Source organism: Homo sapiens, chromosome 5 (assembly GCF_000001405.40).
Source record: "Homo sapiens chromosome 5, GRCh38.p14 Primary Assembly".
NCBI classification, from domain to species: domain Eukaryota; kingdom Metazoa; phylum Chordata; class Mammalia; order Primates; family Hominidae; genus Homo; species Homo sapiens.
The window spans coordinates 100,394,861-100,683,218 of record NC_000005.10 but is presented as its reverse complement, the minus strand read 5'-3'; the positions used below and the strand labels follow the sequence as shown (position 1 = coordinate 100,683,218).

The following is a 288,358-nucleotide window of genomic DNA, read 5'->3' as shown; positions in this document are numbered from 1 at the left end:
AAATGGAAATAAGAGTATAAAACAATGAACAAAGCCGACAGGACTTATGGGACATCATTAACTGAGCAAATTTTCACATTACAGGAGAATGAAAGGAAGAATACATGAAAGAAGGCACATAACACCTATTTAACAAAACAAAAGCTGAAACAGCTCAAGTATTGGCAAATAGATACACATCCACATTGACAAAGCTCACAGATTCTCAATTTGATTCAACCATAAAACATTATCAAATTATAATAAAACAGTCCAAGACAAAGATAAAGAGGTAATTTTAAAAACTTCAAGAGAAAATTGTCAAGTCAAGTATAAGGAAATCTCCATTAGACTATCAGTAGATTTTCCAGCAACAACTTTGCAGACCAGGAGATAATGAGATAATACATTCAAAGTGCTGAAGCGAAAAAACAATTGTCAGCCAAGAATACTATGTTTAGCAAGTCTGTCCATCAGAATTCAAGGAAAAGTGAAGACCTCCCAGAAAAGCAAAAGATGAGGAACTTCATTACCACTAGACAAGCCTTAAAAGAAATGCTTAATGGAGTGCTACAATTGGAAACAAAATGACAATAATTAGTATCACAAAAACACATGAAAATATAAACCTTACCAGTAGAGGCAAATTTATTAATGAAATTCAGAATAGCCCAGTGATGTAATGGTGCTGTGTAAATCTCTTCATCTTTTAGTATGAAGGTTTAAAGCCAAGAATGGTCAAAAACAACAACACAAAATGGATTTGAAAAAAAGTAAATTAGGGCAACAAAAATATAAATTGTGGGGGAAAGGAAAATAGTCTATTTTTATGTGACCAAAATTAAATTGCCATCAGCTTAAAATAGTCTATTATAACTAGAAGTCTCTTTATGTTAGCTCCATGGTAACCAGAAAGAAAAACATCACAACAGATAAACAAATGAGAAAGAGAAAGGAAACAAAGCTTACCATCACAGAAAACCACCAAATTACAGAGATAAAAAGTAGAAGGAAAAAAAAGAATCCCACTAAGGATCTACAAAATAACCAGAAAATAATTAACAAAATGGCATAGATAGGTAAGGAGTTAGCATGGCATGGATAGATAAGAAGTCCTTATCTATCAATGATAGACATAAATATAAATAAATTATATTTATATAAATATAATTGAATATAAATAAATTAAACTATCCAATAAAAATATATTGAATAAATAAATGGATAAAAAATACAAGATAGGATTAGCCATACTTAGATAAAATAGACTTTAGGGAAAAAAACTACAAAACAACAGTCATTATATAATGATAAAAGGATTAATTAAAGAAAGTAATATAACAATTTTAAGTATGTATGCACCCCAAAACACCCTATATATATTCCAAGTGGACCTAATAGACATTTACAGTACAGCTGCAGAATACATATTTTTCTAAACTGCACATGGAACATTCTCCAAGATAGATCACATGTTAGGCCACAAAACGTGTTTTTTAAAGAAAAAGATTAATCAAATATTTTTTTCCAAATACTATGGTTTAAAACCAGAAAACAACAAGAAAAAAAACTTCTGAAACTATACAAATACCTGGAAATAAACCAACATGCTCCTAAACAACCAATGAGACAATGAAGAAATTAAAAGGGAAATTTCAGTGTTCCTTGAAACAAATAAGAAGAGAAATACATTATACCAAAACCTAGAGTACACAGCAAAAGCAGTTCTAAGAGGGAAGCTAATAGAAATAAGTGTTTATATCAAAAAAGAAGAAAGATTTATAATAAGCAGCCTAATAATACACCTCAAAGAACTAGCAAAACAGAAACAAACTAAATATAAAATTGTTAAAAGGAAAGAAATAATAAAATTCAGAGTATAAATAAAATAGAGACTAAAAGAAAACAACACAAAATTTAACTAAATGAAGAGATGTTTTCTTGAAAAACAAACATTTTCAGACTTTACTCGACTAAAAAATAGAATACTCATAAAGATAAGATCAGAGATAAAAAAGGATACATGACAACTGATACCATAAAAAAGGGGTCATAAGAGACTACTATGAACAATTATATGCCAACAAATTTGAACAAAATGAAAGAAATGTATAAACAGTGGAGCACATACAACCTTCTATGATTAAATTATAAAGAAATTGAAAATCTGAACATATCAATAATGAGTGAAGAAATGGAATCAGTAAATAAAAAGCCATCTGTCAAAGAAAAGCCCAGGATCTGACAGCTTCATTGCTGAATTCTGTCAAACAATTAAAGAACTAGTACCAATTTTCCTTAAACTATTTCAGAAATTTGAGGAGAAGGGAAAACTTCCAAATTCAATTTATGAGGCCAACATTTCCCAGACTCCAATACCAGACAAGGACAGAACAACAAACAAACAACACTACAGGCTAATATCCCTGCTGAACGTAGATACAAAAATTCTTAAGATGCTAGTAAAATGAATTAAACAGCACATTAAAAAGGTCATTATGATCAAATGCGATTCAATCCAGGAATGCAAGTTTGTTTCAACACATGTAAATAAATAAATGTAATACACGAGATTAGCAGAAAGAAAGACAAAAAACATACGATCATTTCAATAGATAGAGAAAAAGCATTTGAGAAAATTCAACACCTCATTATGATTTAAAACTCTCAACAAATTAGGTATGGAAGATACCTAATAAAAGCCACATATAACAAACCCACTACTAATATTCAGAATGTATAAATAGTCTAGGCCGGGTATAGTGGCTTAACCTGTAATCCCAGCACTTTGGGAGGCCAAGGCGGGTGGATCACCTGAGGTCAAGAGTTCGAAACCTGCCTGGCCAACATGTTGAAACCCTGTCTCTATTAAAAATACAAAAAAATTTGCCAGGCATTGTGGTGGTTGCCTGTAATCCCAGCTACTCAGGAGGCTGAGGCAGGAGAATCACTTGAATCTGGAAGGTGGAGATTGCAGTGAGCCAATATTGCGCCATTGCACTCCAGCCTGGGCAACAAGAGCAAAACTCTGTCTCAAAAAAAAAAAAAGAAAGTGATAATATTCATCATCATCATCATCATCATCATCTAATGACAACAAAAAACCCCACAAAAATAAGGTTAAAATGGGAAAAATACCTTAATAGACATTTCTTCAAATAAGAAATATGAATGGCTAACAGATATGTGAGAAAATACTCAACATCACTAATCATCAAGGAAATGCAAATCAAAACTGCAATGAGGTAACACTTCACTCTAGTTAGATGGCTATTATCAAAAAGATAAAAGAAAACAACTATTGTTGAGAATATGAAGAAAAAGGAAGACAAACACACTGTTGGTGGAAACATAAATTAGTCGAGTCATTATAAAAAACAATAGGGAGATTCCTCAAACAATTAAAAATAGAATTACAATCAATCCAGTAATCTCACTACTGAATATAGAGCCAAAGGAAATGACACCAATATATTGAAAAGATATCGATAGCCAAGATATGAAATCAAAGTCTTTAAGAATAGATAAATGGATAAAGAAAATATGCTATATGTACAGAATGGAATAATATTCAGTCATGAAAAAGAACAAAATCCTGTCATTTGTGACAACGTGAATGAACCTGGAGACCATGATGTTAAGTGTAATAAGTCAGACACATACAGTTTGATCTCACTCATATGTGAAATCCACCTCCCACCCACCCCACCCCCCAAAAAACTTGCTACCATAGAAGCAGAGTAGAATAATAGTTACCTGATAGATACTAGATACAAGAAACTGGGAAAGGAAGAATGGAATGGGGTTAGTTAATGGGTGCAAAGTTACAATTAGATAGGAGGAAGACATTCTGATGTTCTATTGCCCAGTAAGGTGACTATGATTGATAGTAAAATATTATACATTACAAAATAGCTAGAAGGGAGGGAATAATCTCATCACAAAAGAAATAATGAATGTATGAGATGATATGTACACTAACTGCCCTGATTGGATCAGTATACAACACAGACATGTATCAAAACATCAAATCGTATCCCATAAATATATTAAATTTTAATGTCAATTAAAATATTTTTTAAAATCGGTAGAGCTTACAGTGTACTTCTTTTATTTACTAGTTCTTACCCAGAGTTATATAAAAATATATTGTTTTTACCTTAGCCTTAGTTACATTCCTTTTTAAAGCTTTTTTTGAATATTTAGCTCCATAGTAAGAGTGACAAATTTCAGGTTTATACTACATCCACAACTGGGGCAAAGCCAGAGACTTCTGTCTAAGACCCAAACTGTAATGTGGCTCTGGAGCTCTTGGGTACTACAGATCATCTCAAAGGATAGTAATTAGGATAAAAGCTTCTTGTAGTCTTCCTCCACATGGGAATTTTCAGATACATTCAGAGGTTCAATAGTTTCTCTCTGTGGAGCTAGAAAATAAGAAGAGTTAAGAATCTCTTGAGCTCCTCTCAGAATACAGAGTGGTCTCCTGAAGTGTCTCCGGACCCTCATATTATTTGTAGCCCCAAGCTCCATCTTTAGATGAGACCTAAAGACCACCTAGTATATCAAAAGATGACTTTGGTTTCATCTTAAAGAGTATATAGATAACTGATTTTTTAAAATGTGTTTTGTTTCTTCTGATAAGGCAGGGACCAGATGGAGGGGTTGCAATATTTATTAATTCATCCTTCTGCAGGTAAATCACCTTGATTTTTTTAAGATCAAGAAGTTATGGCATTATTAACTTCATCCTCAATCTAGCAGTGAACGTGGATTTAGATCTGTCCAATCGCAACACGCATGCCTCTAGTTACAGTGATTGGTTCAGGGAACAATACATGAGTTATGAAGAGGCAAAAACATACATTGTTAGAATCTTTTCTCTTATTGTTGAACAAAAGGAATATTTTATAGTCTCTCTCTGTCTCTCTCTCTCTCTCCTCTCTTCTCTCTCTCTCTCTCTCTCCCTCCCTCTCTCTCTCTCTCCCTCCCTCTCTCTCTCTCTCTCTCCCTCCCTCCCTCTCTCTCTCACTCTCCTTATTCTTTATTCTTTCTTTTTTTGGTGCTGTTTGTGTGTGGAACTGGAACCAGGTAAACATGAATCTAGACTGCTGACGACAATATTTCCCCCCAAAGAGGAGCATTCTTAAGAATATAGCTAAGGTAGAGCAAGCCAAGAGATGAAGAAAAATCAGATCTTAGTAACATTGTTTGAGCCTATGGATCCAGCCAGGCATAAAGTCAGTTCTACTTTTGGACTTTTAAGATATTTCAACCAGAATGTTTCCTTTGTAACCAAACAGTTTAAGAATTTATTTTTGAACTTACAACATGACAAGTCTTAATTTATACTGGCTACAAACAGGATTATGATTTTTGGCTGAAAGCTGAAGATAAGTTAGGTTTCCTTATTATCATGGTTTCTAACCTTTAGCCTCAGGAACATTTGTATCTGTTATCATATCTAGAAGTAAATACAAATGTATAGCCTATAAGTGAACTGATGTAACTGCCATAAAAGTGCTCCATTGAACTAATACTGTCTCTAGATGAGCCACTGAGATCCTAGTTGGCCCAGGAGGCAGAACAGCAACAACAATTAGGTATCTATGAAAACTAATGACAAGTAGCCCCAGTAGCTGCAAGATGACAGATAACCTCCCACCACTGCATTCATTAGCTACTGCGATGAGTGCCAAGCCAGAAGGGAGAGAGATGATGACTGAATAATTCTCCATCATTTCTAGTTTGCCAATTACTACACGCACAAAAGCAAAATAAATAATACATTAGATTTTTGGCAAGTGAGTCAGTGCTTTAAAAATCACTCCTTAAATTGTAGAAAGCATATGTACTTTGGCAGGGATAAGCTTTGCTTTACTCTGCCTCGAAACCAGCTGTGTTTGAGTGAAGTCTAGAAACCCCATTTTAAGGAGCACTTGATTGAATATACTTTTCACTCAGTTGAACCATTAACATTAATGAAAAGCTATAAATCTTCTACACATTTCAAATGAAATTACCACAAATGCTTAGCCACTGGACTTGACAGGATATGCTTTGTGGGATCCATGATGGAAACTTAAATTGGGGGAAAAGAGTAAAAAAATGTTAGTCATAATGCCCACAATTATAGATTGGACGTAATGTACTTGGAGGGATGGGGGTATAGTCAAGTGACATTTATTTGGTCAAAAGCTGGCAAGAAAAGCATGATTCTATTCAACATCTTCCAACCCACATTGGAGACTAAATTAAGCTACAGTTACCACAGGAACCTCAGAAGAAAATCTGTGGTTGTGTTGTTGCCAATGTCTGAACAACACAAGGTCTACTAGATTGGACATAAATTTGTCTACCCACATTTATAAAATAAGGCTTTGCCTCGATTCCTTAGCCATGGATTAATTGTGTCCCAATTCAATTTTTACCATTCTTGCCCTATCATCAGCATGAAAACCTCTTGGCTTAATTTCTCTCTCTCTCTCTCTACATATATATAGACATATAGAGAGATACCTATATATGGAGAGAATGTATATGTATATGTATACATTTATATATACACATACATTTATACATTTATGTACATACATATACATTATATACATATACATTTATTCATTTATGTATATACATATATACAGCTTCCTTGATGTTAAACAGTTTTGTCTTACAAAAATATAATAATTTTAAATGTATTTAACTAGATATACAATCCAGGAGCAAAATGGGAGGGGACTTGTCAAAGGTATTCACATAACAGAAAAACACACAATTAGAACAACAAGGGTCACAGTTGGCTGGGGTGCTTGGCAGATCTGATGCTTTTTTACTTTTTTGGGTGTGATAAAAGGTATCTGAACGCATTTTATTTTATCATACTCTCAAGAGCGATGATAATGTTTTTGAAATATTTTTGAGATTTCACAATTTATACTCTTTTTCAAGAGTTAAAATAATCAGATAGCTGATGCATTTAGATATGACTGGGGCCTACATTTGAAATACGGTTATGCCATATGCACATTGTTTGATTTATTTAAGCTCTCTTATCCAATGTAAGCCAGCTATTCAATGAAGAGGTGAATTGAATTCTCAGTTAACTGGGAAATTATTATTTATTACCCCATTACATGCAAGATATTTTGCTAGGCAGTTTAAGGGCATACAGAGATACTGACTAGCTACCATGCCTCTATATTTTCATTCCAGTTAGTAAACAAGTCCTGGAAACTGAAAATATAACAATGATTTCTGCATTGATTGAAGGCACTGCTAGCATTTGAGGGAGGGACATGATGCAAATGATTTTTCAGTGCTGAGAAAATCCTGCACCCCTACAAATTTTTTAATGTCCGAATGGAAATTTAGTTTTAACATCCATTTAGAATTATATGAGTCTGAACCTCTGTTTACATATGTACGCAATTCAGACAGGTTTAGTTTCTATTGAATGTTCTACTTTTATATATGAATTAAGGAATTACTGTACTTTTATTTCCTGAATTTTATCAAAAAAGGTTTACCTTTTCAGAAATAAAAACCCCAAAGGAAAAGCCAGCATGAGAGCTGCTAAAACCATACATTTGTATCATTCTGCATTTGTGTTTGCTTCATTCACAGGATATGCGTGTGTGCGCATGCGCGCGCGCGCACACACACACACACACACACACACACACACACACACACACACACACAGATTTGTATTTGAAAACGCCCAGTAGTATAAAAAACTCAACAACTGTTATTTTAATTTTTGATATTGTGTCCTATAGTGCTTCCTATAAATTAAATTTAGAGGTCTTTAGCCAGGATTTTTGTTTTCCTGATGAAGTAAAAGTAAGAAAAACAGGCCAGGTGGGGTGGCTTACACCTTTAATTCTAGCACTCTGGGAGGCCATGGCAGGCAGATCACTCGAGCTCAGGAATTCGAGACCAGTCTGAGCAACATGGTGAAACCTCATCTCTACCAAAAAGACAAAAAATATTTAGCCTCTTGTGGTGACACAGGCCTATGGTCCCAGCTACTCAGGAGGCTGAGGTGGGAGGCTCGCTTGAGCCTGGAAGGCGGAGGCTGCAGGGAGCCACTGCACTCCACCCTGGGTGACAGAGTGAGACACCATCTCAAAAATCAAAAGAAAACAAAACAAAAAAAGACAAAAATATCCAAAATTAAATGACAATTTTACAATGAAAGTTGGCAAAGTGATCACATATTTTCTTATTTTCTCCAATTCAGAAGTTTGTAATTGTCTTGCTCTGTTTGTTTATTCAATTAAGATTATTTCTCATTTTTCTGTTTCTTATTATACAATAATCTGCCTGTTCTGTGAATCTCTATCTTAACATTTTTTCTTCTTTTTCAAATTTATTTTAGATTCAGGTGGTTCATGTACAGGTTTGTTACAAAGGCATATTATATGATGTCAGGTTTTGGGTATGATTGAACCTGTAACCCAGTTAGGAGCATAGTACTCAATAGGTAGCTTTCCAGCCCTTGTCCCTATCCCTCCCTCCCACCTCTTGTCATCCGCAGTACTGTCTGTTGTGCCCATCTTTATGTCCATGTGTATTCAATTTAATGCTTATTTTTGTATTAATAACTAATAAAATCTCTTCTCATTGATTTTTCTGTAGCTCATTTAAATAATGGCTTCTAATCTTTCCTTCTCTGAAATTCAAACTTAATTATTGCAAATAGGTGAATGAATCTGACTATTTCATTGAGCTTTCTATTGCAGTCATACCTAAATATTTAAACATTAAATACATGTCATTACATTTCTTTCCTTTTATTTATCTTTTGATAAGAGAAAGTAGTATTGATTTTTCAAAAAAAATTGGGTGCTTAAATGTGTTGCTTTTTCTGTGAATTTAATTTCAGGATAGTACAGAAGTGATTGTCAAACAGGTGTTTTGAAAAGAGAGCACTGGGTTTGAAATCACTGAGATCCACAGACTCAGAGTTTTAATGAAAGTTAAATAATATGGTATATGTAAATTGTTAAAAAATAATTGCCTCATAACATGCTCAATAAATATGAAATAGTATATGATAGAGATATGCTCAATATGACTCCAGCAGGAATGGTCTCAAAAACTGCACAAATTAAATTGTATTTTAAATAAAATGTAAAATTTGATTATTTTTGGCAGGAATAGAGACAAAACTTACTTGATGGGTAAAATATTTTAGCAGAGATGTAAAGATATAAAAATAGAAGTCACAGTGTGTTCGATTTTCCTTGATTAACTGCCTGAGAGAGATCCAGTGTTTGAAGCTTTAGTTGGTAAGTGTCTGTATGTAAAAAATGATACATAATTGGGCCAGTAATCCCAAGAAAATACCAACAGAAGAGATAAGGTAGAAAGGAAAATATGAATGTCAGAAAATTGGATAAAAATAAGAAACATTTGTTAAGAGGAGGTTTTAAATTATAGATAAGAAACAAAGCTATAGAAATTCCTTTCTTGAAAGAGGATATAACTAGGTAAGTTTTACCCAGAAAGAATTGGTTACTTTACTATGGGCAAGAGGGATGACTAGGTCTGAAAAACTTGAAAAACAAGGAGCACAGAGGTAAAGAGGAAGATTTTTCTATAAAGAAGTGTACAAGGATGCTTTGATAAATTATGACAATATTTCAATAGGTCAAAATCCTGGATAGGTAAGTCTCCTTTGCCGATTTTTGACCTCAGCTGAAAAAAAAAAAAGGCAGAAAAAGCTAGGTTTTAAGAGGAATGAACTTTGATATACTTTGTCCACATCAATATACATCAGTTCACAAATAAATCATTGGTTGAAACCACAACACTAGAGGATGTTTTTCAACACCATCTTCTTTTTTTTTTTTTTTGGATTTTTAGTAGAGATGGGGCTTCACCATGTTGGCCAGGCTGATCTTGAACTCCTGACCTCAAATGATCCGCCCGCCACAGCCTCCCAAAGTGCTGGAATTACAGGCGTGAGCCCCCATGCCCGGCCCCATTTTTTCCCAATCTTAAGATAAATAAGTAACCAAGAGGCTAATTTAAATGGTTTCCAAAGCACAAATTATTCTAGACATTGAGGTAAATAATGGTGATTCTGGGCACTGGAAGCCCTGAAACTTGTACTAAGAATGAGGCAGGCTTTTAAATAATTTCAATGAGAAGGTTCCCAGGCTCTGCCACTTTATTTATCTATTTTTATCATTTCTTTTTTTTTAACTTTAATTTAATTTTATGTTTTCATTATAGTTTAAGTTCTAGGGTACCTGTGCACAACGTGCAGGTTTGTTACATATGTATACATGTGCCATGTTGGTGTGCTGCACATGTTAACTCATCATTTACATTAGATATTTCTCCTCCCCACTCCCACCACCCCGCAACAGGCTCCCATGTGTGATGTTCCCCCGTGTCCAAGTGTTCTCATTGTTCAGTTCCCACCTATGAGTGAGAACATGTGGTGTTTGGTTTTCTTTCCTTGCAATAGTTTGCTCAGAATGATGGTTTCCAAATTCATCCATGTCCCTGCAAAGAACATGAACTCATCCTTTTTTATGGCTGCATAGTGTTCCATGGTGTACATTTACCACATTTTCTTAATCTAGTCTATCATTGATGGACATTTGGGTTGGTTCCAAGTCTTTGCTATTGTGAATAGTGCCACAATAAACATACGTGTGCATGTGTCTTTATAGCAGCATGATTTATAATCCTTTGGGTATATACCCAGTAATGGGATGGCTGGGTCAAATGGTATTTCTAGTTCTAGATCCTTGAGGAATTGCCACACTGTCTTCCACAATGGTTGAACTAGTTTATAGTACCATCAACAGTGTAAAAGTGTTCCTATTTCTCCACATCCTCTCCAGCACCTGATGTTTCCTAACTTTTTAATGATTGCCATTCTAACTGGTGTGAGATGGTATCTCAATGTGGTTTTGATCTGCATTTCTCTGATGGCCAGTGATAATGAGCATTTTTTCATGTGTGTGTTGGCTGCATAAATGTCTTCTTTTGAGAAGTGTCTGTTCATATCATTTGCCCAGTTTTTGATGAGGTTGTTTGATTTTTTTCTTCTAAATTTGTTTAAGTTCTTTGTAGATTCTGGGTATTAGCCCTTTGTCAGATGAGTAGATTGTAAAATTTTTCTCCCATTCTGTAGGTTACGTGTTCACTCTGATGGTAGTTTCCTTTGCTGTGTAGAAGCTCTTTAGTTTAATTAGATCCCCTCTGTCTATTTTGGTTTTTGTTGCCATTGCTTTTGGTGTTTTAGTCATAAAGTCCTTGCCCATGCCTATGTCCTGAATGGTATTGCCTAGGTTTTCTTCTAGGGTTTTTATGGTTTTAGATCTAACGTTTAAGTCTTTAATCCATCTTGAATTAATTTGTGTATAAGGTGTAAGGAAGGGATCCAGTTTCAGCTTTCTACTTATGGCTAGCCAGTTTTCCCAGCACCATTTATTCAATAGGGAATCCTTTCCCATTGCTTGTTTTTGTCAGGTTTGTCAAAGATCAGATGGTTTTAGATGTGTAATATTATTTCTGAGGGCTCTGCTCTGTTCCATTGGTCTATATCTCTGTTTTGGTACCAGTAGCATGCCATTTTAGTTACTGTAGCCTTGTAGTATAGTTTGAAGTCAGGTAGCGTGATGCCTCCAGCTTTGTTCTTTTTGCTTAGGATTGTCTTGGCAATGTGGGCTCTTTTTTGGTTCCATATGAATTTCAAAGTATTTTTTTTCCAATTCTGTGAAGAAAGTCTTTGGTAGCTTGATGGGGATGGCACTGAATCTATAAATTACCTTGGGCAGTATGGCCATTTTCACAATATTGATTCTTCCTATCCATAAGCATGGAATGTTCTTCCATTTGTTTGTGTCCTCTTTTATTTCGTTGAGCAGTGGCAATACCATCTTCTTGAGAAAACATTTGACTCAAGTGTTTCCTAAAGGATGAAAGCAGGAAAGTACATTTTCTATTCACTTCCAAAGGTACACTTGGCCCAGTACTGTCCTATTAGTGAGAGGGATAATAAGGACCAAAGTCATCATGGTATCAGCTGAGAAAATTAATTCAAATGACTGAAACATGCTTTCTCCTCCTTAGAGATGTTTTATATATATAGAAAATGTACATGTGCATAGATATGTGTATGTGTGTGCAATGTGAAATTTGCATTAATAGTTTGATTTCTATCTATGATTTTCCAGTTGATTTCATCTACAGGAAAAGTGTTTATTACCATTAATAACACTCGAATAACTTAAAATATTCCTATAGGATCTTGCCTTTTCCAACTCAAAGTACCAATAATATTATAATAGTGGAAACAACTTTGTTTATATGTTATTTGACTCGTTTTACTTTTTGCACACACTTTTTGTACTTATTTTACTTTTAGAAACCAAGAAACATTTGTTTGAATCCCAATACTAAATAACAAAGTGTTTGTGTGAACACTTTTCTTTTTCCATTTAGAAAAATTTGTACCAATTCAAATGCTTTATAAGAGTATACAAATTGCAGCAGTGCCTACCATAGTGAAAACATTGGAATAATATAATGGCTGTCAAAAGATTTGGTTAAGGCATGCAAAAACAGACACTTAGAAGGAATAAGTTTTAGTACTCAATAGTAAAGTATAAAAATTATAGTTAACAATGATTTATTGTATATGTCAGAATATCTAGAAGAGATGACTTGTGATGCTCCCAACACATACAAAAAAAAAGTTTGATGAGATGTATATTCCAATTACCCTGATTTCATCATCATACATTGAATACACATATCAAGATATCACATGTGCCCCCAAAATATATACAACTATTATGTATCAGTAAAAAAACTAATGACTGGAGTAAAATAGAAGGCAATACAAATGCTTACACTCATGCTAAAGACTTGTATTTATTGACTTGTATTTATGGTATAAACTACCTATCAATACATTTCCTAAAGTCGGTTACAAATCAGTTTATGAGTTCATGTGCAGGAAGTGTGTGTCTAGAAATTGTGGATGTGTGTATTCATAAAAGAATTTTAAAAACCATGTCAAAAGATTAATATTATTTTTGGTAAGAAGAATAAATAATTATAATAGTTTTATATATTTGCAGTAATTAAAAAATAGTAATATAATAAACACCTTTGTATCTGCCACTCAGTTTTAATTTATCTTAATGTTCTGTCACACTGGCTTCAGATCTGTTTTTTTTTACACTGATAAAATATTTTGGTACATTTAAAGTACCTTATGTTTTTTAAATTTTATTTTATTTTTTCTTTCTTTCTAGGAAGTAGTCTCTATCCTGAATTTGACTTTAATTTTCTGTTCAATTCTTAAAATTATTGGAAAACTTTTACTACATATATATGTTCTTTGACAATATATAATGTCTTTCGGCTTGTTTTTCATCGTTCATTACTTGGTATCATATTGAATTAACCATTTTTCAATATTTTCCCCATTCAACACTCTGTTATTGAGATATGTCAACTTTATGGGATTCTGGTTCATTTATCACCAGAGAAGCAAGAAAGCAAAGTGATTAAGATTAAAGCTTGAAGACAGACTAAATTAAAATCATAGCTTTGATGCTTACTAGCTTTGTGCTACCTTGTATATGGTACTTAACCTCACTGCACCTCGTTTTCCTCACCTATAAAATTATTTAATAGTTCTTATTTGACAGACTTGTGATAAGTATTAAGTGTGCTAATATTTGTAAGTTACCTAGAGCAGCATATGACGTGGTAATTTAAAAGAGTTTGTTAAAGAAATGACCTGTATCATATTCCATTATATGAAATGTATTCATCATATTTTGTTGAATCTTTAGATATCTCTTTTTTTACCATTGCACACTGTCCAGTATTCTGTTGCTAATAACATGTCTTTGAGGATGTCTCTGTGTGCATTTGCTCAGTCATTTCTGTAAGGTATGCTTGTGATGTGGAATTCTTGGGTCAGAAGATGCAGATGCTTGCTTTCTACATGGATTGCCATTGCACTAGCCATAGCTGTTTTCTCGCTTACAGTAAAATAATGTCTTCTATTACTGGAGAAAATTTAAATTTTAATAAAATCAAATGAATTGTGCTTTTCCCTTAAAATTTAATTTCCTTTATAATTTCATCATTTCATTAATAAATTATTCCATATCCTGGAGTTACAAAGATATCAAATAGGAGCCTATTTTTTCAGTTATGGATGACTTATCTACACTATTTATTAAATAGATTTTGAGAATGAAATTATTTTATTTTCTTGCTTAAGCTATCTTTTATTTGACATGTATTATTATCATTATAAATATATATTTAAATCAGAAAAAAAATAAATATTTCCATTCAAACAAAAAACATTGAACCTTTAGATTTCTCAATGATCCCATTGTCTTAACAGTAAGGAGACAGAAGAGAGGAGATCTAATACGAGTTGAGCCAGGTTCTAGGCTCCTGGTTAGACTTCATATGCAGAAGAAACTCTTATCACTGATCCCCATGGTGCTAAATATTTGAAGTACGCATCACTCCCCATTTCCTGTGTGAATCATGTTCTATTTCCATAGTATTTGGAATACTATACTTTTCTGTTTTCACTGATTTTCAATGAACCAATCAACTACCTGTTTCAGCAATGTAAGGTAAGTGACTTTCTACTGTAAATCACGTTATTTAATCCCTTTGATATTCCTATGAAGTACTTATAATTTCCAAATTTTTACAAGAAACCAAGGATCAGAAAGGTTACAATCATGCATAAGCTAAATAGCGGCAATATCAACATTTGAGCCCAGGTAGTAGTGAATCCAAACCAATATTTCTTTATTAACTGTATCATCATTTATTTTTCTTGGAGATAAGACTTAATATTTAAATCAGAATATCTTTGGGTTCACTCACAACACTTTCTTTTAGTTAACATAGTAATCTAAAACCCTAACTGTAAAGGAATTTATATCTTCTTTTCCTTTCTTTTTTTCCCTTTTTTTCCTTCTTTTCAGAGACCAAGTTTTACTCTGTGACCCAGGTTGGAGTGCAGTGATCACAGCTCACTCTAGCCTTGACCTCCCAGGCTCAAGTGATCCTCCAACCTCAGTTTCTCCAGCAGCTGGGACTAGAGGCACACACCACCACACCAACTAATTTTTATTTTCAGTTTTTGTAGAGACAAGTATCTTACTATGTTGCCCAGTCTGGTCTCAAAACTCCTGGGCTTAAGTGATCCTCCTGCCTTGGCCTCCCAAAGTGCTGGGATTACAGGTGTGAACCCCCATGCCTGGCCCTGATATTTTCCACTCTCCTTTTAAGTGAACTTTGAAGTCAAAATTCTATGGCTCTAAATTATATGGCTCACCTGAAATGTAAATACTTACCAGCACAGAAAGAAGTAATGAGGTTTTGATGGAAGTATTCCTATCTCAGAGTTAACTGTGGATATTTGTTGTACAAAAATTCATTGTTTTCTAAAAGTGAGATACATTGAAAGGAAAACATTAGGAGCCTATTAAAAATAAAGCTTAAATCACCATTTGTTTTAATTTTCTTCAAAAATTTGACTTTTGTTCACATCTCTATAAACATGTGGAGTATGTTTTTTGACAATGCAGTTACTTCCGGCATTGATAAAACCAAATAACACAAACACTCAAGGCTGTTTCCGAAAACTGAAATACAGATTTCATAACAGCCAACCACATCCTGAGTCATGCTTAAATGAGTGACACAATACAAATGTATCCTTTCTAACGTGGAAATTCTTTCAATCATCAGGCCAGCTATTGTTTGTAGCTCCTCACTTTCTTGCACAATCCTCCCTCCATTATTGTTTTGCTGTATGTCTAATTGTGGGGCTCTCCATGTTGCTATTATGAGTTTTCTAGCTGTGGATACAGATGTCACATCAATTGCAACTCTGTTTCATAGGTTATTTGGATATATTGTCTGCCATCTACAATTGGACAACTGATTGCCATGCATGAATTGCTCTAACTTCCTTCTTTTATCCAATTTCAAAACAAAGACAAACGTATCCTGCTAAGCTGCAATGAGGACAGATCTTGAGACATGAGGAGGCACTTCACACTGAATCCCCATTCTTGGGAATTTGGTATTGCTATTTCCTGAATGTAAGAACACTTTGGTGTCATAAATAAAGTCTAAGATATAAAAGACATTAACTTTTCCTCTGGGACAACAGCAGTACTTAGAAGTGCTTTCATAAGAAAAATATCTTGCAAATAAATTCTAGTCCTTTATTGCTCACAGTATCTTTGCAAAGTTCTTCCTATTAATCGAATTCTATTTTCAAAGGAAGGCCTGTTTTTGTACTATTCATTTATTTTTTATCTTGTCACTCAGAATTTTGCTAATTGGCTATAAAAATCAACTTTCTCTTTTCAGGTTAGCAAATCAACATTTTTTTTTAATCTATAGGAATCAACATAAGATGGGCTTGCAGGTCAAATTGCTGGGTTCAAATATTGACTCTGTTTTTACTAAATGGGTAACTGTCATTAAGTCTATTTCTCTGTGTCCAAGTCTTCATTTGTCAAATGAATTACAATTGGACAGATTTTACAGCTTAGGTAAAGGTTAAATTAGCTAATACATGAAAAAGATTTAGCAAAACAGCTAGGTTATACAGTCAGGTATAACATTGAAAAATATTAGCTCTAATAATTTTGGCCATGTTAGCTCTTAATAAAATGCATATATACAGGCAATATTGCTAAGTTTTGATTCAATCTTTCTCTTTGTAAGGCACCCTTATTTATTCCTAATTTATTCCTTTTGTCTTTACATTGTATTATTTATGTTGTTCAAAATCAAATATAATTCCTCTATCCTTATCCCATGTTTGTTGGATTATTTTGTTTATAAAGTGTATTTATTTGTCTAACCTTTCAATCAAGTGACAAGAATCTTGTCATTTACTGCCCAGGATAAAGAGGATAGATGGAATAAATAAGGTTGGCCCAGAGGAGTGATACAGATTTGCATGTGTGTCTCTGCCCAAATCTCATTTTGAATTGTTATCTCCAGTCTTGGAGGTGGGGCCTGGATGGAGGTGAATGGATCATGGGGGCAGATTTCTCGTGCACAGTTTAGCACCATCTTCTCGGTTCTGTCCTCAGGATAGTGAGTAAGTTCTCATGAAATCTGGGTGTTTAAAAGCAGCTGCATCCTGGCTGGGCATGGTGGTTCATGCCTGTAATCCCAGCAGTTTGGAAGGCTGAGGCAGGAAGATCACAAGGTCAAGAGATCGAGACCATGCTGGCCAACATGGTGAAAACCCGTCTCTACCTAAAAAAATACAAAAATTAGCTGGGTGTGGTGGCACACGCCTGTAGTCCCAGCTACTCAGGAGGCTGAGGCAGGAGAATTGCTTGAACCAGGGAGGCAGAGGTTGCAGTGATCCTAGATCGTGCCACTGCACTTAAGCCTGGCAACAGAGCAAGAGTGTGTCAAAATAAATAAATAAATAAATAAATAAATAAAAATTTAAAAAGCAGCTGCATCCTGACCACTCCAGCTCTAGCTCAAAGAGGCCCAGGTACAGCTTCAGCTGCTGCTTCAGAGGGTGCAAGCCTTAAGCCTTGGAGGCTTCCACTTGGTTTTAAGCCTGCAGGTGCACAGAGTGCAAGAGTTGAGGCTTGGGAGCCTCCACCTAGATTTCAGAGAATGTATGGAAAAGCCCAAGTGTCCAAACAGAGACCTACCCAGGGTCAGAGCCCTTACGGAGAACCTATACTAGTGTAATGCAGAGAGAAGATACGCGTTGGAGACCCTACACAAAATCCTCACTGGGGCACTGCCTAATGGAGCTGTGTGAAGAGGGCTACTGTCTCCCTGACCCAGAATAGTAGCTACAGTAGTAGCTTACACCCTCAGCATAGAAAATCTGCAGGCACTCAACAACCTGTAATAGCAGCCTCTGGGGCTGAACCCTGCAAAAGCCACAGGGCTAGAGCTGCTAGAGGCTTTAGGAGCCTACCCCTTGCATCATTGTTCCCTGGATGTGAAACATAGAGTCAAAGGAGGTTATTTTGGAGCTCTTAAAATGACTGCCCTGCTGGGTTTCAAACATGCGTGGAGCCTATAATACCTTTCTTTTGGCTAACTTATCCCTTTTGGAAGGGGAATGTTTACCCAATGCTTGTATTCCCATTGTATCCTGGAAATAACTAACTTATTTTTTATTTTACAGGCTCATAGGTGGAAGGGACTTGCCTTGCCTCAGAGGAGACTTTCGACTTTTGAGTTAACACTGGAATGAGTTAACACTTTGGGGGATTGTTGGAAAGGCATGATTGGATTTTGAAATATGAGAAGGACATGAGATTTTGAAGGGGTCAGGGGGCTAATGACAGTGTCTCCACCCAATTCTTATATTGAAATGTAATCCCTAGTGTTGGAGGTGGGGCCTGGTGGGAGGTGATTGGATCATGGTGGTAGATTTCCCATAAACTGTTTAGCACCATCTGCTTGGTACTGTCCTTACAATACTGAGTGAGTTCACATGAGATCTGGTTGTTTAAAGTGTGTAGCACCTCCCCCTCGGTTCTCTTGTTCCTGCTTTCGCCTTGTGATGTGCCTGCTACCTCTCTGACTTCTGCCATGACTGGAAGCTTCTTAAGACTTCCCTAGAAGCAGATGCTTCCATGCTTCCTGTACAGCCTGTAGAATTATGAACCAATTAAACTTCTTTTCTTATACATCACCCAGTCTCAGACATTTCTTTATAGACATGCAAGAATAGACTAACACAAGGAGGAAACAAAAGGTGATGAATTGCACCAAGTACAGGATCATAAGAATAAATGGGGCCTGTGATGAGCATGATTGTCCCCTATGTCCCCCTTTAAAAAGTCAATATTGAAATATGCTTAAAAGTGCTAGGGTAAGCATTTTGAATTTGATTCCAACTACTAAATTTTCAAGCCCATGTCTAATGTATTAGGCCTAGGAATGGCTTCAAAAGTTTAAGATTTATCAACTTTAAGGGAAGCATAGAACTAATAATTCCTGCACGTATATTCTACTCTAAAAATATAGGAGTAGAACTGACATTTTCTGGGGTGCTGTTGTGTTCCTATGGCCAAAAACATCATATTCCACAAAGGCAGGTAAAACACAGATTATATAATTTTCTTCCAAGCAAACTGAGGTGACACTGAGCCCTCATTCTGTAGGATTGCCAGGAAATTCATGCTCACCTATGTGTCTGTGGTGAGGTTTTTATCCTTCCCTGGAACATGTATACATATAGGAGGTCTAGTTGTGGGGGAAAAAAAGGAAAAGTAAAGAAAGCTGGAAATTATCCTTTAGTTTGCTTGTATGGTCCCAGGCAGGCAGGTGGTTTACTGCTTTAAAGTGGAGGGTAGGAGACCCTGTGAGAGATTTCAATCTCCCTGGGTAAGCAGGGTAGACAGACCTTCTCAAGGCCATTTTATTTTCCCAGGGTATGGGTAAGAGTTCATGCCAGTCTCAGAAATTCAGTCAGGCTTCTTTGCCTGTTTGGGAAGACATCCTGTTACTTTTGCTTGCTTCTATTTGCTCCTTTAAAATAATCTTTCTAATGAACTCAATCTTATAAAAACTGAAGGCAAGAGGAAAACATCTTGAGACAACCTCTTAGCCTAAAAAAATTCCTCTGAGGTAAAAAAAGCACAAAGTCCTAGCTAAAAGAACAGAAAAAGAGGGGGGAAATATCCAGATTGCAAAATGTAAATAGCAATTTATTTTAATTTTTCAACTGTAATAAAAACAAAATAGTAATTAATATCTCAGTAAATTATCTTGATGTAGCTTCATGTTTCATATGTATTAACTCATCTGGCTTATATAACAAACCAATTTTAAGAGGAGAAAACTTGGCCTCAGATTGGCCAAAGCCCAATAATATGACTTAAAGAACTAAGAACTAAACAAGGTGAGATATGATAGGGTTTGGCTGTGTCCCCACCCAAATCTCATCTTGAATTCTAGTTTCCATAATCCCAATGTGTTGTGGGAGGGATCCAGTGGGAGGTAATTGAATCATGGGGGTGCTTACCCCTATGCTGCTGTTCTCATGATAGTGAATGAGTTCTCACAAGAGCTGATGGTTTTATAAGGAGCTTTTCCCCCTTTTGCTTGGCACTTCACCATGCTGCCACCAAGTGAAGAAGGACGTGTTTGCTTCTCTTTCCACCATGATTGTAAGTTTCCTGAGGCTTCCCCAGCCATGCTGAACTGTGAGTCAACGAAAACTCTTTCCTTTATAAACTTACCCAGTCTTGGGTATGTCTTTACTAGCAGCATGAGAGTGAATTAATACAAGGTCAAAATCTGAATGTATCTTCCTGCATAGGTCTCGTTCCTTTTAATAGACCAGTCTGGTGGGAAATATGTTTCTTTCTGGAAAATAGTGCTATCCCAAACTGGAGAACCAGTTTTGGGGGCCGTGGCATAAATCATACCACAGATCTGTCTGTTGATCTTTTTGCAATGTGCTGCAAGTAACTAGACCGTAGAGCTTGCTCTGGATAACACCTTGCATCTACAAAATGACTGTTCACCATGGACCTCAAATTTCTGGGCTTGGTGCATCTGATTGGTATAACCAATCTCCTGCCTTAACTGACAGGAAGCCTGAGTAAGCATTTGTCTGGCCTTTTCAGCTTCAATAACACAAGGCAGCTTTGCTAACTAACTAAATTTATGAAGTGAAGGGATCATCAAGTATTGGACGAAGTTCAGATGCAGGTTGGCCAAAATAAAAAATAAGTGGCCTCTATATTGAATAAAATGCAGCTTAGACACTAGCACCTTAATAAAAACAAGAGTTTCATTTGGTGAAAAGATTTCAAATGGAAATGGATTGGTTCCCTTCAGAGTGGCAGCTAACAGAGTGGCTTTTGGAAAAAATCATTCCTAAATGCATTGGGCTGCTTCTTGCTTGTGGAACAGAAATTACTGACTATTGGTTAAAATGCCATGTGAATTAATTTTCAGCCTCATTTATTCTCTGGCTAAGCATAAAAGCAATTTCAAAAGGAGAAAAATGGCCGCAATATGCATTGCCACAAATCTTTTGAGATATGAAAAATATCTGCAACTAGTATAATTAATTCAAACAACTATCACTGTTGTAGTTAGCAGTTCTGCATGTGTTCTTTGCAGATTCACAGAAAAAGAAAAAAAATTGTTTAATCTTAGATTACAGTTATTCCTTTTAGTATCTAATTTACTTATAATTGCTCCACCTTAAGATAATATATTTTAGCTTAGAAACCACCCTCTATAAACCTTCTCACTAGGGATTGGTTGGATGATTTAATTAATTCTTTTTTCTAATTAATCGTCTCCTCTCACCATAAGAAGAATAGTTATTTGTTGACTATTGGTTACTGTTGCTGTTTTCTATCACTACCATAGATTAAATGGCAGTTTCTTTAATTACTTAAAATAATTTCACCAAACAAGATGAGTCTTATGAAGATGAAACAATGTCTAAAAACTGTGATGAAACAGATATTGCAGCTACAGAAAACGAGTGAAAAAGCGACATGGCAATGACAACCTTTGCATATTTCATGCATGCCTCTACTAATGAGCTAAATTAGTATACATTCATTTCCGGATGACTGTATGGAAGTAAATTAAAGATAAAAACTGAATCTAAAATAAAGGTGATGTTTATCATTTGCATCAAACCAGAATCTTCTAGGTAGGATAGTGCTACTGTATTATTGGAATTTTTGATATTATTTAAGATAGACTCAGATGACTAATTGTTTTATCTTTGTTTTTTTTTTTGAGACAGAGCCTCGCTCTCACTTTACATAAACTGTTTTTTACAATATACTCTGCAGTGGAGAGATAGGAAAGATTGGAAAACAAGATTGAAAACATTTTAACCCTCAGATTATAATGAAATAAAAAATAAATTGGATTCTTTAAGTAATTTGTATCTGTACTTTTAAATTTATGCCCTTACTGTTCTTTTTTATAAGGACTAAAAACTGTTTTCCAAGTCATTTTTTATTATTAGAGCTCTTAAACTATCTGAGAGGCATTTGTAATATCCCCCTAAATTGATGTATGGCCTTGAGAAAGTAATTCAACCATTTTAATTATTGGACATTATAAAAGTATATCCTGGTGTGTGCTGAATGACACATGACTGATCACAACATGACATTTCTTTTAGGGAAGTTTTCATATTTATTTTCTGAAGAGATGCATTACATAGCACACCCTGGGTCTCTGTGGTCAGAGGCCCTGATTAAAGAACAAAATGTCAAAACCAGTAAAAGACCGCTAGCAAGACTAATAAAGAAGAAAAGAGAGAAGAATCAAATAGACGCAATAAAAACTGATAAAGGGGATATCACCACCGATCCCACAGCAATACAAACTACCATTAGAGAATACTATAAACACCTCTACGCAAATAAATTAGAAAATCTAGAAGAAATGGATAAATTCCTGGACACATACGCCCCCCCAAGACTAAACCACGAAGAAGTTGAATCCCTGAATAGACCAATAACAGGCTCTGAAATTGAGGCAATAATTAATAGCCTACCAACCAAAAAAAGTCCAGGACCAGACGGACTCACAGTCGAATTCTACCAGAGGTATAAGGAGGAGCTGGTACCATTCCTTCTGAAACTATTCCAATCAATAGAAAAAGAGGGAATCCTCCCTAACTCATTTTATGAGGCCAGCATCATCCTGATACCAAAGCCTGGCAGAGACACAACCAAAAAAGAGAATTTTAGACCAATATCCCTGATGAACATCAATGCAAAAATCCTCAATAAAATACTGGCAAACCGAATCCAGCAGCACATCAAAAAGCTTATCCACCATGATCAAGTGGGCTTCCTCCCTGGGATGCAAGGCTGGTTCAACAAATGCAAATCAATAAACGTAATCCAGCATATAAACAGAACCAAAGACAAACACCACATGATTATCTCAATAGATGCAGAAAAGGCCTTTGACAATATTCAACAGCCCTTCATGCTAAAAACTCTCAATAAATTAGGTACTGATGGGACGTATCTCAGAATAATAAGAGCTATTTATGACAAACCCATAGCCAATATCATACTGAATGGGCAAAACCTGGAAGCATTCCCTTTGAAAACTGGCACAAGATAGGGATGCCCTCTCTCACCACTCCTATTCAACAAAGTGTTGGAAGTTCTGGCCAGGGCAATCAGGCAGGAGAAAGAAATAAAGGGTATCCAGTTAGGAAAAGAGGAAGTCAAATTGTCTCTGTTTTCAGATGACATGATTGTATATTTGGAAAACCCCATCATCTCAGCCCAAAATCTCCTTAAGCTGATAAGCAACTTCAGCAAAGTCTCAGGATGCAAAATCAATGTGAAAAAATCACAGGCATTCTTATACACCAATAACAGATAGAGAGTTAAATTTGATATTTTAAGTACTATAGTTCTGCTTTCAGATGCCATGACTTGCTAGATGTTCATTAAATCATTAATATTTTTATTTTACAGCTTATATATACTGGAAGACTTTTTAACATGCATTCTACAAGTTCATTCTACAAAAAAATGTTAGCAAGTTCTTTGTGGTAGATTTTAGAGATATTGTGAACAAAACAGACACAGCTCTTAAACACATGTTGTTTCAGTCCTGTGGGTGAAGCAGATACTCACAAAATAATAAAAAAGGAAGTTTGATAGGTGAATCAATTGTAATCCTAAAAACTCCTGTCACCAGCACCATGTCAACATACACAGTAGGCTGGTTCGACTTCTTGTCTTACTCTAGATGTTTCTAAAAGCCCAAAAACTTATTTATTGTGTTTCCATTGCTAAGTTATCTACAGAAAATTAAAAATGAAAGTGGGATGTTTCTCACTTGCAGAAAAAGGAATCCATAAAAGGAGAGTTGGTACTTGAGATAGCAAATCTAAGTATGGAAACCCATAGCTTGCCTTCTCTCTGTATCTAAGATTGTGAAAGTAGAATACGAAGGGCCATGCTTTTAAAATGACAGTTACGCGTGTAAGAAACAAATGCCCTGGAGTTGGCATCTCAAGGGAAAAGGAAAAAAGTAGTTGGACCTGTGACTTCTTTGTAGGATGGTGCAAGTTTTGTACTGCACAATACTGAAGGAACCATTCATAGCAAGCTTGTAATAAAGTGCATGACTTGTATGAATATACATGGTGGCCCTGAGTAGATTTCTATGTAAACTCCTACTCTAAACTTATGATATAGGATCTAACCCTGTCTCTCAGCCTTTCAACTGTGCAGTGGCAGCAAGTAGATCAAGATTTACTGACCTATTCATGCAGGGTACCAAGAGTAGTCAAAAAGCTAAGTCAGAAGAGAGGTTCTTCCCCCCTAGTTTCCAGTACCATAGGTTAGTAACCTTTATCAAACAGAATTAGAGACAATAACATTAAATCAACAAATTCATCAGGTAACCAGAGAGCTAGAACTACCAAGTCTTTAAGAGGCTGAGAAACATTTGTGTTGGGATCTGAAATGAATATCTGAAAGGCAGTTAAATGTGTGTAGACAGATTAATACAATGGGTATAAACATTTCCAAAGATTTCATTTAATCACTCTCATTATTTCATGCCACTTCTTGGCTATGATATTTTCAGGAATACTTTTGCTTCTATCTTCAAGTATGAATAGAATTTTTAAAAAATGAGCATGTCTCAAAAAATTTGAGAGAGCCACTGGTTCAGTTGTAACAAAGCCCTTGGAAGCTTTCCATTATATTTAAATTTACATCAGCTAAGCATTGTTCAGGCATATAACATGTGCTAAATAGGTGTCTGTATATGTCTACAAAAGGTAATATTTTTAGAGAAACCTAAAACTAATATTAAATGACATGATATGAATATCAAGCTGGTATGAATAAAAGTAGAGCAGGACTTGTTTCCTCAGGTCTCGCTGACCGAAACTTTCAGCAGATAATAATTAGTATAATCAATGGCAATTTTTGCACTTTAATACAGTACAATTCAATGGTACTAAAGGTTGCCTTTCAAGAAAACTATTAAAGTTAAAAGGTAATAATGCTGAGAAACATGTTAACTGATAGAAATTGTAACCTCCACAATATTAGCAACAATGATCTTAACCCTTGGCTTATAGATCCGATTCAAACGTTGACCAAGAGAGCCAGGAGATTCTAATTCACTCCAATGTCTTTACTCAACATTCCTCCATTCGTTTCCTCATTCATTTCACAAATATTAATTGAGGACCTTCTATATTCTAGGCCCGGTGCTGGGTAAATTAGAGAAAATGAGGAACAAAACCACACCTGGAATCTGAAACTAAAATTAACTTTTTCCAGCAATGTCCTATTGTGTCCGGAATTGGTGGGTTCTTGGTCTCACTGACTTCAAGAATGAAGCCGCGGACCCTCGCGGTGAGTGTTACAGCTTTTAAGGTGGCACGTCTGGAGTTTGTTCCTTCTGATGTTTGGATGTGTTCAGAGTTTCTTCCTTCTGGTGGGTTCACGGTCTCGCTGGCTCAGGAGTAAAGCTGCAGACCTTTGCAGTGAGTGTTACAGCTCTTAAGGCGGCGCGTCTGGAGTTGTTCGCTCCTCCCAGTGGGCTTGTGGTCTCGCTGGCTTCAGGAGTGAAGCTGCAGATCTTCGCGGTGAGTGTTACAGCTCATAAAAACAGTATGGACCCGAAGAGTGAGCAGTAGCAAGATTTATTGCAAAGAGCGAAGGAACAGAGCTTCCACAGTGTGGAAGAAGACCGCAGCAGGTTGCCACTGCTGGCTCAGGCAGACTGCTTTTATTCTCTTATCTGGCCCCACCCACATCCTGCTGATTGGTAGAGCCTAGTGGCCTGTTTTGACAGGGCACTGATTGGTGCATTCACAAACCCTGAGCTAGACACAGGGTGCTGACTGGTGTGTTTACAAACCTTGAGCTAGATACAGAGTGCCGATTGGTGTACTTACAATCCTTGGGCTACACATAAAGATTCTCCACCTCCCCACCAGACTCAGGAGCCCAGCTGGCTTCACCCAGTGGATCCTGCAGGGGGGCTGCAGGTGGAGCTGCCTGCCAGTCCCGTGCGGTGGGCCTGCACTCCTCAGCACTTGGGTGGTTGATGGGACTGGGCGCCCTGGAGCAGGGGGCGGCGCTCATCCGGGAGGCTCGGGCTGCATAGGAGCCCACGGAGGGGGTGGGAGGCTCAGGCATGGCGGGCTGCAGGTCCCGAGCCCTGCCCCTCGGGAAGGCAGCTAAGGCCCCGTGAGAAATCAAGGGCAGCACCGGTGGGCTGGCACTGCTGGGGGACCCAGTACACCCTCCGCAGCCGCTGGCCCGGGTGCTAAGCCCCTCATTGCCCGGGCCGGCAGAGCCAGCCGGCTGCTCTGAGTGTGGGGCCCGCCAAGCCCACGCCCACCCGGAACTCCAGCTGGCCCGCAAGCGCCGCGGGCAGCCCCGGATCCCGCTCCTGCCTCTCCCTCCACACCTCCCTGCAAGCTGAGGGAGCCGGCTCCGGCCTTGGCCAGCCCAGAAAGGGGCTCCCACAGTGCAGCGGTGGGCTGAAGGGCTCCTCCACGGCCGCCAAAGTGGGAGCCCAGTCAGAGGAGGCACTGAGAGCTAGCGAGGGCTGTGAGGACTGCCAGCATGCTGTCACCTCTCACTGTCTATAAAGTTAAATAGAGAATAATCAGTAATAATTTCAATTTTTTTGACAGCTCAAAATACTCTTATTTGAGCCTAAGAAGAGAACTAAGAGGAGAAAGGAATGTGCAGCTGTGAGGGTCTTAAAAGCAAATGAATCTAAGGTCTGTTTCCTAGTGCTACCTTTAGGTACAGAATCATCCCTTCTCCTTATTTTAGGATGGAATCATCCCTTCTCCTTATTTTACCTGGTATAGTGTTAAAGTATAGATAAGACATATTTGTTAGAAATAAGTATTTTTGTATTGAGCCTAATATCCAGATGTGAATTTCATTATGATTAATCACTATATTTGTTATAGGCAGCAAAATGTCACCAAATTTCATAGCATTGTAACAAAAATTAGCGTAGTTGCAGTTTGCTGTTGCAATAGTAATATAAATATTAAACATGACTTAAAATTATATATATATATACACACACACAAAGAGAAGGGAAGTAAATATTCATAAAATTGTATTGAACAATATTTACTTATTTTAAATACACTACGCATAAAACCACATGTTTATCACTGTGGTATTATATGGCGTTTATATTCTTAACAATTTTTTCCAGGTTTAAGATTTGTAGGAAACCACATAACTGTCTTTGTGGTCTTGTATCTGAATGGTAGAAAGGGCTAAGAAAGAAGTATTTCCTACTCCACTAGAGGATATAGCACTCGGAAAATCCATGGATGAACATTGCTAAAAAGGAATGTGTGAAGAGCTAAACTGAGGAAGGAGCAGAAATTCATGAGTAATTCAGCTCTGCCTTTAACCAACCAGCCTTCCTGCCTTATTCCTGGAAATTTGGCCACTGGTAACTTTTAGGGCCACAGTTGAGCCACTGGTGCATTCCATTCTCAAGGTCCAGTCCATACTCCTAAAATCCACTCAAGAAGTGCGGGGACAGGTGAGAAGTCAGGCCAAAACATATGGACTATGATGCATGTTGAGAAGCTTTCACTAGCACAAGCAAACAATTTTTAAATGCTTACGAGTGAAGTAGAAATATTTTTCATAACAATGACCTTGTCTGCTTTCTCTTTTGGGGTCTCTTACCCTTGGAACTCTACACAGCTGTCAGAAAGAGATAAATGAATTCTTAGAGTTTGGGTAAGTGAATTAGTAATGATTTTCCTTGGTCATATTTTTCTAGACCTCTCTTCAGGAGCATGCAAACTCCCCAAAAGACCTAGTTTTGTATGTCACGAAAGCTGATATGGATTAAATAAAAGGAATCCTAGTGCCTCAGATATGTTCTATACTTCTTCACAAAGTCTGTCATTCCACACAGATTTAGGGAAAGCACTAAATTCCAGATAACCTGCACACTTCTTTTGGAGATATAAAGGGAGAGGTTTTAGAAGATATCTATAAAGACATGATTTGAGGACTCTATTCCTAGCTTAACACTTGTTACAGTATTGTCCTCTGTCTTTCTTTCTGGTGTTTGTGTGATAACAGCCCTGCTTCTTATCAAAAAGACTATAGGCTGAGTCTTGGTGATAAAGCAAGTGGTAAATGGCACACTTAGAAAATGTTTTTACTCCCATGAAATGTATAGTGAGATAAGATCATAATTCTTTAGGTCTTCATTAATTAGAAAATGGTATACAGGAAGAGAAATGGAAAAAAACTTATATTGTTCATCCTCTTGTTTGCAGTTCCTAACTCTACCCTAGTAGATAATACATGGTCTCCAATACTGGGAACCATTAGAATACAGTTACCCTTAGTAGACTTTGTCACTCTAATGACTCATGATCACAAGAATAAATCCTTTCAATAAAGATGTCCAATAGAATGAAAATGTAGCCACCTTGACAGCGGGGTCTTATTATGATGCATAATTATACTGAAAAAAACAGCTGAGGACTTTGGAGTACATGTTCTCTGCCATAATGAAATGTGGCTCTCAGGGCATGGAACAGTGTTTGACTCTTTGTTCATAATGTGAAAATATCATCCAAATCTACCTAAAACCCTTCAAGTGATTGGCCTTGTTAGCTTAATGAAACTTGACGCATCAGAACAATTGTCGTCATATGCAAGAGAGAACTTGTTTAAACTCTCTGGCAGTCCCACTGGGTTTTGCATTAATTAGTAAACATCCATATAATTACATATCTTATAACTGATCCTGACAAAACATTCACACAGGTGCACAGAATATTGTCTTATGGAACTTCAAAAATCGTTAGATCCATCTTCATAAAAAGAACTCTTGCAGTCAAATAACCTGTTTCCAGGAAAGGAATGGCCATGGCATATAGACCAACCTCGACTTGCGTATGAAACTACACTAATGGGCATCAAGTTTATTTGAATTCGAGATATAAACTGAACGTCTGCCAGAGAAGAATTGATTTGATATTTTTATATAATCTGTATTTTAGTAAACTAAAGTCTATGTATGTAATCTGATATATATGTAATAAATAAATATGCATAATAAATAGCAGGCCAGAGTAAAAAGATTTGTTCTTTATTTATTTTGCTAGTTATGAGGAACACTGAGTTTGATAGTGAAGAGTGAACATTCCACTGTGTGTGTGTGTGTGCATCTGGCAAGCTTGAGCAGCGTGTGAATCAAATAACAATATTTTGACAAAGCAGAGTGAGACTATTGGACTTACTGATTGTCCTGTAAAGAAAAGTAGTTTAGAGTACTAAAGAGCTTGAATGCAAGTCAAGGGGGAATTCCGGTAGAAGCCATGGCATAAATGAACTATATAAATTTAAGCAAGTCATTTTAGTATTCTGGTCCCCATTCTTACATGTCGAAATTTAAAAAGCTGGATTAGATGTTTTCTACAGTCTGCAAAAGCTTATACTTCTTTATCATTCTGTGAATAAATTAAATTAAATGCATTAAACAAGAATGCTGTAGTCACCATAGTTACAAAACTAGTCGGAGATTTTAACTGGTATGATCACACAAGAAAAGGTATGAATGTTAGAAGAAAATCAAAATAAATACTATCACACAAAATATTTGGATACATAAAAAATCAAAAACGATCTGTAAAAATCTATATATAGTAACATAAAGTAAACAAGCAAATAAGAGTTTTCTATATATTAGCTATAACAGATTTAAAATGTTATACAAATAATAAATATCCTTTTTCATTACAGAATATGTAAAATAAAATAATGAATATAGCGAAAACTATGCAAACCTGTCTGAAAAAAGTTATGAAATATTACAGAAAGTTACAAGAAAATCAAAATAAATGTGAAGTCATATACTGTTTCTGACTGAGAAAAACCTAAGACTGCAAATATATTAATTATATTGAGAATAAGCTATGCATTTAATGGAATCCAGTGTAAACCTCACAAAAATCCAAGAACATTTGGAAAAGAATAAAAAGGCAAGAACAGCTGTTCTAGAAACCAAAATATACTCTAGAGCTTTAATAATGAAGTGGCAGCCTTCAACTCTGGAATGGATAGAAGGTTAAGAAACGGACAGAAAACATAACAGAGTCCAAAAATAAATCTTCGGTTAGTAACAAGAATTCTGAAAAAGTTGATTCTGACCATTTCTGCCAGTTTTCTCATTGCTTTTATAGAAGGGACAATTTCTGGAGTTTCCTACCCCACATTTTCATGGACCTAACTCCTCTCGTGCAATTTAAAATCAGTTTTATAATTGTGAATGGTATCTATGGAGGTCAATAGAGTGCTGATTTGAAAGTTCTAAATACCATATATGTTCTAAAATGTACTCACCACATTTAGTTACAACTTAGATTTTTGTTAACTAAATATTTTCCAGATATCTTGTAGTTTTCTACATTTCAACATTAATTTCTCTTACTCAGTGTCCTTATAAAATATTCACAAGAATATTTATTCTATCTACTTTAAGCTTTTCTTCAAAGTCTTAACATGATACTGGATATGAAACTCATTGGAAAATGTATGAGTATTTTAAAATGTAAGAACTAAAAATCTTTTTTCCTGTACATATGTATTAACTATCAAATGCACTTTTATGAAGTGAAGGACAATGATGCCCAAATCTCAAGCAAAAATAGTCTTCCCCCCTTCACATATATTTTGATGGTAGCAATTTAGAATGAGAGATGCTTTAGACAACTTTATTAGGAAACTGTCTGTGGAAGACTGGCTTGGCATCTGGAAAAAAATGAAAAATAGTTGAGGAAGGATGATCTATAATAAACTCTCAAATTTTTATAAGCACTCAAATATTTACTAAATACAATAAAAAGGAATTACCCAAAGGATGTCAACATCTTTCAAATTCTGATATCTGTTTCAGAAGACAGATGGAAGGAGAGAGAGAGAGAGAGAGGGCCTTTGAAAATACCTAAATATACTTTCTAAATATAATATGGCAATTATGACTTTATGAATGACCAACTTAGTAATGTTTCTTTCGCAAATTTTTAATATTCCTTTATGAGAAATATCTGCAAAAATTTTTGCTACTTTTATATCATAAAAATAATCTATGAAATTGTGAACAGCAGTCTTAAAACTAAGGTCACCAAGTATACTATAAAATTGATTATAATAGCTCTAAAGGTATCATCAGAAGCTTAGTGACAAATGTTTAAAGTCTAGAATCACCCATTTACTCACACATATAATATGTCTATATGCAATACCATGCAGGTTAATATATTTGTAAAATAATGGTAAAAAAATACAGATAATCTGTTGACGTTGGCCACCTTAATAATCAATAAGAATTACTAAATATAACAGCAATGCAGATCAAAAATCTGAAAAGAAAGGAATTGACCATATATGCAAAGAATAAACCATATGATTTTAAATTTTTTTTTTTTTGAGATGGAGTCTTGCTCTGTCACCAGGCTGGAGTGCAGGAGCATGATCTTGGCTCACTGCAACCTCCGCCTCCCAGCTTCAAGCAATTCTCCTGCCTCAGCCTCCCAAGTAGCTGGGATTGCAGGAGCCCACCCCACGCCTGGCTAACTGTTTTTGCATCTTTAGTTGAGACAGGGTTTCACCATGTTGCCCAGGCTGGTTTCAAACTCCTGACCTCAAACGATCTGCCTGCCTTGGCCTGCCAAAGTGGTGGGATTACAGGCATGAGCCACTGTGCCTGGCCATTAAACAACAACAAAAAAATACATCTCATGTCAAAGAGGAGGGGGTCTCGTGGGAGGTAATTGGATCATGGGGGTGGACTTCCCCCTTGCTAGTCTCATGATAGTGAGTGAGATTTCACGAGATCTGATGGTTTAAAAGTTTGTGGCCCTCCACGCTTCACACTGTCTCTCCTGATCTGCCACAGAAGGTGTGCCTTGCTTCCCCTTTGACTTCTGCCATGATTGTAAGTTTCCCCAGCCATGCGGAACTGTGAATCAATTAAACCTCTTCTTTTTATAAATTACCAAGTCTCAGGTATTTCTTTATAGCAGTGTGAGAATGGACTAATACAAGGACTCTCTTAAATATGCATAATATTTAAATTTTGGTTTTATTTCAACACTTAAAAGAGGGAGTAAACAATAAGGCAGGCAATCTGATATTATATGAATTTTCTTACTATGAAATGTAAAAGATCTGTGTTCTAGCCTTAACTTTTAATAATAATTGTGGAAAATTACTTAACATCCCTGTAAAATTATTGGGTTGAACAGCATATTATGATAATAAATAATAAAATATACTAGTTGTACAACTATAATAGTTGTAGAGTTTTCAAAGTGTTTTGTGTAACATTGCCTTATCACCTAAGGTCTCTTCCAGCTGTAGGCTCTATGAAATAAAGCTTTAAGCATGACGATTCTAATTAACTAAGGTATTTAATGTGAAAAATTTGAGGAACCTGGGAAGGAAAAAAAGGAATATCTTCTTTTAGAATTCATCTTTCAAGGCAGTAGAACTTTCCTTCAATCATACCAAACATACCTTGCTTTTCAAGTAAGTGATGCTACTTCTAAGGAGACACAATCAGAATTTTAAAAGACAATTAATTAGACACATTTTATGTATTTATTTGACTAAAACTCAAGGTTCAACTATTTTTTAGAGAGTGTATTTCCTTTGGGTTACATGATGTCAATTTCCAAGAAGATAACTGTAATAAGAGATTCAGTTGGATATACAGAACTTCAGCATAGAATCCTTTGATCCAGGCTGTAGGCAAACATCAGGGGTTTCCTTTCCTCTTTCTCCCCAATGGCTAAACACAGTGGTGTGCTGGAGCTAATGTATCCGGCAAAGGAGAGCTGATCATGCCCAGCACTTCCCAACTCCAGACTCAGTAGCATCACATTATTGCCCAAAATCAGACATGGTGAGAGTACATACATTATGGAAATTAGTAAACGCTACTAATATAAGCTGTTTGTTTATTTGTTTTTGAGACGGAGTCTTGCTCTGTCACCAGGCTGGAGTGCAATGGCTCAATCTTGGCTCACTGAAACCTCCACCTCCTGGGTTCAAGTGATTCTCCTGCCTCAGCCTCCCAAATAGCTGGGACTACAGACACGTGCCACCACGCCCAGCTAATTTTTGTATTTTTAGTAGAGACGGGGTTTCACCATGTTGGCCAGGATGGTCTCCATCTCCTGTCCTTGTGATCTGCCCGCCTCGGCCTCCCAAAGTGTTGGGATTACAGTCGTGAGCCACCGTGCCCAGCCAATATAGGCTCTTTTTTAGGATGGAGAGAGGGATTCTGGGTGGCAACAAGTTTGCCAGTCATTACAACTTTACCACCATACCACTAGTCAAACCCTTGTAAATTCTGGTTGCAAGTAAAAGTCAAATGAAACCAACATTAAACACGTGGACAAAGAAAAACACCAAGCTTTTTCTGCCTTGAAACTAAAAACTAATCAAGAATCTTGAAGTGATGTGATTCTCAAACTGCAAAGCTCTAAAAAGGAAGCATTCCTTGCTTTACCTCTGAAACTAAGTGACAGAGGAAAGAATGTTAATATAATGAATTCTGAGAAGAGGCAGACAGACAAATTATACACTGAAGCCCATTAAATGTTCTTGCCCTTGAGGAATCTTAATCAATGAGAGATGCTGAGCAGAGTAAAGAAAACTGACAATTCCTTCTTTTTCTGCCATTGCCCTCCCACTAGGTGATGAACTCAGGCTAACTAAGCAGTTTTTGTGCCTCTTTGAGTTTGTCCTAAGCATTTAAATTAGCAGCTTAATTGTCTCTGTATGTGGATGGTGGGGTAAGATGAAGAGAGACTAAAAGAGACAATTGATTGCCTTTATTAATTTTAAGTTGATAACTTAATAATTAACTTATTTGAGTTTTGAAGGATTTTTCAATTTGCCATTGATTTTATTATTGAAGCAACTACAATTCCAATATTCTTTATTTTATGAACATAGGACTAGATTTGCTAAAACAGCCTCTAATTTGCCAACATATTGAGAACTTGAGAACTTTTTTTAATAAATGGAGGACTGTAGGAACATTTTATGTCAATGATGCTGATACGTGCTGAGAAAGTTGATCATTATTTTAATGTACTCATATGTGTTAGAGAAAAGTAAAAATAGAAAAAAATAATTGAATGACCAGATAATAAATACTTTTTTTATTTATTCCATTTTCAAATTTTCATCTTTCCCACAAAATGCCTCAGGGTAACAGTACTAAAATTAACATAAAATTAATCCCCAAAATTAGAGTTGTGATTATATTAGCATAAAATGAGTTTTAAAATACTTTTCCTTCAGTTGTCATCTATATCAGGTAGCCAAATGAAAAATATAGTCATTATGTGCCCCTTTAAGAAAGGTGGGGAATATGAGACTTGACAGTGTCACAGCAAGGAAGACATTTCAGAGCTAAATGTCCTTTATTGAAAACAACTTATATCCAGCTGTCTAATGTTTACATTTGAGGAATCTGAGAAGGCTGTGAAATGGAATTGGGTAAAAATGTCAGCAACCTCAAAGAATCCAAGAGAAGGAAGAAATGAGTCAATTAATAATCTCGTCCATTAATAATCTTTATACTATCCATATTTGTTGAATCAAAATGAAAAAAGTTTTTAAAGTTAATTAATAAGACCTTCAATGAGCAAAAGAAACGCATCAAACTACTGCACCCTGAAAAACATTATCACTGAAAGTGTCATCACACTAAATGTTGATACAGAATTTAAATTTAATAGGTACTTTCTTCTGTTAAAACTTTCAGAAATGTAATTTGTTAGATTTCTTCAAGCCATCTAACTCTAAGCATAATTCTAAAAAGATGTATGTCATCGTCAGATCTTTGCTTGCAGCAACTTTTAGCTTCTGCCTTGGGATCTTAGATATTGATTCTTATAGGATTTATTATAGTTATCCTTAATGGGCTTTAAAAAGAGGAGTCCTATAAGCGTTTGGGACTTTTCGAAGAGCTGACTAAAGAGAAAGAGTGTTTGTGTATTCAGATGAAATGCAAGGGAGTAAGCAAGAGACGCTGTGTTCGCTGAAAGAACAGCCAGTTCTGAGAATTCTGTGAGGTGTGCACAGAGATACTATGTAGCGGGAGTTCAGGTGACTTTGAGAAAAATAATTTCATTGTGAAATCCAGAGGCATTTAAGGAGAAACAGAGGGTACAGGCAGAAAATACTGTGCTTCCTTAGACAATAACTGAATCCAAAGAAATAGCCACGGTCTTGGAGGAAGTTATAACCTACCTAAAAAGGACACATGAAAGGAACTTCCATTTCTAAGAGGAGCTGGGCACAGGGCCAAGAGCAGGGAGTGCCTGACTGACACTGTGTAATTCTTTAACTAGGGCCAACCTGACCTGAGAAACTGGAGTTTTATATCTCCATGTCTCCCCTATATTTACTGAGCTTGTAACCCAAGATTCTGATGCACTTCAGTAATTTGTTCACGGTGTTGGCTGACGGTGTGTGAAATCCAGCAGCAAGAACCATAGGGTAGAGGGATAGTGAATAAACCAAAAGCTTAGAAAGTGATTAGCCCCGGGGGTGGAGGCAGATTTATTTTGAAGCTACTGAGACTTCAGTTTCAGTCTCTCTCTTGGACCAGCCCTTTTGTGTGGGCTGGCCTCAGTGGCTGCAGGCGTTATGAGAATGCAGCTAAGCTACAGACACATTTAATTTGGGATTAGTAAGATGTACATATCTGTGCTTTACAGTTATTTCCATTTATAGGTAAGTTTTTGCTTGTCTCAGTGTCAAAATGGCTTCCAGAATGTACCCACCACTACTGTGCCAATTCCCTTGTGTCCTGAAATGAAGAGGCAGGACTCAACATAAAACTCATAACTCTCACTACAAGGAATATTTGAATACTAATAGATGAATGAGTGTCACCATTACAAACAACATTTAAATTTAGTCACTGCCAAAGAAACTCATAGTATCTGAAATATTACAGTTCATATATAAAAGAAAGTTGATAGAGATTTGTCCAAATTTTCAAATAATTTTCCAAATTTAGGGGAAAAACACATTTACAGTAGTGCAGCTGTAATTTTGAACAGTTTTCTTAAAGGCAAGACTAAATTATCCTTCTATTTTCTCTAAGGAAAATAATATTATAAATTGTGGGCAAATAAACAGGTAATCAAAAAGTGTGTGTGAGAAAACATTTTAAATGGTCCATTTTCAAGGCCTAATAAAGCTAAGTACTGGCAACCAGCCTGTGGACGTGACAAACCGCACGGCTCATGCACCTAGAAGGTCACGATAAGTGAACAGAATGTAGAGGAGGGGTCAACCCATAAAAAGGAAGAAAGTTTCATTATTGGGAAATCAAAACTTAAGTGGGGAAACGGACGGGGGTATAACCTTATAAGGGGGATAATGAAACGCAGGTGACATCCGGGAAGACTGTAACCCCATATTACTCGGCCAATGAGGAACTGGGGGAGGTTCTTGCATGTTAGGAGGTAAATTACCTGCTGTAACTGCCCCAGCTGTGCCTGCCTATCAGACACCCAATCTTGCAAGACTGCTGTTAAAAATCTCGCTTCTGCTGTTCTCTGTGTCTCCGAGTCCATTCTTTGGGTTTGGACAGGCGAATGTGTTTCTCACAGTGTGCAACTAAAATATACATGGTGTTCCTCGAATTTTGGGCTGTTTGGGTTATAGTATATAGAGAGATGCAATCCCCAGATTCGTCTTTCAGAACAGAGGCCTTCATTCTTCTAGTGGCTGGAAGTGGTGGCTGCTTTTTGCTCATAGCTGCAGCACCTTCCAGGAATTGCCCAGCCTGATAGCAGCTGCCTTGATTGAGATTACACCCCATTCTGAGTGCAGCCCACCTCCAAACCAGGTCACTAGTGAGGTACAAAGACCTGACGTTCTTGCCTGCCAGGAGCACAGAGTCGATAGACCATTTCAGTTCTAGAGTTCCCAGGGGAGTGGACCGAGCCTTTGTTGCTTCTGCACTACAGGTCAACCTGGGTCAATTGGTCTTTCTGTCTCTCTCATCCTGCTTCCTTTCCTCTCTCAAAGGTGCTGTTCCTAACTCTAGTCCTCCAACATTTTTCTGAACAATCCAATTCAATGTAATTTTATTTAAGACAATGGTATATTTTGTTTTAGTTAGCAATTTTTAAAGTTTTTTTCTCATTCTAAGGAAATATTATTTTATCCAATTTTTTATTTATAATTTTGTGTCTTTGTTTTTTTTTTTTTTATTATACTCTAAGTTTTAGGGTACATGTGCACATTGTGCAGGTTAGTTACATATGTATACATGTGCCATGCTGGTGCGCTGCACCCACTAATGTGTCATCTAGCATTAGGTATATCTCCCAATGCTATCCCTTCCCCCTGTCTTTGTTCTTAAAGAGAGCTCTCAAAACTGTATAAGCCTCAGGGCCCCGTTAGCCTAGATTTGGTCCTTCTCTCTTTGAAGGAGAAAACCCCTCTGGTTTGTCCTCCAACCGGTGACAGGAGAAGCTATTCCAATAATAGCAGAAACTGGTCACAGAGCTTTCTGCATGAGTGGGGCCTGTGGCCATAATGTGCTTCACCGTCAACCACTGTAGTGATCCTTCTTCTGATTGCATCACAGCTGAGTCTTACATATTACCTTGTTCCACACCCCATAAATTTAACATTGTTCAAAAATATTTTCTAATATCCGTAATCAAATATATCCAGTTATCCCTCAAATATCTTACAGCTTTTTTTTGACCTTCTGTTAAGGACTCGAACCAACAAGATTGTGCATTTTAACTCATTGTAATGTTGTTTTACTTTTCATTAATCTACAAGAGTCCTTTCATCTTTTATTTTCTTTCATAACATTGATATTTTTGAAAAGTTTAAGCCAATTGCATTGTAGGATATTCCTCATTCTAGATTTGTATGATAATTAAGGACAATTATATTGTAGGATAGTTAAGTATCTCTATTTGCCTGATTGTTTTCTCATATTTAATTGTAAACCCTTTGGTAAGAATACCATATGGGTGATGATGGGATTTGTCCATTGCATCACATTATTGCAAACATAAAGTCAGTTTGCTTTTCTGTCTCATTGTTCATGAAGTGAAATTGTATCACCTTGTTATCTGCCTGTTATCCTAGGTTTCCCCTTTGTGATTGATGAGTAATCTGTGCGGGGTAGGGGGTAATACCTTGAAACTATGTAAGTATCTTTGCACTGATTTTTATAATTAGAATTTCTCAGTGAATACTTAACTACTCATTGTATTCTACACGATAAGTACTAACTAACAACTCATTAAGTAAGCTAGACAGGAAAGAATGATTCTTTATAAACCCAAATTATGATTAGCTGGGCATGGTGGCGGGTGCCTGTAGTCCCAGCTACTCAGGAGGCTGAGTCAGGAGAATGGCGTGAACCTGGGAGGCAGAGCTTGCAGTGAGCCATGAGCCGAGACCGCGCCACTGCACTCCAGCCTGGGCGAATGAGCAAGACTCTGTCTCCAAAAAAAAAAAAAAACAAAAAACCCCAAATTATGAAGTGGGACCATGGACCATGTATGTTTTCCTGTAATAAAATGATCAGAGCTCAGGTGGCTCCTGTATTGACAGTGTTGAGATTTACTGACTTGGCATGGAGGTTCCTGTGCCAAAGTCTGCCATGCATGGCTGACGAGTTGTGCCATGTGATCAGTGTAACAGTGTGGCCAGATCCAGTGTTTTAACCTAACTAGTCATTAGTTCCAGGTTTCTACATTGCTCTTGGACTGAATCTGCTCCTTTCTGCTTAATTGTGTGCATCCACATTTTCCAGGAAATACTTCTGCAACACTTATTGAATTCCTGGTGACAGTGTCACAGTATGTTTCCAAAGTGCACCAGCTGCCCAGGGTTGTCAGGACAGCTGGGATCACATTTACCTGAATGTTTCACACATCCTTCTTGTCTGGTTCGACATTCCTTACAGTGTAGAAAAGCTTGTTGGTCTAATATGCTAATTAAGTTCCAGTTTAAAGCAATCATTTAACATGAGAAAACATGGCTTTTTCTTATTCAAAAGTTATAAAGGGTCCACTGACAGCAATTTTAAAACAAGTTTGCTATCAATATAGTGAATTCATAGCTTGCAAACTATTTCCTTCCACCCTGCAGCCCTATTAGCATCCAGCATTGAAGCAATGGAGAAAAGTCTAAGGTTACTTCTTATTCAACAATTGAAGATTTACTCCGTAATTTTGTATAGTAAATATTGTAAAATATATTTTCCCCCTTTCCTTAGCACTTGGTCTTCCAACCTGAGTTCTTCATATATTTAAGGGAAAAAAATGGCTGAGAACAGTTAATGTTTTTAGAACACCTTTAAGGATTTCTTAAAGTGAAGTGATAAACATATTCCCACTCACATCCTCTGACTCATTCTCATTCACATGTGCAATTGTGTTTCCTAGTAAGGCCATGTAACACATAAAATGCAAAAGACAAACTGAGCAGTCATACCAAATTGGCCATTCAGCTTGGAGACCCAGTGGGGGATAATGGCGTAATCAATCTGCATTGTCCTTTTGTCATAACACAATAGTTAAATTGAGCAGCGACCACACAATGGCTCAACATTGCCTGTGTGAGGGAATGATTTGCTGTCTTTCTTAGATATTCTCTCCTGGATTGTGAAGAAATAAAGCAAGCCGAAAAGTTTCCCATAAGAAATCAAGGAAAAGGCACAGTCAGATGCACCAAAGCTCTGTTCTTTTTGTGCCTCATAAATCCTAGAGGAATGTTAGAAATATATGAATATCTTCTTTTTATTTGTTTATTTGATCCTTAACCATGTTATTATTTCTCCAGAGAAACAGAACCAGCAGAATATCTCTCTATGTATATATATAGAGAGATAGATAGATATTTATATACATAGATATTTGCTCTCTCTGTGTGTGTGTGTATATATATATATACATACATATACATATGTATGTATGTATGTATGTATGTATATGTATGTATATATATATATACATATGTATGTATATATATATACACATATGTATGTATATATATATATACATATGTATGTATATATATGTATGTATATATAGAGAGATTTATTGTAAAGAATTGGCTTATGCTATTATGGAGTCTGACAAGTCCCAAGATCTGCAGGGTGGCTGTGCAAGCTGGGGACCAAGGTGAGCTGACGGTGTAGTTCCAGTCACCAGCATGACAAATCCTATGTCCCACTTTGCAAGTTATTAGGCAGGAAGAATTATCTTTCCGTGTCGGGGTGAGCGGTCAGCCTTTTTGTTCTAGTCAGGACTTCCCCTGATCAGTTGAGGACCACATACATTACTGAGGACGATCTGCTTTACTCAGTCTACCTATTCAAATGTTAATCTCATCCAAAAACACTCTCACAGACACATCCAAAATAATGTTTGGCTGGGCACACTAGTCTAGTCAAGATGACACATAGCAATAATCATTCCAACCATCTATTCTCCCTGAGGATAGCATAGCTTGCAAATGCTTATTTTCCAAAGTACTCACCTTCTTTTCACTTAGCATACTACATTTTACTCTCATTGTCAAATTATATATGAAGTGTGAATTGACCCCTTTGGGTGGTGGCAACTAAATTCAACCATCTAACCATCTCCTGTAAAAATACTTCTGACAGCAAAAGTTGTTGCAGGACTTTTCCTTAGTCCAGCTAAAGACAGGGTTCTTGTCCGTCCCATGGCCACAAAAATTTAGGCTAGCAGACAGCTTAAAGGGTGAGTAAGGCAGGGTTTTATTGGGTGAAAAGGGAAAAAAAAAGGGGAAATAGGGACTCTCACAAGGCCAGAGACCCTCTGCTAGAGTGCTTCCCATCCAGCATTCCAATCTCAGGTTCCACAGAGGAAGAGGAGGAGCCCATCTCCTCCCCACTGCAAAGGGTGTGAACTTCTGTGACTCCACGCCAGTGGGCAGGCCACTTGGAGTTTCTCCAGGGACCCCCTCTCACCTGGCTGTCTCACTCCCCCCTCTAAAGAAGTACATCTAACTGCTGTTAGATTAGGATAAGGACTAAGACCAATCTTAGCTGCTTCCTGCTGATAGTGGGTGCTGTTCTGGGGAAACGGCAGTCAGAGCTCCCTCATAGGTCAATTTAAGGATTTCCAGCAGAAGGAGCCATTGTCAGAGGCTCGGTTCCATGACTGTTTGGAGTTTTATGGCCTGAAGGCAAGAACGGACAAACATGAATCAAAATGAAACAAGGGGAGGGGTAAGGAAAGCTCAAAAATTCTAAAATATTTTACCAGTTTGCACAGGGAGAGGCAGGCCAAAATTCCACTGGCAAAAAACTTTACCCTTTTGCTGGCATGTCAGGTTTCTGGGTTCCCTTCCCCTGAGCCCAATCCTAAACCAGCCAGTTTAAGGTTTGGGAAATTAACTCTTTCTAGTTTGGAAGATGCATCCAAGGGGTGTGTCTTGTAGTATGGCGGCACAATTATCTATTAGTGAAGAGAGAACTGAGGAGAAGAAAGGGAAAAAGAAGGTGTCTTTTAAAGGAGTCCCAGGGATTCAGTATGCATTCGAAAGGGGTAGACTGAAGATGAATGGCTACCCATCTAGAAAGAGGGGAGCATGCATTCCTGGCTTCTTTCTCTTCCTAGCAGATACCCAGGGTATGTGAGGAAGAGAGGGAAGAGTGTCCTCTTTCCATCTTCCATCCTTGCATCCCCAAGTTCCAACGACCTTGGGAGGTCCTGACATGAGCGCCAAAGCAGCTTGCACCCATAAAACCGGGGAGCCTAGAGAATAGGAATTATCTGCTCTCAGCTATGTCTCTTTCCATTTACTGTCAGTAGACTTGGAGTTCCCTGGAGCTCATTTATGCCATGGATAATATCGTGGCCTTTATCCATGAAACAGGACGCTTGGGGTTGTGTTAATCAGCAGGAATCAGCCACATTCACCTATGCTGTGCCTTTTAACGTCTGTTGTCATTTGCCTCTGGATCCCTTAGATTCAGTTTTCTTTCCTAGGGCTTTGACCCAAAGCTTGGAATTGAGTCTGGGACAAAAATGTATCTGACGGGCCTGCATGAACTCCTTATCATAAGCTAAATGCTAAGGTGAAACTGTGGAACTGAGGCTTCCTTCAACAAGGGAGAGGAAAGGATGTCTTGTGACACACCCAGGTAACTGGTAGCTACAGTTATGCTTGCTAGGATTTGGGTGCATGGTGATTGGCTTTGGTTAGCTCCTTTGGTCTTACTTTCCTAAAAGGAAATCTCTGAGTGATGGGCCTCCTATTTATTCCAAATCCCTGGGAGAATTTGCAGGATAATTACTCAGATCTAGAATATTAATATTGATCCAGATTTCTACATTACCAATCCTTTTTGTTCTTTCTGAGCTGCAGCTGGAGATTGCTGATTGGTTCACAGGAACAGGCAGGGTTAGTCTAAAATGTAGGCAAAAACTTCAAAACAACTAGTAAGTTTAGAATTTAGTGACAAATGCATGACAAGTTTTGGAACATAATTTCTCTCTCTCCAGTCTTCATTTTGTTAAGAAACAAATTATCATAGCACTGAGTGGTTTGCAAAATAGACTTTAGTCTTATACCTGGCCTGGTTATTTGCATAAAGTGCAGCAAGAATAATTATTTCTACGTAAGCCTTTTGGATTGGCTTTGATGGAAGTGTGTTCCACAAGGAATCTCAGAGTAGACCTTTTAAAGCTGAGCCCAACTGTGGGTTTGTATCCAAAAACTCCTGTGAGTTGGGTGATCCTTTCCTCTTAAGGTCCAAAGATAAACTTGGAGCTCCTGGACCTGTTAGGAAGTGACATTCTTTACTGATCACAGGACAGGAACCCTGTACAGGGACTGTGTAGGCAAGAGTATGAAGCCAGTTTCCCCACTGGGCTTTTATTGACTCTGCAAGTCAAAATTGACTCCTTAAAGGGAAGCATACCCTTTCAGTAAAAGCCTTTGTAAAATAACCATTTTCTCCAATTGTGATCTGTTGCAAAAGCAAAATGGATTCTTATTGCACTGATGCAAACAACTATATTGCCATAAGAATACTCACAGGTAGTTTCCAAATTCTAGAGGAACCAAGCAGAGAAAAACAAACATGCTCCAAATTTTGTTCATAGGAGTATAACTTACTCAAGTATTAAAGGCTGTAAATAGTTAAAAAATAAGTTTCCTTGACACTGAAAAACAAAACAAGGATCAGCAATATTCCAAGCAAAAGTCAAAAATATTTGCTTCAGAGCTTCAGCTTTCTGAGTTCAGTCCATTTAGTTAAATCTTATTTTGCTTCATATTCATAAGTATTGCAGCTCTTTATGAGTCCTGTCCATTTTCCTTTTTTCCAATGTTACAATATCTAAAGTTATCAGAAGCCTGTATTTGAGAGCACCTGTTAAAGTTCTATAGCTCATTATAAGCCACCTTTGAAAAGGATTAAAACTAGGCAATTGTCTGTTTTAACAAAATGTCCAGGGCAGTTATGGTTAGAAACAGGATTGACAAAGAAGTTTCCTTATCTCTGTGGTTTACAATAAATTAACGTAAAAACCTTAATTATAATTGATAGCATATATTCAGACATTGGAATTTTAAAAATCCCATACAATTCTGGAACATATATAAGCACTATTTACTAAGATATAACCTAAAGAAGATTGAACATCATTTTTGGCAATCCCATGTACCTAAACATGACAAATAATCATGTTTTCCTCTCTTTTCTGGACACTTCAGGGGCCCTCTGAAGCATTAGAAAAGCCAGGTGCCTGGTTTCTTCAGGTGCTCTCAAATACAGGCTTCTGATAACTTTAGATACTCAATGTACTCAATCCGCTAGAGCAATTTCCACCCAGTGTTCGAATCTCAGGTTCCACACAGGAAGAGGAGGAGCCCAGCTCTTCCATGCTGCAAAGGGCACTAACATCTGTGGCTCCACCCCAGTGGGCAGGATGTTTGGAGTTTCTCCAGGGTCCCCCTCCCACCTGACTGTCTCAAAGCTACGAGCCATACATTTATATCAGATTCATTTTATTTTTCCACATAGAATTCTAATTTTTAGAGCTATATAAAATCATGACTCAAGTTATTTAACCTGTATTTTGCACTTAATTGTAGGGGAAAAAGAGTAATATCTTTTCTTCATCCATTACAAGTTTATGGTCAAGACATGGGACCCTTCAGAAATGAAGACCCATAGAAACGGGAAAAACTGTGTATTTTTATGGACGATCATGAAGAAGAGTGATTGGAGAACAAAAGGGTATGGTCTAATGGCAATAAGCTGGAGAACTAAGTTTGGCCTGTTTGTTCAGATTCTACTGTCTCTGTGTCTTCACTCCTTTCTTCTGAGTACAGAGAGACCCATCTGAAATGAAGGTTCTATGACTTTAAAGGAATGTCAGATAATTCTTTTATGGCCTGCTTCAGAGGAGAATTGTGAAGGAATGTCAGAGTGTCCTTCCTGCTTCTGTTGTTTTCTAAAATTCCTTTAGGTTAAAATACTCAGTATTCCATGGTGCCACATTTTGAGGTACTGTGTCATGAACCTCATCACATCCATTCATATTCCTGAGCAAGGACTTGTTACAATTTAAATCTTAAATGTTTCCTATGCTTGAGGAAATATATATTTCTGAGAAAGGCTTTGGAAATAGCCAAGCTCTTCATTAACTTTATAAATAAGCATCTGAAGTATGAAGACATGAAATCTCTTGCCTGTGGAAATAATAGTGGGAGACCTGGAAGTAAAAATCAAGTGACTTTTTCTATTACACTTTCTTCTATACTGAAGCATGTAAGGACATGTCAGACCGAAATGCAACAAAATCTCACAGTCCTCTGGGTAGCCTCAAACCAACTTTCCTTCCATATTTAATGCTTATGATTATTCTTATCTAAATAATTAAGGAAATGTATCAGTCAACTAAGCCAAACTTGCTATAAACAGTTGCTGAATATATGTAACGACAAATATATTACAGTGACCAGTGCAAGTCAAATTTTTTCTATGATGTATAATAGTAGAAGCTTCTACTAAAGAATATTTCAAAATTATACTGCTATTATCTCCAGGAAAGAAATGCAAAACAACCTGTAAAAGGGATATATTATAGCTCCAAATAATAACAGTGCCTGCTTGGGTAGTATCTCCTTCCCTGCAGGCATAGTTACACAGGAGTCAGACCTAATGAAAAAGAAAAGATAATAATAATAAAAAATTCAGACTTCAGGGTACCATCAGAGGTCCACTTTATTTTCATTGTAAATTTGTCTTAAACTTAATAGACAAGGAAAAAGAAAGCAGAGGATACAACAAGGAAAGGTATTTTAAACTTTAGGATCTAGTTTACTATTTTCCTTAAATATATTTGCTTCAAAAAAACAGCTGTGAAGATGAAAGATAAACAGTCATCAAAGTTAGTTAACTGCGAAGCTACATGAAGGGTTCCCCTCATTTGAATTCCCCTTACTTTCCTCTAAAGACCCAAAGTGCACTCAGTGTAAGTGGCAGCTTTTCTGCCTGTCATATCTGAGAAGAGAGTCACTTTTTCATGCCTGGAAAACTCTGGCTGCAGGGAAGATGAAAGTTGGTGTCAGAGGAGGAGGGAAAGGGCTGATGGGCAAAGGGTAAAGACCAGAGCTTGCATTGTCTGGGTCAGCAGTAGACCTCACCAGAGGATCAGCATCAAGTAGCCAAGTACGGAGAATATGCAGACTGAAAAAGAGAAGAAAAAAAGTGAGATACTTAACATTTCAAAACAGTAAATTGAAATAGCCTTGCTGTTATTGTACAGTGTTCTTAGGGTGTTTGAATATTGTTTGTTCTGTAATATCTTCAATTTCTGCTACAAATACACAAGTGATGAAAACAACATGATTATAAGACTGGAAAACTACCTTTTTTTCTTTTAATTCTCTACCCATGTTGTAAAAATTGGTCTATAGAATAATGTTGAGAGCAATGGCACTTACTCATATGTTTCAAGAATGACCTTATTCCGGCTCACCTTGGCTTGAGAAAGAAGCCTCAGTTTAATTCCACTTTAGAGTGGTTTGGAATTGACCCAACACTTTTATTCCTCATACAGTGGTCTTGCAGAGAGATATAAGAAAGGGATTTTTAAAAATACAACCCAAAGGATTATTCCAAGTCCTAAGAGAAATGGATCTTGGCTTCTTTGAGCCTATAAAATTAAAAATAACATACCAAAAATTATCTTAAGTCTATAAAACTACTGGAACCAATTCTTATCTCAGTATACTAGGTCCCTGAATCTCTATAACTGGATGAAATAAATTTAATATTGAGAAGTGTAAAGAAAATTCTTAATTTATTATCTATATTAAATGTGAATGTTTAAAGTATGAAAATTGCTCTGACTTTTAAGAAGTCAGGTGGTGAAACAAAAGCACATGTATTCACCCAGAGAGAGAGGAAGCAAATAGTTCAATCAGAGGGCAACAAGAGTACATATGATTTCTCCTTTATAATATATTCAGAAACATTGTTTATTCAATTAATTATTTTTTTAGAGAGAGGGTCTCACTGAATGATCATGGCTCATTGCAGCCTCGAACATCTAGGCTCAAGTGATCCTCTCACCTCAGCCTCCTGAGTAGCTGGCACTGCAGAAAAATATTGCTTTTTAAACAGAAGAAGAGTCTAAAGGCAGAATCGAATACTGAGGATCATTTACTGCTCGGTTAATAGTGAACAGGGAAAGGATTACTGTTGTTGAGAATACTATTTACATAGAGGCTGAAGATCCAATCCAGTCAAATAAAAAGAGACTAGTATATATAAAAAGATGGCCAGGTGCAGTGGCTCACGCCTGTAATCCCAGCACTTTAGGAGGCCGAGGTGGGCGGACCACAAGGTCAGGAGTTTGAGACCAGCCTGGCCAACATGGCGAAACCTCATCTCTACTAAAAATACAAAAATTAGCTGGGCGTAGTGGCAGGCGCCTGTAATCCCAGCTACTCGGGAGGCTGAGGCAGGAGAATCGCTTGAACCCAGGAGGTGGAGGTTGCAGTGAGCCGAGATAGAGTCATTGCACTCCAGCCTGGGCCACAAGAGCAAGACTCCATCTCAAAAAAATAAGAAAAAAAAAAAAAAAGATGACCTTTAAAAACATAATGGACTTTTATCTCTAACCAATTAAGGTAAACTTATTTGCCTGGCTTTCAAGGTTGTGGCCTAAATTTGTACAAGTCTTCCCATATACCTACCCTGGTCTTCAGTTAAATCAATTGCCATTGCTTCACACATTCAATCTTATGCTACTAAGTCTTCGTTTTTCCTTTCAATCTAAGCACTACAATCTGTGCTGTCAAAATTCTATTCATTTTTCAAGCTCCGTTTAAAAAATGTCACCTCTATTTTATGAAGATATTCTTATTTTTTGATTCCTTTAATTTGCTAAAAGCTAAAATGTTTATCCTCCTCCTTTTCACTTCTGTTCCATTAAGATGAGGATAGGAGTGGTAAAGTGAATGAAGAAGATTCTTAGGAAAAGATCTGAAGTTAGGTGATTTTTCTTTAAGATTTATGAACATTCAAGTTTTCATGTGATTTTCTTTTCAAGTTACTTTATTATTGTACAATTTGTTGAGTATTTATTTTGAGCCAAACACTGTGTTAGAACCTGGAATTGAAAAACTAGATTAAAACTAAGTACCTACCCTTAGAAATTCCATAACTAATGGGCAAGGATTTGAATATTGCTAGACAACAAAACAGAGAAAAGGGCCAAAGAGAAGCAAGCCATTAGCACATCACATAAAATTTTCATAAGTTTCTTCATGTCTAATTTACTCAAGATTCAGATTGTTGAGTTCAGTAAAGATTATTTTGTCATATTATTCATCACTGAAGATACACATTAGTCAGCTAGAAATAAAAACAAACACACACCAGAAACAAACAAAAAAAATATAAATCTTATTTATTGCCCTGGGCATGTTTGAGTTTTCTTCTCAGTTTCATGTTTGGCAGATTTTCACATTTCATAGCTCAGTTAGCCCCTGTGAGTCAGATGAAACGTTTCAAAAAACTATTCTTGACTACTTATTTGCATATGTATATATGTTATAAGCTTGAAATTTTAAGATTAAGTTTTTGACCACAATGTTAAAGTCTCATGATAGAGTATGAATATTTTTAGCAACTTTCTCTATAATTCAATCTCTAAAAGTATTTTCTTATGCTGAGCCCAAAAAAATGTTTAAACGTGTAAAAAAGTAGACAAATATAAACTTAGAAAGAACAAAAGATAATAGAGCCTCATAAATTATTTTGAAAGTTACATACAAGGAAATATTTGCTCCTTTTCTCATGAAGATAACATATAAAAACTTAAGTTGGAATTATTATGGGAATTATGAAGCCTCATCATTGTGGCCTTGAAATAATGACTTCATTTTCTGAATAAAGACTGACCAACTGTGTGACCTCGAATTAGCAATTAATCTCTCTGTGCTATCAATTATTCATCGTTAATATTGAGCTGAATATTCCTTCCTATCAAACATTTTTAATGGTGTATTATGCCCTTTAAAAGGAAAGTATTTTGGAAAATTCAACAAATATTGACATATTTTTCAACTATCAGTAATTAGGTGAAAACAAAGATAAACTAAAACTATAATTGTTGCAAAGGAAAATATGCATCTGTGAAAAAATCATTTTCCCCTTCGATAACTTACTCCAGAAATCTCAGAATATAAACAATTAAAATATAAAATGGATTTTCTTATGGTAAGAATACTGATAAAATGTTTATCAGCCGTTTTGCGTGTCCATGCTCTACAAGTGGCCTTAGCACAGTGGCTGACACAGAGAGAACTCTGGACTCTCATATACCTGAATTTCAGAAGCCTTGTATTATGGTCTTCTCTAAGAGTTTGAGAATATAATAGACACTCATGAAGATTCTTTCCTAAAAGAGGAAAGCATTTAATTAATTGATTCATTGGTTGGTTATAAATGCCCTGCAGTCAAATGACCAGGAAACAGGAGGCAGAGACTTTGGAACTGTTCTCCAAGCCAATTCTGTTCAAAGACAATCTGTATTGATAACTCTGCAGGCATAATCCTTTGAGAATCCGGGTGGCAGGCCCTGTGAAAAGCATAGTTGCTCAGCATCCCAAGTCATGAAAAAAATTTGTTTAACTCTATGAATTTCTTCAGAGTTCCTGGGTCAGAAAAAGTTACTGCAGTAGATTTGCTTATTGTACTAACCAGAAACAGTCTTAGCAGGAAAACAAGACCTGGAAGGAAGGTTTTAAAAAAAGGTTGCTAGAGGACATAGATAGATAAATAGTAGAGAGATGTTACTAATCTCCATACTCTAATTTAAAAATATAACAAGGTAGGGATAGTATTTACATAATATGGCTTTTTAATTGAATGATAACATATGACAATGGTGGTAAATCTTATGATAGGAATTACATGATAGCTATAAATATCACCTAAAAGGATTGTACTGAAATGGCAATTTTAATCAGTACAATCTAGCTAGTCAATTTAAAGACTTACCAAAATACTCACATTTTAAAAACCATTAGAAAGTCCAATTTTATAAAACTGTCTTATTGCTTGATTCTTGGAATTCATGTAAAGATGAGACAATTAATGGATAGCTAATTCAAATAAACATATATGCCTCTCTTATCTCTTCATTAATATGCAGTTTGGTCAAAAAATGTAGGTTTTTTCAATTCTATCTACCAAACATAAAGTTATACATTGAATGCAAGGGTTTTCCTAATATAATATGAAAAATAAATTTAAACATATAAATAATATATAATAATAAGCTGACTTAGTGCTCATATTTCTGGCAACCTCAAATTTTCAAAATACATCTGTATAGCTACAGACCAGTAAGCAAGATTCTGATGGGCAAACAGGTTGAAGAACATGGCAAGATTCATAGAAGAAAAAAGACTAACCTCATTTTCTGGACTACAGTCTAATGAATAGGACTGTCTTATTTTATAAATAATCTGGTGTATGTGCTGTTTAACAAGTCTTCCTCAGATACAATAGCAGCATGTTGGAAACTAAAGGTAGAATGACAAAATTTGAAGAGGAGAGGTCATTCAGAGAGTTAATAGAAACCTATTGTGAAAAGTAATATCTGATATCAACACATAGTAGAGTTATAAATTATGAGAAAATACAGTTATTTAAGAAAACTGCAGAAAAACACAAATTATTACAATGGATCCCCTGTCCTCATGTCTTTAACAGGAAACTCCCCAGTGTGGTGTTTCATATATTCTAGAAAAGACAGAGTTTAAATGAACTTCTCTTTTGTGTCGCCAACTCAATTTGGTCCTGTTTTGTCCATTCCCATTGTCAATAACTTCATTCAGTCCACTTTCATCTCTCTCCTTATTATAATGACTTTCAAATGCTTTTTCTGTAGCTTTTTCCTAATTTTGCCTCGTCTAAACTAGTTTCTGACTTACAACCTAGGTTACTTTTATATAAATAAGTTTGATGATCTCACCAACCTATTTAAAATTCATTCAAGAGTACTCAGTAAACCCAATATAATGTTATTTCTCTGAGAGTATTCTTTACTATACACTTCACAAACTTCTACCACTACTGTCCATCCTAACTCTTTTTCAGTTCTGCAAAAATATGTCATCTTATAGGCCTCCCATGCTTCACATATGCTGGACTCCGCTCCAGCAACACTCCCTGTCTTTGTGTAGCTAACTCTTAGTTTTACATTTATTCCAGATATAAAGACAGTGACCTCCATTCCTGGGCGTTTGTTTCTGTTATGTGCTTCCATAGCAGCTATCAAGGCAGTCATCCCATTGTATTTATTTGTTTAATTAACTATCATTTTCTTCACTAAAATATGAGTTTTTCAAAACTAGGGACTAAGAAAGCAGTGTCTGAATCCTTTTCAGTACTCCACTGTGTTACATTTTCAGCATGTTAAGTGGCATAAAAATATACAATTGCAATCATTGAATGGATACAGAAATTAATAAATGTAGTATATAAAAATCTAAGTAGTCATTAAATATAATTTTAATCAATGAATATTTAATATATTTTTCAGCACCCAATGAATATTTATATAAATGGTATGTATTATTTCAAAAAGGAAAGCTCAACAAATTCTGGTAAGAAAATATTACATGAGCTACATTTCATGACAAAAATACCATAAAACTATGAACAAAAATTAACCAGAAATAATCTAACATTTAGAAAGTTTTACATATGATTTTTTTAAATCTCCTGAGCTAAAGAGGTAATGATAACATAGAAAAAGATGTGTGTAGTTGATGTTAGAGGTCTGGAAGCTGAAAGGCTGAATTTGTACTCATCTTTTCATTATTAGATTTTTTCTTTTCTGAGGGACAGAACCTAAATAGTTTGTTGAGGTCATTAAAGCTTTGATTTTAAAAGGGAGACAATGGACCAACCTGCTCTTCATATCTATAAGACCCAGGGCAAGAGCACAGATGGAAGTTGCTGGCCTCCCACCATTACCTTCCCACTCTCCAGCGTCAACATCACTCACAGTCCCCACCTCCGTAAGCAGGTTCAGTGCTGCTGTGGCAGGGGATATCTGGACTCAAACATCCAGAATGTGGTTAAAAAAGGATGCAGGAATGACAATTCACCCGATCCAAAGATTTCTTATCTTAAAGATGAGTGTGCAGCTTAGGACGGAAGTAGTCTCCCTAAAATTATTTTCAAAATCAGGGTACTATAAAAAAGAAAAATATAAATTACATATTAAGTATAAATTTTGGCCGGAGTGTTAAAGAAGGGCTCTTTAAGGAAGTAATTATTATTCTAAGACCAAATGGATGTAGACATTAGACATAAGGTGGTTTAAAGAGAATTCTAGAAAGAGTGAGTATATGAGCATGACTCTAAGATAGCTCTGAATCCTCCAAGAGCTTGTAATGCTTAAGTAACTCAAAGAGTGGCTTTCAGTAGCTAATAAGAGAAATAGGCAGACACCAGATCAGGCAGGGCCATATAGACCAAATTAAGACATTTTTATTTTCCTCTAAATTCAAGAAACAACGCTTGAAAGGTTTTAAGCAGGGAATTGCAATAATTTTAAAATTACTACTCTGACTGTTCTGTGAAAAACAGACCAGAGGGAGGCAAGTGTGGAGTTACGGAGACATTTCAGAAGCATTGCAACAGTTTGGATGACAGAATGATAGCTCGTGTAATTACATTGGAGATGAAAAAACGTGGATTGGTTCCAGATATATATTGCTAGTAGAATCAAGAAAATGTTATGATTGATTGGTGTAAACGATGAGGATAAGGGATTTTTCAAAAATAAATTCCCCCAGCATTGTTCTTTTTGTTTAGGATTGTCTTGGCTACACCGGCTCATTTTTGGTTTCATATGAAATTTAAAGTAGTTTTTTCTAATTCTGTGAAGAAAGTCAGTGGTAGCTTGATGGGGATAGCATTGGATCTATAAATTACTTTGGGCAATATGCTCATTTTTACGATATTGGTTCTTCCTATCCGTGAGCATGGAATGTTTTTCCATTTGTTTGTGTCCTCTTTTATTTCCGTGAGCAGTGGTTTGTAGTTCTCCTTGAAGAGGTTCTTTACATTCTTTTTAAGTTGTATTCCTAGGTATTTTATTTTCTTTGTACCAGTTGCGAATGGGAGTTCACTCATGATTTGTCTCTCTGTCTATTATTGGTGTACAGGAATGCTTTTATTTTTGCACATTGATTTTGTATCCTGAGACTTTGCTGAAGTTGCTCATCAGCTTAGAGAGATTATGGGCTAAGACGATGGGGTTTTCTAAATATACAATCATGTCATCCGCAAACAGAGATAATTTGACTTCCTCTCTTCCTATTTGAATATGCTTTATTTCTTTCTATTGCCTGAATACCCTGGCCAGAACTTCCAATACTATGTTGAATAGGAGTGGTGAGAGAGGGCATCCTTGTCTTGTGGAGTTTTCAAAGCGAATGGTTCCAGCTTTTGCCTGCTCAGTATGATACTGACTTCAAACTGTACTACAAGGATACAGTAACCAAAACACCATGGTACTGGTACCAAAACAGATATATAGACCAAGAGAACAGAACAGAAGCCTCAGAGATAATTCCACACATCTGCAAGCATCTAATCTTTGACAACCTGACAAAAACAAACAATGGGGAAAGGATTCCCTATTTAATAAATGGTGGTTTGAAAACTGGCTAGCCATATGCAGAAAATTGAAACTGGACCCCTTCCTTACACCTTATACAAAAATTAACGCAAGATGGATTAAAGACTTAAACGTAAGACATAAAACCATAAAAACTAGAGAAAAGCCTAGGCAATAGCATTCAGGACATAGGCATGGGCAAAGACTTCATGACTAAAATACCAAAAGCAATGGCAACAAAAGCCAAAATTGACAAATGGGATCTAATTAAACTAAAGAGGTCCTGTACAGCAAAAGAAACTATCATCAGAGTGAACAGGCAACCTAAAGAATGGGAGAAAATTTTTGCAATCTATCCATCTGACAAAGGGCTAATATCCAGAATCTACAAAGAACTTAAACAAATTGACAAGAAAAAAAAAACCATCATAAAGTGGGCAAAGTACATGAACAGACGCTTCTCAAAAGAAGACATTCATGCGGCCTACAAACATGAAAAAAAGATCATCATCACTGGTCATTAGAGAAATGCAGATCAAATCCACAATGAGATACCACCTCATGCCAGTTAGAATGGCAATCAGTAAAGTCAGGAAACAGGCTGGGTGTGGTGGCTCATGCCTGTAATCCCAGCACTTTGGGAGACTGAGAAGTGTGGATCACCCGAGGTTGGGAGTTCGAGACCAGCCTCACCAACATGGAAAAACCCTGTCTCTACTAAAAATAGAAAATTAGCCAGGTGTGGCGGCACATGCCTGTATTCCCAGCTACTCAGGAGGCTGAGGCAGGAGAATCACTTGAACATGGGAGAAAGAGGTTGTGGTGAGCTGAGATCATGACATTGCACTCCAGCCTGGGCAACAATGGTGAAACTACGTCTCCAAAAAAAAAAAAAAAAAAAAAAGTCAGGAAACAACAGATGCTGGAGAGGATATGGAGAAATAGGAACGCTTTTACACTGTTGGTGGGAGTGTAAATTAGTTCAACCATTGTGGAAGACAGTGTGGCGATTCCTCAAGGATCTAGAATCAGAAATACCATTTGACCCAGCAATCCCATTACTGGATACATACCCAAAGGATTATAAATCATTCTACTATAAAGACCCATGCACACGTAAGTTTATTACAGAACTGTTCACAATAGTAAAGAGTTGGAACCAACCCAAATGCCCATCAATGATAGACTGGATAAAGAAAATATGGCACATATATACCATGGAATATTATGCAGTCATAGAAAAGGATGAGTTCACGTCCTTTGCAGGGACATGGATGAAGCTGGAAACCATCATTCTCAGCAAACTAACACAGGAACAGAAAACCAAACACCGCACGTTCTCACTCACAAGTGGGAGTTGAACAATGAGAGCACATGGACACAGGGAGGGGAACATCACACATCAGGGCCTACTCGGGGGTGGGGAGCTAGGGAAAGGATAGCATTAGAAGAAATACTTAATGCAGATGATGGGTTATTGGGTGCAGCAAACCACCATGGCATGTGTATACCTATGTAACAAACCTGCACATTCTGTACATGTATCCCAGAACTTAAAATATAATAAAAAATAAAATAAAATAAAAAATAAATTCCTGATTCCGAAGGGATGTTGGTATCCTCAAATAATATGATGAAATATGAAGAAGCACACTTTGGATGGAGACTCATCATGTGTTTATATTTATGGATATTACATTTCATGTACTTGTGATCTTTTCATGTGGATAACACTCAGAGGAGAGGTCAGGTTGAAGATACACACTCAAGAATGACCAGAATATATATTGAATATGAATCCATGAGTCCAGAGGAGAACAACTAGGGGGAAATTAGAAGGTAGTAATAAAGTAACAAATAACAGACTTTAAGACTGAATCCTGAATTATTCTAACATTCAAAAGACAAAAGAGAAGGAGCTAGCAAGGGAGATTGGGGAATAATGGAGTAAGATAATTAGGAGTGATAACAATAGAGTGTGGAGTTTCAGATATCAAAAGGAAAAAGAGAGGAATGAGTCGGAAACTTGAATGTTTCTGAGAGAACAAAAATGTCAATACGTAAAATTGTCCATTAAATATGCCATCCTAGAGATTCTCTGAGCAAGAAAAATCTTAGTATTGAGGTAAGAGAAGAAAGTCCTAAAGTGAAGGTTAGATTAGTGGATGAAGGCAGTACTGTTTTAATACTTGTTGTTGAATGTTGTGGTGATGTCCATTATTGGCTAACTATTCAAGTGCTTCCCTACCAGACTCACACTGGGCTGATCTCATAGACATCATGCTTGCCCATGCAACTTGCTTTGGCCAATAACCTGTGAGTGGAAATGTGGCAAGCTATCCAAGCAGAACCATTAGTAGTTATCAGATGGTTCCACCATGCTTCTCTTGCCCTGCCACGAACCCGGTATGACTTAAACTTGGGCTGCATCATCAGCCTGGGTACCAACGGGAGAGAAAGCCAACCCAAGAGAGATGTATGACATGAGACTTCAGGATAAACTAGCAAAAAATAGTTAAAGAGGGTTACTATTGCCTTTGCTGTCTTGATTTGTACCTGATGATGTGTAATCATTGTGCAGCAATTTCCTACAGGGAAAAAAGTAAATATAATATGTAAGAGGAGATATAAGTACGTTCCTTAAAATATGTAGAGCGATATTTTTAATGTAGAACAGGCTAAAAGAGTTAATATTATAATAAACATTATAATAATAAAGCAGAATTATATCATACAAGCTGTATAATCAGGATTATATAAGCTACATACAGATATATTTGTGTGTATTTATATTATATAAGCTGTACATATATGTTATCGATAAGCTGTATATATATAGATATATATTTATACACATACACACACACATAAATACGCAACAGACAACAATCCAACATAAATTGTTATTCTTAAGGGAGTCTGTAAAAAATCAAACAATGACTAGATTCACCTACATTTTTCTAGCCTACTTTGCTTATGGCTGGTTGTTCTATTACTCCAGGAAGTGACAATGAGGCTTTAAAAGGTTCAGAACATAACATTTTGCTTATTATATAATTTATTATATATATAAATTCAAGTACATGTTACTTAGAAAATTATTTCCTACAAAATTATTTTGAGATAAGCATAGTTTTTCTAATTTTTCTATTTCTCCATCTTCTGTGGCTTATTACTAAAAAAATAGTTATGATTGGAGCCTAATTATGTTTTACTGCCATGGAGATTTATACTCTTTGGTCACTTGTTACGTGTTTGAACATATCAAATACTTTCCACTGGAAGCAATTTTTAGAATACTACATTTTATTTAAAAGTAATAGTACCTTCCTAAAAAAAATCCTGTGTAACATCTCTTTAAGAAGCAAGGTACAGTATTTCCAAAGATGTGACTCTATAAAGCTGACACATCTTAGTGCTCCAGTTTTCTTTCCCATCAGTGACTTTGCTGTCACACTCACTCAGTTGTTACCAAGTTTTTTTGATAATGCAGGCAGTATGCAAGCTTAACCACTTATTTGAAAACCAAGCTATGTGCTTTCCACTTTATACATCATCACCAGCAATAAAAATCCTGAGATCAGGATGTTACTGGCAGCATTTTGACACTGCATTAGGTAGAGTAAAATCCAACTTGCTTTCTGGAAGTTCACGGCTCAGCATTGATGATAATGGTGCAATTGTTTTTCTTCTGTGAAATAAGCAGACCTTATTTCTAAGGCTTACTAGGCTGAATAAATGTGCAGTGAAAGAATGCTATTTCAAGTCTGAAAGGAAACTTTTCTGGTCATAGTTTTACTTTACAACTAATGTACTCCATTCATGATGATAGAAATTGCAATGTTGTTAGTGATCATGAATGTATGGTTATATATAAAAGAGATGAGTCTATATGTAGGCTATATGTAGAATTCAAATTTTCAGGATTTTTTCATTATATTGGATAAGTAGGACAGAGCTTTCTGTGCCCATCACCTACTGTGTTTTTACTCTTCTCACCCGTGGTTGAAAACTTTTTCATTGCCGCTGTTGTTTAGAATAATCATATACTAAAATTTGTTCATATTAGCAAGAAAATATTTTGAGAGGTTGCTCCGAAAGATAATCATGGATTATATTTCCCACAATGCTACCAAGATAGCATCAGGACACAGGATCTGGAATGAAAGAGAGGAGGGGAAAGATAGAAAACAGTAGGAGAATATGGAGAAGGAAACTAGGCAGAACAAAAGTGGTACTTGGAGCCTGGCCTTGAACCTGTTCAGAACCCAAGAGGAAATACATATTTGTCTAAATCCCAGGAACTAATATGAGTTGATGATCAACAAGTAATAAGATGGTTTCCTTGTCCATCAGTATGTTTTTGGAAATAAATATAATTTGTATTTAGACACAATGGAGGAATTGCATAAGCAAGACAGCCAAATGCCTAGAGTGATGAAATATGTGTGTGTGTGTGTGTGTGTGTGTGTATGAATGTGTATATATAATATGCATATATACAATTATATACACACATATGAATATATATTTTATATATATATATATTCATTCTCCAGTTTCAGGCATTCATAATCTGGGGCAGTCTCCTTGACACAGATACACAGCTTTTCAGAAATAGGGTGAAATGTCAGTATACACTCATGCCTCAAATAGCAGTATAGAAATTGAATCAAAATATCAGTCACAATTAGAAATGTGGGTAACTAGAAATTTCTGAGTACCTCTAAATATCTTTTTGAGGAACAACTATGTCCTTGAGGGAGAAAAGAATATACAAAATTTCCTTTGGCAAGATATGAAAGTTTACCATCCTCAGAGGATTTTTTTGAGAAATAAATTATCTATATAAATGTGTGGCAATATCTATAAAAATAATTTTAAAAATTTAAACATCCAGACTTCCCAAATTAAGACAAAAATCTCAAATACACTTCTCCTAGCATGAATAACAATCACAATTATATATAATGTATTTATAAATTTATAATTTATATACCATGTATAATGTATATATGATATACAACTTATAATATATAATATGTATATAATATACAGTATATATGCACAAAATGATATATGTGCCGTGTGCGTGTGTTTAGTCCAGCCACAATGCCTGCTATAAAGAAAGTGTTTGAAAAAACTGTTACTATTTCTTTATAAAACAAGACATCCAGAGTGTTGAGCACAAATATGCTATTATTGTATGAATGATACATGATAATCTTTACCTATGCATAAATTAATAGATTAGGATTAATATGATTACGTTGGGGAAATAATGCTTTCCTTGAAATAGTATATAAAGTACTTAGACAGCAGCCACTTACGGTTATACAGGTTGTGCACTGTGCAAAAATACCCAACTAAGGAGAGTAAGAAAGGGCAGAATTCCAGCATTTGTGCCATTCGGGAGATGAGATTTCTCAAGAGGAATGATTTTACAAATATTTATCAAGTTGCCTTAAAGGCTAATGTGGTAATACCTATAAAATAACTTTTATATTTTGATCATCTGGACTTCTCAAGTTTAAGAAAAAATTCTCGAATACTCTTCTCCTAGCACGAATAACAATCATGAGAATCTTAGATTTATGTGCAGACAAAATTGTTAATTGTAAAACTTTAGGTGACTGTTTTTTCTTTTTTCCAGAATACTAATACTCATCTTGAAATATATTTTATTATCCATCTATATGAAGTGAGAGAAAAAATAAATAGGCATCTGGGTTTAATTTGTTACATGAGGACACTTGGGAACATTTTTGGAGTACTGTTTTAATGGGTTAGTCGGCTAATGTTTTTCTTACTTCCTTTGTTTCTCTGTTTCTTGATAATCATTAATTATGTTCAGAAAATAATGCCAACATCATTATAAATATAAAACTCAATGTCTGATTAATATACATCTAGTTTAGAAAAGTCCTCTGGATTATGATCATCCTGCACTTCCTATGAAGAATTAATTTCTCACCCTTGCTGCTAATACCTCCATCAAAAATAGTTCTGGGTCTGTTGTGACTCCTAGTGGCTTAAAGTAGCAGCTTTCTCTGCTTACTTCATACCGATGTGTCATATTTCTCTCCACTTTCCCTTCACTGTATTTTATTTTTTGGTTCTAGCAAGTTACACATGTGTACATCTTTATCTCCTTCTTTCCGTTGTTACTTCCTCCCTGTACTCAGCTTCTTTCTGAAGAAAATGGAAAATCCTTCTCTTCTTTTTTCCACAAAAGTCATTTATATGTCCTTATCTTTCTATATTAAACCAGCTTTTCCCCCAAAAAATCCTCGAAATGTCATTAAAAAATTGTGTTGTTTAGTAGCTTGGCTTAATTCTGAATGTAAAAACATGATTTTATCTTTAAGATAATAGCCACCCTAACAGGTGTGAGGCGATATCCCATTGCGGTTAGGATTTGCATTTTCATAATGAATACTGACGTTTAGCATTTTTCATATACCTGTTGGTCATTGTATGTCTCCTTTGGAAAATTTTCTACTCAGGTTATTTGCTCATTTTTAATTGGCTTGTTCGTTTTCTTATTATTGGGTTGAGTTCCTTATATATTTTGAATATTAATATTTTATCAGATATATGGTTTGCAAATATTTTATCCCATTCTGTAAGCTGTATCTTCACTCTGTGACTGTTTCATTTGCTGTGCAGAAGCTATTAGTTTGTTGCAATTCTAGTTGTCTATTTTTGCTTTTGTTGCCTGTACTTTTGACAATCCCTTTTGAACTTTGAATCTTTGAATAATTCCAAGGAACAAGCAAAATTCTGATTCCTTTGCAGAGGTTCTGTGGAGGTGAAAATATGCAGGTGTGGTTGCAAGTACCCAGTGCTGGTGGTAGCAGTGGCAGAATCATGAGCAGATCCTTACTGTGGAAGGATTTTGGTTGTTCTCATCTTGCTTCGTAAGCTTCCCAGTATTCTCCTTGAACATCCAAAGCTCCGTAAATTCCTTCCAATAAATAACGTTGTAACAAATTCTTTTGTTCCTAAAGTTAGTCTTACTGCCATTATTACCATTGAAATCTTGACTGCACAGTCATTTCTCATAACATTCTAAAGTGGATGGACCATGCAAAAGGGCTCCATCTTTTTTTTTTTTCGAGACAGAGTCTCGCTCTGTCGCCCAGGCTGGAGTGCAGTGGCATGATCTCAGCTCACTGCAAGCTCCGCCTCCCGGGGACACGAAGGGCTCCATCTTAATGACCGCAACTGAAGTTCCAGGCTTGTCGATGAAACTGTGAGACTTGATCTCAGAATCGAATAATATTTATTCTCCCAATCCAGGAAGCAGAAGTGTTATTCTAAAATAATATCAATGCCTATAGTATAATATACTTTTGGTAAGACCATAAATAAATAGATGGCAATGGGTAATATTCAGTTCAGCCTGCTTCAAACCACTTTTCGTGAACACCTATTTATGTTTGGCATTGGGCTTAAAATGATTAATCAAGTGTTATACTATTCTTCACAAAGTTTAGAGTCCAGAATAGAGACATAGATCATAATACTCATAATACAATGTAAAAAGAGAGAGACTGCATAGCTATTGCTGAGGGTGCAAAGTTCAGGGATAAAGTGAAAAAAAAAACAAACTGTCCTAATTAGAGACAGTGAAGGATGTTGAAAGAGGTGATAATAGACTTAACACAGAGAGGAGCGCCTGAAGACTGAAGTAGTAAATTGTGGAGCAGAAAAAAAAAAAAAAAAAGAACGAACGAATAAGTATTTTTATAGCGTTTGTTTGTTATGATAAAACCAGCATGTTCAGTGTCTATCAGATGCTACATAAAGCAGACCAAGATGCTTGCAGTCACTGGGGAGGATTGTGTATGCAGGATGCAGGTATAAAGGAGACACAAAAAAGTCCACAGCACCACACTGAATAGTCTCTCAAGTGTCTCAGCTTTAGCATCATTTTCCTACTTGTCATGAGCATAATTTCCCAGTGCTATACTCTTCGTTAGGCAGACACTGCAATTAGCTATTAGCTGTCACACAGAGAAGCAGAGGAGCCCAGCTCAGGTGTAACAGCCAGGCTTCCTTTCACCAAGGCTGGAGGGAACCTCTTCTATCGGTTTGTTTATTTGTTTGTTTACAGGAGACAGTGCTGACTGCCAAATACATTTTAAGGACAAAAGTTGAAGCAGAAGGAAGGCAAACGTTAAATCTACAAAAGTGATTATCAGATTTCTTAAAGCTGTGATCACACTCATAATCTCTATTAAGATTTTACTTCCCCCTTTTCATGTTCAAAAATATTTGCTTTTCAAATAGTTTCTCCATATTTAAAAATTCTAGGCAACATTTGTGAAGTCTTTTTGAAGCCACAGGAAAACATATATACATATACATATACGTGTGTGTGTGTATACATGCTTATATATATCACATACATGTATATGTGTTTATATGTTTTCCTGTGGCTTTAAAATGTTGCCTAGAATTTAAATTATGTGTATATATATGTGTGTATGTATGTATATAATACATACATACAAACATACATAATTTACATATCCACCATTACTATATATAGTAATATGCACACACATATACATAATCTATATATAGTATACATATACTGTGTGTGTATACTATATACATACACATACATTTATGTGTAATTTATATGTACATACACTTACATACATTTATACGTAAATTTTCAGTGGAATGGTTTGAACTTTACCTGGGGTGAATTGACCTCATTTTAGTAGGCAGCACAACTTAATGCCCAAGAATAGAGACAATCTTTAAAGGTCATTATAAACGAACTATTTGAAATTTTCTAGAAACATCTAATTACATAAAGGTAATAGTAATAAACTTACTAAAGCCATTATATGGTCTTATCTACCGTATATACATATTAAATTACATGGCTAAAGATTCCTAAAGTAATACTTTGTTAGGTTGGTTTGAATTATGGCATATGCTCTAGATGAGCAAATTGGTATTTATTTTAAATTAGTATAGATTTTACTTTTTCCTGACAATTGTTGATAACCTCACAGACAGCATGAATTAATAATATTTTATTGTAACTTCTAAAGTTACTTATTTTCTTACCTATTCCTAAAACATTTCCTAGAATATATTCTAGCTATTTATAAGCCTTGAACTATCTGATTGTTACTGTTGTCACAGTGAAATTAGACTATCTGTGGAAGAGACAAGCAACATATTTTTTAGTTGCATCTGTCAACTAAATTAGCAGGGCACATCCGATATCTAATATAATATTTCAATAATTATTATCAGTTATACTAGATGTGAAGAAGAAAGAACCACTTAATTTTTAAAGTGAAGATTGAACTTCAACACTGTCAAAAAAAATCTTGTTTTGACTTGTAGAGTGGTCATATTTGCTATGTAAGACAGAGATGGAGAGAAAATAAGAAACAGCAGAATGACATCTTGAGAAGTCCTTTTTTGACCAAGACCACAGGGCAAAAACGTTTAGAGTATAACTGTAAAATTGTTTTAACATTGATTCTTAGCAGGAAAAAAAATTAAAATGTAATTGCGCTCACATGTTTTCTTTTTTTGTGTTGAATTTGTTTTGTTCTTATGAAAATGAATCTGATTCAAGAGAGGCCTGCAGCTGAAATCCCTACCTGGGGACTCTCAGTCACACTGATGAGCACAGGTTGTAGCTCCAGCCTCCAAATAAATCAGGTACAAGCAAATCACTCCACTACTGTCAATGCTCTGGATATTTCCTTATTTGCTGTACTTTCCGAGCACTTGAAATCATCCCTTAACTTTAGTCTCAAAGGCCTGAAATATAAAGATGTCTGTATTAGATTCCAATTGCTGCCTTAGCAAACTGCTACAAACTCAGTGACATAAACCTATACAAATTTAAAATCTTGCAATTCTGAAGGTCAGAAGTTAAAAATGAATTTTACCGGAATAAAATCAAGGTGTTAGCAGAGCTTCATTTCTTCTAGAGACTCTAACAGAGAATCCTTGCCTTTCTAAAGGCTGCCGCATTTTTTGGCTTATGGTCCTTTTCTCCATCTTCAGAGTCAGCAGCATAGTATCTCCAAATCTCTCTCTCTCGCTTTTTCTCTCTCTCACACACACACAATAATATGTCTACAAACCTCCTATAACTCTGCCTCTCCAGCCTTTGTGATTATGTTGGCCCTATGTAGATAATCTAGGAGGGATAATAGATAGTAATTAATAGCAACTAATGAATGGTAAGAAGTTATTTAAATGTCCCTTTGGTGATATTAAATACATTCCATTATGTTTATTGATAATATGTATTTTCTCTTCTATGAATTGCCTTTTTACATTATTTGCTCATTTTCCTAATAACAATGTCTATTTTTATGTTTTCCATTTGTATGATCATTTTGAATACTAAGGAAAGTAATCCTTGCAGTGTCACGTACGTTGCAATATTTTTCCAGTTTGGAAGTTGTCTTTTGATATTATCTCTGAAAGGTTTCCTGCTAAATGGTTTATAGTACATTCATTCATTCATTGATTCATTCAGAATTTGCTCACTCAATGAAGGAGAAGGAAGGAAGGAAAGGTCTAAAGAGCACATGTGAAAAGAAGGTGAAGGTAAGTAAAGAGTTAGTTAAATATAAAACCATGTAAAATCTCACTTCGTTCTACAACAATCTAGAAGTGTAGACAAAAGCTTTTCAGTTTTGCAGCTTAATAAATGGAGGCTCAGAGTTTAAGTAATGTCACCGGGATTTAAAACAATATCTGAATGGCTTAAAAAGCTCTTTTATTAAACTATGGTACCAAATGTGGTGATATTACTGCAAATCTCTTCAGTGTTATGCAGTGACCCTTTTATCCTACATAATCCAATTGAGTTGACCTGTCATGTTTTATGAATAGTAAAAGAATTAACCTTAAAGTATATATATTATGAATTAAGCAACTTCATATTTCAAATAAAATACACACACCCACACACAGATTTTCTGCCCTTTGTTTTAACATGGATATTAAGTGACTACAAACACAAAATGTTTGAGTTTGTAAACATAAGGTATCTGAAAATGACTAAAAAATCGATGATTAAATTAAATGTACGTAATACTGCAGAGTTATTGATTAAATGTTCCTTTGTCATTGCAGGATAAAATACTCTGAACATAATTTTAGCAAGAATTGCATCATAAAGAAATCCATCTAAGGGAAGTCATTTTGCATTACGCATCTATTTAAAAATATGTATAAACAAATATGCTTACTAATATGGTAAAGAAATTATAATGTGATACAACTTTTCTTTTTAGACAAAAGATGAATAAAAACAAGTAAATATACTAATTCATATTTTAACGTAGGTCTTGTCTTACATCCAGATTATATCTTAATCCAACTGGGAAACTGATAAGTCAACCAGAATTCTATTTATAGGAGGGCCTGGAAGCCACTCATCTTGTTTGTTCTGTCCCGCAATTTCCCTATGGTGTTAAGCTCAAGTAGCTTCATCTTGAAATGCATCTTAACTGCTTCTCATTATTTGAATCACCTTCTTAACTCCTAGCAAGGGTTTCCAAGCTTCCCAAATTAACTATTACACTCAAACCCCTGTCTTAGAATCAGTTTCTGGGGAAACCCAATCTAAGACACTTGGTACAAGAAATTCCCTAAAATTCTGATCTTTAGGATAGAGTTATAAAATAGCACAAATTGGTAAGATGGCAACAAGAATCCCATAGCTGATTGTAAGTTGGTTGAGGAAGGATATCACTGGCATGCTATAGTGTCATTATTGCTGTGGTGAATTGAGATGTGATATAGTTAAAAGAGAAAACACTGGTTTATGTAATATCTCCAGTATTCAGGCAAAATGAAGATAACAGTGATCTCAATGATTGCAGAATTAGATGGGTATTAAAGAATTACAGTGGCAAGTTCAACCTAGCCAATAGTCAAGTAAGGGCATGGTGTGAAAGCCAAAAGGCCTATAAAGAGATTCATAATCTACAGTGGGAAGGTAGATTAGGCAGAAAATCAAGCCCAAATTATTACAGTAATAGCATTACAAAGTAGTCTTAATCCAGGACTCAGCAAGCCTCCTAGACTAAATTCTGGGTCCTAGCATGGGATTAGTGAGACATTGAGACTTGGGAAGGATATCTTCTGTTCTATTCAACCCTCGGAACATGCAGAGCTGTCCCACACAATTTATAGAAGATTGTAGCATCTCTTTACATAGATAGCATGAAGAAAAGAACTCTGCAACCTCATGACAAGTGTGTTTTGCAATGATTTCCTCAAGGCATCCCTAAAGTGAACTAAGTTAATTTACATAAGTAACAGTACCCAAGCACTAGTACACTGAGCCAACAGGAATACAAAGTGTTTTTGAGGACAGTTCTATTCAGGATCTGAGCTGAAACTAATGTTGGAGTCTCAATGATTGCAGAAAAATGGAGTATCAATGATTGGAGTTTCAATAATTGCAGAGCATTGGAGCCTAAATAAGCATCATAGTTCTCCTATCCACATGACGGCAGACAGAGACTAAATAGTAAATGGAAAAATGGCATGAGTACAACTCATTGTAGATTTGATCTCCATGAATGCACCCTGTGGTCATTTTGTCAGATTCTGAGCACATAATTCAGGTATATACACTTAGCAGCTGCTGAACCCTTATTTTGTTTCCTGACTGTTGGATAAGGGCTGTAATTATAAGAAATGCCAAGAGAAAGACTATGAAGCCATCCTCTCACCTACTGAGATATTTTCACTTTCGGGTCTTGTGTCATTTTACTGGATTCCATAGATTTCTTGGATTGGGTTTTGCCCTTCTCCTGAATCTCGATGATCTTTGTTCGTATCTGGATTCTGAATTCTATCTCTGTCCTTCCAGCCATGTCACCCTTGTTAAGAATCATTCCTGGGGAACTATCCTGGTTATTTGGTGGTAGAAAGACTCTATAGTTTTTGAATTTCCAGAGTTTTTGCACTGATTCTTTCTCACCTTTGTGGGCTGATGTTCCTTTAATCTTTGAAACTGCTGTCGTTTGGATGAGTTTTTTGCTTTTATTTTCTTTGGTGCCCTTGTGGAATTGACTGTGGTATAATGTGGGTTCAGTCAACTGGCTTCATGTCTAGAAGATTTCAGGAGACCAAGGGTCAGTTCAGCACACTTGGGTTGCATGCTCTAACCCTGGGGGCTTGTACAGGTCCAGTTGCCTTGCTCTTTGACCCCTCGAGGTTAAGCACCTACCGCACTGGAGGGGCCAAGGTATTTTCAGTCCACTGGCCACAACACTCCCGAAAAGTATCCTTAATGCCTTAAAAAGACATATGTGTGTTCAAAAAGTGAGAGATAAAATCTAAAAATTCAGAAACCTATTATTGGTGAAGATTTTAGCTATCCGGTTGTTCGAGGAATGTCAGGACATCACCTCTGAAGTGTAAAGCGTGATATTGTACTGTGTACCTCCCGTCACTGAGAAAGAACACATCAGTTGACTCAAGAGATCCCAACTAACCACGTTCCTTTCACTTTAAGCTGGCAGACGCTGTTAAAATCTCTAAACATTGAGAAAAGAGAAAATAATTTTAAATTCTCAAATTAAAAATATTAAACTTAAATTTTAATTTAAATCTGTCAAAAGAGAATCTAGAAGGAAATTCTCAAAGATTCTTCAATCTTGCTGAATTTATTTCTCATAAATAATATAACCAGAGATCCTTCAATTCACAGGATAATTAAAAAGCTCCTTTATTCAGGAAAATAAATATGGAGAGATCATAAATTCGGGGCACTCACATAAGAGAGCAAACGTCCACAGAGTTTATTTAGCTGTAAAAGTCACAATGGTGGTCCTTAAATAATTTATGTGGCTGAGTGGTCACATAGGGAGCTGCAAATATGCCATTTACTATCCTTACTAAGGAAATGCATAGTTTCTCCATGAGAATCATTTGATTTCCTGTGAGAATTCTCTTTTTTTAATAACTTTGTGCTTTCTGCTTATGATAGTTTGATAAAATTCCTGTTTCTATAAGTTCTTATAAAACCAAATGCACACATTTACATGTGTAAATTCGTGACATCTCATTATTCAAAAGTTATTACTATTCCTTCTCCATGTATTTACAGAGTCTGATTAGCAAAAGCAAAAGACATGACAGAAAGAGTTTCTTTGTTATAGTTATCTGCCAAATGAAAGCAAATACTTGGCAATTCTAAATATATGTGGCAAAGAGAACAGGAGATAGGGATAATTCAAAGCATTTCCCTTAGGAATTTAGATATGGTGCTGCATGTAATAACATTTCAATTCTAAAGGTATGTGGAAAGGCTTCGCGGGTAGAAAAGTAATCCAAACCTATCAGTCTATGACATGCTTCAGAATGCAGAAGAATGACCTTTAAGTGTGTGTGTGGGTGGGTGTCTGTTTGTGGGTGTGTGTGTGTGTGTGTTTGTGTGTGTGCAGGCATACTTATGTATTGTGTGAGGAAGAATTCCTCTAGCAGTCTCTCCAGAACTGTTGTTTCTCCTGTGTAGATAGTAAGAAATTTTTTGAGCAATGTTTTAAAATGTCTGGACTCAATGGGTATAAGCAGACAGAAGAAAAGACACACTAATAATCTGAAAAGTCCACTTCTAAAAATATAAAGGTTTTATTTTTCAGAAAATTGAGGAGAATCGTTAAGCAACGTGCTAAATATTTAATGCCCAAGAATATGAATTAATTTGCTTAGCTGGTGGAATGTCTTTTGGTACACAAACAAGTTTTCAGTTCAGTGTTTCTCATTCTTGGGAAATTTATTCGTTTTTTTCTTCATGATATATTGATGCAATTCTGTGCCAGAAACTACACTAGAAATTGAGGATAGATAATGAAAGATGCAAAAAGCTCACCTATATAAAGTAAACATTTCTGTTCTGGTGGTGAGAGAGGAGACATACAATTAAATTAAATAAGTAAACACATAGGCCAAATTTAGACTGTAATTATGTACAGCAAATGAAATAAACAAGAGTGTTAGTAGGGAATAACTTGCCTGGGTGATTGTTAAAAATGCACAGGGGAGAACTCTGTGGAGAAGGGACGTTTAAGTTGACCCTAAAAGATAACCGGATCTGACTAGCTACGTGAAGAACCAGTGAGGAGTTCCTTTAGACTAAGTAATTTGCCCATGGCCAACTACTTCATTAGAATAAAGCCTAAACTCAAACTCAGGTTTTCTCACTACCAGATTACTGTGCTTGGCACAAATTTTTATACGTGTAATCACACCCTATTCAAAAGATTCCAATTTCTGTTCTTCCCCTTGTATCCATCACCTTTCAGTGTTGGAATGTTCCAGGACTTGATCTTTGACACTTCCCTTTTCCCCACCTATGCTACACAGTATGACCTTTGCAATCATGTTTCAGCTCATGCTTTAAATAATCACCTATAAACTGATGACTAAACATATCTTAAATGTATCTCTCTAGTCTGAATCTCTCTCAGATCTTCAGATTTATTTTCCTAATTGCTTACTTGATAATAGCAGTGTCTAACAGATACATCAGAATTAACATATCTTGAAGTGAAATACTGGTAGTCCTCCTCCAAACCGACTCCATTTTAAATGCAATTCCATCCTGCCATTTGCTAAATCAAAACAATTTGTAGTTATTCTGGATTCCTCTTTTTCTTTTATAAACTGTCTCCAATTCATGAGCAAATCTCGTTAGCTATACTTTCCAAATATGTCCAAAATATCTTACTTCATAACAAGGTAATTTCTTCAGATATATTTTCTAGTTTCCACTATATGTATTCTGTGATTTTAGTATATTGTTGATTTTCTACTTCTAATATTGTGTTCTTTTAATTTCCATCAATTGCATTTTTCATTCACATTTGCCTATACATTTCTAGTAATCATGTGTTTCTCCCTCATCTTTGTAATTGTCTATTTCTTCTTGTTAATCCTTTTGAAGGATCGTCTAATTCCTTATTATTAGTTCATTTACTAATATCTTATGCAAAGCCTCATAGATCCTCTAAAACAGTGATCCCCAACCTTTTTGGCACCCTGGACTGGTTTAGTGGAAGACATTTTTTCCATAAGGGAGAGGCAGGTATGGGGTGGTTTTGAGATGATTCAAGCATATTACATCTATTGTGCACTATATTTCTATTTTTATTATTAAATACATTGTAAATACAGCTCACCATAATGTAGAATCAGTGAGAGCTCTGAGCTTGTTTTCTTGCAACTGGACTGTCCCATCTGGGGTGATGGGAGACAGTGACAGATCATCAGGCATTAGATTCTCATAAAGAGCATGCAACCTGGATCCTTCACATGCCCAGTTCACAATAGGGCTCATGCTCCTGGAAGACTTTAATGCCTCTGCTGATATGATAGCAGACGGAAGCCAGGCAGTAATGCAAGCGATGGGAAGCTGCTGTAAATACAGATGATGAAGCTTCACTCTCCTGCCTGCCACTCATCTGCTGTGCAGCCCAACTTGGTTCCTAATGCCATGGACCAGTACTGGTCTGTGACCTGGGGGCTGGGGACCCCTGATGTAAACTACTCTTTGTTCAACCCTTAGTAGTACAAATATGATACTTTATTTTTACTGTTACTCATGTTGCCTTGAAAACTCCTGTGTTCTGTTATCTTTGAATGTGAGCTAGTTACTTTATTTTAATTTTTGGAAGTCCTGTGGGTGTAAATTGGGAAAACTTTCCTACAGAAACCCACCAGCTGCTTGTGGTAGCTGGTAAGTACCAGTTACATGGAGATTCTCTTTGGTCTTTTGCTTGTTTGTTTGTTTTCCCAGGTGAACATTCTCACTAAAGAGTCCCAGCCATAGTTCCTTCATCTTGATTTTGTCCCAACTATTCAGATAGTTTTTATAGTACTCATATTGATTTTGCCTTTACAGCCACCTGCATCTCTAGCACCAGTTCATGTTTTGTTGTTTGCTTACCTGTTTGAGGAGGTGTTATCCTTGGAGACCACTGCTACTTCATATGAGACCAGCATTGCCTCAAAAAGTGTGTCATGTTTATGATCTAGTTGTTTAAAGTTATAAGGTCTTTTATACCACCAATCTAGTGTAATACTGGACAAGGGGGAAAATGGCGTTTCTTATATTTTAGTTTTATTTTCCAAAATCTGTATTAAAAGTATGCTATAATTATTAATTTTTTTTCCCTTAAGTAATTATCTCAGGTTTTACCTTATTTTTTCTAGGCTATGCTTTCAGGTACATATAAGTATATGATTGATATTATATAATTAAGTAAACTCCTTATATTCTATTCAATTATTTTGCCTTAAATTACATTTTTTAGATAATGCTACTCTTCTTTTGAATCTTTGTCTAATGAATCTTTTTTCATCCTTTTATTTTCAGCCACTTTGTATTGTTTTACAATGGGTGAATTTTTAATAGAGTTATATTTTTACAATTTCAATTTCAGAGTTTCTTATAAAAGACAAGTTTATTATCTTCCTTATTGTGAATATTAATATTAATGTGTATTTCATCCTTTTGCAATTTTGTTTGTATTCCATGCTGCCTTTGATACATTGTTTTCTTTTTACCTTTTGTTGAATTCATAAGCTCCTCCTTTTCCCCATTACTCATAATTAAGTTATACATTCTATTTTTAACCTTATTGATCAGCCTTAAATACAAAACAGACTTATTTACTTTCAAAGTTTTCTGAAAAATTTCAAAGCCAGTACAGAAATATATTTTGCCTTCTCTCCCAACTGTTTATTCTTCCTTCTTCTTCTAAACTTATTTGTATTAAACAACATGGTTTATCAATTAATTTTTTAATCATTTCTTCCTGCTTTCCACTCTGTTCTTCTGGATTCATTTTATTTCTTATTGAAATGTATCCTTTAATAATTTTTCCCTTAAACTACTCACATCTATGAAACTCTTAATCATGTTTTGCCTATACATGTATTTATTTTATTTCTACTTTTGAATAAAAGATGAGCTTAATAGAAAATTCTAGGTTGCACAATTAGAAACAGCAAAGGGGATGATATCACTAACGCCAGAGAAACATTTCTCTGGACACAAATTAGAAAATCTAGAAGAAATTGATAAATTCTTGAACACCTTACCTAGACTTAAACAGGAAAAGTTGAATTTCTGAACAAACCAATAACAAACTCCGAAATTGAATCAGTAATAAATAGCTTACCAACCAAAAAATCTCAGGACCAGATGGATTCACACCCAAATTCTACAAAATTTACAAAGAAAAGCTGATACCATTCCCACTAAAACTATTCCAAAAATTTGAGGAGGAGGGACTCTTCTCCAACTCATTCTATGAGACCAGCATCATCCTAATACCAAAGCCTGACAGATAGACAGACAAACACACACACACACACACACACACACACACACACACACAAAAGAAAACTTCAGGTCAATATTTTTGATGAATATAGTTGCAGAAATCCTCAACAAAAATACTAGCAAACAGAATTGACCAGCACATCAAAAAGCTAATCCAGCAGAATCAGTAGGCTTTATCTCTAAAAGCAAGGTTGGTTCAACACACACAAATCAATAAACGTGATTCATCATATAAGTAGAACTGAAAACAAAAACCACATGATTATTTTGATAGATGCAAGAAAGACTTTCAATAAAATTCAACATATTTTTATGTTTAAAACATTTCAATAAACTAGGTATTGAAGGAGCATACCTGGAAATAATAAGAGTCATCTATGAAAAACTCACAGCAAACATCATACTTCATGTGCAAAAGCTATAAGCATTCCCTTTGAAAACCAGCCCAAGACATGGATGCCATCTCTCACTATTCCTATTCACCATAGTATTGCAAGTCCTGGCCAGAGGAATCAGGCAAGAGAAAGAAAAAAAGTCATTCTAAATAGGAAGAGAAGAAGCCAACGTATGTCTGTTTGCAGACAACATCATCCTATACCTAGAAAACCGTAAAGTCTCAGCCCCACAGCTCTTAGAGCTGATAAACAACATCAGCAAAGTTTCAGGATACAAAATCATTGTACAAAAATCACTAGCGTTCCTGTATACCAATTACAGCCAAACCGACAGCCGAGTCAGGAATACAATCTCATTTAAAATTGCCACAAAAAGAATAAAATACCTAAGAATAGAGATAACCAGGGAGGTGAAAACCGATACAATGAGAATTACAAAACACTGCTCAACAAATCAGAGGACACAAACAAATGGAAAAACATTCCATGCTCATGAATAGGAAGAATTAATACTGTTAAATTGCCATGCTGCCCAAATTTACAGATTCAATGCTATTCCTATTAAACTACCAATGACATTCTTCACAAAACTAGAAAAAAAATATTTAAAATTATATGAAACCAAAAAGGAGACTGAATAGCCAAGGCAATCCTAAACAAAAAGAACGAAGCTGGAGGCATCACATCACCAGACTTCAAACTGTACTAAAGAGCTACGGTAAACAAAATAGCATGGTACTCGTACAAAAACATGCACAATGGAACAGAATAGAGAGGCTAAAAATAAGGCTGTATACCTATGACCATCTGATCTTCAACAAAGCTGAAAAACAAGCAATGGGGAAGGAACATCTTATTCAATAGATGGTCCTGGGATAACTACCTAGCCATATGCAGAAGATTGAAACTGGACCTCTTTCTTATACTACATAAAAAAATCAACCAAGATTAATGGAAGACTTAAATGTTAAACCCAAAACTATGAAAACTCTTTAAGATAAACTAGGAAATTTCATTCTTGACATAGGATCTGACAAAGATTTCATGATAAAGATATCAAAAGCAATTGTAGCACAAGCTGAACTTGACAAATGGAACCTAATTAAACTTAAGAGCTTCTGCACAGGAAAAGAAACTATTAACAGAGTAAACAGACAACCTACAGAGTGGGAGAAAATATTTACAAACTCTTCATCTGACAGAGGCTTAATAACCAGAATCTGTAAGGAGCTTAAACAAGTTAACAAGCAAAAATCATGCAAGGCCGTTAAAAAGTGGGCAAAGTACGTGAACAGACACTTTTCAAAAGAAGACATACATGAAGCCAACAAGCATATGAAAAGAAGATAAACATCACTAGTCATTAGAAAACTGCGAATAGAAACCACAATGAGATATCATCACCACCAGTCAGAATAGCTATTATCAAAAAGTCAAAGAATAACAGATACTGGTTGTTGATAAAAAGGAATGCTTATACGTTATTTTTGTGACTGTAAATTAGTTCAACCGTTATAGAAAGCAGTGTGGCAATTCCTTAAAGAGCTAAAAACAGAACTACAATTCGACCCAGCAATCCCAGTAATCGGTATAAATCCAAAGGAATATAAATTGTTCTGCCATAAAGACACATACACAAGTTTGTTCATTGCAGCAGTCCTCACAATAGTAGAGACATGGAACCAACCTAACTGCCCATCAGTGGTAGGATAAAGAAAATGTGTTACATATACACCATGGAATACTACGCAGCCATAAAGGAATGAGATTATGTTCTTGGCAGGAACATGGATGGAGCTGGAGGTCATTATCCTTAGCAAACTAACATAAGGACAGAAAACCAAATACTCCATCTTCTCACTTATAAGCAGGAACTAAATGATGAGAACACATGGGCATAAAAAGGGGAACAACAGACATGGGGGCCTATTTGAGGGTGAGTGTGGGAGGAGGGAGAGGGTCAGAAAAAGAAAACTATTGGGTACTAAGTTTAATACCGGGGTGATGAAATAATCTTTACACTACACTGCCATGATATGAGTTTATCTATGTACAAAACCTGCACATATATCACTGACCCTAAAATCAAGGTTAAAAAGAAAAGAAAATTCTAGGTTGCAATCAATTCCTTCTTTTTTTGTTTTGTTTTGTTTTTCTGAAACATAGTCTCACTCTGTTGCCCAGGCTGGGGTGCAGTGGCGTGATCTTGGCTCACTGCAGTCTCTGACTCCTGGGTTCAAGCAATTCTTGTGCCTCAGTCACATGAATAGCTGGAAATACAGGCATGTGCCACCACACCAGGCTAATTTTTGCATTTTTTAGTAGAGATGGGGTTTCTCCATGTTGGTTAAGCTGGTCTCGAACCCCTGACCTCCATGATCTGCCCTCCTCAGCCTCCCAAAGTGCTGGGATTACAGGTGTGAGCCACCATGCCCAGCCAATTCCATCTTAAGAAATGGAAAACAGAATGTTATTGTCTTCTGACATTTTTTATTATTGATAAGTTCTGCTATAATTAGGTATTCTTTTGTCAGTAACCACTATTTTTTCTTTATTAGAATAAACCTGCTTAATATCAAAGACAAATAAATTCCAAACTATCAAAGAAAAAATAGTGGCTTTTGTTTGATGAGAGGAGTAAGCCCTGTCATAAAGGATACAGACTCTTTCATGAAGCTTTTCTGGGCATTTTTCAGATAAAGCTTTGGCTAAGTTTCCAGTCTTCTTCAATTAGAATAATTTTTTCCTGAAAAATTAATATGGTCTGCTGTCACTAGCTTCATTTTCAGTATCAACTTGTCCCTTCTGAAAATGAGTTTTCTGTTTCTAAATTGCTGATTTTTTTAGCATTGTCCCCATAAATTTTTTAGAAAGCATCTATGATTGATTTCACTATTCTTTCACTCAAACTTCACCATAAATTTGATGTTTCTTCTTGCTTCAATTTTAACAGAATTCATATTGCTCTAATAAGAACTCTTTCAAATTGATGTCTTATTCTTTGTATCGCCTCAACAAGATCCTGCTTAGACATGTTATAATAATTTAGTAAAAGTTTATTTTGATGCAAACATTTTTTGAAGTTTATCCATAGTTTTTTCATAATATATATTTTCCATGAACTTTTTGAGGATTTCTCTTGCTATATTTTTAATTCAAATATTGTAATTGGTTAATTTTTATATTAACTTTTCATTGATCAATAATTACATGTTTTTATTCCATAACTTCTTTGATTTTGAGACTCCTAGATGTCCACTAACAGACTTTAAGCAAAAGCAACATGTGTCATTTCCAGCAATGGCCCATAAATTTTCCATCCATGCTTTCCCTTGCTCTTCCCCTTTTCTCTGGCTTTTAAAATGGTAACAGCAACCTCTGAGCCCATCTACTAAAGATAAAAAAACCATCCATAGGTCTAGGTCCCTGACCAAATATATATGTCAAAGCCAACACCAAACTAAAATTCTCATCCTCTACCTTTATGTGAGAAAGAAATAACCTTTTTTTCCTTTAACTTAGTAAATCTTAGCTTGAAAACTCATCTTGCACTGGAGTATTTCTCTTTTCCTCAAGATCATCCCTTCCTGTTTAGAATTCTGTGAAATAATTCTCAGCCCAGACCCAAGGATCCACAGCTCAGAAATAGGTTATCCAGAAGTGTTCCTAACACTAGATGACAGTATCCCAGTCTCCAAACCAGCTTATTACTTGGCCAGAATTCAAGTTGTACTGTGGTTTTTATTCTCTCCACCACTTACAAGTAGTTTACTTTTCCAGCAAGTGAGCAAAACTTTACCAACTATATTCATGTAGCTAGCCTAGCTTTATGACCCAAGCAGGAGCAATACGAGGTCCCTGTTCATATGCATAGGTTGAAATTCCACATTCAACTCTTGCTTCTGAGCCCAGCAACTCATGGGGCACATGGCTTTATTTCCTGGTGTAACTTCCCAAATAATTATTGTTCATGTATTTTTTAACACTGTGATACTGTTTATTTCATGAACTGTTTCTATGTATTTGTAGAAGTGAGAGCAGATATTCTTGTGTATTTAACCTAACATCATGACTTCTAATAATTTTACAGTAAGCTCTGTGCACACATATATGCAAAAGAATATTTATTTTAGCACTCTTGAAGGGGTGGCCTGCCCCTCCACACCTGTGGGTATTTCTAGTCGGGTGGGATGAGAGACTGAGAAAAGAAATAAGACACAGAGACAAAGTATAGAGAAACAACAGTGGGCCCAGGGGACCGGCGCTCAGCATACCAAGGACCTGCACCGGCACCAGACTCTGAGTTCCCTCAGTTTTTATTGATTGTTATTTTCATTATTTTAGCAAAAAGGAATGTAGTAGGAGAGCAGGGTAATAATAAGGAGAAGGTCAACAAAAAACATGTGAGCAAAAGAATCTATATCATAATTAAGTTCAAAGGAAAGTACTATGCCTGGACGTGCACATAGGCCAGATTTATGTTTCCACCCAAACATCTCAGCGGAGTAAAGAATAACAAAGCAGCATTACTGCAAACATGTCTCGCCTCCCACCATAGGGTGGTTTTTCTCCTATCTCAGAATTGAACAAATGTACAATCGGGTTTTATACTGAGACATTCAGTTCCCAGGGGCAGACAGGAGACAGTGGCCTTCCTCTATCTCAACTGCAAGAGGCTTTCCTTTTTTACTAATCCACCTCAGCAGAGACCCTTTATGGGTGTCAGGCTAGGGGATGGTCAGGTCTTTCTCATCCTACGAGGCCACATTTCAGACTATCACATGGGGAGAAACCTTGGACAATAAACTGCTTTCAAGGGCAGAGGTCCCTGCGGCTTTCCGCAGTGCATTGTGCCCCTGGTTTACTGAGACTAGAGAATGGCAATGACTTTTACCAAGTATACTGCTTGTAAACATTTTGTTAACAGGGCACATCCTGCACAGCCCCAGATCCCTTAAACCTTGATTTTATACAACACATGTTTTTGTGAGCTCCAAGTTGGTTCAAAGTGGCTGGGGCAAAGCCACAAATTAACAACATCTCAGCAAGGCAATTGTTTAAAGTACAGGTCTTTTTCAAAATGGAGTCTCTTATGTCTTTGCCTTCTACATAGACACAGTCAGTCTGATCTCTCTTTCTTTTCCCTACACTCCTTATAAAAATTACAAATCAGAAATGAAATAAATCATTGGCAATAACAGTTTGCTTAAATAAATTACACTATTCCATAGAAGAGAATACTGTGGAGTTAGTAAAAATAATTATGTTAAAGATACTGACAAAACATATGTTAATTTTAAAACTTAAAAAATAGCTGTTTCTGCTACATGTCATATATATTTATGTATTTGTAAGCTTTTGTATGTATATATGCATACATACACAAGTGATATGCAGTTGTTTTACATTTTTGTGCTCTTAAATTGCAGTTTCCAAAATTTATATAATAAAAACTTTTAATCTCAGAAAACAGGATAAAATGTGAATTTTCTTTCTTTTTTCTTTTTTTTTTTTTTTAGACAGAATCTCACTCTGTCACCAGGCTGGAGTGCAGTGGCGCAATCTTGGCTCACTACAACCTCCGCCTCCCTGGTTTAAGTGATTCTCCTGCTTCAGCCTCCCAAGTAGCTGGGACTACAGGCATGCACCACCACGCCAAGCTAATTTTTGGATTTTTAGTAGAGATGGGGTTTCACCATGTTGGCCAGGCTGGTCTTGAATTCCTGACCTCGTGATCCTCCCTCCTTGGCCTCCCCAAATCCCAGCACTTTGGGATGGGGTGAGCCACTGCGCCTGGCCAAAATATGAATTTTCAGTGGTAAAGCCAGACTTTCACAGTGAAAATAGAGTTGGTAATAACTAGCAATATACTTAAAAACACATGATTAAGATATTGTTTAGCTTATGATCTGTTCATTCTACCGTTTCCGGCAAAAACAAACAAACAAACTAAACCAATACATATGCTTACTTACAACACTCCAGGACTCAAATCTAGGATACTGATCCTGCTGCTTCATCTGGCATATATGTGACAAACAGATGGATCTCCCATTATGCCCCAAGAGCCAAAAAATGTGGGCTCTTACAAGCAAAGCAGTAAATTACTTGCCAACTTCTTCACAGTTTCATTAATGACCTGATAGATATTAATAAGTAAATCAATGCAATATATAAATTATACTAAGTTGGTGGTAGTATGAAAAATTCAATGACTATAAAAGAAAGTAACAAATTGTTCAATGAACCACAGAAGGAAATTTGCCAATATAAACATGCATTCCTTGGAAAACTCTAAGGGAAATAATAAATGAGAGTGGTGGAAAGAAGTATCAGGAAATAATTAATTTGGAATCATTAGAAGATTATTTTTGGTCTCGTGTATGTTTAGAAGAAAATTAATATAAAGAATTGTGTTTTGATCTATGTCTCAAAGAGACATTTTGAAACATGATCTAAAGGGTAATTTTATACAACTAAAGAAAATACTAGATTAGATTTATTTTAAAGCACTATATATAATCTAAGCTCCTTAAGGTCTGAGCAAACAATTCTCATTTTTATTTTCTAATGTGTCAGGCTAGTGCTCTCCATGTAGTATGTAATCACTAAGTCATTGACACATTAAATAAAATTTATTGAAGTTTCCAGAAGTAAAAAATAGTAAAAACAATGATATGAATGTGAAAAATAATAAGCTTTAATTCAGAAAACCTAACTTTATTGGATATAAATATTTTGTTCTCTAATTAGTATTTGTCTTATAGAAACTACCCTTTAAAATTGTTCAGATTTTACAAGATTTATCTTTGTTTCGATTTTTCCTATGCCATGTACTTATTCATTCCCATTTTTAGTTTAAGAACTGGGACTAGCACACCAGTCAGAATGGCAATTATTAAAAGGTCAAGAAACAATAGATGCTGGTGAGTCTGTGGAGAAATATGAATGCTCTTACAATGTTGTTGGGAAAGTAAATTAGTTCAACCATTGTGGAAGACAGTGTGGCAATTCCTCAAGGATTTATAACCAGAAATACCATTTGACTCAGCAATCCCATTACTGATTATATACCCAAAGGAACATAAACCATTCTATTATAAAGACACATGCACATGTATGTTTATTGCAGCACTATTTACAATAGCAAAGACATTGAGCCAACCCAAATGACCACCAATGATAGACTGGATAAAGAAAATGTGGTATATATACACCATGGAATACTGTGCAGCTATAAAAAGGAATGAGATTAGGTCCTTTGCAGGCACATGGATGAAGCTGGAAGCCATCATTCTCAACAAACTAACACGGGGACAGAAAACCAAACACCACATGTTCCTACTTATAAGTAGGAATTGAATAATGAGAACACATGTACACAGGGAGGGGAACATCACACACCAGGGCCTATTGAGGAGTGAGGGCTGAGGGGAGAGAACCTAGATGACAGGTCAATAGGTGCAGCAAACTACCATGGCACACATATACCTGTGTAACAAACCTGCACATTCAGCCCATGAATCCTGGAACTAAAAGTAAAACAAACAAACGAAAAGAACTGGGAGTAGAAGTGAATTTTCTTCTCAAAGTGAAGAATTTTCAAAACTAAAAGTTCATAAATAAGGTGCATTAGCACATTGGCATAGAATTTAACTTATGAACCCAATAAGTGGCCTACTCTATAAGGCTGATGTATCCCTATGCTTTGGAGGCAAAAATAGCTTTAAGCTTTTCAGATGGAGAGAAAAAAGGAAAAAAAAAGCAAGCATCCCAGTAGAGGGCAGCTATGTTTATGAACCCTGATGCTCGGCCAATAGATATTTTTGCATAAAATGGGGCCTGCTATCGATGGAAACATAAACCTAAATCATGTTTGTCAGCCAACTTTGATGGTGAGACACAGCTGTAATGTAGAATCTGACTCTAACAACAGCCTTGGCAGCTTTTTATGTTGCTTCAGCTAGTATACATAAGTATTCACTCTGCAAGGGACAATACTAAGAACCAAAGGCATGCAGCTAGGGCACAAAGATGAAATAAAGAAATGAAGAGATAACAAAATGTGGATCCTCACCATGGAACACAACTTATTAAAAGTCCCTTCATGATATGTGTCACATCAAATATCATGCTTTATTATTCCTAATTCTTGTAATTAATAAAGAATTTTTGATAATGGCATTCTTTTTTAAAGGCAATACATTGGTATCAAACTACAAAATAAGTTACTTAAGTACAAGGTGATTTCTTTATATGTCATATTTGTTTATGTTTTCATAAGATAAACATTTTGCATACAGCCTACATATTATATGCTTTGTATCTTATTTATAATGTTCTCCCATGACTATCTATTTCATACTATTATAACCTGAGCTGCCTCTAAAATCTTAATAAACTACACTTTTGTAGTTATCTAACCCTTTAATAGTTGAAACTGTGTCCACAACCACTTTTTATAATCCATAGAAAAAACAAATAATCATGGGCCCTATAATTCACTTTTTAAAACCACATTCCATCAAAACACAATACATGTTAGAAGATTAACTAGAATTTATTTTTATTATTTATTTATTTTTAATTTCCACTTCTATTTTAGATAGGGTAGTACATCTGCAGGTTTGTTACATGGGTAAATTACATGATGTGGAGGTTTGGGGTATGGATCCTGTTACCCACATAGTGAGCACAGTAACCAATAGGTAGTGTGTCAACCCATGCTCCCTCCCTCCCCACCCATTAGTCCCCATTATTACTGTCTTTATGTTAATGTCCACTGAATGCTTAGCTCCCACTTATTTAGAATCTATAAAAATCTTACACAAATCAACGAGCAAAAAACAAACTACCACATTAAAATATAGGCATACACTTCTTAAAAGTGTATGAAATAATCAAAGAACAGGCACTTTTTTTTTTTTTGAGACGGAGTTTCGCTCTTGTTGCCCAGGCTGGAGTGCAATGGCGCGATCTTGGCTCACCACAACCCTCCACTTGAATTCTAGACACCCATCACTCATGCTTTCTAGAGGACTTTGATTTCTTCTCTGAGTCTAATTTCTCCACTTGCATTTATGGAAAAAAATAAGTATTTTCTATATTTTCCCTCTATCATGTCAAAAGCAATCTTCAACTTACCTTTATCTGGCTTATGTCCCCAATCATTAATTGATACTAATCTAGTAAGGCCACTGATAACCTTCATATTTCTAAACTCAATATATAGTTTTGTTTCATGTTATTGAAATTTTCTGCCATCTCTGATACAGTTGACCACTCTATCTTTCCTAAAAAATGTTCCTTTCTCAGCCATGATATCACTACTCTTATGCTTTTCCTATTTCAGTAGTAATTTAAACAAATTCTTCTGTGTATCTTCCTCCACTATACCCTTTGAAAACTGAAGTTTCTCAGAGCTCAGTCTGGGTCCTCTATTCTTCCAAATCTGCGTACATTCCCTAGGTAACCGGTGACCTCATTCATTCTCATAACTTTTTCCCCCTAAATCACAGGCTGCTCACACAGACACATACATACAGTTTTTCTTCCTGCAATTTGTAACCTGCTTAGTCAAAAACATATAATAAAGAATTATTCACAATCTCTGGATAATGAGGTTCCTCAAAAAAGATCTTATAATTTCTCTTTTCTACAACTAAATCTATACAATCTCCCTAGGTTATTTCATTTTTTACCCATGATCAATATTGTCATCATCTTGATAATGCACGTTAAAAAAAACTCTAGTCAAGAGCCATGGATTTAAATACTATTGCATTTTGACAATATTCAAATGCATATTTCAGTACCTCTGAGTTCTTGACCCATCCACAACTGTCTACTTCATATCCTCGCTTGGCCATCTCATCAGAATCTCTTTTTTTGGCAGCAGGGGTAGGGGGACAGGGTCTCGCTCTGTTGCCCAGGCTGGAATGCAGTGTTGCAATTTTGGCTCACTGCAATCTCCACCTCCCTGCAACCTTTGCCTCCCAGTATCCAGCGATCCTTCTGCCTCAGCTTTCTAAGTAGCTGGGACCACAGACACGCGTGACAACGACCGGCTAATTTTACTTTCTTCTAAGAGACTGGGTTTTGCCATGTTGCCCTGGCTGGTCTTGAACTCCTGGACTCAAGCATCCTGGACTCAAGCAATCCGCCCACTTTGACCTACCAAAATGCTGGGATTACAGGTGTGAATCACCGCACCCAGCCAAAATCTTACATTTAACATGATTAAAGTGAAAATCTGGAAATTCAGAAAATATTTATCTCAAACCTAATCAAACAATCATCCCTGTTCAGTTGGGGATACTACAACTGACCTAACTACTGAAGTAAAACTACTGGCAGTCATTTTGACTCCTCCCTTTTCTTTGTCTTTCCCACACAATCTATTAATAGGCCCAGTTGGTTGGTTGTATGTCAAAATTGTATCAGGTATCATTCACTTAAATCCATTTCATGTGTCACCATCCTAGTCCCATACATCACCTACATATTTCAAAAACCTCCTACCTCGTTTTTCCAATTTTCTCCACTTACTTCAGTCTATTATATATATATATCAGTCAAAGCCAAAGGAATCCTTTTCAACCCAAATTAGGTTATACAATTACCCTACCCTAGATCTTTCCACAGCTTCCTCTTCCCATTTCAGTTATAATGAAACCCAAACTTTTTGCCACGCCTTTATAACCCTGCATAATCTGGCCCACGTTGCCTTTCTGGTTTTGCACCAGACTTCCTTCAATAGCTCACTAAACCCCAGGCACCCTCGTGTTCTCTAAGTTTCTGTATTAGTTCAAATTACTTCCCATCTAGGGAATATTGAGATTGCAATTCCTTGGAATGCTTTCTCACTGATTTTTTTACATGTCTGTCTCTTCTTATTCCCGCAGGTCTCATTTTAAATGTGCCCTCTTTGAGAAGCATTTTTTGAATTTTATGTTAAGTAGCTTAACCTGACCCATCAAAACTTTTCAAGCATAACAACCCAGTATTTTTTTCAAAGTACTTATCATAATCTAAGGATTCTACCCACATTTGTACACTGCTTTATTTTCTGTCTTCCTTACTAGAATAGAAGCTCCATGTGTTTGGAGGTTTTGTCAGTCTTTCCCCTCTGTGTGAATGACTAGCACATAGAAGGTGCTTAACAAAAGGTTGTGGAATTAGCAATTAAGTATTAAGACTCACTTAGCTTATCTATGATCCAAAGAGAAACATGAAGTGATACACGTTTTAGAAAAAGGCTCTTATAGCTCTCCCTGAATAACTTGAGATAGCACCTCTCCTTCAATACCCCGAGTTACTCTTATTTCTAGCTCTTAACTTCTCATGCTACCTTTCAATATTCTAATACTCAGGATTATTTATATTTATTTAAACTATGTCTTATCCTAAAAAGAAATTTCAAAATATCTGAGGTACCTTTACAAAATAAATACCAAGAAAATTTCACATTGAGAAAAATCAAAGTTAGGAGATTGCCTCAAAGAGGAAATAATATATCAATAACTATCACTCAGTGAGAATTTACTTCATATAGGTATTACACTAATAACTACTCATGCTATCTTTTATTATCCTTCCATTCAGCTTATAATATGGGCGATTTATCCAAGTGTTTCAAAATAGGGATACTTAGGTTTATAAAAATTAAGTAATACTGAAAGCTATACAGCTAATGAAGTATGGATATCCCTGAAGTCTGTGTGCTGAACCTATTATGCTGTATTTGTCACTATGTTATGCTGTTTTTCAACAAGGGGAGAACATCCAATGAAGCCATATATGGCAAATGCTACATATCCACTTATTCAACATCCATTCCTGCATCTTTTTTAGCTTGTCTTTCTGTAAAGTAGAGGCTGAAAAGCTAAAAACAGCAATCCCTAGACTGCTTTGTAATATCAAACAGAAGTTTGATGGAGCAAAATGAGGCAGCCTCTGGCAGGGAGACTTGATCCTCTGGCATGTTTAATCACAGAGATCTATTTTTCAGGGGCAGCTATAGCAGTTCTGTTATCCAGTTTCTAATGTCACAAGTGTTAAGCGACGAGTGTGGCAGAAGTGATGTGTCCCTTTAGAAAATGTTGTCCCTGGCCAATCTAGGGCTGTTATGAGATTGCTCATAACAGTTGCTACTTAAATTAGCTAGAATGCATTGTTGTTGCACTAAGTACCTCAATTGATTTAGTAATTGTTACTAGAAATATGTTTGGTACAAGTAACAGAAACTATATTGCAGTTTAATGGAGAAAGTGGAGAGATGAAAATTCCGGTTTTGGAAACCACACACAAGAAAGCTGAACGCACTTTATATACAATGGAATATATTTGGATTCAATTGTCACTTGATATACTTTGTAAGGCAAACTATACACTGACTGAAGCTATACTATTTAAAAGAGTAGGGACTGATTAGAATATTGGCTAGTGCCGGCTCTCATTGCCACCATTAGGAAAATTCTACAAGAGCAAGATGGACCCAAGTGAGAAGTAAATAGCCTGCAAGCACAGATGGAGGGAAATGCCACTTAGATAAGGAAGCACTCTCTGCCCACAGCCTGACATTTATATTGCCAGAGAATCCTATAATTTGAAGACTTAGAAAAAGAAAGAATAAAAGCAATTTTAATACTTTACATAGAAGCCATTGCAAGGATAGCAAAGCAACAAACTTAGCAAGAGAAACTCATAGGCAGCCAGGCAAATGGAGTTCATCTAAAGGCAAAAATGAGAGTAAGGGTTTAGCCTCTTCCCAGGTATATTATTTTTCAATTATCCCAAGTCAATGAACATAAAGGCCCAGTCAATAACAGGAATATTCAATGTCAAAAATTTTGACTAGATAAGATCTTTAGCTATAGTTACTCCTACAGGATACTGACTAGATACAAGTAATCTACGAATGCTCTAACAGAACTGTATAGTGACCACACACCCTGTCTGGACTGCAAACTTTCATGACTATCATTGCTCCACTAAAAAATTTACCAAAGAATTACTACACTCTTCCAACACACAACCACAGGCAGTAGTTTCTGAGAGCTGTACAGGAGCTCTTCAGGCTTTTGAAGTATCAGATCTGTACAACATCTCAGAGGGCAGAGCCAGGGAACACAGAAACTGAATGAAGGAGTAAAATACTGCCTGACCAAGAGCTTACACTGCTCTTGGTTCAGGGAGTCCTTGTCATTCCTGATCAGTAAGATTTGAGAGATGCGAGATCAGTAACCTCTCTGTATTTGCTTAATCCCATCTTTTCCTGGATTAAATTTCTCAAAATAGCTGATCTATTTCTTCTCAAATATTGTACATGTTTTGGGGACAGATGCTTTGTCTTTTAGGTAATACAATGCCAGACAAGCAGGAATTGCTAGTTGTTCTATTGTTGAGATTACATATCACCAAGATCACACACTTTGGACTCTGAGTTGGATGGCATAACTAGAAGAGAGTTTGAGATATCTCTAGTGGAAAAGAGGTAATTATGTTACACCATTTAAAAGAAGAATGTTTAAAGAACGTTAAGTGTTAGGTAGCCAATGTATGAACTACAGAATATTTTGTTAGATTCCTATCAAATATCCATATTCATCTTTCTCTTTAAGGGACCTCCTCGTTTATTTTTTGTGAGGGTTGACAATGAACACAAATACACACACATACACACACAACCATATTTTCCAGTACTTTGCTGCTCGCTTTCTGAAATAGGAAACAATTCTGGTCAATGAGAAAAGATTAAACTGTGCTGAGGATTTCTGGGAAAATTTTGCTTTAGTGCATTAAATAATCTCTGACAATAACTCACCATAAATTGCCTCCCTTTCTTTATATAAATATTCCATCGTATATCATGAGCTGAAGTTTTATTTCTCTTTTCTTGAATCTGAGAAGGCTTTAGTGACTGATTTGGCTATTGGAATATAGCAGAAGTTACATTCAGGAACTCGTGAGACTAGGTCTCATAAAACCTTTCAGTGGCAAAAGGTTTATTGATAACACACTGCAGTAATTTAGTAAACAGAAAATGGTCCTAATGAATTCTATATCAGGATAAGGAGGTTTCCGGGCAGAGTGTTGAAAGTGCCAGTTGGTTTCTGTTAGATGCATAACATTAGGTACTCACGGAGAGAATGACATTTTTAGAAAGATAATATTCAGTGTTTTATAGAAAAATTGAGAGGAAAAAAGATTTAAGACTTACTGTGTTCAAAAATAAAATTATTTATCATCCCTAGTTTCTCCAAGTAGCAAAATTTTTCTCCAAATAAGAAATAGCCTCAGAGTAAAACTCAGTCCCAAGGTGTTTTCAGTAACACATGACATCAGGGTAGAGTTAACTTCAATAGAGCAATTACAGGACCCTTTATTGACACCTCAGAAACATTTATGGCAGGGCTGCAATCAGAAAAAGGCATCTGTGAATATGAAGGAGTATTATAAAGACTCTTTCAACTAGATAACAGGACTCCTAGGAATCTTAAGGCTGGGAACCCACGGTATCAAGACTCTAATCCTACAGTGAAGAGGAATCTATCTGACGAAAAATAAACTGTGGGGCTGACATTTGTCTAATGGTGTGAACCTCAATAAGACTGAATTAAAAGTCATAGAGGCAGTTCAGAATTTTTTTCAAAAGAGTCATTGGGGACTCAAACTTTTTCTAGGAGGAAGTAGGCTGAGAAAGATATTTAGCGGCAAACACAGGCGATTGCTAATGGAAAAGAAAGAAGTGTAGGGCACAAAGTCTGGTGCCTAGAAGGCAGAGCCAAGTGACATAGAGGCACATTATCTGGGGCAGGACTGGGCCCCAGTCAAGGAACTGGTGGCATGTGCTCAGTTAAACTTCAGAACTGCCATCGATGAGTGAGTGCTGTCTTTTACCAGAGCACAGTCTTTTTTAAAATTGTCTTTTTTTTTTTTTTGTCAGTTTCATAACCTTGTATCACCATTGTTATATTGAGCATTCAGTTGAGAAGATAACTTATTGTGTTACCGAGCAGGTAACTTGTCTCTTTGGTTCAAAATTCTTCTGTTAAAAAGAAACTAGTCTTGAGGAATTGCACCTGAGAAGTTGGACCCTCATTTCCCCTTGAACTTTATTTGAATGATGAATCCTAGACTTCAAACCGTAGTTGATTTTGCATGTGGGAGGAACATGAATACTGGTAGGCAGAGAGTACAGTGGTAGATAGTTTCCAAAAATAGTCACCATTGAGTCCTTTCTCTCTTTGCTCACATATGCTGTTTTTCGCACAATGAGGTGGGATCTAATTTCCTTCCTGCGAGTTTGAGCTCACCTTAGTGATTTGCTTGACCAATAGAATGTGGCAGAAGCAATATTCTCAAACATGTAAAACCAGATTATAAGAAGACTTGCCACTTTCACTTTAAATGCTTACTGTTGGGAAGCTTTCTCTTAGAACCCAGCTGCCACGCTATGAGAAGCCAAAGCTGTGCGTAGGCATTTCAGCTGAGCTCCCAGCCAACAGCTAATATCAACTCTCAGCCACAAGAGTGAGTCATCTTGGACTTCCAACCCAGCTGAATATTTAGATGATTCCAGTCCCAGACACAATCTGACTGTAATCAGATGAGAGATCCCAAGTGAGGAAAGCCAGTTAAGCTTTGTCAATACACAGAATAAAATATGATGATAAATGTTTTTAGCTACTAAGTTTTGAAGAGTTTTATGTGAAATAATAGGCGCCTGAAACAGCTGTTCAAAGGGCCAACCATATTTCTTTCGTTCTTTTCTTTCCTCCTTCCTTTTGCAAACAAAGGCAGGATGGCTAGAGTTGGAACAGTCATCTTAAGATCATAAAGAAAATACCAACGCGTTTTTAGAGACCTTGAGCCTGGATCCCCTGAGCTATAAAGATGTTAACAATAGCAACCACAAACTCCCTGAAATCAAGATATTAGAAAAACGCATCTCCTATTTGGTTTTTTGGTTACATGTAGCCACATAACCAAACTGATACTCCAGAGATAAAGTGAATACAAAAAATGATATTATACAGTCTTGTACTTTGGTAAACAGAGGCTTCTGGTTCAGCTCACAAGTTTTGTGGATAAAAAGAAAGAACTAGCCATATAATTACAAACACCTCAAAGCATGTAAAGTAAAAATAAAACTAGCTGCTCAATGGAAACCCAAACATTTTGATACTGAAGTAGAATATTTCTCAAAATTCCTTATAAAAGATATATGCTGTGATATAGTGTAAAACTTACTCATTAATGACACATTGAATATAACCTTATCTTTCACAGCTATGTATTTGATAATATCTCTGTTCAGCAGTGGCATAATGACAGATAGTTAAAAGAAATTCTACAAGAGGAAAACGATATAGTCAACTTGTACAGCTGTTGGCAGCCTGAATTAACTCATGGACAAAATTCAGAATAGAGAAATTGGTGACTAGTGATTTCTGCCACCAGTCTTTATAAAAAACTTGTGCTAGTGAGCTTTAGGTAAATGAATATAATAAAATCTTACAGTGAAAACATTACCTATTATTAAAGATGAACTCAAATGCTTAGATGGAGATAGAGTTAAAATTCTCTGGTGGAAATTGGAGAGCCTAATTAGTGTATGTGCCTGGATGGAAGGCCCCAATTCAATCTGGAAATTGGCTCAGATAGTACCCAGTAGAACAGTAAGGACTTTTCTCATAGGACATTTCTGTTTATTTCACCAAAAAAAAAAAAAAAAAAAAAAAAGACATGGCAAACTGAGATGTTAATTGTCTAGCCCATAGAACATAGGTCCAATAATTTTAACTTGAAAAAATTAATTAGGTATTGCTAATTTCCCTATTTGATTGTATGCATATATGAGCAAGGTGTTGCTTAGGGTATGGAAGGTGATGGAGATGCTAAGAGAAGATAGCATGACTTCTGGCTTGGACACTTGAATGAATGTTGGTGCCCTTCATTGAGATTGGTAACACAAAGTAAGGGTAGTTTGTGTAAGAATGATAATGACCATCAGTTTGATGTATCTCTGGGCCATCCATGTGGGGTGGAAGAGATATATAGATAGATATATAGATATATATAGATATATAGATATATAGATATATAGATATATAGATATATATAGATATATAGATATATATAGATATATAGATATATAGATATATATAGATATATAGATATATAGATATATATAGATATATAGATATATATAGATATATATAGATATATAGATATAGATATATAGATATATAGATATACAGATATATATAGATATATAGATATACAGATATATATAGATATATAGATATACAGATATATATAGATATATAGATATATATAGATATATAGATATATATAGATATATAGATATATAGATATATGTAGATATATAGATATATAGATATAGGTAGATATATAGATATATAGATATAGGTAGATATATAGATATATAGATATAGGTAGATATATAGATATATAGATATAGATAGATATATAGATCGATGTATGTGTGTGTATGTGTATATACATACATATGATTTGTATATAGAAGCTTGAAAATATGGGTTTTAAATATCAGATGAAAATCTAAGGAAATCCACATTTCTGATTAACCTGTTGTCCAAAACAGCATTAATGTTCCCCTCAGCTTGACTGAACTTTAGACAGGCTTCTATCTAACTTGTGGCCACTTATCTACTTTTTTGCTTTTTTTGAGTATACACCTTAGACAACATAATTATAAAATTACTATTTGCCCATTTCAGATGTAAATATTTTTTAAATCCTCTTGCCAAATTTAGAACCCCGGCATATTTTCCTCAAGGACCAAAAAGCCATCTTTTTGAAGTCTAAATAAATGTCAAGGAAGATAGCACCGACAGTTTCTATGATAGAGTTTATGACAGTTTATGACAGATGGTAGTTTTGCAACTTGGCTCCTACCTTCCTGAAGCCAAGTTGCAAAACCATTCTCTATCACAAAGATGTGAGAAGTTTAGTTTTCCATCGGGTAAAGCCAATTAGCAAACAAATACAGGTGCCCTAGGATTCTCCCCTGGTATCCTCCAGTATGTTTTGGCCAGGCACCCAGTGCTTAAAAAGCCATTCCTGCCTTTTGTTCCAGAGAAGATGAGTTTAGATTTAGTTCTGGGATCTCACCATTGCAACGGCCTTGAATAAAGTCTTCCTTGCCTGTTCAACTTTGGTGCGATGTTTTATTTGAAACTGCATTAATATCATAACTGAAGTAATGGGTGGTTATGACCAGGGAAAGATGTTAGTGTGAAGATGAGAAGATCTAGGAGAAACATAAGAGGCAAGGAGATGCATAAGTACAAAGAGATACAAACAAAGGGAGAAAGAGAAAAGAAACATACAAATAAAAAAGGAAGATATCAGAGAAGCCACGGAAAGATGCTGATTGTTTTTATAGGTTGTTTCACAGACTGTATTTTGGGAAAGGCTGTCTTAGATGGCATTAAAATTTACCCTTCAGTTAATATAAACTATTAAATAATTTTAAACACACAGGATTATTTTGCTTCTCTGAAATGAATTTTACTGGATTATATTGTAGTGTAAGTACATCTAGTGTAAGACATGCTAGTATATGTTAAAAGGCATTATAAGAAAGATGTGCACGATAGTTTTCTGAGGTTACTATAAATATATTGAGGAAAGTGTTCACTAATTTATACCATGGGATCTCCTTACATTACTCCTTGAGAACCTTGGAAAACAAATTTCCCTCTGGTTTCTGCACTGGCAATAACTGAACAGCTTTTGCCTCTCTCTTGAATGAAATTTATGGCACATTTTTAGCAACTTATATGATAGATTTGAGGCCATGAAATTATGCTGTGACCTTATTTTCCTACTTTTGTTTCTTTGTGCCCTAATATCCTCACCTCCTCAAATTGATTCTTTTTTATTTAACATGCGTTTATAAACAAACTTTTCATTTTTTTGGAAACAAATGGAGATTTTTCTATTAGCAAAAATAAATTTTCTGAACTTATTTAGCAGGCCATTTTACTACATTTTAGCTGTTTTCTTTGGGGCAAATTCTGCAATTTTTCTGAGCTTTAGTATCCTTATTTGCAAAAATAGGGATAATAGTCTCTCCCTCAAAGTTATTGTGAGGATTGAATGAATTAACAAATCTAAAACATTTATCATACTAGTATTCAATTAATCTTAACTATTAATTGTATGTGGAAAACAGTGGACTGTGGAAAAAGAAACAATGAAGATAAATAAGATTCAAAAAATAATGGAGCCAGAAATTAATATAAGGTACGGTCATCTCTGAACTCTGCTTTAGATCACAGTGTGATTATCTACACACTGACAGAAGTTTCCCATTTGGAGTTACAACAGAATCACTCATGGAGCTTTCTAACTGTTATAGATGTTTAGGCCACTTCTCATGGCAATATAATGTGGATTCTCAAGGGTTGGGCCAGTACACATATATTAAAAATATATATTTTCATAGGCTAGGGACCATCACATTTCCTATACAAGTTATCTTGCTCTTCAGCACTCCTATGAAAAGTCCCTTTTGTCCTGCTAACAGTTTTTTGGCTTTCAGGTCCTTAGATATAATTTTATACCAAAGACAGCAGAAAAGAGTTAAAGGAAAATAAACTGTACACAGCTATTCATTGTAGGTGCCCTTGTTAGGAATAATGTTCAGTGCCTTAACAGGCAACTAAATCAGAAGCAATAAGCAGCAGCCTCCTGTGGATGCAAGAAATAAAACTGATGAACCTACCCTTATCCAGAAAAGATGATTTTACCTGTAGAAAGTTAACATAATAAAAGTATGTGATATTTTAAAATAATTCACGTCTTGAAAATGGGATATTAAAGTTCATTAGAAAATACAAGTCAAATAACTGGGATGTTTACTTTTGGAGCTAACCTAGATTTGGTCTAAGAATAAAATAATTATCAGCAGAAATGACGCAGACTTTGTCTTTTCTGAAAGATTATACCTATTGATTTTACCTTAGGATTTAGGATTTGTTAAATCCATAGCTCTAGGTATATTGTACTGCAGATCTGACAAGCCAAGGACAGCTAATCAAAAGTCACATTTGTTGCTTGGAAACAGGTAAATCTGCAGACTTCCTGGACTCCCTGACTACACTGGGACTAGTCTACCTAAACATTAGCTTATTTATCCAACAGAAACTATTGGTCCATGAGAAGTTTCCTAGTACTGGGAAAATAGTGTTAAAAAAATTAGTCAGAGGGTCCAGTTAGAAGGTGGAAAGATACATTTCTTTATGAGGTTGCTGTAAGGGCACAAGCTATCCTATTACAAAACAACAAAAAACAAACAAAACCAAAAACAAACAACTGGAGTAGGGAGTCTCACTGTCTCCCAGGCTGGAGTGCAATGGCACGATCTCAGCTCACTGCAACCTGTCTCCTGGGTTCAAATGATTCTCCTGCCTCAGCCTCCCAAGTAGCTGGGATTGCAGGCACCCGCCACTATGCCTGGCTAATTTTTGTATTTTTAGTAGAGATGGGGTTTCACCATGTTAGTCAGGCTAGTCTTGAACTTTATATTTTAGGGAGGGAGCTTGAACCCTGCATGGATGAATAACAATATATTCGTTAAGAAAAATACATGAAACAAGGGAATAAGAACCAAAGTCTGGAGCTTAAACATGCTCATACTTCCGGCTTTGGAGACAAAGAATCAGAAAAAGTCAGCCCTCAGCGAAAGCTGCATGCTATGTCAAGAACTTTCTTCTGGTAAGGGAGTGAGAAGAATCCGAGGATGAAATGAACTTCCACTCCATTTTAGGCAAATAATAATACGTACAGGCCCAGGTTGACCTAAAAAGAACCCTGGCAGATTAAGAGAAGTAACTATCAGAGTTGTTTTGCTTACTTTGCTTCAAAAAGCCTATTTAAGAAAAAACACCTGAGTAATTTCAACATATTCCTGGTATATCACCAGGCATGGGTACTGGCATGGGTACTGAAGGAACCTGTATAATAAGAATGAAGAGAAGTGCAAATAAAACCACATATACTAGAATCTGATGCAAAAATAGAGCCAGAACACCTGGCTATAGGTCCTATACTGTGGATCTACAATGAGATCTTTTGACGGGAGATGCAGCAGCCATAGTTTCTTACCAGCCAGACATAGAAGTTTTAGAGACAGTTCCTCCCTAAATTTCCTCTCATCTACTTTTACCTCCTGCCATATAACAGGTGACTGACATAGACAGGCAAAATATGTTAAAGACGATGAATTTAAAATATTCAATTTCTAATGTTAAGAAATGGTGAGAATTAATGGAAATAACATCCATCTTAGCAAATCAAGCATAAATTGGTGTTGAGAATACTTTTTGCTTGATTCTTCAAAGGCACAGAATATAAAACTGTTTATTTAAAAAATCCTTGAAAATGATGGGATGGCCAGAGGGGTATTTAGGGAAATAATTAGTCTAACTGCCCATTTTTATGGAATGGATCATTTCACTGTCTTCATCCCTTCATTTATTTCCTTATAAGCTATTTTTCACCTCCCAACTTAAGAGAAAACAATCTTTTCTTTATTGCTTCACTTAATGGAAGTGGTTAGAGAATTAAAAAAAATAGAAAAGTAAATAAGGTAAAAATGATAAAACTATAATGAGTAAATTAAAATGAATATAATTCAAACTAAAGTACCAAAGAAAAACATTAAAAAAAGACATAGAGGATAGGTGATTAAGGGCAATGGGCTGTATCCTTGGTAAAATAATGAAACTCAAACACCAGCTAGAATCTGATGAGGTGCAGGCAGCCCAAGGGTTTGTTTTCATAGCAGTGGGTATCCACCTAATAATTAAGAGAAGGTGGGCAGAAAGAAGTTACTTGATTTTCTAGCTCCACACAGTGGGTTGGACAGAAGCTTCAAGCATAAAAAAACACCTGTAAGTTACTCCAAAACCTATTCTTTCTTCCCACTTATTCTCCTCCTGCGCTATAGACTCAACTGTACCAGCTCTACTGATCTCTAATTCCTAGGTTTGGCTAATACCAATAATACCACTAAAAGGAGGTACCAAATGGGAAAGGAGAATAACAACATGTTTTTATTACATCTAAGGTATCACCAGTTAATTTTAAATGTACATATAGAGTTTTAGGGTTTTAGGTAAAAATCCTAACAATTTCATCAGCATGCTTGTTACGTATCTAATGAAGCTAAAATTCAGCATATCAGCTTTGTAGGTGATTTTGTAGATGTATTATTGAGCACTTTAATAAAAGTGTGGCTTATTATAATAATTATAACTAGATTTGCAGTATATGAATGACTATATGAAAATAATAATGGAAATAATAAAGGAATTTTTAATAAACATGACAAAATTTCCATGTCCAGTTGAAGGATATCCTTTTCGAAGTAGTCATCTAGAGAAATTGTATATTTCTAATTAAGTTGGTGCCAGTGCTGAAAACATTTTGGTAACATCCTCTTTAAAAGCAACTTGGAGACCATTTATGAAAATGATCCTTACTTTAAGTTGCCTTAATTATCAGAATTTTTTTTTTTTTTTTGAGACAGTCTCACTCTATCACCCAGGCTGGAGTGCAGTGGCACAATCTTGGCTTACTGCAACCTCTGTCTCCCAGGTTCAAGCGATTCTCCTGCCTCAGCCTCCCAAGTAGCTGGGACTACAGGCGCACATCACCACTCCCAGCTAATTTTTATATTTTTAGTAAAGACAGGGTTTCACCATGTTGGCCAGGATGGTCTCAATCTCTTGATCTCGTGATCTGCCCACCTCGGCCTCCCAAAGTGCTGGGATTACAGGAGTTAGCAACTGCGCCCAGCCACTTATCAGAATTCTTATTCTTTGATTCTTACTTCTAATGAGTGTTAATGAAAAAGCTAGCTTATAAATGACAGCAGTTATTAAATAAATTATTATTTCCAAGATACTACAGTATATGATTTTTTCCATGTCATAAAATATAAGGTATGGGGCCAAATTTAATCCAAATATGTGTTCTGTGCTAATAACATTTTTTTTTTTTTTGAGACGGAGTCTCGCTCTGTCGCCCAGGCTGGAGTGCAGTGGCGCCATCTCGGCTCACTGCAAGCTCCGCCTCCCGGGTTCACGCCATTCTCCTGCCTCAGCCTCCCGAGTAGCTGGGACTACAGGCGCCCGCTACCACGCCCGGCTAATTTTTTGTATTTTTAGTAGAGACGGGGTTTCACCGTGTTAGCCAGGATGGTCTCGATCTCCTGACCTCGTGATCCGCCCGCCTCGGCCTCCCAAAGTGCTGGGATTACAGGCGTGAGCCACCGCGCCCGGCCGCTAATAACATTTTAAATTAGGGATATTTCATACACAATATCTGTAGGTTTGGCTTCTCTTGGAAAGTAAAAACTAAGAGCTAACAACACAGGCAAGGACTTTCTCATGGTAACTATTAGTGGGATCTGAAGAGAGGCCGATTCCTTTAGAAGAACAAATACCTTCCACTTTAGTCTCTGCTCACACAATATATATATATATATATATATATATATACACTGACATCATGGTGACTTGATTCACTATGGAAAGCCAGTTGGCATATAGGTAAAAATAAGTTTGCATTGTGGATAGCCAAATACTCCAATTTACTTCCTTGCGAAAGAATTATCTATCCTTGCCTTGTAGAACTTGGGTGCAGCCTTATGGTTTGTTTTGGCCAATAAAATGTAGGTGAAATTGAAATTTATCACCTTGAGGCAAAAGCTAATGAACTAGCATGCAGTGCATTATATCTGGATGCTTAGATATGAGACAACATTTGGGGCAGAGGTTTTCACATCATCTTTGGTCCTGGAGAAAAGACTACAAAGAGCAGAATCATAGTTCATAACAAACATGTAGCAGAAGTGAAAAATAAATCCTTGTTGCAACCCACTGTGATTTGGAACCATATGTTAACTCTCTCTGACCTAGCCAATCCTGACTTACATGCACATTTAAATTACGTCCCTGGTCTCAGTAAGCAACTGAGTTCATGACCCATGCTTTTCCTATAAGTTCTCCTCTAACTTCTAGAATGTGAAAAATTGAATCTCAGTGAGGTTAAATAATTTGTTCAGAGATCGTGAAGTCAGTCTCTGAATATAGATCTGACTCCAAAGTCTATGTGTTTAATTCCTCAATCCCCTGTTCCATAACACAATGAAGTATTTGAACTATGCCATTATTGCCATTTCTACATCTTACTATACAGTAAAGATATTAAATGGCTGTAAAATTCACAGATTTCTGAAATATCTAATCAAAGCAGATATGTTACATAGTAGTTGCTAAAATAGAATAACATTTTGATAGATTTTCCGACAAATTACAAATACATATATTAATTTTTAATTCTATAGTCTTATGTTTATTTTATAAACACATAATTTGGACCACTTTAAGAGAATTTAAAATCATATTTATTGTTTTGCAAACAATAACTTAGACATTTCTTAATATTTTAAAAACCCCAACACAAAGTAATAAATTTGGCTTCTTTTCCCCACAAAAATGGGAAATACCTTTCAGTAAAGGAAATTTTAAATTATTTTTACACACCAGTTGGTTGTTGGAATTTATAGCTCTTTAACATATGACATCAGCAAAAATAATTAGCATTAACTGATTAATACATAAAACAATTTACAATCATATGGTAAGCAGGAAACAAAAACCGATCAGAAAACACCGTTTTATAGTAATTTTCAAACAGATAAATTATTACAGTATACTTTATCCCCAACATCTCTGAGCCCATTAACAGAGTACTTCTATACATATAAAGATATAATAAAAGGATACGGTATTTATTGCAACAGCAAATTAAAGGTTGTTAAAATATATGTAACTTAAATACCCCCCCAACATTGATATAGTGGCTTCTTATTCCTTAAACATAGAAATTCCACTCTTCATTGTAGAAAGATAAAGTTCTTTCATCAAAAGGCACATTCTTATCTGCAAGAAAAAGAAAAAAATACCATAAATATCCTTTCTAGAACAATTTTAAAAACATTTAAAACTATTCAGAAAGATTTGGAGGGGAAGGAAGAATATAATAAAAGTACTTAGTCTTAAAAATTATTAAAAAGAACACCAATAACACATGCTTATTTTGTCTAAATTATTTCAGAAATTATCTATTAAACAGAAATTCTAACTATTTAAAGGAATTTTATATTTAACTACTGTGAGTAAAGACTAGGTTATATTCATAATAAAGTTTATCCTCATATAATATTCATAAATGACTTTAGTTGACTTGAGTATACAATACAGTTGACTGTTGAATGACATGGGTTTGAACTGCATAGTACCACTTATGTGCAGATTTTTTTCAATAAATATATTCTAAAGTTTTTTTGAGATCTGAGACAATTTGAAAAATATTACAATGAACTACATAGTTTAGAAATATCAAAAAAGGCCGGGCGTGATGGCTCACAACTGTAATCCCAGCACTTTGGGAGGCCAAGGCAGGCAGATCACTTGAGGTAAGGAGTTTAACACCAGCCTGGCCAACATGGTGAAAGCCCATCTCTACTAAAAATACAAAAATTAGCCAGGTGTGATGGCGCACTCCTGTAATCCCAGCTACTCAGGAGGCTGAGGCAGGAGAATCACTTGAACTCGGGAGGCGGAGGCTGCAGTTAGCAGAGATTGTGCCACCGTATTCCAGCCTGGGCAACAGAGCAGGACTCTGTCTCAAATAAAGAAAATGAAATATTAAAAATTTAAGAAAAAAGTATGCCATGAATGGATAAAATAAATGTAGATGCTGATTTATTTTATCATTTATGATCCTAACATATATACAAATCTACTATGTTAAAATTTATCAAAACTTATGCACATAAGCACAGACTATACATGGTGCTATTTGCAGTCGAGAGATATGTAAGTAAATATAAAGATGTAGTATTAAATCATAACTGTAGAAAATTAACTATAGTACATAGTGTACTACTGTAGTAATTTCACAGTCCCCTCTAGTTATTATTATGGTGAGCTCAAGCGTTGTTGGTATTTATTTAAAATACCACGTGACACTAATCATCTCCACATGGGCAATTCGTATCTCCAGTAAATTGTGTATTGCAGTAAAAGTGATCTCTCATGATTCTCGCATAGTTTCTACTGCATTTAGTGCAATATCATAAACCTTGAATAACATGATGACACCCATACAAAATGCCACTATTGATGATGGAATTGCTTTTGCTGGAAGCAGAAAAAAGTCATGACATTACAAAAAAAAAAAGAAGTTGGATTGCTTGATATGTATTGTAGATGGAGATCTGCAGCAGGGGTTGCCTGCCATTTCCAGAATAATGAATCCAGCCTAAGGACCACTGTAACAAAGGAAAAAAAAATGTGAAACTGTCACTGCAGCTTCATTAGCAAGCACAGCATCTTTGCATTTTTTTTGAAATAACTTTTTTATCTCATATTGAAAATTAAGCTTTTGTGTGGTTGCATGATTGCTGTAAGAAATGCAAACCTACAGACTCTAACATGATTTGAGAAAAAGCAAAATCATTGTATTATAATCTAAAGCAACAGGAAGGTGGAAGATCTAAAGCTGGAAAATTTAATGCCAACAAAAGATGGTTTAATAATTTCAGAAAGAGGTTTGGCTTAAAAAAATTGTCAAGCTAAAAGGAGAAGCAGCTTCTGTTGACCAAGAGGCAACAGACCAGAGTCCCCAGAAACCACTGAGAAAATCATTGAGGAGAAAAGACATCTGCCTAAACAGTTTTTAATACAGATTAAAGTGCCCTGTTCTGGAAAAAAAAGCCACAAATGACACTTATTAATACGGAAGAGAAGTGAGCAGTATGATTTAAGACTGAAAGGATAGGCTAACAGTACTGTTTCATGCAAATGCAGTAGAGTTTCTCATTAGGATTGCCCTTACATACAAAGCTGCTAACCACCAAACCTTGAAGGGAAAAGACAAACACCAGCTGCCAGTCTTTTAGTTGTACAAGAAGAAGGCCTGGACACTGAAAACTCTTTTTCTGGACTGGTTCCACTGATGCTTTGTCCCTGAAGTCCAGAAGTACATTGCTAGTAGGGGACTGACTTTTAAAGTTCTTTTGATTTTGGACAATGGCCTGGGCCACAAAGAACCCCAGGAATTCAACACTGAAGGCATTGAAGTGGTCTACTGGCCTCCAAATACAATGTTTCTAATTCAGCTTTGAGATAAGGGGGCCATAAGGATGCTTAGGCTTATTACACCCAGTACGCTATGGAAAGGTTTATTCAACACTATGGAAGAGATCCCAATAGAGAGAACGTCATGAAAGTCTAGAAGGAATATACCATTGAAGATGCTGCTATTTTATTGAAAAAGACTTGAGAGCCATCAAGTGCAAAACAGTAAGTTCTGCTGGAGGAAACTGTTTCAAGATGTTGCACATGACTTCACAGGATTTACAATAGAGCCAATCAAGGAAATCATGAAAGAAACTGTGGATATTGCAAAAAAAAAAAATCGGTAATAAAAGATGTCAAGATGAGGATCTTGGAGTAATTCAAGAGCTAACTGACATTACAATGGAACAATGAACAGAAAATGACTTGATGGAGATGAGTGCTTCTGAACCAGTGCCACATGATAAGGAAGAAGATGTAGAAGAAGCTGTACCAGAAAACAAATTGGCAGTAGTCAATGTGGCAGAAGAATTCCAATTATTCAAGACTGCTTTCAACTTCTTTTATGACATGGACCTTTCTATGATATGGACACTAAAACTAAAGCAAGCTGTGGAAGAAGAATTGGTACCAATAGAAACAGTTTTAGAGAAATCAAAAGGCAAAAATCTCAGATGTGTTTCTGTAAAGTTACACCAAGTGTGCCTGCCTCCCCTTCCACCTGCTTCAACTCTTCTGCCTCTACCACCCCTGAGACAGCAAGATCGGCCCCTCCTTCCTCCTTCTCTTCAGCCTACTCAACGTGAAGACAAGGATGAAGACCTTTATGAGATCTACTTTCACTTAATGAACAGTAAATATATTTTCTCTTCCTTATGATTTTCTTAGTAACATTTTCTTTTCTTTAGCATGCTTTGTTGTAAGAATAGAGTATATAATACATATAACATACAAAATACATGTTAATTGACTGTTCATGATATTAGTAAGTCTTCCAGTTAACAGCAGGTTATTAGTAGTTAAGTTTTTGGGGAGTCCAAAAATTACACGTGGATTTTTGACTGTGTAGTTGGTGCCCCTAGCCCCCATGTTATTCAAGAGCCAACAACAGTTATTCATTTCTATGGTTCCTATAAATACAGTTATTTGTTCCTATTTCTAACCTTCAGAAATGAGGATTACTAAAGCTACAAGCTACTAGGTATAATCTATAAAACAATCAATGCTTTGGAAATTTATAATACGGTAACAAAAATTATCCATACTAAAGACAAGATTTCCAATAAACACTACAATGGGGCAAGTTTGCCCATTTACTCTCTTATTGCCTAACTAGTTTATTATAATATAAAACTATATTTTGACATACAAATTTTTATAGATTTTAATTCTAATTATACAACTTTACTACTACTTAATTTAAATCCTGCCTTCCAAAAATATTTCTGCTAGTAAGAGCCATCGTAATGAAAAGCATTTGATCAAACCAAATTAAAAAAAAAAACAAAATGTGCATATTTTACAAACTTAATAAATCTTCCTTTATAATCATCAATAACATTTAGAACTTCATTGGAAAAACATCTGAAAATGAATAATGCTCTTTTTCATCTTATCTGAATCTTTAGTCAGCAGTCTGTAATAGTTCTCTAAATGATTAGTATAAGATAATGAGGTTCTAATATATTTTTACTTTGAAAGTAAATTTAATCCTTTAAAAAATATACTGAAGGTTATTAAAAAAAAACATGTAACACTTAGAATTCTTTTGTACAGCCCTTGTCCTTTTAACGCTTGAAACCCATGATAATACTGATAATGAATTTGTAGACTATGAAAAAAAGTCAATCTGTAAAATCAAAATTGCAGTTTCATAAACTAGGAGAACACAAAATTACTAGAACCTAATCCAAATTCTATCACTAAATAGCCTTTTGAACTTGACTATATATGAGACCCTGAGGAATATCTAAAAGATTTTTTTCAAATAGAAAATTACCTACCACATAAAGAGTCTCTTAAGATATGGTTTCAGAAAGGCGTTTTGAGACTCGTAATTAACCTCAAAACATATGCAAATTAGCATAACTATTATGATCTAGCAATCATATTACATTGTGCCCAACATTTCCTTGAACCTGTTTATATTTATAAGACTGTATGACCAGCTCTCTCATTTAGAGTATTTCATTCCTTGAGTGGGAATTTCCTCAGAATTCTATTCTGGATGTTTTCATGCTGTTCAGGGGCTACTGTAGGAACCACCACTCCCCACTCCCTCCCTGGCATGACTCAACCACGACCAAATGTAATATTGAAGAAGGCATTCTTATTTATATGCCCAATTGGAATTATTTTTAACTTATCAAGAATTAAGCCAATTCTCTTCCAGCCTTAAGCATGGTCTTCCAGCCTTAAGCGAGGTCTTGAATTCCAGACCTCAAGTGATCCGCCCACCTTGGCCTCCCAAAGTGTTGGGATCACAGGCATGAGCCACCATGCTGGGCCTTCATAGGCTCTTATTTGATTAACTTATATCTTTAAAAAAATAACTTTAACTCAATTGCCACCTACTCAGTGAAATCCATGTTGCTATCCCTCAGTTGCTCTTTCTCAGGAATTCCACAGCAGTCTGAAAAAAGTGGAGAATCAATATGGTATGAGAAAAGTAGCTAAGGATTCCTACTCTCTGGAGAGGTGATATAGAAGTTGTAGAAGGTAGACTGGTTGACTCAAAAAAAATGCCGCAGGCCTTGTGCAGTGGCTCACGCCTGTAATCCCTGCACTTTGGGAGGCCCGGGTGAGTGAATCACCTGCAGTCAGGAGTTCGAGACCAGCCTGGCCAACATGGTGAAACCCCGCCTCTACTAAAAATACAGAAAATTAGCCTGGCATGGTGGCAGGCACCTGTAATCCCAGCTACTTGGGAGGCTGAAGCAGAAGAATCGCTTGAACCCGGGAGGCAGAGGTTGCAGTGAGCTGAGATCACGCCATTGTAGTCCAGCCTGGGCAACGAGAGCCAAAATCTATCTCAAAACAAACAAACAAACAACAAAAACAAACAAACAAACAAACTCTGCAACAGAACCAGGAGTACACGGTATAATCTTAGTGGGTCTGTTAACAGGACGCTCTTTTGGCAAGAATGGCAGGGATAGAGGCTGTGCTCCAAAACCAAGCAGGACAAGCTATCCCTCAGCTGTGGCCAGCAAAGATAGAAGACTGCAAGTGTGATGGTTAATACTGAGTGTCAACTTGATTGGACTGAAGGATACAAAGTATTGATCCTGGGTATGTCTGTAAGGGTGCTACCAAAGGAGATTAACATTTGAGTCAGTGGACTCAGAGCGGCAGATCCACTCTTAATCTGGGGTGGCACAATCTAATCAGCGCCAGCATGGCTAGAATATACGCGGCAGAAAAATGTGAGAGACTGGCCTAGCCTCCCAGCCTACATCTTTCTCCTGTGCTGGATGCTTCCTGTCGTCGAATATCGGACTCCAAGTTCTTCAGTTTTGGAACTCGGACCTGCTTTCCTTGCTCCTCAGCCTGCACATGGCTTATTGTGGGACCTTGTGATCGTGTGAGTTAATACTTAGTAAATTCCCATACATATATATTCCATTAGTTTTGTCCCTCTAGAGAACCCTAATACAGCAAGTATGACCTTTCCTATGAACGGTACTATATTTCAGAGTTTATAAGACACACATTTTTCACATTTTAACATCTCTGAACTTCAGATGCATCTTTCAATTGATGGCATCTTACAGTAGCTGTCAGACAGGGGCAATTCTTACATAGTTGCCATTGGCTGTATTTGTGGATCAAAGCTCTTTGCATTGTTGTCACTTTGAGTGAATTATATGCATTTTTGGTGTTATAAGGATGAATTTAATGAGGTTTAAAATACCTTCAAAAAGTTTATTTCATGAATCACCACTGAAGCGAATTTTTTTGTGTGTAGAAATACATAAAAGAGAATAGTAAACTATAATTAATATCAGTGAAGCAAATATTTAGCACTAAATGATGACATGAATCCCATACATGCTTGCCAAAAACAAATATCTCTTAAGATGGAAAGATACCCTGGATAAATGAAAACTCTGCTAGTTTCTGTTTTGAGAAACTATTATACACCAAGCAATACAACTGCAAACATAAATTGCCAAATTCTTCAGAAAGAAAGCACAGTGAAAAAGTACTAAGAGGCTAGTGTGCACAATTCTTGTATAATTTAAAAATATCATGGCCAGGCACAGTGGCTCACGCCTGTAATCCCAGCACTTTGGGTGACTGAGGTGGGTAGATTACCTGAGGTCAGGAATTCAGGACCAGCCTGATCAACATTGTGAAACCCCATCTCTACTAAAAAATACAAAAATTAGCTGGGTGTGGCGGCGGGCATCTGTAATCCCAGCTACATGAGAGGCTGAGACAGGAGAATTGCTTGAACCTGGAAGCGGGAGGCTGCAGCGAGACGAGATCGTGCCATCGCACTCCAGCCTGGGTGACAAGACCGAAACTCCATCTTAATTAAAAAAAAAAAATCGCTACATAATTTCACAATTTAACTGACAGCTATTTCTTTTCTTTCTTAATGATCTGCTTAAAATTAATGGTGTCTTAGATTAACTGAATAATGAAGTGTGTCTCCACAGAACTTGGATCAATTTGAAGTGAAGAGAGAGGAGAAAAAAGGGGTAGAATCTTTATCAGGATGATATTTACATCCTGAATTGACAAAATTTAAGCTGAAAACAACTGAACTAACTGGAATTTTCAGTTTTCCACCATTATAATATAAAATAAAGAAAAACTAAGAATGTTATATTCTTGCTCAATCACATTATATGGCAGTGACATGGATTACCAGTACACATAAATCTATTTCAAATATATAGTTTCACATGAAAACAAACATAAGTAACCACAACATTTAATGCCTTGATGGCTTTCAACATATTTGAAATAGGTATGCAATACATGGGCTACGCATGCTGCTAAGCTTCATAAATACAAATATTGAAATAGGTATGCAGCACATTGGGCTATGCATGCTGCTAAGCTTAATAGGTACAAATATTGAAATAGGTATGCAACACATTGGGCTATGCATGCTGCTAAGCTTAACAGGTACAAATATTGAAATAGGTATGCAACACATTGGGCTATGCATGCTGCTAAGCTTAATAGGTAAAAATATTTTTAAAATTACATTCATTCTTTTAATCACCAAACATGTGTTGAGTTTTTATTAACTGTGAGGAATATCGCTTGGTACTGAATGGGATGATGGTGATCAAAAAAATAGAGAAAAAATATTAAAAAAAGAAAAACAATATCCTTCTTTATTAGTGCAAAACTACAAATAAAGCTTGGAAATATTTCAGAAGGACAAAAAACCTTGGCCTAGAAGGGAAGCCTGAATTCTAGTGTCATCCTGATCAATTATTTGCTGGATGTTCTTAAGTTTTTTGGATTTTTGTTGTTGTTTTGGATAAAATAAATAGCTTTCAATTAAGACTAAGGATTGTCTTTTTAGGGTAGTCTACAAGATTAAAACAGGCAATTACAGAGACCAAAAACTGAGAAAGATTTTAGAAGTGCAGTCCAACTATATTATTTGGCAGGCAAATTGGTAATGAGGAGGAATCAAGATTCAAGAGATTGGTCTAAGGGCATTCAGTCAATAACAGAAGCTCAAGAAGCACTTCAGTCTATATGATTATGTCCTGTTGCTCCTTATTTTATTATAATACTTCTCAGTTCTGGAGGGTTTAGTCATTGAAATCTGAAGATTAGATCCTATGTAAAATGCTCAGTTTTCTATCATTTACAGAATTTCCACGGTACTAAAAATAAAAATGCTACTCTGGTTATAGCAATGGATTCCTATTTCTTCTACAAACAAACAGACTATAAAATAATAAACAACCAAGACATTCTATTAGTATGCGCTATGCTGTATCCTACACACTTATTGTCCTGGATACCTCTTCTTTCTCTATGAAACTGCTATTCATAAATAATAATGCCTTAGAATCCATGCCTTCATTCAGTGACTCCAATCCCAAATATTTCTTTTTCATCAATAGCCAAATTTAATCTTCAGAAAAATTTTGGAAAAAATTATATAAAAGTTCCTTTTTGCTACCTGTTTAATGACAAACACAGCAAAGTTCCCTTTAAGAGAAAAAATTAAGTAGGAACTATCCTACTACCAACATACCAGTGAACAAACTAAATAGAAATTTCTAAAGTAAATATTAGTACTTTAATACAATCTTATATTCTATTTACTTTGACTAAGGTTAGTGTTTATTCTGATACTATGTTATACCCAACAATTAAGACAGTGTTTTAGAAATTAGAACTACAGTATTTTCAAATTGATAACTGTTTGAATAAGATATTCTTAACGAGGATTTCTCACTAAATACTTATATTGAATCTGCAATCTGATTCTGATATACTGATGTTAATAACCAGGAAATATTTTATGGCCAAGTATCGCATTGAGCACAAAATGTAATCAACACATATAACACAATAGTATATTTAATGAAGCATAACAGCAGTAGCCAAAAAGCAAATTTAGGGCTTTTTAAGTTACATATTTGGCAGAAATTACTAAAGTAGCCTGAAATGACAGCAATATTAGCTTTTAGAATCTGTTACCAAGATTGTCAAAATGTCCTCTAGTTTATATCATTATAAAATTATTATTTAAATGATTTTAAAATAATTTTAAAACTTAATTATTTTTATTATGGATACATAATAGTTTTACATATTTATAAGGTACTTGTGATATCTTGATACAAGCATACAATGTGTAATAATCAAATCAGGGTAATTTAAAAATAATTTTACTAAATCAAACAAAATAGCAAGAAGGTATTGTTTCCATTTGTTGATTCATGCTGTAAAGCATTCTTTTAAACTTGTGTTTCTTGAGACTGCTTATGAGAATTTGTCTCCATTTTGCTTCGAGAAAAGCGAGAGTAATTTTTAGTCAGCATATGCGGCCTCTGACTCCTCATCAGTTTTTCTTTCTGGAAAAGCTGAAAATTCTACCAACAGTCCAAGAACTGAGATTTGTTTTTCAGTTTTATAATTCCTTTGTGCAAAATGATTTAGCAACTAAACAAAAAAATTGCCTCTAACTAACAAAATTAGGATAACAATAGCAAATTCAAGAAAAGTTATATTAAGCAGCACAAACTATTTTTTTTCCCAGAAACCTACAATTTTTCCCCATTTGACTGTATTGAACTTCAATGGTTAACATACAAGACACAGTTGGTGGAACGGTGGTTAGCTACTCAATATCCATTCCACCTCAACTGGTAAGTCTGAACTAATCATGGTACTTCCATTTTCCTCCCCATGTCTTAGTTTATGAATGATCTCATAATCTAATCCTGGACAATGATGTGAAAAAAATAAAAATAAGAAACAACTGTGTTGGAGGACTTTAGGGAAACCTTTCTCATTCTTAAGAAAGAGACATAAAAGAGTGTGGCCCTAACTTCCAGTTAAAGTTACCATCTGGTTGCAATTATAGGAACTGCTAGTATGATCCTCTTATCAACCTAAGAATAAAAACAACACAGGACAATGAGCGGAACCAAGGGAATCACAGAGGAGAGGAGCAAGACCCTTGAGGTACTGTGCCTGGTGAGGCCCCTATCTGTGACATTCTGTTACATGAAAAAAAACACTTCCTTTAGGAAATTTATATTAAACCATATATTGGTATTTTCATATGGCTCAATTTAATATAAAGAAACAGAAAAAATAATTACTCTACATCTTAATGACCAATAACAATCATTGTTAATAGTTTGATGTATTTAAGGCCACATTAAAAAACACCACTCTCAGAAAGAGCTGACTACAAAAAGCTAGTTTCATAAAATTGTAAGCAAGGAAATTCATTTGCCTCTCTGGAAATGACTTGCTTCCTGTTATTCTGTGGATAGAATTTGGAAAATGAAGAGGGACTAATTTTAAAAACAGTTAAACAAGAAGACAGCACCAGTAAGGGATGATCTCACAAGAATTATTATAAGTTATACTGTAGACTGTTCATATCCTTTGCCCACTTTTTGATGGGGTTGTTTGGTTTTTTCTTGTAAATTTGTTTGAGTTCTTTGTAGATTCTAGATATTAGCCTTTTGTCAGATGAGTAGATTGCAAAAATTTTCTCCCATTCTGTAGGTTCCCTGTTCACTCTGATGGTAGTTTCTTTTGCTGTGCAGAAGCTCTTTAATTTAATTAGATACCATTTGTCAATTTTGGCTTTTGTTGCCATTGCTTTTGGTGTTTTCGACATGAAGTCCTTGCCCATGCCTATGTCCTGAATGGTATTGCCTAGGTTTTCTTCTAGGGTTTTTATGGTTTTAGGGACATGGATGAAGCTGGAAACCATCATTCTCAGCAAACTATAGCAAGGACAAAAAACCAAACACCGCATGTTCTCACTCATAGGTGGGAATTGAACAATGAGAACACTTGGACACAGGAAGAGGAACATCACACACTGGGGCCTGTTATGCGGTGGGGGGAGAGACGAGGGATAGCATTAGGAGATATACCTAATGTAAATGATGAGTTAATGGGTGCAGCACACCAACACGGCATATGTATACATATGTAACAAACCTGCACATTGTGCACATGTACCCTAGAACTCAAAGTATAATAAAATATATATATATATAAAAGTTATACTGTAGACTAATTATATTCTGTACTGCAATTGAAAAGGCAGACAAATCATTCTACTTATATGCTTTATTTTGGGAGTCTGTATTTGAAAAATTAACAGTAATACAAGTGGTAGTATAGAAGACAGAAGGAACAGAATTTAGAATTATCCTCTTTAGGTATAAATCAAATAAATATTAAACAAAAGGAATGAGATTAATTGCAGGATATTGCAGACAAAGTCATTTGAACTAAGCCTCAGTTTTCTTATCTTTCAAATGAGAACAATAGGAACTACTCTGCAAGAAATGTTTTTAGTGATTTCATAGTGAATTTGGATCCTAACATAGTCTCTAATACGTCCTGCAGTAAGGGTGTGTTTTATTAACAAGCAGCTGTCACAATCACTCCTACTGTAGTTCTGTTACTTCACTCTGTCCAGGCCAGAAATAAAAATTCCCTTTTATGAAAAACTGCACCATTTACTTAGATATTCTTTTCTGCTCTGGCTTTTAGTTATTTGAATATTATCCCCGCCCCCTCCTCCCTGGTAGAATATAGGTTCTTTGCTAATTTTTATTCAATAAGAGTCAAATTTGGGTGAAGAATTATAACAAGAGAGAAGTAAATAGGAATAGAAGTAAAGCCAAAAGCTTTATTGCTAAACAAGTTAAGATAGCTGAAATAGGACTTAGTAACTTCAAATAAAATATTTACTCCAAGAATGAAAGCTGGACCAAGTCATCAGTTTAAAAATAACATTTTAAGTTTGAGGCCCGGTGCAGTGGCTCACATCTGTAATCCCAGCACTTTGGAAGGTCGAGGCGGGTGGATCACCTGAGCCCAGGAGTTTGAGACCAGCCTGGCCAACAAGGTAAAACCCTGTCTCTACTAAAAATACAAAAATCAGCCAGGCTTGGTGGGCACATCTGTAATCCCAGCTACTGGGAAGGCTGAGGCATGAGAATCACTTGAACCTGGGAGAAAGAGGTTGCAGTGAGCCGAGATAGTGCCACTGCACTCCAGCTTGGGTGACAGAGCAAGATTCCATCTCAAAAAAATAAAAAAAATAAAAATAAATTATAAGTTTGGAAATCTGCGGAACTGTATGCTTCTTTGTCCTTTAGAATCCAATTCAGTGGTACATTGTGCTCACATATACAGTTCATTAATCAAATAAAAATAATGATTGGTTTATACATGACTGTCTTAACCATGTAGTTAGGATGTTTTCAGAGAGTTTAAAACAGGTTCAAGTGCTGTTTTATTAGGAAATGTCACATTCTATTAAGAAAAAAAAACCCTCAGGTTTGTCAAAGATCAGATAGTTGTAGATATGCGGTGTTATTTCTGAGGGCTCTGTTCTGTTCCATTGATCTATATCTCTGTTTTGGTACCAGTACCATGCTGTTTTGGTTACTGTAGCCTTGTAGTATAGTTTGAAGTCAGGTAGTGTGATGCCTCCAGCTTTGTTCTTTTGGCTTAGGATTGACTTGGCGATGTGGGCTCTTTTTTGGTTCCATATGAACTTTAAAGTAGTTTTTTCCAGTTCTGTGAAGAAAGTCATTGATAGCTTGATGGGGATGGCATTGAATCTGTAAATTACCTTGGGCAGTATGGCCATTTTCACGATATTGATTCTTCCTACCCTTGAGCATGGAATGTTCTTCCATTTGTTTGTATCCTCTTTTATTTCCTTGAGCAGTGGTTTGTAGTTCTCCTTGAAGAGGTCCTTCACATCCCTTGTAAGTTGTATTCCTAGGTATTTTATTCTCTAAAACTGGCTAGCCATATGTAGAAAGCTGAAACTGGATCCCTTCCTTACACCTTATACAAAAATCAATTCAAGATGGATTAAAGACTTAAACGTTAGACCTAAAACCATAAAAACCCTAGAAGAAAACCTGGGCATTACCATTCAGGACATAGGCATGGGCAAGGACTTCATGTCTAAAACACCAAAAGCAATGGCAACAAAAGACAAAATTGACAAATGGGATCTAATTAAACTAAAGAGCTTCTGCACAGCAAAAGAAACTACCATCAGAGTGAACAGGCAACCTACAAAATGGGAGAAAATTTTCGCAACCTACTCAACTGACAAAGGGCTAATATCCAGAATCTACAATGAACTCAAACAAATTTACAAGAAAAAAACAAATAACCCCATCAAAAAGTGGGCAAAGGACATGAACAGACACTTCTCAAAAGAAGACATTTATGCAGCCAAAAAACACATGAAAAAATGCTTATCATCACTGGCCATCAGAGAAATGCAAATCAAAACCACAATGAGATACCAGCTCACACCAGTTAGAATGGCAATCATTCAAAAGTCAGGAAACAACAGGTGCTGGAGAGGATGTGGAGAAATAGGAACACTTTTACACTGTTGGTGGGACTGTAAACTAGTTCAACCATTGTGGAAGTCAGGGTGGCGATTCCTCAGGGATCTAGAACTGGAAATGCCATTTGACCCAGCCATCCCATTACTGGGTATATACCCAAAGGACTATAAATCATGCTGCTATAGAGACACGTGCACATGTATGTTTATTGTGGCATTATTCACAATAGCAAAGACTTGGAATCAACCCAAATGTCCAACAATGATAGACTGGATTAAGAAAATGTGGCACATTTACACCATGGAATACTATGCAGCCATAAAAAATGATGAGTTCATGTCCTTTGTAGGGACATGAATGAAATTGGAAATCATCATTCTCAGTAAACTATCGCAAGAACAAAAAACCGAACACCGCATATTCTCACTCATAGGTGGGAACTGAACAATGAGATCACATGGACACAGGAAGGGGAATATCACACTCTGGGGACTGTTGTGGGGTGGGGGGAGGCGGGAGGGATAGCATGGGGAGATATACCTAATGCTAGATGACGAGTTAGTGGGTGCAGCGCACCAGCATGGCACATGTATACATATGTAACTAACCTGCACAATGTGCACATGTACCCTAAAACTTAAAGTATAATTAAAAAAAAAAAAGACGTAAAAAAAAAAAAGATATTACATAAAAAAAAGAAAAAAAAACCTTTACTTGAATCAACTTTACTACATTTAATTACACAGATTAATATAACTTCCTTAAGCAGGAATACTACTGAACTGATTTATTTATTAAATCATATAGATAATATTTTAAAGTACTTCTGTAAAACTTTCAACAGTTCTTAAAAAAATTAATCAGGAATATCTGAGTCAGCAAGGGAATCATCTTTTCAGTTCAATGGTAAAACCCAAACTGCAACAGTTATATGTTTCCTGATATTCTTTGATGGCAGACTTGAATTTGCCTTGGTTTACAAAATATGTGGCTAATATAATCAGTACAGTAACATATAACACATGTAACTATAGCCATCAGAGACTTTGCTGTAAAAATGGTTGTAAAACCTACTGTATCCATTGCAGGGTATTTGTAGCAACCTTGGCAATGGAAAGTAGATTTACTGATCACAATAACAACAGTAAAAGATGCCACATTTCTCAACCTTTCTATTACTTTATAATAAAGTAACAGTAAAGTAATAGGGTGTGTGTGTGTATATATATATATATATATACACACACACACTTAGGTATATACTTTATATATTGAAGTACATATATATTTATATACTGGAATATAGAAATATAAATTTAAATAAATATTTCTATATATTTATATATTTATTGGAATATATATTTATACATTTAAGTATTTAAATAATCACAAGGAAAAGCAGTTATGTGAAAATTACGCACATAATTCACCACTTAATTGATTTCTAAAGTCCAGTGTATTATGGACAAATTTCTTGATAAAGCAATTTACAATTACATGAGAAGTAACAGAAAATCTGAATAGCTCTATGTATATTAAATAACTCTTCCCATCCAATAAAAAAGTCCCTTCACTTAACAGTTTCACTCATTTGTTCTATCAAATACTTAAGGAAGAAATAATGGCAGTGTTACACAGATTTTTTAAATACATAGATGCAAAGGGATCACTTCCCAACACATTTTATGAGAAACGCAAACCCTAATATCAAAACATGATAAAGATAATATAAAAGACACACACACACACATATATATATACACACACATATATATGTATATGTACATATAAACTCTATAAACTACAGACAAAAATACTTTAAGAAAACATTAGTGAATTGAACCCAACGATATATAGAAGGGTACCATGACAAAGAAGGATTTGTCTCAGGACTATTATGTTGGTTTAACATTCAAGAATCAATTAATGAAATTCACCATGTTTATTTACAGAAAGGAAAAAAACAATCACTTTCAGTACATGCAGAAAAAGTATATGATAAAATTCAACACTATTCATGATAAAAACTCTTAGCAATCTAGAAATAGTAAGAAATTTACTTATGCTAACAAGCAATATCAAAAAAACTGACAGCTAACCTACTTAATATTGGGGCAAGCCTTATCTGATATTTACTTCCTACAATGCTACAGCAATAAAAATAATTTGATATATTATATGCATATAATCCGGGATATCCAACTATTTTAAAATCCACCTATTAGCAATCTTAATTCCCTCTGCAATCTTTGGCCATCTTTGTCATGTAACTGAACAGATTTAAAGGATCTAAGAGATTAAGATGTAGGCATTATATAGCTGTTCTGGGAAATCCTTGGTCAAGTTCCTATTTCAATGACTAAAGAGATCTTATATCTCCACATAAGTATAGACTTTTTCTTCCAATTTACTTGGGGGAAAATGGTATTAAACATGAGTATCATTTTTTACTGAAGTGAGCCACAATAAGATCAGTGTGCAGCTTTCACACAAGAAAAGTTTAAAATGTTTAATGAATTGATAGTGTAATGCATGTTTAATCTCTAATATCAACATTAAAAAATCAGATCGAGTTCTGCCCATTGAATTAAAAAGTCAGATAGGGTCCTTCTTCAAATAAAGTAATGGTATTTGGAATGTATATCTCATTACCGAAAAAAATGTCTAAGCCACAGAAGGTAATAGGAATAAACACACCTCTTCTCACACCTCTTTAAAAATGCTGTTATGTGGTAGAAATGTGGCCACCTTCCCCAAATTACAGTCACCCGACCTCTGTGTTTTAGACTCTGAAAAAAATAGCACAGATGTCTAGAATTAGTGTGAGTGTAATTTAAATGATGTTTGATATTGTTTCAAGAAGAGAATAAAAGGAGAATAGAAAAACTGTATGACTATTCTTTGCTTCTTTATGCCCTGAAATATCCATCCTTATTGCTCATTTTAAAAGAGAAAAGTAAATCTGGCTTAGAGAAGAGCATTATTCCCGATTTAGTCAAAACCCAAAAATTGTGAATCCCAACTCCATATCTAAGACTCCTTCATTCTGCACTGTGGAGATATATATATATATATCTCCATATATATGTATGTGTATATATGATTGTTAAATGCCTGAGGCTGAGCATTTTGTCCATTTTTGTGCACTATTGTATACATCCCCAGAGCTTAGTAGAGTGCCTGGGGCACATGGTAGTTAATCAGTGCTTTTAATGAAAGAATGAATCTATCCAATTTGCTCTGCCCAGTAGGATATCATCTTATAGGCACCTTCAATTTCTCATCATTAAAACTGATTTCACATTATCTGACCCATAATTCTGCTCCCAGAAATTTACCCTGAAAATCCACCTCCAACAATACAAAAACACATTTGCACAGAGTTATTCCTTGCAGTACTATTTATAATTACAAAACAACTAAAAACTACCTAAATGTCAAACCATAGGTGATTGAATAAACCATGGTTATTATGCTATAGCCACTATTGAATAATATGCAGCTGTAAATATATATATATAATAATAGCCTCTATAGAGTAATATGTAACTCTATGTCATATATGTTCATATACATATGACATAGTAAATGGCATGACTTATAGCTACATATTACTCTATTGTGATTATAATACATACATATATGGCATGACTTATAGAAAATATCAAATACAACAAAAAAGTATAATACAGCATATATAGCATATTACATCTTATGTAAGAAATGAGGTAAACATAAGAAATACATGTTTCTGTCAACTTTTACCAAAAAAACTATAGGGAAGATAAACCAGAAAATAATGAAGTTGTTTGTCTTCAAAGGATGAGGTGGGAAGAATGGAGTAGAGAGTGGAAAGTATACAAGACAGACTAGAACTTTTGTGTGTGTCTGTATATTTTTGTGTGTGTTTAAGTTTCATGTATAGTATTAACTTTTGGAAGCATGTTAGTGTTTTCCTTATAAAATAAAATAAAAATAGGAAAGGAAGAAGAAACCTAAAACAGAAAGCAAACTAAAATAAATTAAATTATATTTCAAATGACTACTATGAGCACACTGAAGAGGAGTGTGGGAAAGAACTAAGCCAAATTATTTATGAACACAGTATCTGACTATATATCCTTAGTACTGGACATGATGGGACAGTGAGGAGAAAACTGCAAACTTTCATTTTTTTTTAGAAAGTTTTTTTTAAGCAAAGCAATTCTTTAATAGGCAAAGAAACTCAGAAACTAATTCAGTTTTATTATAAGACTGAACCAATTAGTAAAAGTATTGAAGCCAGAGATCTCATGACAGTAGAAAAACACAACTATGGAAAGGAAGCAGGCAAAAAAGAACCCAGGAGAGATAAACTGGAATGGGAAGTGTGAAGTGATAATATCTAAAGTACACATATATGTGTGTATAGCAAGCACATGGACACAGGTGTATTTATGTATTATATACATAAATACATACATTTAATGGAACTGTGTGCTGAAAGGCCCAGAAACAAAGTCAACCCAGTTGCAAAGAGTTTACCTAGTGCCCATTCAAAGAAACCAGGGCTCTATGGAGAAATGCCTGATTTCAAGGCTGAATCCAAAAGAGTCTAGAACATCTGATGAGGCTGGAAAGTAAGGAGGCACTTAAAAAACATGGGACCGAGTTACAAGGACAGAAACCATTTTGAAGACGCTCCCACTGACCACATCTGGGACAACATGTGCACTAAAATAAGTACAGCAATGAATTATGAACCTTTGAAAAAGAGAAAATCATCATTACATATTGATGATAGATAGACAAGGAAGAAGGGAAGGTTTTTACTTATAGGAGAATGTCAATGCTGACTGGTAAACAGAAAACAAATAATGAAGTTTGAAAATAATTATGTTCTAACTTTCATAACGAAGATTAGATCAGGCAAGAATTGTGATGAACAGATGTTAAACATAGGGAGAAATTTAGATGAGAAATATGATATTTTCATGATTGTAAAATGTTTCCTTATTAGTTATGGAGGGGAAAAGTCATTAACACAGTGGAGAAATTAAGGAAAACCTTAAACAGGTGCATAAAAATTATCACTGCTAATGAAGTACAAGTGGACATCTGTGTTTCCAGATATGATACTTTTAGGAGAGAGCATTAACTAAGTAGTATTTCAACTAAGAATGAAGAACCTGAATCTAATTATGAGGAAACATCAGAACATCAGATAAATACAAAATGAGAGGGATGAATTCTTCTGTATACATATTATGAGAGAAAAAAAGATCAAGAGAATAAGATAAAATGCTAATAACTAGTAAATCTGGAAAACAAGTATAGAATATTTTGTACTGTTTTTATTCTTGTAAACTTTCTGTAAGTTTAAAATTATTTCCAGACAAAAATAATTTTTAAAAAAGTAACGCATGAATATATGCTCCTCGAAGAAAAAAATCAGATAGATATAGAAGGAAAACTGAAGATGAAAAATAAACTGTTAACCTCTCTAACTCATCTTTTCCCCACTGGCAGTCAAACTTCACAAAGTCAGATTTTTTTGTTTTGTTTTGTTTTGTTCTGCTCTCTAATGTATCTCAAACACATAGACCAGTGCTTGGCAAATAGATAGCTGCTACATCATTCATTTGTTAGATAAATTAATGAATAGGTAAATAGTAATGTGCTGTTCCTGTCACTTTATTTAGATATATATTAAAGAAGTTTTGCCTTATTTATTAAGTAAATTGGGTCAGATTACTAAATAACTCAAGATGATTTCATTCTTATCCCTGAAACATGCTTTACCATTATTATAACCAATTCTTGTTCTTTCACTTTCGAAACAGGACCTACATCTTGGTTAAGATGGTAATTAAGGAAGGTAATTAATACCTTCCAAAGCTGCTTAAATAATTCACTCCTCTCTGCCTTTCCTGCTGTAACTGTAATGCAAGTCATCCCATGCATTTGCACCATCTAACTACTTTTCTTCTTTGTCACCTTACTCTTTATCGTGGTCTCCTTCAACCCATGCAGTCAGGGTAATCTTCAAAACGTAACTTTGTAATCAAAGTTTCCCTTGTCTTAAAATTTTCAAAATGACTTTTTATGGTCTATAGAATTGATGATTAGCATAGATTACAACTGTTTCATGAACTTTTTATTTCTCCATCTTTACTGAGGTATAATTGGTAAATAAAAATTGGATATGCTTAAGGTGTTTACCTTAATGTTATGATGTTATGATGTGCATGATGTGCATATACTACGTGAAACAATCACTGCAATCATGCTAATCAACATATCCATCACCTCTTGAGATTAACATATTTTTGTGTGTATCAAGAACACTTAACATCTACCCTCCTAGCAAACTTAAAAGTATACACTACTGTATTGTATTGTTAACTATATTCACATTGCTGTACAAGTTATTCATCTTGCATAGCTTATTCATCTTGCATAAATGAACTTACTCATTTTGCATAACTAAAATTTTGGATCCCTTGACTAACATCTTCCTGTTTTCCCTTCTCTGCAGCCCCTGTTAACCCCTACTCTATTCACTACTATAAGCTTGACTATTTAGATTCCATATATAAGTGAGATAATGCAATATCTGTCTTTCTATGTTTGGATTGTTTCAAATAACATAAATTCCTCCATGTTCATCCATGTTGTTGCAAATGTCCAGATTTTCTTTTTTTTAAGGCTGAATAATATTCAATAGTATATCATACATGTAATTATATATATTATATGTACATATATATATATATATATATATATATATATCATACTTTTCAAATTCATTTATCTGTTGATATGGTTTGGCTGTGCCCCCACCTAAATCTCATCTTGAATTGTAGCTCCCTTAATCCTCAGGTATCATGGAAGGAACCTGGTGGGAGGTAATTGAAACACAGGGGCAAGTTTTTCCCATGCTGTTCTTATGATATTGAATAAGTCTCATGAAATCTGATGGTTTTATAAAGGGTGGTTCCCCTACACATGCTCTCTTGCCTGCCATCATGTAAGATGTGCCTTTGCTCCTCCTTTGCCTACTGCCATGATTGTGAGGCCTCCCTAGCCATGCAGAATTGTGAGTCCATTAAACCTCTTTTTCTTTATAAATTACCCAGTCTCCGATATTTCTTCCAAGCAGTATGAAAACGGACTAATACATCTGTCAATGCACATTTAGGTTATTTCCACAGCTTGATTAATATGAATAATGCTGCAGTGAACATGGGAGTGCAGATCTCTCTATGTAATAATGGTTTCCTTTGGATATATATCCAGCAGCAAAACTGCTAAATCATAAGGTAATTATATTTTTAATTTATTGAGGAATTTCTGTACTGCTTTCCATAACAGCTGTGCCAACTTACATTCCCACCAACAGAGTACAGGGGTCATGTGCCCATTTTAAAATCAGATTATGTGAGATTTTTGGCTATTAACTTACATGCACTCCTTATAAATTTTGGATATTAACTCATATATATATGTATATACATATATGGTTTATAAATATTTTGTCCCATTATTAAAGTTCCTTTTCACTCTGATGATTATCTACTTGGCTGTGCAGAAGCATTTTAGTTTGATGCAACCTCATTTGTCTATGTGGATAGCACTGTCAAATGCTTTTTCTGTGTCTACTGAAATGATCTTGTGGCTTTTTTTCTTTCAACCTATTAATGTGTTCTATTGCATTGATTTGCATGTGTTGAAAGATATTTGCATTCCAGGGACAAATCCCACTTAATCATGGTGTATCATCATTTTAATATGCTGCTGAATTTGGGTAACTAGCATTTTATTGAGGACTTTTGTATCATGTTCATCAGGAGTATTGGCCTGCGGTTTGCTTTCCTTCGTCTGGCTTTGGTATCAGGATAACACTAGCCTCATAAAATGAGTTTTAAAGTGCTTCTTCTTCTATTTGTCAGAATAATTTGAGAAGGACGAGTATTAATTCTTCTTTAAATGTCTGGTATAATTTACCCATGAAGCCATATGGTCTTGGACATTTCTTTGTTGGAAGGTTTTGACTACTGATTCAATTTCCTTATTTGTTACTTGTCTGTTTGGACTTCGAATTTCTTTTTGATTCAAGTTTCATAGATTGTATGTTTCTAGGAATTTATCTATTTTTCTAGGTTATCAAATTTGTTGGCATATAATTGTTCATAGTAGTCTCATGTCTTCTTTAATTTCTGAGGTACCCATTGTAATTTCTTCTCTTTTATTTCTGATTTTATTTATTTGAGCCTTTTCTTTTTTGCTTAGTCTAGCTAATGGTTTATTGATTTTATCTTTTCTATACGCAAAATCTTAATTTTATTGATTTTTCTCATTGTCTTTTTCAACTCTATTTAATGTATTTCTATTATAATCTTAATTATTTCCCTCGTTCTGCTAATTTTAGGCTTAGGCTTAAAGTGTTTTTCTTTTGCCACTTTCTGAAAGGGTAAAGCTAGGTTGTTTATTTGAAGTCTTTCTTCTTTCATAGCATAAGCATTTATTGCTATAAACTTCTCTCCTAGCAATGCTTTTGCTGCATCCCATAAGTTTTGTTATGCCATTTTTTTTTTGTCTCAAAATAGCTCTTAAAATTCCCTTTGATTTCCTATTTGACCCAATAATTGCTCAAGAGTGTGTTGTTCAGTGTATTAGTCCATTCTTTCATTGCTATAAAGACATACCTGAGACTGGGTAATTTATAAAGAAAAGAGGTTTAATTGGCTCGTGGTTCTGCAGACTATACAAGCATGGTGCTGACATCTGCTTGGCTTCTGAGCATATATCAGGGAGCTTTTACTCATGGTGCAAGGTGAAATGGGATCAGGTACTTCAAACGGCAAATATAGGAGCAAGGAGGAGCAGGTGCTACACACTTAAAACAACCACATTTTGCAAGAACTCACTATCACAAGGACAGCACCAAGCCATGAGGGATCAGTCCCCATGACCCAAACATCTCTGACCAGGCTTCAATTTCAGCATGGAGGGTTACAATTGACATGAGATTTGGCCTGGAGGTTTATTCAAACTATATCGTTTAGTTTCCACATATTTATAATTTTTCCTGTTTTCCTGCTGTTATTGATTTCTATTTCTATTCCATGGAGGTTGGAAAAGACACTTGGAATAATTTCAATCTTCTTAAAGTTGTTAAGACTTGTTTTGTGACCTAAGATGATTTATCTCAGAGTGCATCCCATGGGCACTTGAGAAGAATGTGAATTCTTCTGCTGTTGGGTGCAAAGTTCTGTATATGTCTGTCAGGTCCACTGGTCTACAGTGTTGTTTAAGTCAGAGGTTTCTTTATTGATTTTCTGTCTAGATAGTCTATTCATTATTGTAAGTGGGATATTAAAGTCCCATAAATTATTTTATGGCTGTCAATTTCCTACTTCAGATCTGTCAATATTTGCTTTATAATTTAGGTGCTCTGATAGAGTCATACTAATTGTCATATCTTCCTGGTGAATTGACTCCTTTACTATGTAATGATCTTTTTTTTTTTTGTCTCAAGAGATAGTTTTTGACTTAAAATCTAATTTGTCTGATATAAATTTAGCAACCCCTGCTTTGTTTTGGTTACCATTTGCATGGAATATCAGTTTCTGTCCCTTTTCTTTCATCTTATATGCGTCTTTAATTGAAAGTGAGTGCCTGAAGAACAGATGCAATTGTTTTGTTCATGTTTGCCTATTCAGGCTGTAATACTATTAAAATGTATAATTCATGAACATATTTGTATTAAATGAACAAATTATCAGCATTACTAAAAGTTCCTTTGTGTGTGTGCATATATATAAACAGCTTAGATAGATAGATGGATAGACATATATAGATATAAATATAGATATACAGGACTTAGTAGTCCAATTTTTGTTGAGTCATCTTCTTTTCTGTAATCCTAAGATTTCTGTTTTCTTTGCATTTGTACCTGACTCTGGACTCTAATTCTCCTTCACCCAAGTAATCCCTCTGGATTCCAAGATGTCTTTCCTTATTAGGTTGAATCTTTGTTGGCTTTTTTCCCCATTCTATTTACATTGGCATTTATTCTATACTCATGTCATTTTATTTATCTAAACCTCTTAGGAAAGGTCTTAACACTTACTGAGAATAGATCTCAGTATATATATTACAGCTACATGATCAGACCATAAACAATTAGTCCCCCAATTCTGCAAGGCAGCACTATTTACAAACACTAGAACCCAAACTAAAAAGAAAATATCTTCAGAATACAAAAAGGAAATTAAATTTAATAAGTATTTCTCTCTCACACACACACACACAAACACACACGCACACAAACACACATGCACACACACACCCAAGTTAATACATATTGCAAGAATGAAGAAGTTAATGGGTCCTAGGCTTAATAACTGGGTGATGAAATAATCTGTACGACAAAACCACATGACACAAGTTTACCTATGTAACGACCCTGCACTTGTACCCCTGAACTTAAAATAAAAGATAAAAACAGAAGAATAAATTAAAAAAAATATTTTGAGATGGTATTCTATTGTTTGTATCTATTTGAGCAAAACAACGTGAATGTGAGCTATGGGGTAGATAGCAAAAAGAACTTCAGTAAACAGAACTGAAGAAACTGTGTTGGAATATAAGCTGTTAAATGAAAGTCTACTTTACTTCTTCAGTTTACTTGGCAAGGACTTGCTTCCTGATTCATGGAATTAAACTACTGGAATACTTACCTTCGAGGATGATTGGCATCAAACAACGTGTTGTCATCATCCTCATCATCCTGTTCTAAAGGTGTCAATTCCATATTTTCTATGTTAGTGTCCAAAACTCCATATCTCCTAGTCTTTCGGTTTCTTCTTCTCATCCTATCAAATAGAACAAATTAATGAATAAAAATTATTTAATATGGCATAGTTTATATTTATTTATAAAATAAATTATTATTCTGTTTCTGACATAGCAAACAATATCAGAATGGTTACATTTCAGATATGCAACAAATTTACCACCTAGGATTAAACTTCATGAAACAAAACCTACTCCTACATGTTTATGTGCCATCGCCTGTTTCTTCTGTCTGACATACTCTCTTCTCTCTGTGTCAACTGATGGTGTTGACAAATAACTTTTAAGCCTTAAATTCAGGTACCGTACTTTAAACCTTAATTTTTAAAGGCTTAGGTCAGGTACTTCTTTACTGAAACCTCCTGCTCCAGCCTTTTCCCCATGTCCTCCCCGCTTTCTTACCACTGTTTAGATGCCCCTCTAAGAAACTGTATGTATATGCATATTCACAGACTAAACTGATAGCCCACAACTCTAGCTGCACACTAGAATTACCTGGGAGTATTTTTTAAAGTCCCATGTTTAGGACATAACTGAATCAAAATGTACAGCAAAAAAGAACTAAATATGAATATTTTGTTGAGGTTCTAAATGTGATTCCAATGTGATATAAACCATTATCTGAGATCAGTGGTTCTTGCAGTGTGGTTCTCTGGATCAGCAGAATCACAGTCACCTAGGAAGTTACGAGAAATGCAAATCTTCATGGCTAGCCCAGACCTAGTGAATAACAAACTTTGAAGATGGGGCCCAGAAACCTGTCTTTTAACAAACATTTCTTATGCTTTTGATGCATATTCAAGTTTGAGAACCACTGGCTTAGAGAAATTCAAAAGATTCAAGGGTGCTTAACATTCATTATTAGCCATATGAATGAAATCTCAAGATTTAGAGTCCTACTTCCAGTTTGTGTCTCAAATAACTTGTTCTTTTCCTTCAAATCATTTACCTTAATTTGCATTCCTATGTGCTGATGTATATGTTTATGTGGGGTTTATTCATCTGTCTCTCCCACTAAGTTCTCTGAGGGCAGCAACCAAGACTGCTTTATTCACCACTACATAACCACTTCCTAGCACAGTGATGTATCAATTAAGATGTTCTTCAATTAATTGTTGAGGGTCTGAGTGACTTCTACTTTGGCGACCAAAACTGTGACCCTGCAAGGAATGCCTAAGTCATCTCCAATGCAACAACTTCAACTCCACAGACAGCAAAATGTGTTTCACAAGAGTGTCCACTGGAGTTTGAAAATAAATAGAAAATATTTCAGCAAGTTATCACAAATAAAATCAGTTTACATAAATTCTGATTTACTCTGTTTGACATATGTGGGATAAGAAATACTTGGGCTATAACATCAACTGTAAAGAGCAACATGAGACTCCTCAAACATGACAGTGAAGCTCCTGGAAAACAAACATACCTTCAACAAATAATTGAGTCTTATTAAGCATCAGGTATGATATTAGCACCTGGGTGTAAAGTGCCTGGTCTCAGTGTTAAAATTTACAAAATGTTACTAAGTGTGAGTACAAACAAAGAAAATTTCCACCAGTCATTACCTATAGAGCTATCTATATACACGTCTAAAGTGATGGAACAGGAAACAGAGAGTTAAGCATAGCATTTAAAGTTACAAATGTAACCAATGAAAGGGTCAGTAAATATTAGTACTAGCAAAAATGAAGCAGTATGAAATACAAAGTACTCTTTCTTTCACAGTGAGAAATTAAGTATGTTTAGGTTGTTACATTAACATGTATATGTGTGTGTATGTGTGCAAACACACCCACACACACCATGTAGACCAGAGGTCTAAACTTTCTCTATAAAAAACCCAGGCAAACAGGGTCTGGAGTGGACCTCCAGCAAACTCCAATAGACCTGCAGCTGAGGGTCCTGACTGTTAGAAAGAAAGCTAACAAACAGAAAGGACATCCACACCAAAACCCCATCTGTACGTCACCATCATCAAAGACCAAAGGTAGATAAAACCACAAAGATGGGGAAAAAACAGAGCAGAAAAACTGGAAACTCTAAAAATCAGAGTGCCTCTCCTCCTCCAAAGGAACGCAGCTCCTCACCAGCAACGGAACAAAGCTGGAAGGAGAATGACTTTGACGAGTTGAGAGAAGAAGGCTTCAGACGATCAAACTACTCCGAGCTAAAGGAGGAAGTTCGAACCCATGGCAAAGAAGTTAAAAACCTTGAAAAAAAATTAGACAAATGGCTAACTAGAATAACCAATGCAAAGAAGTCCTTAAAGGACCTGATGAAGCTGAAAACCATGGCAAGAGAACTACATGACGAATGCACAAGCCTCAGTAGCCAATGCGAACAACTGGAAGAAAGGGTATCAGTGATGGAAGATCAAATGAATGACATGAAGTGACAAGAGAATTTTAGAGAAAAAAGAATAAAAAGAAACGAACAAAGCCTCCAAGAAATATGGGACTATGTGAAAAGACCAACTCTACGTCTGATTGGTGTACCTGAAAGTGATGGGGAGGATGGAACCAAGTTGGAAAATACTCTGCAGGATATTATCCAGGAGAACTTCCCTGGATAGGGAAGTTCTAGCAAGGCAGGCCAACATTCAAATTCAGGAAATACAGAGAACGCCACAAAGATACTCCTCGAGAAGAGCAACTCCAAGACACATAACTGCCAGATTCACCAAAGTTGAAATGAAGGAAAAAATGTTAAGCACAGCCAGAGAAAACGGTCGGGTTACCCACAAAGGGAAGCCCATCAGACTAACAGCTGATCTCTTGGCAGAAACTCTACAAGCCAGAAGATAGTGGGGGCCAATATTCAACATTCTTAAAGAAAAGAATTTTCAACCACGAATTTCATATCCAGCCAAACTAAGCTTCATAAATGAAGGAGAAATAAAATACTTTACAGACAAGCAAATGCTGAGAGATTTTGTCACCATCAGGCCTGCCCTAAATGAGCTCCTGAAGGAAGCACTAAACATGGAAAGGAACAATTGGTACCAGCCCCTGCAAAAACATGCTAAACTGTAAAGACCCTCGAGGCTAGGAAGAAAGTGCATCAACTAAGGAGCAGAATAACCAGCTAACATCATAATGACAGGATCAAATTCACACATCACAATATTAACCTTAAATGTAAATGGGCTAAATGCTCCAATTAAAAGACACAGACTGGCAAATTGGATAAAGAGTCAAGACCCATCAGTGTGCTGTATTCAGGAAACCCATCTCACATGCAGAGAAACACATAGGCTCAAAATAAAGGGATGGAGGAAGATCTACCAAGCAAATGGAAAACAAAAAAGGCAGGGGTTGCAATCCTAGTCTCTGATAAAACAGACTTTAAACCAACAAAGATCAAAAGAGACAAAGAAGGCCATTACATAATGGTAAAGGGATCAATTCAACAAGAAGAGCTAACTATCCTAAATATATATGCACCCAATACAGGACCACCCAGATTCATAAAGCAAGTCCTTAGAGAACTACAAAGAGACCTAGACTCCCACACAATAATAATGGGAGACTTTAATACCCCACTGTCAACATTAGACAGATCAACCAGACAGAAAGTTAAAAAGGATATCCAGGAACTGAACTCAGCTCTGCACCAGGCGGACCTAATAGACATCTACAGAACTCTCCACCCCAAATCAACAGAATATACATTCTTTTCAGCAGCACACCACACCTATTCCAAAACTGACCACATAGTTGGAAGTAAAGCACTCCTCAGCAAATGTAAAAGAACAGAAATTATAACAAACTGTATCTCAGACCACAGTGCAATCAAACTAGAACTCAGGAATAAGAAACTCACTCAAAACCACTCAACTACATGGAAACTGAACAACCTGCTCCTGAATGACTACTGGGTACATAACGAAATGAAGGCAGAAATAAAGATGTTCTTTGAAACCAGCAAGAACAAAGGCACAACATACCAGAATCTCTGGGACACATTCAAAGCAGTGTGTAGAGGGAAATTTATAGCACTAAATGCCCACAAGAGAAAGCAGGAAAGATCTAAAATTGACACGCTAACATCACAATTAAAAGAACTAGAGAAGCAAGAGTAAACACATTCAAAAGCTAGCAGAAGGCAAGAAATAACTAAGATCAGAGCAGAACTGAAGGAAATAGAGACATAAAAAACCCTTCAAAAAATCAATGAATCCAGTAGCTGGTTTTTTGAAAAGATCAACAAAATTGATAGACTGCTAGCAAGACTAATAAAGAAAAAAAGAGAGAAGAATCAAACAGATGCAATAAAAAATGATAAAGGGGATATGACCACCGATCCCATGGCAATACAAACTACCATCAGATAATACTATAAACACCTCTACACAAATAAACTAGAAAATCTAGAAGAAATTGATAAATTCCTCGACACATACACCCTCCCAAGACTAAACCAGGAAGAAGTTGAATCTCTGAATAGACCAATAACAGGCTCTGAAATTGAGGCAATAATTAATAGCCTATCAACCAAAAAAGAGTCCAGGACCAGATGGATTCACAGCCGAATTCTACCAGAGGTACAAGGAGGAGCTGATACCATTCCTTCTGAAACTATTCCAATCAATAGAAAAAGAGGGAATCCTCCCTAACTCATTTTATGAGGCCAGCATCGTCCTGATACCAAAGCCTGGCAGAGACACAACAAAAAAAGAGAATTTTAGACCAATATCCCTGATGAACATCAATGCAAAAATCCTCAATAAAATACTGGCAAACCGAATCCAGCAGCACATCAAAAAGCTTATCCACCAAGATCAAGTGGGCTTCATCCCTGCGATGCAAGGCTGGTTCAACATACGCAAATCAATAAACTTAATCCAACATGTACCAATGACAGAAACCACATGATTATCTCAATAGATGCAGAAAAGGCCTTTGACAAAATTCAACAACGCTTCATGCTGAAAACTCTCAATAAATTAGGTACTGATGGGACGTTTCTCAAAATAATAAGAGTTATCTATGACAAACCCACAGCTGATATCATACTGAATGGGCAAAAACTGGAAGCATTCCCTTTGAAAACTGGCACAAGACAGGGATGCCCTCTCTCACCACTCCTATTCAACATAGTGTTGGAAGTTCTGGTCAGGGCAATCAGGCAGGAGAAAGAAATAAAGGGTATTCAATTAGGCAAAGAGGAAGTCAAATTGCCCCTGTTTGCAGATGACATGATTGTATATCTAGAAAACCCCATCGTCTCAGCCCAAAGTCTCCTTAAGCTGATAGGCAACTTCAGCAAAGTCTCAGGAAACAAAATCAGTGTGCAAAAATCACAAGCATTGTTCTACATCAATAACAGACAAACGGACAGCCAAATCATGAGTGAACTTCCATTCACAATTGCTTCAAAGAGAATAAAATACCTAGGAATCTAACTTACAAGGGACGTGAAGGACCTCTTCAAGGAGAACTACAAACCACTGCTCAATGAAATAAAAGAGGATACAAAGAAATGGAAGAACATTCCATGCTCATGGGTAGGAAGAATCAATATCGTGAAAATGGCCATACTGCCTAAGGTAATTTATAGATTCAATGCCATCCCCATCAAGCTACCAATGACTTTCTTCATAGAACTGGAAAAAACTACTTTAAAGTTCATATGGAACCAAAAAAGAGCCCACATCGCCAAGTCAATCCTAAGCCAAAAGAAGAAAGCTGGAGGCATCATGCTACCTGACTTCAAACTATACTACAAGGCTACAGTAACCAAAACAGCATGGTACTGATACCAAAACAGAGATATAGACCAATGGAACAGAACAGAGCCCTCAGAAATAATGCCACATATCTACAACCATCTGATCTTTGACAAACCTGACAAAAACAAGAAATGGGGAAAGGATCCCTATTTAATAAATGGTGCTGGGAAAACTGGCTAGCCATATGTAGAGAGCTGAAACTGGATCCCTTCCTTACACCTTATACAAAAATTAATTCAAGATGGATTAAGGACTTAAATGTTAGACCTAAAACCATAAAAACCCTAGAAGAAAACCTAGGCAATACCATTCAGGACATAGGCACCGACAAGGACTTCATGTCGAAAACACCAAAAGCAATGGCAACAAAAGCCAAAATTGACAAATGGGATCCAATTAAACTAAAGAGCTTCTGCACAGCAAAAGAAACTACCATCAGAGTGAACAGGCAACCTATAGAATGGGAGAAAATTTTTGCAATCTACTCATCTGACAAAGGGCTAATATCTAGAATCCACAATGAACTCAAAAGAAAAAAACTCAAAGAAAACTCAAAGAAAAAAACAACCCCATCAAAAACTGGGCAAATGATATGAACAGACACTTCTCAAAAGAAGACATTTATGCAGCCAACACACACACATGAAAAAATGCTCACCATCACTGGCCATCAGAGAAATGCAAATCAAAACCACAATGAGATACCATCTCACACCAGTTAGAATGGCGATCATTCAAAAGTCAGGAAACAACAGGTGCTAGAGAGGATGTGGAGAAATAGGAACACTTTTACACTGTTGGTGGGACTGTAAACTAGTTCAACCGTTGTGGAAGTCAGTGTGGCGATTCCTCAGGGATCTAGAACTAGAAATACCATTTGACCCAGCCATCCCGTTACTGGGTATATACCCAAAGGACTATAAAACATGCTGCTATAAAGACACACACACACGTATGTTTATTGCGACACTATTCACAATAGCAAAGACTTGGAACCAACCCAAATGTCCAACAATGATAGACTGGATTAAGAAAATGTGGCACATATACACCATGGAATACTATGCACCCATAAAAAATGATGAGTTCATGTCCTTTGTAGGGACATGGATGAAGCTGGAAACCATCATTCTCAGCAAACTGTCGCAAGGACAAAAAACCAAACACCGCATGTTCTCACTCATAGCTGGGAATTGAACAATGAGAACACATGGACACAGGAAGGGGAACATCACACACCGGGGCCTGTTGTGGGGTGGGGGTAGGGGGGAGGGATAGCATTAGGAGATATACCTAATGTTAAATGACGAGTTAATGGGTACAGCACACCAACATGGCACATGTATACATATGTAACAAACCTGCATGTTGTGCACATGTACCCTAAAACTTAAAGTATAATTAAAAAAAAAGAAGCTACGCAACCCATCCAAAATTTAAAAAAAAATTAGATAGTATTTTATGCTCTGTAGGACACACTCTGCGACATATTCATTTAAATTTTCATTTTGTTTACCACCCTTAAAAATATATAGATGGATGATTGATAGATAGATAGATAGACAGATAGATAAACCATTCTTAGCTTTAGGCCTTACAAAAACATCAGAAGAAGGAATTTGGCCTGTGGGCCATACTTTGCTAACCTCTGATTTAGACTTATGAAAGTAATTAGCAAACAAAGAAAAGAAATAATAAATGTATTGTCTTTAGAAAGTAGAAATAGAAAAATAGTCCAGGCGTGGTTACTCACACCTGTAATCCCAACACTTTGGGAGGCTGAGGCGGGCAGATCATCAGGAGTTTGTGACAAGCCTGGCCAGCATGGTGAAATCCTGTCTCTAGTAAAAATACAAAAATTAGCTAGGCATGGTGGTGTGCGCCTGTAATCCCAGCTACTCGGGAAGCTAAAGCAGGAGAATGGCTTGAACCTGGGAGGCAGAGGCTGCAGTGAGCTGAGATGAAGCCACTGCACTCCAGCCTGGGCGACAGAGTGAAGACTCTGTCTCAAAAAAAAAAAAAAAAAAAAAAAGATAGAAAAATAGAGGGAAGTTAGTTTACTATTGGTGCTTTTGAAACATATCATTTAATGATATCTGCATGCAATTGTTTGATTTTAAAAAGTGATTACATAAGAGTGAGTGAAACTAGTTGGAAATATAAGTTAAGGATATTGAAAGTTATAATTTCTCTTTCCTTTTGTCAGTCTTTTGCTCAGTTTTTGAAACCATATGGATTCCAAACATTCTGACATTTTTAGTCAATGAAGTTAATGTCATGTGAAATTATTTTTGGAAATAAACTAGATTCTCCCGGGTCATATATATCAAATAGTCAATATGTTAACCTGTCATTGTTAGTCACAAGACATGTTGGCTAGTCTCAAAACAAACAAACAAAAATGATATGAATGTAGAGCTTAAGGACTTTAACATTCAGCTCATCTGATGTTCTTCTCTACATTCAAAGTCTTTAACGATTCCTAATCTTACAATGAGTGGTCAAACTAATTTGCCTAATAATACTATTTTCCCTATCTGTATATAGCCTAAACATTTGGCTGCATTGGTTTGAACATTTTATTCTTTATTCTATCCTTTAATTTACATGTGTATGTAAATACTATCTTCTAAAAATGAATCCAAACTCTTTAGAAACAGGAACCTATTTCATATATAAAAACAGAATGTTGTTAGGCATCAAATAAATGGGTGATGCAGTTCAAATCTAAATGAATTTACTGTTTTAGTATATGTACTGACTCATCCAAGAATGAGTAAAAAATGCTATATATTATTAAATAAAATTTAAACTAGAAGTGTAATTTCTCTAAAAATGTCTTTGCTCAGTCCAAAGTTATAGGCAGTGATAATTATGTGGTCATACAGCTACATGTCCACATAAAAACATCAACTATAATAAAACACACATGCTGTATTACTATATGGGGTGATTCATCTCAAGGAAGAAAAAAAGCAATTTCAAAGCTTTCAAATAACTTGGGTGATTCAACAAACACTACTGAAAATACTAACAAACATTAAGCATCAAATAAAATACACAATAAAACACACCAAAATTTTAAGTAAAAAGGCTACTTTGTCTTTTAATATGCATTGTGTATTATTTTTAAACAAAAGAAAAAGCAGAGCTTTAATATCTGTGCAATTTTAATAGCCAGAGTTCTTTTCTTACAAATGAATGTCATTAGGCTCATGACACTCAAACTCATCTATATGTGTGTTGACAATTACATATATATTATACACACACATGTAGATATAGACAAAGATATGCACTTTTCTACTAGACATAGTAAATGCATTTGGAAATATAGAAACAAATTTTGCCAGCTTCTAATGAAAATAAAAATAGAGACCTTATCTACAAATTTGTACAGAGGAAAGTATGGAAGCCTAAGCCGGCAAAAGAAAAAAGCTATATGGTTATTCATATAGAATTATATTCACTCATCACCTGGTATGCACAGATAAATGATCCTGGTCAGATGCTTTCTAGGTATTCAAGTTAATATTCAAATAGCTGCCTTAATATAGATGCAGATTCCTTAATGTTCCAATACACTCAGGTTAGTAAGAACTATTTCTCTTCCAATAACATGTATATAAGTTAGAGTATCAAAATAAAACTAAACCACTAAAGTAAGCTTGATAAAATTTTATGTAGAAATATATGATACCACATAAAATAAACACAACAGAATAAAATTCCATTTAATTTCACTGCTCTATGAAAGGGAGAACACCAATCAATGTAACTTGCTGTAGCCTGATATATGCACCTGATTTAAGTTTGCTGTAATTTGCTGTATCTACCTGATTTGATTTTTTCTCTTCTTCTTTTTTTTTTAACTAAGCATCTGTAGGGTAATATTATTCCTTAATTTCTTTTATAGCACATTCAAAGCTAGACTGAGGAATATATTATTTACTATACACACACATATACACACTCCCCCATGTGGTTAGACATAACAATGAAACAGTGAATAATAATCTATAACTAAAATAAAATTTTTTTCTTGACTATTCTTAGAAAAAAGTAAACTAGTGACCAAGAATAAATGTGAAAATTTCTTTACTGCTGAAACATAAATGAATAAAAATTAGTGAACCACAATTGTAGTTGTCTATACTTTTCATCAGGAAGTCCAACCCAATTGAATATATGACACATAGTAAAAATTCTTTTGACCAATCTGACATCATTCTCATCTTTATTCCCCATTTCCACAACCCAATCCATCAGTTGTCACTTCCACTTCTTCAAGAATCAGATACTAATAAGGGATATGTCTGCATGTTACAGGTTGAACTGCGTCTTCCAAAAATTCATATGTTGAAGTCCTAATCCCCGGTACTGCAAAATGTGGCCTTATTTAGAAATAAGGTCTTTATAGAGGTAATCAAGTTAAAATGAGATCATTAAGGTAGGCCCTCATCCAATGTGACTGATGTCCTTATAAACAGGGAAATTTTGGAGACAGACACGCACACAGGCAGAACGCCATGTGAACATGAAAACATCATTAAAAAGATCAAGAGAGGCCCAGAACAGATCCTTCCCTCACAGACCTCAGAAGGAACCAGCCCTGCCAGTATCTTGATTTTGGATTTCTAGCCTCCAGAACTGTGAGACAATAAATTTCTGTTGTTTAAGCCAGCCCACTTGTACTTTTTTGCAACAGCTCTAACAAATTAATATAGAATACAAGAGAATTGTTAGGGAAGGGCCTGTGAAGGATAAAGAGAGAGAGGAAAGGGAAATTAAGGAGATCTTACAAAGGGTAATAGAGATCTGACACCTGTGAAAGAGTGGAAAGGAAGGATGACCAGCTAGAAAGAGCTGTAGCTTGCAGTGCAGTTCTGGAAGAGTCTTCACCAGGCCAGTGGCATGCCTGTAAGCAAAGGCTGCCCATTAGCGGAGTTCCCTGTTAGTCAGGATGGCCAGGCTCTGCTCCACTCAGTCATCGGCTAGGGACAAGTTTAGGGGTTATTGTCCTGGCATGAATGCTGTGATGGACCCAAATCTGTGACAGCAGGAAGATGTCAAGCCACTTTGCTTCCCGTAGCATGTTCTCTTGAATGGAGGTCTGATTAGTGTATCTCCATGGCTGCCACAATCACAAGGTATTATTGATTGTACTTCCTAAAAATAATTTAAATTCATTTATATTGCTTACCATACCACTGCTATCCTATCATCTCTTCCTCTGCTGACTAAAATAGCTTCCTAATTCACTATCTCTGCCTACTCCGGCTATCCATTAACCTTCCCTTCATTCTCTAAAACCTTCAATGGTTTCCTATTACTCAACATTAAGTAATCAGTCTATAATATATGGCCTACAAAGATGAGCACAGGATGGCTCATCTTTCATTTTTAGCCTCATCTTGTTCTTTGCTCCACATTCCACTCCAGGTTCTGAACTCCAGCCGCACAGCCTTCTCTCAGTTCCTCATGATGGCCATGCTTTCTCTGCCATTGGCCTCACAGTCTTCTCTCACCTACCACAATACTGCTGTGTGAATGCCTGCTCATCTTTCAGCTGTCAGCTTAAATATAACTTCCTCAGGAAACCCTTTTCTGTTCTACCTAACTAGGTCACAAACCTCTACTATTGGCTTCCACTGAAACTATATACATGTCCTTTAAAGTGCTTATGAAAAGTTCACTTGTATACTTATTTAAGTAACTATTTGTCATCCCTACCAGACATTTGATTCCATGAGAGCAGGAGCTGTATCTGTTCTTACTCACCACAGTAGCCACAGCACACAACTTCTGTCATAAAGTTGATGCCTGATAAATATTGCTAAACAAATTAATTGAGTAAAATATATAGATTGGCAATATATCTTCCATTTTCTCTGTATAAGAAAGATATCTAAATTTTTATATATAAATTATCACCCTTGGAATAAAACAAGCCTGAAAGAACATCATTTCCAGATACATACCACAACAAAATCTAAGGGAGCTAGCCAAATTTAAAATCGTAATATGGACCTCTGGAGGCAACAGCTTTCTGACTCAGGACAAAAAAATAAAGTACTGGAATATTTAAATATATTAAACATGTACTCACATCAGGAGCTCTAAGATTTCATTTAGGATGTTTTAGGCATGATCCAGGCAACTGTCATACTCTAACCCAACTAGAATCCCTAATATTTAGTTTGTATCCTATGCTGAGTTTTATTTTTGTCCTTTTGGTATGCAAATTTACCATATTCTAAAAACACAGTTTTCCTCATATACACTATGAATAACTGAAGTTTATCCTTTCAAAAGCCAAACTGGCTTTTTGTACTACTTTTAACTTCTCAGCATTCTATATAGAACTGTATTCAATGCTAAAGATATTCCTGCCATCCTATACAGAAGAAAATGAGATATTTTAAAAGTCTCTTTTTAACCTCTCAGGATCATTATAATTAGTGACTTTGATATAAACTCTCAGGAGCTATTAAAATGTATATGACTCCATGTTGAAGTTCGCAGATTATTGTAGTTTTGAATTCCTTTAGCATTTTTTCATATTTTTAAAAAAACCCTCTCTATTAGCTTGACAGTTATCCAGCTCTGCCCCTACCACAATCTCGACCACGTGCATCCTTAACTAGAAAGTTCCTTCAACGAGGTATACTGCTACTGCTGAATTCTAATGAAGTGTTTACTGCTAACACCCAAAGGTCAAAAAAAAAAAAAAAATCAAAAGCGTGTTCATGTATGTTCAGGACACTGCAACCTTGTTTTCCTTGATAGATACCTTTTCTCTCCCAACTCCTTGTAATTCAGTACATACAATCACTTCCTGTGATTATGTTTGTCTCCTGTTGAAGGCATGTTGGCAGACACCCCCAGGTAAAGTAAATCCTAAATCAACGTTATATAGTTTGGCTTTGAAGTATTCCATATGAAAGTATGTAACACATAGTTTCCTTGTCATATCTCCTCTTTGTCTTGACATGGATTTCTTTGTCTTCCCTTTTAGGACCTAAGGCTCAGGATGTGAGACTTGGTAATTCTTCTGACCTCCATTTCTAAAAGTTCAGCATGGATTTATTTCCCAATCAACCTTAAAGTTCTATCTACAGTTCAGTACCCCCAAGATTCATCCTTTGTAGCCTCTCACTGGTTCTATGACCAACCCTTTCAGAATTATCCTATAATCTCCTTTTATTCCCCTTACACTGACTCTATCTACAGCCCTGTCAGTTCTACCATCTTGCTGATTATAGCTTTAGCAGTTAGGTACCACAGAGGTATATACATAGATACATATACGTATATATAAATACAGAGAGAGATTTAAGTTATACATAATACAAATATACATATATTTATAATACATAACAATATTTGTATACATATTTAAAGCTTCTATTTCATAAGTGAGAAAATTAAAGTATAAAAATGAAAATAGTGATAGTATTAATAGTTTATGAGACAGAGGTATTAAAAACATTATAGTAAAACTCCTCAGATAAATTGTAATTTGAATTCTAGATGTAAAAGCATGCGATTATGAAGAGCTGATGTTCTGCGCATGCACATATGCCAGGCATTAAGCTAAACAACTCATAAATATTATCTGATTCTCATAACAATCCTATAGCTTAAGTACCTTCATTTCATCCACAGAAAGGCACAAAGTAGAGAAAATTAAATGTGGGACAGTGAATGGTAGAGCTAAGATTCATACACGAGTAAGCTGACTACTGAGTCTGAGTTTTAAAATATTGAGACAAATTGTATTCCTAATGAATCTAAGTAATTTTAATGAAGGTCAAAAAATTAGGTGAAAACAGCCTGCTAATCTTCAAAACAACTATCTCACATTATACCAAACTAGATAATTGTTTTAGTTGAGCCATATTTTCTAGTTCATCCTTATGTAGTAATAATAATAATAATAACTTGGCAGCTACTTGCATTAACAAGTACAATTATGTTGTTTTGATTAGTTGTTGTTCTGATGAATCTCTCTCTTAATTTTGATCACTGTAATAGAATCTGCTTTGTTTAGAGGCAACTTTCTTCTTCTGGCTTAACAGAACCATGATTTTGTTTAGAGAGCAATTGAGCCCAGCCCTAAGGAGTACATAATGGCCATAATAATTGATTCAAACCAATCATGAAAATATAATTTTCCTTTTGCCAGCCATTGTCTAGGAGTAAGCAGATGAAGCAGTTCGGACAAATGAGATAGAAGGGGATGTCTCTGTTAGTGGGGTTTCCAGGAAAGATTTTTCTCCCTGATTATAAAACAAAACAAAAGCATACAGAAGTCTTCCGTTCATAGTCCCTTCCCTCCTTCCTGCTTAAGATACTATTGAGTGAGAGCAGAATATTTAGAGCAGAGGCAGCCATCCTATAGAAAGGCAAGAGTGGAAAAATATGGAATTCTTAATAATCTCCCAAAGCCAGTGAACCAAACCTAGGCCTATTCATATACATGATAAGTAAATGACAAAAAAAAAATATTTCCTTGTGTTTAACTCACTTTTAATTGGATATTTTATTATTTATAGCTAAAAACCTCCTAAATGATAAGGACACTTAACATATTAGTTTCTCTGAGCCACACTGCTACTGTATATCATCTGGATGTATATACTCATAGTGATACCCTTTAAGAATCTTTCAGGCGGGTTCTATCAGCAATCCGTCCACTTTGAATAAACCAATCAAATGTTTCATCAGCAATTTTCAATCTAAAATAACATTGCCACCAAAAAGCTCACTAACTTTTCATAGCTTCATTTTATACTTGTTTTCTCAGCTTAGCACAGTTTTCCCATCTCCTTGCAGATCATCATATAATTTCCATCACATTCTCTCAGAGATTTGGCAGCCCAAATTGAAAAACATGACTGTTTTCAAACTGGGCTCTTCAGTGTCCTAGGTTTCTGTGGAGGTGTGGCCAATCAGTGCATTGTTGCTTTTAGTTAGTTTATATATTAGGATCCCACCATTAAAAATATGGAAATCTACATTGTTAAAACAATGTACAAGACATATCATGCAATCTGTCATGTCCACTGTCCCTAGTCCTCAGAAAAACTACTCCACTCATACTTTTTTTTATGAATGGACAGAAATGGTTAATCATGTTTTCTACCATGAAAAATCACTTATTCCCACTGAAAACTAACACAAGCCTGGGATGAGCAACTTTCTAAACTAGGACTGTCAATCCCTAGGCTAGATTGTGATGGATGATGTGGCCTAGCCTACAAAGATAAGATAAACCATCAGAATATCAACTTTGGGAAGTCAATATGGAAGAAAATATGCACATATATATGCACACAGGAACATGAGGCAGTTTTAATGGGTGATAAAGACTAAAGGAGTCAAAATAACATTATATAGAATAAAGAGAATGACAAGTCATAGTAGATCACAAGAAAACAAAAACTCAAGAGAAGCCAGAAGCTATAGGATAGAAAAAAATATACACAGTAAGCAGTCGACAGTGAGAAGAAAATAAGAACAGGTAATTAATGAGTAGATGCATTTCGTTGACTGTTTATGGCAGCATCACTTTTTGAAGAATTGGGATAGTTTTGCAATGGGTATCAATGTGTATCTGGTATAGTGCATATAACTTATAAGATAGCACAGGGAGATAGTGCAGCTCAAGCTAATGGCAAAAGTATTTACTGTGTATTATTTCCAGGCTCAATAGAAATTTGTTTTACTATTTGGTAAGATGCAAATTCATACCAATGAAAGAGTAAAAATATAATCAATCAATTACTTCAAGAACTCACTGAATAATGTAGAAGAGATGGCAAAAGTAGAGTTCCAAATCTGAGTTCTTCAGGAGCTTGGGCACTCTTCCAGCAATATGACCTTTGGTCTATCACTTCATACGGTAGATATTATTAGTGTTCATCAAATCTTGACCTCCCTCCCCCTGCCTCCCCACACATAGTACCTACTCACTTCCCATAGTAGGCTCATGACTAGGACTGGTCAATAAAACATGAACAGATGTAACTGTGCCTTTTCTAGGTTAAGGCATTTGAAAGCTCCTGTGCATTCTCTGGTGTCTCTCACCAAGCTCTGACAACTGTGAAGGACATATGTTGGCATGGCAAGACCAAACATTAAAGCCAGCTAAATTGCTGTTACCACATGGAGGACAACTGTGTTGGAGGATAGCCCAAATCTGCAGCTGAATTTTCTTAAAGGAAAAATAGAATTTTATTGTATTAAGTCATTTAGATTGAAGTTGTTTGTTCAACTGTAGCTTGTACTATCCTGATTAAAATACGTAGCTTCTCATATCAGTTTCCTAATTTGAAAAATTATCTACTCACCTCAGAGTTGAGGCTGAAATAACACTTATCAAATAATTTTATAAGGTTTTTTGTATACATCTATATAAATTTAAGGTGTCTACAGTATACATAATGACAGGAAAAATAATAGTTCCTTTAAACAATTATAAGTGATAACACAAGGTTATAATTATGTCATGTGTTTTATTAACATGTAACATATATTAATAATGTGAATTTATGTTCTATAGATTTCAGTAATAAAAGAAAGTTAAAACTAAAACTATCATATTAACTAGAGGAATAAAGGCATGCATGGAAAATTACACATATACTCATATGTATGTAAATTAATTAGCATAGAAACATAGAGACAGTTTTATCTTTTGGATGTTTTGCTTTACTATTGAGATAACTGGTGAATACATAAAATTACAGTATAACTAAAGTCAAACCATAGTATATATTACCCCTTTTACATTACAAAAACATAATACAGTTTGGCTACACAGAAAGAATTGACATTACATGCCAACCAAAATCTCACAACAGTCAATATCTTCATGTTCTATGAATTTTCAACTCTATACCACTTTCTTCTTCCAGAAAAAAAAAGGATTATTAAAGAATATAGCAATAAAAATCTATCCAAAAACGCCAAGGAAAACCTGATTTCTTAAGAAAGTAACTTCAATTACTATAAGATTCTCAATTTATGATTTAAGTATTTCTCTAGATATGTTTTATATCATACTGAACAATGCAAATTACCAACATATCTTTCAACCCAATTTCAACATTTTACCATATTTCTCATATTTTAGAAAAGATCAAACCTAAGTAATTTTTTAAATGTAGTCTTCACCAAAGATAAAATTAGAATCAAATGCAATAATATAGAAGAGAAATACTACAATGGGCACTGGAGATCATGACAAAAGAACTCAGGAACTTTGAAGTGTAGGAGTAGAGGTGATACTCAAGATATTTAGCTATTTAACAACTGGCAGGGCATAAGGACCATCTAGTCAGAATAGACGCTTGCTGTAGCAATGGGTCCAGAAACACTGGTAGAGTGTATTGGTAGATACCACCTGAGCATTGCTACCAGTTGATAGTAATGTTCAAATGCTATTGATTTTGTTTTCAGAAAAACTTTGCAATAACTAACCAGAAGCATCTCAATCTAGTTTCTCCATTTTGTCCCACATTCAACCTCTATCAATTACAGAGGAATGCATTTTCTGGTTGTACTCTAATACCCTGAGGACTGCAGTCATGTTAGATATACACTGGTGAATAATCTGCACATTATCTTGGGTAAATACATGCAAATATACACCTGTTAAAAAAACTGACTTCTCTGCACAAGCATATATCATGAGGCTCCAGTATGGAATTGAAATGAGTTAAAATGACTACATTATTGCAGGATTGATGTTAACACCACTCTCACACAGCTACCTCACATTTTTAATCTTCATTTACATGTTTTGATTTCACATACATTATTTCTTTTTTATTCTTTTCCTTTATCTTTCTTTCTCCTCTTTTCCCCCTCTCTCTCCTCTCCTTCTCTCTCTGTCTCTCGATCTCTCTCTCTCTCTCTCTCTCTCTCCAGGATCTCATCTGTTTGAGGATGCAGGAGTACAAATGCAGGGGTACAAATGCAGGGGTATGACCTTGGCCTCAACTGTTTCCGGGATGCAGGGGTACAAATGCAGGGGTACGACCTTGACTTCCTGGACTCCAGTGATTCACTTCAGTTTCTTGAGTAGCTGGGGCCACAGGTCACCACAACTAGCTAATTTTTTCTTTTTTTCATTTTAGTAGGGATGAAGTCTCACTATATTGCCCAGGCTGGTCTCAACCCCTGGATTCAAGCAGTTTGCCTGCCTCAGAATCCCAAAATGCTGGGATTACAGGCATAAGCCACCATGCCCAGCCTGATACATTATTTCTTATTTCCTTTTGATATTAATTCAGAAAACGTGAAAATCTACTATTTTCTAAATAAGGTATAAAAAGCAAACAGTGTAGAAAAGAAGACAGAAACAGAACCACCTATTATAGTCCCCTGGAAATAATGTCATAACACAGGTATTCTCAAAATGGTCTGGAATCACAGAGATTTCCCAGTAGAGTACATGTTCCATTTCATCTTCAAAGACAACCAGGAGTTAAACAAGAGAATAAAGAAAGAATGCAAAGAATTCCATCCTTGAAAAATGTACTTGCATAAAAATATAGTTCACTAGAGACTGGAAGACAAGATAAAATAAAAAATGATGGCCGGTAGTCCCAGCCACTCGGGGAGGCTGAGGCAGGAGAATCGTCTGAATCCATGAGGTGGAGGTTGCAGTGAGCTAAGACTGTGCCACTCCCCTCCAGCCTGGGTGACAGAGGGAGACTCCATGTCAAAAACACCAAAAAATCTGATTAAGGAGCTAATTAAATACTAAAGAGTATGAACATTGATCCCATGAAATGCCATAGAATTGTGCTACCCAATAGAACTTTCTGCAGTGATGGACATATTCTGCATTGTTCTGTCCAATACAGTTGCCACTAACAACATGTGATTATTTAGCCCTCAAAATGTGGCTAGTTGGCGGGTGAAGTGGCTCACACCTGTAATCCCAGCACTTTAGGAGGCCAAGGCAGGCAGATCACTTGAGCTCAAGAGTTCGAGACCAGCTTAGGCAACATGGCAAAACCAAATTTCTATAAAAAATACAATAAATAGCTGGGTGTGGTGGCGTGCGCCTGTAGTCCCACCTACTTGGGAGGCTGAGGTGGGAGGATGGCTTGAGCCCGGGAGGCAGAGGTTGCAGTGAGCTGAGCCAGACCTTGTCTCTAAATAAATAAAAGAAATGCAGCTAGTATATCTAATGGACTGGAATTTTACATTTTATTTTTCATTAACTTTGTTTGAGACAAGGTCTTGCTCTGTCATGAAAGGTGGAGTGCAGTAGTGTGATCATCACACACTGCAGTCTTAATATCCTAGGTTTGAGTGATCCTCCCACTTCAGCCTCCCAAACAGCTGGAACTTACAGGCCTGCACTGCTATACCCAGTATGTGTATATACATATATATTACACACACACATATATATACACACACACATATACCCCCTACACATGTGTGTGAATATTATACACACACACACACACACATATATATATATAAATATAATAAGCAGGATCTCACTATATTGCCCAAGCTGGTCTCAAACTCCTGGACTCAAGAGATCCTCCCACCTTGGCCTCCCAAAGTGCTGGGATTACAAACGTAAGCCACTGTGCCCAGGTAACATAAGTTTTTAAATAGCCACCTGTACCTACTGGCTACCATATTGGACAGTGTAGCAATAAAGGATTATAAGCACACACATAGTATGATAGATTTACATCTCAGAGGGAACACCATCTGTTCAGTGTTGAAGGTAAATTGAAAGAGAGACAGGTGAAGTGGAGAAAAGTTAGAAACAATAGCACAATAATCTAGTGATGTGAACCTAAACTAATGTAAGGTCAATTGAGCTCATAAAGCAGCAATATAGTCAAGAAATATTTAGCAATTGAAATTGGATGACTGTATGTGAATGGTAAGCAAAAGAGAGACATGGGATGACTTAGGTTTCTAGTTTGAGAAACTGTGTAGATGATGGTGTTATTCTCCTTATAAAGAGAGTACAGCAAGATTTGTCCAGGGATAAAAATACTGTTTCAAGCTTAAACTTGAAAACAAGTCTGAATCATCTATCCCGTAAGAAGTTGGCTGGCTATACATGTCTGTAACTCAGAAAGTAATTAACAGCTTAGAGGTGGCCATTAAGGAAATGAATTTTGGATGGATCACCCAGGGAACATGGACAGTGAAAGCAGGGCCCAGAAAACACTGTCAGTTGGGAGGTGAAAGTCATTCTCTTCCACAAAAATTCAATGCATCTCGTTGTATTCTAGGAATCAGATTGGGCCTTTAGGGACCAAAGATGAGTAAGACAGAGGCCCTGCTCTCCAGACATTAGCTTGTAGAAGAGTCCTAATTAGGAAGAAGAGTTCATGGAATAAGAAATTCATGAAGAAGCTAGGCAAGAAATACTCAAGGAGGTAAGAAGAAAATCAGAAGAGATGTCTCAGAAGTCAAAGTAAGAACCAGTGCACTGAGTGCTACAGAAAAGGGGAAAATATCCATGAAACTGAGACAATGTGCTTATTAACCATCTTCTGCATGAGTAATTCTAGAGTGGTAGAATTAGAAGCCAGACTACAAAAAGCATAAGAGAGAATGAAAGGCATGGAAATGGGAACATTTCAATGGAAAATCTCTCTCCTGTCCTATGACAAGAGCTTTATTTAGATTCCCTCCTTAATGTCTTCTTAGGTATCTTCCTTTCCCATATCTTCAATATTTCCTTCTGTACTTGCTCTTTCCCCACTAATGGCATTTAAACAAGACTGGATAGTTCATTCTTAAATGGACCCCTTTCTACAGCTCTCATCCAATACTTCTCCCTGCCTGCACAGTTAAGAGTGAAATGAAATATATCCAAGCAGAAAAGGTCAACTGAAAATAGATTCAGTTACAGGGCAAGTTTGTAAAAGATTTATGCTGATTAGAGATAAATATTTAGTCTTCTACAAAAATATAATAGTTTTTGTTATGTTATGAAGTGGCTTTTCAGATGGCTTTGTCTAACAGGAATGATATTTAAGAGCAGCCTTCTCCAAATAGCTTCAGCTCTTGCTGCCACATTCCCAAAAGTTTAGTTTATTACCACAAAAAGCAGTGGTACTCCTTCACTAGATAAGCTCCTTGAACACAAATATGATGTCTTTATTATCTTTGAAGCCCTAATATTCAGAAGTTTGAGAGATATAACAGTCATTCAAATTTATCAGAAACAGATTTGTGTGGGCTTAAAGGTGGCCCATATGATAACTTGTCAAACTACTTTACATAGTCCACATTCAGCATTGTCCTACAAATCTCCTGAGCCAGGGTGTCATACAAGCAAATGGCTATTGATGTGGTGAAGCAAAGATCTCCTCAGCTCTTGAGATCACTAGGCAGTGTCTAAGGTGGATAGTATCAGGGCAGGTAGTCTCATACATTTACCCCGTATAGATATCAATGTCTATATGTGGCATTACATGAGCAAGCATTGCTCTGGCCTCAACGCCCCCAACAAACTAGTACATCTCCACTTTTACCTCCCAGAACTGCACACATAACAAATATCACTTAAAAACAGAGCATTCTATTATCACTTCACTTATGATATGATAATCATATCAGGGATTATGATCCCTGACATATCAGTTATGTCATCATCTTGGTATTTTGGCACTTGACCACATAGCAAACTAACTTGACACTTTAAAATATTTTAGGTGTATGAGTAAACATTTTGTGAAGGGAAGTTTCACCTTTGCAAAAAAATATTCATTACTTGCGAACTAGTACTTGTTAAATACATTTCCAAGTTTCTGGGTCTCTTTATATAGAAAACATTTGATATACACTGACTAGCTAAATAAATAATGGCAAACCAGGACAATTTACACATGTTAGGAAAACTCCACTTTCCAAGGAGATATGAACAATTATAATGGAAGTTCCATGAATGCAGGGACTTTCCTTGTGCACTACTAACCCTCATCACAGAGCTTAGTAATGGCACCCAATAGGTGGTAAATAATATTTACTGAATTAGTGACAGTCACTAAATACATAAATGGTTAAATAGTCAAAAGTACTCCTGGTTTTGCTTAAATTAAGTGATTTCTATGGATGTTTTATAATTTTGTAAATAGGGCTGGTACCACAAGACTTCTAGGAGAAAAAGAAAACAACTCATATTCTTAAGTAACCAGACAAAAGAGAAATGGTGATTAAAGTCACATGCATAAATCATTAGTGACTTGCTCCACTAAGGTGGAAATATGTGTGACCATATTAACAGACGTTTCTTTAAAATATTACCATTCCCTGACTATGTGTAGTAAATCAGGAAAATCTTTGGATGAGGGAAGGAATGCAGGGAGTTGAGGTAGGAAACAAAATTATTTCACCTTGGCACAAATATGATGATCAATAAATGTTAACTCACTTTTCAAAAAGGTAAAATTTGGAGGTTTAACATCCAACAAAATCATGTGTTTTAAACAGAAAGGCACTGGGCATATACTATCCACTTTATTTTTCTCCATAAATAAGCTAGCCATCTTTATGTGCAATATCGCTTTAAATTGGTTACTTTAAATGATCACAGGAAGCAGCATGATGGTTGAACATGTTAGGTAAGTTCCAGCAGAGCTGGGTTTGGGCAGGTCCTGTATGTGCACGCTTGGGCAAGTTATTTAAACTTGCTCAGCCTAAATTTCCTCAGTAAGAATGATATTACCTACTTTGAAGGTTTTTGCAAGAATTTCAAAATGCACATAAAGTATGCGGTATTATATCTGACACATAAATTATCAATTAACTATCAGCTATTAGGATGATAAGTAAAAGCTCAAAAATAATCTTTCAGTTACAAAGTATGGTTCTTTGAAAAAACCTAACGTTGTGTCTTAGCGTATAGGGTTGGGTAAGCATTCAAATTAAATTAATATTCTTTATTTCCTATATAATATGTATTAATAGGATCTGCATTTTAATGCCTTTTCATAGCATCCTTTATGTACTTATCTATGTGATTATTTGGTTAATGCCCCTCTGCTCCTCTAGTATATAAGTGTTATAGAAGCAGAAATGTTTGTTTTGCTCAAAACTGTATCCCCAGTGCCCAGTACTGGTCAGTTGAATAAATATTGACTGCTTAAATAAAGGCTATCATAATAAATTTCATGCTCATCTCCACTATATGAGCATGAGCACCATATTTTCTTGAAATTGGAAGAGACTTGCTAAAGAGCATAGAGATTTTTTTTAAAAAAAGTAGAGGGTTAAACTTTTAAGCATCGATTTCCTTCCAATATACCAAATTGAATAAAAAACGAAAAACCAACGACATGGCATGAAAAAGGAAATAATTCCCTGCTTTTAAGGCAAGAATCATTATTCAGCTATGACAAAAATTGCTTTATATAATTACCATACGTGCTAAAACCAACAACCATCTACAGTGATTTCCCCCCACCCCCGCTCCCTGGCCTTATACATTTTACTGTGGAGAGAATGTCCTACTGAGAGGAAGGAAATAAAAGTATTAATTGAGATCTTCGCAGTTCTTTGTTCCGTCAGTAAACAGCAATTATCCTTAAATTTCCAAATCCTTACCACCTACCTGTTCAGCAATATAATACATGAAGAGTGCTCATCCATTAGGCAACTGCTTATTCAGTGCCCATCATATATTGCACATGATGTTTAGCACTGAGGATATAGGGGAGAATAAGACAGAAAAGTCTCTTTTCATAGAGATTAAGTGTTCATTTTAGGCAATCTACTTTGTCCCTACCGTGTTCCTTGCATATATATATATACACTTACATATATATATATATGTTTTGTATTTCTACAGTGAGAACCTGACTGTTCTTTGGAATGTTTCCAGACTCAAAAAGGAAGTTATTATTACCTACATATTCATTATAAATGAATTAGATAAAAACAAAACTATTTGAAAGTCTCATGTAGTTCAATGTAATAAAATTTTACAAGTAAAATATTTTCTGCATCACCTCAAATCAGTTAAGAAAATAATGATTTTGGCCCATTCTTCTCCCTTGGCACAAATAACTAATTTCAGTGCACTGTCACACATAGTTTGAAAATGGGAGCCAAAATGAGCATTCACCAAGATAATGAAGAAAACCATAATCTGGAAGCAAAAAGTATGAGTTCGGAACACTGCCCAGACATTGTTAGCATCATTCAAGCTTTGGATGCCAGGCAGCCAACTAAATGTAGGACTTGGACTGCATGAATATGTTAGATGCTGGTTAAAGAATGCACTTTTTATTAGCCATAGTTCAGAATTTGGCTGTTAACACACATCATGTTACCAAGTCATCCAATAGGATCATATTGGAAGGACTGTATCTGTCCAAGTTTTACAACATTAATGACAGAAAATCAATGGTAATAAATATGTGTATTTAAAATAATTAAAAAGGTGGAAGCAAAAGGAAAAAAACAAGGAAGGAATATTCCCCCCAAATTATCATTATACTTATCATTTTTATGTATAAGAGATACAACATTCAAGGGGCCATGCATTTTTATAGGAACTATGTACAGACAGCAGTAAATAACAGTTATATAGTGAGGAAAATAATTTGTTTCAATATTCTTTTAATCTTTCTTTATATTAAGAAGAAAGTCTCAGTTTGGTGGTAATATGCTTTTAACACTTAGAGTGTGAGTGCAGATTTGCTAGCCTTTGTGAACCAACAATATCTAGCTCAAATAATATTTCTTACAGCTGTGGTTCTCAAATATTGCTTACGCCTGCTGTTTTGGATTTCTTTACATTCTTAAAATTGTTCAGGAACCCAAAATAACTTATATTTATGTGAATTACACATATCAACTTTACCATATTAATTAAACTTGAGAAAACCTATACTTATCAACTGATTTAAAATAATAGTAAACACATTACAAGTTAACATAACTTTTATGAAAAACAACTATATTTTCAAAAAAGAAAAAAACGTAAAAAGAATGACATTTAGATTCTTATTTCCAATTCCCTTTAATATCTGGCTTAAGGTGATAGGAGTAGATAAAAAATAGAAACAAAAAATAGGAAATGGATAGATTTTTATATTTACTTCTGCATTAAATCCTTTGCAATGTGTTGTTTGGTTGAAGCATACAAAGTAATTCCATCTTCGCACAGATATAAACTTGGAATGGAAAGAAACATTTTAATAGCCTTTTTATATATGAGTGGTTATTCCTTTATGATACTACTACACCAAAACTTGACAAGCAGTTTCTTAAAGATTAGTTGCAATGTGGAATCTGAAACAATATCAATGAACTACTTGTACCCTATAAGCCTGTAACAGAATGTATTATTTTGAAAATAGTTTTAATACTGTAGATGCCCTGAAGAGGTCTAAGTGAAACTCCCACCTGTGTGGTTCCCTGGCCCACATGTCAAGAACCACTGGCTTACACTATTTTTTAACTAGCCAAGTGATGTTGGTTTTCCATTCATGATAATAACGACTTGTTTAAAAGGAAACTTTTGCTTTAAATAATCAGTTTAAAGAAATATGTTAAATTACAATACAGAGGGTATTTATGGGAAAAACGTGAATTTTGAAAACAATAAACAAACATAAGCTGCAAACCTACCCTCTACACTTATTTTATAATGAAATAAACTGCTAGACAGCTTTCCCTCACCTTATCTCTTTGCTGGCTTCTCCTAATGGTGAGGTCTTGGCTCTGTATGTCAACTCTTCAGGAAGGTGATTCTCTGCCACTTAGGTGGCAGATTAAAGGGCAATACTAGGAAACACTGATAGTAAGGAAGAACTTTTCTTCTCCTGAATTTTATAAAAATAAAATATCCATAAGGCACCTCTATATTACTATTAATCCACTCAAATATATATTGATTTCCTATTAAGTGGCAGCATTGTACAAATAATTTGTAAGACTCACAAACCTACTAAATAGATATCCTGTCTTTAAAGAGTTTGCATTCTGATTGGCAAAATTTTGACCAGTTAGGTATACAAAAATTTAGACTAGAAAGGTAGAAGTATTACAAGACAGAGTAGTCAAAATTCTAGGGAATAAAGATTATCCTCACTTCAGAGAAAGGGTGCCCTTTGAGGCTGACGTGGGTTGTAGGTCAGATGAAGAGATTTGGAGGTAGGGCACTCATTTATAAACAAAAGGCAGCAATTAGTTATAGGTTTAAATTGCTCCAAAGGTAACAGGCCTTTAAGAAAGTCAATATCATATTCTTAAGCAGGAGTCCCTGATGCTGGGGAAGGGGGAAAGGGTCACAGAAGTCAGCCTTGCTGGAGATCACCGGCCTGCGTATCTCAGGCCCACGGGGGTGCCCCACCGAGGCTTTGCCTCACCTGACCGTCCTGACCACGAAGTACACCAGCACCGCGCCGCTCACCACCATCAACACGGTCAGGGCCCGCTGGGTCATGGGCTTGTCGCCAGGGTTGGGGCTCACAGCAAGGCCGCCACCCACCGAGCCTTCCCCGGCCTTCCCTCCGTGATCGTCCGTCTCAAGCCCGGCCACAGGGTTGCTGCCATTGCCTCCCTCGGAGCCCCGCGGCCCCGCAGCTTCAGCCAGACCACGGCCCGGCTGCTGGGCAGGGGTAGGGCCCGGTGGCAGCGGCGGTAATGTCCGTGGTCTAGGGTCAGGAGGCCCAAGACCTGGCGCGGCCTCGGCTGCCTGCAGCAGGACTGCCAGGGGCCCGCTTAGTTCAGGCAGCAACAGCAGGAGGAGGACGGAAGCCAAGAGGTGGCTGAGACAGCAGCAGCACTGCGAGGCCTTCATCGTTCCCGGACCGCTCTCTCACCACCCGGGAGCCGCCAGGCCCGCCACGCTGGCTCCAAGAGGGACCATAGGCGCGGTGGAGAATGAAGCAGAGGTGACCAAACGCCAGGGAGAGGCCCGGTCGTGGCAGGTGGCAGAAGCTACAGCAGTGGCAGCTGCCCGGAGAACCGGAAGTTCGTACATCTCAGCGGCCACTGCTGCTAAGGACGCCTTCGGTTGCTAACTTGTAGGGGCGGATGCACTTGGTGACGTCAGAGGCCTAGCGCCCAGTGCGCACGCGCACTTGTGTAAAAAGCGAGGACGTGACCGTTTTGGAAGCATTGTTCTTTTCACTGTTAGTGAGGAGCGGTCAAGGATGCGTATTAAGAAAGTAAGTAGACAAAAAGAGATTGTGTAAAATGTACAGCAACTCTCTCATGCAGGAACCCTGAGAGATTGGAAACTCATAATCTGAATTCATTGGTGTCAAACTGCAATAACACATTTAATCTGTAAGCCAGAAGGGCTTAGTTTTCCTTAGCTTCATTACAAGCTTTAAGCAGGCTTTTTTTCCTGCCTATGGGTCCCTGACCTCCCTTTCTAAAGAGCATTTGCTTGTAATGAGTTCATGTCCTTTGTAGGCACATGGATGAAGCTGGAAACCATCATTCTGAGCAAACTATTAGAAGGACAGAAAACCAAACACTGCATGTTCTCACTCATAGGTGGGAATTGAACAATGAGAACACTTGGACACGGGATGGGGAACATCACACACCGGGGCCTGTCGTGGGGTAGGGGGGAGGGATAGCATTAGGGGATATACCTAATGTAAATGACGAGTTAATGGGTGCAGCACAGCAACATGGCACATGTATACATATGTAACAAACCTGCACGTTGTGCACATATACCCTAGAACTTAAAGTATATTAAAAAAAATTACTTTAGAAAACTTTACCATTGTAAGTTATTTCTCTTCCCTTTTCAGATGTAAATATTTTTTAAAGCTTCTGGCCAGTTATATAATTGAAAACTATCTCAAGGGTATGGAAAGCCATCATGCCTTTGAAATATAATCAGCAAGGAAGGTAGTGGGCCATCTCTTATTTTGTGTGAGAGGAAAGGAACCTAACTGTTGTAGGCTTCTCGCTTCAAGTTGTAAAACCACCTCCTGTCATGGAGGAGAAAATTTACTTTTCCTTTGGGTAAAGTCAATCAGCAAACTCAGGTGGCCGGTGATCTTCCCAAAATAGCTCTTAATAACTCTCCACTCCTTTTTTTCTTTTAGAGGAGTTGAGATTAGAAGAGTTTTATCCCCTTTCCCAACAGCAGTAGTCTTCAATAATGTCTTCCTTGCCTGTTTGACTTCAGTAATATGGAACTTCAATTTGTGCAGATAACTAGAAGTGGCCGCATGATGTACCTCTCACCAATGAGATGCCTGTCAAGGGTATACGTGGGTCTTTTGAGTAAGTTATTGTTTTCATTGCTAAAAGAGAGACAGATACAGGTAGATATATACAGAGAGAGAGCCAGAAACACACACACATGCATACACACACCTACCTCTCTCATTATTCCTTTCCCCCTTTCACTTGCCTGCCCTCTCTGCACAGAAAGTTCTGGCCCTAACCTTGAAAAGAATATGACCCAGCTAGTCCTCTGATCCTAGTAGACTGTGGGATATCTGGCGTAAACTATGACTAAACCTATAGCCTGGCACCAAATGCAGCCAAGGTTAGCTTAAGTTAGTCAACCCCAGCTTGACCAAAGAAGTGAAAAATAAATGCTTATTTGCTGTATGCCACTGATATTTCTATGGTTATTGATTATGCCACATTATTCTAGCAATAGTTGATTAAGAAGCTAGAATCAAATCATGGTATTAATTAGGAGAATATAATAATGTGGCAGTAACCTGATACAAATTTCTCATTCTGAGATTTTTTCCCCTTATTTATGTATTTTTTTTTTATATCCTGTGCTTGGTACAACTTGTTTGCAAGCCAATTGATAACAAGTAAATGAACAAGTATATTAAAATTAAGAGAAAAATTCATAAACAACTAATTTTACTTAGTTTGAAAGATTGTATTTCACATAGATATTTGTGCTCAAAATTGTAACTTTCTATTGCACAAACAAAACACAGTATCTTCTCCTAGGAAAATTTTTGTTCATTCCCATGACAGATTTCAAGATGTCATTATATAATGATGTTTTACAAACAATATGGTATTCTAAAAAGAGCACAGTAACTTCCAGGTATGTTGCCTGCTTAAGATCACTTTTGTTGAGAATTGAGTATCTCTGAAAAATCTGATTTTGTTTTTGTTGTTGTTGTTTAGTTAGTTGGTTGCTATATCAGGAGAGATCTGTACTTAAAAAGTTTATCCTGGCAGTAATATAGCCATTTTAAGTGAAGGTAGAAAGTGCTGGGCACCAAGCAGGTTAGTATATAGTCCTAGGGCTATAGAGGCCTGTAGGATTGGATTAATGGGAAAAAAGTTAGGGAAATGGACAGGATATGACAATATCTGGATGCAGGTAGTAAGGGAAAGGAAAGAGATTCTTAAATTTCAGTGTACATGAAAATCACTCTGAGAGCTTGTTAAAAATGCATATATAGTCCATGTCTCCACTTCCAAAAATTCTGTCCAGAATTTCTAAAATAGTGATCTAGAATCTCCAATTTTAACAAATTCCCTTTCTTATTCTGTTTTGGGTAATTGAGAGCTGCATTTTGAGAAACATTAGAACATAGCTTTCCTAATCATTTGGAAACAATAGTTTGATTCTAAGATTTCAGAATCATTTAGCTCTTTGCATGTCCCAGTTATTGCCAAGGACTGCTGCAGATGGGAATTTGGGGTAACAAATGATACCAAGGTTTTATGCCTGCACATCTGGGAGAATGATAATGCCATTAATCAAGATGAAGAACATGACAAAATCAGATTTTGGAAGGAAGGAAAGATAATGCACATTTTCTTTTTTGTCATTCCTTTTTTTTTTTTTGACAAGTTGAATGTTGGACTTTTTTGGGAGGAGGCATTAAATACTAACTCTATTCTATTTTTTGGGAGAGGCATTAAATACTAACTCTATTCCATTTATAATGTGGAATGAAGTTCTGAGTAAGGAAGATGGGAAATCAAAAGGGCATTTTATTACTGATAAATGCCATTTGGAAGCTGACACTAGGGTGTACCACAAATGGGCTTCTTTACACTGAAACTCAACATTAAGATGCCTAATCCTTGCAGTTCTGCCAGCCAGAAGCAACTGCCTTACCCTGCTCCCTGAAAGCAGCTAAGAGACAAACTATCCTGTCCACTCTACCTAAAACAGCAGTTTACAAAATTTGTAGTATAGATCTTGTATGTTTCATTTATAACACACACTTAAGATTCCAAAATTAGTGTGATTATTTTTACCACTTGAACCTAAGTTCTATGAAGCAAGGGTCAATCTCATTTATTCACTACTCAATACTCAGAATTTAGCACAGTGCTAAAAAAGAGTATATCAAAAAAGACAAAGGTGGGCATTACATGATGGTGAAGAGTTTAACAGGAAGAGCTAACTATGCTAAATATATAAGCACCCAATACAGGAGGAGCTAGATTCACAAAGCAAGTTCTTAGAGACCTACATAGAGACTTAGAATCCCACACAATAGTAGTGGGAGAATTTAACACCCCATTGACAATATTAGACAGATCATCAAGACGTAAAATTAACAAAGATATTAAGGACCTGAACTCAGCTCTGAATCAAGTGGACCTGATAGATATCTACAGAGTTCTCCATCCCAAAACAACAGAGCATAACATTCTTCTCATTGCCACATGACACTTACTCTAAAATTGATCAAATAATCAGAAGTAAAACACTCCTCAGCAAATGCAAAGGAACTTAAATCATAACAGTCTATCAGACCACAGTGCATTCAAGTTAGAACTCAAGATTAAGAAATTCGCTCAAAACCACACAACTACATGGAAATTAAACAAACTGCTCCTGAATGACTCTTGGGGAAATAGTGAAATTAAAGCTACAATCAAGAAGTTATTTGAAACTAAAGAGAACAAAGAGACAACATACCAGAATCTCTGGGACTCAGCTAAAGCAGTGTTAAGAGGGAACTTCATAGCACTAAATGAACACATCAGAAAGCTAGAAAGATCTCAAGTTAACAACCTAACATCTCAACTAAAAGTACTAGGAGCCAGGAGCAAACAAATCCTAAAGCTAGCAGAAGACAAGAAATGACCAAGATTAGAGCTGAACTGAAGGAGATAGAGACACAAAATGCTCTTAAACAAATCAATGAATCCAGGAACTAGTTTTCTGAAGAAAGTAATAAAATAGACTGCTGACTAGACTAATAAAGAAGAAAAGAGAGAAGTATCAAAAAAACACAACCAGAAATGATAAGGGGGTATTACTACTGACCCCACAGAAATACAACCATCAGAGAATACTATAAACACGTCTATGCACATAAACTAGAAAATCTCATAGAAATGGATAAATTTCTAGACACATACACCCTCCCAAGACTGAACCAGGAAGAACTTGAATCTCAGAATAGACCAATACTGCACAGCAAAAAGCTTATCCACCACGATCCAGTTGGCTTCACCTCTGGAATGCAAGGTTGGTTCAACATATGCAAATCAATAAATGTAATTAATCACATAAATAGAACTAAAAGCAAAAACCACATGATTATCTCAATAGATGTAGAAAGGCCTTTAATAAAATTCAACATCCCGTTATGTTAAAAATGCTCAATAAACTAGATATTGAAGGAAGATGCCTTGAAATAATAATAGCCATTTATAACAAACCCACAGCCAATATCATACCGAATGGATAAAAGCTGGAAGCATTCCCCTCGAAAGCCAGCACAAGACAAGGATGCCTTCTGTCACCACTCCTATTTAACAGAGTATTGGAAGTTCTGGCCAGGGCAATTAGGCAGGAGAAAGAAATAAAGGGTATTCAAATAGGAAGAGAGGAAGTCAAATTACCTTTGTTTGAAGATCACATGATTCTGTATCTAGAAAGCTCTATAGTCTCAGCGCCAAAGCTTCTTACACTGATAAGCAACTTCAGAAAAGTCTCAGGATACAAAATCAATGCAAAAATTGTTAGCATTTCTATACACTAACAGCCAAATCAGGAATGAACTCCATTCACAATTGCCACAAAAAGAATAAAATACCTAAGAATACAGCTAACAAGGGAAGGGAAGGACTTCTTCAAGGAGAAACAAAACCACTGCTCAAATCAGGGAGGACACAAACAAATGGAAAAATATCCCATGCTTATGGATAAGAAGAATCAATATTGCAAAAATGGCCATACTGCCAAAAGTAATGTATAGATTCAATACTAATTCTATTAAACTACCACTGACATTCTTCACAGAATGTAAAAAAAAAAAAAACTATTTTAAAATTCATATGGAATGAAAAGGAACCTGAATAGCCAAAACAATCCTAAGCAAAAAGAACAAAGCTGGATGCATCACACTGCCCAACTTCAAACTATACTACAAGGCTACAGTAACCAAATCAGAGTAGTACTGGTATAAAAACAGATGCATAGAGCAATGGAACAGAATAGAGAACTCAGAAATAAGGTCACATACCTATAACCATTTGATCTTTGGCAAACCTGACAAAAACAAGCAATGGGGAAAAAATGTCCTATTTAATAAATGGTGCTGGGAGAAGTGGCTAGCCATATGCAGACAATTGAAACTGGACCCCTTCCTTACACCATGTACAAAAATTAACTCAAGATTGATTAAAGACTTAAATGTAAAACAATACTATGCAAACCTGAGAAGAAAATCTAGGCAGTACCAGTAAGGACAAAGGCACGGGCAAACATTTCATGATGAAAATGCCAAAAGCAATTGCAACCAAAGCAAAAATTGAGAAATGAGATCTAATTAAGCTAAAGAGCTTCTGCACAGCAAAAGAAACTATCATCAGAGTGAACAGACAGCCTATAGAATGGGAGAAAATTTTTGCAATCTGTCCATCTGACAAAGGTCTAATACACAGAGTCTGCAAGGAACTTAAGTTTACAAGAAAAAATAACCCCATTAAAAAGTGGACAAAGGACATAAACAGACTCTCATAAGACATACCTGTGGCCAACAGTCATATAAAAAAAGCTCAACATCACTGATCATCAGAGAAATGCAAATCAAAACCACAATGAGATACCAACTCATGCCAGTAAAAATGGCTGTTACTAAAAAGTCAAAAAAACATGCCAATGAGGTTGCAGAGTATTGGAAGTTCTGGACAGGGCAATCAGGCAAGAGAAAGAAAGGGTATTCTTTTATTTCTGTGTAAAAGGAACAGTGTAAAAGCAATACTTTTACACTGTTTGTGGGAGTGTAAATTAGTTCAACCATTGTGGAAGACAGTATTATGATTCCTCAGAGACCTACAGGCAGAAATATCATTTGACTCAGCATTCCCATTACTGGGTATATACTCAAAAGAATATAAATCATTCTTATTGTAAGGATACATGCATGTGTGTGTTCATTGCAGGACTATTCACAATAGCAAAGAAATGGAATCATCCTAAATGCCCACCAATGATAGACTGGATAAAGAAAATACGGTACATATATACCATGGAATAGTATGCAGCCATAACAAGAAAACATATCATGTCCTTTGCAGGGACACGGATGGAGCTGGACGACATCATCCTTAGCAAACTAGTGCAGGAACAGAAAAGGAAACACCACATGTTCTCACTTATAAGTGGGAGCTGAATGATGAGAACACGCGGACACATGGGGGGAATAACACATACTGGGGCCTGTGGGAGGGGCGGTGTTGTGGGGAGGAAGAGCATCAGGAAGAATAGCTAATGGATGCTGGGCTTAATATCTAGGTGATGGGATGATTTGTGCAGCAAACCACCATGGCATACGTTTACCTCTAACAAATCTGCACTCCTGCACATGTACCCCTGAACTTAAAAGTTCAAGAAAAAAAAGATAAAGAAATTAAAGGAACATTCAAACAACAACAAAAACAACAGCAAAAAGAGTAGTAGTGAATAACCCCTTCTGTTTTATCAAGACAGAAATCTTTCCAAAGACACAGTTAAGCCCAGACCTCAGGAGATTTTTGGAAATTGACCAAAATAAACTTACCTTTTGATGAGCATAAATTAATATTTCTTGTATTCTGCTAATGAAATAATAATACAATCATATATTTGATATTCCCAATGAATGTATAAGCACATTTAAATCATTTTCTGAATATTATTTTATATTGAATTACTTTTATTCTGTGACCCTAGATATTCAAATATATTTCCTTCAGAAATCCCACTATTATAAACAAACTGTGAATTTCACATTTTTGATCTTTTCAAAAATATTTTTTAATTTTTAATTTTCATAGATTAAGGGGTACAAGTACAGTTGTGTTCTATAGATGTATTGTGTAGAGGTGAAGTTTGGGCTTTTAGTTTACCCATCACCCGAGTAGTGTACTAGTGTACATTATACCCAATAGGTAGTATTTCAATCATCACCACCCTTCCTCTTCCACCTTTTGTTGTCTTCAATGTCTATTATTCCACACTGTATGTCCATGTATACCCATTGTTTAGCTTCCACTTGTAAGTGAGAACATGCAATTATTCCCTTTCTGTATCTGAGTGATTGCCCTAAGGATAATGACCTCTAGTACCATCTTTGATGCAAAATACATTATTTTGTTCTTTTTTTAATGACTGAGTGGTATTCTATGGCATACAGACACACACACACCACACATATCACATTTTCAGGCGTCAAGTTAGAGCTTTCCTGATGTGGCCAGAAAGTGGGGCAGACTGCCTTATGACTATGAGAGTATAGGTGTGAAGCAGCTACCATACTCTTAGAGGTTACTGGGATATTCATGTAGTGCTCAACACAGATTTGATCAATTGAAAGTATGAATAAATGAATGAATTAATGAATCACATCAAGCACACAACATATTTTAAAAATGTTTATCAGAAAGCTTAGAATAATACATTCTTAGAATGGAGATTACTTTTTCCCTAGTGACAAGTAAAATAATTTTTAACATAGTGTCTTGTAATCAACATCATTCTTGAATACTTGCCTTTTTTTTTTCTCCCATCCCATATGTTTGTCTTGGCTTCAGATTAATCAGGAAGCCTTTAAATTACAGAGTTTCTTTTCATCTTTCTTCTTCTGTGAGAGAATAAGTAGTTTTCACGTAACAGGATATTTAGTGTATGTTTCTAGGATTGGTGTATTTATTTGTATCCTCTAGTGATTCATGTTTAACAGAGATGTTTTTAAACAAAACATAGGAACAATGTGGATATTAACACTGGAATTCCCAGTTTCTACTTCCCTTAACATATTTTCTGTAATTGAGTGATATTTTCTTACATATATCTAATAAGACATAATAAAAAACTGTATTCACAGTTACTTACATATTCTGTAAATTTTTCAAAGCTCTTTTTTAAAAATTTTAATTGAAAATTATACATATTTATAGGGTACAATGTGATGTGTTGATACATGTATACATTGTGTAATGATCAAATCAGAGTAATTAGCATATTAATCACCTCAAACATTTATTTTTGTGTGTGTGGTGGGAACATTCAAATTTCTGTCTTCTAGCTATGCAGAGATATTCCAAATTACAATTAGAATAAGTTCTGGTGTTCTGTTGCACAGTGGGGTGACTATAGTTAATAATATGGTATTGTAAATCAAATCTCTTTCTTGAGGTTGCAGTGCACTAGGCTAGGATGTTGGCGAAGAGTAGCATATGTATCTTCAATTTCAACCTAAGTAAAAAAAAAAATATAAATAAGAAGAAGCATACCAAGAGGCAATGGCAAATTGAATAAGCGGGTCAGTGATGCTGGGTAAATATCTAAACTACACTATGAGCTTGGGGAATGTTTTGTGTGCTGATGAGAAGAATGCATATTCTGCAATTCTTGGATGGAGTGTTCTCTAAATATCTGTTAGATCCATTTGTTCTAGAGTGCAATTTAAGTTCATTATTTCTTTGTTGACTTTCTGCCTTGATGATTTGTTTAGTGCTTTCAGTGGAGTGCTGAAGTATTCCACTAATACTGTGTTTCTATCTATCTCTTTTTTTAGATCTACTGGTAATTGCTTTATGAATCTGGGAGCTCCAGACCTAGGTGCATATATATTTTGAATTGTTATTTCTTCTTGTTGAATTCATCCTTTCATCATTATATAATGATGTTTGTTGTCTTTTTTAAGTAAATATTTAATTTTTTTTATTTCAATAGGTTTTTGGGGAACAGGTGGTGTTTGATTACATGAATAAGTCATTTAGTGGTGATTTCTGAGATTTTGGTACATCCATCAACCAAGCAGTGTACACTGTACACAATTTGTAGTCTTTTATCCCCCCCCCACCCCACCCTTTCCCCTACATCTCCAAAGTAAGTCCAATGTATCCTTTTTATGTCTTTGCATCCTCATAGCTTAGCTCCCACATATGAGTGGGAACATATGATGTTTGGTTTTCCATTCCTGAGTTACTTCACTTAAAAGAATAGTCTCCAATTCCATCCAGGTTGCTGCAGATGCCATTATTTCATTCCTCTTTATGGCTGAGTAGTATTCCATGGGGGGTGTGTGTGTGTTTGTGTGTGTGTGTGTGTGTATATATACATATATATATACACATATATATACATATATACACATATATATACATATATACACATATGTATACATATATACACATATATATACATATATACACATATATATACATATATACACACATATATACATATATATACACACATATATACATATATATATATATATCTCACATTTTCTTTATCCACTCATTGATTGATGGGCATTTGGACTGCTTCCATATTTTTGCAGTTGCAAATTGTGCTGCTATATAAATGCATGTGCAAGTTTTTTTTTTTCCGTATTATGATTTCTTTTCCTCTGGGTAGATACCTAATAGCGAGATTACTGGATCAAACGGTAGATCTACTTTTAGTTCTTTAAGGAATCTGCACAGTTTTCCATACTGGTTGTACTAGTTTACATTCCCACCAACAGCGTAAAAGTGTTTTCTTTTCACTGAATCCATGCTAACACCTCTTATTTTTTGATTTTTTGAATGATGACCATTCTTGCAGGAGTGAGCTGGTATCACATTGTGGATTTGATTTGCATTTCTCTGATAATTAATGAGGTTAAGCATTTTTCCATATTCTTGTGGGTCATTTGTATATCTTCTTTTGAGAATTGTCTATTTATGTCCTTAGCCCACTTTTTTGATGGGATTTTTTTTTTCTTTCTTGCCAGTTTGTTTGAGTTCTTTGTAGTTTCTGGATATTAGTCCTTTGTCAGATGTACGGATTGTGAAGATTTTCTCCCACTGTGTGAGTTGCCTACTAATTCTGCTGATTATTTCTTTTGCTGTGCAGTAGCTTTTTAGTTTAATTAAGTCTCATCTATTTATCTTACTTTTTGTTGCATTTGCCTTTGGTTTCTTGGTCATGAAGTCTTCATTCTTTTTGCTTAGTATTTCTTTGGCTATGTGGGCTCTTTTTTGGTGCTGTATGAATTTAAGGATATTTTCTTTGTAGTTCTGTGAAGAAATGATGGTGGTATTTTGATGAGAATTGCATTGAATTTGTAGATTGCTTTTGGCAGTATAATCATTTTTACAATATTGATTCTACCCATCCGTGAGCATGGGATGTATTACCATTTGTTTGTGTCATCTATGATTTTTTTCAGCAGTGTTTTGTAGTTTTCCTTGTAGATGTCTTCCCTGCACTTGGTTAGGTATATTCCTAAGTATTTTTTTTTTTTTTGCAAGTATTGTGAAAGTGGATGAGTTGTTGATTGTATTCTCAGCTTGGTCACTGTTGGTGTGTAGCAGAGATACTGATTTGTAGTTCATTAATTTTGTACCCTGCAACTTTGCTGAATTCATTTACCAATTCTAGGAGCTTTTTGGATGAGTCTTTAGGGTTTTCTAGGTTACAATGATAACATCAAGCAACAGCAACAGTTTGACTTTCTGTTTATCGATTTGGATGCCCTTTATTTCTTTACCTTGTTTGAATGCTCTGGCTAGGACTTCCAATAATATGTTGAATAGGAATGGTGAAAGTGGGCATCCTTGTCTTGTTCCAGTTTTTGGGGGAATGCTTTCAACTTTTTGCCATTCAGTATAATGTTGGCTGTGGGTTTGTCATAGATGGCTTTTATTACCTTAAGGTTTGTCCCTTCTATGTCAATTTTGCTGAGGGTTTTAATCATAAATGGATGCTGGATTTGGTCAAACGCTTTTTCCACATCTATTGAGATTATCATGTGATTTTTGTTTCTAATTTTGTTTATGTGATGTATCACATTTATTGACTTCCATATGTTAAACCATCCCTGTATCCCTGGTATGAAACCCACTTCATCTTGGTAGATTATCTTTTTGATATGCTGTTGGATTCAGTTCTCTAGTATTTTGTTAAGGATTTTTGCATCTACGCTCATCAAGGATATTGGTCTGTAGTTTCCTTTTTTTGTTACGTTCTTCCCTGGTTTTAGTATTCGGGTAATACTGGCTTCATAGAATGATTTAGGGAGGAGTCCATCTTTCTGTATTTTTTGGAATAGTGTGAATAGGATTGGTACCAATTCTTCTTTGAATGCCTGATAGAATGCAGCTGTAAATCCTGGGCTGTTTTTTGGGTTGGCAGTTTTTAAATTACCATTTCAGTCTCGCCACTTCTTGTTATAGGTCTGTTCAGAGATTCTATGTCTTCCTGGTTTAATCTGGGAAGGTTGTATATTTCCAGGAATTTATCTATCTCCTCTGGGTTTTCTAGTTTATGCACACAAAGGTGTTCATAGTAGCCTTGAATAATCTTTTGTATTTCCATGGTGTCAATTGTAATATCTTCCATTCCATTTCTTATTTTATTTGTTTATTTATTTATTTATATTTTGAGAAAGAGTCTCGCTCTGTCACCCAGGCTGGAGTGCAGTGGTGTGATCTCGGCTCACTGCAACCTCTGCCTCCAGGCTTCAAGCAATTTTCCTGCCTCAGCCTACCGAGTAACTGGGATTACAGGCATGCACCAGTATGCCCAGCTAATTTTTGCATTTTTGGTAGAGACAGGGTTTCACCATGTTGGCCAGGCTGATCTTAAACTCCTGACTTCAAGTGATCCACTCACCTCAGCCTCCCAAAGTGCTGGGATTATAGGCATGAACCACTGCACCCAGCCCCATTTCATTTCCAACTGAGCTTATTTGGATTTTCTCTCTTCTTTTCTTGGTTAATTTCACTAATTGTTTGTCAATTTTATTTATCTTTTCAAAGAACCAGCTTTTTGTTTCATTTATCTTTTGTATTGTTTTTGCTTGTGTGTTTGTTCCAATTTCATTTAGTTCTGCTCTGATCTTTATTACTTCTTTTCTGCTGGTTTTGGGTTTGGATTGTTCTTGTTTCTCCAGTTCTGTGACGGTGACCTTAGATTGTCTATTGCTTTTTCAGACTTTCCGATGTAGGCATTTAATGCTGTGAACTTTCCTTTTAGCACTGCTTTTGCTGTATCCCAGAGGTTTTGGTAGTTTGTGTGTCACTATTATCGTTCAGTTCAAAGAATTTTTAGATTTCCATCTTGATTTTATTATTTACCCAATGATCATTCAGAGGCAGGTTATTTAATTTTCATGTATTTGCATGGTTTTGAGGGTTCCTTTTGGAGTTGATTTCTAATTTTATTCCACTGTGGTCTGGGAGAGTACTTGATACAATTTCGATTTTTTAAAAAATTTACTGAGACTTGTAGCCTTCCATATGGTCTGTCTTGGAGAATGTTTCATGTGGTGATGAATAGAATGTATATTCTACAGTTGTTGGGTAGAATGTTCTGTAAATATCTGTTAAGTCCATTTGTTGTAGGTTATAGTTTAGGTCCATTGTTTCTTCATTGACTTCCTGTCTTGATGACCTGTCTAGTGCTGTCAGTGGAGTATTAAAGTCCCACATTATTTTTGTATTGCATTCTGTCTCATTACTTAGGTCTAGTAGTAATTGTTTTGTAAATTTGGGAACTCCAGTGTTAGGTGCATATATATTTGTAATTTTGATATTTTCCTGTTGGACTAGTCCTTTTATCATTAGACAATGTTTATTGTTGTCTTTTTTAACTGCTGTTGCTTTAAAGTTGGTTTTGTCTGATATAAGAATAGCTACTTTTGCCCACTTTTGGTGTCCATTTGCATGCAATATCGTTTTTCACCCCTTTACCTTCAGTTGATGTTAGTCCTTGTGTGTTAGGTGAGTCTCCTGAAGACAGCAGAAACTTGCTTGGGGAATTCTTATCCATTCTCCCATTCTGTATCTATTAAGTGGAGCATTTAGGCCATTTATAATCAATGTTAGTTTTGAGATATGAAGTACTATCTATTCATCATGCTATTTTTTGCCCAAATACATTTTTTTCATTGTGTTATTGTTAGCAGGTCCTGTGAGATTTATGCTTTAAGGACGTTCTATTTTGGTGTATTTCAGATATTTGTTTAAAGATTTAGAGTTCCTTTTAGCAGTTCTTGTAGTGCTGGCTTGGTAGTGTCAAATTCTCTTAGCATTTGTTTGTCTGGAAAAGACTGTATCTTTCCTTCATTTAATCAAGCTTAGTTTCTCTGGATTCGTAATTCTTGCCTGATAGTTGTTTTGTATAAGGAGGCTAAAAATAGTACCCCAATCTCTTCTAGCTTGTTGGGTTTCTCCTAAGAAATCTGCTGTTAATCTGATAGGTATTCCTTTATAGGTTACCTGATGCTATTGCCTCACAGCTCTTAATATTGTTTCCTTTGTCTTGACTTTAGATAACCTAATGACTGTGTGCCTAGGCAATGATCTCTTTGCAATGAATTTACCAGGTGTTCTTTGAGCTTCTTGTATTTGGATGTCTAGATCTCTAGCAAGGCTGGGGAAGTTGTCCTTGATAATTCCCTCAAATATGTTTTCCAAACTTTCAGGTTTCTCTTCTTCCTCAGGAACACTAGTTATTCTTAGGTTTGGACTTTTAACATAGTTCCAGACTTCTTGGAGGCTTCGTTCATTTTTTATTCTTTTTTCTTTGTCTTTGATGGATTGGGTTAATTCAAAAGCTTTGTCTTTGAGCTCTGAAGTTCTTTCTTCCACTTGTTTGATTCTATTACTGAGACTTTCCAGTGTATTTTCCAATTCTCTGTGTCCTTGATTTCCAGAAGTTGTGGTTGTTTTTTATTAATGCTATCAATCTCACTGAAGAACTTTCCTTTCATATCATGTATCATCTTTTTGATTTATTTAAGTTGGACTTCACTTTTCCCTGATGCCTCCTTGATTAGCTTAATAATCAACCTTTTGAATTCTATTTCTGACAATTCAGAGATTTTTGCCTTGGTTTGGATCTGTTGCCGGTTAGCTGGTATGATCTTTTGAGGGCGTTAAAGAACCTTGTTTTGTCATACTACCAGAATTGCTTCTCTGGTTCCTTCTCATCTGGGTAGACTATGTCAGAGGGAAGATCTGGGATTCAAGGGCTGCTGTTTAGATTATTTTGCCCCATGGGCTGCACCCTTTATGTAGTGTTCTCTCCCCTCTCCTAGGAATGGGGCTTCCTGAGAGCTGAACTGTCATAATTATTTTTGCTCTTCTGGGCCTAGTCACCCAATGGAGCTACTGGGCTCCAAGTTGGTACTGGGGAGTGTCTGCAGAGTCCTGTGATGTGATCCATCTTCAGGTCTTGCAGCCATGAATACCAGCACATGCCCCAGTGGATGTAGCAGGGGAATGAAATGGACTCTGTGAGGGTCCTTGGTTGTATTTTTGTTTGGTGTGCTGGTTTTGTGTTGATTGGGCTCCTGCCAGGAGGTGGCGCTTTCAGGAGTGCATCAGCTGCAGTCCTATAGGGAGGATGCAAACTTGCCCTAGGTACACTTGGTTAAGTATTCAGGTTTGCCAGGTGGTGGGCAGTGCAGTAGAGCTCCCAGGAGATTATGACCATTGTCTTTGGCTACCAGGGCTAGTACAGAAAGACCACCAGGTGGGGGTAGGGATAGGCATGTCTGAGCTCAGAGGCTCTGACATGCTGCTCTGTTTGTCCAAGCGGGAGGTGCAAGCTAGTCCTGCCTTCTACCCTTTGTTGTCTCTTTTTGCTATTGCTTTAAAATCAATTTTATCTAAGAATAGCTACTCCTCCTCAGTTGTGGTTTCTATCTGCATGAAATATCTTTCCCCCCTCCATTTACTTTGACTCTATAAGGATCCTTACATGTGAGGTGGGTCTCCTGAAGACAGCAGATATTTGGTTTGTGATTTTTTAAAAAAAATTCATTCTGACAATGTATCTTTTAAGTAGATTATAGAGACCATTTATATTCAACATTAATGTTGAGATGTGAGATACTGTTTCAGTCATCGTATTGATGGTTACCTAGTGACTTTGTTTTTTGCATTGTGTTATTGTTTTATAAGTCCTGTGAATTTTATGCTTTCAGGAGTTTCTATTCTGGTGGGTATCAATCTTTTGTTTCAACAATTAGAACTCCTTTTAGCATTTTTTTGTAGGGCTATCCTTGAGTGACACATTCCCTTAGCATTTGCTTGTCAAAGAAAGACTTTATGTCTTCTTCATTTATGGAATTTAGTTTTGCTGGATATAAAATTCTTGGCTGACAGTTACTCTGTTTAAGAAGACTAAAGGTAGTACCCCAATCTCTTCTAACTTGTACGGTTTCTACTAAGAAGTCTGCTATTAGTCTGAGAGCTTTTCCTTTATAGGTTACCTGATGCTTTTGTCTCACTACTCTTAGAATTCTTTCCTTCACATTGACTTTAGATAGCCTGGTGACTATATGCCTTGGTGTTGTCTTTTTGCAATGAGTCTCCCAGGAGTTAAATTTTTTATATTTGGAAGTCAAAAGCTATAGCAACGCCAGAGAAATTTTCCTAAGTTATTCCCTCTAGAAGTTCTCCAAACATTTTGCTTTTATTTTCTCCCTCAGAAACACCTATAATGATTAAGTTTGGCCATTTTACAAAAATGCATATTTCTCAGAGACTTTGTTCATTTATTCTAATTCTTTTTTATTCTTTTTTTTGTTCTTATTAGGTTAATTCAAGAGCCTTCTCTTTGACCTGTGAAATTCAATACTTGGTCTGTCTATGTTAAAACTTTCAGTTGCATTTTCTAGTTCCCTAAATGTTTCTTTCATTTTCAGAAGTTATGAAACATTTTTCTTTAAAATATCTACCTCTTTAAAATTTTTTCATTTATATTCTTAGTTTTTTAAAAAATGATTCTTTATGTTGGTTTTCACCTTTCTCTTGTATCTCCTTAAGTAAATTAGTAATCAACCCTTTGAATTCTTTATCTGGTATTTCAGTGATTTCATCTTGGGTTGAATCTACTGCTGGAGAATTAGTGTGATCTTTGGGGAGTGTTACATAACTGTTTTTTTCATATTTCCAGAATTATTTTAATTATTTTTCTGGTTCTGTTTCATTTGTGTAGACTAGTGTAATTATTTTTGAATTTATTTTTGACTGCTTTTTTTGATCCTTATTTTTTTTCCCCTTGAGGATGAGACTTTATTGTTTATTTTCACCTAGCTTTGGCTCTGAGTGCCTTCAGTGGCAAAGACTGTATGAATTCCTTGGTTGTAGAGAAACAATGTGCAATGACTTTCTCAGATGCTAGTTTTAATAATGATGTACTAGGTGTTGGAGTAGGTTCACTGTCTCCTGTGAGGCTGGAATAGCAGCGATTTTATGAAGCTTAACTCATTCCCTAGTGGTGTACACCTAAAAATAATTTCTTTCCCCTAGGATCTTATTCACTGATTTGAAGAGTTCATGCATCGAGCCAGTAGGCTGTGCACATGGGTAAAAACTGGCTGCGGCTAAACAGGTAGGTAAATGCAATACTCCAATGATGGGCAGAGGTCCCAGCCTTAAAAGAGGTGGCTGGGGAAGTTCTCAGTGAAATACTCTGAGATATTTTCAGGGGAAAGGGAGGGAGTCACCATAGCTCTCCTTCTAGGCCAGCAGCCAAGTGTTTCACCTCCAAGACACACTCCTGTTGCAGTGTTCCAGCTATTCAGATCAGACAGGCACCTCTTTTCATCTGCAGGAATGCTGATGTTTCATGGAGACAGGGATTGTCACTCTACCTCTTGTCCAAGCATAAACCTGGGGGCACTCCTTCTGTGAGAATGCAGTCTGAAAGGCTGTCTACAGATGCACCCATGATAGGTTACCTTAGGAGAACCCCCAGCTGTGTCTGCAGTGGTGAGTGAGGGGAAGAAGTCTCCTTCTCCAGTTCTCCTCATGAGCCTCAGGGCTGTCTGACTGTTGGGATAGAGCTGCAGACTTCCCCACTGAGCCCAGCATTGCACTTGTGCCTCTGCTGAAAGAAACTTCTCACAAGTGGAAAGTTCAGGGACTTGAGGTTACATTGGGTGCTCCCTTAATGTGGTACACTCCCTCTTCCCCAGTAAGTAGAAGTCCCTGAGCAGACTGCTGTGAGTCCTGCTGCTGCCCTGGGTCTAGTTGCCCAGTGGGGCTGCCACACTCCAGGCTGGTTCAGGGAATCCAGTGATGTGACCTGTTCTCAAGTCTTCCAGCTGTTGGTACCAACGTCAGCTCTGATGGGAGTGGGAGGGGAGTGACATAGACTCTTAGATTTCTATGGTTATAAATAGCTTTCATGTGTTGGCTTTTTGAAATGTCAGCTGCAGTAGTATTGTACTGGGCACATGGACTGGCTCAAGAGCTCCTGGTTACCCAAGCTGATGCAAGCAATGTCAATGGCTGAGGTTGAGCAAAAATTTTCTTCTTCCTAAGTGCTGTGTTATTGTGCCTGCAGATGTTGTAACGGGCTGTGCCAGCTGGCCTCCAGCCAGAAGGTGGCACTTACAAAAGAACGCCAGGTGCAGTGGTAGTGGTTGAATCTATGCTTGCCTTTTGTTACTCAGGAGAGGCACTCTAGTGCCTCAGGCACTGGGAGGGGCCATGGAGCTCCCATAGGTCCCTACTCCTTGTTGTACTACGAGGGCCTCTTGTGTTGCAGTACCAGGACAGGTGGTAGGGCAAAGCCAGGTGGGGGCTGGGTCAGGCAATTCCATCCTTTCGCTCCCTACATGCAGGTGCAAGCAGTAGCCCGGTGAGGAAGAGAGGGAAGTTCCCTGGCTGCTGGAGTAATGTTCCAGGGAAGAGCACAGCTGCCTCTGCTACACAAAAGAATTTGCATGGGGTTTGGGGGGTTAGCAGGTGCCAATAAGCCCCACTCAGCCCCCACATACTTGGCAAGGAAGGTCCATGGTGTTCTGCTAGGAGCAGCTAGCTGGGTCCCAGGCATTCTGCACTCAACACAAAACTGCCCCCAGGACACAAACCTTTTTGCTGGAGACAGAAACTGTGGCTTTCAGGCAATGTTTCTCCCAGTCCACCCATGAAGCAGGGTTTTTCAGCTCCTGCACCCATGGGAATAGCACATTTCCTGCTGACCTCTCAATTCTGGCCAATGGGGTTCATCCCCAATCCAGATTATATCACAGATCTAAGTTGGGAGCGTCTCTGAACCTATGACCACCACCTGAGTTAGCTGGCAGACTTTCACAACTTCCCCTGTGCAGTAGGATCAGGAATGGCTTCCCTCCATGGCCACTGGAGTCTCGGGGTGCACACAAAGCATCCTTCTCATGTAGTCCAGACTGTTCATGAAATCAGCTCCAGCAGTGGATAGGGTTAAGACCTTGCCCCGTAACCTGGATTTCCTGTCCCTCCTGTTGGAGCATATGTCACAGTGGCAGTCTCTCCCTAATATTATGCTCTGGAGACTCAGTTTGCCATCTTAGTTAGTGGTGTAGGCTGCTGCCTGCCACTGCTTTCAAAGGGTCTGTGGTTTTAAATGAAACTTTTCTGTTAAGTTCTTGTGTTGCTTCATGGGAAAAAGTTTTCAGTGTGAATCTCTACATGCTATTTTGTCTTTCCAAGTGAGTGATGCATTCTAACTATGCCTACAATCTGCCATCTTCTACAGAGAGTTTCAAAAAGTTACTTTCATTTTTCATTCATTGCTCTTAGATGACAACTACAATTTTGGAGTATTTTTAAATGTCTTCAAATATCTCAAGTAGTAACACAAACCAAAAATGATCCTAATTTAATTAATTTTTAAATCATTTATAAGACTTTCAGAAGTAGTTTCAAATTGTCCCTGTTTGCAGATGACATGATTATATATCTAGAAAACCCCCTTGTCTCAGCCCAAAATCTCCTTAAGCTGATAAGCAACTTCAGCAAAGTCTCAGGATACAAAATCAATGTACAAAAATCACAAGCATTCTTATACACCAATAACAGACAAACAGACAGCCAAATCATGAGTGAACTCCCATTCACAATTGCTTCAAAGAGAATAAAATACCTAGGAATCTAACTTACAAGGGATGTGAAGGACCTCTTCGAGGAGAACTACAAACCACTGCTCAATGAAATAAAAGAGGATACAAACAAATAGAAGAACATTCCATGCTCATGGGTAGGAAGAATCAATATTGTGGAAATGGCCATACTGCCCAAGGTAATTTATAGATTCAATGCCATCCCCATCAAGCTACCAATGACTTTCTTCACAGAATTGGAAAAAACTACTTTAAAGTTCATATGGCACCAAAAAAGAGCCCGCATCGCCAAGTCAATCCTAAACCAAAAGAACAAAGCTGGAGGCATCACGCTACCTGACTTCAAACTATACTACAAGGCTACAGTAACCAAAACAGCATGGTACTGGTACCAAAACAGAGATATAGATCAATGGAATAGAACAGAGCCCTCAGAAATAACGCCACATATCTACAACTATCTGATCTTTGACAAACCTGAGAAAAACAAGCAATGGGGAAAGGATTCCCTATTTAATAAATGGTGCTGGGAAAACTGGCTAGCCATATGTAGAAAGCTGAAACTGGATCCCTTCCTTATACCTTATACAAAAATTAATTGAAGATGGATTAAAGACTTAAACGTTAGACCTAAAACCATAAAAACCCTAGAAGAAAACCTAGGCATTACCATTCAGGACATAGGCATGGGCAAGGACTTCATGTCTAAAACACCAAAAACAATGGCAACAAAAGACAAAATTGACAAATGGGATCTAATGAAACTAAAGAGCTTCTGCACAGCAAAAGAAACTAACATCAGAGTTAACAGGCAACCTACAAAATGGGAGAAAATTTTTGCAACCTACTCAACTGACAAAGGGCTAATATCCAGAATCTACAATGAACTCAAAGAAATTTACAAGAAAAAAACAAACAACCCCATCAAAAAGTGGGTGAAGGACATGAACAGACACTTCTCAAAGAAGACATTTATGCAGCCAAAAAACACATGCAAAAATGCTCACCATCACTGGCTATCAGAGAAATGCAAATCAAAACCACAATGAGATACCATCTCACACCAGTTAGAATGGCAATCAACCATCTCACACCAGTTAGAATGGCAATCATTCAAAAGTCAGGAAACAACAGGTGCTGGAGAGGATGTGGAGAAATAGGAACACTTTTACACTGTTGGTGGGACTGTAAACTACTTCAACCATTGTGGAAGTCAGTGTGGCAATTCCTCAGAGATCTAGAACTAGAAATACCATTTGACCCAGCCATCCCATTACTGGGTATATACCCAAAGGACTATAAATCATGCTGCTATAAAGACACATGCACATGAACGTTTATTGTGGCACTATTCACAATAGCAAAGACTTGGAACCAACCCAAATGTCCAACAATGATAGACTGGATTAAGAAAATGTGGCACATATACACCATGGAATACTATGCAGCCATAAAAAATGATGAGTTCATGTCCTTTGTAGGGACATGGATGAAATTGGAAATCATCATTCTCAGTAAACTATCACAAGAACAAAAACCCAAACACCACATGTTCTCACTCATAGGTGGGAATTGAACAATGAGAACACATGAACACAGGAAGGGGAACATCACACTCTGGGGACTGTTGTGGGGTGGGGGGAGGGGGGAGGGATAGCTTTAGGAGATATACCTAATGCTAAATGACGAGTTAATGGGTGCAGCACACCAGCATGGCACATGTATACATATGTAACTAACTTGCACATTGTGCACATGTACCCTAAAACTTAAAGTATAATAATAATAAAATAAAAAAGTAGTTTGATGAGATAATAATAACTGTGTATCAAGTCCACAAATTCTACAAGTCGCTGTTATAATTCCTTTATTCCCTAATTTTTCAGTGAAAATTCAAAATTATCATGGAAACTTAAAATATCCTACATATACTTTTCAAATATCTGTAAATGCCAGAGTGACCTTTGCCATAAAAATGGAATTACACATTAAACATAATAACTGCAAGGAGAAAATTTGAAGTTTATGATTGACATAATAAGTCTTCAAATTGTTAACATTAAGAGTTTCTGATGTCATTTCTTCGTGAGCAGATCTTCCTAGATTTGAATAATCTAAGTATGTTTACAAGTAGTTTTTTCTACTTTATTTGACTTGTCAAATACGTCGAAATATGATTGGCTAGCATGCCAGCAGTGAATGGATAAGATGCCACACCTAGAAGTCTGTGGCAGAGTCTTCTTACTACAATGAATATATTGTTTGACAAACTGAGATGTATGTTATATTTTTAATTTTTTTGTTTGCCTTCATCTGTTCACTCGGTATTCATACTTTATTTTGTGGATATCAGAGTCACAGAGATACATTAGTTTCACTTATTTAATTTTGAGATTCTATTCTTATTAATATTAATATAAATGAAATGATGTTATAAAATAGTATTGAAATTAGTAACATTGTAAAATTGTTTCATCTTAAAATATTGTTCAGTAAAACATTTGGGGCAATATTTTCAGTGATATATTCATACTTTAGAATAATGCAATACATTATGTTAAGTAAAGGAAGTAAAATACTGGCAGCAAATTCTAAAGAACTTCCTGAACTATAACTTAGACAAAACAACAACACAAACTTTTTTTAATATATTTTTTAAAAGATCGATATATATTATATATAAGATAGATAGTTCTCTAGGTTTTAAATGTATATACAAATAAATGCCTATTATATATGTATATGCATTGAGTGATTTTGGTCAAGTTATTTTGTCTCTCCTAGATCTCTATTTTCTCATTTAGTTGAAAAGAATTTTAGTTAAAATATGCATATGCATACATATATATGCATACTATATATGTATATGCATTTACAACCTTGAGAATTATCCCTCTTAAAATTCTTTTTAACTAAATGAGAAAATAGAGATCTAGAGAGATAAAATAATTTGACCAAAATCACTCAGTCACCTAGTTAATAAATTTTTCTTCAGGTTGTTGCTTTAATTTTTTTTTTTAATCTCCAAATCCTGTGTTCTTTCTACTAGAAAATTGAGTTGATCCCTAAACTGATTAATATCATAATGTGCTTTTATACACAAAAGACTAAATAAGTATTAATCACTCTGCTAGTTTTAACCACCCTAGGAAACCCTATACAATATCACCTTATTTATCAAACCACATAGGTGTAAATATGACACTTATGAATTGAAAATAGTTGAAATGAACAAGGAAAGGAGCCTGTGTGTGTGTGTGTGTGCGCGTGTGTGTGTGTCAGTTATGCATTGTTCCAAAACAGCTACAGTACTCCAAATCATAGTAGCTTAAAACAACAATTTACAATGTATTAAGCCTCACAAATCTTCAGTTTAATTGAGTGTTTCCTCTTCTGTTTTTACCTGTGCTCCCTCATGCTGCTAAGTCCAGCTAAGGGGTTGGATGGAGGTTCAGCTGTAACACCTAGATGTCTGGGCCTCTCTCCATGTGTTTTTTTATTCTCAAGGAGACTAGATCAGTCTGGCCTTCCTCATATGTGATGTCTACATTTCTAATAAAGTGCATGGTTTCTTGACTATAGCTCAGAAGTTTCCCATTGTCATTTCTGCCATGTTCCATTGGTGAAAGCAGGACCCAAGGCCAGACTCAAAGGGGTAGACAAATACAATTCACCTCTCAATGGGAAGAGCAGAAATGGCACATGGTACTAGGGCTTTCAAACCAGGCCATAATTGTAATAATCATATTCACTTTAAAGCATGAGTGAAAATATAGTAATAAAACTGTGTATTTCAAACTGGGTTTTATGAAATAAAATTTTTAATATATATTATGCAGTTTCCTCTTTTTCTCTCATTGTGAGATGCCTTTTACGTTGGGTTCTTTGTTACTCTCTTTCTTATTTCTTTGGAAATATACCTTTCAAGTATATATTACTTGCTTGGGAATTTATAAGTCTATTTTACAGTGTCAGTTAATGCCACTGAATCAAACTTTAAATGTCTAAAACTAGACTTGATTTTACAGAATTCCTAATTCTCTATCAATGCTACAACTCCTTTTCAGGTTCCCCCTCAATCAATAATTCAGAATGGTGTGTTTAAGTGTTAAGAAATGAACACTTTTTTTCCCCAAAAGAAATCTTACATGAAATCTCAGTAAATAAAATTGTAAACATGGTGATTAGTGAGTGTAAACTTATTTGTAAGATAACATTTATTTATTATATTTCAGACAACAAGAAATTGAAACAGTTTAGATAAAAATACTTGCGAACAAATTACAGTTGCTATGTAATGTCCTTTTGGTTTGTTTTGGTTTCATAGGAAAGGTAAAATCCTGATTCAAATGGGGAAACAGCTACAAATGCTAACTTGAAATATCACGATATTCTTTAACCTGAAATAAATGCTTATAACAAATGTAATAAGCATTTACTTATGCTTATGACATAGTAATAAGGAAAGTATATGCTTCAAAGTAGAATTCCTATCAAGAATAAAACTGCTGCCACTCTTCATAATTATTCTGAAATATAAGCAGTACCTCAGTCTGAATAATAAAAAAAATAGGACACTGTTTTCATGACAGGGCTTGTTGATAACTCTTACTGACCTAGATGTAGATGATCCTGAGTCTTGGCTGGAAGTCATTCCACTAATTTGCCTGGATACATTAATCAATAGAAGTAACCAAGAAAATATTTTCTTATCTGTTTTGTACTCAGGCAAAGGGTATGCTATGACAGATTTCTTTAATTGTACAGCTATTTCAATTTTAACAATGTAGACACTCACAAGTCTATATGTACACACAGGAAATACCCTTTCTTAGCCTGTAGCAGTGGCAGCAGATTCTTACCAACCCAGGATAAAATCTTCCAGACGTACCACATATAAAAATTGGGTAAGTCAAGACTTTGGTTAATCCCCACTACCGGTTGGAGCCTAATCAAACTAATAGGTTTGGTTTAAAAATCCGCATACCTGGCTCCTTAATAATTGTCTCACCTCATTTTTCACCATTTCAAATTCACTACACTTCTTTTACAATCTGTCTTATAGAGCAGGTTAGGTTTCATTCTATCCCCTATTCTGATGTTTCTCTTACTTATAATGTTCTCGTATTCCCCTCTCAACAAAAAGTAAATATTTTTGCATATGTATATGTATGTGTTGTTTGTTTGTTTGTATTTACTGCGTAATTATTTACTGTGAAGTTCAGAAAAGTTTCATCTTATATGGGAGGTTACATTTTAAGGTCAAAATTGCCCTTGAAAATTCCCACATTGCCCATCATTGCTTCTGATCACATTTTATTTTATTTGCGCATATTGTGAAGTCATGGTTTTTGAAAAATGCCAAGCTATAAATGTAGAATAATTTTCATTCCAATAATGTATCAATGTTGAATGAGACATGATGCAAACAGAGCAAGTAAGGGAACAGCAATTTTCTACTCCTCACATTGTACACACCTAGAATTCATGCTCATTAAGGAGACGACTAAGTGAATCAACGACATCACTAAGGTTATTTCTCTATCCTCGCATATGCATGTAGATTAATTCAGTAATTTAATAAATGTACAATTTGATGTCACTGTAATCTCCTTTCTCTATATGTCATGTATCCTAAATAGTAAAATGATCATAGGGCTATAGCATGCTCTGTATCCAGTTTCTATAGAACATCAAGTGCAATACGAAACACAAAGTTCTCAGCAATAATTGAAGGACTGTTAAAGCATGAATTAATCTAACACATCAACAATCAAATTAAGAATCTTGTATCTTTAATTTTAATAAGACAAGTTGACCTTTTGAAATAAACTCAAGGTCATAAAATATTACCTATAAACATAAATATTGGTTAAATGTGTAAACCAAATCTCAGAGTTGACAATGAATGAATTACGAATGCTCTTTTTATTAAGAAGTTTGGGAAGAAAACTAATAAACACCACATATTAAAAAATACGTATATATTTGCTATATATTTGTGATCAATTGATTTGCAACACAGAAGCAAAGGCAATTTTTTGGAGAAAGGAGAGTCTTCAATAAATAGTGCTGGAACAATTGTACATCCATAAGAAAAATAAATAACCTCAATCCATATTTTATAATTTACACAAAAATTACCTCAGCATGAATTATAGAAGTAAAACTCCTTTGAGTCTTACAGAAAACATCAAAGACTATCTTTGTGACTTTGGATTAGTCAAATATGTCTTAGATACCACAGTAAAAGCACGACTTATTAAAGTGAAAATTAATATTGCAATGGCATATTACTACACATTTATTAAGAGTGCTACAATAAAATAAATACACAAATAAATATTTATAAAAGCTGAAAAGGATATATTTTGCAGGTGAGAATACATATTGGTACAGCCTATTTGGAAGTCAGATTTTCACTGTCTTATGAAGTTCAATATATAGTTACCACATGACCAGATACCCCACTCCTGGATATTTACCCAGGTACATGAAGTAAGTTTACACAGAAATCTAAAGGTTTAACCATAAAGGTTTTAAGTGGCTTTTCTTCATAACCACAAAACTGTAAACAACCCACTTGTATATAATGAAATAATTACAGCAATTAAAAGAAACAAACTGTTGATATGTGAAGTAATTTAGATGAATCTTACCTGTATTATGCTAAATGAAAGAAGCCAGACTCAAAAGGCCATATACTGTATTATTTCACTCATAAGAATGTTTGAGAAAGGCAAAACTATAGGAGCAAAAAACTAAATGCTTACAGGTGTGTTTTTTTTCTGAGTCCTCTCTCCTCGGCATGTTCTGGACCACCTTCTCCCTGTGTCCTCACTTGGCCTTTCCTCTGTGCCTCACTTCCTGGGTGTCTCTCTTTGTGCTCAAATTTTCTCTTCTTATAAGCACACAAATCAGATTGGATTGGGGCACACCCTAACTCCATCAGTTTAATTTAATCACATTTATGAAGGACTTGTCTCCAAGTATAGTTTCATTCTGAGGTACGGGGAGTAAAGGCTTAATCATATGAATTTGGGAGAAACACAATTCAGCCCATAATTATGTGTTTGCCAAAAGTCACAGAATTTTGTAGACCAAGAACGTTAGAATGATTTCATTTGCATTACACCTTAATAAACAAAAATTAAAAGGTCATAATCAACCCCACTGGCGTTAAGTTCACCTACAAAAATGTAGTTATATCCCAAAGGAACTACAGGACCTTTTCAACGCATACTAAAAGAAACCAGTAAGAGACATTAAGGCTTGACTCTGGGGAATGCTGAAAAAGGTGACAGTATAAATTTAATGTAAATTTACATAAAAGAAAAGTAAAATTGAGATGAGAGCATTGCTAAGATAAGCAAGATCTAAATACCATAGTAGAACCCTGAGAAATGATGAAAACTTGCTGCTAGTATTACTCCTGTAAGTATCAATATAATTATTGTTAATGTTATAATTTCATTATAATTATTATTAATGTTATAATTTAACTATTACACTCCTTGGTATGTTTTTTCTTGGTGTTTGTCTTTGGAGTTGATTGAGTTGCTCAGATCTGTACCTTTATATATGTTATGAACCTAAGAATATATTCAGCCAATATTTTAATGTCTCTTCAAATTTTTTTTCTAACACAACTTTATTTTCTTCAGGTACCCCAATTACACATATAATTGAGCTTTTAATATTATCCTGTAGGTCAATAAGTCTGGTTCTAATTTTTTTCAGCATTATTTTGTCTTCCTTGCTTCAGTTTGTATAGTCTCAACTTGTTTACTTCTGGTTCACTGTTCTTTTCCTCTGGAGTTTCTAATTTACTGTAAAGATTCTTCAGTATTTGTTTCAGATATTATGGTTTTTCAGTTTCAGATTTTTCCAGTTTTTTGTTATAATCTCCATTTCTCTATTGAGAGTCCATAATTGTTTTGCCTTATGATCAGGATTTGCCTAAAAATCTTGAACTAATTTTTTTCCCTCTTTTTTTAAAATTATACTTTAAGTTCTGGGGTACATGTGCAGATTGTGCAGGTTTCTTACATAGGTATACACGTACCATGGTGGTTTGCTGCACCCATCAACCTGTCATCTACATTAGGTGTTTCTACTAGTGGTATCCCTCCCCTAGACCCTCAATCCCCAACAGGCTCTGGTGTGTGATGTTCCACTCCCTGTGTCCATGTGTTCTCATTGTTCAACTCCCACTTAGGAGTGAGAACATGCAGTGTTTGGTTTTCTGTTCTGTGTTAGTTTGCTGAGATGGTTTCCAGCTTTATCCATGTCCCTGCAAAGGACATGAGCTTATCCTTTTTTGTGGCTGCATAGTATTCCATGGTATATGTGCCATGTTTTCTTTATCCAGTCTGTCATTGATGGGCATTTGGGTTGCTTCCAAGTCTTTGCTATTGGGAACAGTGCCACAATAAACATACGTGTGCATGTGTCTTTATAGCAGCATGATTTATAATCCTTTGGGAATATACCCAGTAATGGGATTGATGGGTCAAATGGTATTTCTAGGTGTAATCCTTGAGGAATCACCACACTGTCTTCCACAATGGTTGAACTAATTTACACTCCCACCAACAGTGTAAAAGTGTTTCTATTTCTCCACATCCACTCCAGCATCTGTTGTTTCCTGACTTTTTAATGATTGTCATTCTAACTGGTGTGAGATGGTATCTCATTGTGGTTTTAATTTGCATTTCTCTAATGACCAGTGATGATGAGCTTTTTTTCATGTTTGTTGGCCGCATAAATGTCTTCTTTTGAGAAGTGTTTGTTCATATCCTTTGCCCATTTTTTATGGTGGTGTTTGTTTTTTTCTTGTAAAGCTGTTTAAGTTCTTTGTAGATTCTGGATTCTAGGCCTTTTTCAGATGGATAGATTGCAAAAATTTTCTCCCATTCTGTAGGTTGCCTGTTCACTCTGATGATAGTTTCTTTTGCTGTGCAGAAGCTCTTTAGTTTAATTAGATCCCATTGTCAATTTTGGCTTTAGTTGCAATTGCTTTTGGTGTTTTAGTCATGAAGTCTTTGGCCATGCCTATGTCCTGAATGGTATTGCCTAGGTTTTCTTCTAGGGTTTTTATGGTTTTAGGTTTTATAATTAAGTCTTTAATCCATCTTGAGTTATTTTTTGTATAAGGTGTAATGGCTGTTATAAGGTCATCTGCTAATTCTGACAACTCTGTCATTTTCAGTAATGACTGATGGTTTTCCTGGTTATGGATCTCATTAACTTCATTTTGCATGTCTATTTATTTTTCACTTTATATTGGGCATTACATATATTATCTTGGTTATTTGAATTTTGTTGTTTTCCTTAGTAAAGAAAGGCCTTTACTTGAAGGCTCCAGTAGACCTACCACTAAAATGTTGCCTCTCTGCTACCTATTGTCCTAAATAATAGCTGGCTAATTAGAATTAGAATATCTGTTCTGTGCAATTTGAAACAGTTTTTCAGCTCATGGATTCCTAGTAGTTGTACTTCCTCTGGCAGTAATTCTCTATATAGCCTTTGGGAGTGCCAGCTTACGCATGTTCCACTTGGTATTCAGCCAAAGACTGAAGATGATTCATGCAGATTTCTTAAACTCCTTCTTTACACACATATGTTCTCTCCTGTACACTGCTTTGAAAATTTCAGCCATCTCAGTAGCCTCAAATTCCTGTATTTTTCTTCTCAGCTAGTGACACCACTCTTGGGCTTTCTTTGGCTAGTCAGGAACATGCATTCACACAGAAAACCAGTCTAACTCTGTGGCTAACCTATTTTGTTTCCTTTCTCTCAGTGACTGTAGTCCTATGACACCTATTATACAATGTCTGGAAACAGTTTCTATATTTTCCAGTTTTGCAGGTATTTGTAGTGGCAGACCAGGTCCAGTAGCAGTTACTTTGTGATGGTAGAAAGTGAGTCATAAAACTGTACTCTACATAGATATTGGTAACAGAGCAGGGCAAAAGCCCCAACATATAATATGCATATATCATAGTATCCACAAAAGGAGGATAAAATTGGAACTATTATCTAAAAATATTCCCCAAATTATGCAAATTCATTTTGCAAACAAGTTAACATTTCTAAGAAATGTGTAGTTATAGGCATCATGAATATGTAAAAAATGAAGTTGCATATTAATGTGTCATTTAAGGCATAATCAGAATAAAAGCATTTAAGAAATTTAGACAGCAAAAAGTCAGGAGTATACAGGTTCAGGTTCTAAAGTTTGTGTGTGCAAGCCTTATAGATACCACAGACTTAGTCAGGCAGAGAAGCACATTAAGAAGTTTAGCAGAGAGAGAGATTATGCATAAACAATCTCAGTGCAGATTTTACAGGGCCAATGAATGATCAATATAAGACACTTCATATACTCTTGAACTCTGTGTGCTATTCTATTTCACTTATGGCAGTAGATACATAACTTTTTGTCTAGAAATTGTAATCAAGCCCAGAAGAAAGTCTGAATCCTGTGCAGGATTATGGCAATTGGGAAGCCGTTTCTCTCCCTAATTATTGTAGTCAGAGGAGAGTGTACATTATCATAATATCAGAAAGTTTCACTTATCTCACTGAAGAGCAAAGTAGCATTTTTTTCTCAGGAAAAGCCTGAAAGGCTGACCATCAAGAGGTTTTACAAGTTGAATTTAATAAGGTCTTGTGCCTTATTGCCAACTTGCAGTCACTAACAAGATTTGAATTGACATTTAAACAAAAGATACGGATGTCTAATAAACACACAAAAAGATAAATTAGTCATATGAGAAATGCAAAGTTAAACCACAGTGAGATGTCATTTTACACCCACTAGAATTGCTGTAATAAAAAGACATACAAGGCTGGGTGCGGTGGCTCACGCCTGTAATCCGAGCACTTTGGGAGGCCGAGGCGGGTGGATCACCTGAGGTCAGGAGTTCGAGACCAGCCTGACCAATATGGAGAAACCCTGTCTCTACTAAAAATACAAAATTAGCCGGCATGGTGGCACATGTCTATAATCCCAGGTACTCAGGAGGCTGAGGCAGGAGAATAGCTTGAACCTGGGAGGCAGAGGTTGCAGTGAGTGGAGATCGTGCCATTGCACTCCAGCCTGGGCAACAAGAGCGAAACTCTGTCAAAAAAAAAACAAAAAACAAAAAACAAAACAAAACAAAAACCATACAATAACAAGTGGTGAAAATGTAGAAAACCGGAACCTTTATACCATGCTGAAAGTAATGTAAAATGGTGCAGCTACTTTGGAAAACTTTAGCAGCATCTTAAAAAGTGAAATGTGTATTAATCATACAATCCAGTGACTCCATCCCTAGATATCTACCCAAAATAAAAATATATGTCCATAAAAGGACTTGCATGTGAATGTTCACACAGCGTTATTTATAATAGAAAAAAATTGGAAAAGAAATTAAATGTTCATCAACTGGTGAATGTCTAAACAAAATGTAGTATATCTATATAATGGAAAGCTATTCAGAAACCAAAAGGAACAAACAACTGGTATGTCCTGAATGGTATTGCCTAGGTTTTCTTCTAGGGGTTTTATGGTTTTAGTTTTTACATTTAAGTCTTCAATCCGTCTTGAGTTAATTTTTGTATAAGGTTTAAGGAAGGGGTCCAGTTTCAGTTTTCTGCATATGGCTAGCCAGTTTTCCCAACACCATTTATTAAACAGGGAATCCTTTCCCCATTGCTCGTTTTTGTCAGGTTTATCAAAGATCAGATGGTTGTAGATGTGTGGTATTATTTCTGAGGCCTCTGTTCTGTTTCATTGGTCTATATATATATGTTTTGGTACCAGTACCAAGCTGTTTTGGTTAATGTATCCTTGTAGTATAGTTTGAATTCAGGTAGCGTGATGCCCCCAGATTTGTTCTTTTTGCTTAGGATTGTTTTGACTATACTGGCTCTTTTTTTGGTTCCGTATAAAATTTAAAGTAGTTTTTTTTTCCGTAATTATGTGAAGAAAATTAATGGTATCTTGATGGCAATAACATTGAATCCATAAATTACTTTGGGCAGTATGGCCATTTTCACAATATTGATTCTTCCTGTCCATGAGCATGGAATGTTTTTCCATTTGTTTGTGTCCTCTCTTATTTCCTTGAGAAGTGGTTTGTAGTTCTCCTTGAAGAGGTTCTTCACATCTCTTGTAAGTTGCATTCTTAGGTATTTTATTCTCTTCATAGCAATTGTGAATGGGAGTTCACTCATGATTTGGCTCTCTGTCCATTATTGGTGTATAGAAATGCTTGTGATTTCTGCACATTGATTTTGTATCCTGAGACTTTGCTGAAGTTGCTTATCAGCTTAAAGAGATTTTGGGCTGAGACGATGGGGTTTTCTAAATATACCGTCATGTCATCTGCAGACAGACAATTTGACTTCCTGTCTTCCTATTTGAATACCCTTTATTTCTTTCTCTTGCCTGATTGCCCTGACCAGAACTTCCAATACTATGTTGAACAGGAGTAGTGAGAGAGGGCATCCTGGTCTTGTGCCGGTTTTCCAACGGAATGCTTCCAGTTTTTGCCAATTCAGTATGATATTGGCTGTGGGTTTGTCATAAATACCTCTTATTATCTTTCTAGTATGCATTTTCTGTGTAACGAGACAAGCAGTGTAAAGAAAAAAAAGAGAAAGGTGACTAAATAATTCTCCTTGTGCTGCCCAAGCTTGCTCCATTCTTATGTGAGGGTGTGATATCCTTATTTCAAAACTATTTTAAGATTTGCTGGAACCGAATGTATATTTTTTGAAATAAATATTCAAAAAATATTAAGATTTACTCAGACTTACACTTAAAGATGTCTATTAAACCTGCGAATCCTATAAGCAGACATATAATCTTTAAAGAAATGTGAAATTCATAAAAGTATTAGGCAGGTGTTCTTTGCAGTAGTCTTCAGCATACATTATTTACAACCAACTGTCTAAGTGTGTTAGTGTTCTCTGCTAACTCTCACATGAAAGTCATTATGTGACTGATAACCAGGAGGATATAATGTCCCGTGGGATAATTTCCTGGAGTATTTCTTGTAGTATTATCTGATATTCTCATAGTCTGTCCAATCAGTCATTCTCAATATGCCATTGTCTGTTTCAGTTTCAGGGTCATACAGCTGTGAGAATTGCGGTCATGTACATGAAGCTTTATACCTAAGTGTCAGGCACATCATTAGACAGAAAAGAAAGTTATATCACAAGAAAAAGATTAAGCCCTGGTCACATCCTGCATCTTCTTCAGTAAGCACTCTGGTTGGATGACTTGATGAAAGCCAACAATCTTTTGATTTCTCTCTTCACCTATATCAGCAGACCCAAATACAGTTAATAAATGGTTAAAGGTTCATAACCATCACACCCATTCCAACAACATCCATCCAAATGGAAGATGCCTTGATTGCAACAGTATCTGGGGAATAATGCTACGGGTGACTGATAAACCCTGTTTTTGATGATGTTGATGTGGAATCTTTATTTTATTTTATTAGCATATATAAAAACCCAGTTGACAAAATTTATGAAAACTTCACACCTCCCTGGCCTAAGATTTTTCCCTTGGTCTTATTAAATTTGAAAGCCACCTGCTTTAGGCTTCATAAACTTTCACCTTTTAAAATAACCACAGGCCATTCTATGTCCTTAGCTTTCTCTGCTACTGACCCTCAGTTAATAAATGGAGATGTACCCTAATATTCTAAGGGCATTATTAAACGAATGGATAAAGATTATACTTTAGTAAAACAGTCTTTCCACAGTGTGCTTCTGTGAGATGAATATGTAAGATACCATAATCTACAAACTGGTGATGTTTGTCTACTGGAAAAGATACCTATATAAGGACTCTCTGAAGCATCATTTTAAGTATCCATATCAAGTCCTTCTCACCAGTCTGTGTGTTGCCAAATTCAAAAGTATTGACTCTTGGATCCACATTTCTCATTTAAAAAAAAACTCTTATTCCTGTTTGGACCAACACCCTGACAGGCAACTTAAAGCTAAAGTTCACCCAAAATTAAAGCATATGATACCTAGACTACTATTCCAAGATGTCCAGATCAGGCCAGTATGCCCTTTTCCTTTTATCATTGGTCTCTTCTTATGTGCCTTTGTTTTCCTACAAAAACAATGCTTTACTTCATGTTTCTCAATCTGCTGCCAAAGGGGGGAAACTTAACTGGCCTTGGATTTGTCAGCAAACCCCTGATCTGTCCATGATACAAGTGAACCCTTAGTCTACTCCGTAACAGATTTCACTAATATTCCCCATGTAACTGTTCAAAGGGTACATCCAGTCAGTTTCAGTAGGTCATGTCCCATATTCGGGTTTCTTGTTTTACTCGAACAATACAAATTTATTTTAAAGTTAGGTTAGCAAAAATATTTTAAAGTTAGATTAAGATTATGTTTTTAATAATGGTAAAAGAATTTAAAAAACTTGGCAAGTTACAAAAACATTTAGACTTTAGTCTAATAATTGATGGCCTTCAATCACATAATAGTTCAATAATAGAACCTTAGATAAATACTACCAAAACCTTGCTATGAGTAACTTAATGGACAAATTACTTTATATGGAATTAATTATTCTTTGTGCTCCATTTGGATAAATTTTCATCTGTAGAGTATTCAACAGTCAACTATATGCATGGACAATATCATCTCTCAATAAATAAAAAATAAAAGGCAAATGAGGTTTAGTATATTTCTAGATTCAATTTAATTAATGAAATCTAAACATTGGATGATATCTCTTAGCATTGATATGGTACTATTGAGAGATATATAGTAGAGAGATACTATACTCTACCAAGTATCCAATTTATACTTTACCATAAATCCAACAGAATGAGCCTCATTCATTAAATTCCATTTTCCTTAGATTGGGAATAGTCACCTGTAAACAACGATCAAAAATTTATCGTTAAAAATCAGAGCCATAGTTGACTCCATAGCTAAAGACATTGCTACTCAACAAACATCTCTAGATTCTCTTACTAAAGTAATATTAAATAACACAATTACTGTAAATTGCATATAAGCTAAATAACAATTACTGTAGATTGCATATAAGGTAAACAAGGTGATATTTGTGCAATTGCTAACATTACATATAGATAAATTCTTCTGGGGAAGTAGAATCACAGTTTTATAAGTTAAGAGAACAAGCCACTTGGCTTCAACAAATTTCATGTAATATAATTGAAATTCTCTATTTGTTTAGCTGGTTTCTGAAAATCTGAAGTTTTTAATCTGTTCATGGTTTAGAACTATTATTCAGACTAGATTTGTTATATTTTTGCTGGTTATTCTTTACATTGCGATATGTAAGTTTGTTTCTTGTTGCCTGTCTTATTTGTAAAGCTAGCATCCCAACAGGAAATGTTAACTCAATTCTGCTAGACGATTGTTAATGCCTGTGGTACTAATAAGATGGAAATTGCTGCTGAACTCCAAGAGAAGCTTCCCTGAGAGGGCTTTACTTTCTGTCTTCTTTGTTGCTCAAATGTGGTCTGGGTCCTTGACATTCACTTTCATGTTTTCTGTCTTACATGAGACCCGAGACAACCAGGACAGACCCATTTAAGCATGAAGCAACAATTTAACCTAACTTCAGAGATGATTGATCAGCAATATTTTTATAAAAGGATCTTGAACAAAATGTGGGAATTGATTATACAAATTGGAATCATTTCTGTCACACCCAGTGAAAATAGAAATGAGAGGCAGTTAGAAAAACACTCAGGTCACAAAGGACTGCTCCAAAAACTGTCTCCAGAGCAAAATGGCCCTCTGTAAGTTTTGTTGTTGTTGTTGTTGTTGTTTTGTTTTTTTTGTTCTTTTGTTTGTTTGTTTGAGACAGAGTGTCGCTCTGTCGCCCAGGCTGGAGTGCAGTGGCTTGATCTCTGCTCACCACAAGCTCCGCCTCCTGGGTTCAGGCCATTCTCCTGCCTCAGCCTCGTGAGTAGCTGGGACTACAGGCACCCGCCTCCACGCCCCGCCAATTTTTGGTATTTTTAGTAGAGACGGGGTTTCACCGTGTTAGCCAGGATGGTATCGATCTCCTGACCTCGTGATCCGCCCTCCTCGGCCTCCCAAAGTGCTGGGATTATAGGCGTAAGCTCTAAGTTCAAGACTAGGTTTATCTAGTAATTGCCACTGCTCACCAATCAAAGCTCCTCATCAGCTCCTGCGTAGCTCCGTAAGTGCCAAAGAACATCCTTTCAAAACAACTTAGGTAACTTTTCTCTTTCCCAATAAAATCTCAATCTTCTTCTTTGTTTTTTTGGACATAGAAGAAGCCAACTCAGTTGATGTGTATGCCCTGAAATACAATTCTAATATTTGTATATTCCCAAATTAAATCTTTAGCTTGGAGCTTCATCTCTATATTTTTATTTTTAAATTTTTGGATATGGAGTCTCGCTCTGTCACCCAGGCTGGAGTGCAGTGGCACGATCTCGGCTCACTGCAACCTCCGCCTCCCAGGTTCAAGCGATTCTCATGCCTCAGCCTCCCGAGTAGCTGGGATTACAGGCATGCACAACCACACCTGGCTAATTTTTGTACTTTTAGTGGAGACAGGGTTTCACCATATTGACCAGGGTGGTCTCAAACTCCTGACCTCAGGTGATCCACTTGCCTCAGCCTCCTAAAGTGCTGGAATTACAGGTGTGAGCCACTACACCCGGCATATATATATTGGTCAACCGATCTCTTCTTTTAATGTCTTTATCAATGTGAACTGAACCTAAAAGTGTGAGCATGTATGTTCATTGATTTCTTTCTTCTAGTTTATTTTGCATTAGGTAAAATGTGTTATATAAATTCCTTTCCTAAGGAATAATTTGTATATATTACTTTATTTTCCTTAATTTCCCTCTAAACTTCTAGACATTTTAGAGTAAATATTACTGTAAGGCATTGTGTAAATATGAAATATTTAGAAACAAGTTATATGGTGCTTGGTCCTTCAAATTATCTTCAAAATTTCAAGATTTGTACACAAACATGAATACTAAGGCTGAAGTGCCTAGGCTTTGTTCTGTTGTTATACGAAAGAGTACTTATAGTATCAGGTTCTAAGTTACCTAAAACGAAACTAAAATAGAAATTATTATTGCAGTTAGCCATATGGCTGCTTTATTCTAAACTGATTATTTTTAAAGAGCCAGCCTTCAATATTCCTCCCTAGAGGAAGAATAAAAATAGTTTTACTACACATCAAAACTACATTGCTTAGCCAGTTGTTGTGTTAGCTGTACCAAATTCCTGAACAGCATATTACTGTAATGCCAGTCAATTGAATGGCTATGAATGGAAAGTCTTCATGTGACCTGGGATTAATCTGGTAGATATGGTATTCGTAGATATAGTTACAAAATACAACATTAATTTTAGAAGAACAGGGACAAAAAGACTCACCTTTTTTATGTGACTGCGATGGTTAATACTCAGTGTCAACTTGATTGGATTGAAGGATGCAAAGTATTGTGCCTGGGTGTTTCTGTGAGGGTATTGCCAAAGGAGATTAACATTTGAGTCAGTGGGCTGGGAAAGGCAGACCCACCCTTAATCTGGTGGGCACAATCCAATCAGCTGATAGCAGATATAAAGCAGGCAGAAAAATGTGAATAGATGAGACTGGGCTAGCATCCCAGCCTACAACTTTCTCCTGTGCTGGATGCTTCCTACCCTCAAACATCGGACTCCATGTTCTTTAGTCTTGAGATTGGACTAGCTCTCCATGCTCCTCAAGCTTGTAGACAGCAGACAGCCTATTGTGGGACCTTGTGATCATGTAAGTTAATACTTAATAAACTCCCCGTTTTATACATATATATAATATTATATTATATACAGTTTAAGACCATTTTGAATACCTGATGAAAATAATGGACTGCCCATTAAGATTCATGTGTATAAAATATATGTGCAATTTGAAGATGCTCCTATGCCTTCCCTTACTCAAAGTTTAAGGAACTTCATTAAGAAAAATGAACAGACTACTTAATTTTCAGGAAATACTTTCCAATTAATGTATTCTATATTATATATATATATATCCAATACTTTCCAATATTATATATATTATAATATATTTATATTATAATATATATTATATATTATATAATTATATTATATATTTATATTATAATATATAATATATATTATAATATATAATATAATATAATATAATATATATTATTAATTATAATTAATTATATATATATTATATTAATTATATAATTAATTATATAATTATAATATATATATTTAATTCTCTTTCTCTAGGGAACCCTGACTAATACAGTGACCAATGACTCTTCTTTATCGTTACCACTGTTGTGCACAGATTCTAAAAATAGAAAGATTCCATTTTCTTATATTGAGAATGATTCTTTAAGAAAACGCCTTCTAGTCTAAAAGTCCCCTCAGAAAGTCTCCTGCTTCCTGAAGACAACTGTGGTTTAATTTTAGATGATGACTTGTTACATTTTTTTAATCTTTCAGATAATTTTTTTAATGTTCTGTAAAGAGTTGAGTGTGTAGGGATAGTAGTAGTAAGCTGATAAAATGCTGTTTTTAAAGAACATTAGGCTAACCATGGAATTTATATTTAAGTTTTTCTTACAAGTTATGTGCATCATGTGTTTTTTGCAGTATAAGACAGATGTGAGTTCCCACTTGGCCTCATGGGTTCCAATTTTTCTCTGCACTTGCCTAGCTGACTTTTTGAGACTCGAGGCCAGAGCAAGATGCACATGCAATAGCCTTGCATAGACTCCCACACCAATTGTGTGAGGTGAAAGTCTCTATAATACATTTTTTATTCTACATCACTCATTGTGATTCTACTTCTTGGGTCAAATCCTGACAGATAAAGTAGTAATGTAGAGACTTGAACAAATTTATCAAAGAGATTAATACCAAACATCCTAAAAGGGATCTAGTAAGAAGAACCTAGAAGCATTGCTCTATGTTCTTCAGCTGGTTTCACATCTCTGGATGCATATTTCTATCCTTATTTTAGTTTAGAGAGTATTTTTTACAATAACACTGAGTTTCTCCAGAGGTGGAATATAGTTCCTAGTAGCTATTTCTTCAAATGTTCACTCTCAAGCCTACCAGACTTTTCAATCTCAAGTGTCTTCGTTTTATTTTTACCAGCCTACTTGCTGACTACTTGGAGAGTTTGTTCTTCAGTCTATGTTAACAGCCCTTAAAAAAGAGTGTCATACACTTTGCTCTTTGTGTATTGAGTGAAGTCTTTACAGCAGCAATTCACCCCAGACTTGTAAAGGAAGTGATGCGCACATTTTCTTCTCCTACTTTAAGAGCTAGTGTAGATCTGACACTTCTGGTAGACGCTGAATAGATCAATGAACATACCTTCTAGCTCAGAACTAAATTATTCACAGTTTGAGAGGGAGCAGTAGATGTGAGCTTTTTAACTAGGAGTTGCCAGATACTCATTTACTTCTATTCCAGCAAGCTTGGTTTTTGGCAGACTGGGCACTTCATTTTTCCTCCCTTACAGATATGTCTGAGTCACAGATCCACTGTGTAGGGCCTTTATCCCCTCCTACAGTGACATCAATTATGCTACAAGTATTCTCTAAACACTTATCATGTACCTGTCACAGAACTAAACCCACACCTAGGCTGGGATGAGACAGATGGTGTGGAAGCCTCTCCCATTTGTGTAAGCATATAGCATATTCTTGGGCACACAGCCTACCCCAAAAGGGCAATTGTAGTAGCTTTCATTGAGGCTAAAAAATAAATAAATATTCGTGCTTTAAAAATTTTACCTAGCCTGTGTTTGCCAGTTTTATGTAATATAAACCAAGTGCTCATTCCTTTTTCTAAGACTTAATGTTTCCATTACAACATACAGAATATGTGGCTGGGAAGAAATGTTGTACAGCAGATCATTAGGGTTTGCTTATTAGATATGCTATGCCCAAGACTTTGACTTTCCATTTACCCAGAAAATGTCTGTTCAAGTAATTATTTGATAGAAAGCACTGCAGATTGGGGAATTCTACTTAGGCCATAAAGAGAAAAAATCAGTTTCTTTTTTTTTTTAACCCTCTTTCCATTCATTAATCCATCCTACAACAAGACAATAAGATGATAGTCAGCAACCTATTTGTATGAAACAGCAGCGAAGAAGCAGTACTTATTAACTTTTTACAAATGCAAGTTTAAAACTAAAAGAAAAAACCTATTTAAATCACTGTAATTTGACTAAAACAAAAAGCTCAAACAAGCATACACACACAAGTACAATAGTGTGCCCTAAAATACGTCCCAAGGCAAAAACTTATAATTATTTTTATAAGTGGAATACAGAGTAGACTGTATTTTGAGTGGTATATTTAATTTTGTTATATTTTCTGAACAAGTGACTGTAATGTAGTACATCTATCAAAGGCAGGAATGCCTAAAGTATATTTTTAAATCTCAAATTGGGGCATGAGAGAACCTTCTTTGCTTTGCCATTCGAGTTCAAATTCTTTGGATTCATTTTTTTAATGTTGGCTCCTTTTCTCTTAGTACTTCATTAAGGATACATTAGTATCTGTTAAACTTTAAAAATAAGTACTTATAATAAAAACTACAAAAGTTTCATGTGGATTAAAGAACTATTTCTGAAACCACATTAAAACTGTGGACCATGTGAAAAAAATCTATAAAACAAACAAAATCATTTATATTCTGCCTCAGTCACTGTTATTATTTATTTATTCATTTATATTTATATGCTCAGTGCTTTTGGAAATGATTTAGGGAAGCTTATAGAAATACATAGTGTACCAAAATACATATCAAAAGAAGTAAAGAACCTTTACTTGTGGCAAAGATAAACAAAGGTAGAAACAATAGAATAAATTCAAAGGTGACAAAAAATGTATGCCCTGGAATACAATAGCTTGCATCAAGGCTGGAATCTGGAACTGCACTAACAGTAAAGCAAGAAAGAGGAGAGAAACGCAAACAGTTTCTTCAGCCATGCCTTCCAAAATATGAAGATAGGCCATTTTCTTAAGAGGCACATGTATTGCTCATCCAGACACCAAACATAAATATCTTCACTAGACCAAAGAGAACCTGTGTTCTCTTTGTTAAGTGTTGGTTTTAATGTGTTTGCTCACGCCTGTAATCCCAGCACTTTAGGAGGCTGAGGTGGCGGATCACTTGAGGTCAGGAGTTTGAGACCAGCCTGGCCAACATGGTGAAACACCCCATCTCTACTAAAAATAGAAAAATTAGCTGGGCCTGGTGGCATGCGCCTGTAATGCCAGCTACTCAGGAGGCTGAGGCAGGAAAATTGCTTGAACCCTGGAGGTGGAGGTTGCAGTGAGCCGAGATCACACCATCGCACTCCAGCCTGGGTGACAGATCAAGACTCAGTCTCAGAAAAAAATAAATAAATAACATACTTACCTCACACACAATTATATATGTTACTCTTGTGAGTAACAAATTCCAGATGCACAGCCTTATAGACTTTTTAATTAATCCAAATCAGTTAGTTTTGAAAATATTAGGTGAGGTGATTCTCCAGCCATTTCTTAGTTACAGACCATTTTGAATACCTGGTGAAAATAATGGACTGCCCATTAAGATTCATGTGTATAAAATATATGTGCAATTTGAAGATGCTCTTATGCCTTCCCTTACTCAAAGCTTAAGAATCTTCAAGCAAGAAAAATGAACAGACTACTTAATTTTCAGGAAATACTTTCCAAGTACTATTTATTTACACAAAGATTTTGAGAAATTAAGCAATATTGAACTTGAGGTCACTCCCCCTAATGAGCCTCTATTGCATGTATTCTCTGATGGTGCTTAAACCAGAGCCAGATAGGATTTAATAGACTAAGCAGGGGAGAGACATAACAGTTCTTTATGTGGGGGAAGGAGAGAAAGAGAAAAACAGAGCGGGGAATAAGACAGAGGACAAAAATGATACATACAGAAGGGATTAATGTAATAGTTCTCTTTTTCTCTGCATTGAGGTAGGACACAGAATTACTTAGGCCCTACGGTTTCAACAGGACCATAGAGAAAGCATATCATCCAATGAATGAATCCATTAACAGTGGAAGTTGTACAGATCTGTAGCAAAAATGATGGTAACAAGACTATTAGCCGAGAAAATAGGTGCAACCCATTTAAGCGTGTATGTGTGTATTTATATATATAAATATATATAAATATATTCATATATATAAATATATTTTTATATAAATATATTTATATAAATATATTTATATAAATATATTTATATTTTTATATACATATTTATATAAATATATAAAAATATATTTATATAAATATTTATATAAATATATAAAAATATATTTATATAAATATATTTATATAAATACATATTTATTTTATATAAATATTTGTATATAAATATATATAAATATTTATATATTTATATATAAATATGTATATATAAATATATATAAATTTATATAAATATAAATTTGTATATATATAAATTTATATAAATATAAATTTGTATATATATAAATTTATATAATTATATATAAATATATATATAAATATATGTTTATAAATATATATATGAATATATGTAGCTACATATATTTACATATATGAATATATGTAGCTACATATATTTACATAAGTATATGTAGATACATATATTTACATAAGTATATGTAGATATATATTTACATAAGTATATGTAGATATATATTTACATAAGTATATGTAGATATATATTTACATAAATATATAGATATATTTACATAAATATATATATATAGATATATTTACATAAATATATATATAGATATATTTACATAAATATATATATAGATATATTTACATAAATATATATAAATATATATTTACATAAATATATATAAATATATATTTACATAAATATATATAAATATATATTTACATAAATATATAGATATATTTACATAAATATATAAATATATATTTACATAAATATATATAAATATATATTTACATAAATATAAATATATATAAATATATATTTATATATATTTATATTTATATATGTTAATTGCTGGATGCACACACGCAAATTATTGGAATACAACTACCAAAAACTAAAAGATATCTTTGGTTTTGGAAGAGCTGATCTGAAGTCATTCCTCCCTGAAAAGAATTATATAATCAATTCAGTTGGCTACAAATATAAGAAAATATATTCCTGTCAACTGGATAGAAGGGAGTGTGAAGCTTTCTATTTTCACTGTAAAGGACATGTTTTCAGTTCACACAAAAGTGGCAACAAGTCAAGATTTTTCCCACCAAATATGAGTTTTTAAAAAGCATTAAAATGTAAGTACTGCATACAAGTCAGTAATGACGCATCTATGTTGATTGCAAATAGTTTTCAGGTATTGTATAAGTGTGAGATCAATTTAAGTAATATTCTCATAACTTATTAGATCCTTCCAGTCAAGAATAATCTGTAAAAATAGTTATTTTTTACAAGGACCAGTACATTTCTTTTTTAAAAAAAATCTTTTTTTTAAATTTAATTACTTTAAGTTGGGTTTTGGTTCATTTTAACCAAACAGTACAGATGTATGTAGCCCATAATTGAGTCCAAGTCATTGTGGTAAAGGGCAAGGTAAGGTCAACAGAAGTCCCATATTATTTAATATTATTCTTACCAGGTGTTTCCAGAAAGTGATGAATAATATAAGTAGTTATATACTGAAATCACAGAGCTAAGCTGGAGTACTTTTCAAATAGAGAAGCTGAAATAAAAAGTCTAGATTACCAAATGTCAAAAATAGAGTTTGCTAAGCATTTAAAACTGAATATTTACTAGATTATTAGGATCATAATTTATTGAAAGTAGAATCTTTAAAAATGGGTAAATTAGTTAATTCTTTTAGCCATCTCCTTTTACTCCACTCTGTCTGGCTAACTTATTATCTTACAGGTCTATGCTTTAATGTCTGTTTTTCAGAAAGCCTTTCCTTAAGCCTATACTTAATCGGAAGAATAACTACAATAGAAATTGGAGGGGTATTTTGCAATTTTTGCTTACATGGCAGAGTCTGCTTTCAAACTTCCTTTGCTAATGCTTCTTCTTTATTACTCTTAGATTAATTAACACTGTAGCCCTTAAATCAACTTGTATTTCCTTTTCTCATTAACTGAGTCACCCGCGATTATTGACATTTTCATTTTGTGTTTTAAATACTTTGAAATGGTCTCTTAGTTTATGTGTAGGCTATATTTAAATATAATATATTTATCCAATAAATTTATGCTATCAAAGAGGTGGACTCAAAATCTGGGGTATTCAGCTGAATACCTTAAGAAACAGGAAGATCATAATATGAACTCTGGAGAATACATTCCAGGACCGTAAACTGTTACTAAGAGGCAAGGATTACGATGGTAGGTTGACATCTCCTTATCAATATTCTGGGTTGTCAAGATGATATGAGGGGAATAATCCAGGAAGGTGCACATGTATAGTAATTTCAAAATTCCAAGCACCGTTTGAAATACTTTAGATACATTTACTCATTTTATCTCAACAACCAAGTACTATTATTTCCAACTTATACATATAGATTAATGCAAGAAGCTAGAATAAGTTGAAGAAAGGACAATAAATATGCTTAATTGCAGGATGTAAACCCCCACAGTTTTCAAAGAGATACTTACTAACCTTAGTACCTAGTATATATCCTAGACATCATGAAACAAATAAAATCACTTCCATCTATAAATGAGACTGCATTATTTGTCTTACTGTGTCTGGCTCATTTCACTTAGCATAATGTCATCCTAATTCATTTATGTTGTCACATATTTTCCCTTTTTAAAAAGGTAGAGTGAAATTTAATGTTGTATATCTACTGCATTTTCTTTATTCATTCATCCATTCATGGGCCCTTGTTTCCATATATTGGCTGTTATGAACAATAATGCAAATAAACATGATAGTGCAGATATTTTTTTGAGATAGCCATCTTATTTCCTTTGAACATATACCCAAAAATTGGATTGCTGGATTACATAGTAATTCCATTTTTAATATTTTGAAGAATTTCCATACCATTTTCCATAATGGTTGTACCATCTTAAATTCCCACCAACAATGTATATGTATGTGTTCCCTTGTCTCCGTATCCTCTATAACATTTGTTATCTTTTGCCTTTTTGATTAATAGCCAATCTAACAAGTGTGAGATAATATATCACTGTAGTTTCAGTGTGCATTTCCCTGATGATTGGTGATATTGAGCACTTTTTCACATAACTGTTTGCCATTTGTATGTCTTATTTTAAGAAATATCTATTTAGGTTTTTGCCTGTTTTAAAATTGAGAATTGAGTTATTTCTTTATTGTTATTTTTTGCTACTGAGTCGTATAAGTTCCTCACATATTTTCAATATTAACCCCTCGATATATGTTGAACAGATAATTTCTGCAATATCATAGGTCGCCTTTTCATTTTGTTGATTGTTTCCTTTGATGTGCATTACTTTAATGTCCTTATTGTTTATTTTTGCTTTCATTGCCTGTGTTTTGGGTTATCATACTTAAAAAAAATTCTTCAGACCAATGTCATGGGACGTTTTCTCTATGCTTTCTTCTAGGACTTTTTCAGTCTCAGGTCTTATGTTTTTGTCTTTAACCCATTTTTAGTTGATTTTTGTGTGTAGGTTTAGATAAAAGTCCAATTTCATGGTTTTTAGAATGGATATCTAGTTTTTCCAGCACCATTAATAGAAGAGACTATATTTTCCTCATTGTGCATTCTTGCTGCCTTACTTCAGGATTAGATGACTATATGTGTGTGGATTTTGTTATCTTTCATTGATCTGTGTGTTTGTTTTTATGCCTATACAATTCTATTTTGATTATTGTTTTGTAATATATTTCAAAATCTGGAAGAGTGGTGCCTTTAGCTTTGTTCTTCTTGTTCAAGATTGTTTTAGCTATTTGGAGTCTTTCATGGTTTTATGTGAGTTTTTGAATTTTTTTTGTATTTCTGTGAACAATGCTATTGGAATTTTAATAGGGAATGCAGATAATCCATAGTTTGCTATGGGTAGTGATATGGTTTGGCTGTTTACCCACCCAAATATCATCTTGAATTCTCACATGTTGTGGAAGGGACCTGGTGGGAGGTGACTGAATCATGGGGGCAGGTCTTTTTTGTGCTGTTCTCACGATACTGAATAAGTCTCATGAGATTTGATGGCTTTATAAGGTGGAGCTTCCCTGCACAAGCTCTCTCTTTGCCTGCCCTCACCCATGTAAGATGTGACTTGCTTCTTCTTGCTTTCCACCATGATTGTGAGGCCTTTCCAGCCACGTGGTACTGTGAGTCCAATCAAACCTCTTTCTTTTGTAAATTGCCTCATTTTACAGTCTCATGTATGTCTTTAATAGCAGTGTGAAAACGCACTAATACAGTAAATTGGTACCAGTGGAGTGGAGTACTGCTGAAAAGATATCCAAAAATGGGGAAGCAACTTTGGAACTGGGTAACAGGCAGGGGTTAGAACAGTTTGGAAGGCTCAGAAGAAGACAGGAAAATGTGGGAAAGATGGGAACTTCCTAGAGAGTTGTTGAATGGCTTTGATCAATATGCTGATAATGATATGGACAATGAAATACAGGCTGAGGTGGTCTCAGATGGAGATGAGGAATTTGTTGGGAACTGGAGCAAAGCTGACTCTTGTTATGTTTTAGCAAAAAGACTGGTGGCATTTCACCCTGTCCTAGAGACTTGTGGAACTTTGAATTTGACAGAGATGATCTAGGGTATCTGGTGGAAAAAAATTCTAAGCAGCAAAGCATTCAAGAGGTTACTTGGGTGCTGTTAAAGGCATTCATTTTTATAAGGGAAGCAGAGCATAAAAGTTCAGAAAATTTCCAGCCTGACAATGTGATAGAAAAAATCCTGCTTTCTGAGGAGAATCCAAGCCAGCTGCAGAAATTCTATAAGTAATGGGAAGTCAAGTGTTAATCCCCAAGACAATGGGGAAAATGTTTCCAGCCATGTCAGGGGTCTTCATGGTAGCCCCTCCCATCACAGGCCCAGAGGCCCAGGAGGGAAAAATGGTTCCAGGGGCTGGGCTCTGGGTCCCTGTGCTGTATACAACCCAGAGACTTGGCTCTCTGCCTCCCAGCTACTCCACCTGTGGCTGAAAGGGGCCAATGTAGAGCTCAGGCTGTGGCTTTAGGAGATTCAAGCCTCAAGCCTTGGCAGCTTCCACGTGGTGTTGAGCCTGCCAGTGACCAGAAGTCAAGAACTGGGGTTTGGGAACCTCCACCTAGATTTCAGAGTATGTATGGAAATGCCTTGATGTCCTGGCAGAAGTTTGCTGTAGGGGCAGAGCTCTCATGGAGAACCTCTCCTAGGGCAGTGCAGAAGAGAAATATGGGGTCAGAGCCCCCACACAGAGTACCTACTGGAGCACTGCCTAGTGGAGTTGTGCGAAGAGGGCCACCATCCTCCTCCAGACCCCAGAATGGTAGATTCACTGGCAGCCTGCACTGTGTGCCTGGAAAAGCTGCAGAACTCAATGCTAGCCCATGCAAGCAGCTGGGTAGGAGGCTGTACCCTGCAAAGCCACAGGAGCAGAGCTGCCCAAGACCATGGGAACCCACCTCTTGCATCAGTGTGATCTGGACGTGAGACATGGAGTCAAGAGAGATCATTTTGGAACTTTAAGATTTGACCGCTCCACTGGATTTTAGACTTGTATGGGACCTGTAGCCCCTTTGTTTTGGCCAGTTTCTCCCATTGGAACAGTTGTACTTACCCAATACCTGTACCCCCACTGTATCTAGGAAGTAACTAACCTGCTTTTGATTTTACAGGCTCATAGGTGGAAGAGACTTGCCTTGTCTCGGATGAGACTTTGGACTGTGAACTTTTGAGTTAATGCTGAAATGAGTGAAGACTTTGGGGGACTGTTGGGAAGGCATAATTGGTTTTGAAAAGTGAGGTCATGAGATTCTGGAGAGGCCAGAGGTGGAATGATACAGTTTGGCTGTGTCCACACTGAGATCTCATCTTGAATTCCCACATGTTGTGGGAGGGTCCCGGTGGGAGATAACTGAATCATGAGGGCTGGTCTTTTCCATGCTGTTCTCAAGATAGTGAATAAGTCTCATGATATCTGATGGCTTTATAAGGCAGAGCTTCCCTGCACGAGCTCTCTCGTTGCCTGCTGCTATCCATGTAAGATGTGACTTGCTCCTCCTTGTCTTCTGTCATGACTGTAAGGTCATTCCAGCCACATTGAACTTTGAGTCCAATTAAACCTCTTTCTTTTGTAAATTGCTCAGTCTCGGGTATGTCTTTAACAGCAGCATGAAAGCAGGGTAATACAAGTAGTATTGACATTTCAGCTATATGAATTCTTACAATCCATTAAAATTTGAAATCTTTGCATTTATTTGTGTCCTCCTCAATTTTTAAATCAATGTTTATATTGATTTTTATTGTATATAAAGTTTTTATTTTATGGATGTTTCATCTCATTGGTTAAATTTATTCTTAAGTATTTTATTCCTTTTGATGCTGCTGGAAAGGGATTGCTTTCTTAATTTCTTTTACACATAGTTTGTTGTTAGTATATGAAAATGTAACTGATTTTTATATATTGATTTCGTATTCTTCAAGTTACTAAATTTGCTTATTAGTTCTAACAGTTTTTTGGTGGAGTTGAGAAATTTCTGCACATAAGACTATGTCATCTTTAAAAAGAGACCATTTTATTTCTTCCTTTCAGATTTGGATGAAATTTACCTATGTATTGTTACCTAACTGCACTGGCTAGAACTTTGAGTCACTCATTGAATAGAAGTGATAAGAATCAGCATCCTTGTGATATTCTTGATTTTAGAGGAAAGATTTTCAGCTTTTGACAATTGAGTATGATGTTAACTGTGGGCTTATGATAATTGGCCTTTATTGTGTTGAGGTGCATTTCCTTTATACCTAATTTATTGATAATTTTTATCATGAAAGATGTTGAATTTTTTAGCTACTTTTTCTGCATGTTTATATAATTTTTTGTTCTATTAATGTAGTGTATTACATTTATTTATTTGCATATATTAGACTATATTTTTATCCCAGGGATAACTCCCACTTGATTAGGGATAAGCTAAAATAATCTTTTATATCACTTATTTAGAAAACAATCATTTCATAAATAAAAAGATTGTGTTCCAATGCAGATGAAAAACACCCATATTACTTGTATGTTACCACATAACTAGTTAATACAAAATTTAGTGGCTTAAGACAAGAATGCCACATGGTCTTTGACAGTATTTCATAAGGAGGTTAATCAAATGGTTCTGGCTTTGGGTCTTTCATGAGGTTGCAGTCAAGCTTTTGGCTGGGCTTCATTTCTACAGCTTGGCTGAAGCAGCAGGAACTGTTTTAAGCTTACTCATGTGGCTACTTGTAGAAGATTTTAGTTCCTTTCCATGTATATCAAACCACAGGGCTTTCCCAAGATCAAGTGATCTAAGAGAGGCTTTTCCAAGAGTGAATGATTTAAGAGAAAGAGGAATCAAGCAGCAAGTTATAATCTCTTATAACCTAAGCTCAGAAGTGGCATACTTCCTTTCTGCCATATTTAATTGGTTGCACACATCAGCCCTAGTACAATTCACAATAAGGGTTGTAGGACATCCATTTAAATATGGATAACACAGAGCTTTTGACTTGACATTCAAAAACTTGAGTTAAAATCACTGGGTAGAAAAAAAAAAACTTACTTTTTTTACCTGCCCTTTCCAAAAGTACCATCTTTAGAAAAGATGATTCTATACATAAATTGTCTTTCCACTTTTGAGTTTTGGATATTTCCCTGATACTTTCTCATCGTTGGCAAACATAAACTAACAGTGTATTTGAGCAGTGAAGAGATAAACTGAATGTCCTCCTAAAATTCTGAATTCCCTTGCTTTTGTGTATCCTTCAGCTAATTCAGTGGATTTACTAGAAAAGCCTATTGTTAAGCAGAAGCTGAGGTAGTTTTCTTAGTACGAGGAGCTGAGCAGAATGGCAGAGTAGTTGTACCTACACCTTTAATGTGCCACAGTCTGCATTCTTTTCAGAGTTTATATTTATCCTATTGGAATTCATGAAATAGCTTAACTCTTCAAGGACTTAAGAATTCCTCTTTGATGTTTTCCTGAGAAGTTTACAATATGCTTCAAGACAGAGTATTACATTTAGTTAGTCCCAAGGCTAACTTATACACTAAGCTGACAATTCCCATACTATGCTTTAGTCAGTTTAAATTAGGCTAGTAGGAGTGATATAATCTGGAATGACAGTTATGTTTTTGGCTTGCTATTGTAAGGAGTGTTTTACATATTGCAGACCTCACTCTAAGTTTGCCTCTTTAAAAACATTTTAAAAAAAAGACACTTATTTTAAAATATATTTTTTGGTACAATGATTGTATAACATTTAGGATGGGCTCAAAATCAGTGAGCATTAGAACAATAGAGAAATACTTTTGTGCTGAGCTTTGTTGCTCAGAGTAACTACTTACATGGAAGAAATGTGGTACAAATATTAGCTGGTGTCTTCATTCATTTTAAGATAGGCCCTTTTTTCCCTTATTGACTTTTCTCTGCTCATTACAGATCATTTCATCTCCCTCTGATTTGTTTCTCTTACTGACTTGGCACATCTTGTAGGTGCTTCACTTCTTACTAATGGCAATTGCTAGCTATTGACCAAATATGACATGACTACTGAATCGAAACTTTTTACATCATTATAGCTCAATATTGGTAAGTGCAGTTTTATGTGCTCTAAATTAGCTCTGCAAATGCCATTTTAAATGTAGCAACCAGTAAGGACAAAATCATAATAGAAATGTCCAATAACACAATCACAGTTTACATGTCTCTTAATATTGTTGGGTAAAGTAATTTTACTGATTTAGAATTAAATGAAGAAGATAGTTCACAAATATTCCTGTACTTAATCGGTTTTTATGTTCCTTCATTGGTATTTTTATTTTACTTGGTAATAAAATTGCAAAAATAAATTTAATCCTATGTAGTAAATATTTGGCCAGTGAGTAAACAAGCCAAATAATACATTGATTTTATTTATATGTTTTTTTTTTATTTTTAGATGGTGCATTTTGCAAGCATGACTGTAAGGACAGTAATTGCTCTTTAGGCTGCTCTGTCAGTTGGCAGTGGCAGAAAACAGATAATATTGTGTGTTACATTCGCTGTTTTTTAATCTGCTTCTATGACCTAGAGCACTTATGGACTTAATTTTTTCTATAGGTTGCTTTTGTAATACAATAGTCCAAAAATATATGCACCTGTAGCCATAAATGAAATAGATTTGTGAAATGTGAATTATTTGGAAACATGGATAGTCAGATAGAAGATGGAGAGTCATAAGAAATGATATGAGAAAATAAACTTAAAGTTGAAAAATTCGGAATAATATCTTAACGGTTTTTTTCATGCTTGCCAAGGCCCCAAAAATGATGTACACATTTTATACAGGATACCCTAGTGGAAACCAGAGGAAACATAAGGTACAGAGCTCTATATTGAGAAATTATTCAAATTCTTATTTGGATATAGATCTATTTATTTTTTGGCTTGAGCATATAACTGCATAGTCATTTCTATGAATGAGGTAGGTCTGCCCTTTTTATTGACTTCCTTTGCCATTCTCCTCAGTGGTTGTATTATGTATTTACTACTCCCCTTGAATCCTTAGCCTGCCTCTTGACTGAAACCCTTGCTTTGACCTTTACATATGCTCAGTCATCTATACCAGAATGTGGACAGAAAGGTGATATATTTTAGCTGCTTCTTTCTCCTCTTCCAACACAGACTCTTAACAGTAATCTATACCCATTGTTTCAGTCTTTTGCCTTTCAGTGTGTATTTTCTTTCCTTTTAATAGACTTTATCTTTTAGAGCAGTTTTAGATTCACAGCAAAAACAACAACAACAAAAATAACGAGAAGGCAAATAAATTTCCCATATATGCTGTGCATACCATTACCAACATCCCCACCAGAGTAGTACATTTGTTAAAATTTATTAATCTACATTGACATATCATTATCACCCAAAGTCCGTAGTTCCCATTGAGGTTCACTTTTAGTATTGTACATTCTCTGGGTTTGGACAAATTTATATGACATGTATCCACCATTACAGTATCATACATAGTAGTTTTACTGCCCTAAAAATCCTCCATACTCTGCCTGTTCATCCCTCCCTTCCCCTAAATCCTGGCAACCATGGATCATTTTACTGTCTCCATAGTCTTGCCCTGTTTAGAATTTGACATAGTGGGAATCATATAGTATGTAGACTTCTCAGACTGGCTTCTTTCACTCAGTAATATGCATTTAAGTTTTCTCCATGGCTTGATAACTCATTTCTTTTTAGTGTTAAATGGTATTCCATTATTTCGATGTACCACAGTTTATTTATACACCTACTGAAGAACTTTTTTCTTTGCTTTCAAGTTTGCTTTCAAGTTTTGAGAATTATGAAGAAAACCTACTATAAACATGTTTTTGTTATAAAAACATTCAGAGTTTTGTGTAGACATAAGTTTTTAACTCCTTTGGATAAATACCAAGGAGCACAATGGCTGGATCCCATGATAAGAGTATATTTAGCTTTTAAATGATGAGTTAATGGGTGCGGCACACCAGCATGGCACATGTATACATATGTAACTAACCTGCACATTGTGCACATGTACCCTAAAACTTAAAGTATAATAATAATAAAATAAAAAAAGAAAAAAAGTATATTTAGCTTTATAAAAATCTGCCAAACTATCTTTCAAAGTAGCTGTAGCATTTTGCATTACTGTGAGCAATGAATGAAAGTTTCTGTTGTTCCACATCCTGACCAGCATTCAGTGTTATCAGTATTCTGGATTTTTGCATTCTAGTAGATTTGTAGTGGTATCTCATTGCTGTCTTGAACTCACTGAACTATGTTTTTCTTTCTGGTATTCGATTAAAACTGCTTGGAACTGACCTCTGGATTGTCAAATAGACTTAATTTTTAATCTGCCTTGATTTCTTTGTGATATCTGTCTTCCTAGAATTCTCTCCTTTATTGGCTTAACTGGCAATAATATTATGATTTTCCTTCTTATCACTTACTGTTATTTATCTGGCTGATTGAGCATTAGTTTTTTATCTGCTCTGTTACCCACAGATGACCATCTTTTTCCTTGTTATGATCTTTCTACAGTTCTTTCCATGATATAAATGTACAAAATTATTTCCCCACTATTAAATTTTCTTCTGAATGTAAGGGTAATTTTAATTCACCCATGAAACTCATTCATGTATTCTCCAATAGAAACCTCAAGTATATTATGCCCCCAAAATAGAAGTAGTATTAATAATAATGGCAATGATAGAAATGGTAAAATAGTTTACAGACATTATTTGTTTTAATCTGCATAAATACCCCTTGACAGGAAATTACTCCATGTCTTTTACTGTGGACAAAACTGAGAATCAAATTGTGATTAGACAATTTTTACTATGTGAAAATGATGTGTGTACTCCCCTTGAATCCTTAGTCTGCCTCTTGACTGAAACCCTTGCTTTGACCTTCACATATGCTCAGTTGTCTATACTCAGAATGTGGACACCCAAAGTCCATGTGTACTATGACCAAAAGTGAGAATCAGAATTGATTAAGTAATGTGCACAATGTCAACAAGCCAATAAGGGTAAATAGAGTTATTTGAATGCAAGTCTATCTGATTGCTAAACTCTACTGCTTCCTAAAGTAATTTTATATACCATAAAACCAGCATTTTTAGTTTGTTTAAAGCTCAGTTTAATAACTTTAGCATCCACCTGCCATTATACTTTAAATCTAAGATACATCTTTACCACTCCATCTCCAACACCATTCAGTTTGTTTCTGAGTTGTGATAAATGGGTGCCAAAAACTGTTAAAATAAATTTCCTGCTTCTATTTTTTTCTTCCACTATCCTTGTTCACAGACTTTCTGATCCATCCCTTATCTAAGTCTTCTTCCACACATTACTTGAAATATCAGACTGAAACTCAAGCTTTTTATTTCATTGCCTTGAATACAGTTTTTTAGTTATTCTAATTGCATACAAGTCCAAACTCCCAATCTTCTTGTTCACATATCTGATATAATGTCTAGTTATATCCCTTGCCACTCAGCCCCATGCTCTTTTGACTTTAGATTTACCCTGTCATTGGTGTGTGAACATACTAGTCAATTTTATACCTTCACTTATTCCTTTGCTCGTGATCTTCTTTCTGTCCTTATTTTCTTTCCTGACTGAAAATACACTCTATCTCTTTTCATCACTGATACATTTATATTCAGATAGGTTGCATATGGGTCTATCTCCAAATACACTGACAGGTTGTCTGGGCAAAAGTCAGGTCTTCATTTTCACAACCCCACTCTCTTTTCTGTAGAGGCCTTATTGTCTACAACTTTTTGCACACAAAGGCTCAGGTTGAAATCTTTGATTCATAGCCACAGTGAGAAAACAAGAGAAATGTTCAAAATCCATATATAAAGTTTTGAGATCCTAGAAAATGATATAAGTAAGAATAATCATAATAATTAGCTTTTTAATAAATTACAATGTGACAATGACACATGCAAAACTCCCACCACAGCATTACCTAGTAACATTTCAGAGCATTTAAAATACAGAATAGAGCATAAGAGATTCCAGAGATAGAAAAACTAATTTTATACAGTAGTTGGGAGATCAGAAAAGCATTACATTTCTCAACATTTATAGCTATAAATATAACTAGAAAAAAACAAATGTGACACAAAATATTCAAATCACCAAAGGAAATAGATGAAAGAAATACTCTTATTTTAGCAAAATTCATAAAAGCAAGAAAGGAAACCATAAGAAAGCTTAATAAACACGTAATGTATACTTGATTAGGATACATAAAACAAGTTTAAGAATAAGTGTAAATTAATGTTTAAAAACTTTATTAAAGAAAAATGAAAAGAAGCAAATCTGGGTATATATAGCTTATAACAACAAAAAAATGAAAGATAAGCAAATAAGTAAATAAATACACAAAACTAAAATAGACAAAGGCAAAAATATTTCATAGATGACAATTTTATGTTCGATGACACAAGACTCAAGAAAAAGTGCTTTAATGAAACAAATGTATATCTTTCATTTCAAAGCAACATAAATATAAATATTTATGCTCATAAATACAGTTTATTATATAGTAGCAAAATATATAAAGTAAGTATATCAGAAAAAAAGATTATCAGGCACTCCCACCAAAAATGATTCATTTTAGGAGATAATAATTAGTCTCAGAATTTGATAAACTACGGAGACGAAGAAAATGATACAAGATATTTGAATACTCCTATAATTTTATACCATGGTGTGAATATATATTCTTTTAAAATTTACAAATATCACTTATGAAATTACTTCTTTTGCCACCAAGAAAATCTCAGTAAGATTTTCAAATGGTAACTATAAAGGCAATATTCCATAACTTCAATGCAATAAAATATATTTTGACAATTCATAGAAGACATTTTGAAAATTAATTCTCTGGATTTTTGAGGAACCTCCAAAGTGTTCTCCATAGTGGCTGTACTAATTTGTATACCTACGTACAGTGTAAGGATTTCCTTTTCTCCACATCCTCACCAGTATTTGCTACTGCCTGTCTTTTGAATATAGGCCACTTTAACTGGGGTGAGATGATAACTCAAAAAAATAAAGAACATAGCAATTGTAATAAGGATATAATGACAGATGAAAATAAGACTACAGTTGTAAGGGAGAAAAATTATTTTAAATTAAATAAAATATATATTATTTATATTAATTATATTATGTTTACAAGATATGTAATAGCATATGCTACCAGAGATGATTTTAAAAATGTATGAAATCTAAATAAACCAATTTACTTTAAATAAATGGAAAAATTAGTCAATGATCTGCTTTGTTTTTTATGTCATTTCATCTAAATATTTAAAACCATATATTAAAATTGCTTTCAAATTAATTTTACAAATCTAACTAAACTCTGACATCAAAATTGAGTAATATGGCACAAAAATAGAGAATAATAGACTCCATTCATAAAGTTGCAGTGGATTTTCATTTTACAGGAGGACTACTTTCTAAAATCAGTCTCTAAGGTGAAAAATCTGTTTAATATTTGGAAATGCCCTTGAAAACCCCTTTAAATACTCATAACAACATAATATATTGTCTACAGTAACAGCAATAAAAATTATTTAAGCAGCATGCTGCTAAGATTGTTCTAATTACAGGCCAACTTATAGGAATCATGAGAAGAAGAAATGTCAACATTTATCCATCACCATAGCTGGAGATCTATCTTCCTAGTAATGATAGCAATTCATAGAGTAGGGAGGTAAAGTGGTTATGAAACTGCGCAACTTATTTCCTATCCTAATTTGACCAGAGTGAGGAGGAGAAACAAAGACTCTTCAATATTCCAAACTTGTCTTGGTTGCATGTCCTTAAATTAACTACTTGGAGTTCTGCATGATAAACCATCACTCCTGCCACAAGAAGAAAAAGCATACCTGCACCAGAAACGGACACCTGCACCAGAAACAGACACCTCCATTTTCTGCAGTGTCCTTTTAGCACCCTCTACTGTCAAGGGAGAAAGGTTTACAAGTTCTAGGATTATGACCAGGGCAATGGCGGGAATCTTTGGAAGTAAGAGGAACAGTTTCCAACTACCTTTGTTGACTTTTTCATTTTGTCTCTATAGGTCTTTCAAATGTTGCTTCATCTGAATATATGTAGGCTTTATTATTAAGAACATGTGTATTCAAAAATGTTACATCTTCTTGATCTATTTTTGCTTTAACAAGTATAATGTTCATATACAGATGTGGATACAGATATATAGATAGGTGTTTTCCACTTTGAGCTCTATATTGTCTGGCCTTAAAATTGTTACTCTGATTTCCTTTACTTCATATTAGTCTGACACTTTCCACTTTTTTTTGCTTTGAACTTTATATATCTTATTTTATGCATATCTCTCCTAAACAAAATAGTGTTGAGTCTTACTTGTGTTTTTCTTGATAACCAATTGATAATTTTTATATTTTAATTAGTGGGTTAAATCATATTTGAATTCTGCAATGACCACTGTAGTTTGACTTAATCTAACTCATTTTGTTTTATATTTTCAATTTAAATATTGTCTTTTATTTTTGTAATTTTTCTGTAATACATTGGATAGGTATATGAGAAGAAATGGAATAACTAATTTGTTCCATTAATGTCTACAGAGCAAGCATAAAAAAATTAGAAATGAAAAGACAACAGAAGAGAGGAAGGAGGGAGAGGAAGAAGGAGGTTTCTGGAACAACTCAGAACCAAAACTCTTATTAACAATAATGGTCCAGGGGAATAAAGGAGGCTGTAACAAAGGAGAATGGAAGGAGGCAAAAGTTATTTCTATGTTCAGTATCTCTGCTTTGTTCTTTTTTTTTTTTTTTTTAAGACAGAGTCTCGCTCTGTCGCCCAGGCTGGAGTGCAGTGGTGCGATCTCTGCTCACTGCAAGCTCCGCTTCCCGGGTTCACGCCATTCTCCTGCCTCAGCCTCCCGAGTAGCTGGGACTACAGGGACCCACCACCACGCCCGGCTAATTTTTTGTATTTTTAGTAGAGACAGGGTTTCACCGTGTTAGCCAGGATGGTCTGGATCTCCTGACCTCATGATCCGCCCGCCTTGGCCTCCCAAAGTGCTGGGATTACAGGCGTGAGCCACCGCGTCTGGCCCTCTGCTTTGTTCTTTATAACTTCTTGTTTCCCCTTCATGCTATCAATACTCTCTTCATTTTTGAACATATTTATTATGATTATGTTACATTATTGAACTAGCTTCTCTATTCTGGTTTATTTAGACTGCAGCGCATTGTCTTTCTGTTAGAACTGTGTCCCTCAGATGTCTGATAATTTTTTTCTTGTAAATTGTGGGAAATGGAGAAAAATCCAGGCATGCATTAACTTTGACAATTCCTGTTTATTTTAGAGATGTGGAATGCCCTAGGCAATGTCCTATAACTTCTCTGCCTTAAAACACCTTCATTCAATATCCCCTCAAAGGTGGCCCTAGTCCTTAGAGCCACCTTTTGAGGGGATATCAAATGAAGCCCTTTAAATCTGTTAGAGCTTTAAAGATACTCTCTTCCAAGAGCTCACTCTATAAATGCAGTGCTTCCCAAATTTGGCTGTACATTACAATAACCTGGGCTACTTTACAAAATATTTGATGTTCACTTCTCAAAGAGTCTCACATACTTGGTTAGAGTTGTGTTCCTGGCATCAGAATTTTTTAAAGCTACCCAGGTGACTCTACTGTGTAGTCAAGGTTGAAAGTGCTACTTCAACAGAAGACTTAGTTTACAGATAATAACTATTCTTATTTCTCCATTTCAATGTTTTTGCATTTGCAATACTCTAATTGTAGTGGTGCTTAAACGATAGCCTACTTCAATGAAAACACAGATTCCGAGGCCTACCTCCGAAAATTCTGATTCAGTAGTATAGGCTGGCATTTGATAATTTTCATTTTTAACAAGTCCGGAGGTAATGCTGTTGCTATGGGTCCTACTCTCTAAGAGAATGACTGTCCTACTGTTGATATTTATGCATATACAATACTTAATTTCTAAAAAGTACATTAACAGGTTGCTGGCAATTATTTTCTCAATATTTAGACAATTATTTAAGACAATATAGCATGAGCATTCATTAAAACAATTTTAACTTAAATTAATTAAAAGTTTTTTTTAAAGAAAATGGATTGAAATTTTTGAATGCTCATATAATTAAGTAGAAAAATTATAGAATGTTAAATAACTCATACTGGAAGTTACTATTCTGACTGGAAAGCTGGAAAATAACAAATTTATTAAAGTTGATAATGATCTTGAAGTTTTTCTACAAATATGATCTTAATTTTATTAGTACTTAAAGTATAAACATGAACAAATCATTTCCCAATATACCCTAGTGTAATATAATTTTAAAAATATTTTCATAATCATAAAGCTCAAGCTATTCTTTTTTGACTTAGTCTGAATTAAATAAACTGAGTAAAACTATCATTTTTGATAAATTGTTATTAAACCATCTTGTAGATGTAATATAATAGCTTTTTGTCCTATTAGAGTAGATCACATTATAAATTGAATCATACTAAATTATAAATTGATTTATATAATTGAAAAGTTCAGTTTCTATGATACAGATTTGTGTGATGCACTATAACATTGAATTTTTTAAAAATAGAGATAGGGTCTCCCTAAGTTTGCCAGGTTGGTCTTGAATTCCTGGCCTCAAGCAGTCCTCCCACCTGGGCCTTCCAAAGTGCTAGGATTACAGGTGTGAGCCAGCACGCCCAGCCGTATAATATTGCATAGTTTTCATAGTTAAAATTCAAGAATATGTCAATAATATTTAAAATTTTCAGATGTGACTATTATCACATAGCCTAATAACTCATTTTTTATGTTCCCTACATTAGTGTGACAGAAGCTTCAAAGCTTCCATTTTCCAAATATTGATTCTGCATGAAAGTTACTCTTGACATGGAATCCTAGCTTGTAGGTACATGACATTGCACTGCTGAGAATCATGACTTTCACAAGAGCCTTTTCAAAAAGGATCATGAAAACTTCCATCCTAGTGCAACCATTTTATTAAATCTAAACTTGGGCTAGAAACTTGAAATGTTTTATGTTTTTCCTAGTCGCTGCCTTCAACCATCTTGATCAAATCTCTTTCTCCACACTTAAGGGCATCTTTGGGTTCATAGTAGGACAGGAGTGATAGTTTCCTCAAATAATCCTGTAGGAGTGTTTGGCTTCATATATTCTCAGCTCTCTTCAGAAAACATGATACTTAAGTCTCCTCATCCTCAGTTCTGGTTCCTAGTTATCAATTCCAAGGCCACAAAAAGACCTACTCACCAGTCTGTACATTTGTTGCAGAAAAGTGATCATGTTAACCTCAGAGCACGAAATTCTAATGAAATTAATTTTTTTGTTTCTTTTTACTGAAAATCTGTCTTTTAGATTCAATTAAATAAAATGTTTTTCTTACATACATCTGTATAAAGTTTAAAGGCAGTTTCTCTTAAATATACAAACTGATTTATTTGCACAATTTAAAATATTATTTAGAAATACATTTGATTGGAGATGTTATAGAGCTATCTAATTTGTTTGATATTCCCCTACCTTCACCACCATCACCACCCACACCTAAAAAGAGAATAAAATAAATGTTAAAGAAAAGAAATAAGGAAATTTATCTTAAACTCTCTCACCAAACCTATGTTTTCCAGTAGAGCCATCTCAATGACAGAAACTTAAATAGTACATTTGACTTTAAACATCACATAGTGAATTTTTAGAAGGGGTGTAGGTGACCCGATACATGATGTAGGACACAAATAGTATATGCTCATATTTATAACTTGCAGAGTTAAATTGATAAAAGTTGAGCAAGAGACGTTAGTACACTAAAGATTAATTGAGGAAGATATTCTAGAGAAAGAATGTTTTAGGTTGAGTTCTGAGGAAATAAGAGGTCCGGGGGAAAAGTTAAAGATTATGTACTCTGGAGAGTAGGCAAAAGGAACAGTTACATCAGGACTGACACAATGAATATTGAGGTGGAGGAAGGGACTAAAAATACCACCTCTGATTCACTCAAATTAACCACTAACAATTTAAATTCCAACTGTCCCCTCCCAGCTTTCAATAATGTTACTTCTAAAATCCAATTCTTTTCTTTTCCTGAACGTGGTAGGGCGTAGAGAATGGGAGTTCCTGGAGTGTGACAGACTCACTGATTGAAAGGGTAGGTGGCTTGGGTCTCACTGGTTGTTCCTCAGCTTTTGAGCCCTCAGGAAGACTATTGTCCCAATGTCTGCTCTAGATTTCCTCTCTCCCTATTAATGTAAAACAAGCATTTTAAAATTATTCAGTAAACTAAATTTAATAAAAGCTATACGCCTAGTCTATTGAACAGAAGGTCAACCACAGATTAGAGAAAATCATCTCCTCAAACTAGTAAACCACAGAAGAAAGGGCATTCCTTTTCTGAGGGTAAATATTATTTATTTTAATATCTACTTTATGTACAAGAAACAATAATAGGAATTTTAGCACCTTCTTACGAAAAATTATCAAACTCAAAAGACAATATAGTAATTCTAAAGGACTAGAAGGAAAGGAGAACTGTCAGCCGAAAATTCTATACCCCAAAAATATTCCTTAAAAAATAAAGGAAGTATATTTTTAGACAAATATTGATCTTTTTTAAGCAGACTTGAACTGTAAGGAATGCTAAAAGAAGTTCTTCAAGCTTTGAAGAAATGATACTATGTGAAGATAAAAAGGAAAAGTACTTATATATTTGTAGGCAAATATTAAAAATTGAACAAATATATGTAAAGAACTACACTGTCATTAGGTTAAAGAATGGAAATCTAGTATATAATAATGAAAGAAAAAAATAATTTATTATCTATTTTTTTAAAAAAACTAGAAGAGTGGCATTGGAATGTGCCTAACACAAAGAAATGACAAATGCTTAAGGTGACAGATACCTTAATTACCCTGATTTGATCATTACACATTGGATACCTATACAAAAACATCATGTGTACCCCAGAAGCATATTAAAGTATTATTTGACCATAATTATTAAATTTTTTTTGAAATGGCATCTCACTCTTTTGCCCAGCCTGGAGTGCAGTGGTGCGATCTCGGCTCACTGCAACCTCCACTTGCTGAGGTCAAGCAATTCTCCCACCTCAGCGTCCCGAGTAGCTGGGATTATAGGTGCGCACCACCACACCCAGCTAATTTTTGTATTTTTAGTAGAGACGGGGTTCCACCATTTTGGCCAGGCTGGTCATGAACTCCCAACCTCCGGTGATCCACCCACCTCGGCCTCCCAAAGTGCTGGGATTATAGGCGTGAGCCACTGCGCCCGCCTACAATGTTTTTAAAGGTAAAATATTCTAATTCCTTCAAGGAAGTTTTCATTTCTAGAGGTTCTGTTTGGTTTTTTAAAATAATGTCTATCTCTTCTTTCAAATCCCAAATTAGTTTTTGGATTTATTTATGTTAGTTTTCAAATTTATAATGGATTTCATTGAGCTTCTTTAGAATCAATATTTTGAATTCTTTAGTATTTCAAAGTTTTCTTTTTGGTTAGGATTCATTGCTGGAGAGTTAGTGTGATCCTTTGGAGGTGTTATATTACTCTTTAAAAAAAATTACTTCCAGAATTGTTTTTCTGATTGCTTCTCATCTGGATAAGCTATCTCTCCTCAGTTTTGAATTCGCTTTAATTTGGATGGGATTTTCCCTCCCTAATAATGTGACTATAATGTGTGTTGTGTAGCATACTAGTATAAAAATAGACACAGAAAATTGGATAAAATGGAGAACAAAGAAATGGAGCCACATACTTTCAACCAACTGATATTTGATAAAGTTAACAAAAATATACCCTGGGCAAAGAACACCCTATTCAATAAATGGTGCTTGGAAAATTGGAGAGTAAAATGCAGAAGAATGAAACTGGAGCCCTGTTTCTCACTGTATACAAAAGTTAATTCAAGATAGATGAAAGATTTAAATGTGAGACCTGAAAATGTAAACACGCTGAAAGAAAACCTAAGAAAAATTATTTAGACATTACTCTAGGCACAAAAAAATTATGTCTAAGTTATCGAAAGGAAACACAACAAAAACAAAAATAGACAAACAGGACTTAATTAAACTAAAAAGCTTCTGCACTGAAAAAAAAAACAGAGTAAAGACACAGCCTATGGAATGAGAGAATATATTTACAAATTATTAATCCAACAATAAACTATTATCCAGAATCTACAAGAACTCAAACAACTCAACAAGAAAAAATACAAATTACCCCATTAGAAAGTGGGCAAAGTATAATGAACAGACCCTCCTCAAAAGAAGACATAAAAGTGGTCAATAAACATATGAAAAAATGTGCAACATCACTAATCACCGGAGAAATACAAATTAAAACCACAATGATATACCATCTATACCAGTCAGAATCGCTATTATTAAAAAGTTAAAAAAACACACGTTAGTGAGGATGTGAAGAAATGGGAATGTTTATACACTGTCAGTGGGAATGTAAATTAGTACAACCTATAGGCCAAAGAGTATGGAGGTTTCTGAAAGAAATAAATATAGAACTACCCTTAAGTCCAGTAACTGGATATCTACTGGGTATCTACCCAAAGGAAAAGAAATAATTATATCAGGAAAACAAAGTATATTCACAATAACAAAGTAATGGAATCAACCTAAATGTCCATGAATGAATGAATGATTAGATAAAGAAAATGTTATATATATGTATACACATATATATGCATATATATATATATACGCATATATATACACATACATATATATACACACACCCATACATATACACAAATATATATATGTGTATATATATTATATGCCATGAATACTACTGAGTCATAAAAAGAATAAAATCATGTCTTTTGCCATCAACATGGATGATGCTAGAGTCATTATACTTAGTGAAATCATTCAGAAACAGGAAGGGAAAAAATTGCATGTTTTCATTTACAAGGGGAAGTTAAACAATGGGTGCATACAGACATACAGAGTGGAATAGTAGACTTTGAAGACAGCAAAAGGTAGGAGTGTAGGAGTGTGGTGAAAATTAAAATACTAACTATTGGGTACGATATATACTATTTGGGTGATGGGTATACTAAAAGCCCAAACTTAGCCTCTACACAATATATCCATAGAACACAAGTGCACTTGTAACCCCTAAACCTATAAAAATAAAAAATTAAAATTAAAAAGTATTTTTAAAAAGTCAGAAAATGTGAAATTCACAGATTTATTTATAATAGTGGAATTTCTGAAGGAAAATGTATTTGAATATTTGGAGTCAGAGAAAAAGGAAAGCAAGACAACATAAAATAATATGAAGAAAATGATAGGAAAAATGAGGCTATCACGTAGGGCTAGGGGAGGGATAGCATTGGGAGGAATACCTAATGTAGATGATGGGTTGATGGGTGCGGCAAACCACCATGGCACATGTATACCTATGTAACAAACCTGCATATTCTGCACATGTACCTCAGAGCTTAAAGTATAATAATAATAAAAAAAGGAAATGTCATATGCATGATTATATTATTAATTTATTTCATTAGCAGAGTACAAGAAATGTAAACTTATGGTAATTGAAAAAGTAAGTTTATTAATTTATTTTGGTTAATTTTCTAAAATCTCTTGAAGTCAGGGCTTAACTGTGGCTTTGGAAAAATTTCTGTCCTCATTAATAAAGTAGTCTCCTGGTACATCTCAAAAGAGGCCCAAATGTTTAATACATAGAGGATGTAGGAAAAATGAATCTAATTGAGGCTTAATCATTGTGCTATTAGATTTATATCATAGAAACTTTCTGAACTGATCTAAATTATTTTTTTTCCTTTTTTTTTGAAACGAAGTCTCCATCTGTCACCCAGGCTGGAGCACAATGGCGCAGTCTCGGCCCAATGCAATGCAACCTCCGCCTGCTGGGTTCAAGTGATTTTCATACCTCAGTCTCCAGAGTAGCTGGAAATACAGGCGTCTGCCACCAAGGCCAGCTAGGTTTTTTTTTTTTTTTTTTTTTTGTAGAGATAGGGTTTCACTGTGTTGGCCAGGGTGGTCTCTAATTCATGTCCTCAGGTGATCTGCCTGCCTCCGCCTCCCAAAGTTCTGGGATTACAGGCGTGAACCACCACACCTGGCTGAACTGATGTAAAAATTTAAAAATACACTATATCATTCACAAAATGTAGAACCTCTCTAGAATTATATATTTTATTGAAAAAAGCATGTGACAGTGAATGTTAAGGTATTCATGAAAAAACAGTATTTTTTAAACTAGTATATAAAGTGTATGTACTGAATAAAAAACTTCTGGAAATTGCTCCTGATGACTCACATATGAATAATGTGCTAATTTCAAAAGTACTACTATGTTAATTTACATAGCACACATTTTAAAATGCTACCCAGGAGGCTGAGGCAGGAGAAGTGCTTGAGCCCCAGATGCAGAGGTTGCAGTGAGCCGAGATCGCACCACTGCACTCCAGCCTGGCCGACAGAGTGAGACTCCGTCTCCGAAATAATAATAATAATAATAATAATAATAATAATAATAGTAAAGTATACAATAAATTGTTGTTGATCATGTTACCCTGTTGTGCTATCAAATACTAGATCTTATTCATTCTAATTAACTATATTTCTGCACCAACTAACCATCTCCACTTTCCCCTTTCCGTGCTTTCCTTCCTATCCTCTGGTAACTATCATTCTGCTCTCTGTCTGGATGAATTCAATTGCTTTAATTTTTAGGTGCCTCATATGGTTGACAACATGCAAAATTTGTCTTTCTGTGCTTGGATTATTGCACTTAATATAATGTCCTGCAGTTCCATCCATGTTGCAAATGACTCAATCTTATTCTTTTTATGGCTGAATAATATTCCTCGTGTATATGAAACACTTTTTCTTTATCCATTCATCTGTTCTTGGACACTTAGGTTGATTCCAAATCTTGGCTGTTGTGAATAGTGCTACAGTAAACATGCAGGTATCTCTTTGATATACTGATGCCCTTTTAAAAATATATATATACCTAGTGGTGGGATTGTTTAATTGTGATGAAATATACATAACATAAAATTTATCATCTTAACCATTTTAAGTGTATGTTTTTGTGGCATTAAGTACACTCATTTTGTACAACCCACCATCCATTCATCTTCAGAACTCTTTTCATCTTGCAAAACTGAAACTCTAGTTAACTCTATTAAAAAATAACTTCCTATTCCCCACTTCCTCAACCCCTGCAATCACCACTCTACTTTCTGTCCTCATGATTTTCACTACTCTAGTTACCCCACATAAATGAAATCATACAGTATTTGGCTTTTTGTGACTGACTTACTTCACTTAGCATAATGGCTTCAAGGTTCATCTATGTTATAGCTTGTGTCAAAATCCCCTTCCTTTTTATAGTTGACTGATAAGGAAGAATTTACTTCTGTCATTTTGCTATTGGTTTTCTATGTACCTTATAGCTTTTTTGTTCGTCATTTTCTGCATTTTTATTTCCTTTTGTGTTTATTTTTGTAATACAAATCCTTACATTATTTTCTTATTTCCTTTTGTGAATATTTTATATCCATATTCACTATAGTTATCTTATAGATTATATATAATATCCTTAAGTTATATACTAACTTAGATTTACCAGCTTAATTTTAATGACACACAGAAACACTGATCCTTTAAATTCTTTGTTCCCATTCCTTTCACTTGTTGATGTCACAAAATTATATCTTTACATAATGTGTTTAAAAACATAAATTAATATTTTTTAAATGCATTAGCCTCTTACGTAGAAAACAAAATGTAGAATTACAAACAAAAGTTAAAATAACACCAGCTTTTAAACTAATAATTATTTTTTAAAAATAGATTAGTGACTTTCTGTTGAGTAGAGAACAAAAAGTGAAGTTACAGACTGTTGTTATGATAGTACTAGATTTTTAAAGTGTTTACGTATTTATCATGTATTTTCTTTACTCAGATCTTTATTTTGCATATGACTTCAAGTTACTGTCTGGGTTCACTTACTAGAATGAAACTAGACAGTACTATCTATTTACTGTCTATACATTTAAAAATATGTATCTATACCATATTTTTAAATCCAATCATCCGTTGTTGGACACATAGGTTGATTCCATGACTTTACTATTGTGAAGAGTGCTTAATGACTTATTTCCCTTTTGTTCCTCTGAAGATTCTTTTTTTTTTTGTCTTTTGAAAGTTTGATTATAACATATATTTATGTGTATATCTTTGAGTGCATCTTATTTGGAGTTTATTAAGCTTTTTGGATGTTTATGTTCATATCTTGTGTTAAATTTGGGAAATTTTCAACCATTATTTCTTCAAATATTCTCTCTTCCCACATTTCCTGTCTTTTGTACATTTTCTGTACCTGCAATACATATGTTGGTCAAGTTGATGGTGTCCTACAGGTTTTTTGGCTTTGCTCACTTTTCCTCTATTTTTTCTTCCTGTTCCTTAGACTTGATAATTACCATTGTTCTGTCTCCAAATTTGCTGCTTCTTTGTTCTGCCTGATTAAACAGTTTTAAGATACCTTTAATATTTTTTTCATTTGCATTATTATATGTTTCAGCTCCAGAATTCTTGTGTGTATCTTTATTGGTTTTCTATCTTTTTATTGACATCTCATTTTGCCCATACACTGTTTTCTTGACTCCTTCCATTTCTTTATTTAGGTCTTTGAATATCTTTAAGGTTTTTTAAAATCATTGTCTAGTAGATCTGCTATGAGGTCTTTCTTCAGAGATAGTTTTTGTTTTGTTTGTTTTGTTTTTTGTTTGAGTGGGCCATAATTTTTGTTTCTGTGTATGCTTTGTGACTTTTTTGTTTGAAATTGAAGATTTGAATTTACAATGTGTTTACCTCTTGAAATTAGATTACCCCCTTCAGGGTTTGCTCTTTATTATTATTTGTTACTGCTTTATGCTGGCTCTCTGTTGAGGTGTGTAAACTTAAAAGGGATATTTTGCCTATCCTTGCTCCTACAAACTACATGCAAGCTACTCCAGGAACAGGTATACAGCTGCCTGCCATGTGGCTGGAGGTGGAGGTAGTCACTATTGTGCTAAAAGCTGCGACTGACTGAAATTAAACCAAGCTTGCTGTCCAAGCCTCCCCCAGAAGTTGCAAGCCTCCAGTAAACTCCAGAGTTCCAAAATAGTACATCAGACAGATTCTACTAGTTCAATTGTTATCTAGGTGGGAAGACAGATTCCCTGTGTTTCCTGCTTGCCATTTTCCCAGAATTCTCCTTAAATAAAATATTTTTTTCTTTATATAACAACCTAGGAAAGACAGAACAAAAGTTCTAAGTTGTTAAGAATATCTAAAAGCAGTTATTTTTAAATAACATGTTACATTCATTATCAAAATAAAAGAAAACTTTGGGCTTAAAACATATTTAAATGTGACAGCTTCACTAAGCATTAAAATGGGTATTATCACAGGTACCCCCGAAATAGGTACATCTATTGTGTATCAATAAAAAATAATAACATAAATAAAATGGGTAACAGATACATTGAACTTTATTTTGTACTTGAAAATATAACATTTTTTATTAATTAGAATTGTATTTTGAGAAAAAAAGAGATAAATCACATAATGTTTTATATTTGGACAGAAATGACTTTAAAAAGTTTTTTTAAACAATATATCATACTTCCAGATGAATCTCTGCTGCTAATTTACCTCATGTTGTTTCCATCATGAAAATATTCTTCATCCATAAGCTTCAAAATATTCAGGTTAAATGGCTAATTTGTTGTTTTCTCAGAAGCCATGTAACAGTTTTTTGAATATATTCTTAAAGGTAGATACTGTTGTAAGTGCTAGAGATTAAGAAAAAAGATACATAAAACAATTTTTTTCTCAAAGAATATAGAGTCTCTGTGAGCACTGACAAATATAAAAACAAAGTCTACATAATGTATTAGATACAACGGACATTTATTTAAGATTTAAAAATTATAACATAATTTTGATGTAGAACACTAAACATTGTAATAAAATTTTGCACAAGATACAAACATAGAAATGTGGATGGTAAACACGTGTGGAAGACATGAGAAATGATTAAGTCATTGAGACCATTTAATATAATTGGAGGAAATATCTAGTCCATGTTTTTGAAGATGATAGGTACTCATACAGAGAATGATAAGGACATTTTAATACATAAATATGCATGGACAAATGAGACAAAATAGTGCATTCAACCAACTACTAGTAATTTTATATTGCTAGAATGTGATGTTCAAAGATTAGAAAACAACAAGAGATGAAGAAAGGAGACAATTTAAACAGCCAGTGCAGTGATCCAGGCAAAATGCAAAGAGAACCAGAACTAACTTAGTGGCAGAGACCTGAGAAGAAAAAGAAAAATAGCTTCAAGGAATAGTCAGGAAACAGGAACTTTGGGACTTGTTGATTATTCAAAAGAAGGGGATATTTTAATCACTTTATAGTTTCCAATGCCTTTTTGATCTTTAAATAAATATGAGAGCTGATATTATTAGAACAAAAAATATCTTTAGGTATTTATATATGGATCATTATATTTATATGCTTTTCCATTTAAATGTCCTATTCATTAAATTTTTCACTTATCATCTAGATATTTTATTGATGAATACACAGAGAGTAGTTAAAATTATTAATACAAAGTGAAATATTTTTAAAAATAATAACAATAAAAGATTAAATTTAATGAGTCCAGATTTATTTAAATCCCAAAGTCAGTTAACTGGCATAGAACAATATTTTTATGATATGCAAAACTTTCTAAATTCTCTTCTCTATTTTGAGAACATCCTTCAAAAATGCTCCACAAACCTCTTTGCTTTTGGTTAGTCAATATAAGAAATAAAGTAGAAACTCTTTTCCAGCAGAGTGCAGAAAGACATTTTAGCTCCTTTTCTCATTAAAAAAACCCAGCAACTTTTCTTTCTTTGATGTATGCAACTTTCAAAAATATCTCCATCTGTATTCCCTTCTACAATATAACTAATTGAATTTTTGTTTTCTTATAAACCGTAAATGCAGCTGTAATGTCCTGGTTACTAAAAGTGACTGAAGTAATGTAATTCTTCTTAGAATTCATTTGATTACAGACTTGTTCACTGTAATCAAGCAACAGCAGATACTTTTCTTGACAAAAAGAGGAAATAATTTATAAAAACCAATTTCAAAATTTTTTTTTGTTCAGGAATAGTCTTTGCTAGGCATACTCCTAACAGTGATTTTGCTGCTAAAAAAGAAAGAAAAAAAGGAAGTTACACTTTAGTCATACAGGGAGTGTTTATGAGGATATATCAACTTTCTTTAGCTTCCTTGTAATATACAATCAATATTCAGTAATATCTATGGACCTTGGATTTTATGCATATGCACATGTGTGTATGTATACATACACACACATATATGTACGCCTATACATATTAGATACAATAATCTGTAGGTATGTTTATTGGCCATCTTTTTCTGCTTAACAAACAACCACAAAACCTAATTGATTTAAACATGTTTTTCAGCTCATGATTCTGTGTATGATCAATTTTTGGTTGGGCTCAGCAGGAAGGTTCTCATGATTTAACCTGGATCTGCTCTTGCGTCTGCATTCAGCTACTGGTTAAGTAGGCAGATCTGCTTTTAAGGGATTGATTACTGGCTGGAACAATACGTGCAAGTGGGCTATGGGTCTCTTAATATCCAGTAGGCTGGTTCAGCCTTGTTAAAGTTGTTGTGACAAACTTCAAGATGGAGAGAAAGCAAGCGTCGATGCTTAATTGTCATTCAGGCCTCTGCAAGTGACATATTTGCTACTGTGCCATTGGTCAAAGAAAGCTGTATTTAATATGGCCAAGCACAAAATCCATGTAGGATGGTAATTTCCAAAAGGATAGGCATGCAGTGAGACATGAACAAATTAGCAGGAATTATTGCACTAGTCTACCACAACATGGCAGTCTGAAGGCAAGCTTGTCTATCTCTCTTCTTCTGTCTGTTTCTATCTAACTCTCTTATCTACAAATCAAGTGACTAAACAAATAAAATCAGCTCCTAAATTTAGCAGTACAACCTGTGACCCATGATTGGCCATTTCACGGAAGCCAGTGGCATGATTTGAAAGAGAAGTAGACAGAACAGCATTATATCATAGGACCTGTTTAGCTAGCACTTTTTATATTGTGAACACTTTCTTTCTAATTATTACTTTATCTACTTCTATTTATTCTGGAAATGTCTGTATTATTTTGCTAATTGCAGTGGGAGAGAAACCCTTGAGGTGACTCCCAAAATTTCCCACTTTCTGGCATTCATGCCTTTTATAATGTCCTCATCTGTGACACATGGATTATGGCAAATTGGATGTCATTCTCATGATTACATTACATTTTATAAGACTCTGTCTTGCTCCCTTCTTCTGCTGGCCTTAAATAAGTTAGTTGCCATGTTGTGAACTGCCTGTGAAAAGGGCCACATGACAAGGAACTGTGGGTGACTGCTAGGAGCTGACAGTGTACAGCAAGAATCCAGGGCCCTGAGTCATAGCTTGTAAGAGCATTCTTCTCCAGTTAAATCTCTAGACGAAAAAGTAGCTTTGGTCAGCATCTTGAACGCAGCCTTGTGAGACCCTATGCAGAGGATCCAGATAAGCTGTAGGGACACAGAAGCTCTGAAATCATAAAAGTATGTTGTTTTAAGCTTCAAATTTTTGATAATTTGTTATGCAGCAATAGAAAACTAGTACACTGGCAAATATGTACTTCAGTTAATATTCACATGGAAAAAGCTTAAATTTGTCCCTAGTTGTTTTTGTTTAAGGCTATTTTTATACAAAACCTATATTAAAAAAGGCTTGGATCCAGGAGCCAAGATGGCCGAATAGGAACAGCTCCGGTCTACAGCTCCCAGCTTGAGCGACACAGAAGACGGGTGATTTCTGCATTTCCATCTGAGGTACCGGGTTCATCTCACTAGGGAGTGCCAGACAGTGGGCACAGAACAGTGGGTGCAGCGTACCGTGTGTGAGCTGAAGCAGGGCAAAGCATTGCCTCACTCGGGAAGTGCAAGGGGTCAGGGAGTTCCCTTTCCTAGTTAAGGAAAGGGGTGACAGACGGCACCTGGAAAATCGGCTCACTCCCACCCTAATACTGCGCTTTTCCTACGGGCTTAAAAAACGGTGCACCAGGAGATTATATCCCGCACATGGCTCGGAGGGTCCTACGCCCACAGAGTCTCCCTGATGGCTAGTACAGCAGTCTGAGATCAAACTGCAAGGCGGCAGCGAGGCTGGGGGAGAGGCGCCCACCATTGCCCAGGCTTGCTTAGGTAAACAAAGCAGCCTGGGAAGCTCGAACTGGGTGGAGCAGACCACAGCTCAAGGAGGCCTGCCTGCCTCTGTAGGCTCCACCTCTGGGGGCAGGGCACAGACAAACAAAAAGACAGCAGTAACCTCTGCAGACTTAAATGTCCCTGTCTGACAGCTTTGAAGAGAGCAGTGGTTCTCCCAGCACGCAGCTGGAGATCTGAGAACAGGCAGACTGCCTCCTCAAGTGGGTCCCTGACCTCTGACCCCCAAGCAGCCTAACTTGGAGACACCCCCCAGTAGGGGCAGACTGACACCTCACACGGCCGGGTACTCCTCTTGAGACAAAACTTCCAGAGGAACGATCAGACAGCAGCATTCGCGGTTCACGAAAATCCACTGTTCTGCAGCCACCACTGCTGGTACCCAGGCAAACAGGGTCTGGAGTGGACCTCTAGTAAACTCCAACAGACCTGCAGCTGAGGGTCCTGTCTGTCAGAAGGAAAACTAACAAACAGAAAGGACATCCACACCAAAAACCCATCTGTACATCACCATCATCAAAGACCAAAAGTAGATAAAACCACAAAGATGGGGAAAAAACAGAGCAGAAAAACTGGAAACTCTACAAAGCAGAGCGCCTCTCCACCTCCAAAGGAACCCAGCTCCTCACCTGCAACAGAACAAAGCTGGACAGAGAATGACTTTGATGAGTTGAGAGAAGAAGGCTTCAGACGATCAAACTACTCCAAGCTACAGGAGGAAATTCAAACCAAAGGCAAAGAAGTTGAAAACTTTGAAAAAACTTTGGACGAATGTATAACTAGAATAAACAATACAGAGAAGTGCTTAAAGGAGCTGATGGAGCTGAAAGCCAAGGCTCGAGAACTACATGAAGAATGCAGAAATCTCAAGAGCCGATACGATCAACTGGAAGAAAGGGTATCAGTGATGGAAGATGAAATGAATGAAATGAAGCGAGAAGGGAAGTTTAGAGAAAAAAGAATAAAAAGAAACGAACAAAGCCTCCAAGAAATATGGAAGGCTTTCCTTCCATATTTCCAAGAAGTATGGAAGGTCTTTTCACTATGTGAAAAGACCAAATCTATGTCTGATTGGTGTGCCTGAAAGTGACGGGGAGAATGGAACCAAGTTGGAAAACACTCTGCAGCGTATTATCCAGGAGAACTTCCCCAATCTAGCAAGGCAGGCCAACATTCAGATTCAGGAAATACAGAGAACGCCACAAAGATACTCCTCGAGAAGAGCATCTCCAAGACACATAATTGTCAGATTCACCAAAGTTGAAATGAAGGAAAAAATGTTAAGGGCAGCCAGAGAGAAAGGTCGGGTTACCCACAAAGGGAAGCCCATCAGACTAACAGCGGATCTCTCGGCAGAAACTCTACAAGCCAGAAGATAGTGGGGGCCAATATTCAACATTCTTAAAGGAAAGAATTTTCAACCGCGAATTTCATATCCAGCCAAACTAAGCTTCATAAGTGAAGGAGAAATAAAATCCTTTACAGACAAGCAAATGCTGAGAGATTTTGTCACCACCAGGCCTGCCCTAAAAGAGCTCCTGAAGAAAGCACTAAATATGGAAAGGAACAACCGGTACCAGCCACTACAAAATCATGCCAAAATGTAAAGACCATCGAGGCTAGGAAGAAACTGCATCAACTAACGAGCAAAATAACCAGCTAAAATCATAATGACAGGATCAAATTCACACATAACAATATTAAACTTAAATGTAAATGGACTAAATGCTCCAATTAAAAGACACAGACTGGCAAATTGGATAAAGAGTCAAGACCCATCAGTGTGCTGTATTCAGGAAACCCATCTCATGTGCAGAGACACACATAGGCTCAAAATAAAAGGATGGAGGAAGATCTACCAAGCCAATGGAAAACAAAAAAAGGCAGGGGTTGCAATCCTAGTCTCTGATAAAACAGACTTTAAACCAACAAAGATCAAAAGAGACAAAGAAGGCCATTACATAATGGTAAAGGGATCCATTCAACAAGAAGAGCTAACTATCCTAAATATATATGCACCCAATACAGGACCACCCAGATTCATAAAGCAAGTCCTGAGTGACCTACAAAGAGAATTAGACTCCCACACAATAATAATGGGAGACTTTAACACCCCACTGTCAACATTAGACAGATCAACGAGACAGAAAGTTGACAAAGATACCCAGGAATTGAACTCAGCTCTGCACCAAGCGGACCTAATAGACATCTACAGAACTCTCCACCCCAAATCAACAGAATATACATTTTTTTCAGCACCACACCACACCTATTCCAAAATTGACCACATAGTTGGAAGTAAAGCTCTCCTCAACAAATGTAAAAGAACAGAAATTATAACAAACTGTCTCTCAGACCACAGTGCAATGAAACTAGACCTCAGGATTAAGAAACTCACTCAAAACCGCTCAACTACATGGAAACTGAACAACCTGCTCCTGAATGACTACTGGGTACATAACGAAATGAAGGCAGAAGTAAAGATGTTCTTTGAAACCAACAAGAACAAAGACACAACCTACCGGAATCTCTGGGACACATTCAAAACAATGTGTAGGGGGAAACTTATAGCACTAAATGCCCACAAGAGAAAGGAGGAAAGATCCAAAATTGACACCCTAACAGCACAATTAAAAGAACTAGAAAAGCAAGAGCAAACACATCCAAAAGCCAGCAGAAGGCAAGAAATAACTAAAATCAGAGCAGAACTGAAGGAAATAGAGACACAAAAAACCTTTCAAAAAATTAATGATCCAGGAGCTGGTTTTTTGAAGGGATCAACAGAATTGGTAGATCGCTAGCAAGACTAATAAAGAGGAAAAGAGAGAAGAATCAAATAGACGCAATAAAAAATGATAAAGGGGATATGACCACCAATCCCACAGAAATACAAACTACCATCAGAGAATACTACAAACACCTCTACACAAATAAACTAGAAAATCTAGAAGAAATGGATAAATTCCTGGACACATACACCCTCCCAAGACTAAACGAGGAAGAAGTTGAATCTCTGAATAGACCAATAACAGGCTCTGAAATTGTGGCAATAATCAATAGCTTACCAACCAAAAAGAGTTCAGGACCAGATGGATTCACAGCCAAATTCTACCAGAGGTACAAGGAGGAACTGGTACCATTCCTTCTGAAACTATTCCAATCAATAGAAAAAGAGGGAATCCTCCCTAACTCATCTGATGATGCCAGCATCATCCTGATATCAAAGCCTGGCAGAGACACAACCAAAAAAGAGAATTTCAGACCAGTATCCTTGATGAACATTGATGCAAAAATCCTCAACAAAATACTGGCAAACCGAATCCAGCAGCACATCAAAAAGCTTATCCACCACGATCAAGTGGGCTTCATCCCTGGGATGCAAGGCTGGTTCAATATACGCAAATGAATAAATGTAATCCAGCATATAAACAGAACCAAAGACAAAAACCACATGATTCTCTCAATAGATGCAGAAAAGGCCTTTGACAAAATTCAACAACCCTTCATGCTAAAAACTCTCAATAAATTAGGTATTCATGGGACATATCTCAAAATAATAAGAGCTATCTATGACAAACCCACAGCCAATATCATACTGAATGAGCAAAAACTGGAAGCATTCCCTTTGAAAACTGGCACAAGACAGGGATGCCCTCTCTCACCACTCCTATTCAACATAGTGTTGGAAGTTCTGGCCAGGGCAATTAGGCAGGAGAAGGAAATAAAGGGTATTCAATTCGGAAAAGAGGAAGTCAAATTGTCCCTGTTTGCAGATGACAAGATTGTATATCTAGAAAACCCCATCATCTCAGCCCAAAATCTCCTTAAGCTGATAAGCAACTTCAGCAAAGTCTCAGGATACAAAATCAATGTACAAAAATCACAAGCATTCTTATACACCAATAATAGACAAACAGAGAGCCAAATCATGAGTGAACTCCCATTCACAATTGCTTCAAAAAGAATAAAATACCTAGGAATCCAACTTACAAGGGACGTGAAGGACCTCTTCAAGGAGAACTACAAACCACTGCTCAATGAAATAAAAGAGGATACAAACAAATGGAAGAACATTCCATGCTCATGGGTAGGAAGAATCAATATTGTGAAAATGGCCATACTGCCCAAGGTAATTTATAGATTCAATGCCATCCCCATCAAGCTACCAATGACTTTCTTCACAGAATTGGAAAAAACTACTTTAAAGTTCATATGGCACCAAAAAAGAGCCCACGTCGCCAAGTCAATCCTAAGCCAAAAGAACAAAGCTGGAGGCATCACACTACCTGACTTCAAACTATACTACAAGGCTACAGTAACCAAAACAGCATGGTACTGGTACCAAAACAGAGATATAGATCAATGGAACAGAACAGAGCCCTCAGAAATAACGCCACATATCTAAAACTATCTGATCTTTGACAAACCTGAGAAAAACAAGCAATGGGGAAAGGATTCCCTATTTAATAAATGGTCCTGGGAAAACTGGCTAGCCATATGTAGAAAGCTGAAACTGGATCCCTTCCTTACACCTTATACAAAAATTAATTCAAGATGGATTAAAGACTTAAACATTAGACCTAAAACCATAAAAACCCTAGAAGAAAACCTAGGCAATACCATTCAGGACATAGGCATGGGCAAGTACTTCATGTCTAAAACACCAAAAGCAATGGAAGCCAGAATTGACAAATGGGATCTAATTAAACTAAAGAGCTTCTGCACAGCAGAAGAAACTACCATCAGAGTGAACAGGCAACCCACAACATGGGAGAAAATTTTCACAACCTACTCATCTGACAAAGGGCTAATATCCAGAATCTACAATGAACTCAAAGAAATTTACAAGAAAAAAACAAACAACCCCATCAAAAAGTGGGTGAAGGACATGAACAGACACTTCTCAAAAGAAGACATTTTTGCAGCCAAAAAACACATGAAAAAATGCTCACCATCACTGGCCATCAGAGAAATGCAAATCAAAACCACAATGAGATAGCATCTCACACCAGTTAGAATGGCAATCATTCAAAAGTCAGGAAACTACAGGTGCTGGAGAGGATGTGGAGAAATAGGAACACTTTTACACTGTTGGTGGGACTGTAAACTAGTTCAACCATTGTGGAAGTCAGTGTGGCGATTCCTCAGGGATCTAGAACTAGAAATACTATTTGACCCAGTCATCCCATTACTGAGTATATACCCAAAGGACTATAAATCATGCTGCTATAAAGACACATGCACACGTATGTTTATTGCGGCATTATTCACAATAGCAAAGACTTGGAACCAAGTCAAATGTCCAACAATGATAGACTGGATTAAGAAAATGTGGCACATATACTCCTTGGAATACTATGCAGCCATAAAAAATGATGAGTTCATGTCCTTTGTAGGGACATGGATGAAATTGGAAATCATCATTCTCAGTAAACTATTGCAAGAACAAAAAACCAAACACAGCATATTCTCACTCATAGGTGGTAATTGAATAATGAGAACACATGGACACAAGAAGGGGAACATCACACTCTGGGGACTGTTGTGGGGTTGGTTGGGGGGAGGGATAGCTTTAGCAGATATACCTAATGCTAAATGACGAGGTAGTGGGTGCAGCACACCAGCATGGCATATTTATACATATGTAACTAACCTGCACATTGTGCACATGTACCCTAAACTTAAAGTATAATAATAATAAGAAAGTAATGGCTTTATGCATTTTAAGCAAATGGAAATGTATAGATTTCTTTCATTACACATTTTTCACACTCTCCACATATTTTCATATATTATACTTCAGATCAAGGCAGAATTAGCTTTGGGTATAGAAGACTTAATGAAACAATTTAAAAATTGTATTTCCTCACTGTGTTTAGCATTTTGCCATGACATGGCGTATGTGTTTATAACCTTATTTCTTCCAAGACAGTAGGGAATAATCATTTTCATTGTATAAAGCACTGTGAATTTACAGTGGCTACTCTCTCCAAGTTATTATATATTTAACTGAAAAATTTTGAATGTGTGCAGAGTTCTTCACATTTTATGTTAAGGATATGTGTTCCTTTCTAGTATTCAAGGAGTAGTTGGGTGAAATAAAAGACTAGTATCTGTTTTTGCTACTTGTGGGCCATAGGAAAAAATTACTAAAAGTTCATATATTATATATTAAGATTGTTTATAGAATATTTATTTTAGCTTATCAAAATGTATTGGTTATAAGTTACTTGTATCTACAGGCACACAATTATTTTAAGAGAAAGCTGTTCTTAACATATTTTATTTATTTTCATCTTCTATTTATATGCCCATTTTAACGTTGTGTGAAATGAGAGTCAGCTGGTGAAGATCATTTTGATGTGATTTTGACATAAAAGCATTCTTTGCCCTAAAATAAATGCTATGATGATAATGTTAATGAGTTTGGAGTCCGATAGAATTGCAAGGAAAATATTAGAAAGAAAAAAACAACAGTATTATTACTATTAATTTTGTAATTACCTTCCAGTTATTTCACCATTAAAACATTTTTTACTTTCTTTTAAAAATTAGCATGTCTATTTGAAATGGAAATTTCAAAATCAAGTCCTATAATGCTATTGTGTTGTAATAGTAGAGGTAAGCAGAGCTTTAAAAGATGCATCTGTATTAAAAGAAAAAATATTTCTGTTGTTCTCCAAAGTTACTCTTAGAAGAAAGGAAGCATTGAGAGTAAGGAACAAATGCCAATGATGACAACCCAAACACTATGTGAGTAACATGCAAACTTTTATTTCTGGATGACAGTCACTCAGTGTTACAGGTAGCTGCAGCATTGGATACTTCCTTAGAATCATTTAAAGATACTATTTAAAGGTTATGTTGCAGAGGTAGAGAAAAACAGGGAGAATGGAAGAAAGCAGATTAGACTGAAACTGTGTGTTTTCTCAGAGGCCATCATGGTGTTAGTTAGAAGCTAAACCACCTACAAAATAAGACCAAAGAGGAATGACATCACAATGTTGTGGCAGGAGGGAGTCTTCATGGGTGTGAGCAAGAATCAAGTAGTGTCAGTTTTCATTTCCAAGGCCTGTAGAGCTAATTAGAGAGAGAAATTTGTGATTATGTTACATGTACCATTCCACATTTTCATGCATTTTTCTGGGTCATTTACTTGAGGAGAGATTTCAGCAAAAACCAATGTATCTTGTTTCATTTAGGATGCCAAGATAGTGTGACATTTTTGCAGTTGAGATAGTATTGGTAGACTAACAAATTCAATACTTGATAAATATCATTTTCTCAGCCAAACAGATTTAATAATTGAATATCGCAAAGTCCATTTCCAATAAAAAAGAGACAAAAAAGTACAACCATAGTGGATAGTGAGTATTCAAGTTTTAAGAAATGACAATCACTTAAGCCAATTAGAATTTCACAATATTCAATTAAAAAAAAGGACTGTCAAATAGATATACATTTCAGCAGAACAAACAATAGCATATTTTAAAATACAAGGTTTACATTCAAAACATTAAGTATCAATGATACTGTAATAATGTTATTCAAAACAATCTTTTTCAGATGACTGGAATACAACACATATATAAATTAAATATATTTAGATCTCATAGGATATATGGAAGAAAATAGAATTGGAAATAATCTAATATAGTTTTCTTATTGTCTCAATGAATAAACTGAAGCCAAAATTTGATAAGCATGTTTTATAAAGCCTCATTCAAATTATTCAGAAAAAAAAATGAGTAAGAGTGTAATGGATGAAGATTTATACAATTAGAATCATTTTTTTTCTCAGAGTTATTAGTCAAGAAATTATGGCTATCATTGCATAATGAGTTACTATTATTAAATAATATTAAATAATTAAATAATTAATTTTGGCAGAGTCAGAACAAAGATTCTAGACATCTGACCTTAACACTTTGCTCTTTATATATTATGCTGCAGCAATTATTTAATGTTTCTTTCAACATGAGAAAATTGAATATGTTATAGCTCTCAATTTAATACTTACATGTCAAGATAAACATAACATTTTGTGAGTATATTGAAGATAACCTATTTATCACTATATATCTGTATATGTTTACTATAAAAACAGACGTGTGTGTACAAACATTGTAAAAACTATGGATCTCTTTATTATAACAACTATTCTTTAAGGTTGCTAGTTTTGATATGTAAACAAATATTTATTCAATAGGTAAATGTCACTGTGTGACTTTTTCTATTCATTTCACAAATCACCTTATGATATTTTTCTATTAGGAAGATAATATTTGAATGTGATGAATGTTAGTGCAACTAGGTGGATTAATAACTCATTATGCAATGATAGATATAATTTCTTGACTAATATTCTTGCTGAGGAAAAATGATTCTAATTGTATAAATCTTCATCCATTATACTCTTACTCATTTTTTTCTGGTTAATTTGAATGAGGATTTATAAAACATGCTTATCAAATTTTGTTAGAATATATTTCAAGATGATAGTCCTTTTTAAATATCAGAAACAGAATCGAGAAATACCATAGAGAAAGAATAAAATAGATTTGATAAGATAAATTTTAACATACATAAAAGTAAGACTTTCTGCCTAGAAAAAATCAAACTGAATAAATATCAGTACCAGAATTTATACAGGAATTCTCATATTTTAGTCCATCATTAATTATATCAATATGGGGCATGTAAGTGACTTACTATAATGTCAGGGCAATTTCCAGGTTTTTGCTAAGTAATTAATTCACAGATCAGTAGAAGGAAGTTGCAGAACACTAAGTGATATGTACCAATAAAAATAGTTTTTCAACATTGGCATTGAAATTCAATTTAATATTATATAATAAAATATTATTCACAATTTCCATCAGCTTTTTGCTGATCAATATCTTTGTACCATCTTATATATAAATTTCCAAGCAATGGATTTTGTCTTCTCCTATCCACCATCTTTAAGAGATGTAGAGAAAACTAGTTAATCACAAAAACTTTCTCCAGCTTCCCCCAAATCCCTTATCAGTTGTTTGCCTTCCTGAGAGAGGAAACAGAGATGACCTTCAATTACAACTTTCCTTTCACATTTGAGAAGTGGGTATCATCTGTCATTTACAGAGATTTTATAAAGTAGCACACATGCAAAGCCCTCATGCCATATAACGATTTATAAAGACAAAGAGTCTCTCACATTTTTGTTCCATTACTATACAAATTACCTAATTGCAAGTGGAGAGCCCAAGGCTTATTTTGCTGTATTCTCCCTGTAATGTAAATTGAGATAAATTATACTTATCCTGGTTCTTTTTTAATGAACTCACTGTATTATGGTTAGCTCCTGGCACCAAATTAAAAAAAAAAAACCTCAATAAATAAAAGAACACATAGAAGTGATTATGATGAGATAGAGCATATGTCAAAATAATGTGACCTTGAAAAAAACATATAGGAAAGTTTTATCTAAGTTTGTTATGGTAGCTGCCTTCAAATGTGTTTTTGTACAACTTTAAAAGTGGAATTAGTAAAATTAGGATATATAGTTATAAAGTTAGGTGGAATAAAACAGAGCTCCCTAAAATGGAAGGCTGTGTAACAGTGTATGTTGTAGACGACATAGGTATTGTCAGGATTTGAAAAATTCTGCATAAAAAAGGGTTTATGCAGACATTTGATAGTCATTTGTAAGATGATGATTCTTTAGGAATTAATGTGCCTTAGCTTTAAGCCTAAAGTTTCTACAATTCTACAAGTGGCTTCCTTATTACTGCTTTTCACTCAGCATCATAGGGTGCTGAATGGGATGGATAGATATTTATTTAATGCAAAATTATAATTCTTATATCTATTAAGAGATAAATATAGCCATCTGTGAAAGCAGAAATGATTATAACATGAAAATTGTAAATGAAAAATCCTACGCTGTTCTGTTCCAGTTACAAATGAGTCCCTCTTATATGTTTCTTATTATCACGTGTATGTATTGATATTAGTGTGTGCATACATGCAGCAGGGAAGGGGTGCGCAAAATATTGCCTTATGAGTCGTAAAACCACCACTCTGGAATCCATTCTATACGTGAAGATTTTTTTCTTTATGATATTCTGCCTTTTCATTTAAACTCAACCCATGTGTTCATTCTATACTTTAGAAATTCCCTCTTTGAAATGTTCAATAATTTCTTGTCCTACCTATTCTTACACTGTCCATATATTTGTAGGCTTTTATCGTCTTACCTTTTAGTTATCTTTTTGGACAGTTATAGAGACTTCTTTTATTAAAATCTTTTTTTCACAAGTCAAAACCTATATTCTCCTAATCATTTCGGTTATACTTCTCTAAACTTCTTTTACAACTTTCTTATGTACAGTGTTTTAGTTCTGAGATGTTTAAAACCAAGCCTTTGGTAATAGTATAAAAGAGTGTGTCACAAATGTGGTTTTGAGACTCTCTACATTGAGAAATGAAGAGTTCCAGTTTTTCTCTGCTATACTGCTATATGGAGCATGAAAGACCTCAGTTTCTTAAAAAAAACCCTTGTTTAGAGGGAGAATTTACAATAAGGTATATATTGATATATCTATAGATTATATCTATATATATAATATATCTTACTGTATAAAGTCATTTTGCTATAGATAGATAGATTAGATAGAGAGAGTGAAATGACTTTCTGGCACTCAGCTGGTTATTTTGAAAAGGTATCTGGGTTTTCTTTAGGCTCATCCGCATGATTACTTGTAAAATTCTGCAGTAAATTCCTATAATTTTATATTACCTTAGCATCTATTTTCAATACTTTATTTTTAATTGGAACATAATAATTTTACATATTTATGGAGTACGTCGTGGTGTTTTGGTACATATATAGTGATCAGATCAGGATAATCAGCGTATCTATTATCTCAAACATTTATAATTCATGTTGGGAACATTCAATGTACTTCTTCTGGATATTTGAAACTATGTATTATTGGTAACTGTAGTCATCTTACAGTGTTATAGAACACTAGAATTTATTCCTCCTGTCTAGTTGTAATTTTGTATCCTTTAGCAAATCTCTCCCTTTCTTCTTCTTCCTACCCTTTTTAGCCTCTGGTAGCCTCTGCTCTAGTTTTTATTTCCATGAGATAAGCTTATTTTTAATCTGGCTTCAAAATTCAGTGAGAACGTGTTGTGTTCAACTTTCTGTTCCTAGCTTATTTTACTTAGTATAATGTTAACCAGTTCCATCTATCTAGGAATGATAAGATTTCATCCTTTTCATAGCTGAATAGCAGTTCATTGTTTGTGTGTGTGTGTCTGTGTGTGTGTGTGTGTGTGTGTATGTATATGCATGCCAGATTTTCTCTATTCATTTATCTGTTATTGGACACTTAGGTTGATTTATATCTTAGCTATTGTGAATAATTCTGCAATAAACATGGGGGTGCAGATGTCTCTTCAATATACTGATTTCTTTTCATTTGGATAAATGCCCAAGAGTAACACTGCTGGGTCATATGTTAGTTCTATTTGCAGTTTTCTGAGGGAACTCATATTCATAGTGGCTGTACTAGTTTACATTTCCACCAGCAGTGTAAAAGAGTTACTTTTTCTCTGCATCCTCAGAAGCATTTATTTTTTTTTTGTCTTATCTATACCAGTCATCTTAATTTGTGTGAGAAGATATGTCATTGTGGTCTTGATTTGCATTCCATGATAATTAGTGAGGTTAAGCATTTTAAAATTCATTTATTGGTCATTTGTATGTCCTTCTTTGAGAAATGTCTGTTCGGATCATTTGCCCATTTTTTAAATTCGATTTTTTTTTTTTTTTTTTTTTTTGCTGTTGAGATGTTTGAGTTTTTATATATTCTGGATGCTAATCCCCTATAGCATGAACAGTTTGTAAATATTTTCTGCCATTCTGGTGGTTGCTTTTCACTCTGTTAATTGTTTCTTTTGCTGTGCAAAAGCTTTTTAGTTTGATATAATCCCAATTGTTTATTTTTGCTTTTGTTGACTATGCTTTTGGGGTCTTATTTATAAAATCTTTCCCCAAGTGAGTGTCCTGAAGCATTTTCCCTATGTTTTCTTTTAGTTGTTTTATAGTTTCAGGTCTTACATTAGGTCATTAATTCATTTTGAGTTTTTTTTTTCTTTTCTATGAGGTGAGAGATGGGTATTTAGTTTTATTCTTCTGTGTATGGATATTCAGTTTTCCCAGCAAAATTTATTGAAGAGACTGTCATTCCCCTGATGAATGCTCTTAGCACCTTTGTCAAAAATGCATTGCCTGTAGAGGCATGAATTAATTTCTGAGTTCTTTATTCTGTTCCATTGGTCTATGTGTCTATTTTCATGCCAGTACCATGCTGTTTTGGTTACTATCGCTTTGTAATATCTTTTGAAATGTGGTAGTGTGATGCCTCCAGCTTTGTTTTTTTTTAAATTAGGATTGCTTTCCCCATATGGGTTTTTTCATGGTTCCTACAAATTTCAGAATATTTCTTCAATTTCATTAAAGAATGTTATTGGTATGTTGATAGAAATTGCATTGAATCCATAGATTTCTTTGGGCAGTATGCTCATCTTCTTAATTCTTCTGATTCATGAGCATGGGGTATGTTTCCATTTGTTTGTATCCCCTTCAATTGTTATTTTGCAGTTTTTCTTGTAGGGGTCTTTCATCTATTTGGTTAAATTTATTCCTAACTATTTTTCATAGGTATTGTAAATGAAGTGGACTTCGTGGTTTCTTTATCCACCAATAAATTAAAAGAAAACTTACAGGAAATGGACACAGCCCTGGATAAATGCAACTACTAAGATTCAACCAAGAAGTAAAAATCCTGAACACACCAATACAACTAATGGATTTAATCAGTAATAAAAAGTCTCTCACCAAGAAACAGCCCAGGACTAAATAGTTTCACTGCTGAATTCTACTTAACTCTTAAAGAAGAATTAATATTACCTCTTCTAAAACTATTCCAAAACACTGAAGCAGAGAGAATTCTTTCTAACTCATTCTGTGAGGTCAACATAACCATGATTCCAAAACTAGATAAAAACACCACCAAAAAAGGAAAACTACAGGCCAACATCCCTAATAAACATACAGGCAAAAATTCTCAACAAAATATTACCAAACTGAATCCAACAGCATATCAAAAAGATAATACATCATGATTAAGTGGGATTTATCCCAGGGTTGTAAGGATGTTTCAACATATGCAAATAAGTAAATGTGATACATCACATCAACCAGATGAAGGACAAAAAGTATATGATCATTTCAACAGGTGTGGAAAAACAATTGATACAATTTAACAATGATATATGATAAAAGCTCTAAATAAATTGGGTTTAGAAGGAAAGTAGCTCAGGGCTATGAATGTCACATATGACAAACCCACAGCTAACCTAGCAAACGGGGGAAAGCTGAAAGCTTTTCCTATGAGAACTGGAAGAAGATAAGAATCCCCACTGTCACCACTTCTATTCAACATAGTACTGGCAGTCCTACCCAGAGAAAGAAATAAAGGGAATCCGTGCTAGAAAGAAAGAAGTCAATTTATCTCTGTTTGCAGATGATATAAACTTGTGTATACAAAAACCTAAAGACTCTATCAAAAACTCTTAGACCTGACAAGAAATTCAGCAAAGTTTAAGGATACAAAATCAACATATGATAATTGGTACTATTTCTATACATGAACAACAAGCTAGCTGAAAAAGAATTATTTTTTCTGAATCTGGTTCCTGCTGTTGCATTTCTTGTTAAAGTATTATTCATGCTCTCTTATTCTACTTAGATGATCATTGTTTACATTTATTCAATTTATCATTTCCTTTCTGTTATTTAGCACTGCTTATTTAAAATTATAAATTTGAGTCAACTATTTCACAAGATAATATTCAACTATATTTATTACAGTGCAGAACATGGAAAGGTTCAGAATTTTAAAAGGCATATGTCTTAAAGGAGCAAAATTTAATTATACTCTGAATATTAAGTACATTTGAGAGATGTATCTTCAAGTTTAAAGTTCTTTTTCTGGATTCTACATCTGGAAGAAATAAAATGCAGAGTTTTAAAAAATTTCTTTTAAACTAGCTTCTGAATATCATCTCTGATTTTTATAATTTTCGTCAGGTCACATATCCTAGAGCCATTATTTCATTTAATTAGGGGCTTATTCTTCTCTGCCCCATGAGGAAATAATTTCTACACTTTGATTCTAGATCTCAGACAGACAGCAGTGTTTTTGCTTGAGACTTGATCTGTTCTAACATTGACAGTTCTCACTTTTTTGACATTGTCATCTTCTAATTTCTCAGTCAAAGGAAAAAGTTCCCAAACCTTGAATTCGTTGGAGAACTGAAAAGTTAGTTCTTCTTTAAGTAATACCTTAGAAATATAATAATTTGAATTTGTATAGCTGTCCCTTAGGATTATGACTTGTCAATCATTTTTTGCTGTGCAACTCTAAAGCACATAATTTCTGCAGTGATAGGATTAATTTGCAATATCCTGAAAAATGAAGGTAGTCAGCATGTGCATAAATCACCTTGTTAGTATTTCAAATGATCAAATTTATTTTACACAGTGATGTTAATCATTAGCTGAAAAAGAGCTTTTACATTTTTTTTCTAACATAGAGGGAATGAGACCACCAGTTTAAATAATTTGAGGCCTTCAAGACCAATGAAACACAGTTGTTATTTACGCAATTCAAGTTACCTGGGTGAAGATACAAGGTGTTTTGAAAAGGTAGACCCAGATTCATTTTTGAAATTATAGTCTATACCTTGTAATTCACAATACTTTACAGATCATGTGTTAAATACACACACACACAAACACACATACACGCACAAGGTTAAACAAAATTCAAAGCAGGCAGTGCATCAGGTAATTAGACTAATATGTTGTTTGGAATTAAAGTCAAATTCTTTTAATTGGCACATCTCAGTGGGAATAGAAATACAAACTTGTAATTAAGTGATTGGCCTGATTATCAAAGCCTCATTGGCATGGATTGTGCACAGAGAGTCACTTTTTTTTTTTTTGGCTTGAGTTTCTCAAACTACTATAGCATGCTATGAGAGATGCATAGAATAGCATAGATAGCCATAATAGGAATTTGATGTTGACTAAAATGAATAAATGTATATAGAGTGAATAATCTAGGCCATTCAAAGCTATTTGACAACCGTATGTAAGTAAGAAATAGTGTTTTTAGAAAAAAAGTCTGTTATTTTAGTAAAATAATCTATTTCCTATTTATAATCAGTTAAATATACTAAACTAAAGCCTCTGCCAATTAAGCAGGCTTGCGTAATGTTTGTCATTATTAGACACACAACAGTTTCAGCTCAGATTTATACTCTGGAGTCCAGCCACATTACTCTGGGGTGTGTGAATGGAAGTCAGTAAACAAGAATGAGAATTTTTCTTCCTTTTAATCAAATGTAAAATCCTACGTATGTGGGGGGGGGGGGTGTTCAAAATTTAAAGGGCTGTAAACAATCAACAAATCACTATAGATGTTTTTAAGGAATGATTTATGTAGTTATTTAACAACATGTAATTGCCATTTTCTTTCCCTCACCTCTTTCTCTGTGTCCAGATAGTGGAAACTGGGACTTCAACAATAAACAAACTGCGGCATAACAACCACAAACAATTCAATGAAGGTCATTCAAGCACTCTTAAGTAGGAATTTGTAGTAAAACAGAAAGAGTCAGAGCAGAAGCTTAAAATGAATTGTTAATAACAATGGGTTCTCATAAAATCTTAAAGAATATGCTGAAATATTTAAGATAATAAACTATGTCAAATACTTTAGAAAACTTATTTGCATTTAATTCCATTGCTATTTAGGAATTATTTTTAACTGTTCCTAATATGTTGTTTGGATATCCTATTTTATGTATATATATATATATATATATATATATAGAGAGAGAGAGAGAGAGAGAGAGAGAGAGAGAGAGCTGAGCCTGAGTGTTACGTGAGTGCGCACACTTGTGTGTATATTAACTCTAACATTTCCTACCAATAAGAAAAGCTCTATGACCTATAAAGAAATTAGATTAAATGAAAACACGAAGGACAAAAATAAAATATGTGAGTTACAAGTTGTTTTCCTTGTCAAATATACTGAATGGTAGTGTTATCATTTTCAAGAAATCACTAAGGGCTTAATTTTAAAAAATAGAAAACAAAGGGAAATAAAGTCTTACATATTGTATTTATACTGCATGGACAGGTGTCCTGGGTGAGATAAATGCTAGCTCACCCACAATCATTCACATTAGCTTTCCTTGCAGTCAAAGACGATTTATACTGTGAAGATTGTTGTTATTTTATAATGAAAATTCAGCCCAATAATGCTTTGTGTAATATGCTCTATTACATGAACATAATGTTAATAGACGTGCTAGTAAAATATAGAGATGAACTTGGACTGTAGTTTGGGTTAAAAGGTCACATCAGTAAAAGATAATCATTTTCCATTAAGGTTGAAATCACTATGCACTTCACTGAACTATATGGAAGGACACAGTGTCTTATTAGAAGATTAGTTTATATTATGGGCTGACAGGAATGGCTTGTAAAGTGTGATTCATGCTCTGAAATAGCACATTAAAGATCATTGTTCCTCTGTCTTGTCTATAATAGCGAAAATAACTAAGAAACTACATCCTAGACTTTACAGGTCTATAAACATATAAGGGAATCAGGTCACCCTATGCCAACACTGTCACTCCTCATTCATATGTACTGTGGTTGTTATTATCCAGGTCCACACTTGCATAGAAGTGGAAATAGAATCTGTTGTTCAGTTTGCAGGAATTCTTTCTCATTTCCAGAATGAACAAGATATGGAACACCAAATGATAAGAAGAGAAACTCAATTAAATATGCTCTGTGAATTTATAATTTATCTGTTGATATATTCACAGTAAGAATAATTTTGCCCAATTCATGTAGTTACTCATGGCCAAATAATTCAAAGATATTAAAATATTTAGAGAACTCTCAAAATAGTTTAAAATAATAGAAACAACCCATGATCCTTGGTATCAGGAAAGGTATAGTACAGAAGGATATCTAGTGGTGTATTATTTATTATTATAATTTTCATACTTAACCATTTTATAGATTATATAAAATTCTGGAGGAGAAAATTTGCAGCAATCCTCTTCAATATAAAAAAATTCCATGTTGTAAGAAAGATATAATAATTATGAATTATCAGCTCTATATTTATAAAACTACATCGTTACTATGGAGTTACAGTATTAGTCAATGGGTGGAAATTTAGTAACCTTTTTAAAGTATATTGTTATCTAACAGGATACATCTTAACTGATAGAGGTAATATTGTTTGCTAGATTATTTGCTATTATTTGTTACTTAGACAAAATCTTCAATTGATGGTTTCCTATTATATAAAATACAATATCCCTTTACACTTCATTAATTGTATTTTTTAAAAAAACTTATTCTTCAAACCCCAGTTTAGATGCCATTTTATTAATAAAAATTTCACTGACCCATTCTCAGAAACAATTACTCTGTTTCTTGTGCATTTCCCACTATAATTCAATTATCTATTTACATATAGCCTCTCTAGCTCTTGAATTTATGAAAATTATTCATCCAGCACAATGATACTACAATAATGTGTGTGTATGTGTATTTAATACACAAAGATTCTATTGGTTATATGGAACAAGACTTTTTAAAAGAAAACTGTAATACAGCCAAGTCCCAGAGAAGAGGGTACATTGGGAAAAATTAATCACCAGCATCAGAGATAAAAGTTGAGGTAAATTGCTGCATTTTTAGCTTTTTATAAGGAGCTGCAGATATTGACATGTGCCTTACTGGATCTATTCAAATTTGACTTTTTCCTCGAAAAGATATAAGAAATACAAATTGCTTAAAAAATTAGAATAGATTAAATGATTGTAATTGTCTATTGAATAACCATACATTAATTGATACAAAAAGAAACTTCAACTAAGAAACTCTGCCAGATGTGTGACCTTTCGCCATCTGGAAAATGTATAATTCAATTGTCAATATATTGAACTCAGTTAAACACATATCAAAAGCCTGGACTAATTATAGTTTCTTGATTTCATACCAAAGAAATAAAACAATGAGTTTGCATATTCTTCTAGAAAAATAGAGTTGGTAAGGAGTCCAGCTCCTAGTTAAAACCTGTGTGTTATTTTTCAGGCCTGGCCATAGGTGATTTCAAAAGCTTTACCTGGCAGATCACACAGGGAAGCTACCCTGTCTACACAGAGCGGGTGCACAGCTGGTTCCTGGCAGCCTCTGAGAAGAGTTGCCCTCAAGATCCCAGCCCTCCCTTGCCCGTTCTGTTCTTCCCATATTTACATTCCTTGCCTGGTAAGAACTTGCACTCCTAGGTCTCTTTTTCCGAGGCCTTGGGCAGGGGTCTTCAGATGCCTTTGTCTAGGCCTCATCATGGAGGGAGACGGGAGAAACATCAAGACACTTTTCTCTACTCTGACTTAACCTTCAACCTCACCCGCTTTCCCACATCCTGCCTCCCAGATTCCATAATTACTGTCACAGTCTTTTGTTCTGGGCTTCCTCAAAAATGAGATGGCCCCCAAGTCTGTGCTGTTTCATGAGGGAAAATGAAACAGGGTGAGTCAGTGTTTTCTCTGGTTTTAGACTCTTGCTTATACCATAGCAGGAGGTGACTAAAGGCTGAACTCTTTTATTTCTGTCTTGCTGCTTTAAATGGCTACTCTGACAGCTGATGCCTGCTCAGCTGAGTTATCCAGGTGGGATAACTCTTAAAACAAACAAAAATCGGCCGGGCGCGGTGGCTCACGCCTGTAATCCCAACACTTTGGGAGGCCGAGGCGGGCGGATCACGAGGTCAGGAGATCGAGACCATCCTGGCTAAAACGGGGAAACCCCGTCTCTACTAAAAATACAAAAAATTAGCCGGGCGTAGTGGCGGGCGCCTGTAGTCCCAGCTACTTGGGAGGCTGAGGCAGGAGAATGGCGTGAACCCGGGAGGCGGAGCTTGCAGTGAGCCGAGATCCCGCCACTGCACTCCAGCCTGGGCGACAGAGCGAGACTCCGTCTCAAAAAAAAAAAAAAAAAAATCCACAAGATGTAACAATATGCAGAAATTAATTAACATTTTGAAATGTCATGAAAAGATAGTGGTAACTGGCAGGGATATTTAAGTCAGAGGTTGATATATCATCCCCTCTTTATATGTAGGCCAAGGGCCGCATAGTAAGTATTCTCCAAGAGTAATGGCATTTTTTGTTCTTTCTTTAACCTTTAGCTATATTGAAATGAATTCTTTAGAACGCAGGATGTTCCCTCTTGACTTGATGAGGGATGCCTACCTTGCACTTGATGAAAAGGAAAACTACAAGGAGGCTAACATGGTAACAGGGCCTAGGATATGGGTATTCCTATCCATATTTGCAAAGCTTCTTAATTAGGCATTTACCTAAAGGTAAGTTAATTGATTATTAAAAAGTTTCTGCACTATATTTTGCAAATAACTCAAAGTAACTTTAAAAAGTCTTGAGGTTCTAAAATTATGAATAATTATATGGCAATATTCCAATATATATTTCATATATATTTTATGTATATAATAATATAATAGTATAATTATATATTATATAATATAATATTCCTATATATTAAGCATAGTCCAATATGCTTAACGTATATTTTTTGAAACATATATTTTATTCTTTTTATTTCAGTCTACATTTTTGTAGGATTGTGAGTTGTGGAAGTTTGTAGTTAAATTTTGGTCAATTGGAGGCAAGTCACAAGACGACAAAGACATACCAGAGAAAATGGGGCAATAATTATTGTTTGTAGGGGAATTTGTTTTTCTATTTAAAGGCTCGACTATAGCTTTTTTACTGATTTTACTCATACGTTAAGTGACATGAAATATATATAATATATAATAAATATAATATATAAGTATATATTTATAACAATAGATAATAAATATAATAGTAAATATAAAAATAATAAATAATATATTAAAATATATGAATATACATAAAAGTTCTGTTGCATCTCCATTATCTTCCCAAAGGATGAAGTGAACTTCCTAGCATGGCATTTGTAGCCCTTGAGCAGCTCCAAACTTCTTTCCATTCTCTTCTGCAAAACTGCCATAGATCAGTTTTTGCTAAAAGAATAAAGCGGTTATAAAATGAGGTTAAGTACTTTATTGTTACTAAGTCTTATTTTCATATCTCATTCATTCTTTTAGTAATCAATATCTGCTAATAATTTCTCCGACCTAGCTAAATACTATGTTGTAAATTACTAGGATGTCATTTTGATTTATGCAGTCATTCATTCAATTATTAATTCAGCAAGCATTTCTTAAACATGATTATTTACTAGGGACTCTGCCAGACATTGGATATATAAGGTAAACTAGAAAACTGATGTGATCCTTGTCTTTATGGGCAGGAGCATGTGTATTTGACCATGTATTTTCCCTACTTCTACCTACTACAGTTCCCTGCTCAAATATTTTATCTTCTATGAAACCATAACACTTTGCCAAATTCAGTGTGGTTCAGTTCTCTGTGTCTCATAGACTTGCTTCTGTCCTCTATTAAAACAAATCAAAACTCTATTTGTATCTGGTGTGGACATATACAATTGATATTTGTTTTTAAATGTTACTAGTAATAAAGCAATATAATGAGTATGGATACCAAATTAGTACCTATAATTTTTTTCTAATTTGATGCACAAAAAACAGTATAAAATAGGTTACATTTCAGTATTCATCTTGACACTTATATTTGATATTTAAGAACCTCTAATTATAAAAAGTTGTCTTTTTCCTATTTATTTAGACCCTAGATCTAGTGCTCAAAATAGATACATTTGCTTAGCCCTCTAGTTTTCTTTTTTCTCCCTTTCTCTTTTCCTTTTCTTTTTCTTTCTTTTTTTTTTTTCTGAGATAGAGTCTTACTTTGTCACCTAGGCTGGAGTGCAGTGGTGTGATCTCGGCTGACCGCAACCTCTGCATCCTAGGTCCAAGTGATTCTCTTGACTCAGCCTTCTGAGTAACTGGGATTATAGGCGTGTGCCACCATGCCCAGCTAATTTTTGTATTTTTAGTAGAGACTGGGTTTCACTATGTTGGACAGGCTGGTCTTCAACTCCTGACCTCAAGTGATCTGCCCACCTTGGCCTCCCAAAGTGCTGGAATTACAGGCATTAGCCACCGCGCCTAGCCTCACTTTCTTTTTTCTGTTTAAGTGTCCAGCCAATGAGTATCAGACAGCTATCTGCACACCTTTAATTTTCTCAGTCATGTCTGAATGTAGTGGATACTATGAAGGTAACTGAGTAGGACTGACATTTTGCCTTTCTCTCTGAGAATTTTGAAGGACAAATGTCAGTAGTCATTGCTTAGTTTTACTAGGGGTAATCAGGACCAAATAAATTATTAAGTCTGTGGTACATACTTAGGTATTGCTTCATATGACTAGCACAGATTCAGGAAACTGCATATTTATATTTAAAAGTTTTATTGTACATATAAGAATGCACAAAATTTTCATGAGCAAGGGATAAACACAATTATATCACACATGTTCTACAGGGATCAGTCTCTCTTTTTTATCCTTTATTGTTTTGTTCTTCTCCTTCCAACCAATATCTTTTCCAGTCTCCTTTAGTTAACCAGTTAAATCAAGTTGCCAACTTAGAAAACATCCTTTCTTATTCTTCTTTAGAGCCACCAAATACACACCCTCAGAATCTTGCTTTTCTCACTCAATAATACTTTGTGAAATATTTTCAAGTCAGCTGGGATATTTCTCAAAAATTTTTGTTAATGGTTGGTGACATTTTATGGCAAGAATATAATGTAACAATGTTAAACAATTACTCTACTAACAGGCATTCCATATTTCTTTTGCTGTTTGTTTTTCATCACTGGAAGCAATACTATAATAAGCAACTTTTTAATGTACAACCTTACCTACTCATAGCTTTACTTTAGCAGATAGGTTTACTGCATTGAGAAATACATATATGCCTATATACACACATATACACACAGTAATATATGTGCATTTGTGTGTACATATATATATTGCCCCATATTGCTTTCATAAAAGGTCAAAACAGTTCACATTTCCATCAGCAGTGCATGTGAACGATTTTCCAAAAACATTTCTTTAAGGAATATGTATACCAAGTTACCACATAGACAAAATTTGAAAATTTCTTTATAACAGCATTATTTTAAATGTAGTGATTATCTTCAGTGTTGCAGATGCTTAGGTGTAACACTTAACAAGACCGTCATGATCCCTGCATTTATAGAGCTTACAGGTAAATGGCGGAGAGCAACAATTAACGGTATGATACACTAATGATAAGGAAAGTACAGTATCATTAGAAAAAAATGCAGGAGTGATGTCTACCATGGACTTCAGAATCAAGGAACATATGAAAGTGACATGTATCTCAAGGTCTGAAAGATGAGTAATAATTACAGAGGCAAGGTATGGGGACAAGTATCCCAAGGAGAGAAATAGGGACAGTCTTAATTTATGTGTTGCTATAAACTAATAACTCAGGCTGGGTAATTTATAAAGAAAAGCGGTTTATTTGACTTACAGTTTTGCAGGCTGTACAAGAAGCCTGACACCAACATCTGCTTCTGGCAGGGGCCTCAGGAACATTACGGTCATGGTGGAAGGTGTAGCCCACTATATGGGGAGCCCACTATATGGTGATGGCAGAAAGCAAGCTAGAAAGGTCCAGGTACCAGACTCTTTTCAATAACCAGTTCCCCTGGGAACTAAAAGTGAAAACTTACTAACTCCACTGGGAATGTCATTAAGCCGTTCATGAGAGATCCATCTCCATGATACAAGCACTCCCACCAAGCCCTGCACCCAACATTGGGGATCAGATTTCAACATGAGACTGGGCTGTGTAAAACAAACATATCCAAACCATAACAGTAACCTAGAGAACCGAAAAAGCAAAACGGAGCAACTTCAGGTATCATAAAAAAGCTCAGTGCAGAATCTTAGAATTAGAAAGTGGAAAGTGGAAACAAATGAGACTGGATAGCAAGAAAAGCATGAGATAATGAAGAATATTGCAGTATTAGACATGCTAAGAACATCCTGTGACAGCAAAAGGCTAATAATGGTTTAATATATGTATTAATATAATTGAATATTGTATTTTTAAGCAGTCACCCTATTAGACCCTGATCTTTGTACTGGACATTTGGAATTCATCTGATATTTAATGCTCAATATTTAAATTTTATATTTTTCCTGGGCTCCTATTTGGGTGTCAGGAATACTCTTCTGTTTAGATCCAAGCTATTTAAAATTTTGGTAATACATCTTTCCTAGTTTTGATTGATCTTTGTAAAATGTTCGTAATATCATTAAATATTTTATGTAATTCCATGTTATTTTATTTATTATTTGTATCATTATGTCATTGGAAAAAAATTGCACCAGTGTTAGAGGTCATAAAGATACCAATTAATTCAAACTCATGGAGTTTCTACTACAAAGCTGTCTCCTTTCCATCAAAGGACCAAGAAGAAATTCAGTGGGAAGACATATATTTAGGACCTTCTACTGTGATGCAAGTTAAAGGTTAGCATAATAGTACTTTTTGAAGTCAGGTAGCGTGATGCCTTCAGCTTTGTTCTTTTGGCTTAGGATTGACTTGGCGATGCGGGCTCTTTTTTGGTGCCATATGAACTTTAAAGTAGTTTTTTCCAATTCTGTGAAGAAAGTCATTGGTAGCTTGATGAAGATGGCATTGAATCTATAAATTACCTTGGGCAGTATGGCCATTTTCACGATATTGATTCTTCCTACCCATGAGCATGGAATGTTCTTCCATTTGTTTGTATCCTCTTTTATTTCATTGAGCAGTGGTTTGTAGTTCTCCTTGAAGAGGTCCTTCACGTCCCTTGTAAGTTGGATTCCTAGGTATTTTATTCTCTTTGAAGCAATTGTGAATGGGAGTTCACTCATGATTTGGCTCTCTGTTTGTCTATTATTGGTGTATAAGAATGCTTGTGATTTTTGTACATTGATTTTGTATCCTGAGACTTTACTGAAGTTGCTTATCAGCTTAAGGAGATTTTGGGCTGAGACAATGGGGTTTTCTAGATATACAATCATGTCATCTGCAAACAGGGACAATTTGACTTCCTCTTTTCCGAATTGAATACCCTTTATTTCCTTCTCTTGCCTAATTGCCCTGGCCAGAACTTCCAACACTATGTTGAATAGGAGTGGTGAGAGAGGGCATCCCTGTCAAACTATACTAGAAGGCTACAGTAACCAAAACAGCATGGTACTGGTACCAAAACAGAGATATAGATCAATGGAACAGAACAGAGCCCTCAGAAATAACGCCGCATATCTACAGCTATCTGATCTTTGACAAACCTGAGAAAAACAAGCAATGGGGAAAGGATTCCCTATTTAATAAATAGTGCTGGGAAAACTGGCTAGCAATATGTAGAAAGCTGAAACTGGATCCCTTCCTTACACCTTATACAAAAATCAATTCAAGATGGATTAAAGACTTAAACATTAGACCTAAAACCATAAAAACCCTAGAAGAAAACCTAGGCATTACCATTCAGGACATAGGCATGGGCAAGGACTTCATGTCTAAAACACCAAAAGCAATGGCAACAAAAGCCAAAATTGACTAATGGGATCTAATTAAAGTAAAGAGCTTCTGCACAGCAAAAGAAACTACCATCAGAGTGAACAGGCAACCCACAAAATGGGAGAAAATTTTCCAACCTACTCATCTGACAAAGGGCTAATATCCAGAATCTACAATGAACTCAAAGAAATTTACAAGAAAAAAGCAAACAACCCCATCAAAAAGTGGGCAAAGGATATGAACAGACACTTCTCAAAAGAAGACATTTATGCAGTCAAAAAACACTTGCAAAAATGCTCACCATCACTGGCTATCAGAGAAATGCAAATCAAAACCACAATGAGATAGCATCTCACACCAGTTAGAATGGCAATCATTCAAAAGTCAGGAAACAACAGGTGCTAGAGAGGATGTGGAGAAATAGGAACACTTTTACACTGTTGGTGGGACTGTAAACTAGTTCAACCATTGTGGAAGTCAGTGTGGCGATTCCTTAGGGATCTAGAACTAGACATACCATTTGACCCAGCCATCCCATTACTGGGTATATACCCAAAGGACTATAAATCATGCTGCTATAAAGACACATGCACACGTATGTTTATTGCGGCACTATTCACAATAGCAAAGACTTGGAACCAAGCCAAATGTCCAACAATTATAGACTGGATTAAGAAAATGTGGCACATATACACCATGGAATACTATGCAGCCATAAAAAATGATGAGTTCATATCCTTTGTAGGGACATGTATGAAATTGGAAATCATCATTCTCAGTAAACTATCACAAGAACAAAAACCCAAACACCGCATGTTCTCACTCATAGGTGGGAATTGAACAATGAGAACACATGAACACAGGAAGGGGAACATCACACTCTGGGGACTGTTGTGGGGTGGGGGGAGGGGGGAGGGATAGCTTTAGGAGATATACCTAATGCTAAATGACGAGTTAATGGGTGCAGCACACCAGCATGGCACATGTATACATATGTAACTAACCTGCACATTGTGCACATGTACCCTAAAACTTAAAGTATAATAATAATAAAATAAAAAAATAGTACTTTTTGAAAAGTACTTTTAAAATGTTGTTAATCATTATTATTATAATGCTTGTTATATCAGACTATCTTTAAAATGTAGTTGACAAAATTAATTGAAATGCCATTGAGGCATGTTTTTAAGATACTTAACCTTTTCTTCAGACATAAACTAATTCCTTGTTTTTATTGAGAAAGCCAAGTCTATGTTGGCTGTCTCACCAGCAGCAGATCTTGGGGAAACAGAATAGATATACCACTGCTTTAAAAGCAATAGAGAGATAATTTAATACCACAGTACAGTTAGAATCTAAAGCCCCAAAATATTATGTGTATGCAAAATAGGAGAAATTTCTATAATTTTTATTTGGTTTTTACACAAATAATGGCACACTCTCTATGTTTTTTGTGTGTCTTTCACTTTATAGCATACCTTAGAAATCCTTTCATAATAATACATAAAGAGCTACCTTTTCCCCACTTTTAGCAGATATATTATTTTTCATCATGCAAGAGTCTCACAATTTAATTTTTTACCTCTTATTGATAGATTCAGTTTCTTTTAAATTCTTTGCTAATATAGACAGTGCCTTGATGAGAAACCTTTTACATTTTGCACACATTTTGCACATATGTAAGCATATGTGTAGGCTGATTTTCTAAACTACAATTGCTGGTATATTTATAAATACTGTCTAATTACTCTCCATCGATAGTCTACTTTTAGATTTTTATCATTTTGCTATCTGAGAAATGGTACCTCTGGGCAAAATTAATTTGCATTTCACTTATAATGACTGATCTCCTGCCCTGCATTTTCTATGACTTTTCTTATATTCTTCACCTATTTTCTATTGGCTGTCAGTCTTCTTTTTACCATTTTTCAGGAACTATTAATTTATTATAGACTTTAGCCGTTTGCTTTTAGAATTATTTTTCCCTCCTTTTGTTATTAGTTTCTACATCTTGTATATGATGGCATGTGGTCAGGCAGAAATTCTATTTATTTTTAATTTTGATGAAGCCATAGTTAGATGAACACAATTATTTGATGTATTATTTTCGTACAAGTCACAATTCTGCTGTTAAAATTTTCAGAGTTAAGTGAAATGAAAGATGAACCCAATAAAATGATATAACAATGTGGTATATGATAAGGTAGAGGGGAGTAAAAAGTGTTATACAAGTGTAGCTCTGCCCCAGCTATGAAATCTGATATAATCATTAATATTTTACCCAACATACCTATAAAATAATATTATTGTACACTTTACACTAAAGTTTTACCTAGCTAATAAAAATATTCTCAGGTTGATTTTTTCTTCCTTATATAATTGCAGTCGCCTCAAGAATAAGCATGCACTGTTTTACTTTAATGCCCTCAGAGAGTGAATGTCATATTTAACTTTAAACAAATGTATTGACTGAATTTATGTCATCTTTGAAAATTTGTTTCCATTCTAAGACTTGGGATTTTCTATTCGATACCTACCAAATAAATAAGTCAGATAGAAGGAACTTAGATCCCTTGAATCAGAGATCTATGTAGTAGAAGAATTTATGGTAGCATTAGTCCAATTGTTATGACAAAGAAATGTGTGCCAAAGGGAAGATGATAGCCATGTAAAGTCTATCTCTGTTGATTCAGTACAAGCTTCTGAATTTGCCCAATAGTATCATGCATTAGTGAGTATTCTCCAGAGAAACACAATCAATAGAATATACGTAGATCTACTAGAAGAGATTTATGTTGGAAATTGGCTCATGAAATCATGGCAATTGAGATTCCCCAGGATCTTCTGTCTGTAAGCTGGAGAACCAGAGAAACTGGTTATGTAATTCAGTCACAGTCTGAAGGACTGAGAACCAGAGGAGACAATTGTTAAACTCCCAGACTAAGGCTGAATGCCTGATAACTTGGGGTACTGGTAGTGTTAAGTCCTGGAATCCAGCAGTCTTAGAATCAGGAGGTCTGATGTCCAAGGACAGAAGATGGATGTACTAGCTCAAGAAGAGAAAGGGGGAATTTGCTTTGCCTCAATCTTTTTGTTCTATTTAAGTGGGCCCTCAATGGATTGGATGATACCCATCCACATGGGGGAAGGTGATCTTTACTCAGTCTAGTGATTCAAAGATTAATCTCTTCCAAAAACACCTCACAGACACACTCAGAAATAATGTTTTAGAGATATCTGGGTATCTTTTAACCCAGTGAATGTGACACATAAAATTAATCATCACAAATGGCAACAGTGCCATCTGTATTTTTGGCATATATATAGCATTGAATTCTTCAACCACCAACATATCCTATGTACACTTCTGAATTTGTCCATTCAAGCAGATGCTGCCTCTGTTTCAGACTGAGATATATCAGTCTGTAGAGTAAATTGCTGCATTAAGGATAACCATTGCAAAGAAAAATAGTGACAAATTTAAAGAGATTACCATTCAGTAAGAATAAACCATGTCCCACATTATTTATTCTATTTCTACTTTTACAATGATCTTAAAAGTTCGTCAAATAAAACTGAGTCATAAATAGTAGATACCAGGCTTAATTTAACTTAGTCTGTAATAGAGCTGGAATTCACGTCTATGTCGTTCTGGTTTTAAAACCATTTTTTCATCACACCATGAATTCACCAGGACTTTTTCACTGAGTTAGGATTTAACAGTGTTCATTCAAGTTTTCTAGATTAAATTTCAAAATGATGTGATTGGACCCAATTCTACATTTTCAAACAATAGTAACAGAAGACATTATTAATTATATTTTTTGCTTCTATTTGTATAATTAAAAAATACATAATTTCCTCAATGTATGCATTCCTCTAAAAATGTCCTTCTTGAAGTTTTGAATCAAGCAGGATTTTACATAAAATATAACCCATTCAGATGATTTAAATAAAGGTAATTTAAAGATCGGACTGGGTAAAGATGTAGCAGTATTAAAAAAAGAAGGAGACATTACACCACTTTTTGAGAATCAGAGTGAAAATGAGGAAATGGTGAGAGCTGGAGCCAAGGGCGAGAGGCTACTAGGAAGTAAACTCACGGCACAGTGTACTCCAGCCAGAGAAATAACTCTAAATAGAGATGGGGCTGGGAAGAAATGTTATCAAATCTCACCTTTCTTATTTCACTGACTCTCAGTAGCCAACCCTAACTATGAACTAGCTGGTCAGGGAGCTCATATGAAGCAGTCTGTTGGTTTCGACCTCCTAATGTATAGAGCAGGACAAAGATGGGTGGAGACCAGACAGGAGAGAATGTGCAGAAAGAGGAGGAATCAAATTAAAAAAAAAACCATTTCAATCTTTAACACTGATGACAAAGATATGTGTAAAAATACTCCTTGTCTGCATTGGATAGTAAAAAACTTACAAATAAAAATTCTTTACCTAACTGTAATAATTTAAATTATCTCAGCTATTCTCTAACATACATTCTTCTGCATTTCTTAATTTTGCTTTTTTCTTCTAAGTAACAATTTTGTGATGCATTGAATTTAGAAAATTTTGTGACACTAAAAATGCAAGATATAAAGAAAAACTAATAATATAAAATTAAAAAGATAATATAAATGATATACATAATATAAAGCTAATAGTATAAATTGCACAACAAAACAAATATTAAATATTTTTCACAGATAATACAAAATACAAATATAATTAATATTAAAAATACACATTTTGTGTATATTAGAAAATTATAAAAGTAAATGTATGATCCTCATAACTGGTAAAATAGTAATCACTGTCTTTCTTTTTCTACTTCACAAACTGAATATTTTTAGCAAATGTTGCTGAAATAAAACCACTAGATGACAACACATTAACTTGAACATATTTAATGACCTCTAAGAGATGCAAAAGGCAACCATAGACTGCTAAAGATGAAGGCACAAATCCAGTTGTTTTTACTGATGAGGAAATTGAGGTCCAAACATTTTATATAACTCGTCCAAGTGTCAGATTAAGATTAGAACCTAGATCTTTTGGTTGTTCTGTTCTTTGCCTTAAGCCCAGGAGACTTCTCATGTGCAAAGTGCATTTTCAAATTCTGGCTTTACATAAAGAACTTTAACAAGGACCCACAGCATCAGGGCACATCTTAGATTAGTGTACTGTCTGTAGTTTATTATGACAGAGACTTACAACAATTGTGGAAAGGTTTCAAAACACAAGACTACAACAGGCCTTCTTAAGCCATAGTGAAGTGTTTGGTCTTATCTTAAAGGCAATGAATAGTCTTTGATGGGTTCCAAATAGTGTAATAATATGACCATTTCTGCATTTTAGAATGCACATTTTAATGCTTCTGTATGAAGAAATATTGTGAAGGGATAAGGCTGGAGGTGGGGATTCAGATGAAAGAAAATAAATGCTTAATGGGGTAAAAAAAAAGTCATATTTGAGAATAATTAAATGCACAGAATTGACATGACTTGTTAATTGATTGGGTGGGAGAACTAAAAGAAAAGGGATAAAGTATACCTCCATATTTATGGATTAAAAAACTGGGTGGGTAGTGGTTATCATTGACTGAAATTGGAAATGAACTAGTATATGTAAGTGTGAGCAGAAGACAATTCGATTCTAGATATGTCAAAGTGTAGTGGCTGCAGGTTATCTACGTAGGCATTAGGTTTGGGATAAAAATGTAGAATTTTCAGTCATTTGCATATACCTCTGAAGCCTTTAAACCAATAAATGATTTTAGAAAACTCCTGAAAAACCTGAAATGGTAAACAATAGGTAATGTATGTGTTTATGCACCTCTCTAGAAGAAAGTTGGTAATTTTTATTAGATTATAAAAAGATTCTCTTCTGCATATGGCTAGCCAGTTATGCAAGCACCAGTCACCTGTACAAACAAACCCCCATAACACAAGATAACCTATATAACAAACCTGTCCATATACCCCTGAACTTAAAATAAAACTTAAAAAAAATAGCTAGTAGTAGCAATGAGAAAAGGAAAATGTCCATAGTCATGGAAGATATTAAAATAATTATAAGAAAAAAAAAAGATTCTCTAGCACACTAGTGCTTTCCGAAGTCTTGCCAAAGAATGAAATCATTATAATCTAGGGAAAGTTAACACATGAAAAAGGAGTGACTATATTACATTTCTTGGACTAAGTTTTTTTCTTCATATTGAATGGTATATTCTAAAGCCACTGAATTGCTGAGTAATAGCAATTTTCCTCAGCAGGAACATTAATATGCTTTTGATTCTATCCAGATTTAGATATTTTTAAAATTTGTGGTCCACAAAATGCCAGAGACAATGTTATAAAGTGTTCTCTACTTTATATAATTCAGAACGCTTCTCAACCAAGACACTGGAAAAAAGTAACTCCCTCATGACATAAGTGTAATGTTTTTAGAGTATGTTTTAAAAATATTATAACTGAACTTTTCCAAAAGTAGCTCACTGATATGTCAATGTACTACTTGTATGGGTGTGAGTACAACAGAGAGATGTCTTATGGAAGAAAAGCCCTAAATTATGTACATAGAAATCCCATATTTATTTAGACTTCTATCAATTACTCTTATCAGAGAAATGAATCATCATCCTATTTCCCATGATAGTAAATTAGAAAAAATAGAAAGAGAACATTTAAATTTAAGTATATACTGTTGCTCACCTGCAACATTGAAGTCAATTCCAATTCTCCACTCCCCCAAGGTAGTGGAAAACATACTCCAGTTTTCAGTTTCACAAACTAATTTTTGAAATGTTCTTTATATAAGATATCTTTGATGCTTTTTCAAATGACACATAGGCTAAAATATTTCAATTCAATATTGATATTTTAAACCTTGAAAATAGTTTGCATAGCTCCTATAGTTCCCATCACAGGAAGGTATTTTCTGGATTGTGTGTGTATTTAGTAAGTGAAAAAGAAGTGCGATATTAAAAAATTGTACATTAAAATATTTCAATCCAAATATCTTAAATTTATTGATAAAGAAAGATATCATCTCTGACATACTGGAAATGAAATAATTTTAAGAATAAGAATGGTGGCTGGAAGAATAGCATTTTACTTCACTCTATTACTTAGTCTTTGTTAACCTGTTAATAAAATACCAATGCAGGCACAAATAAATGATGAAAATAACTAATATTAAGGTTTACACTCAAACAATTGTCAGAATTAAGGAAGAATTTCCCTTGACTACAAGAGATAAAGAACTATAATAACTGGCTGTTGTTAGCATATTGTCTGCTGTTTGAGAGTAAACTGCTTTTTCTGATGATAAAGCAGTATCTCCTTCCTTCCCAATTATCTATACTCTTACTTAAAGAGTAACCATCCAAAAAATTGAGGTGCTGACCCTGTACAATGGGAGCTTATTCTAGTACTGCCTTTACTATTTTTCTTTCTGTATATATAAAGTAGAAATAAAATGTACATTGAGATTATCCTGTGTTCTAGACAGTGTGTTCCTCACTAGCAATGGCGAACACAACATAGGTTCTGGTTTCATAGACATGATAGCTTAAAGCTTGATACAGACAAGTAAACAAGTAATTGTAATGTTATTTTGAATGTTATGGTATCAGTAAGTTGGTAAGTGTTGTGGGAGTATTCATTCAGGAAGCATATAACCCACTCTTTGGGACTTCTCAGAGAAACGACTGTCTAAATCTCAACTTTATCTTATGTAATTGGGTAACCATTGAATGGTTTTAGGCAGAGCAGAAATATAATCAAACGTGTTCTTACAAAAGATCTTACAAAAGTTCTTACAAAAGTGTGTTACCAATTCATGCAATACCAGTACCTCTGTCTACAGTCATATGGAGTTCAATTCTCAATATTGCAACCTGACTAGCAACAGAAAAAGATAAGGCAGCAATTCTTAGATTCCAGGTATGTGGGGTCAATGCCAGGAAGAATTTTGGTTCTAACTATTAAGAAAATAACATTGCTACCTAGAATTTCAGTTAGGATTATATTTAATCTCATATCTAGGATAACCATATGTTCTGGTTTGTCTAGGACAGCTGGTTGCTGTCAGTTGTCCTTTAGACCCCAAATCTGTGGTCATGTTTATAAAACTGAAATAATTATGGAGTAAAGTAAATACATGCTCCATTCTGAGTCAATTCAGAAATCAGAAATGAAATCAGACATTTTAACATGAGACAATTTACTACAAAACTGTTTTAACCATGGTATCACAAAGATAATAATTGTAGGTGACAACTGAAATCCTTAGGACTGGATAATCAAAGGGAACAGACTGAAATGATTGAAATTTAGTAACTTGGAGAAGGCTCCCCGTGAAGATGAATACCAGATTTCTGAGGAGTGGGTGCTGAGCAGTAGGTGCTAGTGTTTCTGAGGACCTGTGATGGAACTGATTCTACAAATGTTGGGAAAAATGCAAATTCGGTTCAATTGCTGAAGCTATTAGAGCAAAATTTTTCCCAAATATTAAAAAGCTGGGCCTGGGTGAAGCTGACAGGAGCAGAAAGTAGGCAGAAAGCTCCAGGGAAATTCTCTAGCCCTGCAGTCGTCCTCTAGCTCCACCTATTGGCAGAGCCTAACTGGCAATGCGGATGGGCAAGTGAGAAATGTGGTTTGCACCTGGAGCCCCAAAACTGCATGCTCATTTACTGCTCATTTATTGGTACACTGGAAAATGCTTATAAAGAAAAATGAAGACTATTTTTAAGTTGATTTTTAAATTTTGGCCTATGTAGGTAAAGATATCAGAATATCAGAAAAATTAACTTTGTTTTTCTTCAAAGTCTGTCTTAATGTACATTATTTTAAAAGGAATATAGAGTAAATTAAATATTAGATTGGATATTACTACACAAATAAATATCTTTTATATGATACCTGAAGGCATTTACTTTCACTAATATACTTAGTCTATTTCTTCATATGTGAAATAAGTTGGCTTAAGTGTAATAGATAGATCCACATAAACATTCTGTTTTTGCAAAATTAAAGTTTGCTGTGCTGTTTTTACTGCACACAGACACACATAGATATGCATTTAGGTATACCGTTAGTAAAGATGATTGAATTTTCACCTTATTTGCAAGCATGGCCATGTTTCTTACTTTGCATGTCCTTCAGGCCTCATCGGAGCACAAAGTTCCAAGTGACTTCAAAGGGTTTTCTGTACTTGGAGCAGCTCTATGGGACATGGAAGATGAGAAATGAACCGACACCAGAGGTGCAATGAAAGGTAAAACTCATAGCATCACCACAGCTCTTAGGTAAGTGGCAGCCTAAATTACTGCATCTGGATATATGAATCTTATGGGTTCATGATGGAAAAGATGACAAGCATTAAGGCCAAAAATAAATCTGAGTTTGTTCACTGGATGCAGGAAAAGTTTTCCTAACCAAATAATGTGGGTAACATTTCATTATTAGCATGGAAATATGTCCACTTTCATGTTTAGAGAAGGAAATAGTAAATGAATGATCAAACATAAAAGCAAAATACAGCATTCACAGTAGGTATCCAATGTAACATGCTATTTAGATAAAAACAGTCCCTTCAAAGTCCAGTATGTTTTTAAAAGCCTGATATTTACAGTTGTATGATTTCTAGGGAAATTGAGAAATTAAATATATATCCAGCAACATACAGAAGAAACTCTGTATATCCATTTGTACCAGCCTCTCTTCTCTCTAAAAGATTGGCCTTCGGAAAGTGAAGGAAGATTGGATTCAGACACTATGTCCTCTTACACAAATTGTTGCAATAACTTGTCATAAACAGGAAAATATAAAATTAAATGCAATGTTTATATACATATAAATGTTAAAAAGAGCACAATATTACAAAATTAGGTGGTTTATATTTTAGGTAGATTGTATGTGTACTTGATAAAATATTATAAAATTTGCATTTTTGTTAACTTAATTCTTTGAATAATTGTGATTTGATATTAATCAATCTGAAATTTTTTCTCCAGGATTTAAGATGTTTATTCTCTCTTAATTTAAGTATCAATTTAAGTATTTGCACTTGTGGACTTTATTTCTTTTTATTTTCATGAAGATTCCCACCTTACAAATATCACTTTCAGGGTTCTTAGGGATCATATTATTATTTTACAATTTATTGAAAATGGCATGAGGTTAGATATCATCAGATTCTTTTGGAAAGTTATTATAAACAAGAACATGTTTCCCTTTTTAGCTGAATGACAGTATATCTGTTTAGCATGAATACTTAAAAGCAGCTTGAATTTCATTGTTCATGCTCATCATTTACAGTTTTCTATAGCAATATTATTTTTTCTGGAATGTGCCTTAGAATGCAGACAATAAAGGCTGAATGAGAGAAATGTTAGGCTAGGCTTAACAAAACACATTGCAATTATTGTTTCTTCAATTATGTCTAAAATGATTGCTTATAAAACAAAATTACATGATAATATTATCTTAAAACCAGCTATATTCAATAATTGTCTTCTCACTATCTTTCTAATGTGTTAGCACTCATTCTATACAGTTTGTATTAATATATCTTATACTCTACCTCTATCCCTCTTATCAGGCTTCACTTTAACTAGATATTTAGGATATTATCTTTACCTGGGAATGAAATTATGTGATTGGAGGAAGAGATTCCCTATAATTGGCAATAGGTTTCCTCCTCTAAAATGTTAGGTCTTTTTGTTTTCTTCTTCTTCTTTATTCTGGGATGTGGATGTGACCTCTTGGTACTGATTGAAATTTATAGTGTTGTATACCACTGTCAACTTTCCCAATGTCTGACAGCTTAACAGGGCCCCAATTGCAGCCACTGCTGCCCACCTTGTTCTTCAGCTTCACTTCTTGAAACAACCTTCTCCACGGTTTCATGAGAGCATCTGCTTTTCACTGCATGGTATTTGACTCCAAGATTCACACCTGCAGTTCTGATATCTTTTATTTATGCTCTATTATTTCTGCTTGAATAACCTACTTTTACTAGAAATTTAGCCTATGAAACTTTGAAGATACAGGGCTAAAATCCACCTATGTGGCCCAAGTACCACATGTCTTGATAAGAGAAAGATTGTTTTAGATTCAAAACACTAAGATTGTTTTCAGTCTAGTATTTATGAATTTGTTTTTCATATTAAAAATTAAAAAATCAAATGAAAAAATAAATGAGGAAAGGATAAAAAAAGAAAAAAGAAGAAAGCACAAGGAAGGAAGGGAGGAAGGGAGGGAGGGAGGGAGGGAGGGAGGAAGGAAGTACTAACTGAGGAGCCCACTGTGAGGACAAAGCATCAGCAGTGTCATTGCCAGCAACCTTGGCAGCAGCAGGAGTCAGGGATATTCCAATAGGCATCCATTTTTCAAGCATTGTTACCAGTCTTGGCACAGTCATTGACAACATTAGAGGTGTCATCAATACTTTCAAAACCTCTTTGTAGGAACAGCCCCTTCAGCAGACACTGTTGGAAATTTCAATGATTCCCTTCAGAGGACTTGGTAATTTAAAAAGTTCAAAGTAACTAAAGAAAACGATAGATGTCATATGAATTATTCCTAAAAGTAGGTTTTGGATCACATACAAAACATCCTCTAGGAACTTGCAAAACTGAAAGAAATTGATAAGCATGGTTGGAGATTCTGTAAAATGTGTAGGAATGGTGTAAAAATAATGCTATGTTGTAACATTTATTGTGGCTCCTTATTTACTTCTTATCCAGTGCACCTTACGATATGCAAGCCACCTGAAATTCTGACACTTAAATAGTCTGTTGTTCTTTATTTTCTTGCTGTGATGGTAAATGGATACTCAGCAGGATTTGGGATTTAATTTCTCTGGGAAGATGCGAACAAGTGTTTCAAGTTGTTAAATTATTCATCCAAATTCCTCACAGTAGGTAATCTTTGCTTCATGCTGTAATGTTTAATATTAGCTATTTTTTCATAGTGTTAATGTAAAATTGCTTTCATTAATACAAATATTCCTTCATAATTTCCCCAAATCTATATGGCACTGTCATTCTTTTAGTATTCCAGGTTACAAATTTTAAAGTCATTTTATTTTTATTTATTTATTTATTGAGACAAAATCTCACCCTGTAGCCCAGGCTGGAGTGCAGTGGCGCTATCTCGGCTCACTGCAACCTCCGCCTGCTGGGTTCAACCGATACTCCTGCCTCAGCTTCCTGAGTAGCTGGGATTACAGGCCCCTGCCACCATGCCCAGCTAATTTTTGTATTCTTAGTAGAGATGGGGTTTCACTACATTGGCCAGGCTGGTCTTGAATTCCTGACCTTGTAATCTGCCTGCCTCGGCCTCCCAAAGTGCTGGTATTACAGGCGTGAGCCACCGTGCCCAGCCTTAAAGTCATTTTTGACTACATATTATTGTCACTCTACATCCCACATGCATGAAAGTCAGTAATTAAAACATCTCAAATCACTAACATACAATTTTCCATCTAACTCTCACAAGTAGAACATGAATTGAGATGATTAATTATTTCCATTTCTGGATCATAATAATAGCTTCTTAAGAGTCTCTCTAACTCAATTTTTCCCCTTTTTAATTATCTGCCCATATTACTGCTAGATTGATCTTCTCAAAACTAATTTTGTCTTGACATATAATAGGAGAAAAATAATTTCTCTGTTCAAAAGCTTATAATATCTTTATGTTGCCTATCATATTAAATTTAAATTCATGTCTGATTTGTGTAATTTTTTAAATAATCTGGTTCTAGATTATTTTTCTCAATTTAGTCCATCATTTAATCAGGAAGTCTTTCAGTGATTTAGTAAGTATAAACTATTAATTTGGTAAGTTCTACCTTTCCAACGAGAATGTGACCTTATTGATGGCAAGGATAATGTCTAATTTTTTCACAGAACTTATAGTAATTTCAAAAATGTAGTTTTTAAAATGATCACAGATTTATAAATGAACTTTGAAAAAATAAAGTCATTTCCAATGTTGCTGAAATATTTATTTCAAATAAACTAAAGTAATGTGAAATAAAGATGAAAGCAAAATATTCGTATGGTTCAAGAATTGGTATTATGTCATTCATATTTTAATGTTCTTTGTTCATAGATGAAAAATTAGCTCACCATGTTTCCTAAAAGACAAAATGCTTTTCTATCATAAGTTGTTTACAGGCTTGATTTCAAACCTCTGTCCATTGTCTTTATATGAAAACTGCTTTGTATATTTCAGAATAGTTGTGGAAATTCCAATGCACAGCTTACACCTTCTTTGATAATTGCCTACTGCATTGTCATGCATGTCTGGAATTGGTTCCTACTGGTGAGTTTGTGGTTTTGCTATTTCAAGAATGAAGCCGCAGACCTTCGCGGTAAGAGTTACAGCTCTTAAAGATAGCGAGGACCCAAAAAGTGAGCGGTAGCAAGGTTTATTGTGAAGAGCAAAAGGACAAAGCTTCTACAGTGTGGAAGGGGACCTGAGTGGGTTTCCACTGCTGGCTGGGGTGGCCAGATTTTATTCCCTTATTGTCCCCTCTCATGTTCTGCTTCTGTCCTATCAGAGTGCCCATTTTTCAATTTTCCCCACGATCGGCTACTTTTAGAATCCTGCTGATTGGTGCATTTTACAGAGTGCTGATTGGTGCATTTTACAATCCTCTTGTAAGACAGGAAAGTTCCCCAAGTCCCCACTCGACCCAGGAAGTCCAGCTTGCCTCACCTCTCAATTGCATATGTTAAGCTCCCTTAAAAGGGGAATCCATTTAGAATTTAATTGAACTTAAATAGTGTTAGTATTGTTTTGTTTATTTATAACACATCTTCTTCAATCTACTTTTCAAAATACATTTTTTATAATGAAAAAACCAACTTCTGCTCACTTAAAAATAACTTTATGTTTCATTTCTCACTGTCACAGCTTTTGAAGTATGCTCTCAGATGTTTAGTTTATGTTTTGTATTGTGTAGGGAAATGCATTTATTCAGACAGACATTAAAAACTTTAAACTTAATCCTATTAATCACTCACTGTGAAGGTCTGCAGCTTCATTCATGAAGTCAGCTAGACCACGAACCCACCAGCAGTAACCAATTCTGGACACATCTTGGGGGCTCATCCGGGATATCGCTACGGAGTGAGTGCCATCAGACCCCTTTCACTTGCTCTTCTGTCCTGTTTTTCCTAACAAGTCCTATTAAGATTTAATCACCTCTATATAGGCCTTATATGTTATTAAATCCATTGCTTTTAACCTATTGAGACTATTTGTTTCTTTTCTCCATTGTGCACTCAAGTAAATGCTATTTTGTTGACATTTTATACTTAACATGTTGGAGATCAGGTTTATTACTTTTACCCAGCAAATTTTTCATTTCTCCAACACCTGGAAGTTCTCAGTCATACTGAAGCAGCCTTGTTGTCTGGGGTAAATACCAGGGTTCTTGGTCTCATGGCCAAGGAAATCAAGGTCATGGACACACACACACACGTAGAGTGAGATTGGAGCAGGAGCTTAATAGGCAAAAGGAAAGAACAGCTCTCTGTCACAGGGAGGGGTCCTGAGTGGGTTTCCAAGTTGTAGTAAAAAGTCAGGGATTTTATAAATGGGCTAGTGAGGAGGGGTGTCTTATCTTCCTAAGGCCTGAAGATTTAGTTGGAATCAGGTGTGCTATGTGCATAGCACAGAGTTTTCTATCAGCTCTCACCCAATTCCTTGATTACATAGGTAGACTCTTAGTTTCTGCTGCTCTATTTTGCTTATCTGGGAGGGAGAGTTTCTGTGTCTGTTCCAGACATCTTCTCATCTTCTTGCACAGCTGCAGGGATCCTCCCCTGCCCCCCTGCTTTTAGCTTCCTTATCTTAGTGTGCTTAAAGGGAAAGGAATGTGGTTATTAAGGCCCATTGTTTTTACTAGGGCCCATTTTATGAATGTGAAGTTTGGTGATTACCGAGGAGACTCCCCCACCTCTTTCTGTGCCCAAGTTGTTTATCTGTGTTTTTTTTTTTTTTTTTTTTTTTTTTTGAGGCGGAGTTTCGCTCTGTCGCCCAGGCTGGAGTGCAGTGGCGCGATCTCGACTCACTGCAAGCTCCGCCTCCCGGGTTCACGCCATTCTCCTGCCTCAGCCTCCCGTGTAGCTGGGACTACAGGCGCGCGCCACCATGCCCGGCTAATTTTTGTATTTTTAGTAGAGACGGGGTTTCACCGTGTTAGCCAGGATGGTCTCGATCTCCTGACCTCGTGATCCGCCCGTCTCGGCCTCCCAAAGTGCTGGGATTACAGGCGTGAGCCACCGCGCCCGGCCGTTTATCTGTGTTTTTACAGCCTTTCAGGTTGTTCTTTGTTAGAAGAGAAATGATTTCTTTGAACTTCACAAGGTTAGAAAGGGAGCCATTTCTGAGCTGCTTTTTGTTAGAAGGAAAGTATTCTGCCGGGGACTCTCTTTACTCTGTCTACCCAAATAATTTATTTTTATCTCCTATAACAAACACCCCCCTCAGGAATGAAATTCCTAACTGCTGTTACGGGGAATTGGGCGTCGACTTACTCTGGCTACTTCCTGCTGGAGAGGGGCGTGGCATGGGAATAGCAGCTAGGGCTCCTCCTGGGTCAATTTAAGGGTATGCAGTAGAAGGTCAGTTTAATTTTCAGCTCCTTTTGCCACACCATTTAAAGCTTGATGGTTTCTAGGTGAGAAGAAGTAAACTTTACAAGGAGGTTTAGAATATAGGGTTAAAATATGAGTATTAAGACTACCATTATTAGTGGGGGCACTATAGGCCATAACCATGACAACAGAGTTTATTTGATACCTGTAAGCCATTTAGATGGGTTGTGCTGTTTTAAGTGAGTGTATGGGGCTAGGCTTTTTTAAACTTTCTTGATCTTACTTTCCCAAAAAAAGAAAACCTTGGGGTTATAGGCTACCTAGCAAGATTTATAGGATAATTGCCCAGCCAGAACATTGTTCGAGATTTTTACATTACCTATCACTTTCTGTTTTGTTTGAGCCACAGCTGGAGATGTGGTTGGATTACAAGAATTAGCATGGTTAGTTTAAAATGTAGACAAGAATTTAAAAATGACTAATGAGACTTGAATCCAATGACAGATGTATGATAAATTTTGAAACATAATTTCTGTCTCTCTAGTCCTCATTTTGTTAAAAAACAACTTATGATAGGACTTAGCTGTTTGCAAAGTAAACTTTAGTTGTATACTTGGCCTGATTATTTGCATAAAATGAAGCAAGAATAATCACCTCTATATAGGCCTTTTTGATTGGCTTTGATGGAACTCTCTGTTCCACAAGGAATTTCAGATCGGACTTTTTAAAACCAAGCCCAGCCATGGGTTTGTATCTACAAATAACTGTGAGTTGGATAAACTTTTTTCTTCCTGAGATTTTAGAAGCATGGAGTTCCTAGGTCTGTTAGAAAGTGACATTTTTTTGCTCACCACAGGTCAGTAATCTTGTACAGAGACTGTGTAGACAGGTAGGAGGCCAGTTTTCTTAAGGGGGTTTTATTGGCTTTGCAAATCAAGCTTGATTCCTTAAAGGGAAGCACACCCTTCCACTCAAAGCCTCCACAGAACAGTTTCTCCAGTTGTATCTTGTTGCAAAAGAAAATGGATACTTGTTGTACTGATGCAAACACCTATATTGTTGTAATTCAAGAATACTTACAACTAGTTTCCAAATTCTAGAGGAACTAGGCACAGAGAAACAAACACGTTTTAAATATCGTTCACAGGAGTATAACTTGTTTAGTTGTTAAAAGCCTTTAAGAAAGTTTCCTTGACTTTGAAAAACAAAATAATAATCAGCAGTGTTCCAAGCATAAATTAAGAATATTGCTTTAATTTTCTATTAGTTCATTCCATTCTGTTAACTCTTGTTCTGCTTGATATTCCTAAACATTTTAGCTTTTTATGAGTCCTGTACATTTTTCTGTTATCAGAAACCTGCATTGAAGAGCACCTGTTAAAGTTCCACAGCTTGATTATAAACCATCTTTTGAAGACAATTAAAACAAGACAAATGTCTATAAATGACAAAATGTTCAGGGTGGTTACAGTCAAGAACATGATTGACAAATTTGGTTATTTCCATGGCTTACAATAACCCAACATAATAACCTTAATTGTGATTAATAGCACATATTCAGACAATAGAACCTTAGACAGCCCAGACCATTTTGGAACATATGTTGATATTATTCCCTAGAATATAACCTGAAGAGTATTAAACATCATTTTGGCAATTCCATGTGCCTAAACATGTTAAATAATCCTGTTTACCTCTTTTCCAGATGCTCCAGGGGTGCTCTGCAGCACCCAAAAGCTAGGGGTCAGGAAAGACAACCCTGAGACTAAAGTTTGATTTTAGGAAGCCTGTTAAATATGTTCAGAATTTAAAACACTTGATATTATGAAGTAGAATTTTAGATTACCATAAGTTATTTGTTTTGCCAAAATGATGAGACAAAAATCTGAAAAAGCAAAAACCATTCATCAGCATTTTTAATTACATGAAAATCCCATTCAAGAGAGAAAGTTAAATTTTACCCATGCATTAGTTTGCTATTAAAATTAACTCTAATTTTTAATGAAACCTTGTAGACAATCCTACATAATCTTAACCAGTTTGACTATGAAGTGAGATTTTCACAAACCTTTTATTAACCTCTACAAATTTTGCTAAAGAGTGGATTGGCATCTTAAGAAAACCTTGTTCTGCTTTTATTATAGTGTTTACAGAAAAAAAAGTATAATACCCTTTTGTATTTAGTTAATATGTTCACACACAGAGTTTCCTTTGAAAGATTAATTTTTACAGTCTTTTCACAATTTGCTTAAACTTTCTACTTTAAAAAGACAATCCTTTATTTCTAGATAAAATGTATATTTCCATGCTTTCTTATAATCTTTAAATAAAAACACATTTTACTGTTTTTTATACACCTTGCAGGTAGATTTCTTTTTAGTAATTTCAATTACATGTCATAATGGTAACTCTTAGAAATTTTCAACTTTACTGTGAAATCTGATAGGTTGTTTTAATTATGTGCTAGATGCAGATAAAGTTTGACTCCTTTTAGGATAGTTACGGGCATGGTAACTTCCCTATGTTCCCAGGCCTTACCAATTGTGAGGCAGGTGAGTTGACAGTTTTTAAAGGCCAAAGAAGAGTTTACAACCTTAAAACATTTAGCAAACCTAGTATCTGGCCTGCATAATTTAGACCACATTTTTACACCTTGAAGACATTTGTATTTTACCAATAATTTCTAGGACTTTTTATTTGTAAAGATTAAAGTCATGTGAACTGAAAAGTAACACAGCTTTTACTTTTCCCTTAAAAATATTTTATTTAAGTGCTTACTGTTCTTAGGCCAATTAATTAGAGCCCTTTTTAATAGATATTACACACATAACACATATGTAACCACACAGATAAACAGAAGAAGATCCAGTAGTTATGAGATTTTTCATTGGCTAGTTTCCTAATTGGATTATTACGCCTCCTAGTGAGACACTCTAAGAACAGGGCTAGGACTACAAATTCCAGGGCCTCATAAAAAGCATAGCCAGAAGACAAAGACAGATTTTGAGAGGTACTTACACACCTCTAATTCCAGGGGTTCCATGAGTAAAACAGATTGTTCCCAAAATGGGATTTGTGGCCCCTTTTCTGTTTTCCCAAGGAGTCCCAGGCCACCAGAAGTCATATTAGGGTCTTTGATGCATGCACGAAGAGTGGCAAGACACAGTGAAAAAAGTAATTCAGTCGACTGAGGTAAAATCCTTTTCCAGGAAAACAAGATCTGTGAAGAGAAAAACATAAAGGCCTTTTAAATATACTCATAACTTGGATATCTACTTTCACTTAAGCTGAGCACCCTTTAAGACAATCATTTTTCATTAATTAAATCTTTACAGAGAATGCGAACAGTGATTCTTATTATTTCTTTTACCAGTTTGCTCCACTGCCTGTTCACAGTCATGTTCAGGTTCTCCAGTTTTCTCTGGGAGAAAGTGGCTGGGCTCAGGCAAGGACAGGTTTTCGAGTGGACTGCAAATCCCTTTAGCAGAAAAGTTTGGTATTTGAGGAGGCGATTTTACAGTAGCCAGAGCCTTTCCTTAAAGGACAGCAGTCCTGCTATACTGTGTGGGGTGCACACAGTTGTTATTCCCCATGGTTAAGTCAGTAGCCTCTGGTACCAGAAAAGCCACCACTGTAACTGCTTGGAGGCAGGCTGACCATCCTTTAGACACCAGTTATGTTCCTTGCTCAAGCAACCTACTGGCTGTTGAGTTGGACCTCAAGCCTTAGCTTAAACTTCCAGGGCTATTTCCTTCCTTTCCGATACATAGAGACTGAAAGTTTTCCCTATGGGATGACTGAGGGCTGGTGTTTTAAGTAAGGTACACTTTAGCTGGTTAAAGGCTTTTTGAGCCTTAGGTTCCCCCAAAAGGGGGTGGGGGTGAGTTTTAACTGTTTGACTTTCTCTTATGAGGTGGTACAAAGGGTAAGCCATTTTCCTGTACCCAGGTACTCACAGTCTGCAATATCTTGTAATATCCCCAGAATCCTCTTAGTCCTCTTTTAGCTTCCATATCTTAGTGTGCCTGTAGGGAAAGAAATGTGCTTATTAAGTCCCAGTGTTTTTACTGGGGCCCATTTTATGAGTATGTAGTTTCGTGATTAACTGGGAGACTCCCCCACCTCCTTCTGTGCCCCAGTTGTTTATCTGTGTTTTTACAGCCTGATCTTTCAGGTTGCTCTTTGTTAGAAGAGAAGTGATTTCTTTGAACTGCATGAGGTTAGAAAGAAAGCTACTTCAGAGCTGCTTTTAGTTTGAAGGAAAGTTTTCTGCCAAGGACTCCCTTTGCCCTGTCTACCCAAATAATTTCTTTCTATCTCCTGTAACAATATATTTCCCTCTTTCTACTCCAGATAATTTGATAGATAATTGTCTTCTTTAAAGGTCATAAAATTGAGTGAAAAATATACCTAAAATTTATAGTAAGTAGACGTGAGAAAATTCCAGCTGTTCCTATTGAATATTAGTTGATATCTGGTCATTAAATGGACATAATAATATGTTCCCTTCTGTAGAAGTCTGGAAACCTGAGATCTCCAACTCTATCAAGAGGTGACTAAAAGTTAATAGTTCCATCTCTTTTGTTCTCCATTCCCTCATTTGTATAATTCAGTTATTGCAGTATCTCTTGGAAGTCCTTTTAACACTGACACTGGGCATAATTCAGTGGTTGGTGGGGATTCTGTGAGTGCATCTCTGTATCTGAACAATCATGGATAATCAGTATTTGAAATTCTTCTAACAATACTACCTACAAATGCAAGTTTGCCTCAGGTAATTACTTGCCACCTTGCATATATATTTTATATTGATAAATCAAAAGTATTATGACTTTTATCATAGTACACTGAGATATACATTTATTATATAAATATGGATTATTATAATTAGCATTTCTCCTTAAATTCATTTAATTTTTCTTGATTCCAATTTTTTTTTTACTAGTGTGAAATAGGAGATTCATTTTGTCCTCTGAAAATAGAAATCATTTAGAAATCGGGAAAGAAACTATGTTCCCTTGGCAAAATCCCCTGGGCTAAGATGCCAGACTCATTTTTCTTCATTGTTCAGTGTTAATTTGGTTCAGCTTTGTTTGCTGCCAGTGCAGTGTCATTTGAAATCCAGAAAACAAGAAAAGAACTTCCATCCTAGTAAATCAATATATTTGGCCCATGGGGAGTTCTTGACTGCTGAATGTTTGATAATCTATGTATTTACTTCTATTTATGATATAATCATTGGAAAAGTGGCATTTTTAATATAAAGTATATTGAACATATCTCTGTGCAATTTCCTATATAATGTTCAACGTCATACCTCCCTGATCAAGTCAGTTGGCTCAGAAATTTACAGTTATCATTTTTTAATCTCATGAGGAATTTAAAAAATATGAAAAATAAATCAAATCTATGCTTAAAAGAAGAAATGATTCTATTTTCATAACTTCCTATTGAAATCGATGTGTCTAAATACATAATTATTTTGGCCTGGATTCTACAATAGATTTTTATGGAGTACATTCAAAAGGAGATACTATTAGTCAAATTATATTCTGCACATAACTATTTGGCACATGAAAAGAAAAAAAATATTATAGTGGTGTTACCCCTAATGATCTGTTTGGTTTAACTATCATATAAGAATAGTCATCTGTTCTTGGCTTTTATTTCAGTTGCATGAAATTTCCTTTAGAATTGGGTATGTCTAAAAAAGGCTTTTGGAAGAATAAATATTTCTGAAGAAACAGTATATTTAAATACATTTTTAAAGAAGCAAGTTTACAAGAATAAAAAATGATGGCAGCTTCAAAACTTACTGCCCTGCTGTCATTATCCTAATTGCCACTAAGCTACTTTATCTCTCACTTGCCACAGAGCTGCTGAGGCTTAGGGTCTGGTAGCAAGGCCTCAGATTTAAGTGCAGTCTCAAAGAGAGGGTTGGTGTATTAATTTTCCCCACTGGGCTTTATGTCACTTTGGAACAAGTGGAGGGAAGTTTATGATGAAGATGTAAAGAAATCAGATGGACTCCAAAGAGAACCCAGCCTGTGGATATCCTGGATCCCATCCCTCATATTGGGAGAGACTGCATCTTTTTTTTGAGTGTTTCATGGAGGACTAGCTGGTCCTCTGCACCAGAGGAGGTGTGGGACAAAACACTGGCATGTATGTTGAGCTCTCTGTACCCTAAAAATTAGAGTAACATGAAACTGAAAACTTGACTGTTGTCTCTTCTTAGGCAAGGAATACATTGTTTTGCACCTCTCTCCACATCACTGCCATGTCACTCCAGTATTAGGAATGAGCTTTAATGAGAAAACAAGAGAAGGCAACCCATCAGACAGAAAAAGCAAAAGAAGGAGAACAGACACAAATAAGACTGCTGTTAGGAGAAGAATATTTTCAATAGAAGTAACAGTTTCAATTTAACTTCAAAAATTGTATTTTTTTTTTTTTTTTTTTTTTTTTTTTTTTTTTTGAGACGGAGTCTCGCCCTGTCGCCCAGGCCGGACTGCGGACTGCAGTGGCGCAATCTCGGCTCACTGCAAGCTCCGCCTCCCGGGTTCAGGCCATTCTCCTGCCTCAGCCTCCCGAGTAGCTGGGACTACAGGCGCCCGCCACCGCGCCCGGCTAATTTTTTGTATTTTTAGTAGAGACGGGGTTTCACCTTGTTAGCCAGGATGGTCTCGATCTCCTGACCTCATGATCCACCCGCCTCGGCCTCCCAAAGTGCTGGGATTACAGGCGTGAGCCACCGCGCCCGGCCTCAAAAATTGTATTTTAAACAAAAGCAATAAACATTTTACATCTGTGGCTTGATGATCACATTTGAGAAGTTCACAACCAATATTTCTTCAGTTACCATTCTTTCCTATTACTTCTCTTCTCTCTATTGCAAATTCACTTAGACGAATGACAGACCATTAGCTCTTTTGTTCTTTTCTTTATTTTCCTGGATGTTTCTCTACTATCTTCTACCTTGCTTGTCTTCTGTTTATTATGCTACTTTTAATTTACTCACTACATGTTTAATTTCAGTTAGCTGTGTTTCTCAGACTTAGCATTTCCAAGATTTTCTATTTTTAGGGATTCCGGTTTTCTGGTATGAATCTTCAGTTTTTCCATTTTCTCTGGAATATATTAACACAGTAATTTTAAAATTTGTGTCTAGAATTCTTATACGTTCATCATCTCTGCCTTTGTTTCTTTTGTCTGATTTTTTTTCTTTTTAATTTCTATCATTTCTATTCTACCTTCTGGTATTCCTGGAAATATATTTTACATTTTGAAGAAAGATAAACTTTTCCTGGTCTAAATAGGGATAGAATATTTCAGTCTTTGTGAAGGTTAGCCAATTTCCTATTGGCTTTTTGTTAGGCAGTCCTACGGTACGCCTCTTTTCCTAACACACTTGCTAAGAAACTCCTTTCTGCAATCAAAATGTTGGGTTGAAACAGGAGTCAGCACACTTTTCCTTTGAATGGCCAAATGATTAATATTTTAGGCTTTGTAGGTCAGACAGCACATATATAAATGGCTGTGTCTTTGTTCCAATAAAACTTTATTTACAAAAACAGGTGTTGGGATGAATTTAATTTGGGTATCCTAAATTGCTGATACCTAATTGAGATCCTGAATATGTGTTCCCTCAATTTCTTAGCCTTTTCCCTATGACTGTATGAAATTGCTAATGCCTCAAGGATAAAAACAGCACAGAAAGGCAAGCTCATTTTTCCGCAGTTCCCTCTTCCACAGGATCTTTCTCTTCTAGTATTAACACAGTTTGTAGGCTTGCATTGAAATTTTTTAGCCCCCTAACCCCACGAGACCACCATAAATTCTGAACCACAGTTTCTGCCTGTTTGCTAAGTTTTCTATTGTTATTAATCAACAAATATTTGGAAGGAAAAGTGGCAGAGAATGTCTGGCTCATGTCAATACTTTTCTCTCCATGATCTTGGCCCTATAAAATTCAGGCTTTCTTAACTGCACTCTATCACATTTAATGAGCAGTCTTTGGCATTTCTTACAGTGGTTTTATTTCTTCTTGAAAGGATAAGTTGGTCTAATACAAGTAATCTGTCATAAATAGAAGCAGAAGTACCCAAAGGGAAAATTAAAATGCAATTTGTAGCATCTTGAGTAAGTCAACAAAATATAGAAGTGAAAAACTATAATAACAATGAAATATATAAAAGCAAGCACTGCATAAGAAAATAGATCAAGTCTATCTAGTGTTATGCTATATTTTGAAAACTGCTTAATCTTAATGCAAAAGAAAATATGAATAATAGAATGACATGCTGTGCTTTTGATAGGAAGATTAATACAATAAAATTGTCAGTTCTTTCTGAATTATATTATACATTTAATGTAATTTCCATTGGAATCACATGTGTTATTTCTTTGGTTAGGTAAAAAGATCTCAAATTCCATTTGAAAAATAAATGCCTGAGAATACCCAGGTCACTTATAACAAAGTAGAATAGTTACAGAATAATAGACTTATAGTAAAACAATGCAAAACCACCAGAATTTTAAATTGCCTTTGCTATAAGAATAAAGTAATCCAAGAGTGAAACAAATGGATTCTAGTGCATGCATCGTTAAAAATTTTATGTTTGACAGTGGTGTATTTTAATTTTGTGGAAACATGACTGATTTAACAAATATGTTGACCAAAATACCATTCCAAGTGGGAGAAAATACAGATGATTAAGCCATGCTACTTATACAAACACATTTTACATAAATGTAAATTAAGGGTAAAAACTAAGTATGTTAAAATAAGATGTAAGAGATTAAACAAACATACTATTAGTTGGAAAAAGCTTATAACCATGTCAACAAACCTAGAAACTATGAAAAACATAAAGGTAGACATATTTAACTATATAAAGTTTTATTTTGTATAGATGGCTTCATGCTATGTTGCCTTGGCTGCTCTCAAACTCCTGGGCTCAAGCAATCCTCCAGACTTAGCCTCCCAAAGTGCTAGGTTTACAGGTGTGAGCCACCACAGCCTGACCTAAAGTTTTAAACATATGCTGATTCACAAAATACAGTATAAACAAAGTTAATATACCTATTATTGATTAGAATTAATATTTGCAACTAAGTTAATAACTGTAAGACTGCAAGGCCATACATTCTGAAAACTTAAAGCAAAAAATAGTTTATTGTTATTACATTTCAATAAACAATATGTTCAATATGTTTTTCTCTCAGCAACAACTAATGTTGACAGAACAAAAAAAGACATTACAATATATTGCTAGTGGAAATGTACATTTTACAGTACTTGGAAATCTCTTAGGTGAAATGCATTGAAATGTAAATGTGTATATTTAACGTGTCTTCTGTGAATATATCCTATGGAAATACAAGCCTCAATCATATAGCTACAAGGATGTTAATTGCAACTGGATTGTGGAAAACATAAAATAAGGTAAATATTAATCTATAAGAAAATGATTAAATAAAATATGGAATATTTAACTATGGAAAATATGAAGATATTAAAGAGAATCCTCACTCAGAAGTTTTCTCTTTTTGATCTATTAAGTAAAAACCATAAGATACTGAGCAGAGAGTATGTATAATATGATCACATTTTTAAAAAGCAAATAAATATATTAAAAATATACTTACATCTCTAAATATACTATTTTATATAATTTTCTTAGTGTGGAAAAACAATGGGGGTGAATATATATTAGTTTTTTTGCATGCAGTTGGGACAAGGAGACATGGCCCAGATAGGGGAAATGCTTAATTTACTTAGCCCTTGCAGACAAAGCTCACCAATAAAGTCCAAGTTTTAAGAGATTTTAGAAAGTAAAATTCTAAATAGCTTGAAAGAAGATAGGTGAGAAATCTTCACACACTTGTAGGTACAAGTTTATCTGGACACACAAAAGAAGATCTTCAGTGGTAGCAGAATTAGTCCCTTAACCACACTTCTTTTAAACACTTCTTTACAGCCTTGCTTTTCAAAGTGTGACTTCTGTACTAGCAGCATTGACATCACCTGGGAACGTGTTAGAGAGTCATATGTCTGGCACATCCCAGAATTATTGTTCAGAATCTCCATTTTTACCAAGCTCCCCAAATAATTGGTATGTACATTAACGTCTGAGGAGCAATGCCTTAGTGGATGACAGATGGACTAAAGTGAGAAGAATGTATTTTTCCTATTTAAGTATCTATAAGCATGCATAGAAATGTGTGACAAGTTCTTATTTTTAAAAATTTTTATAATAGACAAAGTTCATTTTAATGAAGACAATACAATGAATAAAGCAAAAATAACTCTTGAGATTTTGGTGAGAAACTCACAAATAATTCATTGTTAGATTACTTATCATTGAAGCTATTGGAGTCTTAGTTATCTCAACTACAGATTGGAATCTTAATGAAGTAAACCTGTTTCATTAGACTGTCCTCATAACAAAAAGTGTATGCAAAATAATTGAAATATTGAAAAGCATTACATAAATATAAATGAATTGTTTTCATTGGGGTTCTTATTAAATGCACAGAAATCTTTTCCTTTTTCTTTCAGTGATTTTTCAAATTGAAATTTCAAAGAAGGTCATGGAAAAATTTTAGTCAATCAGGAAAACTAAAGGCATAAAATTATGTACCTACTTATTGACACATATTTAACGAATTCTTAAAATTTTGCCTTCAATTCTGTTTCTCTGTTTGCCCTCAAATCTAGTTTTTATGATTTGCACTAACCTAAATCTCTGTTTTATAAACATTTTATAATCTAAAAAATGCATGAATACTAAATGAAATATAACATTATAAACTGAGTTATTTCAACAGAAATAATATATCTAAAAGATAAAATAATATGATCTATGATCACAAGAATTTGTAAACTGCAGTTAGAAATTTAAACCTTTCTACCAGTTTTCATCAAGAGATTCCACCTTCAAATCTAGAGAAATATTTAGAAGGTTGCTGAAGACTCAGGTATTTTATTTTTTTAATGAAAAAGAAGAGCATTTTCTTCTTTTTGGGAAGAGAAAGGAAGTACATACAGTGTCTTATAGGAAATATGCAAAAACACTCAAAAATATACTATTTTCATTAAAACAAACTACTTCCAATATCGTATTACTAAAAACATCTACTCACTAAAATACAAGCCCCATGAAAACAAGTGTTCTCAGTTTTGTTTACTGCTAGAACCCTAATCTTAGAACATTGCCTGCCATAAAGCATAGAAATTTATGCTTTGGCAATTAAATATTTTCCAAATATTGACTTTTTCAAATAATTTTAGCACAATGATTTTTCAACTCATATTTCAGAAAGTAGAGATTTACCTCTCCTTGTGTAAGTTCTCATATTTTTAAGCTACATGTAATTAAATCATATTAAAATTGAGACAGTGCAATATTTCCAAGCTATATCTTACAGGAACTAATATCCAGAATGTGCAAGGAACTTAACGAAATAAGAAAACAAACAAAAAATGAATAATCCCATTAAAAAGTGGACTAAGGACATAAATAGACACTTTTCAAAAGAAGACAAAAAATGGACAAGCATATTAAAAAATGCTCATCGCTAATCATCAGATAAATGCAAATTAAAACCATAATGAGATATCATCTCAGTCAGAATGGCTATTATTAAAAGGACAAAAATAACATGTTGGTTAACATGTGGAGAAAAGAGAATGCTTATACTATTTGGGAATGTAAATTTGTGCAACCTTTGTGGAAAATAGTATGGAGATTTCTCAAAGAACTAAAAGGAGAATTATCATTTGACCCAGCAAATACTCAAATGAAAAGAAGTAATTATATCAAAAGATATCTGAACTCGTATGTTTATCATAGCAATATTCACAATAGCAAAGGTATGGAATCAATCTAAGTGTCCATCAATGGCAGATTGGATAAAGAAACTGTCATAAATATATATGTGTTTATATATATGCGTATGTATACACAGGATTACACACACACGCACGCACACACACACACACTGGACACTATTCAGCCATAAAAAGAAGGAAATCATGTCTTTTGCAGCAACATGAATGGAACTGGAGGCCATTATCTTAAGTGAAACAACTCAGAAACAGAAAGACAATACCATATTATCTCATTTATAAGTGGGAGATAAATAATGTGAACAGAGGCCTGGCATGTTGGCTCACTCCTGTAAGCCCAGCACTTTGGGAGGCCAAGGCGGGTGGATCACGAGGTCAAGAGATTAAGACCATTCTGGCCAAAATGGTGAAACTACATCTCTACTAAAATTACAAAAAATTAGCCAGACGTGGTGGCGGGCGCCTGTAGTCCCAGCTATTTGGGAGGCTGAGGCAGGAGAATCACTTGAACCCAGGAGGCAGAGGTGGCAGTGAGCCGAGATTGCGCCACTGCACTCCAGCCTGGCGACAGAGTAAGACCCCATCTCTAAATAAATAAATAAACAAATAAATAAATAACGTGAACATAGATTGTGGAATGAGAGGCAGCAGATGCTGGGAAGTGGGGAAGGGTTGAGGAACGGGTAGGGGGTGGATGACAGAGAATTTCTTAAAGAGTACAAAGTAAGTTATGTGGGTGATATAGACACTAAAAGCCCTGACTTCCCCACTATGCAATATATTCATATAATGTAGCAAAATTACACTTATACCCCTTAAATGAATACAAATAAAAATCAAAAATAAATTTAAAAATTTGAGAGTGCACTTCTTAAAAATATGCACCAATAGTTTCTGTAAGTTAAGAATATTTTGTGAAGGCCAGGCGTGGTGGCTCACACCTGTAATTCCACCACTTTGGGAGGCTGAAACGGGCAGATCACGAGGTCAGGAGTTTGAGACCAGCCTGGCCAATATGGTGAAACCCTGTCTCTATTAAAATTACAAAAATTAGCTGCGGGTGGTGGTGTGTGCCTGTAATCCCAGCTACACAGGAGGCTGAGGCAGGAGAATCACTTGAACCCGGGTGGCGGAGGTTACAGTGAGCCGAGAACGTGCCACTGCACTCCAGCCTGGGTGACAGAGCGAGACTCCATCTCAAAAAAAAAAAAATTGTGAAGCAAATAATTCAATTTGCTTTTGCATTTTTACTGAACATTTGGATTTTATTTTAGTCTCTAAAATTTATCTTTTCATTTTTTTTTTTTTCCTCTCTGAAGACCAGTGTTTCTTCCATGGTTAACTGAGCAGAAATTTTAAAACTTTATCAGAAAGCAACTACTAAATGAAGGCTTTTCGGGGAAACTGGGCTGTGTTTCTTCTTTGGGGTCAGCCAGGATTAGTTAGCACTAAGGAGATGAGACAATATTTTTGTTGTTCACACACCCCTTTTGTCATGAGCAGTAAAACTTCACATTGGCTACAATAGCAATTGGCCTGACATTTTCAGCCCCGATATTCTCAGCTGTGTGGTACAGCCCCCTGCAAAATGATGGTAAAGCAGTTATTGTTGTTTCTTGCCAGGATTAGAATTGTGAAGTGTAACCAGGAAGTATTTTTCCCCATTTATATGCATATTGATAATTAGGCTCAAGGAAATGAAGTGCATAGAATGGGAATTGAGATTTTGTTTTTTAATGTGAACTTGTTTGATATCAGCGTCCACTGTTCTCTGACAGATGGATTCTTTTTGGCAGATGATTATGCAAACTGTTCCTTTCGTGCCTGTCTGTATGAAATGTATTCTATAAACACATTGAAGCATCATGCTCCTTTGAGTCCTCAGTGCTTGGGAATGTATTAGCACCAGGATGATTTGGATGACAGGATTCAAAAGCATCTGAGAGTGGAAACTGGGGGAATACTAGTGTGATGGCTTTCGTTCTCTCAAGGGCCCTGGGAGATAATAATGTGTGGTTCCCCTGAAATTTGACATAGGACATTTTTATGTCAATGAAAAAGAAAAAAAAAAACCTCATAGATAACAGGAAATTTCAAACAAGCAAACTCTAAATAAGTTTTAATAAGTGTTTTAACAGATACTGGAAAACTGAACCATTTGGAAAATAGTACTTAGGAAATTTTAAATTCATGAGAAGCATGTAAGGAATAATTCTCTTTCAAGATCTAATTGTCAGGGTCAATTTTCCTCATGATTTAACAGTTTTATAATGATTGCTCTAATATGTTGATAACAAAGACTTTGCCTTTTATATTTCTACAATCAAGGGTATAACAGCTGACTCAGTTGTACTTTTACAATGCAAATTTTAATGGGAATTTTCTTGAGGAACTATCCCCCCTGGCAAAAATAAATAAATAAAAAGATCTGTATTTTAGGAGAGAAAACTAGATTGCTTCAACTGAGCCACAGGTAATGTTAGTTAAGCACATTTAGCCATTCTCTTGGGCAGTATAAATGTGCTACATTATACACTTATTAGGAAAATATAATGCTACCTTACACATCTGTCCAGTCAGCCACTTACCTAAAATTCTGAAAGCTAGTCTCCCTGAGGGGATTCCTGGAGCCTTAAGACTTCCTTCTTATTCATTGATATTGTTGGGAACTTTGTAGAATACAAAGGGGAAGGAGATGACAATTAAAGACTTTCTGAAATCCATTCAGTAAGGTTTTGGTAAAGGCACATAGGGTACTAGCAGAACTAAAAACAAAGGAGTATGTCTTCTAGATCCCACAGGCATGACATTTTCTCTCTAAAAGTTAGATTTAAAAAAAAACTATGATCTTTTATTTTCCAATAACTAAATCCACACATTGCAAAAGGATAACACACAGTTATAGGTGCTTCTGCACAAATGTGGTGACAGCAAGAGTGCTCTGAATTAGGTAAAAAGAAGTGGAGTAAAGCATTTGTGTTTTTGAGAATGTGCGTGCATGTGTGTGTATGTGCACATGTGTGTATAAAACTATCATCTAACTCAAAATATGTGAGATCAGAGAGGCAGGCCCGGCATGGTCACTCATGCCTGTTATCCTAGCATTTTGGGAGGCTGAAGCAAGAGGATCATTTGAGCTCAGGAGTTCAAGACCAGCCTGGGCAACATAGTGAGACCTTATCTCTACATAAAAACAAAGCAAAACAAACAAAAAACAATTATCCAGGCATGGTGGCACACATCTGTAGTTTGTAAGTACTTGGTAGGCTGAGTTGGGAGAGTCTCTTGAGCCTGGGATGCCAAGGTTGCAGTCAGCCATGATGGTGCCACTGCAATCCATGAAAAATACTCTAACTGCAGCCACAGATTGGATTTTTTTTGGTTGTGTGATTGAACAGCAGATTTTGATGTTGATTTTTCTAATTTATCGTAACACATTTATCCAGGTCAAATCAAATTACATTGGTTTGTGATCAACCAGCCAACATTACAACTATCTGGATATTTGGGTTGTAGGTGTAAGATATCATTATCATTGGTCAGTTACGAAGATTTGAGTCATTTATAATCCAGTTTCTTAATTGATAACTCAATATTTGAGAAATAATGAGAAAGGATTTGGTAATACAGAAGATGGACCGATAAGCTTCTAATATTCTCTGTCTCTATTACCACATAATCAGATCCTCTTTTATAGTAAAGTTAGTAGAACAGAATTAGTAATTTATTTATTCAATAAATATACAATAAGTGCATGTATATTGAGGTATTACTTTAAGTGAAAGTGATATAGCAAATAACAAGTCAAACAAATTCCTTTAATTTATGGAACTTGTGTTCTAATTATGGCAGGAGTAGGTATTTACAGATAAACACTTAACAAAACAAATACAAAAAAGATAATGTGATTGACTTGAGAGTATAAAGATACCTAAGACTGAGTATACGTTCTTATGATATTTCATTTAAGTGAGTACTAAGTACTGAACGAAACTAGCTCTGAAAAGATTTGTGTGACGATAATTCCACGTAGAGCAGAAACATTCTACTGTGAAAATACTCTAGGATTTGAATTATCTATTTCTGGTTAATAATGCCAAAACATATTGGCTTGAAATAGAAATTTTATATTGCTCCTGACTTTGTGGATGAAGAATCTAGGATGGACTCTATGGTGTGCAAGTCTTTGCTGTATGTGCTATCAGTTGTGGTGACTCAACCATGGCTGGAGCAGCTACTCACATAACGGATGAACTGGTACTGGTTGAGAGCTTGGATCTTAGCTGCAGCTGTTGGCTTGGGACCTCAATTCTTCCTCATGTGGGCTTACTTCAGCTCCCTCACAGTATGGTGGCTGGCACCTAAGAGTGAGTATTTCAAGAGAGAGGAATTGAAAGTTTTCAGTCTCGTAATCTGTCACTTATACTATACGCAAGTAGCTATAGAGTCCACAGATTCAAGGAAAGTGGGTATGGACTCCAACTTTCAGTGAGAGAAATGTAAGGAATATATGATCATTTTTGACCTGTCACAGTAAACCTCTGGCCAAAAACTCTTTACAATATTCTCACATGAAAAATACACTCACCCCATTTCAAGACCCCAGAAATTTCAGTTCAATATAGAATTAGTTTCAAGATCAGGATTCATAATGTAAATCAGGTTTAGGTGTTGAGGAGGCTCCTCTCATGGAAAACAAAGTCGATGTTGGCTGCTCAGCCAGGCTAGTCCTCTCCATGAGGCAGCTTTGGCTTTCTAACAGCATGATGGCTGATTTCCAAGAGTGAGTGTTCCAATAAACATGAAGTGGAAGCTGCCAGTCTCTAAAGGTCTGGAGGCAGAAACAGATGCATACACACGCACACACACACACACAGACACACACACACACAAAAGAAAGAAACCCTCCAATACATTTCATTAGAGCTGTCACAGAGCCCACCCACTTGATGGGAAGAGTATCAATGAATTTGTGATTTTCTTTAATTCTCACATCTGGTATATCCAAAGACCAGAAAGATGAATGCTTAGACAGTATCCCTTACTGCCCTTTGTATACTTCTAATTTAAAATCAAATTCTTTAAAGAAATCAGAAATGTAGATAATGCTCTAAATGGTATCTTTGAGTACAAGATATCTATAGAAGTTATAAAATTACTTAACTATGATAAGTCCATTTGGAGTATCAGTCAAGTCAATGGGCACAGAAGTCTTACTTTTAGAGTGCAACGAGAGAAGAATTACAGTGGCCCAAAGTAGTCAGGAGCAGGAGGAGCAAGAGAGTGATTAAGAGCTCAGTACTGAACTGCAGCTGAAGTTAGAGGCATCCAATGTAAAAGTCCATTGGTGGAGGATGACAAGAGGACCACAAATTGAGCAAAACAATACAATTTGGAGGTTAAGTTCAACTGAAACACAACAGGAAGTGAGAACAAGGGGAACAGGAAAGTAAGGGAATTTAAATTTATTGTCATAAGCAGGACTTAGTATTAGCTCCCTAATACTGCCTCCTAGTGCTACTATGAATGGTGAGTTAGGTTTAAAAGTACATAGGTAGGAAAAATAAATAAATTAATGATTTTCTTCCTCTGGAAATAAAAAAATAGATAATTACATATTGCTTAGAGTGAGATATTAAATGGCATATGGAAAATATGGATTACCAAGCTCTAAAATATTTACAAGTTTTTTCTGGGATCCAATGGAGACCTGATTTGGTATTTTGGAGGATACTCTTAAGTTTATGGGATTTTTCTGATGATTCCTTTTTTAATGCTTAAGTTAACACTGGAAGAAATCCCACAAGCACCAATCACAGTAAACAGAACAATCTATTTTTGAAAGTAGGCATGGTCAAGATGATTTTAATTGGTTATTGTTTTTTTTTTTTCTGCAAGTGAACAAAGAATCAACTTGGCTCTAACTCCTAGTCCTACTTCAAGACAACTTGTTTTTCTTTCCTTTAGAAACTTTCCTTTATGTTTCTCCATTTCTTCTAAGGTGAGTTAGAGCATCTTCAATGTTCCTTTAGTCACATTACATCTAATATTATGACTTTTGAATTGTGCTTAAGAATTCTACTTAATTGTTTTCTCCCATTATTGTGAAAATGAGAACACAGTAACTGTTTCTAACTGCCATAGATCTGTTCTGTTTAATGTGGTAGCCATTAGATACACAAAGATGTTACTTAAATTTAAATGCAGAGTATTATTTAAACTTACATTAAATTAAAATTAATTTCCTCAGTTGCACCAGCCACATCTCTGGTGCACAATAGCCATGTGTGGCTAGTGGCTGCCACTTTGGAAGGCATAGATATAAAGCGCAGCCATCATTGCAACAAATCTATTGGACTGTGCTGCATAAAATTTTTCATAATTTTTATAGAATGAAAGAAAAACATCTATGAGTCAACATTGTTACAAGAATTTGACTTCATGTAGGAAATTGTGGAAATATGCATAAACATATACATATATATACACACACACACGCATACTGAATTTCAGTTTTCTTGGCATGGTACTGTACTTAAATATAAATAAAATTTGAAATATAAACATATTCAACATAAATTAATTCATGAAATATAAATTAGAACCTGGGCATGTTAAATAAAAGCATTCCATTTCACAGAAATGATTAATGACCACAGGTTGTTTGGACAGTCTAGCTTGGTTATTCACTAAGATTAGCTGTTGTACTCTTTAGTTGTTCATATCGAGGATCCATACTGGAGGAAATGGAATGACTAAGAGAGTGAATCTATATAAATCTGTACCATGCCAAACATGGTGTGAATTTCTGTCACACTAAAAGGTGCCTTAACCCTTACTTAAATCTATTTTTTAAAACAGCTTAAGCTATAGAATCCCTTAAAGAGGCAATCTGAGAGACAATGATGTAATGAAAACTGGTCAGAGTTACAAAAGTGCTTTTCACACACAAGTTATATGAAACAGAGAGCTAGAAATCAGCCAGTAAAGGGAAATAATTTTCTGATGGTCTTATTTTTAGCTCTTTGGAAAATTACAGAGATGATCTGATAATTTGATTTTTTATTCCTTAACTCACATAAATAAGACAGGAATGACAAAACAGTTGAAAGAATGTGCTCTTTGGTCCTTAGTGGAATGTGTGCTCCTGCTACTGATCAGAGACTCTCCAGATTTATGCATTTTGCTTCCTTAGCTGGAAATAATCGCAGACCTTCAATTCTACATGAAGAGGGGACAGGAAACCCCTATACTTTGGAAAATATGAGACAATGAAAATTAAATATTGACTGAAGAGGAAAATTTCTAATTGGATGGGAAAAGTTAATACATCGTGGAATAGAAAATGAGACCATACCTCAAAACAGTCTCAGATACATGAACATTTACTAGTTGTATTTTTCCATATAGATACAAAACAGTCTCAGATACATGAACATTTACTAGTTGTATTTTTCCATATAGATCGCCATGTATGGCAGGATGAATTTTTCATTTTCCCCATATGGATGTTCCTACATTGAATGTTTTCTAATCTCTGCTATTCTTTTATAAATATTCTGAAGACATCATACTTCTTATTAAATAAATACAAACAACTCTCTCCATTGCAATAATTATGCAAACAGAGATTATTGCTTTTGCTTGCACCTGATGGAAATCTGTATATTCAAATATTTATTTTACTTCATATATTCTCCATGCTTATTGCCTTTTTTTAGATTTTTATTGACATAGCTGTACACATTTTGGGGGGATATGTGATATTTTGATACCTATATACAATGTGTAATGATAAAATCAAGGTAAGTAGGATATCAGTCACCTCAAATATCGATCTTTTCTTTCTATTGGGACCATTATAATTATTTTCTTCCAGCTATTTAAAAATATACAATAAGTTATTACTAACCGTAATTTCCCTTTATTCCATCTATACAATTTTATTTGTATGCCTTTAACCAATTTCTCTGTAACCCTTTTGTTTTTTAATTCTACATCCCATGACCTGTCTCCTTTCCCAATGTTCTTTTCTATCTATTCTTATAAACACTAGGCCTTCCCTTCTGAACTACAGTGTGGTCTTTGTTGAAGTCTTTAAATTTCTTTCTAAGATAATCTGATGGGAGTTTTGGGGTGATGGAATAATGGCTCCCAGTATAAAAGAAATCCATGTGTTATAGCTTATCCTAACATAAAATAGAAGGTCTATACTTTGGGAACAACAATATTCATAATGAAAGTAGACACAAGCTTTTTTTATGCTTTGTAGTGTGATTATTATATGTTAAAACTTTATCTTGTTAAAAATTTTAATCTGCCAAAGTATTATTACAATCTTTAGTTTGGTCATGACTTTTGGTCAATTTTGTATCATTATTTGTAAAATACTCCATTATATTTGTCCAGAGTTTTGGAATTTGACCCACTTTTGTTCCTGCCCACTTACTGCTATATAGACAGAATCAGAATCTGCATATGTAATTGATATCATCGTAAATTTTAATTGGTCTTGGCCATCAAATCTGATTTTGGACACGGATGGAATGACTCCAGTATAAAACCTTCTTGGCTGTAATAGTAATTTTTCTTTGCATGCTGGCTTCATCAAAAAATTTTTAATGTCATTTTCTATTATAGCAGTTTTGGAAGCATAGGTAACTGGACATTTCAGAAATGTCAGTGACTTATCTTTCAGAAATACAGGAGATCTTATTATGGGAGAAGGATCCTGTGAAATTGTCGATATTTGAAGACAGCAGAGGAGCTCTTTGACTCTATTTTCTGCTTTTTTGTTTTGTTTTGTTTTTTTTGTTTTTTTTGAGACGGAGTCTTGCTCTGTCACCCAGGCTGGAGTGCACTGGAGTGCCATCTTGGCTCACTGCAAGCTCCGCCTCCCGGGTTCACGCCATTCTCCTGCCTCAGCCTCCGCAGCAGCTGGGACTACAGGCACACACCGCCACGCCCGGCTAATTTTTTTTTTGTATTTTTAGTAGAGATGGGGTTTCACCGTGTTAGCCAGGATGGTCTCCCATCTCCTGACCTCGTGATCCGCCCGCCTCAGCCTCCCAAAGTGCTGGGATTACAGTCGTGAGCCACCACGCCCGGCCTTTGACTCTATTTTCAAACAGCTGTTCCAATGATATTTCCGTAGTGCAAGTACAATATGAGCATATCACCACTACTCTACTTTAATATTTCCATGTCCTCGCACCCCTGGCATAAATTTCACATTCCACAGCGTGGTTTACAAGTTTTGAATATGTTCCCTAATATTTTTCCAACCTTATCTCCATCCATTTCCTGCCTCTCATATGCTGCTCCTAATAAGCAGTCTGTCTTTGTATCATAAGCAGGCTGCTGTCCTAATCATCACATTCTCATTCTTAGGCCTTCACATGTACACTTTCACCACTGCCTTGATATCTTACGATATCCCTTCTACATCCCAGACAGTTACTTAGCTTCTGTTCTTTCGTTTGACTCTCAATATCTGCTCAGCCCTTTTTTTTTTTCCTGTGAAGTTTTTGACTATTCTTTGCTCTATACACAGCCAAATAACTAGAATCCCTCCTTCGTGAACTTGGAATGGATAGAGAAAGGAGGAAAATTTTGAATTTTTTCATGAAGATAGAAAATAAAAATCTATTAATTATTGCATCTGGATAATGTGTGATTCCCACTAAGTATTTTGATCATGGGATATCTATGGGGGCCTCTTTTTAAAATCTCTACAAATGCCTTGTTTCCCTCTAGGGAAACAGTCATCACATTATATATTTTTTGTAGATATAGAGACACATTTTGCATGTCCCTTCAAAGAATAACTTACTGTCAAGCTTCAGGGAATGTGTGAGTATGCAGCCTTTATTTGTGAGCTTCTTCAGGATCTGCCTTAGCTGTAGAAATTCACTTTGCCTGAGGTCATAACTTTTCCCTGGGCAGTTTGTCTGTTGACTCTCTGTGGTAGGGCTTAGAAGCCTAGCTATTTACTTAAAAAAAAAAACAAAACAAACAAATAAGGAAAAATTGCACTAAAGGAAAAGAGATAACCGGATTAGAAGATTAAGGACAAAAAGGTCTGGAGTTAGAGGCATATATCAATGGATATATGGGAGCAGCTGCAATGTGAGAAGATCTTTGTGTTCCATATTAGTGTCCACCAGAAAGCATATACTACAGAAGAGGATTTGCACAGCCAAGTAGATAAAATAGACCCATCAGATGACATCAGCTTGTGTGTGTCATAGAGTCTTCTAGTACCAACACAATGAACATATGCATGATGTTGACAGAGTGGTTGTTATGCAGGCTGCACATAAACATAAACCAAATAACACATACTCCATTAAGTTTGATTTACAAGGAGCCACCATCAGATACCAGTGCTGATCTTAGGAAGTTTGAGGGAGCTGGGGCTGAGAGTAATCCTTATATGTGTGTTGGGGAGTCTCTCCTCTATGTGATGGATGCTATAGTTTTGTTGTTGTAAACTGTGCAACAGAGTGAGACAGAGTCTCACTCTGTTGCCCAGGCTGGGGTGCAGTGGCGCCATGTCTGCTCACTGCAAGCTCTGCCTCCTGGGTTCACGCCATTCTCCTGCCTCAGCCACCCGAGGAGCTGGGATTACAGGTGCCCGCCACCACACCTGGCTAATTTTTTGTATTTTTAGTAGAGACGGGGTTTCACGGTGTTAGCCAGGATGGTCTTGATCTTCTGACCTCATGATCTGCCCGCCTCAGCCTCCCAAAGTGCTGGGATTACAGGCGTGAGCCACTGCTCCCGGCCCGTATGCTGTAGTTTTAGGAAAGATAGTAGGTTTTTGACTATATGTCTTTGTTTTATTAACCCTATATTATCTCTTCCACATTGTTTTTTGTGCCTGCTGCCTAATTTTTGTGACAACTGCTTCCATAAGGGCATCCTTGCTGCTTTGAGAACGAACCGCCCATGGACTTCATGGTTTCTGGGTAGTTTCATATGAGGCTGTTGCACTCTTTCTGGGAGGTGCTTTCCTAATCATTCTGATCTTTTCCTACTAGAAATTTCTGGATAATTTCCAGTTTTCAGTAGTACTTTCATTTATCCTGATTTTATATTTTTCTAGGTTATTTCTTTTGGCATTTGGAGTAGGGAAGTCTGATGAAGTCCTCAGCTCTTTTTCCTTAGACGCCTTCTATATTTCCTATTTCCAAATTCTTAAGGATTCCTTATTTCTATTCTTTTTTTGCACCCTCTGCAGAATCAACCTTATATTGACAAAATATATTTTTACATTTTTGGGTGACATTTACAAGTCCTTAATTAATTAATTAATTTTTTGAGATGGAGTCTCGTTCATTCACCCAGGCTGTAGTGCGGTGGTGTAATCTTGGCTCACTGCAAGCTCCGCCTCCCAGATTCATGCCATTCTCCTGGCTCAGCCTCCTGAGTAGCTGGGACTACAGGCACCTGCCATGATGCCTGGCTAATTTTTTGTATTTTCAGTAGAGACGGGGTTTCACCGTGTTAGCCAGAATGGTCTCGATCGCCTGACCTCGTGATCCGCCCGCCTCGGCCTCCCAAAGTGTTAGGATTACAGGCGTGAGCCACCGCGCCCGGCCCAAGTCCTTAATTTGTAAGTCTTGAGTATTTTGGTTAGCAATAATTAAGACATGTACTAAACACATACTAACTTGTAGTGTATTTGAAATAACATTGCACTTGGCTACCAAGATTTTATACCCCTCAAATAATCTTAGCATTGGAAATAAAGTAGTAATAATAATAATTACTTGTTTCAGTTACTGTACTAGGTGTCTTTATGTATATTATTTTTAATCCTCACCCAATTTTATAAAAAGTATTATTTCTCATGTTTTTTTCAGTGGAGGAAACCAGGACTCAGCAAAGTTATATTAACTAGTACATGAACTCCGTGGGTTCAGGAGCATCTCTGTATAGTGCTGCCATCTAGTCTTGTCTCCTCATTTTCCATGAAATAAGGAGACTGAGGCCGGGCGTGGTGGCTCATGCCTGTAATCCCAGCACTTTGGGAGGCGAAGGTGGGCAGAACACGAGGTCAGGAGTTTGAGACCAGCCTGACCAACATGGCAAAACTCCGTCTCTACTAAAAATACAAAAATTAGCCCAGCGTGGTGGCGCGCGCCTGTAATCCCAGCTACTTAGGAGGCTGAAGCAGGAGAATTGCTTGAACCCAGGAGGTGGTGGTTGCAATGAGCTGAGATCGTGCCACTGCACTCCAGCCTGGGTGACAGAGCGAGACTCTGTATCGAAAAAAAAAAAAAGAGACTGAGTCTAGTGAAGCCAGTGGACTTGCTCATCATCACGCAGCTAGTTAGCAGCAGAATGAGGACTTGGATCCCTGAACTCCTGACTCACATTCCGGTGCACTTTTCACTACAGCAGGACACCTTGGCTCCTGAGCCCCAAGTGACAGCCCCAAACAGCTGTGTTTATCTGTCTTGCATGTCCCAGCTTGTTTTGCTAGCTGAGCAAAAACTACTTAAAAGGATCCTCAATCTTCACCTTCCCACTCCCTTCCACTTCTACTCATATACTCCCACTTGCCCCATGAATGACTTCACAGAAACAATTGTGCAATGTCACTAAGCCTTCCTCTGGTGTCAGAGTTACTCCCTGAGAGAGCATTCACTTCCTCATGACTCCGGTTTACTGGTTAGATTGGCTTTCCCTCTCTTCTCTTTGATCGGAATCTTCGTTGTTTAGGCAGGAATTTGAGGAGCAGATGTTATGCCTCTTGAACAGGCCCTTTAATTCTCCTTAATACTGTGTCTAATGACTCTTAATCCTGTCCTTTTAACTCTGTGGCTAGCAGATTTCGGAGTGAAGTGAGACAGGAATGATGAGCTTGATGCTGAACATTTCATTTTAATGTTGGCAAAGTAGTCTACAGAGAGTACATGACAAACAGTGAGACAGAGGGAACATGTTAAAAGTGTTCCTATATAGCAGAAAAACAATGTGAACATTAGTGTGGGATCACTGAAATTTTGGGTTTCCCGTCAAATGTAGATAGAACAGTTTGGTTGATTAGTTTGCCAGAGAAATGGAGCCATTGACTGTTTCTACTTTGTCTTCTTAAACTTTTATATTTTTCAGATTTTCATTTCCCTTTTAAAATAAAAATAAATCATCAGAAGAAACAAAGTGATCTCTTATTTTTCATGGTTACTGGAGAAAATTATACTTCCCCCAAATGGGAGTAGCATTAACAAGCATATATCCTGTGAACTGATTCCTTCCATTCTTTAGAGACTTTGGTTTAGCGCTCTGAACTTTCTGATTATCAGATCTTATGTGTTTGCTAATATATAAAATAACAAATTAGACATAATGCCCTATAATTTTCTCAATTTGATTAATTGCCTGAAATTTGATCTATCAGTCAGTGTTTGATTAGAATAGAGAAATCACATGTAATTTGAACAAGGAAAGATTAATACGAAGAACTGCTAGCTATAACAGGGTTTTGGAGCAATGAGGATTGGCTAGTAAAAAGTAAAGAGAACTCTAAGGAATATAAGAATAACAGATAAAAGGAGCATCAACCCCTGGGGTTAAGATAGAACATCCAGGGCCTCTGGGATTAAGATCCAGACCCTGTTTGAGGGGGCATGGCTGTGGCTCACTGAATGAAGAGAAGTTGCTGTGGTAGAAATCTGTCTCATCCGAATCACTCTGCTATAATACTGCCTTGTGGAGGTACTGGTGGAAGATACTGGGTGCTGCTGACTGCTGTGCACTTCAGGAGCCTGACAATGGAGCAAACTGCACGGGTTCTGGATCTGGACACTGGAGAAGCTGTGTTGCAGTACAGAAGCCTGCCAAGAGGAGCACACAAGACTCTTGGAAAGAAGAGGAAAATCTCCTCTTACAATGTCGATCTAACATCATGCCAACTAGCAAAGGAAAAATGTTTAAAGGGTCCAAGTTCATTTCTGCAGAGCAGACAGGAAAGGATGAATTCAGAGCTGAGAGAAAATAAGTGGACAACTGGCACATTTGGTCAAACTTGTAATTTTATATCTTAGATGGACAAATTTAAACCCAAGTCCATAGGTGTTTTCCTTACAAGCTTACATTTAAATTTGCGATCCTGGTCAGAATTTTGCTAAGGACTTCATTCTTTCCCAGTGTTTCAGGAAGGCTACCATGGGGCCAGAGCCACTTTTCTTTATTGTAAGGTCCTGGGCTGTGGCCCCTTTTGCTTTTCTGGGCTCCTTTCTCATGGGCATCTGTTTTGGGAGCTTCATTTCCTCATCTGCTTTGACACTTTAATCTTGGACGTTGTAGTGAAATGCTTCACATTGTCACACATTCTAATCTCAGAGACCACTCCAAATCTTTTTGAATTTTCTTGGCCATTGGAATTAGTACTCTGGAATCAGTACATTAAGAATGGTTTTTTAAAAACTATGAGCTAGAATTTCAACATTTTAGAAGAAATGGTCAGTATAAATTTGGAGAAGCAGTTTCTAGCTAGTAGTAGCTGTGCAGAAAAACAGTTTTATTGATAAGTATCTGATTTGGATTTAGGAACCAGCTAGGATGAAAAATTCAATTGAGGTCTGGCCAGTTAGACATAAATTTTATTTTTCCTTTATATTCTGTGTCCAAAAGACAAATTGTCATGAGTTATTTTTTTTTTTTTTCTGAAGTATCCGTTTGTTTCTCAGCTTTGGAATTAGAGGTGTAGAAAATAAACGGGACTCAACAGCCTAAGATTTTGTTTAAAAAGATGTTCTTATTTATTTATGTTAAAAAAATTTCTAAACTTTTTTTTTTTGCAAGAAACTGTATGTCAGCATTTTCACTTTTGATAGATAAATTTTATATTTGGGATTTTGATTATGAAGTTCTTTCTGCACCAGAATTCCTTATGGATTTTTGTAATAATCTGTATTTAGTGTGTTTAATTATTTGCTTTCCATTTATATTTATTTTGGGATTTCTTTTTTAAGAGAATGGCACCTGTGACAGCATACTGTTAATATTACCCTTGTATCGTACTTTACCATGCCATCTCTGAAGAATGTTACAGACCATTTTGGAGCATGGTGAATAACAAATTTTTACCTTAGGAGTTCACTTGAATAGTCGTTTTTATATTTGTGACTGCAAGTCACTTTTAGGGGCTGTACTTCCTTAGTACTGGTAGCATTATTATCCAATGGACTTTTATAGCTTTCATTAGGTTTTCTTTTGTTTTTGTTCTTTAAAGAACATTTTACTTATCTTAGTATTTCATTTTTCATCTATATTATGAGGCAGTAAGAGTCTTCTGTTTTTCCAAAGTGGAGACTGCTTTATATTTATTTCATATTGTCTACAGCTGTAGTGTTCAATACAGTAGCCACTGGCCACATGGGGTTATTTAAATAAGATGAAATAAAAATTGGCCGGGCGCGGTGGCTCACGCCTGTAATCCCAGCACTTTGGGAGGCCGAGGCGGGCAGATCATGAGGTCAGGAGGTCGAGACCATCCTTAATAAGACGGTGAAACCCCATCTCTATTAAAAATACCAAAAATTAGCTGGGCGTGGTGGCGGGCACCTGCAGTCCCAGCTACTCAGGAGGCTGAGGCAGGAGAATGGCTTGAACCTGGGAGGCAGAGTTTGCAGTGAGCCGAGATGGCGCCACTGCACTCCAGCCTGGGGGACAGAGCGAGACTCCTTCTCAAAAAAAAAATAAAAAAAAATTAAAAAAAATAAAAATTAAGTTCTTTAGTTGCACTAGCCATATTTCAAATACTTGATGGATACCTGTGGCTAGTGGCTAACATAATGGATAGCACAGATATAAAACATTTCCTCGTCATATAAAGTTCTATTGGATAGTGCTGGTCTGTAGCTTATAGGATGGTATCTTAGTCTGCTTCAGCTGCTAAAACAGAATACCATAAATTAGGTAGCTTAATCAGTAGATATTTTGACCAGGCATGGTGGCTTATGCCTGTATTCCTAACACTTTGGGAGGCCGAGGCAGGTGGATAACTTGAGCTCAGGAGTTTGAGACTAGCCTGGGCAGCATGGCAAAACCTTGTCTCTACAAAAATTAGCTGGGCATGGTGGTGCACGCCTGTAGTCTGAGCTACTTGGGAGGCTGAGGTGGGAGAATTGCTTGAACCTGGGAGGTGGAGGTTGCAGTGAGCCATGATCGCACCACTGTACTCCAGCCTGGATGACAGAATGAGACTCTGTCTCAAAAAAAAAAAAAAAAAAAAAAAAAAGAAGAGATATTTCTCACAGTTCTGGAGGCTGGAAGTGCAAGATCAAAGTGTTGGCAAATTACGTTTCTTAAAGAGGGCCTGCTTCCTAGATTGGAAATGGCCATCTTCTCTCAGTATCCTCACATGGTAGGGAGAAAAGCAGCTCTAGTGTCTCTTCTTATAAAGGAAGTAATGCCACTATAGGGGCTCTATTCTCATGACCTCATCTAAACCTAATTCTCTCCTAAAGGCCACGCCTCCCAATATCCTCACCTTGGGGGTTAGGGCTTTATCATATGAATTTTTTTTTTTTTTTTTTGAGACAGAGTCTCGCTCTGTCTGTCACCCAGGCTGGAGTGCAGTGGCACAATCTCGGCTCTCTACAAGCTCCGCCTCCTGGGTTCACGCCATTCTCCTGTGTCAGCCTCCTCAGTAGTTGGGACTAAGGCGCCCACCGCTGCGCCCGGCTAATTTTTTGTATTTTTAGTAGAGACGGGGTTTTACCATGTTGGCCAGGATGATCT

At 35.5% G+C, this 288,358-nt stretch overlaps 1 protein-coding gene and 2 long non-coding RNA genes across 15 annotated transcripts, besides 6 other annotated features; 1 reads left to right on the top strand and 2 right to left on the bottom strand.

The window, feature by feature from the left end:
• Nucleotides 14,387-14,587: a silencer, noted in NCBI's record as "peak5373 fragment used in MPRA reporter construct". NCBI's record gives its function as "represses an SCP1 promoter by STARR-seq MPRAs in K562 erythroleukemia cells {active_cell/tissue: K562}" and the evidence as "EXISTENCE:reporter gene assay evidence [ECO:0000049][PMID:32103011]".
• Nucleotides 15,627-15,827: a silencer, noted in NCBI's record as "peak5372 fragment used in MPRA reporter construct". NCBI's record gives its function as "represses an SCP1 promoter by STARR-seq MPRAs in K562 erythroleukemia cells {active_cell/tissue: K562}" and the evidence as "EXISTENCE:reporter gene assay evidence [ECO:0000049][PMID:32103011]".
• Nucleotides 59,289-59,378: a silencer, noted in NCBI's record as "silent region_16206". NCBI's record gives its function as "represses an Ori minimal core promoter by ATAC-STARR-seq in GM12878 lymphoblastoid cells {active_cell/tissue: GM12878}" and the evidence as "EXISTENCE:reporter gene assay evidence [ECO:0000049][PMID:35858748]".
• FAM174A (family with sequence similarity 174 member A) lies at nt 96,478-147,845 on the bottom strand. Of its 2 annotated transcripts, XM_006714600.2 has the most exons (4): nt 147,255-147,845; nt 121,031-121,165; nt 101,815-101,872; nt 96,478-97,038 (listed from the first exon to the last, which is right to left on the bottom strand). In XM_006714600.2, the coding sequence occupies exons 1-3, from the start codon at nt 147,686-147,688 to the stop codon at nt 101,854-101,856; spliced, it is 588 nt and encodes a 195-aa protein (XP_006714663.1). In that variant the 5' UTR covers nt 147,689-147,845; the 3' UTR covers nt 96,478-97,038; nt 101,815-101,853. The 2 variants fall into 2 exon arrangements, with proteins under 2 accessions (XP_006714663.1, NP_940909.1); NM_198507.3 differs by lacking the exon at nt 101,815-101,872.
• Nucleotides 98,716-98,765: an enhancer, noted in NCBI's record as "active region_22843". NCBI's record gives its function as "activates an Ori minimal core promoter by ATAC-STARR-seq in GM12878 lymphoblastoid cells {active_cell/tissue: GM12878}" and the evidence as "EXISTENCE:reporter gene assay evidence [ECO:0000049][PMID:35858748]".
• Nucleotides 147,587-147,886: an enhancer, noted in NCBI's record as "active region_22842". NCBI's record gives its function as "activates an Ori minimal core promoter by ATAC-STARR-seq in GM12878 lymphoblastoid cells {active_cell/tissue: GM12878}" and the evidence as "EXISTENCE:reporter gene assay evidence [ECO:0000049][PMID:35858748]".
• Nucleotides 147,976-232,305, top strand: FAM174A-DT (FAM174A divergent transcript). Its single transcript, NR_172939.1, has 5 exons — nt 147,976-148,058; nt 149,067-149,139; nt 164,608-164,689; nt 226,095-226,162; nt 232,122-232,305. It is a non-coding gene; the product is annotated as an FAM174A divergent transcript (long non-coding RNA).
• Nucleotides 165,503-165,812: an enhancer, noted in NCBI's record as "active region_22841". NCBI's record gives its function as "activates an Ori minimal core promoter by ATAC-STARR-seq in GM12878 lymphoblastoid cells {active_cell/tissue: GM12878}" and the evidence as "EXISTENCE:reporter gene assay evidence [ECO:0000049][PMID:35858748]".
• A 7,190-nt stretch (nt 232,306-239,495) lies between the features above and the next one.
• LOC105379100 (uncharacterized) lies at nt 239,496-284,722 on the bottom strand. Of its 12 annotated transcripts, XR_007058886.1 has the most exons (8): nt 283,985-284,143; nt 281,436-281,595; nt 275,846-275,964; nt 274,192-274,272; nt 263,706-263,774; nt 262,772-262,969; nt 253,252-253,357; nt 239,550-239,628 (listed from the first exon to the last, which is right to left on the bottom strand). It is a non-coding gene; the product is annotated as an uncharacterized LOC105379100 (long non-coding RNA). The 12 variants fall into 12 exon arrangements; XR_007058885.1 differs by lacking the exons at nt 274,192-274,272; nt 283,985-284,143 and adding an exon at nt 259,690-259,828 and having other exon boundaries at nt 281,436-281,783; XR_007058889.1 differs by lacking the exons at nt 239,550-239,628; nt 253,252-253,357 and adding an exon at nt 259,585-259,828 and having other exon boundaries at nt 283,985-284,129.
• Nucleotides 284,723-288,358: the final 3,636 nt, after the last annotated feature.

Excerpts from the sequence above, each read along its gene's own strand:
- FAM174A (XM_006714600.2), bottom strand. The coding sequence starts at position 147,688 with ATGAAGGCCTCGCAGTGCTGCTGCTGTCTCAGCCACCTCTTGGCTTCC. Across the intron at positions 121,166-147,254 it reads TTCGTGGTCAGGACGGTCAG|GATGAGAAGAAGAAACCGAA; the intron begins GTGAGGCAAAGC and ends TCTATTTGATAG.